The sequence below is a fragment of the Astyanax mexicanus genome, chromosome 25 (assembly GCF_023375975.1).
Source record: "Astyanax mexicanus isolate ESR-SI-001 chromosome 25, AstMex3_surface, whole genome shotgun sequence".
NCBI classification, from domain to species: Eukaryota; Metazoa; Chordata; class Actinopteri; order Characiformes; family Acestrorhamphidae; genus Astyanax; species Astyanax mexicanus.
The window spans coordinates 2,051,949-2,299,905 of record NC_064432.1 but is presented as its reverse complement, the minus strand read 5'-3'; the positions used below and the strand labels follow the sequence as shown (position 1 = coordinate 2,299,905).

Below are 247,957 nucleotides of genomic sequence, written 5' to 3'. Positions count from 1 at the left end.
GCTATCTTTAATAAACTCCTGAAGACAGAGCTCTTCAAAGTGCACTTACTCTCCTAACACCTCTAACTAACTACCTTCTACTACCAGATCAGGAGAATCTCTCACTATCTTTAATAATAAACTCCTGAAGACAGAGCTCTTCAAAGAGCACTTACTCTCCTAACACCTCTAACTAACTACCTTCTACTACCAGATCAGGAGAATCTCTCACTATCTTTAATAAACTCCTGAAGACAGAGCTCTTCAAAGAGCACTTACTCTCCTAACACCTCTGACTAACTACCTTCTACTACCAGATCAGGAGAATCTCTCACTATCTTTAATAAACTCCTGAAGACAGAGCTCTTCAAAGAGCACTTACTCTCCTAACACCTCTAACACACTAACTACTTCTAACCTCATTTCCTTCTTCCCCTCCTTCACTCCTCTATCCTATTATTCCCCTTGACCTCCTTTTATCCCTATCCAAAGTTGTTTTTACCTTTAAACTTATTTTACATTGTACTTGACTATTGTAAGTCGCTTTGGACAAAAGCGTCTGCCAAATGTAATGTAATGTAATGTAATGATATAATCTATTCCATATTCTTTTGATCTATAGTAATTCAAAAGAAAGTGGTCTAAAGTTTCCACTTGGGTACAGTTTGATATACAACATATCGGACTGTGTATTTTATAACATTTTTATATTGTTTCTTACTGGAAGTCTTTAGTTTGTGATTAACCATATTACATCATTGGATGCTGGTGATCTTTGGGCTCTTAGGCAGCATTGCATTAAAATAAGACACGAGTCTGTACTAAAAACCAATGCATGGTCAAAAGAACACTTTCAGAGAGTTTTAAAGTCATGTTTGGATCATGTTGACAGTACCTGCAGAATCACTGCAAGTGTAAAAATCACAATCAGAATATCTGTATTGTATAAGAACAGGTATTAAAACCAGCTGTGCAGGAAGTGATGCTGCTATAACACGTTTCCCATACTGTTCAGATTAGTGTAACACACACCTGCTGGATATGCGGGCAGGAAATGGCAATGATATGATAATCCTTTGTCGTCAGAGCATTTGGCAATTCTCAATGAGTGTGTGTGTGTGTGTGTGTGCGTGTGTTAATGATTGACACATAGGGGTTGGTGTGAATAAAGTGGCAAAGTGTAAGAGGTCACTAACGCAGTAATAAAACTGAAAGATATGATCAGGGCATTGATTAGTTTGAAGCTAAATAATGTGATATAATATAATAATGTAAATTATAGTGTAGTGTATTAGCGTAAGAGAGCACTTCAGTTACTAAATAAATTGCTCTGATTTTGCTATTTATAGGTTTATGTTTGAGTAAAATGAACATTGTTGTTTTATTCTATAAACTACAGACAACATTTCTCCCAAATTCCAAATAAAAATATTCTCATTTAGAGCATTTATTTGCAGAAAATTAGAAATGGCTGAAATGACAAAAAAGACGCAGAGCTTTCAGACCTCAAATAATACAAAATTGGCATCATGTTCTCCTCCTCCTCCAGTCTTACACACTGCTTTTGGAGAACTTTATGCTGCTTTACTCCTGGTGCAAAAATTCAAGCAGTTCAGCTTGAATAGATTTTGCCCAGAAAGCAACATCTACAAGACATCTTGTAGATCATTGGGGGGTTATGTTAGGGCCGAATGTGATCCGAAAATTAATAAGCCTGGGAATAAGGAGGCTGGCTCTGAGCCAGGTGTGTCTGTTCATGTCTCTGTGTGTGTGTGTGTGTGTGTGCGTGTGTGTGTGTGTGTGTGATTAAACCTTTATCATCATAGTTATCATCGTCTGTCAACAATCTGTCACTGATTGTTGACAGACGATGATGATAATGATTATACACACACACACACACACACACACACACCAACACACATACACACTGTCAAATCAAACTGATCTACACTGAGCCATCCCGTTACTCAGACCCAGAATTAAAATCAGAATCAGAATCTAAAATAAATTAAATAAAAAAGAAAATAGAATTAGGATCAGAATTAGAACCAGAATTAGAATCTGAATTAGAATCAGAGTCAGAATAGGTATCACTAGAGAAAGAGAATCTGTTGCAGAATAGGAATCAGAATCAGTATAAGCATAAGAATCTAAATCAGTATTCGTCTAGAAATCAGATTCAAAATATGTATCCATATTCATTCCACAATGTAGGAATCAAAATCTGTTTCACAATAGATTCAGTATAGATAGATTCAAATCAGTATCGGAATTAGTATAAGAATTAGACTCAGCACAAGTATAGCCATTAGAATCAGAATATGTAATATGTAGCGTCTGCAGGACTATCGCTTTAATGAGGTCGGCTGAATGTCAGCTGGAAGTCATGAGCAGGAATCAGGAAAAAGTGATTTCTCTTAAAGACTGGGAATTACCCTCAGGCCCATGAGGTGACACGTGCATATCACTGATATCACTTCCTGTTATTCATTTTTAGTGGCGTTAAGATATTAGGTGTGTGTGTGTGTGTGTGTGTGTGTGTGCATGCACACGCATGAGACTGTCACACACTAATGGCTGCTGGTGTGTTTAAGGAAGTATTACCTTTTTACATTACATTACATTACATTACATTTCATTTGGCAGACGCTTTTGTCCAAAGCGACTTACAATAATGAAGTACAAAAGTAATAGGAATTTAGATAACCCATTTTTAGATAGGGCTTAAAGGAGGTCGAAGGGAAATAAAGGGATAGAGAAGTGAAGGAGGGGAAGAAGGAAATGGGGTTAGAAGTAGTTAGTGTGTTAGAGGTGTTAGGAGAGTAAGTGCACTTTGAAGAGCTCTGTCTTCAGGAGTTTATTATTAAAGATAGTGAGAGATTCTCCTGATCTGGTAGTAGAAGGTAGTTAGTTAGAGGTGTTAGGAGAGTAAGTGCTCTTTGAAGAGCTCTGTCTTCAGGAGTCTCTTAAAGATAGTGAGAGATTCTCCTGATCTGGTAGTAGAAGGTAGTTAGTTAGAGGTGTTAGGAGAGTAAGTGCTCTTTGAAGAGCTCTGTCTTCAGGAGTCTCTTAAAGATAGTGAGAGATTCTCCTGATCTGGTAGTGGAAGGTAGTTTGTTCCACCATTGGGGAACTCTGTATGAGAACAGTCTGGATTGCTTTGTGTGAGTGTTTGGCAAAGCGAGGCGACGTTCATTGGAGGAGCGCAGCGGCCGGGAGGTAGCGTAAGCCTTCAGGAGTGAGTGCAGGTAGGAAGGAGCTGTTCTGTATCACCTTGTAGGCGATTGTAAGAGTTTTGAATTTGATGCGAGCATCAACTGGTAGCCAGTGGAGCTCAATGAGCAGCGGGGTGACATGTGCCCGTTTTGGCTGGTTGAAGACCAGACGTGCTGCTGCGTTCTGGATCATTTGGAGTGGTTTTACTACGCAGGCCGGGAGGCCAGTTAGCAGGGCATTGCAGTAGTCGAGGCATGAGATGACGACTGCTTGTACCAGGAGTTGGGTGGCCTGTTGCGTCAGAAACTGTCGAATTTTCCTGATGTTATAAAGCGCGAAGCGGCAGACTTCAAACCTCAAACTCAAACAAAAACCCGCTATTGCAACACACTACACACACACTCTCTCACACTTCAACCTCTCACACACTCACTCTCACACACATCCGTCAGTAACCTGACTGTCTAATGCAGAATGGTGTTGAACACACACACCAGCACACACACACACATATAAATTTAAGGCCTTAAAGGTGCACAGACACACATATATTTCCAGCTAACTATGTTATGTTAATACCTTTTTTACTCAAGTAACAGTGTAAAAGTACTGCTTTCAAAAATACTACAAGTATAAAGGTAAAAGTAAAAGTAATGTTAGAGGGAAAAAATGGCATGAAGAATTAAAAACATAGGCCGTGCCACACTGGACTATAGTGCACTATCAAATGGCCCAGCAGGGGATCAGGAGATTTCGAATCCTGTTTATGTAGCTTGCAGTCGGCTGCCGGAGCCCTGAGAGGGGTGATGTCGCTGAGCACGAGGCATCTGTGAGCTGATGTATCAGAACCGAGTCGCTGCGCTTTCCTCCGAACGTTAGCGCTGTGATGCTACTCAGCAATGCTGAGTGGGTTGGGGAGGAAATTGGAGGAAAAAAAAGCCATAATGAATAAATTGTAATAAGATTGGGGATGCACTAGACTGCTCCCTGTCTTAGCTGCATATATTCCCATTGAAAATGAATGTATTTTAGTAGAATGTAAATATATTAAAAGAAGCTTAGTTGGACTGGAGTTTGTCTCTGGGGGCGGGATGTGTGCAGGTGTGATGGATCACAGTATAAACCAATAGCGTGTCAGAATGCTATATGTTTAGACGTCTCTACGTCCAATCACAATCAGATTCACTCTATCTGGATGGAGAGATTTATCTGGATAGGGGTTTTATTGAACGATAAGAAGCCGGAATGAAAACCAGCTGAAATTAAATAGGAGTAATGAGATTTTTAAAATGTAAGGCGTAGGAATTTTAGATAATTGTGTGAAAATGTAAGAAGTAGAAGTAAAAAGGCGAGTGAAAAATAATTCCTGGAAGGAATGTTGCTAAACTTTCTTATAATACTTTCTGTTAGCTGGGTTTACACCCACACACACACACACACAGTAAAGAGGAAGTAAACTGAAGAGGTTAAATTTAAGAAAGTAAATCTTGTGTAAACTGAGTCGAACACCTTTTATCTGGGAATGCTGCAGGGAAATTCCCAGCATTCTCAGGCTGCACATGTGGATTATGCACGTGCTGGAATCCAGATGGGGCGCGGTTTGACATGTTTTATTGCCCTCTTGCAAAAACATTTTTGGGAAGGGGAGAAATTTGTGACTCACATCAACCTGACCTGATCCTGCTTTGGTCACATGGTTCAACAGCCCTGAAGGACCAATCAGATTCAGATCAAAGTTATGTCACAGCAACCCATCTGGCATTTCAACATCTATTCATGGTTGAAATCAGAGATAAATCAACATGGAGTTATGTTTCGATTTTGAAAGATGAATCAGTGTTGATGTTGTCACATTAAGATTACCTTTCTCTTTCATTTTACATGCTTAGGGTCATTATAATCAATAGGACATTAGATTATAAGGTTTTTATTAAGCTTTATTTTTATTTTTTTACACTCTACTACATACAAAAGTATTCACTCAACCATCCAACGTATTGATTTCTAGTGTCCCAATCACTTCCATGGCCACAGGTATATACAACAAAGCAGCTAGGCATGCAACGTTTGGTGGAGGGGGGATTATGGTGTGGTGTTGCTCCAGTATACCAAACATACCAAGAGATTTTGGACAATTTGGACAGCAATATTATACTAAGATTAATCACACTTGTTCTTCTTAAGACACAAGTTTTTTAGTGGGAAAAAAATGTCCTGCATCCTGACTCAGTGCTTCTTTACACAGTATTACTGCTTTTTAGTGCCTTTGTGTCATTTAAGGATACTCAACTATTTATATAGGTCATACAAGTGCATCTCAAAAAAATAGAATATCATTGAAAGTCACAGATCACAGAGTGATCTATTTTAAGTGTTTATTTCTTTTATTGTTGATGATTATGGCTTACAGCCAATGAAAACCCAAAACTCAGTGTCTCAGAAAATTAAGATATTATATTATAATAATATTATAAGGATCGATTGGTACTTTTGGCAGTGTGGGCAGTGTGCAAAGTCCTGCTGGAAAATGAAATCCGTAAAAGTTGTCAGTAGAGGGAAAACAAAACTGCACTGACTTTAGACTTTGTCAATGCAGTCTGTGTCACATCAAGTCCAAAGTCAGTCGGACGCTTTCAGACTTGGACATTTCCCATTAGAAAGTCCTTCAAAAGTGTCTGTTAACTTTTGGACACTTTAGAGGGGAAGAGGCAACAGATAACACTTTAACAAACACTTGGTAAACGCAATCGAATAAGCACCCACTTAGCAACGACCTGGGATTCCATAGCAACCATGTATCCAAACGTTTTTGGTCTTTAGTGTTTAAGCAAAAGTTTTTGGTCAAGTTTGGTCAAAGTCTTAGAAATCTTGATTTCTAAAATAATTTTAATTACCCTTATAATATTTGAACAGGACAGAGTGGACTGCTTAAGCTTTACCTTTTTAAGCTAAATATAGAGACAAAATGAGAAATATTAAGTAAAAATAATATATATATATATATATATATATATATATATATATATATATATATATATATATATATATTTTTTTTTTTTTTAAGATTGAAACTACAACAGAAACTATAATTTTTTTCAGTTGTGGGTTTATCATGTGCCAGCTGAAAACAATCTCACTTCTGTTCTGAAAATTAAATACTTTTACTTTTATTTCATTAAATTAACAGGGAAATCAAAGTAATACATTAGTTTTAGTAATTCATGAAGCAAATGTAATTTACTGGAAACTCTGCTGCCGTTATCACCGTCCTTTCCCCCCTTTTACCAAGCAATTCCGTAAGCTACTTTCAAAATAAAAGTCTGGTTTTCACAAACAACATAACATCCCTTTAGGTTATTAAAATACTAATACAAAATGGGTAATAAATAAAATAAATGTCCTCAGTATACATTTGGGTTTATTTTCAAAAAGTAAAAGCAGATTGGCCAAAAACAAATTTCCTTAAATATACTGTGGTCACTTATTGTAGTGGAGCTAGTTTTCCTATTTTTCCTAGTTGATACAAAACTCAGATTTATTTTAAGGAACACAATTTGAGATAGGTGCTGCAGGTGGATGTGGTGGTGCAGGTGCTCTAGATGATGCTGATGGAGTTTAGATTAGGGTTATCTATGTTGAGGTAATCAAAATAAAATAAAAAACTCTCCTACTGATCCAATCTGTTTTGAATGTGGAAGGAAAACGAGAAACAGCATCACCTGCTGTTTATTTTAAACAATTTAAAGTAACTTTACTGACCGATCAAAAAGCAATAGAACAATAGAACAGTGTAATACAATTCAGTCTTGGACTGAACCATGACAATGTGACATCTTTTATTTTATGTTTCCTTTTGGATAATAAAATTGACACCTTGGATGATTTGATTTAGATGTATTAAAATGTCTTGTAGATTTTTTTTTGTTGATTGCAAATAAGCTGAGTAATCAGTTGAAGCTGATTATTATCAAACAAGGCTTGATTTTGATATTTATGGATATATGTTTGAGTAAAATTACAATTTTTGCTTTATTCTGTAAACATTTCTCCCAAATTTAAAAAAAAAAAAAAAAGTAGAGCCTTTAATGAAAAATGGCTGAAATAACAAAAAAAGATGCAGAGCTTTCAGACCTTAAATGATGCAAAAAAAAAAAAAAACAATTTCACATTATGAAGTTTTAAGAGTTTAGAAACCAATATTTGGTGGAATAACCTTGGCTTTAATTACAGTTATATTTTTCACGCATCTTAGCATCATGTTCTCCTCCACCAGTCTTACACACTGCTTTTGGATAACTTTATGCCTGCACTCCTGGTGCAAAAATTCAAGCATTGGTTTGATGGCTTGTGATCATCCATCTTCTTTTTGGTTATATTCCAGAGGTTTTCATAATTTTTAAGTGGTCTCTTATTTTTTTTCCAGAGCTGTATACGATTACCTCATTCTTACTCTGATGACGAAAGCAGGTCAGGCGGCGCGCTAAGCGCACGGAGGGCGGGGCCCAGCGAGGCTCGCCGTGTGGGAGGGGGCGGGGCTCGGAGGTGTCAGTGAAGCGGCAGCGCGAGCGAGGCTGTTTGTACTGAGCAGCAGCATCAGCATCGCGCGATGATGGCACGGTGATCGCGCGCGCACGGACGGACGGGCTGCACGTGAGCGCGCTCTCCTCCTCGCGGGTCCTTTGCGAACGCACGCGTACGCACGCACACATACATACGCACTAGCGCGCGTACATACACACCTGAGCGGAGCTACCGGAGACAGAACCGCAGCGCGCGCCCTCCTCTCTCTCTCCCTCTCTCTCTCGCGCTCTGCACTGCTCGTGCACGCGGCCCTGCGCAATGGCGCTCACCATCTGCACGAGATTCACGGATGAGTACCAGCTGTTCGAGGAGCTCGGCAAGTGAGTGCTTCATCACCATCATCATCACCACCATCATCATCACTGTCTGTGGTGTGGTTTAGGCGCGCGGCTGCAGTGTGTGTGTGTGAGCGCGCGGGGGGTTGGGCTGCGGAATTGGGGTTTTCAGGCCGCGCACACTGCAGCAGAGGAGCGCGAGACACTGCCGAAGTGTGTGTGTGTGTGTGTTGGGGGTGTAAGGGATGTAGGGGGGTGTAGTCATTTTGCACGCACTGCACAGACTGAAATATGCAGGGGGGCCTTTGTGTGTGTGTGTGTGTGTGTAAGGGGGGCAGAAGCAATGCGACAGTATCCCCGTCACTGTGAAAGCTTGGGGATTCCTCCTTTCAGCTGCTGGATGCTCTCTGCTTTTGCGTTTCTGCTCTGGACCTACATAGTGAAGCGGTAGTGACCTCACCAGCCTCCAGCTGACCAACACTCTCATTAACCTTTCACACTATACTCTGATGTCATACTCTGACTCTATACTCGTACATTATACTCTGATGCTATACTCGTACATTATACTCTGATGCTATACTTGTACATTAAACTCTAAAACTATAGTCTCACACTATACTCGTACTTTATACTCTGATGCTATACTCTCACATTATACTCTGACACTATACTCTGACACCGTGCTCTTACGTTATGCTCTGACACTGTACTCTCACATTATACTCCTATTCTCTGACACTAAACTCTTACATTGTACTCTAGCACTATACCCTTACATTATACTCTGCCGCTATACTCCCATTATAATCTGACACTAAACTCTTACATTATACTCTAGTGCTATACTCTTACATCAAACTCTGACTTTGTACTCACATTATACTCTTACGCTTTACTTTTACATTGTACTCTGACACTGCACTCTCACATTATACTCTGACACTAAACTCAATATGCTTGACGCTATACTCACATTATACTCTGATGCTGTACTCACATTATACTCTGATGCTATACTCTGATGCTATACTCTTACAATATACTCTGCCGCTTTATTCTCACATTATACTCTGATGCTGAACTCTTACATTATACTCTGGCACTATACTCTCACATTATACTTTGGCACTATACTCTTATATTATACTCTGCCGCTCTGACCTCTTACATTATATTATACTCTCACATTATACTCTGGCCTTGTACTCTCACATTGTATGTGATATACTCTGGAACTATAATCTTACATTATGTTCCCATTATACTCTCAAACTATTCACTCACTTTATACTCATAATACACTGACACTACTCTTGCGTTATACTCTAATTACACTGTGCTTTTTTGTCCTTGCTCTATACTCTCGCATATTGTCACACTGCTCTTTTGTTGCACTCGCAAGTATTCTCAAACTATACTCGGCCATAATACTCTTAACACTATCATATTGACATTGCACTCTGACCTGGTACTCTCACATTATACTCTGGCAATATACTCTCACATTGTTCACTCACACTATATATATATAATTGATGTTGCTCCTTTTACGATTTGAGAGATTTGCATACATCTGTGGTCCCTCATATAGGGATTATACGAATGCTGAAGAGATGTACTTGTTCTGCAAGACCTCCGTTAGTTGTACCAGCATCCTCCCACAAGTTTTCAGTAAGATTTTTACAGCAACTGGTGCCAGGGGGCACGTGCCAAAAATGACGTTGCCCCAGTTTGCACGTGGTCATGCACTTCTGAATTTCTGATCTGTCAGCAATCTCCTGCTGTAACGTTCCAGTATCCAAGAAGCCAAGCATGGACAGCAATTTTACAGGTACAGGAACAGCGTGGGATTTGGTGGACTTCATTGTCAAAGCTGGATTTAAAATGATGCGCAGAGCTCTGTCTTCTATATTCAGTAGCAGCACAAGATCAGCAGTTTCTGACTATTACACAGCCTGGGCTCTTTCATAATAAAATAATACACTTAAACAAACTGTCAGTATTTGTGCCAGTATACTCTCACATTAAACTCCTACACTGCAGTCCAACATTATACTATGTCGCTATACTCACATTATATCCTGACATTGTTTGCTCACAATACATTTTCACACAATACGCTCACATTCAGAACACACACACATTCAGTGTAGTCTTTGGCAATGATCCCATGGTGTTAAGGGTAGTCGTTTCAATGGTCTTTCAGCCGTCTGCCAATAGTGCTGGCACTAACAGGTTGACTCGTGGAGGGCATCATTGTCCGCAGTGTGGCTGTTGGGTCACTCTGTACAAATCAGACAGTACACTTAATCAGTTCTTCTTTTCTGGGGGTTGTGTAGGTCTCCTATACAGAGGAACCAAGGGGAACTCAGAGGACTCATAAGCGGAACCAATCCTCAGTTTGTCTAAACGTCTTTTTTATAAAAACACTGCAATTTAGGAGTAGATTTAAACTTCAGCATAGTATGCAATGAAGGATAGCAACTAGTCTAAGGCAAGTAGCAGTAGCTGGAAGGAAAGCTGGTCTTTTTTCGGTATAAAAATGCTGAAACATTCATAAATTATCATTTTGCTCAGATGTTCCGTAAGAAGCCATTCATTTTGGACTCACTCAGGAGCGCCCTCTAGTGTCTGACAAACCTGGAAGACCGTCTTAAAGTCTTAAGTGGGTATGGATTCTCCTCCCTAATAGTTCTCTGGACAAACAGCATTTTTAAACATTGGCCAAGAGCAAAGCATGCTGGGAAGGAGGAGCATATCAGGTGGCTGTTAATTAACCCTGTTCTCCTCCAATCAAAACAGGACTTTGAGCACAGATGGAGCTGGTATACACACACACACACACACACACATAGAAACAGTCGGGGTTGTAGTTGTGTATCAGCAGTTTCGTGCCATATGTTCCACCATCATCATCATCCCTGTGTTCTCTCACTCTACTTCCATCACACTCATTTATTCCCCCTCTCTTTCTCTCTCTCTCTCCCCAGGGGGGCATTTTCAGTGGTCCGACGGTGTGTGAAGATTTCCTCTGGTCAGGAGTATGCTGCCAAAATCATCAACACCAAGAAACTCTCAGCCAGAGGTAGGATGAGTGTGTGTGTGTGTGTGTGTGTGTGTGTGTGTATATGTGTGTGTGTGACCCAGTTATTTTATATCTGTCAGTGTAAGTGTGTTGCCGGTGGCCTGTTTGCCTGCAGCTCTGCAACAGCCAATCAGCTTCCTCCTCTGCTCAAAGCAACCAGTCAGTTTCATCCTCTCTCTAAAGCAACCAGTCAGCTTCCTCCTCTCCCCACATCAACCAATCAGCTTCCTCTAACCGCACATCCACATCCATCAGCTTCCTTCTCACAGCAACCAGTCAGCTTCCTCCTCTCCCCATATTGACCAATCAGCTTCCTCTTCTCCTTAAATCAACCAGTCAGCTTCCTCCTCTCCTCACATCAACCAATCAGCTTCCCCTTCTCTTCACAGTAACCAATCAGCTTCCTTATGTCTTCACAGCAACCAGTCAGCTTTATTATCTTCCCACATCAACCAATCAGCTTCGTCCTATCCTCACATCAACACATTAGCTTCCTTCTTTCCTCATAGGAACCAATCAGCTTCCTTCTGCCTTCACAGCAATCAGTCAGCTTTATTCTCTACCCACAGCAACCAATCAGATTTCTCCTCTCCTTACAGCAACCAATCAGATTCCTCCTCTCCTCACAGCAACCAATCAACTTCCTTATGTCTTCACAGCAACCAGTCAGATTTATTATCTTCCCACATCAACCAATCAGCTTCGTCCTCTCCTCACATCAACCCATCAGCTTCCTTCTTTCCTCATAGGAACCAATCAGCTTCCGTCTTCATGCCTCCGTGCACCAGCGTTTTATTTTTTACTCAGTAAGGGGGAAGTAAATTACTTGTGTCAAAATGTACTTGAGTAAAAATTAAATTACCTATTTTAAAAACTACTTTAAAAATGACAAATTACTCAAAATAACTACTCAATTACAGTAATGTGAGTAAATGTTATTAATTACTTTCCACCTCTGCCTGTAACATATTCCTTGCTGTTACATTACTGATCCATAGTGCATTTCACAAAGGTACACCAATGACTCAAACCACACATACGTACTGGTGCTGTGATGGTTTGGCAGTGCTGTAATTGCAGTGGTGCTACAAAATACTGTCTAAACTCAACTGAACTCAACTGAACTGAGTGAGACAGAGAGAGTTATCACGTAACAGACCAGAGCGCTAAAAATAAATGCAGCAGACACACACACACACACACATTCTTGGACTGACTCTAAATGTTTTTTCTGTGTGTGTGTGTGTGTGTGTGTCTCGCCCAGGAGACTGAAGCGCTCACTTTAACTAACTGGGCCATGAGCGAGTCAGGTCATTTACATTTATTCTCTCTCACTGTCTCCATCTGTCCATTCCTCCATCTGTAGATCCACCCCTTCCTTCATTCACTTCTACTTTAAAACCTACATCCACCCATCCCTACATCAGTACATCTATCTATCCCTCTATCCACGTATCCACCCATCCCTACATGCATCAATTGCCCGCTGTAATCTACTGTATTTCTACCCCACCTATCCCCTGATCCTTCATCCACCAATCCCATGATCCTACAACCTTTCATGTATACCCTAACTCTTCATCCACTAATCCCCTGACCCTACATCCACCTATACCATGACTCTTTATTCTCCTATCCCCTGACCCTACATCCACTAATCCCCTGACTTTTCATCTACCAATCCCTGACCCTACATCTGCCTGCCCCCTGACCCTAAATCCACCAATCCCCTGACTCTTCATCTACCTCTCCCATGACCCTACATTGGCCTATGCCATTATGCTACATCCACAAATCCCCTGACTCTACATCCACCAATCCTCTGACCCTACATCCACCAATCCCTTGGCTCTTCATCCACCAATCCCCTGACTCTTCATCCACCAATCTCCTGGACCCTACAACCTCCTATGCTTGTCCCTAAATTCATGAATACCCTGACTCTTCATCCACCAATCCCCTGACTCTTCATCCACCAATCCCATGACCCTACATCGGCCTATGCCATTATGCTACATCCACCAATCCCCTGATCCTACATCTGCCTGTCCCCTGACTCTACATCCATTTATAACATGACTCTATATTCACCTATCCCCTGACTCTACATGCTCCATTTTCTGACTGTACGTTAACTTATCCGCTGCCTCAACATCCACGTTAATTGATTGTTCATTTGTAGGATCAGCTTTGTGTAATAATTGTAGCAGTGATGAAAAGCATTGATGGTTTCACCCATTTATTTAGTATAAAAGAGAACAAAAGTGGGCAAAGGACCAATCCCTGGAGAACCTCAGTAGTGAAGCCGTGTGAGGAAGAGAGAGGAACATTCCAGGAAACCTGATTCATTCGATCTATCCTGAAAATAGGATCTAAACCAGCTGTTAATTTCCTTCGGGTATTGTTGCTTGTACTCAGACTGGTTAATAATGGAAGACATAAACCGAGCAAAGGAAAGTGGAGGTCTTGTTTGGAGAGTCCCATGGGAAGCCTGTGGGACAATTAGGGGTAACAAGATCCATCACTTTATTCTCAGTAATCAATTTGAAGGTCAATAGAGCCTGGCTTGAGCTTTGCATGCTTTTCTCTAGATTTCTCTACTTCTTAAATCTTCTTGAGTGTGTGAGAGAGTGAATGAGGTAGTGGTCCCTTTGAAGATAACATTGATTTATATTATAGCATTGTAAGTATGGTGCAATCTGAGTAAAGTAGGTCATGGTCATATGACTTAAGATTGTGGCTGTCTGTGGTCAAAAGACTCAGAAGTTCAGATAATTATTTTAGCAACATATTTTAAAAAATCGAACACAGTTTTAGTTTGTAGTGTTTGGCTACATAATGCACAAAAAATGTCATTTATTGGCTTTGTATGGCAGCTGCACCTGCGCAGATCTCCTTATCGAGAGGAGCTTTCCCCACTAGCACATTAATAGTATCTTTGACCTAAATCAAGTCAAAGAATCGAGTAGAATGGGGAATAATTTGGGACACTCTTGATTTATGTCTGGATCTGATTCTCTGTATATTTTGCCAGTTATGTGAGAAGGTAAATATCACAATATGTAAGATCATTTTCACAATACACAATATCTATCTCAATACAAATAATCACAGTCAATATATATCAATAGCAACAGTTCCATAAAAAACACTGTTTAACACTTTCCCTCACTTGGTACAGTGATTTCTATTAGAAATACTCCATGTTTTTTCCTATAAAACCAGACTTGTTATGCTAGCTGTAATGAAATGTACTGTTGGATCAGTCTTCTTTAAGCTCATATCTTTTTATTCTAATATATATATATATATATATATATATATATAAATATATATATATATATATATATATATACAGAGTTATAGGTTATTATATAGGTTTATGCCTCTGGACTGTGGTCTGGAGGAGACTAGGGAGCATCTCAGACGTTCAGCTGCAGGAAACAGAACTAGTTTGTGTTTGTGATCAATGTTTACTGAGTACAAGAACCAAAAGGCTCATTCAGATTTACTGACCATTTCAAATCTCCCATTAATCTCCTGCTAAAGCAGCACAGCACGAAGAAACACACACACACACACACACACAGCTCTGCTGCAATGCAGAAGATAGCGAATGAGAAGGAGGGATTTACTCTGTCAGATCACACAAATCTCTTGCACACACACATTCCACCATCAGCACTATCATCTTGGCTGCATCCTTCTGTACACGGACTAGGTTTTCATAGTAGTGTTTTTCAGTGGTGTTTGCGAGATAGTGTTTATACACTGGTGTTTATGAGGTAGTGTTTGCACATAGGTGTTTAGGGGTTGGTGTTTGTGAGGTAGTGTTTATGCACTAGTGTTTGAGGTGATGTATATGCATTGGTGTTTATGAGGTAATGTTTATGCACTGGTGTTCAAATGGTAGTGTTTATGCACTAGTGTTTATGAGGTAGTGTTTACACATTGGTGTTTACGTAGCAGTGTTTATGCACTGGTGTCTACAAGGTTGTGTTTATGAGGAAGTGTTTATGCACTAGTGTTTTAGGTGAAGTTTACACATTGGTGTTTAGGGGTTGGTGTTTGTGAGGAAGTGTTTATGCACTAGTGTTTGAGGTAGTGTTTATGCACTGGTGTTTACATAGTAGTGTTTATGCACCGGTGTTTACAAGTTTGTGTTGATGAGGAAGTGTTTATGCATTAGTGTTTATGGGGTGGTGTTTATGCACAGTGTTTATGAGGTAGTGTTTATGCCTAGCCTGTGAAAATAAAACTTCCCCGGCTTGCACTTGCAGTAAAACACTTTGTCAACAGAAAAGGCTCTTTCTAACACCAAATACAACTATTAATCTCACTTGCAGTCTCTGAAGAGTGTGTGACAGCGGGCAACTGTTAAAATCTATGTAGTTAAAAACTAATTTTATTTATAAAACAATACACTTTTGAAATGTAACAATTATTACAGCATCAGATTAGCATGGACCACATTGTAGAAGAGATTGCAGATCAGATTAGACTGTAGATCAAACTGTGCATTTGACACTGGATCAGACTGGATCAGACTGTGAATAAACCTGGGAAAGGGGATTTTTGCGGCGCTGGTTTAAATTTGAGTTTAGAGTACAGACTTATATTTGCATGCAGCACCGGTTCCACTGCAGACAGGAGAGCAATCTGATTGGTGGAGGAGTTGCTAGACAACAGATGTCTGACCGGTTGATAGGTGGAATACCTGTGGAGATAGAGAGAGGGGAAAAGAGAGAGAGAGAGAGATAGTTTCTTATCTTTGATTAGATGAAGAAAAGTAAGGATTCTGTAAACCACCATTAAACATCTCCTCGTATACTCTGCAGCACATGAGAGTGATACGGGAGGAAAGAGGAGGAGTTTGAGTGTGTACAGGGAGTGATGCAGAGTGTAATAGAGTGGTATACCTTACAGTGGTCAGTGTTTAAACAGTGTTTCTGTGTGGGGAGGGGTGCAATAATTTAGAAGCTCTGATTTAATACTAGGATATGAACTGAATCGAAATAAGGCTTGTGCTTCAGTCAGAAACCTGTTAAGACATCTTTTATGTGACAGTGATTGTTTTATTTCCGCAGTATACCACATGTTTTGTGTGAAACTAAATAATGAACAATCATGAAATCATTACGGACACACCCATCACATCAGAAACCTGTTGTCTTCATCAGAGTGTAAATGCTGTGTGTTATTGTCAAATGTCAAAAAAACATCTGGCCATTTTTTCCATAAGTTTGACCTCCCATTACTACAAAATTCTACACTAATAACACTAGACACATATGTTTATTAATGGTGTAGAAAGGCTTCTTCAAGAATGTAATGGTGTCATTTGATAGCAATTTTATTTGCTGGTTTTATAGGACCCCACATTTTAAGAGGTTTATGCAAAAACCAATAGACATTTTTCCTAGGCTCGACTTCCCATTACTCTACTGCTACAGACTGCTACAGTAATATCACTGTATGATAAAAACATGGATGATGAAAATACAGAAAAATAAATGCATATTACACAGTTATCACTGTCTCTCCCAAAATTCAGGGAAGTCCCAGCATTAGCATTAATCTCACAATCATAATTATAATTATAATAATTATTTGCTATTATTGTGTTTTAAAAATAGTAATGTTTTTTGCAAACATGGATTATTTTATTTGCATTTCAAAGGCCCTAAAGGATTATATATTCTGTAATAACTCATCATGCCATGCATCAAGGAAACACCCTGAGTTTTAGCAATGCCAGCTGGTGTCAGCAGAGCTTCAGCCAGTATTTTATTACTTGAACTGTGCGGTACGGCACGTAATCTTCGTGGAGTTTAGCTTCAGAATCTGTTCACTGAAATTCCCCAAGTCCCATTTCCATACATAGGGTTTCCAGGTGTAGACAACATCGCACAAATAGTGTGCTGCCGCCATTAAAAAAACGGGTGAGTGTAACGCCACAGACGGGAGTCAGGCGCTCGCGGTAAAAACAAAACGAGGCTTTATTATAAAGCACGTAAGCTGATAGCGTAGTCAGATAACAGGCGTGGGTCAAAGCCAGAAAAACAACCAACCACAACATCAGAGCCGAATCACAAACCGAAAACGAAACCATTAACCAGAAGCAGAGTCCAATAAACCAGAAAATCTCAATACAAACAGAACAAAAGGATAAGGCAAAAAAACGTAGTCGAAAAGAACAAACAAGGGTCATACACGGGTAATACAGACAGGAAAATAACGCTCAGTATATCGCTGGTGAAACAGGGAAAATACCTCGCGAAAAACGAGACAAACAGACAGGTATTTATATCTGAAGTAAATTACCAACACCTGAACACAATCTAGAATTCCGGTGACGTAGACCGCACGAATGAGCCGCGATTGGCTGAGTCCGAACACGTGGTGTTGTCAGGTGCATGCTGGGAGGTGTAGTTCCGGACCGGGGATTGTCCATAGACGGGAACGGCAGAGTCAGAGAAAGGAACTACAGAGTCTGTGGTAGGCGTCACAGTGAGCTGGCTACTGTGTGTTTATCTGTCAAACCACATGAGCCACAGGAGCAGGAGATGCAGAAAACTCTATTCAGTGTTTGGAAATTGGACTCCTGTTGGCATTTCAGACACTCACTCGCATTTATTACTGATCGTTCCAGTCAATATCCATAATAAAATCTTAAGTTAAATTTTTAATTAATCAGATTATATATATATATATTTAAATCGATTACCACCACTGTAATGAATGCCAAAGAAACATTAATTTCTAGCGCATATTCAGTAGCTGTAAATGGTGCTGTTTGTTACTATTTTAGAAAATCTATGAGTAAAATAAAATATTTTTATTATGTAAGAAGTAAAAAATTGTAATCAAAAATCTCCTATATATTTGAGGAGAAGCATTTTTTTATTTTTTAATTCCCACGTTTGACTGTAGAATATCAGTGTAAATTCACTCTTTCCGTGTTTGATCAAAGATTAGATGAGAGTGAAATAAAGAGAGAGAGAGAGAAAAGAGAGAGGAAAAGGGAAGGAGAGAGACTGAGAGCGAGGGAGGAGGGAGGGGTGGAGTTATTTATAGTTTCAGTAGATCAGCGTGCCAGTTGCCCTGAACACACACACACACACACACACACACACACACAGAGTGGAGCTGTGATGAGTCACTGCTGAGATCTGGAGCGGTTCTTTCTGTACCCGCCTGATGAACCAGATCTGAGAGCAGCTCTACCTGCTGTTAAAGAACATCCTCAGCAAATAGAACCTCTGAATAGAACCACCGCCTTTACTAAAGATCCCTTTGAGAACCCTTCATCACTAAATCAGTGAGCAGGTGGTAATAGATGGTTTATAAAGAGTTAATGGATGGTTATTACAGTGTCTTTACTGTAGTGATGGTATTAATGGTCATATAGATCAGAGGTTGCAGCAGCTGAACTGAACAGATGCGGGGTCAGGGGTCAGTGTGCACTCCGGAGGGGTCTGCACTGTGACGCAGAGTGTGCAGTGTGAGAGGAGTGATTAGAGTGTGTGAGATGCAGTGTGTAGTGCAGGTAGGAGTAAGATGAGTGTGTGATGAACTGTATGATGAAATGGGTAGAGAGTGTGATGGCGTATGTAGTGTTAGGGAGTGAGTAGAGTGTGTGCAGGAGTGAACAGAGTGTGATGGTGAAAAGTGTGAGGCAGTGAGCAGAGTATGTAGGGTGTAAGGGAGTGTGTAGAAAGTGTAATGGTGTAGAGTGAGTAGTGTGTGATGGTGTAGAGCGAGAAGAGAGTGTGAGGGAGGGAGCATAGTGTGTGAGGGAGTGAGTCGTAAGTGTGATGGTGTAGAGTGAGTCGTAAGTATGATTGTATAGAGTGAGTAGAGTGTGAGGGAGTGAGTCGTAAGTATGATTGTATAGAGTGAGTTGTAAGTGTGATTGTGTAGAGTGAATAGAGAGTGTGAGGGAGTGAGTCGTAAGTGTGATTGTGTAGAGTGAATCAAAAGTGGGATTGTGTACAGTGAGTAGAGAGTGAGTTGTAAGTGTGATTGTGTAGAGTGAATAGAGAGTGTGGGGGAGTGAGTCGTAAGTGTGATTGTGTAAAGTGAGTAGAGAGTGTGAGGGAGGGAGCAAAATGTGTGAGGGAATGAGTCGTAAGTGTGACTGTGTAGAGTGAGTCGTAAGTGTGATTGTCTAGAGTGAATCAAAAGTGGGATTGTGTACAGTGAGTAGAGAGTGAGTCGTAAGTGTGATTGTGTAGAGTGAATAGAGAGTGTGGGGGAGTGAGTCGTAAGTGTGATTGTCTAGAGTGAATAGAGAGTGTGAGGGAGTGAGTCGTAAGTGTGATTGTGTAGAGTGAATCAAAAGTGGGATTGTGTACAGTGAGTAGAGAGTGAGTCGTAAGTGTGACTGTGTAGAGTGAATAGAGTGAGTCGTAAGTATGATTGTATAGAGTGAGTCGTAAGTGTGATTGTGTAGAGTGAATAGAGAGTGTGGGGGAGGGAGCAAAATGTGTGAGGGAATGAGTCGTAAGTGAGATGGTGTAAAATGAAAAGAGTGTGTAAGGGAGTGAAAGAGTATGATGGTGTAGAGAGTGTGTAATGGCATATATAGTGTCTAAGGCAGGGAGTAGAGTGTGTGAGGGAGTAAAAAGAGTGTGATGGGAGTGTGTGTGTGTGTGTGTGTGTGTGTGAAGAAGTGAAGTCAGAGTCAGTGGAGTTTCTTTTTTTTGTTTACAGATCACCAGAAACTGGAGAGAGAAGCCCGGATCTGCCGGCTCCTCAAACACCCCAACATCGGTATGAATTTTCACTAAAATCACCCCAAAATATCAGTATGAATTATCACTCCTGAACAAACCTTATTGTCTGTGTGGATTCCTTCAGCACTTGGATGAATTATCTCCTGTCATATGTGTTGTGTTTCTCTGCAGTTCGCCTGCATGACAGCATTTCTGAGGAGGGCTTCCATTACCTGGTGTTTGATCTGTGAGTGTTTGGTTTGTGTTTCATTGAGTGATTGGCCTGTGATGCTTTGGTCTGTGTTTGATATGCGAGTGTTCTGTGTGTTTGTGATCTGCATGTGTTTGATATGTGTGTATTCTCTAAGTGTTAGATCAGACAGTGTTTGATCTGGCAGCTTTTGGTCTTTGTTTGATTGATCCTTCATGTGTTTGATCTGTGAGTGTTTTATTGTAAGTTATCTGTCGGTCTTTTAATCTGACAGTGTTTGATCTGTGGGTGTTTGATCTGTGAGTGTTCTATGAGTGATTGTAAGTGGTCTGTGAGTGTTTAAGTGGTTTGTGGGTGTTTGATCTGATGGTGTTTGACCTAAGAGTGTTCTATGAGTGTTTGATTGTAAGTGATCTGTGGCTGTTTGATCTGACAGTGTTTGACTGTAAGTGTTTGTAAATGGTTTGTGGTTGTTTGATCTGACAGTGTTTTATCTAAGAGTGTTCTATGAGTGTTTGATTGTAAGTGATCTAACAGTGTTTGATGTGAGTGTTTAATTTGTGAGTGTAAATGGTTTGTGGGTGTTTGATCTGACGGTGTTTGATCTAAGAGTGTTCTATGAGTGTTTGATTGTAAGTGATCTGACAGTGTTTGATGTGACAGTGTTTAATTTGTGAGTGCAAATGGTTTGTGGGTGTTTGATCTGACAGTGTTGGATATGTGAGTGTTCTATGAGTGATTGGTGGTCTGTGGGTGTTTGATCTGACAGTGTTTGATCTGTCAGTGTTTGATTGTAGGTGTTTTGTGTGTGTTTGATCTGTCAGTGTTTGATTGTAAGTGATATGTGGGTGTTTGATCTGATAGTGTTTGATCTGTGTCTGATACTTTTAAAACTTTTAACTCCAGGGTCACTGGAGGAGAGCTGTTTGAAGATATTGTAGCAAGAGAGTACTACAGTGAAGCTGATGCCAGGTAACACACACACAAACACACACACACACAATGGGTACTAAATAAAACTATTCAATACACCTAAAATGCATAAATTTCTCATCTTGTGATGCTATGTGTACAGCAGTGCTGCTGGAGTTTTTAAATACTGTGTTCACTCACTGTACACTCTACCCTCATTAGACATTCCTGGTCATCCTCTAGTTCTTCACAGTAGGGGTGGGCGATATGGCTCTAAAATAATATCACTAAATTTCAGGGTATTTTTGCGATAACGATATATACTTGGCGATATAGGAAAATATAGTATAATAGTATAACAGCATAATCATAATGTGGCAAAATAAACAATATAGCATAAAATAATATAATGCAGCAAAAATATTGCAGAATATTTAATGCATGCATATCGTCGCTGTCCGATGAAAAACACTGATCTCCAAAACAGAAAAAAACTTGTAAACTTTCAGTGGAAGTCAATATAAAAAGAGTTTATTTCAGGTCATTTTGAAGTTTCTTGAGTTTCTATTGGTCTATGCATTAAGAAATTTTGGCACAGTGTAAGGGACAGTTTGTCTGTTCAAATTACGTAGTAAATTAAAAATGAACAAAAATGGAGATAAGTGTTTTTCATAGGAAAGCGACGATATAAACTGCTAACTAAAACACAAATTATACAATAAATACACTTAAAACTTCACAGTAAATAATAGTCTACTTTTAAGACAGAACATCCCTATTATCACAATATGGATTTTTAATATCATGATATTTCTGTGTCACAATATATTGTATACGATATAATATTGCCCAGCCCTACTTCACAGAAACAGATACAGACTACACAGACTACAGTCTGTAATTATAAAAGTGCAGAGTGCTTCTGAATGCTAAAAATAATAGATAATGAGTGTAGAAACAAGGAGGCAGTTATATTATGGTATGCATGAGTGGTGTATATGGTTTTATGATCACTAACTGAGCTTTATATTGTAATTACAATTCATTTACTCCCCTCTTTCTCTCTCTCTCTCTCTCTCTCTTTCAGTCACTGTATTCAGCAGATTCTGGAGAGTGTTCATCACTGCCATGTTAACGGGATCGTCCACAGAGATCTGAAGGTCAGGAGACACACACACACACATACATACACACACACTCTCGCCATCTCTCTCTCTTTCTCAGACCCAGACAGTGCCAGATTTAGCCCATAGTGACGCAGTGAGGTCTGATGAGTGTGTGGCTCTCTGCTGCTTCTTCTCTCAAGCTTCTCCTTTTCAAGCAAATGTTCAGAGAAAATGCCCAACATTTAGCTACTCAGCACCTAATGGAAGATATGTATTAAGCAATGAGGCTATGGCGCTATTTATATTGTTAGCATATAACTATATATACAGCTCTGGAAAAAATGAAGAGAGCATTTTAGTTTCTGAATCAGTTTCTCTGATTTTGCTATTTATAGGTTTGTGTTTGAGTAAAATGAACATTGTTGTTTTATTCTATAAACTACAGACAGCATTTCTCCCAAATTCCAAATAAAAATATTCTCATTTAGAGCATTTATTTACAGAAAATGAGAAATGGCTGAAATAACAAAAAAGTTCAGAAATAATCAATATTTAGTGGTTTTTAATCACAGTTTTTTTTCATGCATCTTGGCATCATGTTCTCCTCCACCAGTCTTACACACTGCTTTTGGATAACTTTATGCTGCTTTACTCCTGGTGCAAAAATTTAAGCAGTTCAGTTTGGTGGTTTAATGGTTTGTGATCATCCATCTTCCTCTTGATTATATAAAAGAGCTTTTCAATTTGGTAAAATCAAAGAAACTCATCGTTTTAAGTGGTCTTTTAGTTTTTTCCAGAGCTGTGTATAGTTAGCACTGGTGCTATGTGTCTAATTTTGAGTTATGCTGCCTTACATTTCCCTCGGATGTCGAAGCTGGAAATTAAGTCACACTCGAGTTCTCCATGTTCCAGTTAAGCAGCCATCATTATTAGCATTGACCCAGGTTTGCCTAGCTTGTGATATTACGATAATATATGTGACGCAGAATTTTGTGCGTAACACACCTCTAAACAACAAGATAAATGTATTTTATTGAGATTTTAAGTGATCGACCAACACAACGCATCACATAATTGTGAAGCAGAGTGAAACAAAAAAAGTGGAGAAGATAAAAGCAGGGTTAGGTTATAAAAAAACATATCCCAAGCATTAAGCATCCCAAAGAGCACTTTTCAATCCATCATGCAAAAAAAGAAAAAGTATTTTACACCTGAAAACCTATCAAGACAAGGCCATGGTCCATCCAGAATCAGCCAAGAGGTCCATGGTCACTCTGGAGGAGCTGCAGAAATCCAGCTCAGGTGGAGGACTATTTATTAGTCGTGAACTTCAGGTAAAAGACACAGTGAACATGTGGAAGAAGGTGCTGTGGTCAGATGAGATCACAGTTGAACTTTGTAGCCTAAACACAAAGCACTATGTGCGGCGGGAAAGTTACACTGAAGACACCATCCCCACTGTGAAACATGGTGGCGGCAGCATCATGCCACAGGGAAATAATTACTTTTAAAAAAAGCCACTGTACATAGTCAGTGCTAGAGCTACTAGGCTAATGTATATAGAGGTGATTGTGAGGGTGTAGTTCAATATTAAATGTCAGTAAATGATTTATTCATCTGCGACTTTGTGGGAATTATTTAGAGTGGTCCGGTTGCCGGGGGAGACCAGTGACCTTTCTGGTAATGGTTGTCTCTCCGTGTGTGTGTGTGTGTGTGTTGTAGCCTGAGAATCTGCTGTTGGCGAGTAAGCTGAAGGGGGCAGCGGTGAAGCTTGCTGATTTTGGTTTGGCTATCGAAGTGCAGGGGGAGCAGCAGGCATGGTTTGGTAAGTCTCTTTCTCTCTCTCTTTCTCTCTCTCTCTTTCTTTCACTCTTTCATTATCTCTTTTTATGATAAATAGTTCAGCTAAAGACAGCAGTCCTCTTGTTCTGTGTAAATTTTATGTGTGTTCCTGCGTTCAGGTTTTGCTGGAACTCCAGGATATTTGTCTCCGGAGGTTCTGAGGAAAGATCCTTATGGAAAACCAGTGGATATGTGGGCCTGTGGTGAGTATAAAACACTTATTTTACACACATACTGTAAAATACACTGTAGTTCTGTACCTGTTTCTCTGCATACTTTCTTTATATGATATTGCAGCTATAATTTGGGTGGTGGGTCATTTTCAGCACTGCAGTGACACTGCTAGTGTGCTAGTGTGTGTGTGTTTTGCTGGTACGAGGGAGTGGATCAGACGCAGCAGTGCTGCTGGGGTTCTTAAACACCTCAGTGTCACTGCGGTGCTGACAATTTGACCCACCACCCAAATAACAGAGCTTAAAAATGAATAAGGGGTGTAGAAACGTTGGCAAACATAAATAACGTTGACCTGTGTTTGTGTGTGTTGTAGGTGTAATCCTGTATATCCTGCTAGTGGGGTATCCTCCATTCTGGGATGAGGATCAGCATCGTCTCTATCAGCAGATCAAGGCTGGAGCGTATGACGTGTGTACACACACACACACACACACACTCACTTCAGATCAGGACATGTTATTGAAGTGTTTTATCTATAAAAGGACGTTTAGAAGAGACCAGAAGGAACCGTGTTAATATGTTGTTAGTCACATTATTCATAATGTGATTGTCTAAACTGTATGCAGATCAGATAGATTGTGGCATTGATTCTGAGGCCAATTTAATAATGTAATTGATTGTGGGATTGATTATGAGTTAATTATGGGGTTGATTTAGACCTTGATCATTGGTATGTTTGTGAGGTTTAGTGCAAAATTGATTTTGTAATTGATCATGAGGTTAACTGTGAAATTAATTGTGATTTTTGAGGTTGATTTTGAATATTGCGAGGATGATTGTGAGGTTGATTGGGGAATTGATTGTAAGCTGTGAAAAATTGTGAGGATTGGAATTAATAGTGAGGAATTTGAGTGATTTTGGAATTTATTTATTTGGATTTATTGTGAGGATGATTGCTGAATTGATTGTAAAATTGTGAGGTCAATTGTGGTATTGAGTATTGTGGGATTAATTGAGTATTGTGGGAATAATTGAGTATTGTGGGATTAATTGAGTATTGTGGGATTAATTGAGTATTGTGGGATTAATTGAGTATTGTGGGAATAATTGAGTATTGTGGGATTAATTGAGTATTGTGGGATTGAGTGAGTATTGTGGGATTAATTGAGTATTGTGGGAGAAATTGAGTATTGTGGGAGAAATTGAGTATTGTGGGATTAATTGAGTATTGTGGGATTAATTGAGTATTGTGGGAGAAATTGAGTATTGTGGGATTAATTGAGTATTGTGGGATTAATTGAGTGTTGTGGGATTAATTGAGTATTGTGGGAGAAATTGAGTATTGTGGGATTAATTGAGTATTGTGGGATTGAGTAATGTGGGATTAATTGAGTATTGTGGGAATAATTGAGTAATGTGGGATTAATTGAGTATTGTGGGAATAATTGAGTATTGTGGGATTAATTGAGTATTGTGGGATTAATTGAGTATTGTGGGATTCATTGAGTATTGTGGGGATAATTGAGTATTGTGGGAATAATTGAGTATTGTGGGATTAATTGAGTATTGTGGGATTAATTGAGTATTGTGGGAATAATTGAGTATTGTGGGATTGAGTGAGTATTGTGGGATTAATTGAGTATTGTGGGATTGAGTGAGTATTGTGGGATTAATTGAGTATTGTGGGAGAAATTGAGTATTGTGGGATTCATTGAGTATTGTGGGGATAATTGAGTATTGTGGGAATAATTGAGTATTGTGGGATTAATTGAGTATTGTGGGATTAATTGAGTATTGTGGGATTGAGTGAGTATTGTGGGATTAATTGAGTATTGTGGGAGAAATTGAGTATTGTGGGATTAATTGAGTATTGTGGGAGAAATTGAGTATTTTGGGATTAATTGAGTATTGTGGGATTGAGAGAGTATTGTGGTATTAATTGAGTATTGTGGGAGAAATTGAGTATTGTGGGATTAATTGAGTATTGTGGCATTAATTGAGTATTTTGGGGATTAATTGTTGAGGTTGATTGTAAGATTGATTGTAGAACAGATTGTGGAATTGATTGAGGTATTGGTTATGCGATTGATTGTGATCTATTATTATTGATCTATTACAGTTCCCATCTCCGGAGTGGGACACCGTGACTCCTGAAGCCAAAGATCTGATTAATAAAATGCTGACCATCAACCCATCCAAACGTATCACTGCCTCTGAAGCTCTTAAACACCCCTGGATCTGCGTATGTATCACTGAGCACACACAAACAAACAAATTACATACCAAAATTACATAAACAATTAAATACATATTGTAATTTCATTCCCAGTAACACGCTCTCTCTCTCTCTCTCTCTCTTTACAGCAACGCTCCACTGTGGCCTCGATGATGCACAGGCAGGAAACTGTGGAGTGCCTGAAAAAGTTTAATGCTAGGAGGAAGCTGAAGGTAACTGTCTCTCTGCGTATCTTCCTTTTCATTGTCCAACTCTGCTTTTTTTCTTCTTTCTCTTTCTCTATACTGTTTCCTCCTTTCCTGTAAGGTCTTGTATATTTAACATTTGACTCAGTCTACAGAATCACTCACATAATGATTCACCAGTCAGTCTCACCCCACTTTAGGCAGGGTAAGTCTGGTACCAGTCTAAGTAGAGTCAGTTCTTCACCTGTCTAGAGATGGTTCCTAACCAGTCAAGGAAGAGTCAGTCCCACCCCAGTCCAGGTAGAGATGGTCCCTAACCAGTCCAGGAAGAGTCAGTCCCACCCCAGTCCAGGTAAAGATGGTTCCTAACCAGTCAAGGAAGAGTCAGTCCCACCCCAGTCCAGGTAGAGATGGTCCCTAACCAGTCCAGGAAGAGTCAGTCCCACCCCAGTCCAGGTAAAGATGGTCCCTAACCAGTCAAGGAAGAGTCAGTCCCACCCCAGTCCAGGTAGAGATGGTCCCTAACCAGTCCAGGAAGAGTCAGTCCCACCCCAGTCCAGGTAGAGATGGTCCCAAACCAGTCAAGTAAGAGTCAGTCCCACACCAGTCCAGGTAGTGATGGTCCCTAACCAGTCGAGTAAGAGTCAGTCCCACACCAGTCCAGGTAGTGATGGTCCCAAACCAGTCAAGGAAGAGTCAGTCCCCCCCCAGTCCAGGTAGAGATGGTCCCTAACCAGCCGAGGAAGAGTCAGTCACACACCAGTCCAGATAGAGATGGTCCCAAACCAGTCGAGTAAGAGTCAGTCCCACCCCAGTCCAGGTAGAGATGGTCCCAAACCAGTCAAGGAAGAGTCAGTCCCACCCCAGTCCAGGTAGAGATGGTCCCTAACCAGTCAAGGAAGAGTCAGTCCCACCCCAGTCCAGGTAGAGATGGTCCCAAACCAGTCAAGGAAGAGTCAGTCCCACCCCAGTCCAGGTAGAGATGGTCCCAAACCAGTCGAGTAAGAGTCAGTCCCACACCAGTCCAGGTAGTGATGGTCCCTAACCAGCCAAAGAAGAGTCAGTCCCACCCCAGTCCAGGTAGTGATGGTCCCTAACCAGCCAAAGAAGAGTCAGTCCCACACCAGTCCAGGTAGTGATGGTCCCTAACCAGCCAAAGAAGAGTCAGTCCCACCCCAGTCCAGGTAGTGATGGTCCCTAACCAGTCAAGGAAGAATCAGTTACACCCCAGTCCAGGTAGAGATGGTCCCTAACCAGCCAAAGAATAGTCAATCCCGCCCCAGTCCAGGTAGTGATGGTCCCAAACCAGTCAAGGAAGAGTCAGTCCCCCCCCAGTCCAGGTAGAGATGGTCCCTAACCAGCCGAGGAAGAGTCAGTCACACACCAGTCCAAGTAGAGACGGTCCCTAACCAGTCAAGGAGGAGTCAGTCACACACCAGTCTAGATAGGATCAGTTCCACCCCAGTTTAGACAGTTTAGATAGAGTCACGATAAAAACATTTTGCGAACGATATTCTGTCCCAGAAATTATTGCAATAAATGATATTGTTGGCATTTTTAGACCACTAATTTGGCACTAATAAAATAAAATTGTAACAAATGAATGAACCTTTTTAAAGACAATAAGCTTTCCATTCCTGTTTAGGCACCTAAGTTTAAAACCTGAATATATATATATATATATATATATATATATATATATATATATATATATATATATATATATATATATATATATGCACACATTGTAAAGTGTGGAGGCAGGGGAACCGTGTCTGCCTCACACCATGATGTGCAGCCCCAGTCTGTCCCAGCTGGCACGCGTTGAACCGGCATAAAGACCCCGCCTCAGCCTTCACTTGAAAGATACACTCATGTTGAATGAAAGACAACATGACAAAGTCAACATGAACCTAAGAGACACTAAAATTAAGCAACTAGAGCCGCACTGGGCCGTCACAACGCCCACAGTCACAATATATGTAGGTGCATTTTGTAAGTGCAAACACAAAAGACGATATCACGATTATTTAAATGAGTGAGGTCATGTTCATTTATTGAACGGTAAGTCGATAATGTAGTTATTGTGGCAGGCCTAGTCAGTTTGATTAGGTTCACTTCTACACCAGTGGGAGTAGAATAGGGTTAGTCCAGATCTTTTTTCATCATCAGTTTCATCAGTAGAACTGATAGTAGTGGTTTCCTCTTTAAATTGTTTCTGTTTCTTTTCTTCCTTGCCTCTGAATCCCCTGCTGTCAGGGTGCCATTCTGACCACCTTGCTAGTCACAAGAAACTTCTCGGGTAAGTGCTTTCCACTCTGTGTGTGTTTCTCTGTGTCTGATCCAGATCATGGATAATAATAGGTGTAGAAAGAAGGGGGTGGTCATAATGTTATGCTTGATCAGTGTATATTATGCCCTTCCTGTAACTTTAGACATCTTCAGTTTAACTCACATGTTGGATTAAAGTCTTGGACAAACTACACAACACAACTTCAGAGTTCTAACAGATGATGAACAGACTGAGTGTCTCGCACCGTCTCAGTGACTCCGCAGTGATTGGGCGGAGCAGAAGAGTGTAGCCGACTTTTCTCATTCTCTAATGGTCCTCTCTGCATTTACACACTGCTTTGCACACTCAGTTGTGATCTGATGTTGGTGGAATATGTGCAGACTGAGTCTCTGACCTGTTAACATAAGTAGATGACATCAGAGTCTGTCTTGTACACTTAAATCTGATCTAAATTGGGATTTAGAGGATCGAAAGATCCTTTACTTATGTCTTACAGCTTTAACAGAAGGCCAATACTGATTAAGGGTGGGGCTAGATGCCATATTATCCCTTCCAGGCAAACTTGGTAATACAATGTTGAGCAGGGCTCCTGGAATATGTCATTCTCTGTCTCTCAGTTCGTAAATTTACCTCATTTAAAACTGATAATCAAGCTGAGCGCCTTTTAAGAGATTTTATCAATTCCTATCCTGTCCTATAAGATTACACAACTGCTCTGTGGAGCTCAGAGTGGAAACACAACCGAAAAGGGCGTCACATCCAGTGATAACTCTATTATTTAGTCTGCTGCTGCTGTACTTTTGTTCCTGGTTAAATGTGGTCTGCCGCATTTGCTGCTGTGTGTGGTTAGTCATTACTCACTGTATGGGCTGAAAGATACTCATTAACTCAACCTCATTTTGCTTTGACTTAGTTACGTTGTGAATACATAACATTTTATGTTAACATTTTTAGTCTATGATTATTTAACTGCCAATACTGCCAGTATACATTGGAGCAGTATAAGAGTAAATTCCATAAAAAGTGAACTCTGTAGCTCCAAGCCAACATACTGTGATTGATCACCAGGAACACAGAATAAAGGTAACTTGCTCTTACAGCCTACAACACTGAGACTCAACTCATCAACTCATATATTATATTACTGCACGCCCAGGATAAGGTAGCTTTGGGCAACTGACAACACAAAGATTGTAAGTAAGGTAGAGGCCACACCCAATATGCAAATATATGGTGCCAGGAGCCTTATGGGAAAGCTGTATGAACCAGCATTTGCTGTAGAAAGAGCATTGCTACAAGTAATATACTAAAAGTTGGTTCAAATCACATTTTTTTCATTGGCTATTAAGTTTTGTTGGCCAGTAAGTACACTCAACTTAATAATATTAGATCTCCTGACTATGGAGAGGGGTATCCAGTTAGTAGTGTTAAAATCTTTATTCTTTTTCATCCACACAATACAAATGCCAGACTGACAGAACCGAACAAGGAACACTGCCAATTGTTATTTCCATCTCAACTCAACTTACAGCTCCACACTCACAACCACAACACACACATTGTGCTCAGTGTAACGGTGGTGTAAGAGCAGGAAGATGGTTTATCTTTTCCTCCTGTTCATCATTTCTTTCTCTTCTTTTTTGGGCGATTTGGTCTCCTGAGGTAAGATCCTGATTGGATGCAAGATAGGTCGATGATGCTGTCTGACCAATCAGACCCACTTGCCTGTTTGTCTGAGCCGTTGAGCAGCCTCATGTGCATGATGGAAGGATTCCATTCATTAAGTGTTTTACACACAAAGTAATACCAATCAATAACAACCCTTAGTCTCTGACATGTGATGCTTTCTGAAAGTAATCCTTCCAATAATTACTGATGTTTACAGACCCTTTGTTTGTCTGTTTGTCCCCTAAATGTTTATTCTTTTGTAATAGTGGTAATATGAAGCTCTGGAAAGTTCTATAATGATCTGGATTATTGCGAAGTCTAAATGTGGAGTAAACCAGAACCATGTCCTGCTTGTATGAACAGTTTGGTGTTCAGTTAACTGAACCACCCTGTAGGGTCGGTTGTAGTAGAGTTGTAGCTTAAGAAAAGCCTGAAGAGGAACAGAAATACAAACTGAAATCTTATCACCTATTAACACTGAACAAGTACTGACAGGTTTTGTCATAAATAAATATTACCATCATTTTCTATTCCATAACATTCGCAAACAGTTTTAAGCACTAAAACGGTTGTTATTAGAATATCCATTGGGTGAAAACATAGCTACTAAATCATATTGTTATTATTGTGAAAAGAAAATCATGATAAACACATCAAAAAAGCTGCAATAGCATTGTGAAAAACAGCAAAAGCAAGCTGCTGCTGAGGCAGAGCGAGGTAGACTAATGTAGAATGAGGTACAGAAAAGATGAGTAATGCAGATTGGGGTAAATGAGAGTGAGGTAGAGTGATGCAGAATGAGGTAGGCTGATGTAGAGTGTAGGTACGGCAAAGTAGAGTAATGCAGAGTGAGGCCAAGTGAGGTAGATTAATGCAGAGCGAGGTAGAGCAAGACTGAGGTAGAGTCAAGTAGAGTAAAGTAGAGTAATGCAGAGTGAGGTAGACTCATGCAAAGTAAAGTAGAGTAATGCAGAGTGAGGTAAAGCGAGGTAGAGTGAGGCAAACTAATGCAGAGTGAGGTGAATGGAGGTAGAGCAAGATTGAGTTAGAGTCATGTAGAGTAAAGTGGAGTAATGCAGAGTGAGGTAGACTCATGCAAAGTAAAGTAGAGTAATGCAGAGTGGGGTAAAGCGAGGTAGAGTGAGGCAAACTAAGGCAGAGTGAGGTGAATTGAGGTAGAGCAAGACTGAGGTAGACTCATGTAGAGTGAGGAAGAAGGTACACCAAAGAAACGTGAAGTAGAGTGGAATAGAGTCATGTAAAGTGAGGTAGAGTGAGGCAGTGAGTTGTTGAGTTCGAGAGAGTAAAGGACCGCGAGGTTGACTGAAGGTGGATTGAGGTAAAGAGAGGTAGAGTGAAGTAGAGCCTAGTAGCGGAAGGCTGCACCGACCTGCACTCTGTCGCCCCCTGGAGAAGGGAGGGGTGGTAATTGCTGTAGTGATGTTACACAGTAAGACTGGGGGGGTGTTTGTGCTGCATGGGGTGTGTTTTAGGCTCTTTATCTGCAAACGACTGCATTATTTCTGCATTAAGTGTGTGTTCATGTCTGGATGTGTCTCTACTGCTAGAGCTGCTCCTTTAGGTATAACCTTCCTACTCCAACCAACCTGCCTGCAGCATGCAGAACAGCTCATGAGTTACTGACGAGTGTGAAGATATTTACTTGTTTTTGCTTGTTGTTTGTTTGTTTGTTTGTTTGTTTGTTGGGCACAACAGCAGCCAAGAGTTTGCTGAACAAGAAGACGGATGGAGTGAAGGTGTGTAAAATCCACTAAACAACGTTCTTCTCTCTTCACCCGCTGCTGTTACTGTAACACACCTGACATCATTAACCAATCAGGGTACAGTCATGAACACGCACCTGCTTACATCATCAAGCACCATCACAATTCCATCAAACACTATATCAATATAAAATCGTATTGCAATTTGTTTGGCAGTATTGTATTTTTTTTTTATTATAAGTTTAGATGTAAAGTCAGACAGTGGTGCATTTAACATTGGGTTTGAACCCCGCCCACTAGAAGGCTCCACCCATTCAGCCTACAGCAGTTTAGCTCCACCCTTTCAACCTACACCAGTTTAGTTCCACTTATTTATTCAGCCAACAACAATTTAGCTCCGCCCCTTACATTTCCAGCAGTTTCTCTCCATCCATTTAGCTTAAGGCAGTTTTGCTCCACTATTTTTTTTAGTCTACAGCTGTTTAGCTCCAACCTTTCAGCCTACAGCAGTTTAGCCCCACTTATCTATTCAGTCTACAGCAGTTTAGCTCCACCCTTTTGGTCTACAGCTGTTTAGCTCCAACCTTTCAGCCTACAGCTGTTTAGCCCCACCCTTTCAGTCTACAGCAGTTAAGCCTCACTTATCTATTCAGTCTACAGCAGTTTAGCTCCACCCTTTCATGCTAAAGTGATTCAACCAGACTGCTTTTTGAATGAGGCTTAATACAAGACAGCCAATCAGATAAGAGCTTATTTACATATGCCTTCCTTCTACAGATCTTTCATCCTTCAGGTTTGACAGGTCCACACACCTAAATCTAACAAACACACTTCATTAAGCTAATTATTAATTCAGCTGTCAATAACTGTTGAGCAGATTTATTGGACATAATGTTTTGGCTCATTGATGAGTCGGTGTTAATTACTTCTTTTTACTGTAAAGCTAAGTTATGGTCAACCTTCTGGAGGCTCAGGTCCTGCAGGGGTTATCTCAGTTCTAATTGGATGTGACCGCTGGAGCTCGGAGAGGAGTCTGAGAAGCTGCTTTTACTCCACAGAGAGTCGCTTTATAACCTCACTATCTCACATCCTCCATCTGTTCCCTTCAGACACCACTGATTACAGCGCTAATGAACTACAGGTGTGCAGGAGCTGCACGGTGGAGCTAAACTGAGACAATCAGGAGCTGTTTTATATTTCACATCCATTCTGTGGTATAAAGATTCCCACACGCCTCAGTCATCTGAATAAAGTTGGCATTATGCTAAAATGTTCTGTTCCACCTTAAACAATGTTGCAGCTACACTCTGGTTTATTGGGTCAACCTATAAGATGGGAGAAGATGAGCTGAATGAGATGCAGCTTCAAGCTTCAGACTGTGTCACGGCAGAGTGTTACAGCAAGCTCTATTTGCAGTGTTACGTTTTTGCAGAGTGTTACAACAGAGTGTTACGGCATGTTCTATTTGCACAGAGTTACGGCAGAGTGTTTCGGCAGAACGTTATGGCAGAGTGTAATGGCAAAGTGTTACGGCAGAATGTTACGTCAGAACGGTACGGCAGAAAGTTATGGCAGAGCGTAACGGCAGAGCATTACGGCAGAACGTTACGGCAGAGCGTTACGGCAGAACGTTACGGCAGAGCGTTACGGCAGAACGTTACGGCAGAACGTTACGGCAGAACGTTATGGCACATGTTACGGCAGAGCAAAGCGGCAGAACGTTACGGCAGAGTGTTACGGCAGAGCATTACTGCAGAGCGTTACGGCAGAGCGTTACGGCAGAGTGTTAAGGCAGAGTGTTACGGCAGAGTGTTGCGACAGAGCGTTACGGCAGAGCGTTACGGCAGAGCGTTACGGCAGAACGTTACGGCAGAGTGTTACGGCAGAGTGTTGCGACAGAGTGTTACGGCAGAGCATTACTGCAGAGCGTTACGGCAGAGCGTTACGGCAGAGCGTTACGGCAGAGTGTTAAGGCAGAGTGTTACGGCAGAGCATTACATTAGAGTGTAACGGCAGAGCATTACTGCAGAGCGTTACGGCAGAGTGTAACGGCAGAGTGTAACGGCATGTTCTATTTGCACAGCGTTACAGCAGAGCGTTACTGCAGACTGTGCAGTAATAACGCCTTACACTGCTTTTACACTATGCAGATACACTGTTAAACTCTTCATAGTGTTGCAGTTCCCAATTGCATCAATCTGAAAAGATTAAGTGCAGAGTGTAATGCGAGGGTGTAACTGCATGTTCTATTTGTGGTGTTACTGCAGCAAGTAACAGCAATGATACAGCGTAATGTAACATCAGTTCTATGTGCAGTGTGTTACTGCAGAGTGCATCTGCTGCAGCGTTTAAGGTGGAAAGCAGACAATTCCAACATGAAGCCGACTTCACTCTCCTCTTTTATCTGTTTCTTTGTGGAGGTGTTGAAGTGCTGAGTGTTCCTGCAGTGTTCCTGCAGTCTCCAGGGTTCTGTGTTTTCAGTAATCTGAGTGTCACTCTGTTTGTGTTCACTTTCCTCTCTGTCTGTCTGTCTGTCTGTCTGTCTTTCTGTCCGTCTGTGGCTCCGTTCCTCCTGCAGTGTGTTTTTGGTAATGTCTGATCTCCTCCTCACGCCCCCTACAGGTCAACAACAAAACCAACATAGCCAGCAGCCCCAAAGACACAGGCCCCGCCCCAGCACTGGTATCCACAGCAACAAGCTCCTCGACCCCACCCCCTGCATGGCACTTCTTACCAACACCATGAGTGGTGACTTTTCTGAGGGACATTAAAATCAGTGATTTATTGCTTTATTTTCTCAGTGTTAAAAGGTACACTAACTCCATATCAGTGGATTCCATATTAACCACTAAGCAACACCAGAGCAACCACCTTGCAACTATTTAGAAACACCAGAGCAACCATATAGCAGTACCATAGCATCTACATAGCAATTACTTAGATACTCCAGAGCAACCACATAATAATTCCAGAGCATCCACCTAGCAGTTCTTTAGAAACACCAGAAAAACACATAGCAGTACCATAGCATCCACCTAGCAACTATTTAGAAACACCAGAGCAACCATATAGCAGTACCATAGCATCCACATAGCAATTACTTAGATACTCCAGAGCAACCACATAATAATATCAGAGCATCCACCTAGCAGTTCTTTAGAAACACCAGAAAAACACATAGCTGTACCATAGCATCCACCTAGCAACTATTTAGAAACACCAGAGCAACCATATAGCAGTACCATAGCATCCACCAAGCAACCACATAGCAATACTATAGCATCCACCTCGCAATTACTTAGAAACACCAGAAAAAAACACAGCAATACTATGGCACCCTCTAGCAACTACTTAGAAACACCAGAGCAACCACATATCAATACCATATGCATCCACTTAAAAAGTTTTAGTATACCTTTTAAAACTTAGATCTGCAGTAAATGCTTCCCCACCACTCAATCCCTGCCTGCCCCTCCCCTCTGCATGTGTGTGTGTGTGTGTGTGTGTGTGTGTGTGTGTGTGTGTGTGTGTGTGTGTGTGTGTGTGAGTGTGTGTGAGAGAGAGAGATACACTGTGATTTGTTGCTGCTTGATCACCACTATAAAGCATGTTCTGCATGTTTCTCTATATATCCTGACCAATCACAGCTCCACAGTGAGCTGACACACACAGTGGAGTGCTGTTACATTCTCCACCTGCATGATTACACTGCAGTGTGTGTGTGTGTGTGTGTGTGTGATTGTACAGATGTAGTTGTAGATTTTGGTGTAGGTGGTTTAAAATATTGATGCGAATGTTAAAGTAGATGTTATTGGAAATGTTGGGGCAGATGTTAGTCTGAATGTGGCCATTGTTGTGATGGTGCACATGGAGTATGGAAATGTTGGTGTAGATGTTGATGTATATAGTGTAGATGTTGGTGTAGATGTTGGCATATATATATATATATATATATATATATATATATATATATATATATATATATAGTGTAGCTGTTAATGTATATAGTGTAGATGTTGGTGTAGATGTTGATGTATAGAGTGTAGAGGTTGGTCTAGATGTTGGTGTATATATAGTGTAGCTGTTAATGTCTATAGTGTAGATGTTGGTGTAGATGTTGGCATATATATAGTGTAGCTGTTATTGTATATATTGTAGATGTTAGCATATATATATAGTGTAGATATTGGTGTATATATAGTGTATCTGTTAAAGTATATAGTGTAGATGTTGGTGTAGATGTTGGCATATATATAGTGTAGATGTTGGTGTATATAGTGTAGATGTTGGCGTATATATAGTGTAGATGTTGGCATACATATAGTGTAGCTGTTAATGTATATATTGTAGATGTTAGCTTATATATAGTGTAGATGTTGGTGTAGATGTTGATGTATAGAGTGTTAATTTTGGTGTAGATGTTGAGGTATATAGTGTAGATGTTGGTGTAGATGATGTATATAGTGTTGATGTAGATTAACAGCAGGTGTAAATGTGATGGTGTAGATATTGGTGTAAATAGTGAACATGGTGCTATAGATAAGTATGGGCGATAGTGTAGATGTTTAGATGTTGATGAAGATATCAAGCGTAGATGTGATGTAGGTCATTTTGAATATATATATATATATATATATATATATATATATATATATATATATATATTGTTAGAGATGGTAGATGTATATGTTGTATATATTGGTGTATATATTTGTGTAGCTCCTGCTGTATTTCTCTCAGTAACTTTGTGTATTTCAGGAGCCTCAGACTACAGTGATCCATAACCCTGTGGAGCGGAACAAGGTGAGACTTCTTTTTGATGTCAGGGTGGACCGTCTGGGTAGGGGCACCACTACAGTCATCACACCAGAAACACACTTTAGTTTGGAGTTTTCCGGCGGCCGGCAAGCTGTTACTCCATTTCACTTCCCGCTGGTTTGTTTGTAACATACTGTAAGACTCCTACTCGCCGAGTCCTGCTGACCAGAGAAACCCAACAGATTCTCCCTGACGACCAGAACTTCAGCTGTGAACCGGCCGACCCAGTCACAAACAGTCCTCACTACTGAGAGCAGTCTGCTGACTTACATTTCTGACCAAATCCAGAACCCGTTTCACAGAACCTGAAATATCGTCACTCCACCTTTTAACAGAACGTCCCTTCTGTTCTTCTCAGGAGTCAACAGAGAGTGCCAACACCACAATAGAGGAGGAGGACATGAAAGGTAGGAGTCACTGTTTCTGTCTGTTCACCTCTCTGTCTGTCTGTCTACATGTCTATTTATTCATTTACTCATCCATCTGTCTGTATATCTTTATGAATGATTTATCACTTTTTTTGATCATTTTACTAATGTCAAACTGTCTGTAATGCCCCTCAGTTCTCCTTTATTGTCCTCAAACTGACTGTAATGCCCCTTAATGCCCTTCAGATGCCCCTTAATGCCCTTCAGACGCCCTTTAATGTCCTTAAACGGTCTGTAATACCCCTTAAGGCCCTTCAGATTCCTCTAAATTCCCCTCAGTTGTCCTTAAATGTCCTTAAACAGTCTGTAATGCCCCTGAATGCCCTTCAGAAGTTCTTTAATGTCCTCAAACTGACTGTAATGCCCCTTAATGCCCTTCAGATGCCCTTTAATGTCCTCAAACTGACTGTAATGCCCCTTAATGCCCTTCAGATGCCCCTTAATGTCCTTCAGAAGCCATTTAATGTCCTTAAATGGTCTGTAATACCCCTTAATGCCCTTCAGATTCCCCTAAATTCCCCTCAGTTGTCCTTAAATGTCCTTAAACAGTCTGTAATGCCCCTGAATGCCCTTCAGATGCCCTTTAATGTCCTCAAACTGACTGTAATGCCCCTAATGCCCTTCAGATGTCCTTTAATGTCCTCAAACTGTCTGTAATGCCCCTCAGATGTCCTTTAATGTCCTCAAACTAACTGTAATGCCCCTTAATGCCCTTCAGAAGTCCTTTAATGTCCTCAAATGGTCTGTTATGCCCTTCAAATATCTAAATGCCACTACCCTGTTGTTTAATGCACTCACAACTGTCCTTATGCTCATTCACATGTCCTAAACGCCCCGCCCGTGTCCCTTAATGTATTCCAACGGTCCTTAATTTCCCTCAGATATCGTATGTTGTCCTTGAACTGTCCTATTTCACATGTTCTGCCCTTTTATTGTCAATAATGCCTCTCCAATGTCCCATATTTCCCCATACTGCTCTTAATGCCACCTGCTTACCCATGAATGCTCTTCAAATGTCATTAATACCACTCCAATGTCCCCAACTATCTTTAATGCCCCTCTAAATGTTAACACAGCATGTCCTGTTTAATAGGATGCAAATCCTATACAATCCCTACCTCTTTTTTTTTATTTAAAATCTTTGTGAATGAGTGTCTGTTTTTTTTTTTTTTTTATTTCATCGAATTTCATCTGTTTCTCTGGTAGATTCTAGTTGTTGTTGCTGTTTTTCATTTTAAATGTGACCTTTTGACCAATGATAAGCGTCTCTCTGCTGTCCCTCAGCCTGCCACGTTATGAGTAAAGGTAAATGAGCCTTTTCCTCTTTTGGATGAAAGTGTTTCCTGCAATTTCGCCTCTAAACGTTGGTCAATCTTAAAATCGGACAGTGAGGAATTCTGGGAAACACTTTTGCTTTAGGTGTCCATTTATAGCCATTAGCAGGGAGTGTGTTGGTGTGTTAAATAAAACGTACTTCTTTAAGCTTTAAACTTTATAAATGATAGAAAACAGCTGCTTATAGATGGACCCTAAACCCAGAGCTCGGTTCTGATGAGAAATGATGAGTCACGGTTTAGTGCCGAGAGAAGTGCTGAGTCATATTTTGTGTGTGTTTTGCAGCACGAAAGCAGGAGATCATCAAAGTTACTGAGCAGCTCATCGAGTCTATCAACAATGGGGACTTTGAAGCTTATTCGTGAGTACACACAAACACATTGATCTGATTGGTCGTTTTTGATTAGCCTCATTTGATTAGCTATAGCAAGCTAGGTGTAAACTATAAAGTCAGTTAATACTATTTATGCTAGCCCCAGTAAACAACCTAAGGACAGCTGACGGATCTATGTAGCTAACTGAGCTTACCGAGAACATGCTAAAATTAACATTAAGATAATGTAGCTGCAAGTGTTTAGGGCATATTACGCTGAATGTAGAGCTTCCATTTCTTCTTTGATTTCGTCTTCGATTTTTTTTTTCCCATCCGATTTTCGATTTAAATCAATTTTTTCCCCTACTAAAATCTCCTAAAAGTTGCTAGAAGTTGCTAAATAACGTTATCGCCTAACTTGCATAATACATGTTTTTTAAGCTGTAAAGAATTTACATTGTGAGAGAGGGGGGCAGGGCTGCGTGCGGGAGAGAGGGGCGGGGCTAAGCTCAGGGGCGTGTCGGTGGTGAAAATTAAAACTCAGAGAAAAACGATTTTCATAGAAACACATCGTCCTTAACTGTAAATCGATTAATTGCCCAGCTCTAGCTGAATGGACGCCATTTCTCTCCCCATGAAAAAATTACATGTATAAATGTGCACACAAAATAACTTTAAAATATATATTATTATTATTAAGCAAAGTGTTTTGTACATTGACCTAATTGTAAAAGAAGGATATGTAATTAAAACATTAATAAAGAACTACTAAATACACTAAATAAATAGCGTTTGTTACCCATTCTCCCCACTACTCTCTACCTATACACTTTACCATGAAATATAATTATTAAAATCCTTCAGAGATGTGTTTTTTTTTTCATTGTTGTGTGACTTCAAATCCCATCTATGTTTTAAAAATATTTTTTTCATTATTTTTCCATAATATGTTGGTTAAAATACACATTTTAGTATTTAGTCCCTGGGATTCGCTCATACGTGTTACTGTAACACATTACCGTATTACCCTGGAAATCACATCTACAACAAGAAGTGACATCAGCTAGTTCTTCTGAAAAGAGAGTAAAATCTGTGTGTCTCTCTCTAACAGTAAAATCTGTGACCCCGGTCTGACGTCCTTCGAGCCTGAAGCCCTTGGGAACCTGGTGGAAGGTCATGATTTCCACCGGTTCTACTTTGAAAACGGTACCCAATACATAACATCATACATGCTCATGTTCTACTAATAATAATATTTTTTCTCCTGATTGGTGTTTAGTGGTGCTGTATCCCCTGTCCCTCACATCCTCTGACCGTATTCCCACTGCTGTGTTTGTGTTGCATCAGGTCTGTCTAAAGGGAATAAGCCGGTCCACACAATCCTGCTGAACCCCCACGTGCACCTGATCGGAGAGGACGCCGCCTGCATCGCCTACATCCGCCTGACGCAGTACATGGACGGCAGCGGCCGGCCTCGCACCATGCAGTCGGAGGAGACGCGCGTCTGGCACCGCCGTGAGGGGAAGTGGCAGAACATCCACTTCCACCGCTCCGGCTCTCCCAGCGTACCCCTCAAGTAAGATCGCCTACCCCTGTTCATATCAGTAACTCCACAGGTCAAGATCCATGAAAACTTTAAACTGCTGTAGAGTGTAGAGTAAAGGGGAGGGGCTAAACTGCTGTAGAGTGTAGAGAAAAGGGGAGGGGCTAAACTACTGTAGAGTAAAGGGGAGGGTCTTAACTGTTAAACTGCTGTAGAGTGTAGAGTGAAGGGGAGGGGCTAAACTGTTAAACTGCTGTAGAGTGTAGAGTAAGGGGGAGGGGCTTAACTGTTCAACTGCTGTAGAGTGTAGAGTAAAGGGGAGGGGCTAAACTGCTGTAGAGTGTAGAGAAAAGGGGAGGGGCTAAACTACTGTAGAGTAAAGGGGAGGGTCTTAACTGTTAAACTGCTGTAGAGTGTAGAGTGAAGGGGAGGGACTAAACTGTTAAACTGCTGTAGAATGTAGAGTGAAGGGGAGGGGCTTAACTGTTCAACTGCTGTAGAGTGTAGAGTGAAGGGGAGGGGCTGAACTGTTAAACTGCTGTAGAATGTAGAGTGAAGGGGAGGGGCTAAACTGTTAAACTGCTGTAGAGTGTAGAGTAAAGGGGAGGGGCTAAACTGCTGTAGAGTGTAGAGAAAAGGGGAGGGGCTAAACTGTTAAACTGCTGTAGAGTGAAGGGGAGGGGCTAAAATCTCTTCTCCAGTTGTGATACAGTATTGCTGATGCTGTTTGTGTGTGTGTGTACTGTGTGTGTGTGTTGTAGTTAATGGAATCCGTCACAGCTGAAGATGAACCAGTGGATTAAAGCTGGACCTTTGACCCCGGACCATCCCGCCCAAGCCCCGCCTCCTTTACCCTGTACTGCTGATGACGTTTTAAGACACACCCCAGTGGGCGGGTCATACACAGGTGTACGGACATTATCAGAGGGAGTGTATTTTTAACGTTTTATTTAGTGTTTTGTTTTTTTTTGTTTTTCGGAAGCTGTTTTGCATTTTAAATGTATAGAGATGTAAAGATAACTTTGCCCACTCTTCTGCTCCGCCCCTGTCTGAACCGTATTTTTATGTGTATTTACGTGTGTGCGATAAATATATATATATATATAAACACAAATATATACATTTGAGAGATAAGAATGTTAATATTCAGCTCGCTCGTGTTCTGGTGATGTACAGATGTTGTGGTTGTTAAGATAAAAGATAAAAAAAAAATAAAAAAAAATCCAAATTTTGATTTTTAGCGATCAGCTGACCTGCAATCTCCGTTTAACAGCGATGTTTCCTCCTCAGAACTTCACGTCACTATGAATATTAATATAAAATATCAGAATGTAGCATATCGATCATATCGAGCTGCGAGTCTGGGACGACTGTTTTTTGCGAAAGATCCATTTTTTTTCTCGTTCTGTAACATAATTCATGGCCTAACGGCGTTTCTGTCAATCATAGACATTAACATTAATCAACAAGGAGAGCGTTATTGGTCATATCCAGCTGTTTAACCCTTTAATGTTCACATCTGTTCTCGAAAAAACTCCATTTATCCTTTATTTCTTTACATTTATCAGATTTAATTCAGTGCTGTTGTCCTCGCCTGTATTGCATTGCAACACTTTACGATAACAGACATAACTTGTGTTGAGTTGTGTTGATAATTCTACTATGACATCATACTACTAACTAAAATTATGTTTATATTAATAATTATATTAACCTGTTGTTGTTATTATTAGCAGTTCACTCGGTGACATATGAGCAATAACTATTTTGGATTATAGAAACCGATAACATGATAATGATGATAATGATGAGCACGGTCAACTTCGGTCACGCTCTCTGTCTCTTTCTCTAGTTCTCTCGGACTCCGGCTGCTGATGCCAAGCAGCTTGTTGATAAATAAGCTTTCATTTAATATTAATTAGTTTCTGTTGTTTAAAATATTGTCTGTATGTCACTATGAGCAGTGGTTAAATAATAATACTTAAAGTCAATGATTGCGTTGACGTTTTCATTCACAGCGATTATTACATCATACTGTGAACCATTCACAGTAACTAATAGACTGGTAATAATGAGGATGATTAATAAGCCGTGTATTAGGCCCTGTTGTACCTGTTGACCAATCAGAACCAGAATAAGCTCCATGGCATCTTTCCTCACATCACACCAAATGTATCGGGACATTTGGGGACGGGTTAAGGTGGTTCATGCAGTTAGTTAAGGTTCCAGCAGCTTCAGCGTCTGTCTTCACTCTTCTGTTTGAGTTACTCAGACTGTAAGCACACTGCCCCCGCTGGCCAACGCTGGTCTTCCTAAGAGGAACTGCTGAACCTCGTTGCTACGAGACCACGCCACAAGCGGTCCATCCTGTCTGTCTGTCTGTCTGTTTGTTTGTTTGTCTGTGTGTTTATTCTTGTTGTTTCTTTTATTATTATTAATATTACTGTTATTACTAATGTTATTATTTCGGGGTTCTTCTCAGCAGAACCTCCAGAATCGATATGGGGATAACGTGTCTTGCCGTGGCGGCGCTAGCAATTCAACATGTTTAAAGAGAACTACAATAAAGGTGTGATCTGTAGTGCATCTCGCTGTGTTCGCCTTTTTCACGTTCAAGGAAAAAAAAAGAATAAGTGTTGGTACAAAACTCATCCAATTAATCCAATTCTTTTTTTTTTTCCGTTTCAATGCTAAATGTAGAAGGAATGGGTGCTAATCTGTTACCTGATTAGTTTATAAGCTACGCAAAAAAAAAAAAAACACATCTTCAGCCTGACTGGGATAGCGTCACGAGGAGCTTCAGCTTCACCCTAAAATTAAAAACACATTTCCACCAGAGAAGAGGAACACTTATACACTTTATTGTCTATCAGCCGTACACACACACACACACACTGCAGCCATTGTATAGTGTTTAAATGTCTTTTTGTATAAGTTATATATTAAACTAATACATGCTGTTGTAGATATACTGTATATCATTATTAATATCATTAGATCTGCAGACAGGATGTGGATTTCTTAACAAACAAAAAGTGAAGCATCACAGTGAAAAGCAGCAGCAGCAGCTGTGAACCAACATTTCACACTTTCACCCACACTGACCCATGTGCACTCACCCACTCACACACACACACACACACTCACTCATTCATTCATATACACTCATTCATTTACATTCACTCACCGACATGCCCCACTTTTTTAATCGCACATCCTCTCTGATCCTCCTTCTGAAAACATAAATAAATCAATTAATAAATATATAGACATTTCCAAGATTTAAAAGAACACAAATAAATAAATTAATAAATAAATATTGATTGATTGTAACTGAGGAAATCCACAGGTACTCTCACAGGTAACGTATAATATATTACAGTACAGTATCCGAAAAGAAACGCAGGTTACTGGTTGGTCAGAGGATCAGAGAACCAACCAATCATCATCATCATCTCTCTCAGATCCTTCTGATCTTCTGCTACATTCTCCAGAAAAGATCAAACAGAACGATCCACACCCGTAATGAAATAAATGGAGAAATCCTTCGCTTATGAGATGCAGGTGACGACACTAAGACTACGACTCACACGGGAAAAGAGAGAGAAAGACATACAGACAGACAGACAGACAGTGAGATATGAGTGAAACACGGTAAGTCTGGAACGTAGTTAGTACGTGTCTGACGCTAGCTGAAGCATGCCTCGCTAATATCCGTTAGGCGTGGTTAATGTGAGCTAGGCTAACGATCAGAATGCTCTTTATTTACAGATCAGCCAAACGGCCGTCGCTGTTAAATTGTTAAATTAAACACAGACGGAAAGTTTGTTTTAGTTTCGTAAAAGAGTGTCACGTTTACGGCGATATAAACGTCGCGTTTACGATATTTTTTTACGATATGAAGTGCAGTAAAGGTAAAGTAAATTTTACGTTTCTTAATGTCCGATTTAAGTGATTTAAGCGATTTTCTGCTTTTCTTCTGAATCAGACTGTTTTTTATTCATCACGGAACACAAAAAAAAAAAATGGGAATTCGGCGAAAAATAAAAAATAAAAAAAATCGGGCGAAACTCTCTTTGGTCACAAAAAATGATTCAAACGAACCTCCACGAAGGAAAAGGAGGATGAAGAGAATGGGGGTGAAAAAAAAAAGAAAAAAAAAAACAAAGGCGAGAACCGCCCACAGCTCAACAGGCAGGAAGACTGGGCGTGGCAGGAGTGAGGTGCATTGTGGGATTGCTGGAGCGCGATGCATAGGGTAATCAGGGGGCGGGGCCAGAGGAGGAACAACGCGCAGAGGAAGAAGACTGTGGCCCTTCACTCCTTGCTTTTTCACTCCTCTTCCTCTTCCTCTTCCTCCTCCGCCCGGCCGCAGTAGTGCTGTACGAAGCGGTGGACGTGGTGTTGAAGGTCGACGTGGCGACGGTTGCTAGGGTGTTCGACAAACAACCGCCTCTTCCCTTGAACGTCCGTCACCGCCGTCTTCCTCAGACACGTCCTACTCTTCATCCTCGCCCTGAAAAGAGAGAGAGAGAGAGAGAGAGAAACAGAAGGGAGCGAATAATGAGTGTGGTCAGATGAATGGTCAGAAGTCTGTAATGTACGAGATGCAACTATCCCGCTGACCACGCCCACATGATATAAGGACTGTTCAGCTGACCACGCCCACATCAATTACAGACACACATTTGCTTTTAACACACAGACAATATGAAAGAACAGTGGAAGAAAGTCGCAAATATTGTTAGTGTCTTTGGTGAGTTAGTCAATATGTAGCTTTGCTAGTTTAGCCAGCGTGCTAAATGGCCACACTGATACATTGTAAATAGAGGATAAGAGCATGCAGAAACAGAGCTGTTACACTTTCAGTCAAAAAAAGGGGTTAAAACTCTTGAGGAATGTTATGTTAGTCAGAGAGAGCTGCTGCAAGACCACGTACAACACTTATAACAGGTTATAACAGCTAGAGGTATACTTGCTATTTGGCCATGTGCTCGCTTAAATGACCGGCTGCATTGTGAATACATGTGTACATGCGTTACTGGAGTGGTCCTAATGCCCCTAGTGTACAATCAACCCTCTAAACAGATGCAGCATAGCCACCATGTTTACAGCAAGTATATCCCTACCCTTAAATCTATCTGGCCCAAGAATTTTGTTCTGATTTCCAGGATGGCTCTGCTGCTGCAGAACTGCAACAACAATAAAAAACCCTGGGGTAGATGATTTTTATCTTCCGAATCTAAGTTTGTCAGCATTGTTAGCACACACACGCAACACACACACCCACACACAGGCCATGGTCGTACGCAGACCTCCTGATCACGGATCCATCAGGCTGTTTCACCTCCTTCTCAAACACTCGAGGGGTTCGCACCTTCTCAAGCCCCCCTAAATACTGCAGAGCCTGGAGACAAAAACAACTACATTACCCATCAGTCCTTAAAATCAGGGCGCAATCGTTCAGCCTGAAGGTGAGGGTGAATATAGAGCGAATGGGTTAAACCAGGGGTATCCAAACTGCGGCCCGTTTCCTTTTTTGGAGCGGCCCGCGAGGTATTTTAGAAATAGAATGAAAGTTGGCCCGCTGTTAAGCAGGTTTTTATAATGTGAGATTCAAAGTTTGAACGCTAGGTGTCAGAAACGGGCCAAAGAGTCTACAAACGGAGAGAGTGCGCAGTTCTAGCGCAGAAAAATGGGCCAAAGAGTATAAAAGCGGAGAGAGTGCTCAGTTGTAGCGCAGAAAAACGGGCCAAAGAGTCTAAAAGCGGAGAGAGTGCGCATTTCTAGCGCAGAAAAACGGGCCAAAGAGTCTAAAAGCGGAGAGAGTGCGCATTTCTAGCACAGAAAAACGGACAAAGAGTCTAAAAGCGGAGAGAGTGCGCATTTCTAGCACAGAAAAACGGACAAAGAGTCTAAAAGCGGAGAGAGTGCGCATTTCTAGCGCAGAAAACGGGCCAAAGAGTCTAAAAGCGGAGAGGGTGCGCATTTCTAGCGCAGAAAAATGGGCCAAAGAGTCTAAAAGCGGAGAGGGTGCGCATTTCTAGCGCAGAAAAATGGGCCAAAGAGTCTAAAAGCGGAGAGAGTGCTCAGTTGTAGCACAGAAAAACGGGCCAAAGAGTCTAAAAGCGGAGAGAGTGCGCATTTCTAGCGCAGAAAAACGGGCCAAAGAGTCTAAAAGCGGAGAGAGTGCGCATTTCTAGTGCAAAAAAAACGGGCCAAAGAGTCTAAAAGCAGAGAGGGTGCGCGTTTCTAGCGCAAAAAAACGGGCCAAAGAGTCTAAGAGGGGCGAGAGTGTTCAGTTGTTCCGCAGAAAATGGCAAATGAGTCTAAAATTGCCATAATTAAGGAGTTTAATATTAAGAGACATCATGAAATTAAACATTAATTTGAAAAATCTTAGTTTACACAACACTGTCAAAGATAGATAAAGATAAAGAAGTCAAGTAAAATGGTGTGTAAATGAAAGTAATCAGGAAAATGTATTATTTAAAATGGTATATTTCATTATTTGTTTTATTCAAATATATTTCTCCTTCTGGCCCCCAACAAAAAAAGTTTGGACACCCCTGGGTTAAATGTGTAAAAAAAATTAATAAAAAAAAGGCTAATGGTATGTGACCGTGCCTTGACCAATCACCAGCTTACACCCGTCTTTAAAAGACCTCCAATCACCTCTGACCTGTCCTCCTGCTTTTGGAAGTGGCTCTCCAGAGTGCAGTTCAAACTATAGTAGACAAACCCAAAACAAAACACTGCTTCCATTTCTGATGACCACCAGATCTGCAGGTCTGCTGTGAGGGACTGACCTGTGTGAAGTCGTCCTGGGCAGTAGGCAGCTCAGTGGCCAGGTGAGGGTCTCCCAGATGTTTCTCCATTCTCTCACCCTGCACCACCATCGTCTGGACCCTCTGAGTGACCTCTCGACCTCCGCCGTTTTCCTCAGTCTTCAGATTTCGCTCACAGAATGTTACCTGCAAAGAAGCAACAATGTTGAGCACACCTGAGCAACCACCTGAGACGCCCCGGTAGCAACTACCTAGGATACTGCAGCAACTGCCCACCAACCATCTAGATACACACAAGTTTAAAACACATGTCTTTGTATTACTTGATTAAACGTGTAAAAGACTACAGCAGCAGTAAAACACCTGAAACACCTGGTTTTAGAGCACAGTAATTGATTGTGGTGACGGACAGTTCTGGTGGAAACAGGAGAGTTGAGGTGCACATTGAATTCTGCGTGATTTGATCAGCCGTGGTTTTATGTTTTTTGGATACAATCCGGGTTAGCACCCGAACATCCCTTTCAGACAGCTTCCTCTTACAGCGTCCACAGTTAATCCTGTTGGATGTGGTTGGTGCTTCTTGGTGGTATGCTGACATTACCCTGGATAACATGGCACTTAATGCATCACAAAGACTTGCTGTCTTGGTCACAGATGCTCCAGCAAGACGTGCACCAACAATTTGTCCTCTTTTGAACTCTGGTATGTCACCCATAATGTTGTGTGCATTGCAATATTTAGAGCAGAACTGTGCTCTTACCCTGCTAACTGAACCTTCACACTCTGCTCTTACTGGTGCAATGTGCTGGGATGTTAAATGTTGGGTTTTGGGTTAAAATTATCATTTAGATGCATCACTAGGGATTCAGTCAGACACACCTCTGTCTGATCTCCTTCGCTCTTCACCACCGTCCTCTTCACCACTTTGGAGCAGGAGTCTGTCGGGCCCACCTTGACAGCTCCAGCAGGTTGTCCCTCCACCCTGACCTCCTCTCTTTCCACCCCATCCGCAGAGACACAGCGGTGGATCACCCTCCGGCTCACCTGCACAGGTGACACACAGCCAATGAGGGCAGGTACTGTATATCTTACACACCTCATACAGAATATTGACAAAAGTATTGGGATCAGACTCAGATACTGTACTCAGAGCCTGTACTTAGGTACTGTATATACATACTAGTGCATCTCAATTATTTCTCGATTATTTCTTTTATTGTTGATGAATATGAAGCTTACAGCCAATGAAAACCCAAAAATCAGTGTCTTAGAAAATTAGAGCATTAAATAAGATCAATCGGTACTTTTAGTATGCAGTGTGGGCAGTGTGCCAAGTCCTGTTGGAAAATGAAATCCACATCTCCACAAAAGTTGTCAGGACATAAAACAATGCACTGCAGATGTGTAAACTTCACACTAGAGCTCAAGCAGTTTGGACTGTGTGTCTCTCCACTCTTCCTCCAGACTCTGCTCCCTTGATTTACAAATGAAATGTGAAATGTACTGATGATCAGTGATGGTTTAATGGAGAGTCATGTCTGTCATCTGCTGGTGTTGATCCACTGTGTTTTATTATCAAGTCTAAAGTCAGTGCAGTTTTGTTTCCCACAAAATCGGGACTTGCAGCACTTCATGCTTCCCTCTGCTACTGACAACTTTTATGGAGATGATGGATTTTATTTTCCAGCAGGACTTGGCACACTGCCCACACAGCCAAAAGTATCAACTGATCTTATATAATATTCATATCTTCTGAGACACTGATTTTTGAGTTTTCATTGGCTGTAAGCTTCACAATCATCAACTATAGAAGAGATATATATGTAGAAATATACTGTACACAAACGTTACTCTGATACTGTACTGCACCCCAACTTTTGTTACTGAATTTTGATATTGTACTCAAACTTCACTTGCATACTGTACTTAAATACTGGACTCAAATATAGAAAATGAATAATATATTGATCAAAAGTGGTCGAAATATTTATTCAAATAAAAAAACAGTTTATTACTGATTATCAAACTCAACACACTGCCTCATTCATAATAACAGGCTCTCCTTGCTAAGTAAACTTATCAAGGTTGTTTCTGTTAATTGTACGATAGAGGATAAAGGATCATGTTATTATTGTTACAGGTCTAGACTGAGGATTTACCTTCTTAATCACCAGGTTTCCCTGTTCATCAGTGTACTGCTCCTCAGTCACGGGCTGTAGAGAAATCTCCGGCACCTCATCCGCCTGTTTCCAAAAGCAGAAATCAGCAATTAATGCAGAGAACCTGCTGTGCTGCAGATGTTCCTCAGGAGAGCAGTCCTGTTATGGTTGCAGGACAGGGAGAGGCTAAAGATAAGATTAAGGATAAACTAAGCTGCTGTTGTTTAATATAATAATCTGAATTCATCCTTTAATACCTTTAATGCTGCGTTCAGTGTAACTCGGATGTCGGACGACACACAGATATTAGCTGTTGTTAGCTGTTGTTAGCATTGTTGATAATTAAATGAATGAGACACAAATAAGACAGTGTTAAGTGCTACAGTTTTAAACTGTATAATACTACTCTTTTACTAATTTTACCTCCTAGTTAGGAGGGTGAAGACTAGCACATGCCTCCTCCGATACATGTGAAGTCAGACTTCGCCTCTTTTTGAGTAGCATCACAGCGCTAACACTCGGAGGAAAGCAGTGCAGCGACTTGGTTCTGATACATCAGCTCACAGACGCAGCCTTGAGCTGAGAGACATCACCCTTTGGAGTGATGTGGGGAAGGATAGAGCGCGTCTACTGTACCCACCCAGAGAGAGAGCAAGGCCAATTGTGCTCTCTCAGGGCTCCAGCAGCTGATGATGGCAAGCTGCATGACCGGGATTCAAACCAGCGAAATCCCTATAATAGCAGAAGGGCTTTTTTTTTTGTTTACTACGGTTGACGTGCAGTGTAGCCATCTTGGATTCTAAAACTGGGGTTGGTGAAAATTTCCCGGCTTTCCCAGTAGGAAATTCTACCAGTAGGAGCGTTCCACTTAAAATTCCCTAAATTCCGACATCCAAGATCAAATGAAATCAGCAAAAACATGAACCTCAACCAGCAAGCAAGGAACAACCGAGGTTAAGCTTTGGTTCAGAACACAAATATTAGAAACAACAAAATCAAATTCTGCAGAAAGCAAGTAATTACCCAGCTAACAAATTCTGAAATAAATGTTACAATTAAAATTCCTAGACTGTCCAATTTAAATGAGTCAATGTTTAATTTTTTAGATTTTCATAATGTTAGCATTTAGCATCTAGCTGGAAACACTGTGAGAAACGTTCTATTAACGTTGTGTTTCAGAGCATTATTTCAATTATGCTACATGCTAACCTTCCTGGAACTTTTTCTAAACTTAGCTAAACATTCTTAGAACATTCTCTGTTAGCTGGGTAACCAAAAAGAAAGTGGGAAGAACGTCACCATCAAACCCACAAGAACGAAGAATAAATATTTTAGTCAGATTTCAAAATTCCCAAATCTCCACGCAAAGGTTAGACCGTTAGACACCTCAAACCACAAGGGGTTATTCTGGAACTCTACAAATGTACCTGAATGATCACTCTCCTTCGGACCACCCTGGTGCTCAGCACATCTTCATCAGAGCTTTCAGATAACGCTCCAAGCTCCTCCTCTACATCCTGACCACCACGTTCATAAACAATCAGCGTCAACACAATGATACGTTAAACTGTCGCCAAAAAAACATGTTTAAATACTGTTCTCAGAAAGTGTAATCAGATCCTGTACTTAGATTCTACATTTACTCACACTGTACTCAAATACTGAACTCAGAGAAAGTACTCAGACACTGTACTAAAATACTATATATGCAAGTTGTAATCAGATACTTTAATTCTATTCTAATACACAAAAGCTAGACATTACTAAGATACTGTTCTTGTATACAGTATTAAGAATCAGATACTGTACTCAGAAGTATTACTTAGATTCTATACTCACATGCTGGACTCAGAAAATACTCAAACTCTGTACTCAAATACTGTATTTAGAAACTGTACTCAAATATGTTGCTCTGAACCAATACACAGGTACTGTACTCACATTACATACTGTACTCAAATACTGTATTTAAAACCTGTACTCAATTATGTTACTCAGAACAAACACACAAGTACTGTACTCAAATCAGAAACTGTACTCACATTCTGTACTCAAATACTGTACTCAGGAAATACTCAGACTCTGTACTAAAATACTGTATTTAGAAACTGTACTCAATTATGTTACTCAGAACAAACACACAAGTACTGTACTAAAATCACAAACTGTACTCAGACTCTGTACTCAAATACTGTATTTAGAAACTGTACTCAATTACGTTACTCAGAACAAACACACAGGTACTGTACTCACATCACAAACTGCACTACGATTCTGTACTCAAATGATCTACACAAAAATACTCACTCTGTACTAAAATACTGTATTTAGAAACTACTCAAATATGTTACTGAGATCCAATATACAGGTACTGTACTCAAATCACAAACTGTACTCAAATCCTGTACTCAGATTCTGCACTCTGATACAGCAAGGAGGTGTGTTATCCACTGCACCACACCAAACACCTAAAATTTTATACTCAGATATTGTACTCTAAACTGTGGAAACTACATAGTCACTATACTCTAATAGTAAACTCATAAACTTTACTCAAACTGGACTCATATACTGTAATTTGAGACTGATTAAAATTAGACTTGGTCATTCAGAGAGGAAAAAATAAAATAAGTGTAAAATTTATTCAAGAGTGAATTTTAAAAACCTTTATAACATTGAAACCAAAAAAAAAGACCTGCATTAAATCAGATAAACACAGTTTGAAGAACAGCGTCGGACCTGAACATGACTGAAGGAAAATGTAAGGATGAATATGAATATGATAACATGCAGATAGAATATCGGTGCTGTTGGAACAAAACCTGGTATCTCCAAAACAGAAACTTGTTTCATTTCTATTGGTCTATTGGTGAAGGTCAGAATTGGTTTTTATCCCCACAGCAATGATATGCAGGGCACTCATGCAATGATACAATAATATTCAATTAACAGAAAAAAAATCAATGCAAGAAAATCAATAAATGGGATTTTTTTTTTGTTTCTCACATTAATTTTTTTCTTTAATTGGATTATTATTATTCTGTACTATTTTATATAGAAATGAACATAACTCTAGTCAGTAGGTAGGTATGCACTGATATTAACATATTAACATATTTGGACAAAACTGAAACCAAACAAATTGTTAATTTTGGTCTCAATCCAAATATTAAACATGTTTTTTCTGTAGGCTTTTTAAAATTAATTTTACCAATATGCCAAATAAATTATAGAAAGTAGCCTAAATGCATCATGAATTTACTTCAGCAGAGCTGTTCGCTGTTCTAATCACACAAATAGCTATTTTATTCATAAGTTTAGCCTAATTGTGCTATTTTAAACATAAATGCACTTAATGAGCTCACATTTCGTTACAAATGTATCTCAGGAGTGCCATTCTAATCACACATTTTCCTCAGCAGTGCTACTAAAGTGAAGGAATTTTACACATTTAAATGAAAAGCTGCAAAGGGTAAATTGGCTATCTGAGCTAACAGTACTATTTTATGCTAAATCCATGATTTTATTAGTTTGTGCGAGTAATGCATAACACTGAAATTAAACCTGAAATTTATTTTTTAGGTTTTAGGTATATATTGCTAAGTCAATGCATCCCTACCACTCAAGAGTTGGCAAATCCAGGATTTCCCCAGATTTGCAGCCAATGATTCAGATAAACATGCAGCAACACAATGTCATCAAAGTAAGACATTAAACCAGTGGTTATGAATGAGAAACGTTGATTATGAAATGGTTTAGTGACTGGTTTAGTAATTTTTTACTTTTCTAACTGTTGTTTTTTAACAACTCCTTATTAATTGAGTTAATTTAGGTTTTTAGTTAATTCTACTTACTCTAATTCAGCTTCTGACCTAAAATAACTCCACTGTGGTTTAATTGAATCAGCATCATTCTGCAGTTGGGGTTAATTAAGCAGATTGGGTTGAAAAGGAGCGAAGGGTCATGCTCTTAACTCTTACCCTCCACACATCATCACCATCATCATCATCTTCGTCATCATCCATTGCTCCTCCTTGAGGGTCAAGCTCTTGGGGAGTTCGTATGAAAGGTCTGGACTGCTTCTTACCAGAGTGTTCCCAATGTTCCTCATCTTCCTCAGATTTTTCTGAGGGCTCCTGGATGATGGGAGCATCCTCGTAATCCTCGCTTTCTGAAGACTGAATGGAACCACGGTACACTTTTTTAAAGGGGCTAGCTGCATTCTCACCACTGGTCAGTTCTGGTTCTGACTGATCTGAGATGACCTGCTTGCACTCAAAGAAGGTCTCTGAGTCAGAGTCTTCAGGCCTCTGTAGGAGAGTCTGGAGAACGTGAGGCTTTCCATTTGAGGAGACATATACTTCAGAGTGATCAGGTGCAGCAATGATTTCAGAATCAATTTTAGAATTGACTGATTTAAAAGCTCCAAAACTTGACGACTCAAGATAAACTGGTCTTTTTGGCATACCAGTTAAGATAGTTTCACTGGGATCAAGTTTTTTAAGTAGTGCCAGATCCTGTCTAATCAGGCTGGGTATTGCCATGTGATCAGACTCTGAGAAACTACGAGCAAAAGAGGATTTCTCAGAATCCTTTGATAATGGCTCAATGGATACAAACGACTGAGACAGTGCTCGTTTAGCATCTCTGGACTTCACAGCTTTAGTATCTTTTGGAAAATTCTTCAAAGCATTATCTTCAGTTACAATCACTGCAATCACAGGATCTTTGGTAAAAACTGACTTCTGAATTGACTCACTGGATTTCCCAGTGCTGACTACTTCAGGTTCTGAAAGTACCTCCTCAAACTCAAAGTGCTGAGTGGATCTGACCGTTTCTGGTGTTTGTGGAGAAACATCAGACACAGAAAAGGGACCACTCTCATGAGAGGTCTCTTCCAGAACCCAAGAGTCTGGCATAGTTTCAGTATTAAATTTAGCTTCAGACTGGAGGTCATTATCATTGGTGTGTTTGCTGGAAGTGCCATGGACTTGAGTTGGATCTTGCATTTGAAGAACGCCTTGATCATCTGCGGGGAAAACCTTGCGAACCTTAGACTCTTGATCATTGCATGTTTGTTCGAGAGAAAATGCTTTGTCCTGCATTTGCTGGAAATCTGACTGACTTTGGATGATCTGTGCCTTTTGTGGAAGATCAAGTTCCTTCTCTGTTTTAGAAGCTTCATTCAACAGTTCTTGCATTTCCAATGGATCTTCATCTTCAGGCATGGACTGACAAGATGACAACATCGTCGATGTAGGCTCTATAGTAACTGAGGAGTCAATACCATGCCAATAACTTGGAGCTACAGGATCCAAAGTCAGTGGATCTGCTGGTACCTGATCTGGGTCAACAAGGACATAATCTGATTCTATTGAGGTCTCGATGATATCCTGACCATGCTGAGACAGTCTCTGGTCTTCTGGGGAATCTTTCTGCAACGTTTGAACTGGAAATGTGGTATCACAACTCAAAGCTTGGTCACTCTCAGAGAGCTGTACACCAGAGGATTTCTCTTCTTCTCTGATGGAGGACGACTGCAAGACGTCTGAAGCTTCAACAGGCTCAGACGTTGGGGACTGTATTAATTCTGATACTGACTTTTCATTTCCTTCTATGTCACTTTTTTCACATACAGGAGACAGACTATCCTGTGGAGAATCCTCCACATTCTCTGGTCTGCGGTCTTCAGTTGCAGTTGCAGGATCTGGCGCGACACGCACTCCTTCATTTGCAGGTTCTTCTGCGGAAAGTTCATTTGAAAATTGATCAATGGATGATTGACTGAAACTGAAGAAGTACTTTTTACGTTTGTAAGTTGGCGGCGGCCGAGGATCTGAACCTTTGTTTGAGGGTGTTGGCGACGGAGAGAGGCAAGGGTCCACATAGTCTAATGGATCGCACTGAGCTTGGTCTAATTCTTGGGGCGTTGATGTCAGCTGGGTGGTGGACGATGAGAGGAAAGAAATGGAGGAAAAAGACAGTGAAAAAAGAGAACAACATAAAATGAGATGATCGAAGGAGATGGAGAAAAGAAAATGCAGAAAGGAGGGAACCAATTTAAAGAGCTGACAACATAGATTAGATTTTTTTTTAAGAATCTATTTTAGGAAACCTGTTCTGGCCAGAGACGGCGCCTGCATCTGCTGGAGGAATCGCCCCAGAGAACATTACTGTCTGCACAGCAGGTGAAACATCTGAGACGCTGGTCTCAGTAGTGCAGATTTTCCGGCACCAAATGAACCAATTACCTGTTCATTTCGTTCAGCTCTATCTGCAGATTCAATCCGGACCTCTTGAACCGCCCATGGATTCGTGAAACTGTCCCTGTAAAACAGATATGGCCAGTGTGTTATTATCAATCACAGTCACTTAGATACCTACCAACCTACCTGTCTGTCTGTCTGTCTGTCTGTCTGAGAGTTTGGTACAGTCAGTTTTTACAAGTGTGAAAACTTTTTTTGGAGCACGGATTGGTTGGTTAGTTGGGGTTTTATTGCCACTTTAGCTGTTCAGTTGTTCAAAGTTTATAGCATGATAAGGGAAATGTATTTTGCTACATATGTATTAAATTAAGTGTTTGAGATTAAGATGCATTAAGAACTTTAAGATCTTCTCTGGTGTTTTTTTTTTTTTTTAAATGTCTCATGTTTTTTTTCTTGGCAGTAAGATTGTCTTATATAGTTATAAGGTGGACAGTCGATAAGGATGCATTTCATCATTAGCGGGATGTTGCATGGTTGCATTCATTCCACCACAGAGAAGAGTCGAGATGTTTGTGTTCTGTGGGACTTTATGGATTGTTGAAAAGTGACCCAAGAAACTGTGCAATCGATCCACGGTTTGGATGTTTGGAGTACATGCACAGCAAAAACAGGAGAGTTGAAATTTCAGAGTTAAACAGCTGAGCATACTTTCCAACTTCACAGAGATTTAATTAAACTCCGCCCAGTTAAACACGTTATCTGCATAATGGGTGTGTCCCCGAGATCCTATTTTACCATCAGTGTGAAATCTTGCCCACCAGGGCTACCTTCCATTGGGTATTGTGTTATATTTTGTTAATGGTTGTTTGTCTAGCCAATATATTGTAGGCTATAAGAGCAAGTTACCATCGTTTGTACAGTAAATTGTGATAAAGTGTTAAGGGTAATGCATTAAGAAATACAATGGAGAATTACACACTAACCTGTCCTGAATAATAATTAAATAATAAAAAGTCATATCAATTAACTAATCTTTTGATTTATATGTATTAACAATTTAGGAAGTTAAAGAAATAGGATTCCTTTATGGTTGTGTAGACGGTTCCACTCACTGTGTGATTTCCAGTTCCTCCAGCATGTCTCCGTGGATACTCTCTGAATGGGTGTGTCCAACCGTCTCTGCCCAGGATGGGATGTCCAGTAGTGAGGCTACAGACAGGTCCTCCTCTGAGACGGCAGGGGGGTGTCTCTGAGAGGAGACGTCCACTCTCCTGACCAGTCGAGGACTGTCCACATCCTCCTGCACTGACGACAGCGCTACACACACACACACACACACACACACACACACTTCTGTTATTAGAATTTTATTCTGGACATTATGATAAACGTGTATGAACCGTGTTTACCTTCACTGTGGTCCAGAGTTCTCTCGATTTCAGCATATGTCCTGGACGTCTGCTCCTGGACCGATTTATTCATCTGCGTCTCTATGAGGTGGACGATGTCCATGCGGTTTATTTTAGTCAGTCTCTTTATAAGACTGTCCTCTGCAAATGAACAAAATAGATATTAAAGTCACAAATAAACTTATCTAAGTTTATCTCCAGTAATTTTTTGGGAATAACTGTTATTATATAAATATAGCTCAGGGAGAACAGGACTGACCGTTTGCATGTTTTCCCTCTCGCTCGACCCAGCGCTGCAGGAGGGCGTTGCTTTGCTCTTGTAGAGAGTTAGGGTTTTCTGAACGAACCTGCTGAACTTCATCTTCACTAAACTCCAGCTCCTTCGCCAACTCTGTGAACAAAACCACACAGTACAACTCATAATGTGGTAAAATCACAGTGTAAACATTTTTGACTCCTTGAGACTGCTAGAATTTGCTAAAAATCCCAGAATGCTGATGTAATTTAGGTAAAAATAAAGTTATTTTGAGACGTGACTATTTAAAAAGCAACAGAAGTTGTTCATTTGATGGAGTTCATTTGTATCATTTCTAACATATTTAGGGTGATTTTTACTCACTTTTTTCTCTCTCACAATGTTAATCCTTTACAGCTTCAAAAACATGTATTATGCAAATTAGGCGATGACGTCATTTAGCGACTTTTAGGAGATTTTAGTTGGGGGAAAAAATTGATTTTAATCGAAAATCTGTTTTTTGTTTTTTTTTAAATCGAAGATTTTTTTTTGGGCCATATCGCCCAGCTCTAGTCCGAGGGTGGATAAGTGTCTCCACCAGAGAGCTTATTTTAAAGACAATTTATGAGTGACCCATTGCATAGCCAATTGCACTCTTTAGGACTAAAAAGTTCAGATTTAGAGAGCTGTAATTCTGTTCTACATAGGTCGGTTCTGTCAAAATGAACTAAGGTTCTGCAGTAGAAATGTTCTAGCCTTGTTGATTTTTAAACAAAATAAAGTCCAGAAATTACAACCCTCCAATTTACTCACTTATTAGGGTTAAATCAAGTTCTAACATTTAATGCTACATCAAACTTACCTGTCCTAAACACTCACCTGTCCAGCTAAAACCTAGAAGGTCAGCAATAATGGCCAGAGTCTCTTCTTTCCGATCAGCATCATCATGCCAGTCCACTGTGAACATTCATTTTGTAAATACAAATCATATATGACACACATATACCACACAACACACGCAACAACAATCTGCCTAAATGACTGCAACTTTAGTGTTAGTGTTAATGTTATTAATCGTACAAAATTAGCAACATAAAGTTAGCTATAGCTTTAAAAAAAAAAGGAGATTAATTTAAACTCAATTAGAAATCTGAGTCAATCAATCAGTCCATGCTGAGGTCATGAAATGTTTTGATGCTAAAAATCATGAGTAAATAAAACATTAGTATATGTTCTCTAAGTGCTCTTGTTAGACAGAGTAACAAAACAGCCAGTCAATCTTGAGATTTCAACAAATGTATGAATTATGTGCATGGAAAATTAAAAAAAAAAGTTAACACTTAACTTTTAAGACAATGCAAACACTGACATACAGCACACCAGTGACACGAAATGAAAAAGAAAAAATAAAGAAACACCAGATGATAACAGATAACACAACTACAAAGGACAATACACACAATGTCACAAAACAGGACAAGACATGACAAGACAAGACAAGACAAGACTGGACAGAAAAAGACAAGACAAGACGGGACGGGACAAGACAAGGTGTTCATAAACTAAAAGCAACGTCTCAGGCTTTGCATGGAACTAAGGAGTCTACAAGGGTTGGGGACAAAGGGCCACAAGTCATGTAGAGTCATATACCTTTACTCTGATCTGGACTACTGCTGCCTGAGATTCGCTCCATCTGGGTCTCCACACAATCCTCCCAGTTGGGTCTGGTCTCAAACACATCCTCACCCACAGAGGACGGTCTAACTGCTGCCAAAGCCCTGTTGTCTCCTTCTACGTCAAAGGAGGAGCCCTGGGCAGGTTCCTTGTTTGAAGACTCTTGTTTTCCTGTATTTTCAGATTGCGGTGGGTACACAGCAGGGATCTGAGAGAGGACACTTGTCTGAGGCGGGGTGGACAGTGTTTGTTCAACAGGCACAGGAAGCCTAGAGGCTGGAGACTTGGATTTAGCCGAGGAATGATCTATATCAGCTGTAATCCACTCTGACAGGCCCATATCAGCTTCAGATTTGGGTCTGCGGCTGTGCTCGGTTGAGTCACCTTTTCCTAAAGTTTGGTCAAAGCTGGCAGCTTTCACTGGTATCTTTGATTTGGGTTTCTTGCCCTCAGGTTCTGCAGCAGAGTCTCTGGTTGACACTGAAGACAGAAATGAAGACTGTAGTTCGTCTTCACCGGCGTGGAGCTCTGAGGAGACACCAGGGAGCATGGGGGTGTCTTGAGTAGGTGTAGGAATTTCAATAACGGAGTGTTGTTCCTCCTCTGTAGACGAGTCGGAAGACTCCAAGTCCTGTTCGGAGTAAACTGATCGGGTAACTGTGGAGGTGGCGGTATCAATATTTGCGATGGATGAATCTGCAGAGTCTAGATCCCTCTCTTTACCACTATCAAAGTCAGTGGGCTGATAAACATCTTCTACAGTGGGTTTTTCATTCTGTGAAACCTCTGTGGATGAATCGAACTGGGAAACAAGTGAGGAGTCACAGGCACTAGACCTTGTTCCATGTTCCTCTAGACCTTCTTCAAATGGAGCCTCCTCAGCAGAGTCTTCTCTTAAAGGGAAAAAGGCAAACGCCTCTTGCTCTTCTTCTAAGCTCCTCCTGCTCATGTCAATTGCGCCTCCTCTGGTCATTTCAAAAAGCTTTCCTTCCTGGAACAGGAAAGGGTTTGGCGTTCGTTCTTCTGTGGGGGTCCGACCAGGAGTCGTTTCTGGTGTTGTCCCATGAGACTCACTGTCTTCAACTAAGGCAAAGACTTTCCTCTCTTCAGCTTCAATCCGCGAGTCAAAGCTTTCATCGTCTTCCAGTTTGGCGCTCCAAGGCACGAGATCTCCTTGAAGAGGCGCTTGTGAAATTCCTTCTTCTTCTTCTTCCTCTTGATTAATACTTTGGTTTGGCGTTTGCTCTTCCTGAGGTTCTTCTACATCAGTTTTGGCATGCACGGGTAGAGACGGTGGGTTGTCTAAAGAATGTTCTTCATCTGATTCACTTGTGGCTTTCTCATCAGTGACAAGACACTTTGGATCAGCATCACTACCAATGTCCACACTGTAGTCTGATGCTGATGTTGCTGATGTTGCAGGTATCGTCTCACTCATGGGATCTGTAGTCATAGCCTCACCTACTGATGTGAAAAGGCACTTGTCAATGTGAATTTGCATAGGCGGAACCTCTACCTGTGACTCATCCTCATCTAAAGCACTGTCCTCCATATACCCCGAGGTTTCATCATCATGTATGGCTTGTCCATCAACCTCTTGAGGTAGTTTAGTTATGGCTGAGTCCTCACACTGCTCTGATTCCAGAGGTGAAGACACCTGACTATACTCAAGTGACTGTTCCTCTTGTGTGTCTTTGGCTGCTTTTGTTTCATAGTCCGGAGAATATTCGTACCGCAGCTCGTCGCTTCTATCCTGTGAAGAAGACGTGAAGTCAAATCGCACTTTTCTCATTTTAGATTCCTTTTCAATTTCATCAAACACTCTGATTTTCGCAGCCATTTTGAACATCTCTTCTTCAGGTGTAAACTGTTTTTTGATGGTGCTGGAAAAGTCTTTATCCTCTGCAGACTCACTGGAGGATGCACTAGCTTCCACTGGCATGCTCACTCTAGAGTCCTCTACCCTACTTTCTGCAAGAACAAGGGAATCCATTTTCTCGTAATCTTCTTCCATGTCATCAAAACTGCTCCTTTTTGCGGCCATTTTGAACATCTCTTCATCTGAACTAAACTGTTCTTGCATCACACTGCTCTCACCCAGAGCTTCCTCTCGATCCTTTGCATGGATTGGACCTGAAAATGTCTCAATTTGACTTGAAAGGCACTGTCTAGAGTCTAAAGACCTAGTGTGGTCAGGTACTTCCGTCTCCCTTTGAGAAAGGTCAGCACTTTTTTCATCATCAATGCATTTCTCAAGCTCAGAAATCTGTAAAGTGCTGTGATACAGTTCTGCAGGACTTGAAAACCCTGGTCTCTGATCTGTGGGACTGTTTTCCAACGAGTCCTGAGTTTCTGAGAGGTCCTTGGATGGGCTGGGATCAATTGAGTCAGGAGATTTGTGAGAAGAGTGTCCATCTCTAACAGGAGTTGTTTCCAGTGAGTCACTCTGATAGGCACTTGTAGGATCACTCATCATTACAGGTTTGATAGTGTCTAAATGATCAGGTCTAGTTGGTGTTATTTCGCGATGATAAGGCTCTTGCTGCCTTTCTGGAAATTCTTTACATTCATCAGTTTCCTTGCTGACTATAAAAGTCTCATCTGTTCCTGTGTTCTTTACTATAGATGACAACACTTCGGTTGTACCACCATGCCCATACTGGTCATCTTCATCTTTCTCTCTCTCCTCAGGTTCCAGGATTTCTTTAGTTGACAATTCTTCTGTGGTTCCACTGAGGCTATGCTGGTAACCTTCCTCTGTTTCTTGTAAATATGTTCTTTTTATTTCTCCCTGAATTTCTGTTGATAACTCCTCCATTATTCCACCATGCCCAAAAATATCTTTCTCTTGTAAATATGTTCCCTCAGGTTCTGATTGGGGTTGTTTTGGGGTTTCTGTAGAAGACAACTCCATCGATGTACCAGTATATCCATGCTGCTCAGGTTCCTCCTTTTGTAAATATGTTTCCTTACATTCTGTTTGGGAATGTTCTTGGATTTCTTTCGTTGACCATTCTTCAGTTGCTCTGCCATGTTTATGCTGGTCATCTTCCACTGTCTCTTGTGAATATGCTTCTTGAAGTTCTCTTTGGATTTCTGTTGACAACTCCTCCACTGTACCACTATATCCATACTGATAATCAACTCCTTCCTTCCCTTCAGAATACGTTCTCTCTGATTCTGACTGGGGTTGTTCTTGGATTTCTGTAGCTGACAGCTTCTTCATCATACCCTCATACCCATCATGATCTTCTTCTGTCTCTTGTAAATAAGTTCTATGCACTGTCTGGATTAAACTTTTGGTGTCCATGGGTAAATCTTCTGGAATTGTCTCTTTATCCTCATGCTGATTTTCTTGTAAATATGTTTCCTCTGGTTTTAATTCGGGTTGTTTTGGGGTTTCTGTAGATGACAACTGCCCCATTGTACTGCTCAACCCATACTGCTCATCTTCATCTTTCTTCTGTAAATATGTTTGTGACTGTTCTTGGATTTCTTTCGTTGACCATTCTTCAGTTGTTTTACCATGTGTATGCTGGTCATCTTCCACTGGCTTTTGTAAATATGGTTCTTTAATTTCTCTTTGGATATTTGTTGACAACTCCTCCAATGTACCACTATATCCATACTGGTAATCAACTCCTTTCTTCCCTTCGGAATATGTTCTCTCTGATTCTGACTGGGGTTGTTCTTTGATTTCTGTAGCGGACAGCTTCTTCATCATACCCTCATACCCATCATGATCTTCTTCTGGCTCTTGTGAATATCTTCTCTGAACTGTTGGGATTGAACTTTCTGTTTCCATGGGTAAATCACCTGGAATTATCTCTTTATCCTCATGCTGATTTTCTTGTAAATATGTTTCCTCTGGTTTTAATTTGGGTTGTTTTGAGGTTTCTGTAGATGACAACTTCTCCACTGTACCACTATATCCATACTGGTAATCAACTCCTTCCTTCCCTTCAGAATATGTTCTCTTTGATTCTGACTGGGGTTGTTCTTGGATTTCTGTAGCTGACAGCTTCTTCATCATACCCTCATACCCATCAAGATCTTCTCCTGTCTCTTGTGAATAAGTTATCTGCACTGTCTGGATTGAACTTTTGGTTTCCATGGGTAAAACTCTGGGCGTTGTCTCTTCATCCTCATGCTGATCTTGTTTTACCTTTTCCTTTGGGCTCAAAAAGGGATCCTCAGGACTTGCCTGTGGGGTTTCCATTAGTTCCTCATATGTTTCACTCTCTCCTAAGCTTGTATGTGGTGTTCGGCTCCCAAAACTGGTTCCAGGTGAATCTCTAACTTGTTCTTCGTCGTCCCTCTCTGGACTTTCTACCATTTCCCTAAAGTCATCGCAGACTGAAGTTGCAACGGACGGCTCACTGTGCACCATTACAGTGGCAAATCTGACCACAGGATTTGGTTTATTTGAACGGTACTCCGAAGCGTTATGTTGCTGTCCATCTTGTAGAATCCTAGTTTCTCTGAAGAAGGTGTATCCAAGTTGTGCTGAGGTTGGGGTTGGTTTAAAACGCTGATACTCTGGATGGTTCTCCAGTTCCTCCTTGATGACAGCACTGAAGTCTTCAGAGGGTCTCCGGTCTGGACTAATCTGTGGTTCTTCAGATGTTCTCCGTTCATGGCTAATGTTCTGATTTTCGGAGGGTAATCTGTCAGAGCTACGCCTGTTCCTCTCATACTGCCAACTTTTCAAAGTTATTGTTGATTCTTCAACTTGACCATCTTCTTTCTGGACTTTGTCAGTGTTAAACAGAGCATCTTTATTGTTCTCTCTCTCATGAGAGATTGATATTTCTGAAGCTTCTTTTTGTTCATCTGTTGCTTCAGATGAGTTTCCATGTTGAATGACCACATTTACCTCAGTTTGCAGTCTCTGTTCTCTCGAGTAGTCTGTGTCTCTGGCGGAAATATCTGAAAGTCCTATCTCTACACTTGTTTGGACTTTTTGACTGGCAGTAGGATCATTAGAGGTAATCACAGACGGATCAGTCTTTTCTACCGAGTGGGTTTTTTGTGGATCGTAGTTTTGATTAAGCGGAATGTCCTGAGTTGTCCTAGTTATTTCAGAAGTCACTGCTCCTCCAGTAAGAGCTTTATGTTCAAAAAGCCCGGACTTGCTCTTTGATGGGTCTCGGCCTGTTTGGAATGCTTTCATCAGCTCCCTCACCGACATGGTCTCTTCTATCCTTTCTGTCTGGGATCGTGGGGATTTTGGCGACTTTGGTGACTTAGGAGGTGCCATATACTGTTCTTCCATTTCACTCTTGGTTGAATAAGACTTGCTTTGGACGGTAGTCACCTGTTGGGTTTCCTGTCTAACTTGTCTCTTAAAACCCTCCCCTTTTTCCTCCTCTTCCACTTTCTTTTGAAGAGCTTTTACTCTATCTTTGATGGAACCTATGGGAGTCTCCACAACTTTAGGTGACACAGGTGCTGGTGGAGGCACTTCCTCAGGCTCTCCAAGAACTGCGTCTCCATCCAGCGATTCCTCAGAACTCATTCTTTCAAGTTCATCTTCTGAGCTTCCACTTGCAAATTCCCTGTCTTTAAGCTTCCTTCTGGCTGGCTTCTTGATTCTAGGGGGGTTACGCCTCCGTTCCCGTTGTAGCACGACCTCTGTAAACATCTCTTCAACAATGTTCTCTGTTTGAACAAGATGAGCACCCACTGGGATCTCCTGGAGATAGTTGGCTAAGTCGGTGGTAAGATGAGAGACCATTGCAGATGCATCTTTCCTGGGTGGGGAACTAGAGTCAGTGGGTCTTGTGATTCTGACCTCCTTGAGTACAGGCTCGTGTACATGGACGATCTCCTTAGGTTTGGTATCCACCACATTTTTGTCACTAGAGTGTATGGAGTCATGTTGTCCAGATTTAGATTCTCCTACGGTTTGGTTATTTTGTGTTTCATTTAATGTTCCAACACGCAGAATCTCGTCTACCCTCTCCAGATCCCCTCTAACTCTACCCACTATCTCAAAAGGTTCCTCAACCTCCTCCTGCCCAATGATGCGCAAGTTAATTTCTTCATCTCCTTCTCCAGCCAGTGACTGGTCAGCGGTCAGAAGTTCAGACATTTTGATGAGGTCCTGCTTCAAATCAGATATGTCTGAAAGGAGGTCTGGACTTGCGAGTGTGGCTGGATCGTGAACGATTTTTGCGTTTACGATGGAAAGTTCTGTCGATTCGGTTTCGTCCTCATCTTCCATTTCGAGAGCAAAGCAGATTTAAAGAACAAAAGGGAAATGAAGAGGACAGAAGACATGGGAAAACTGGTCAGGGCAGGAGAAATACAACAAGCTTCAGCTGAGAGGACTGACAGAACTGGGGAGGGGGATTTGATAGATTTGAAAATCACTAGATTTGACTGATGGATCCAGGAAGTTTGAGCTGGCATGGGAGCAGCTAAAGCAAAGCGAAGGAGGGCTTAATTAAGAGGGCTGGGCAGGAAATAACTCGCTTAAACATGTTATATTAGAGAACTCATTCATTCACATGAAAGAAGAAGGAAGAAGAAGAAGAAGAAGAAAGAGCTGAAATAGACCAACACAGTAAGCTGAATACGAAGAAAACAAATGAACAAAACAGCTTGAAACGGAGCGAAACACAGCCAGAGAGTGGCATCTCAAGATTGTTCTCGACATGAAGAATTCATGTCAACAGAAACAAACACAAAATAACCAATAATACCATAATTTTATCGTATCATCCCCTAAAATACCGACACTGAGGCATTTAGCTGCTTAACACAAGCTGTGCTTCAAACCCTCAGACGCTATGGCATCTTCACTTTAACCAGTTTAGTGAAACCAGCTCATCAAACTAAATCAAATGATGTGATTGGTCCAGTGAAAGCACTGTTGTGATACTGATGGGTGAAAGAACCCAAACAGAACCAAGACTTTGCAAAAAGAAAAACAACAGAACAACAAAAAATAAATAAAATCAGTGACTCAAAAAGAGGTAAAGTAGTAGGAAAAAAAAGACACACACACAGGCCTAACAAGCACACATATAACATGTGTAAGTCAAGTTATTTCCATGCAAAGCAAGACAGCCGTGGCCATGCAGTTAGTTTTTTTTATTTATGTCTAAAACAACAATGATTTCCGATAAACAAATGAAACCAGTGATTTCATTTTAGATCTTTAAATGTTAAGTGTTGGTCATGCAGAGATGGACATCCACCTTCAACTTCAAATCTTACACACTTTTTATACACAGTCCAGTCCAGAATATTATGACCACCTCCTTGTTTCTATACTCACTGTCCATGCATATTTAATTATCCTACTTTCACCCTGTTCTTCGACAACCAGGACCCCACAGGACCCCACAGGACCACAAATATAGAACAGCTCTATTATTTGGGTGGTGTTGGTTTGTTAGAAGTGTGTGTTATGCTGTACGAGTGAGCAGTTCAGACACAGCAGTGCTGCTGGCATTTTTAAACACCTCAGTAGTGCTGGGTTGTATGAATCAGTATGCATTTTTCACATACCGCCATACCACTAGAGGCGCTGCGGAGCGCTGTGTAGCAGTATAGAGCGCCGCCGAAGAAGAACGTCAGCTTAACTCGTGCTGTTCTGTCTGTAAAAACATGAGAACAGGACTCCTGCAGCTTCTGCTGCTCCTTGCTATATAAGTAATTATAGCCCTTTTAAATATATGAATACTGAAGCTTGAAGGATAATATTAATGCACAGTGAACTAAATGTATTAGTTAACTGGAGAACCAAGGGTACTGTGATAAACTGATAAACAGCTGCTTAAATACTTTAATGCCTATAATTGCTTCAATAATAACAATTATATAATAAAATTGATTTATAATAGAGCTTTTAAGGAGTAAACACGAGGTAACCACATGGTCTCCATCCACATGGTTGGGCACGTGCTTGTAAACGTGAGCACGTGTTGAAAGCTGTGCACCACCTCAGTCCAGCACAGTTTTGCAGTGCAGATATTTCCAGTTACAGCTGAATTCATGCTTTTAATCCCAGAAAAACAGAAAACACTCTTATTTTAAATAAATAAAAAGCTGTTTAAATGCTTGATTAAAGGGTCGATTACTGCTGTTGAAACAAGAAGATGGTCATAATATTCTTTTATATTCATAATATGCTGTGGTGTTTAATTACGATGAAGGCGGGATCAATCAAACTGCAGTGAAATTGTCTCCAGTATCACCTTTGACACAATGTCTGAATTTAGCATTTTAAGCAGTAATAGACTTTTATCTGCCAAAGGCTGATACTGATATATGACTGATCTGCTCTTGGGGGGCAGGATGGGGGATGGGCAGAGCAGAATACAACACAAAAGATGGAGTAAGTGCTCATCAGCCATAGCATCATAGCAACCATAGCCATCTAGGATCCGTTTAAACCAGTTCAGATAAACAAAGCTAAATAAAGATATGGTAGTATTGTATATATATTTTCATTATATTTTAATAATGACAAAAAACAAAAGTCCACTTGCTTACATTTCTCATGAGTCTTGTCGCTCTGGAAAAGAGAGAAAGAGAGAAAGAAGTTAAGAAAAAGAAAAGATTTCAAACAGAACATTATTCTGTGTTAATAATTTATAATAACTATAACAGAGTAACAGAGAAATGTATTAATGACCCAAAAAAAATTGTGAAAAAAATTTACCTCTTCATCAGGGTCTTGGTCTGAATCAGATTCCTTAAAAAAATTAAGAAATACATATTTATCACTTATGTAATTAACTATACATTACATTACGCACAACTATTACTATAATTATCAATAATGCAAAACCGCCAAATATTATTTTAAGATGTATATTAAAATATATGTTTACCTATTTCAGATTAATCAAAAAGTAATTAAAAATAAAATAAACTAAATACAATTTTAAAAAATGCCTTTAACCCAAAAGACCCTTTAAATAAATCTGTGTTAAGTTTCCTAAAAAGGACTCAGTCCTCCACTTGCTAACTCATGAAGCCTTTAAATAACATACTAGAGCATCTCAAATATTTTAAATATAATTGAAAATTCACTTTATTTCAGTAATATAAGTATGTAATGATCCATTTTAAGCTTTTTTTATTTTATTGTTGATAATTTTGGCTTACAACCAATGAAAACACAAACGTCTGTATCTTACAAAATTAGAATATTATATTATAAGACCAATTGGTACTTTTGGCAGTGTGGGCAGTGTGCCAAGTCCTGCTGGAAAATGAAATCAGCATCTCCATAAAAGATGGCTTTGGACTGGATAGAACACAGTGGATCAACACCAGCAGATATCAAACATGTCTCTCCAAACCATCACTGATTGGTGGAAACTTCACACTAGAACTCGAGCAGTTTGGACTGTGTGTCTCTCCACTCTTCCTCCAGACTCTGGTCACTTAATTTCCTTTAAATGAAATGTAAATTTACTGATGATCAGTGATGGTTTGGAGAGACATGTCTGTCATCTGCTGGTGTTGATCCACTGTGGGTGGGATACTGTGGTGTATCCTCTGTCGGAAGCCTCTTCGAGGAGGATTTTTTTAAGTGGCATCTTTTGCTTCCTCCAATATTCGGACAGGTGGTAAAAGAATAAAAAATAAAAAATTTGTTTGGAGTCTTGGAGGAGGGGAGGAGGATTGATGGATGAAGCCTCTGTCTGTCTGAGCTTTTAAATAATATGCTTGATCAGCTTTGCCCTCTGGTGGAAGCAGGCAGAACTTACACATCTGTGTCGTTTATATTAGATCAGGATTTTAACTGTAATTTAAAATCATTGAATTTATCTGATTCAACCTTGAGTTTGGTATAAATTTGTGCAAATGTAAATTTGTGTAAATTTAAAAGCTGCCATACCTTGGAATAAACAGGAAGTGTTATGTTGAGGTTACAGATGGCACTGAGGGTAAGGCTCCGGTAAGTCCTCGGCTCCTTGGTAAAAGATAAGCGCCCACAGGGCTCCTGCGCGGTGTCACGAATCTGTGTTCACAAAAACATCAGTTATTAGCTAGATCACTTTATCATTAAAAAAATAGATCAATCAGATCAACTAATCCAATCTAGATATTTATAGACTGAGCTAAAGTCAGACAGAGGAAAAGAAAACTGTAAAATAAATGGTAAAATGGATGAAATTCAGTTTATATTCAGTTTATATTCAGTTTGTCAAAAAGAAATCATACTTCAATGAAAAATCATACTTTAATGAAAAGGGCAAGCCGGTTCTCCTTAAAGGCGTAGAAACTAAAAACATGGTGTTGGCCACTTTTGGTCATGGGCACCAGGTTTCCAAAGCAGTCTGCGAAAATGGGCTTTCCTTCTAGAACCTGTAAGAAAAACATTTTGTAAAGATATTTGTAAGATATATAGTATACCAAATATATTATTAGTAATATATATAAAAATATTTTAATTTATGAGTCATAATTAGACAATAACGCAACTTTCTTTCATGCTAACACCACCACAACACCAAAACGACTAGATACCAAATACACTCATCATCCACTTAGAATGCTTTTTGCTTTTTGGACGGAAAATAAAGATTTAAAATTTGACTGATATGGGCAAAACTTGGTCATATACACTGATCTATACATACAAAAGTAGTGTGTAATATACAGCTCTGGAAAAAAATTAACTACAGACAACATTTCTCACAAATTCCAAATAAAAATATTATCATTTACAGCATTTATTTGCCGAAAAAAGATAGAAATGGCTGAAAAAAAAAGATGTAGAGCTTTCAGACCTCAAATAATGCAAAGAAAACAACAAGTTCATATTCATACAGTTTTAAGAGTTCAGAAATAATCAATATTTGGTGGAATAACCCTGGTTGGTTTTTAATTACAGTTTTTTTCATGCATCTTGGCATCATGTTCTCCTCCACCAGTCTTACACACTGCTTTTGGATAACTTTATGCCTGCACTCCGGGTGAAAAAATTCAAGCAGTTCAGTTTGGTGGTTTGATGGCTTGTGATCATCCATTATCCTTTTGATTATATTCCAGAGGTTTTCTGGTCTCTTATTTTTTACAATGATGTTTTACAATGCAGGACATTGTAGAGGTTCCTAATGGCATCCAGCTACAGTGCAGTTCCTACAGATTTTGAGGTAGGGATGGAGTGTTGATAGCATGTCCAAACATCAAGTTTCAGTCCTGTTGGTTGATTCCTTTTGGATCAAGCTACTCTTTTAACTGTTTATATACTGTGTATATAACTAACTTACCTCTCCAGTGATGATTATTATAGTGCTCTATAATACAGTAAATTAAAGTAAACTAAAGTGAAGTGAAGCCCCTTATATCTCTGCATCTTCATACCTCAACATCTCGACTGCGCGCCACCTCGGTGAAGTTCTCCTGCTGTTCCAGGGTTTTATCCATCTTATCGTCCGTCATGCAGAAGCAGCGCAGACGTGCCTCGATGGGATCCAGAGTTTTGGCAAAAATGACAAACTTGGCCATGTAGGGAACGCAAATGATCTCACGATAAACCTGCGTGGAGAAATTCACCGACTCCTGAGTCTGGCGACAGTCTATGAGCCAGAACCTGAAATACAGCAAAAAATATAATCAGCATAAAAAGAAAAAAATAACATGTCATTGTGAAATGACCCCAAAAGAAACACTGACCTGGCCGATACATTTGTGGTAAAGGAGACACACTGGTTGATAAAGGTTAGAGGAGTAGATCCTGTTATGTCCTCCCACTGTGCAGGAGTGGTGCCTCCTGGAATCACAATTTATAACAGTGATCATTATATTACAATAATACGAGGGGTGTCACGATTTCGATATTTTATCGAAATCGATCAAAATTATGTCATGGTCTCGAGCATTGTCTCAAAATTGTCTAGCCTCAAATATGTTAATAGTTTTGGTACCTTAAGGAGCATCTTTCTCTCAGATAAAGTTAATAATATATCTTTATTAAAGAAAAAAACTTCTCATTCTCAGGGACCGAAAAAGTCTTAAAGTCTTATATTTCATGTTTATCTGTTATAGTAGGATAGAGTTCAGTTTGTTAAGGCTCTAATTGTTCTATTATTTTGTACATGACTGTTCCTGTATTTTTTTATTATTTATTTTGTTATGTTGCACATTGCTGTTTTAAAAGCGCACACTGCTGCTTACATACGTATATATCTTAATTAAATTATTTAAATTTGACCATTAGTGCCTAATGTGATGTATTACAGACCACTTGTATCACTTTGCATCACTTATATCAAGCCCACCTTTTGAAATAAGATATTGTAAATTTGATGAATCAAACCAATGACTGACCATAGACTAATCTAAAACTGGCATAGGCCTCTCTGCTGTAAAAAAAAAAAATCGAGAATCTAATCGAATCATGAGCCTAAAATCGGACATAAAATCAAATCGAGGATTTAGAAAATCGTGACACCCCTAAATAATACACTAAACAAAAAGGACTGAGGAGTAAAAAGGGCAAACAGTTGAGTGCAACATGGCTTAGGATTAGAAACCCACAACAGAGCAATTTAGATAACAATCAGGTTGCTTTGCAATAATAATAGTAAAAAAAAAAAAAAAAAACTCACATTATTAACTGTAATGACATTAAATGTGCATCTCACACTCACACACACACACTTTAAGTATTTAACTATAATGCACCTGTGATGCTGCAGAGTAAGCGCAGTGTGGGCGTGTCTCCACCAAACATGCTGCTTGTTCCATCATTGGTGGAACTTTTGGGGATGGGGATGGTCATAGTGATCGGTTTGTGGAATTTACGCCTCCGAGGCTCCAGAGTAACGATGGGACTGAACGTGGCTTTATTTCCCAAAATCTTCCTCACCACGGTCTCCCCAATTGGCTGGGCCTAAAACACCACCAAAAATAACCAAAAATAGAACAAATCCGCACATTATTCCACCATGATGGTAGGTATGGTATGGTATAAAAGGTACCATCATAAATCAACAGACAGATAACATTAGCGCTTTTCCAAGTACCGTAGAACACAAGACAAATGTGTATTAAGCACCTGCAGACCCACGCGGATCCTCTTGGTCAGCGCTCCCTCTGGAAACACAGCCTGCACCTGTGGAACCAGAGTACTGCTCAAGACTCCGCCTTCCGGACCAATCAGATGACTGTCCTGCTTTATCCGAGACACCACCGCAAAGTACTGCGGGAAATCACGAGTGATGATGCGGCAGATTCGCTTCTTCTCCAACTCCTCAGGTGAATCCAACTCTGAACCAAACACAAGAGAATCAGATCAGAACCGAATCTCAACACACCCAACCATTATCTTAACAGGGTCTGGTTCAGGGAGTTAGATGATCCAACAGGTTTAAGAAACAGTGGTTCTTATTAACCATTTAATTAAGGAAACCATTGCTCAGTGTTTTTTTAGGACCCTAAGTCTTGCGACTTTGTCTGTATTGACTTTGGACATCCCTTTTATGATTGAGACCTTCCTTTCTTAAAAGCAGATCTCCCTGTCTTAAATTTCCAATTGCCTGTATTGATTTCCTTTTTATTGTCCCTTTCTTTACCATTGAGTCTTGATCTGCAATCGGTCCTTTCTGACTTGTGACTTGACTTAAAGCTGATGTCTGTAAATTTTGGGATTTTGGGGAATGTAGGGCCCTCTATTGTGAGAGTGGGTAACTGCACCAAGCATGAGGAAGAATCATTTTAAACTGGGTGGGTGTGATGCAGTCTCCTTTCAGAGCGGATGAATCCAATTCCAGGTTTTGTTTAGTCAGAGAAAGAGAGTGAGAGCGCTCTCTCAGTCAAAAACTTCTCAGAACACCTTCGTTTCTTTGGTTTTAATGGAATGAGTGAATGCGCAACTGAGCTCTGAGTTTCCTCTTCTGAAGTCTCCATTGCTCCACCAGCCGCTCGCGTTCAGTAAAACTGAGCCGGATCCGCTTTTAGAAGCTGTACGTGTGACGTAGTTACGTAAAGACGGCTTTAAACACTATATTTTATCCTTTCTCCACTGCTTTTAGTTTAGAAACAAAATAATACAGACTGACCCTTTAATATTTGTCTGGCTTGACTTGGTACCTCCCTTTTCTTAAATATGGACCTCCTTGTCTTGACTTGGGTGCTGTTTTTCCAGACCTGCAACTTGTCTGTACTGACTCAGGACCTCCCTTTCTTGATTTGGGACTTGCCTGTGTTGAAGTGCCACTTGCGGGACTTTCCTGAGGACCTTCCTTTTCTGACTTGGAACTTACCGGTCTTGACTACAGTCTACAGTTTAATGGTTTGGGGCAAGGGTTAGGGTTTGACCTGTCACTGATTATTTGTAACTTTTCAGCCTCACGGCTCCTTTGTAGGTATAAAATGTAGAGTTTATTTGTTTTATCTTCGTTTAAACCAGCAAGGATGCAGTTAAATGCATAGCCAGGATTCTGGGTTTAGCATTTAGGGTTTAAGTTTAGGGGTTTACCCTCATCCATGCCGTTGAGTATCTGGTTGAGTTCCTCTTCAGTGTGTTCACAGTGATGTTCCCTCCAGCTCTCGCCCGTCTCACTGCGCAGAATCACCAGCTCACGCTCAGAACCACGCAGAGCAGCAAAGTGAGGGATTTCAACAATCACCGGCCTAACACACACACACACACGCGCACACACAAACAAGAATTATAGTAAAGATTTGTTTAAAATTAACAGTCAAAATGTGAAGGTATGAGAACATAATTTGGTGGGAGGAAAGGAGGAAAAACAAAAACAGGGTGAAACAGATGAAGAAACCATGCAAGATATTTCCTGGAACAACGCTACGACAAAAGACCCTTTAAAATAAAAATATATACATATTAAAACACCACAGAAGAGACTGCATTTACGAACAGATTATGAAGAGTGAAAATAAAACAGCACTTCTGACATCAAACACTGCCTGGGGGGGGGGGGGGGGTGATAGAGGATTGGGCCATACACCAGAAGATCTACTCTGCATATATGGGGAGGGGTACTGCAGAGGATCCGTGTGCATGCTACAGGATACGTCTGGGAATGTCCTACCCGAGGAATTTAGTTCCGGGTGGGCCGAGCTGCAGGATCCTGCTCACCAAACTCTCACCCTCATTCAGAGGGGGCGGAGCTGTGGGCAGGTGCAGCTTTCTGCTCCAAACGCAGCATTAAAACAGTTAACATGAGAAAATGTAACACACACATACTGTCTGGGAAGACAAACACATTCACAATGACTTTTGCTCCAAAATACTCAAAATGCATTGAAACAAACAAAGCAATAATTTACATGATCATATCAGTGGTGTCTGTATATTTCTTAAACAATTTTAAGGCCAATTTATACTTCTGCGTAGTTACAAAAAGCTTTAATTAGCTTTAAGCAACAAATACTTTTTTCCCTTTTGGACCGTTATTACTTTGGTAATCTAGGTGGTGCTGTTGTTCTACCTTCTGACTTGGAACTTGCTTTGGGTCTCTTGACTTATGACTGACCTGCATTGACTAGTGGACTTGACTGTATAATTTGAGACTTAATAATGACCTCTCTAGTCTCTAGTTGGTGGCAATTGGGCACTCGCTTGACTTGATATAAGGCTTACTGTCTTAACTTGGGACCAGCCTTTCCTGATAATGGACTTGACTTTCTTGACTCTCTTAAATATGGACCTGCCTGTCTTGATAGGTCTTACCCAAGGAATCCTACCGCAGAATTCAGCTTGCAACACCCTATTCCTGGGGTGATTTTCTCTTTATGGGGGTTTCTGTGATTTTATTTCTTTCAGAAACGACCATGTATGTGTTTTTCTCTGAGAAAACTACAGGCTGAATTAGCTACTGTTTTTTCGCTGAACTCCATGGTCCTCAGGTAATTTTACTCCTGTCAGGATGCACATCTCTGAGGTTTGTCTTCTCGTGTTTGATAAAATAGCTATTTGTCCACTGCTACACACTGTAATTACACTGTGGGCATGCATTTCCATGGGGATCCATGTAAATACAACAGTGGAAATGGAGGAGCTACTGAACGCGATGTGACATGGTCCTGCTGCTTTTTTGTTTTTTTTCAATAGCAGTCCGAATAGAAAGTGTTTTATCAATGAGTAGAATGTCGCAAATTAATCTTTACAGACGTCCCCCTCAGAAACTAACCCTGTCCAGATAGGGCTTAAGACTATATTGACATTATTTCACCAAAACTTACTCTTCCGTGACACCTGCCTGTTTTGATATGGGACATTCACATTGACTTGACTTAGGGCTTTATTTGTCTTGACTTTACACATACTGTCTTTAAACTTGTCTGTATTGTATTGGCCCATCCCTATCTTGATTTAGGACCTTATTCTTTTGACTTGAACTTTCCTTTCTTTACATGGGAGCTCCCCACTTCTTCAAACTTGATTTGAATTTGTGCACTCAGTTTTCATCAAGAAATAGCAGGATAGTAGGAAGTCTAAAGTTCTGATAACCAAATCTCTGAGCTAAGATTTGCATGCTCTCCGTCCATCTTACCCAAGGAATTGTGCCCCAGTGGGTCCAACCTCTATGATCCTGCCTGCAATTCCTTCTCCCTCCACCAGAGGAGGCATAGTAGCCAGCCTGTGTCTTTTCACCAGCCTGCAGGTCACCCGAGTGGGCGCTGAACACTTCCTGGGTGGCACAATGATGCGCAGACCATTGTGGCGACACCCACGCATGGCACCACCCCGGGCATCTACCATAAAACTCACCAGGAAGCTGATAGGATTAGAAAAACAAACAGCAACAACACACAGATTGCAGTTAAAAAAAATAGTTTGATAATAATTTAAAAAATCCAATTTGCAGAGCTTAGCTATCCATGCTAACCCATTTTTTTGAGGTTATGGCTGCAGGGTTGGGCAGGCTTTAAGGAATCAGCCTAATGAGAAACTGAATTAATAGAATGTATTATGGCCTAAATACAAATAGCATTGTTTATTGTCTGAGTTCTACACTGTACCTACACTGTCACCGAATATAATTTCCTTTAGTTTAGGTTTATGCTATAATATAGATTGTATGTGTGTATTTCTACCTTTAAATGAGTTTGAACTGTATAAACAAGCATGCATACTAAGATTGTAACATACATGATTGTTTATACAGTTTCCCATTAGGCTGAATAGGATTTTTTTGGGGCATGGAGAGGACAGATTTTCCATTAGCCCAAACGTTTGCTTCTTTAGTTTATCACTGGAGTTAAGAGGCTAATAAAAACAATACATGCTGGACATTTATACTCCACCAAATATCACTGTAAAAATACAGAGAACCCCATCTCAGTAAATCTACTACAGATTAAAGAACATCCATAAAAGTAAGCACTGTATGACATACTTAAAATCCTTTCATTTTCCCAGTATTTTCAACAGTATGAATTTCACCGTTCAGGTTGTAAAGAGCAGCACTAAAGCGACTCTACAAAGCTAAAGTACAACGTTTCGAAGGAGTTTTAGTGAAGTTTCTCCAGCACCAAGACTGGAGCAGTATTAGCATTAGCCGCTAACCACAGCGCTAGCTCTTTCGCTGTTAACAGTGTTTAAAACAAGCTACGTTGGACAGACCGCTAGCTAACAGCATCCTGGGTTACTGGAACACTCAGGGTTCCTCAGTGTAGCTCTGTAGGGCGGCATCTACTAGCGCTAAGCACTGCTAACTTTTCTGTTTAAAATATTGGAAAAATAAGCTCACTGTAAATAAATGGAAGAGCTTTACTCACCCAAATAATCCGGTGTGACTTATGTATGAAAATGCACAATTATAATATGATGCACCTTAAAATATGTTTCCCATTATTTGTTAGCTACTTACTCAATGCTTTAAGCTTTCATTGCTAGTTAGTAACATTAGCATCAAAGCTACAGTGCTATTCGGCGTGGCACACATTTCCATTACTTGTTAAGGCTAAATTAGCCTAGTACCTCAATTGTTATTTGGTATGGTATAAGGTTCGATTACATGTTAGCCACATTAGCCCTTATAGTTACAGTGCTATTTGGTGGAGTACATATTTTCATTACTTGTTAGCTACTGTACTGTACTGTAGTCTAGCAACTCCAGCGCTAACTGGTTGGGTTTAAGCTTCCATTGCTTGTTAGCTACATTAGCCTCGTAGCTCCAGCATAAAGAAGCAAACTAGTCTTGGCTGATTAAGCACATTTTGGGTTCAGGGGTGTGGGATTAAGAGCTTTTCTTCAGAACAGTTCCTTTAGAAACCTAATGAAGAGTAGAAAGCACTAGAGGAACATGCAGGAACATCTGCCTGCAGGAACAGTTTGTGCAGCTGTGTGCAGGAATGTCTTGTGGACATGGTACAGTTCTTCTCTGGGCTGAAGGTGCAGAACAACGGATGGATGTCGGTTGTATCTGAAGCCTGTTAGTAACCGGGCTCTTATCAAAGCTTGGTGGAAAGCAGTGTGAGGAGTGTGCTGGAGGACACAAGACAGGCGTGAAGCATTTATACACACTCCCGTGTCCACACTTACACACCACAGTAATGATACAAGAACGTGAAACTCATATATTATATAGATATATTACACAAAGAGTGATCTATTTTAAGCCTTTATTTCTTTTATTGTTGACTATTGACTATGGCTCACAGCCAATAAAAACCCCAAATCATTGTTTCAGAAAGTTAGAATATTATATTATAAGACCAATTGGTACTTTTGGCAGTGTGGGCAATGTGCCAATCCTGCTGGAAAATGAAATCCGCATCTCTATAAAAGTTGTTATCAGCAGAGGGAAGCTGTAAGATATGAAGTGCTGAAAGATTTTGTGGGAAAACAAAACTGCACTGACTTTAGACTTGATAATAAAACACAGTGGATCAACACCAGCAGATGACAGACATGACTCTCCAAACCATCACTGATCATCAGTTAATTTTTACATTTATTTAAAGGAAATCAATGGATCAGAGTCTGGAGGAAGAGTGGAGAGACACACAGTCCAAACTGCTCGAGGTCTAGTGTGAAGTTTCCACCAATCAGTGATGGTTTAGAGAGACATTTTTTACTAAAGGTTCTTGTATCATTACAGTTCCACACGCTCATTACTATGGACAGCCAACACCATCTGCATAGAAACCATCACAAAGCAAGATTGGTTACAAACTGGCCAGGCCTGTCACGATAATCAAATTATCGATTAATTGTACAACATATGGACTTTTCTATAAGCCAGTTCTATAATTACAGACTGTAGTCCTAAATCTGTTTCTCTGCATATTACTTCTTATTATTATCCTATAATCAAGACCCCACAGAGCAGGAATTATTTTGGTGGTGGGTCAATCTCAGCGCTGCTGGTACAGGTGGATTAGACACAGCAGTGCTGCTGGAGTTTTTTGAACACTTCAGTGCCACTGATGGACTGAGAATAGTGTTCAACAGTGTCTTGTTGAACACTGCCTCTGACTTTACATCTACAGTACAAGGTGGAGCATCTAAGAGACAGGAGACTGAGCCGACACAGTGTTTAAAAAATCCAGCAGCACTGCTGCGCTGAGAATGAACCACCACCTAAATCAGAGCTGCTCTGTGGTGGTCTTCTCGATTATTCTTGACCAATGGAGAATAAAAATTGTTGATGGAAATTCATTTCAGGGACAATACATCCTCCTAAACTAAAACAGTAATTGTGACAGGCCTAACACTCGCACACATCTGCAGCAAACACATGCAGAAAGAAACAGGTGGGGAGGAGAAAAAGAGAGAGAGAGAGAGATAAAGAGAAAAAGAGAGAGAGAGAGAGATAAAGAGAAAAAGAGAGAGAGAGAGAGATAAAGAGAGAAAGAGAGAGAGATAGATACATGGATGCGAATGTGGAAGGAAGTAACTGAAAAACATAAGAAAAATGAGAGAAAGAGCAGTGTAACAAATGGAGTGAGAGAGAGAAGAGGTGAATATGGGAACAAACGAAAGAAAAGAATGAAAAGAAAGAAAGAAAAGAATGAAAAGAGAAAAAAGAAACGTGTGTGTGCGTGTGGGGGGGGGGATCACCTGCTGTTGTCATGGTCAAGGCACGGAGTAGACTGGCTATAAGCAGAACACAATACACACAATCACACAGAGCAGAGAGAGAGAGAGAGAGAGAGAGAGAGAGAGAGAGAGACGGGATGACACCACAAGAGAGGAAGAGAGGAAACAGCAGCTTTGATTGAACGTCTGCTCCAGCTGAGTGTAACGTAATGGTAGCTGATGCTAATGCTAACATTAGCGGTGGGTCTTCCTGCACCGAACGTATACTGCGCTCCATTAACCTCGGATGTCAGAGATGGGACCTGTGTTGACTGTGTTTAACATTTAGATAAACATTCAGATATTAGCTAATCATGTTTAGCATTGCTGATACCAGTTTATAGCAACACTTTTTTTTTTGGAGGATCTAAATAGCATGGAGATACGTCCACAGAAGTTTGACAGGGAAGCCATGTTGGATTCTGAACTCAGGGTTGGTGGGTTCTAGTTAAAACTGAGACTAAGGTAGTCTTAATCATCCGAGCTTAAATGGCACACATTGTGGTGTTCCCTAACCTTTAATAATAACTACAAATCAAACCAGTAATAAGAACCAGTGAACTGCCCAGTAGGCAGGGGTTTACTGACCCAGAGTGCAGCAGAGTGCTTGTCAGCACCACGTTATCCAGGTGCTCCGCTCCCCAACTCAGCCGGAAAGAATCCTTATCATGCTCTCTAGAGAGAGCAGACACCTGCCAGAAGAACATACACACCATCAGAACCAAGTCTGACTCAACACTCCGACACAAATCCCTACAAATACGGTATTTTTCGTACTATAAAGGCACACTTTAAAATCGTCAGTGAGCATTATAATAAATTCTACTAGTCAGGTATTAAGGAGCAGTAGAAGTTTGCTGAATAGCAGCGTTATATGGGTGTTTTAGTGAAGTTTCTCCAGCACTAAGGCTGGAGCAGTATTAGCGTTAGCCGCTAACAGCAGCGCTAGCTCTTTTGCCGCTCAGAGGCAAGTACATATAGGACTGTAGTCTGCATGTTTACCGTGTTAAAAAAAGCTACAAATCTTAATCATGCTCTCTGAAGAGAGCTGACACCTGCCAGAAAAACACCAACACCATCAGAACCAAGTCTAAGTTACCATATAATAAAGCCCTTACACACTAACCCCTACACAGATACTAACCACTACAGTAACTAAACTCTGGAGAGTGTAAAACCTCACAAATACTAAACCCATAAAAACAACCCCCTACAGATACTAACCACCAAATATATTTAACACTACACATTCGAGACCCTACATACCATGGTAAAAATACTAAACCCCAGCCAAGGCAAAACATATTCTCATCATGCTCTCTGGAGCATCATCACCATCAGCACCAAGTCTAAAAATTACAGACACTAAGTCCTACACTACAGATACTAAGCCCAATTCTATGCCACACATATAATAAACCCCCCCCCCCCCAAAACATAAACCACTAGACATACTAAACCCCATAGATATTAATCTCTACAGATACTAGACCAAGTAGATAATAACCAAACCCTTACATATACTAACCAGCGCAGATACTAAATCATCAGATGCCCCACACAGACACTAATCCCCACACATACTACACCTTATACTAATCCCCACAGATACTAAATCCCTCAAACTCTTTACTTTTACGTTAACCCACACATATACCAAACCCTGTTTATACTAATCCCCAGGCACTAATCCCCTCAGACACCAAACCCTAGATACAACATTTCCACAGATACTAAAACCATCATCAGTTACTCAGCCCTGCAGATTATAAACCCTGCAAACAATACACTGTAGAGATAATAAAGACCTCAAATATTTTACCCCCAAGAGATACTAAACCACATAGATATTTACCTTTCCAGATACTAACCCCACAGATACTAAACCAAGTAGATAATATTTATCCCCATAATATATAACCCTTACGTATACTAATCCCCACAGATACTAAATCCCTCAAACTCTACACCCTACAAAACCTAAACCCCACAAATGTTAACCTACACATATACTTAACCCCATAATAACCCCAGAAATACTTACCCCCTCTGACACCAAACACTTTAGATACCACATTTCCACAGATAATAAAACCATCAGTTACCATCATAAACCCTGCAAACAATAAACTGTACAGATACTGAACCCTACAGATACTAAAGTTTGCAGACATTAAACCCCATGGTTATAATCCCCACAGGCATTAAACCGGTTTACCTGGTGGCTGGCTATCATGTCCTCGATCAGCACCCCGTCTCTTGGGTAACCCAGATGTGGAGTCTGATGCACTCTAGAGGATGAGAAAGTAGTGTGTATGTGTATTGGTAAGTATTAAAGCTGAAATGATGAAAGCTGATTGGCTGTGAATAAATCATTGGTTTGTGTATATGTAGGGGTGTGTACCTGTCCAGGTTGTGGCTGAGGTAGCTCATGCCGTCCAGGTACTGTCCAGGTAGAGAGTCGTCTCCCAGTTCCCTCAGATCCTCTGCTCTCAGATACTCACCCCCGTCACCGGTCATAGTGTCCTCACCTAAACACACACACGTACACACACTGATATTGGTTGTTGCTACACATCTCTTTAAAAAGACTCTGGACTCTTTTCAGGATCAGAGATATGGTGATTAAGAGAATCTGGTTAAATTAGAACTCTAACTACTCTAAAATTAAAGTTAAATTTGTTGTACTGGACTGGTTGCAGGACCATCAAAGGTGCAAATCGACTAGCTCCTCAACTAAGACTAATCCCCCACTAGTTATCATGACCAGAAGAAAAAAAATTAAAAAGTATATTATACAAGAAATTAGTAAACAAGATGCGAGTCTGTAGAGAGACCTTAGGCAGGACTAACTGACTCGTTCCTAATGATCAACACTTACCATATTTTTTGCACTATAAGGCACACTTAAAACACTTTAAATTCCCAAAAATCGTCAGTGCACCTTAAAATCCGGCGCACCTTATGTATGAATTTTACCATACAGGTTGTAAGGAGAAGTAAAGCCACTTTATACTTTATAATGCTTTATACAGCATTATACAGGAGTTTTAGTTTAATTCTCCATCAGTATAAGGGCTGCAACGATTAGTCAATATAATAGACAATGTTGATTATTTAAATTTGGGGACAGAGGAAACTTGGTCTGTGTCTCCAAAAGTGCCCAAACACAACAGATTATATATTTATTCACTGAATATCAGTACCCGCCATGTTTAAACAACATGTGGACATTTAAATGCCTTTTAATCTCATGTTTAGCTGTTTTTCTGTTGTTTTTAAAGATGGAGGACATGGCAGAAATAATCGTTGACTAATCGACTAATCGAAAAAATGTTTAGCAGAATATTCGACTAACAAAATAATCGTAAGTTCCAGCCCTAATCAGTATTAGCATTACCCGCTAAGTGCAAGCAATCAGGCCGTTCAGAGGTAAGAATTATTGGCCTGTATTCTGCTGCTAACCCCAGCTAGCACTGCTGGAGCAGTATTAGCATTTCCTGCTAAGCAGTAGCCATTTGGTCGTTCAAAAGGGAGTATTATTGGACCGTAGCCTGTGTGTTTACCATGTTAAAACAAGCTACGTGGGATAAACCGCTAGCTAATATCACCCTGGTTTACCGGAACACTCAGTGTTCCTCAGTGTAGCACTGTCGGGTGGCAGTTAGGTGGTACTCTCAGTTAGCCGCTAATGCTAATGCTAATGCTCCAGCCTTAGTGGAAATCTAGATATCTAAGCTTACTGTAGATAAACAAAAGCGCTTTACTTACCCAAATAAACTGTTTTCAGGAAAATAATCTGTGTAGATTAACATCCAGCACTAGATTGACTTCTTGACTTTTTAGAATGCGCTGCAGCATATCAGATAAATATGCTGGTCTTAATCCACTGAGATGCTTATAGATCAATAATAGTACGTACTTATTACTATTCTGTAACAGACTGGTATCTGGTGTAGAGATTTAAGAATGGGTGCAGTGTGTGCCTCCTGGTGAAAAACTTGGATGCTACATTCTGGATCTGGTGAAGCTTTTTGATAAGGCGCATTATGCGACACTAGTAAGGAACAGTGGTGTCACCATGTTTAATACAGCAGGTTTCGCCGCTGTAAATCTAAGACGAGTTAAGTAAACAAAACTGTAATTCTTAAAAAAAAAAAATGTATAAAAAAAATTAAGTCACACAGACGATATTTAGAAAAAAAATAGAGCGCCTTATAGGTTAAAAAATACGATACATGCTTGGAAAGATGTTAGCGACTTAGCAAATGTTGGTGGGGAAAAAAAGCTTTGCATGTATTTTAGTGACGTTCAGTGCACAACAATCACACATTAGTACTTCAGACAGTTTCAACACACCTCAGACGGATGTTTATCAGCTGCACTGAACAACACTTTGTTATATATATATATATGTATATATATATATATTTCTCCATGCAGTTAAACACACTTCACTCTACACTCCAAACTGTTAGAGCTTCAGCAGCTTCGAGTGCTGCTATCTGTTCTCTCTCTCTCTCTCTTTACCCAGAATTCCACTGATCTCCATACAGACTTCATCTATAGGCTCCGCCTCCTGCTGTAGGGCTGCACAGCAACAAATCAACTACATCTCAAAGACTCAGTACACTTCATTTAACACACAACAGCTACAGAACTACATTTCCCTTAACTCTCTTTACAGAAAGACACAGAACCTACATGGGGTTGATGTTTCTTATTGGCTTGTGCTTGTAGTTTATCGGTTTCTCACCTTCCTCGTCGGAAACATCGAGAACTTCCGTCATCGTCTCCGGCACGTTCAGTTTGTGCTTCTCCGTCACTGTCTGTAGAACATCAGGAAGAACATTGAGAAGAACATTGGACACAGTTGATACTAGGGGTGGCACAAGATCTCGAGAGATTGAACGTGACGATATTTCTTGTCAAGCTTAAACCTGTCTCGCGGGGAAAAAAACAGTAGGTGAGCTCCGCGGTACAGTTAAAAAGCTCCTCGCGACAGTGCTCTTACTGTCCCAAAGATTCACAGCTCTAGTAAATACTGTAAGTAAATCCTACACGTGACTGTTTCATAGGCAGGTGTACTAATCCCTTAGCTCTGTACTGTATTTAAAATCATGTTCTGTCTCTGTTTCACTTCAAGCACAGTCTTAATATGACTGGTTAAGGTTATTCATAGATAAATTACAAGAGATTTAGGAGTAAAAACACAAACCATATTCTTAATATGACTGGTTGTGGTTTGCACTTATTGTTTGCACTATATAAGACCAGAAAAGTTTTATTTTTATTTTTTATTCTTATTCTTATTTCTATTTCTTATAGAATCAATGTGTGAGAGAAACCAGTCTGTTAAGTTTGCGTTATATGATTTTGTCAAATAAAAATCTAGTTTTTGACATTTTCTTTAAATTTTATTTTTAAATCTCGTCTCGTCTCGCTCTCGTGAACCCAGTATTGTGTCTCGTCTCGTTTTGTGATATTAGTGTCTCGTCATACCCCTAGTTGATACCATTGCTTGGGTCGACAAGCTGATGCTTCATCAACTGTTCTACTTTTTTTGACCTTTCAAGAGCGCCCCATAGTGTCTAAACCTACTGATTCTGGCCTCTTTCTCTCAGGAGCGCCCCCTTGTGTTAGACCTGAGTAGTCCACATAGAGACTTAGTGTAAGAATCTCACCGTGGTGGTAGTAGTGATCTCCTCCGTGACCACCTTCAGTGTGTCCACCACCGAGATGTATCCAAGACGTTTCGCAATGGACAGAGCAGTGTTTCCATTCTAACACACACAGACACACACACACACACACACACACACACACACATACAAACATCAGCACATGTAGATATTTTAGCATATGTTCCTCTCGGGTTTTTGAGTGTGTGTGTGTGTGTGTGTCTCACCATAGTAACAGCATTAGGCTTAGCACCATGCTGGAGCAGAACATTGATGATGTGTGTGTTTCCTTGCTGAGCTGCTTGGTGGAGAGGTGTGTAGCCGTTCTGCAGCAAACAAAAAAAAAACATACATACAGATACACATGATCAGACACACGCACACCTTTTAATATCCACACCATTTACAAACAATCCAGACAATGTGGATGATGTGGATCCTCACTTTGGTCTTGGCGTTGACGCTGGCACCGTGCTGCAGGAGGAAGTTCACCATCTTCACATTTCCATAGTGACACGCTACGATGAGAGGGGTGTAACCCAGCTGGAGAGAGAGAGAGAGAGAGAGACGAAGGTAAATATACAGCTCTGAAAAAAATTAAGAGATAAGATAAGAGAGATAAGAGATTTGGCTGAAATAACAAAAAAAAAAAGATGCAGAGCTTTCAGATCTCAAATAATGCAAAGAAAAAACAAGTTCATATTCATAAAGTTTTAAGAGTTCAGAAATAATCAATATTTGGTGGAATAACTCTGGTTAATCACAGTTTTTTTTCATGCATCTTGGCATTATGTTCTCCTCCTCCACCAGTCTTACACACTGCTTTTGAATAACTTTATGCTGCTTTACTCCTGGTGTAAAAATTCAAGTTCAAGTTCATGCTCACAATAGTGAGGGGATGAGCATTTTTATGGCCAGGGGGAAATATGTAACGGCGAGTATTCAGTAATATGTGCACTCTGCCTGTAAAGACCCTTACGAAAAGTGTGCGGGCACATGTTGGGCGTAACGTAACATGCAGGCCACTGGACAGAGCTCCTTTCTTTTATTTATTTTATTTCTGTAATTAACGGCATGAATGGGTTTTGATGCTGCAATAGTTAATGTATGAAATCATAAATAAGCAAGTGGAATACCACCAGAGCAAGTTCAAGTATCCTATCTGCTCCATGTGCTTAGTGTTTCACCTGCCCCAAAGCTCTCTATCTGGATCTGATCATTACTGCTTTCAGAATCTCTTAAATCTCTTAAATAGTTTTTAAAATCGATTACTGATAGTCTGAAGTGGTTGAAGTTACTGACATGTTGTGATAACCACATAGGATTCATTTTTAGATATATGAATGCCACTACAGTATATATGCGAGGGTGCACATGCGTGTCCTGACCTTGGTCTGGTGGTCTAAGTTAGCACCGTGTTTAACCAGAACCTCGGCCGCGTTCACTCTGTCCTCCTGGGCAGCGAGGTGAAGAGGGGTCAGTCCGCTCTGAAAGAGAGAAAGAGAGTATTTGTTAAATAAAGTATTAATCAGAATACTGTGCCTTTTTATTCTTGAAACTCATGTTATTATGGGTGGCACGAGATCTCGCAAAATTAAAACGTGACGATATTTCTCGTCAACCTTGAACTCCCAGAAAAAAAAAAGTATGTGAGCTCCGTGCGACAGTAGGTGAGCTCCTCTGTACAGTTAAAAAGCTCCGCGCGACAGTAGGTGAGCTCCTCTGTACAGTTAAAAAGCTCCGCGCGACAGTGCTCTTACTATCTCAAAGATTCACAGCTCTAGTAAATACCCTAGTTTCATAGGCAGCTGTACTAATCCCTTAGCTCTGTACTGTATTTAAAAACATGTTCTGTCTCTGTTTGCACTTAAAGCATAGTCTTAATATGACTGGTTATGGTTCTGCTTAGTTAAATTACAAGAGATTTAGGAGAAAAAAACACAAACCATAGTCTTAATATGACTGGTTGTGGTTTGCACTTATTGTTTGCACTATATAAGACCTAGAAAAGTTTTATTTTTATTTTTTATTCTTATTCTTATTTCTATTTCTAATAAAATCAATATTTGAGAGAAACCAGTCTGTTAAGTTTGCGTTATATGATTTTGTCAAATAAAACTCTAGTTTTCAAGCCATTATTCATTTTTGACGTTTTCTTTAAAATTTTATTTTTAAATCTCGTCTCGTCTCGTTCTCGTGAACCCAGTATCGTGTCTCGTCTCGTCTCGTGATATTAGTGCCTCGTCACACCCCTACATGTTATGTTATGGCATGTTATACTGATACTGATTCATTATTTTACTGTAAATAAACATGTCTGCGTAGCCCCGCCCCTTTACTCCTACTGTATCTGTTTATTACATTGTGTGTGCATGAGTGTATGTACCTTAGTGGTAGCATTAGCATTAGCACCCTGCTCCAGCAGTAGTGTGGTCATGTGCGCGTGACCCTCCTGAGCTGCCAGGTGCAACGGGGTCACGCCCTGCAGGGTCACTGAGCCAGGCTCCGCCCCCTTCTGCAGAAGAGCCATTACCGTCTGGAGCTGATTCTTCCTCACAGCGATATGCAGGGGGGTGTAACCGTTCTACAGTGAAAAAAAGAACACACACACACACACACACACACATTAGTTATCAGCAGTGTTCTCAAGTCTCACGCTTTAAGCGTGTGACACACGCACCTCACATGGTATTTCTCACGCTTGCCAATCCATCGGCTGCATACTATTATGTACTCTCGTTGAGCCAATCAGAATATAGATTGCTCTGTTGTTAGGCAGACCTAGTAAGAGTCTGTGGGGTTCAGAATGTGATGTAAGCAGACTCCTCACCTTGGCTGTGGTGTGAGGGGAGGCACCTTTCTCCAGAAGCAGCAACGCCACCTGCTGGTTATCATAGTGAGCAGCAACATGTAGGGGAGTAAGACCATTCTGAAACAGAGAGAGAAAATTTAAGAAATTTAAGTCCACTCCCAGAGACAGACAGACAGACAGACAGACAGACATGCAGGTTGCTGTTAGTTGTTAGTAGTTGGTACCTTTCCAGCCTCGTCAGGAAGAGCTCGACGTTGCAGAAGAAGTTTGGCCACTTCCAGGCTTCCGTACTTAGCAGCAACATGGAGAGGAGTGAAGCCTTTCTGTATTTGACGCAAAAACAAACAACCCACAACACAGCTTAACACACAACTCATACTTACATTAGGGCTGCAACTAATGACCCTTTTTAGAAGTCGACTAATCTGCCGATTATATGTTTGATTAGTCGATTAGTCGCGATTATTGTTTTGTCATTGTTTTGCCCTCCATTTGTATTTCTTACTGGTAGGGACAGTTTTGCAGTACATTTTGTTTGTTTCACATACCTGTATTAAACAAAAAAAAAATACAAGGTATTATTATAGTTATTTTCAGGAGATTCTAGGATACTTGACCTTTTTTTCTTACTTTTTTCGAAGGATATACCTTACTAAAATGATCGTTTGTCTGGAAAAATAAAGTTTTTTTTAACTAAAAGTCTCTAGTTACGATAACACATACACAATTTTAATTGAATAGACAGAGTACAGTATGTTTCTAACACTTATCCAGCTAACGTTAAGGCGCACTTAAACTCAAACTTAAACTTCAATTTTCCCAAAAATCCTCAGTGCTCCTTATAATCCGGTGCGTCTTATGTATGAATTTTAATTTAAATTTTTAGTTGTAAGAAGCAGTAAAGCCACTCCATTGAAGTGCAGCGTTATAAAGGAGTTTCAGTTTAGTTCTCCAGCACAGAGGCTGGAGTAGCATTAGCATTAGCCGCTAACCGTGCTGAGCGCTAGCTCTTTTGCCATTTAGAGGTATTCAGAGTATTATCGGCCTGTAGCCTGCTCCTAACCCTGGCTAACACTGCTGGAGCAGCATTAGCATTACCCGATAAATGCTAACCACTATTTCCCCAGTTAGAGGGGAGTATTATCTGCCTGTAGCCTGCTCCTAACCCCAGCTAGCACTGCTGGAGCAGCATTAGCATTACCCGATAAACGCTAACCACTATTTTCCCAGTTAGAGGGGAGTATTATCGACCTGTAGCCTGCTGCTAACCCCGACTAGCACTGCTGGAGCAGCATTAGCATTACCTGCCCATCACTAGCTTTTTGTCCATTAAAAGGTGAGAATTATTGATCTGTAGCCTGCTCCTAACCCCGGCTAGCACTGCTGGAGCGGTTAGTCACTAATGCTAGTGCTCCAGCCTTAGTGCTGAAGAAATTTGGGAATCTAAGCTTACTGTAAATAAGCGGAAGTGTTTTAATCACCCAGCGCCGAGACCTGCTGAATTAGAAGTTCCTTATAGTGTCTCTTAAAATGTGGTGCACCATAAAACCCAGAATTCTGCAGAACTGCTGCTGCTTTGTGTGTGTGTGTGTGTGTGTGGACTGTACCTTGGTGGTGAGGGAGTGTGAGGCTCCGGCCTCCAGCAGCACGGCGGTGGTGTGTATCTGACCCTCTCGGGCAGCGATGTGTAGGGGGGTGTATCCGTTGGTGGTGGAGGCATCAGGATCAGCCATGTGCTGCAGCAGCAGCTGAACTATCTCACTCTGACCCAGCCTGGAGGCAATGTGGAGCGGGGTCTGATCCTCCTGAACACAGAGAGAGAGAGAGAGAGAGAGAGAGAGAGAGAGAGAGGATGTAGTGTCTAGAACTGGGGTTCCCAGTCTCACCTACAGTATGCTAGTATTGCTGAAGAACCAGTACAACCAGGTTTTATTAAGCATGTTCTGAATTGCAACCTGCACCCACCAAACTGTTTTTTGTTCTGAGGACATAGAGTATACATTAGGGGCGTCACGATTCTCTAAATCCTCAATTCGATTTTATGTCCGATTTTAGGGTCACGATTCGATTCAATTCTCGATTTTCTTTTCTTTTTTTTACAGCAGAGTGGCCTATGCCAGTTTTAGATTAGTCTATGGTCAGTCATTGGTTTGATTCATCAAATTTACAATATCTTATTTCAAAAGGTGGGCTTGATTTAAGTGATGCAAAGTGATACAAGTGATCTGTAATACACCACATTAGGCACTAATGGTGAAATTTAAATAATTTAATTAAGATATATATGTAATGCCATCTAGTGGCATTGATCGTCGATCATCTTTTTGACTTCGATGCTCGAGACCATGACATAATTTCGATCGATTTCGATAAAATATCGAAATCGTGACACCCCTATTATATATAAGAGTGCACCTCACCCTGGCTGTGGCGTCCACTCGAGCACCATTCCTCAGCAGACAGCGAACCACCTCCATCTGCCCCGCCCTCGCAGACATGTGCAGGGCTGTCTCACCTCGCTAAACACACACACACACACACACACACACACACACAAATAAATTAATAACACAAGCAGTGTTTGTTATCTGAATGCAATCCAAGACTACCAACAAAGTGATGAGGTTCTGATGAGTGCTGGTGTGGTGCTAATAAGGTACTGTGAGATAATGTGGAACTCATAATGCACAGAAAAGATATCGTATTTATCGAACCTTATCTTAACCCAGCTAGCAGTGCTGGAGCAGTATTAGCATTACCCGCTAAGCGCTAGCTGTTTTGCTTTTCAGAGGCAAGTATATATATATCGGACTGTAGCCTGTGCGTTTACTATGGTAAAACAAGCTACGTGGGACGAACCGCTAACTAATATCAACCTGGTTTACCAAAACACTCGAGGTTCCTCAGTGTAGCACTGTGAGATGGCATTAATGCTCATACTATAGCTTACAGTAAATAAACGGAAGCGCTTTACTCACCCAAATAAACAGTTTTCAGGTGATAAATCTGTGTAGATTAGCATCCAGTGCTCTTTAAAACTTTAAAAGAAAGTCTTTTTTAATACAGTTTTTTTTACTAAGCTTAGCTTAGCTTTGCTGGCGAGATCTGCTGAATTTGAAGTGTCCTATAGTGCCTCTTAAATGCTCCTTATAATATGCATGAAAATAGACCAGAAAATAGACATTTAGTGCCTTATAATCTTGTAGTGCTAAAAATAAGGTACTTATAAGATACTTATGATCTATTCCAACAGCGATGTGGTAATGAGGTGTTGATTAAAATGAAGTGCAGATGAAGTAATGAGGTAGTGATGAGGTACTGATAATATACTGATGAGATTATGAGTGATAATGATGTAATAATATACTGATGATGCAATAAGGTAGTGAAGAGGTAATGATTCACTGAAAAAAGGTAATAATGAGGTACTTATTAAATGGTACAGTTCTAATAAAGTTCTAATACAGTAGAAATGAGAAAGAACTGTCATGTTTAGCACTCACAATGTTGCAGACGTCAGGTGAAGCTCCGTTCTGCAACAGCAGCAGAACTATGTTGAGGTGACCCATAAACGCAGCCACATGTATTGGAGTCAGACCAGACTGAGAGAGAGAGAGAGAGAGAGAGAGAGAGAGAGAGTAAATGAGACACAATTTAAAGTATGTTAATCAGTGAGGGGTCAGGGGGATAAATGTGAGGGGTCGTTACCTCAGTAACAGCCTGGATGGAAGCTCCATATTTGACCAGCAGCTCCATCACCTTCACCCTGTTCTTCTTACAGGCGATGTGCAGTGGAGTGAAGCCATTCTGAAACACAGCAACGCCCAGGTAAGTGCAGGACTGCAATAGGCTGCAGGACTATTTTTAATAATCTGACGATTTTTTTTTTATTATTATTCGAATAATCATGATTATTTTGTCATGCCCTCTATTTGCACTTCCTACTGGTGAGGCTCCCGATCTAATGCATGTTTTATTGCACATTGACTATTAAATGTTTATGGCCTTAGACCAATTTTGCAGTACTTTTTTTTTTAAAATAATTTTATTTCTAATTTTTTCACACGGCCAATTACCCAACCCACACATTAGGACTCCCCCTATCACTAGTGATGCCCCAACATCCTGTTCCTCCGATACATGTGAAGTCAGCCACCGCTTCTTTTCGAGCTGCTGCTGATGCTGTAGCATTGTCGAGCAGCATCACAGCGCTATCACTCGGAGAAAAAGCGCAGCAGCGACTAGGTTCTGATACATCAGCTCACAGACGCCCTGTGCTGCAGACATCACCCTAGGAGTAATGTGGGGAGAGAGCGCCATCTACTGTACCCACCCGGAGGGAGCAGGACCAATTGTGCTCCCTCTGAGCGCCAGCAGCTTGATGGTAAAGCTGCATGAGCGGGGGTTCGAACCTGTGACCTCCCACTCATAGTGGCAGCGCTTTAGACCACTGGGCACTGAGTTGTAGGTGCTGCACCTCCTGATTTCTGCCCAAAAAAAGTTCCATTATCTTGTCTGGCGGCCACGTCTGCAACCCCAAATTCTGACCTCAACATCACAGTAACAAAAATCACAGTTTGATTTGTTACATTAAAAACCTTGCTCTACCTTACAGACCATTGTCTTGAGCCTGGGAAAAGGGGAGGGAAATCAATTAATCGATTTTTCTCCAGCGCTGTAAGTCCCACCCTAATTGAAACCTCACTGGTCAACTAAGCATGAGGAGAGGCCAATCAGGATGCCCCTTTTTTTCTCTCGCATGCATACTCTCTCTCTTTCGCGGCCACTTATATATTAACGACACGTCGGCAATTAAATTTATGTATGCAGACGTTGTTAATTGCGTCGACTAATCGGACTAATCGTTCTAATCGTTCCCGCGCCTATATATGAGTGTATGAGGTCGTATCGTGTTACCAGTGCTCGAGCGTTGGGATTGGCTCTCTTGTCCAGCAGCAGTTTGGTGACTCGGTAATGGCCACAGTGGGCGGCGACGTGCAGGGCGGTCAGGTAATCCAGAGTGACATCGTCAACCGGAGCTTTGTGCTGCAGCAGGTGCTTCACACACTCCACATGGTCACCCTGAGCGGACATGTGCAGCGGGGACAGTCCGTTCTGTGTGTGTGTGTGTGTGTGTGTGCGCATGCAAAGAGAAAGAGAAGACCACAGTAAAAATGTGTGTTAACAATCAATGTGGAAGTACATGACGTGTTTATGAGTTGTGATTGGCTCAGGGTGTGAGAAAGTAGAATGTGATTGGCTGAAGGAATAAATGTTAAGAGTGTGTACCTTGGTTCTTGCGAGTATAGGAGCTCCTTTCTCTAAGAGAATCTCCACTGCTGCATCATGACCACTACGAGCAGCACAGTGGAGCGGGGTCAGTCCATCCTACACACACACACACACACACACACACACAAACAAATTACCAGGTGCTAATTGTGGCTCAGATCTGATTTTTTCATGGCTATGTGAACGTGCCAAATCTGACCTGAAAAAAATCATTTTCACATGTGTTCCTAAATCGGATACGTATGCAATCCATGGACATGCAGCATTAAAATAAACGGTCAAATCGGGATTATTTAAAATCTATCTTTTTGCTCTTATGCATTAGCATTAGCGCTACATGCTTCTCTTCTCTCGTACCCACACTATATCTCTTGGTGCGGCTGTGCAGCTATAGCTGCAAAAAACAGCAAAAGCAAGCCAAAGCATGAACTTCAGAGCAGCTGTTTACTGTTTCTCCACTCCAGCAAAAGATGCTCCACATACGAGCTGCTAACTCATCCATCTATAACCCTTTATAAAGCTACGAGTCTCTCGTCTCTCTAATATTACTTTTTTTATGTTGTTGGTGAAGAAGGAGACGTTTATACAGGTAACAATGTGCAGCATGTGAACCGTCAAGATAGCCAAATCTGACCTGAGCAAAAAAAAAAAAAAAAAAAAAAAAAAACAGATTTGAGCCATGTGACTTGTAATGTGAACATAGCCCAAATTCTGTGACTGACTGAGGGATTCAGATTCTGGTCTGTGAAAGAGTAGAGAGTTTAGCTTTGTGATTAGCTGAAGCCGTAATATTCAGGTCTTCTGGTCTCTAATTGGCTGAAAGTGTCAGATTCTGTTTTCTAATTGACGGAGGGTGCAAGAATCTGACCTTTTGAAGTATAGGACTCTGCTCTGTGATTGGCTGAAGGTGTAAGCTGCTGTAGTGCTGAGGTACTTACTCTAGTTTTAGCATCAATCTGTGCTTCCCTTTCCAGCAGGAGCTCCACCATATTGGTATTGCCCCTTTTAGAGGCCACATGGAGAGGGGTTATACCATTCTGTGAAGAAGAGGGGGAAACATTACATGTCTAATACAATATTAATACACTGAAATATTTGAAGTTTTAAGACTGGGATGTGATCTGTAATTGACTAAGGGTACAAGAAAGTGGGCTGTGATTGGTTGAGGGCTTTGGTCAGTGATTTGCTAAGAATGTAAAACTCTGTTCTGCGATTGGCTAAGGGTAAAGACACTAGTCTCTGGTCTATTATTGGCTCAGGTCTTTTAGGACATCCAATCCTAATATTGCTGTGAATGGCTGACTAATTGTGTTTAAGATTCTAGGCTGTTATTGGTAAATGTTATAAGACCCTATTTGGTCATTGTTTGACAGTTAAGACTAGTCAGTGATTGGCTGAGAGTGTAAAACTCTGATCTGTGATTGGCTGAAGAGGTTACCCGGGCAGTAAAGTCCACGGCAGCGCCACGGTTCAGCAGCAGTGTGGAAACGTTGACGTTCCCGTAGTGAGCAGCAATGTGAAGAGGAGTAAAGCCACTCTGATAGAGGAAAACAAAGGAAAGAAAGGGGAAAAAAAAGAAGGGACAGTGAAGAAGAAAAGAAAGAGAGATTTAGTTCCTGCGTATAGTCGGCAGGGGAAGCCATGCAGCATGCTAGTGAAGCATCGCAGCTGAGAAGAAATTAAATAATTAAATGAAAAAGAGAGAGAGAGAGAGAGAGAGAGAGAGAGAGAGAGAACTGACCCAATACAAACTGTTAAAATTAGTGAAGCATGCAAAGACATGCTAATACTGATAAATAAACTCTTTTTCCATTATATGAGCTCAGATCACACACACACACACTCATATCAGCAAAACCACGGAAAAAGGTAAAGAAATAGAGAAAAAGCACTAAAGAACGAAACAACATTAGAAAAAAAAAAACAGAACATGAAGATAAAGCAACTAATTAGTGCATCTAATAGCTAATCGCTAATCAGAGATGAGTGTTAATGTGGATGTAGTGTGTGTGTGTATGTGTGTGTGTGTGTGTGTGTGTGAGAAATGGGGCCGTGCCTTACCTTCCCGCTCTGACAGACATGGTGCAATTCGAGAGACAAAATTAACAAAAGGGTGCAGCGGAAAAACTTAACTCAAAACTTCTACAAACACCGACCAATCAGAGAGCAGCGAGCAGACGGCATGCTATATCCACACACTCACTGACTTGTAACACAGATATACACACATTCATCAAGTATATAACACCAGTCTATAGCCATAGTATATAAATCCTGCACATATCCAAGAATAGAACCCCAGAACATAATTCTAGTATATAACCATAGTTTATAATCTCAGTATATAAACCTAATACATTTACAGCTTTGAAAAAAATTGAGAGCGCACTTGAGTTTCTTTATAGTCATAAAGAGTTCAGAAATCAATATTTGGTGGAATAACCCTGATGGTTTTTAATCAGAGTTTTTTTCATGCATCTTGGCATCATGTTCTCCTCCACCAGTCTTACACACTGCTTTTGGATAACTTTATGCTGCTTTACTCCTGGTGCAAAAATTCAAGCAGTTCAGTTTGGTGGTTTGATGGTTTGTGATCATCCATCTTCCTCTTGATTATATTCCAGCGTTTTTTAGTTTGGTAAAATCAAAGAAACTCATCATTTTTAAGTGCTCTCTTATTTTTTCCCCAAAGCTGTATATTTACACATAAAACATAAAATCTCGGTATATAAACCAAGTATAATTAAACTCAATATATAACACCAGCTTATAGCCCAGCACATAAATCCCATACATGACCCAAGTATAGAACCCCAATACATATACCTAGTACATAACCGTTGTTTATAATCTTAGTATATAACCACAGTATACTGCATAACTATGCTATATAATCCCAGTGTATAAACCCATCATATAATACCATAACATAAATCCAGTGTATACCCTAATATATACATATTCACACTTAACATAAAATATAAGCCCAGTATATAAACCCATTATATAAACCCAGTACATAAACCTAGTACATAGCCATTGTTTATAATCTTAGTATATAACCACAGTATACTGTATAACTATGCTATATAATCCCAGTATATAAACCCATCATATAATCCCATAACATAAATCTAGTGTATACCCTAATATATACATATATTCACACATAACATAAAATATAAGCCTAGTATATAAACCCAGTATTTAAATCCAGTATAATGTCCAGTTTAAAAAATAAAAACACCAGAATTTAACTTCAGTATATGACCCCATTATATAACATCAGTGTATAAGCCCAGTATATAATCATACCATCCCATTAAATAAACCCAGCATAGAACACATGGAATATAACTCCACTATATAACCCAACTATATAAACCTCATGATAAATACCCAGTACATAACCCCAGTGTATAATCCCGGTGTATGACCCAGGTATATAAACCCAGCATAAAACCTCAGTCTAGAGCCTCAGAATATAAACACAGCATATATAAATTCACTGTATAAATCCTGTATATAACACTGGTATATAACCCCACTTTACAATCCCAATATTTACTGTATACTGTATAGAGTCATTAACAAACAAAGCTGTATCTAAAGTCTATCAAATGAAAAAACAATATTATCAGTAATAAAAACCATAACCCAGACAAAACCAGAAGTTTTACCATTTTTAGTGGCATGCAAGAGACTAATACATGCAGTGTTTGCTCTGTGTGTGTGTGTGTGTTTGCTGTGTGTGTGTGTGTGTGTGTGTGTGTTGTAGAGAAGACAGACAGAAGCATAAAGAAGACTGGCGGTCAGCTGAGAGAGTTTCAGTACCTCAGTGGTTCTGTTCACCATCATCTGCACCGTCCGCACCAGAGATAAGAACACACACACACACACACACACACACACACACACACACACACACACACACACACACACACACACTCCTGCTATTAAACAAGGTTCTCAACTTCAGCTTAACCACCACATATTAGCACGGCCAGCAAAGAGACTAAGTGATTCATTCATTTTCAATCCAGCTGAGCGGGTGAGTCCAGCGACAAAATCATTTTGAGCCCCGTTACATTCTTTATAGGCAAGTTTGAACTCTGTTTAAACAGGAAAAAAACACTGAAAATACTCTAAAACACTTCAAAATACCATTTGAACACCATATTCGATCCGATAAAATCCTCGTAAACAATTTGTAGCATTTGGCTCAATGCTACAACATGATTTTTAGCTTGTTCTGACTGCTGCGCTTGCGCAGGTCTCCACACAGAAGAGAGGTTCACAGCTAGCACACCAACCCTCCTTTACTTTACGTTTACGTTATGAGAACTCCCAGTCATTTTTTACTCAGTGGCCGGTCTTCTCGTTAACGACGTCTTTGGCTCTGCTTAACTTTAAGCAAATGAACCATGACGTGCAGCGTTTCCATTTTATTTATTTATTTATTTATTTTTATAGCTTCACTCCCATGTTAAAGTGCACTTGATTGTAAGGCACTTTAATGCAACATTAGTAAGGAACAGGGGTGTCGCCATGTTTTCCTTCTAATTCAGCAGGTCTCGCCTCTGGGTGGCTAATTCCGGTAAAACAGGGCTAAATTAGGTTTGTTGTTGTGGCTATGACAGAGGTGCTGCTGGAGGAGAAGAAATAAACCTGCAGCTTCAAAAAAAAAAAAAAAAAAGAAAAAAAAAAAAAAAGAAGAAGAAATAAATACAATATATATATATATATATATATAAAAGAGTGTCTCTGCTCTAACCTTCGACTGGACGTCGGCGTTGTGGTCGTTCTGCAGTAAGAGGGCAGCAGATTTGGTGTCGTCCTTGCGGGCGGCGATGTGGAGTGCAGGGAGCCGGACTTTACCCTTAGTGTCGTGCTCCAGCAGCAGAGACACCACCTGATTATGACCCTGCTGAAGGGCGATCGCCAGAGGAGTAAAACCATCCTAGAGAAACCCGAAAGAGAGACACACTTTAAACCATAGACTGTGTCTCTCAAAAGTGAAACCACCACAGGTCGGGCGCCCCCTGCTGTTCGGTTGCAGAAAGCTGTGTAACCCCACCCATTACCATAGGTTTCAAAACAGGTAAAACAGAACAACTTTCAATCACGTTTTTTTCTAATATACTGTAATTCTACCTCCATTATTTAAATGCAGCAGCTTTAGTGTTACCTCTGCTTATATTGTTAAATTTTTATATCCCCACAGAATTCGTTTTTTTAAACGTTATTCAGCTCTATTCAAAAAGGTGTGGTTATTGTAAAAGGGCTGGTTATGGGCGGGACCAATAACAGACCACCAGCTCTGCCCCGCTCTGCAGCCTGTGACCTCGAGGCAGCTCTCAGGGGCGGGGTTATTTAAATGAGTAGGTGGTCTCTCCACAGTCTTTCTCCCTCCTCTGGTCTCTACTGCGCTTTACAGACTCGGGTTTCAGGATCGCCAACATGGCGGAAGATTTTGGCTTCATTTTCACTGAATGAATAGAAACGGAGACACGTCGTCCATCTTTTTTTACAGTCTCTGCTTTTAACACTGACTCAAATATATATCATTCCTCAAGCATGTTTCCAGCATGTCTCAAACGTGTTTCAAACAGGTCCCCCACGAGTCTCAAACTGAGATCCATATGCATCTCAGACGTCTCAAACATGTCTCAAAATGGTTAAACTCCTTAAAATGTGTCTCAAACAGTGCTTCATATTTCTTAAACGTGTCTCATGTATCGCAAATGTCTCACATGTCTAAAATAGACTCATGTCAAACTTCCTCAAATAGGTTTCCAACATATTTGTCTCAAACACGTCTCAAACTGTGTCTCAAACATGCTAATCATGCTAACAAAGAAAGATCTGATTTACTCAAATGGCATAATGCTAACTGATGATTACTACAACTTATTAGCAACATTAGCATGTGCTATTGAATCACTTGTGTGTCAGTGGAGTCTCTCTCTTTCTCTCACCTCGGTGGCGGTGCTCTGGTTGCCACCATTTTCCAGCAGGTAGCGAACCACTTCCAGATGGTTCTCCTGAGCAGCCATGTAGAGTGGAGTGAAGCCATTCTGTAGCAACACACACACACACACACCCTTAATTTTAATTCAATGCTACATATAATTAAACACTTCAGTAAACACTTTTATTTAGTTTTTTCCTACAGTTTATAATCTCTTTATATATCTCTAGTATGTTACTTCGGAACATGAACCCAGTAATACACACTCAGTACAGGCCCTGTTATATAAACCCAGTACATAACTCTATTGTACAAACCCATTATATAAAATTAGAACTGAACCTCAGTATACAAATCCAGTACATAATTTCAGACTGGAATTATATACATAACACCAGTATTTTGAATTTCACACACAAACCCCAATACTTAAGTAAATTAAGTATGGTATTTTCCGCACTATAAGGTGCACCAGATTGTAAGGTGCTTTATGCAACATTACTAAGGAACAGGGGTGTCGCCATGTTTTCCTTCTAATTCAGCAGGTCCCGCCTCTGGGTGGCTAATTCCGGTAAAACAGGGCTATATCAGCTAGCGGTTCGTCTCATGTACCGGTAGCTTGTTTTAACATGGTAAACACACAGACTACAATCCAATATACTCACCTCTGAACAGTAAAAAAGCTAGCACTGAGCGTGGTTGGAGGCTAATGCTAATGCTAATGGCGCTCAGCAGTGCTAGCCGAGGTTATATTAGCAGCAGGTTACAAGCCGATAATACTCACCTCTGTACAGCGTAAGAGCTAGCACTTAGCACTTAACGGTTAGCAGCTAATGCTAATAATACACTGCTGGAAAACTAAACTGAATCTCCTGTATAATGCTGTACTCCTGTATAATGCTGTACTCCTGTATAATGCTGTACTCCTGTATAATGAGTGGCTTTACTGCTCCTTACAACCTGACTGGTAAAATTCATAGGCCTACAATTATGAGGCGCACTGACAATTTTTGGGAAAATGCAAAAAAAAAAAAAAAAAAAAAAAAAAAAAAAAAATGTAAGTGCACCTTATAGTGCAAAAAATATGGTAAACATTTATTTACTTACTTACGTCATACTGGTTAAAAAAATGTCAGGTTCTTACCTGTGATTGGGAGTTAACATCTGCTCCTCTTTTCACCAAAAGTCTAGCCACTTCCTTCTGACCAGCCAATGAGGCGATGTGGAGGGCGGTGTTACCTTTCTGCACAACCAATCAGAGAGCAGGACAGGTAATCAACTCAATGTAAAATTAGATTAAAGCCAAATGAAACTGTTCAATACAGTACCTTAGTAGAGGAGTCCACTGCTGCTCCTCTCTCTAGCAGCTCCTCCACCAGTCCTACATGACCCTCTTTAGCAGCCAGGTGAAGAGCATTTAGCCCGTTCTACACACACACACACACACACACATTTATAGAATCAATGTTAAAAAAGAACGTCAGACATTTCTGGTTAGCCTAGCTAATGTAGCTTAGCTCATATCTGCCCATATATCTCAAATAATTCTATGCCAGTTTTAGATTAGTCTATGGTCAGTTATTGGTTTGATTCATCAAATTTACAATATCTTATTTCAAAAGGTGGGCTTGATATAAGTGATGCAAAGTGATACAAGTGATATGTAATACACCACATTAGGCACTAATTAAAAAATAAATAAATAATTTAATTAAGATATATATGTAATGCCATCTAGTGGCTTTTTTGGTAGCAGCAGTGTGCACTATTAAAACAGCAATGTGCAACATAACAAAATAAATAATAAAAAATACAGGAACAGTCATGTACAAAATAATAGAACAATTAGAGCCTTAACAAACTGAACTCTATCCTACTATAACAGTTAAACATGAAAACTAAGACTCGGTCCCTGAGAATGAGAAGTTTTTTTCTTTAATGAAGATATATTATTAACTTTATCTGAGAGAAAGATGCTCCTTAAGGTACCAAAACTATTAACATATTTGAGGCTAGACAAAACAACTGTTATTTTTATATTTTCTATAAGTTTTCCTTTAAGAAGATGAGAATGTCCACATTCTCTGGAGAAAGAGCTGCTCTTTGAGCTACAGTGTGCTGCACCATTTGCGTAGTTTAGAGGGAGGGATCGTCGATCCTCTTTTTGACTTCGATGCTCGAGACCATGACATAATTTCGACCGATTTCGATAAAATATCGAAATCGTGACTCCCCTACTCAGTATCATTGTGACATTCAAGTATAGGATCACCACAACGCCTTGTTAGACTGTTTCATATGTGTGACAAACAAATAATTGAGAATGATACTTCATAGGACAGTCTTACCAACGACCCCCAAACCCACCCCCCCTCTACCAAGACTGCAGCCTACACTTTGGAACACAGCCATAGTAGCAGTGAGAATGTGGGTGTTTGTGGCATGAGCTGCAGAACCCGATGGCTCCTCAGTTCCTGTGAACATTACATAAACGCCACGCTCATTAAATCACTGTGTTTCATCAGCTGATGGAGAGAAAGAGTGGCCAGGCTTAATCTCCACCCGTCCAAACTGTAAGAGAGCAAAACTCATCTGCCCTCATCTGCTAATGCCCACCGCTATTGTGTAACAGTACAGTGAGCACAGCTAACGACCACCGGGGGGAGACAGTGTGAATACAACCAGATTTACAGCCAGTTAAAGGATTACGAAGAGAGAGAGAGAGAGAGAGAGAGAGAGAGAGAGAGAGAGAGAGAGAGAGAGAGAGAGAGAGTGAGATACAGTTTGGGCGGGATGCTGAGTAATATTAAACTCTGTATATATATATATATATAATCTATAAACATACAGCTCTGAAAAAAAGAAACCATTTAAAAATTATGAGTTTCTTTGATTTTGCCAAATGTAAAACCTCTGGAATATAATCAAGAGGAAGATGAATGATCACAAGCTGATCATCAAACCAAACTGAACTGAACAGCTTGAATTTTTTGCACCAGGAGTAAAGCAGCATAAAGTTATCCAAAAGCAGTGTGTAAGACTGGTGGAGGAAAAGAACATGATGCCAAGATGCATGATTAAAAACTGTGATTAAAAACCACCAGGGTCATTCCACCAAATATTGATTATTTCTGAACTCTTAAAACTTTATGAATATGAACTTGTTTTTTTCTTTGCATTATTTGAGATCTGAAAGCTCTGCATTTTTTTTCTGCAAATAAATGCTCTAAATGAGAATATTTTTATTTGGAATTTGGGAGAAATGTTGTCTGTAGTTTATAGAATAAAACAACAATGTTAATTTTGCTCAAACATAAACCTATAAATAGCAAAATCAGAGAAACCGATTCAGAAACTGAAGTGCTCTAATTTTTTTCCAGAGCTGTACATTCCCAGGATTCTACATAGGGTTCAGTAGATTCAGGGGACCTGTGAATAAAGAATAAAGAACCCTGAGCGTACACAACACTGGGAATATAGGATCCTTGGATACATAGGGCCCTAGTTACATAGGACCCGGACCCTGGGTGTGTCTCATTTTATATGTACAGGAGGCATAATGTGTTTTAGCAGCTCCAGCAGTCCTTCTGGTAGCCGGGCTGGGCAGAGGCAAGGTCAGTCACGCTGAATCACCAAACTGAACGACCTTCAGCTGAAACACACATCAGGTTTTACACATTTGTGTGTGTGTGTGTGTTTGTGTGTGTGTGTGCATGCGTGCTGGTTGCGTGTGCTCAGGGTGCATGTGTACGGAGGCTCTGTGGGGGCAGGAAGTGAACAGCTGTTTGAGTGGAACAGCTGAGCTGCCTACAGAGCGCGCACACACACACACACACACACACACACACACACACACACACACACACACACACACACACACACAAAAAAAAAACACAGAACACACAGAGAGCTGCAGGTTGTGTGTGCTGCTATAGGGATTTCAGAGAACGTCCAATCTGTAACATTTCGACCAGGAGAACAGAAGGCAAGAGGACATCAGGCAGAATTACACAGAAATCCTGCAGCTCTGTTGCATCCAGACCTTCAATACAGTCAGAAACCACAGCTCAAAGCTTTTAACATCATTTCCTATAGCTAAAGTGGAATGAGTGATGAAATAGAACAAAAAAAGATGAGTGCACATCAGTAACGCTCTGCACTAGAGCTCATAAAATACATTTTAGAGAGAGTTAGGAAACAGAAACTCTATGGCTTGGGCATATGTGGAAATGAATAGGAGTGAATAGGAGGACTGAGAGATAAAAAACAATAAAAAGACAAATGGGGGTCAGTTTGACTGTGGATTACAGCTTGGGGGCCTACCCTGAAGGAGTACATGCAGTTTGGTGGCTGTTGGGTGTCGAGAAGAATGGGATTTGACAGAGGTGAAAATGAATAGGATTGAATGGAGAAACAAGGGGTTAAAATAAAACAACAAATAAAGAAGTGAGGGTTAAAACTAGATTAAAATAGAAGTCTGGATTTTGCAATCAAAGATTACTTAGGTGGAGGGGTGAAGTTATCCCAAGATCTTGAACTCATTTATTTTTTTGAAAAAAGCTAAATGAATATGTGAAATTATGAATTTTAAAATGTTACAGTAAGCATTCTTAGAAAAGTTTTCTGGATATTCTTAATGTTTTTAAATGTGTGTTTTAATTTTAAAGTTTTTAAAGTTTTGTGAATGTTAGAAATTAAACTTAAAGTAAATAAGTATGTGACTTAGTATTACCTGGTTACAGGTAGAGATGTCCTGTCCACACTTCAGAAGCTCCAGAACTTTCTCCACGTTCCCGGATCTCGCCGCCCTCAGGAAACTAGTGTTACTGTCCGACTGCAAACAAAACCAGACAAAAAACACAAAATTACAGTTAAATCTAAACTGTGCCTGAGAATACAAATCTAAACAAGTCAACAGCATATTGTAATAATATAGATTATTACCCAATACTACCCCAAGTTCATCCCAATGCATTTAAAATTCACAACACTGCCACAGTCCATCCCAATCCACCCAACACCAAAATATCCAACACCACCCCAAGTCCATCCCAAAACATTCAAAATTCCCAACACTGCCACAGTCCATTCCTATAAACCCAACACTACACCCCAATCCTTTCCAATCCACCCAACACTACCCCAGTCCATCCCCATAAACCCATCACTACACCAGTCTATCCCCATAAACCCAACACTACACCAGTCTATCCCCATAAACCCAACAATACACCAGTCTATTCCCATAAACCCAACACTACACCAGTCCATCCCCATAAACCCAACACTACACCACAGTCCATCCCAATCCACCCACCACCAAAATATCCAACACTACCCCAGTTCATCCCCATAAACCCAACACTACCCCAGGTTATCCCCATAAACCCAACACTTCACCAGTCCATCCCTATAAACCCAAGACTACCCCAGTTCCTACCAATTCACCCAAACTACCCAACACTACCCAGTCCATCCCAATTCAACCAAACTACCCCAGTCCTTCCCTATCTACCCAAACTCCCCAACACTACCCCAGTTCATCCAAATCCACCCAAACTACCCAACAGAAACCAGTCCATCCCAATCCACCCAACATTACCCCAGTTCATCTCAACGTATCCAAAATTCCCAACACTGCCACAGTACATCCCAATCCACCAGTTCAGACCACCTTAATCCACACTAAACTATCCAAAAAAATCCATCCACACAAGCATACCAATCCATCCAAACTATCCAACACCCCTGTCCAACCCAATGCACCTAATCTACTCAACCCCTGTTCAGTCCAATCCAATCCACAGAAACTACCCAACATTACCCCAGTCCATCCCAATCCAAACAAAACATCTCAGAGCAGCCAAAACCAAGAAAAGCTAAAACATCACCCCAGTGTCTTGCACTCAGTCAGAGTCTTCGACCTGGAAAAATTAGTTTAATGCACTGTGCAACAGCACTAGAAATCTATATGGACTGAGTTCAGAGCCAGCATTATTGTCAGGTCCTGTTACTCATGCATAGGGAACACTTGCGATCGATTGGTGAAGTTATTCTGAGGGTAACAACAAACATTACCATACTTCAGAACACCCGAAACATCCCATCTGGGTCTTACCACTTTCCACACAGCATCCGGTCCAGAGTCCCAATAACAGTCCAGATACAGATCACTCCCAACAGCTTGAGGGCCTTTATCTGAACCACACACTTTACACACTGCTGCATTGCCCATGGTGACGGGAATAACAAATCAAATTTAGCAGGCACGTTTATTGAAGGATCTCCAGTTAAGTAAGAAACCAATCCTCCTCATCATCTCCTTAGTCGGACCAGTGCTGGAGCAAGAACCTTCCCTCTGATACCTCCTAGACCTGCCTGTTGGTCTGTGAATATGTCTTGTTGTCTTCCCTGAAGAAGTTTTCCCCCGAAGAAGAGGGTTTCTCACTTCTCTGTGGCTTGCTGAGTTTGGAGTGGCCACTGTGGTGTCTCTCAGAGATGAAACAAACTGTCCCATCCACTTGGGGTTATTTTTAACCTCGCCATGCCAAGAGCAGCCTGGTGCTGCTGTTCTTGGGCACAATGGGGCACCTGCCCTGCGCCTCTTGGCCGGAATGCGCCTCCACAGGGGAATCTGCAGATAACTGCAAAACAGCAGGTTCTTGAAGTTATTTACAACCTTCACCGGTGAGGCTGTGACCTCTGACCTCGGAAATGTCCCTCTCGCCTTAGATGCCAAATGTCCTGTTGGCAAAAGTGGAAACCAGCGTCTTCTTCTACTGTAAATGCAACATCTCCACTAGGCCGTGGTTACCGTGGACTGTGGTCACACCTGGCCAAAGCCAGGCCATGGTCTTGCCCGGTCGTGGCGACGCCAAGCTCTGATGGCGGGGCCGGCTGTGTCTGTTTTCAGTAAAGGCAGAAAGTAAACAGTCTTGCTCTTCTGAACCGTGCTGTCCCAAAGTGCTCCAGTCCATTAATGCTCTCTGTGATTTACCAGGTCAGAGCCACAGTAATGGAGGGTGTGGGTCAGAGACTGGCCTGGGGCTGCCCGGAGGATCGACCGGACAAAAAGAACCCAGCGCTCGTCTCTGATTGGCTCTTGTAGAATGGGCCTGGAAATTGTGAATGAACACACATGCATAGCAGACTGGGCTGAAATGTCTCCCACCATTTAGTACTCAATCAGTCAAATAGAAATGTGTGTTCTTTTCACATACTGTATGAATTCATTTTTTTTGCTCAATCTGATCCCTAGCCACCAACATGCCCACTACCCAGCCCACTTAGTAACGCGTTACTCTAATCTGACCCTTTTTTTCAGTAACGAGTAATCTAACGCGTTACTATTTCCAATCCAGTAATCAGATTAAAGTTACTTATTTAAGTCACTGTGTGTTACTCTCTCTCTCTCTCCACCTCATCTCTTCCACACACACACACACACCGCTCCCTTAACCATTCCCCCTCCGCTCTTCCCCAATCACACGCGTCTCGCTTTCTCCCCTGTCTCTCTCTCTCGCGCTCGGCGTGTCTTTAGTTTCCGCCCGTTTTCGTTTTTCGCCTGTTCTCGGGCTCCCTATCTCTTTATAAAGGCGTTTTTTTTGTGGCCGCGTCCCAATTCACTAGCCAGGGCAGCGGTCTGCCACAAATTTGATTGGCAGAGGAGAGCATTTAAAGATTTTACGCCACACGTGATTGGAAGTTCACTGTGGCGCAGAGCGCACATACCGTAAAGACAAGAAAAGTTCCGGTGCTTTAAATGAACACTGTCAGAATTAAATCCTTCTCAGTAGTTGGGTCCGGTATGGGTCCGTATTGGACAACGTCTGGGTCCGGACCCGGACCGCAGTCTGCAAATATGTGATCCCTGGTCTAGACCATATACACGGTTCTGTTTTATAAAACCACTCCCTGCTGCCCTGCAGAGAACAACAAGTTCAATGTTCAGTTTTACAGTGTTAAATATGTCAGGTCAAAAAAGACTTTCTTTATTTTATATATTTTTTATAAAAACAAGTATTTATGTTTAGTAAAATCAAGAAAGACCATATTTTATTTTTTATAAAAAAATATATTTATGTTAAGTTAATTTTTTTATCATTATAAAAAAAAAAATATTTTTAGGAAATTGTTGCTGTTAAAAATGCATTTTCCAATAAAGGGAGTATTGGCAAAACTGGTTATAATGTTAATGTTAAGGCAGCGGGAGGTGGTGTCTGCAGCTGCTGAAAGTAACTAATAAAGTAACTTGTAAAGTAACTTAGTTACTTTTAAAATCAAGTAATCCATAAAGTAACTAAGTTACTTTTTAAAGGAGTAATCAGTAATCAGTAATCGAATTACTTTTTCAAAGTAACTATACCATCACTGTACCCAGCACACCCACAGATCCACATGTCCAACGGCAAACCTACAAATTTGCCCACATGCACACCAACTTGTCAACAGCCACGCCCAAAAACACGCCCACAAAACATGATTTCCAAGATGGCCAGAAAAATCCCCAAAAAACAAACCACAACCACTAACTATGGGTTGTAACCAACCCATTAACCTTTTAGGGCTGCAATGCTTAGTCAATATAATCGACAATATTGATTATTTAAAAATTGTCATGGGTAAAATGCCTTAAAATGCCTTTTAAATTGCATGTTCAGCTGTTCCCATCATATTTAAAGATAGAGAACTTGTCAAAAATAACAGTTGACTAATTGACTAATCAAAAAATAACGATCAGATTAGTCGACTTCCAAAATAATCATAAATTGCAGTCCTACAACCCACCCCATTATCATGGAATTTTAACACAGTATAGTATAAAGAATAACTGCTAGATTCATACAATTGACAAAAGCAAAAAAAGGTAATATGCAGGTTTTTTATTATTATTACTTTGGAGCTGATCTGCAGAAAGAGACACAGACCTGCTGTCCCATAATCCCCTCAGAGCTCCACAGCCACATGCTCAGAGTTACAGCTACTACAACAGTGATTATGATTATGAACACTGCAATACAGCATACAATCACTTACACACACACACACACACCCACAGAGTTTACAGCAGCCCTGAGAGTCCTGCCTCAGCCTGCACATAAAGGTGTCCTGTACCTGCACCCAGCTGTCCCGGTGTGTTTATGCAGTAGAGTGTGTGCGTTGGTCTGTGTGTGTGTGTGTGTGTGTGTGTGTTACCTGCCGCCTGCGCTCAGCCCTCTCGCGGTGCCGCTGGCGTTTCTCTCGTGCTTTGGCGAGCGCTCGCAGTTCAGAAATCTGCTCTAGCTCTCGCGCCTTCTTCAGGTGAGCTGCCGCATGAGCCATGACATCACACACACAAACACACACACACACACACACACACAGCCGCAGCACCTCTCACGACAGCGAGAGAGTGGACAGGTGGCAGTGAACACTGCTCAGAGACTGCAGCGGTACACACTGACACACACACACACAGTCCAATCTGATGGTCTGAAGGGTTAGACTGAAACCTCCCTCACCTGCCCTGAATGTGTGTGTGTGTGTGTGTGTGTGTGTGTGTGTGTGTGTGTGAGAGAGAGAAAGAGATGAGAGAGAGAGAGAGAGAGAGAGAGAGAGAGAGAGAGAGGGGATGGCAAGGCAGTTCCAGATGTGGACACATGCTGGGATGTGCTATTCAAAGCTTAGCAATGCTGTGTGTGTGTGTGTATGTGTGTGTGTGTGTTTGTGTGTGTGTGTGTGTGTGTGTGTGTGTGTGTGTGTGTGAGAGATTTAGCCAAAAGTGGTAAAGTGCTGGTTTACAGCATTAGACAGATGTCCTGTTAAACAAAAAGGATAGTGGTTGGGGGAATTGAACCAACCCCAGTCTGCAATGGTTACAGTCATTTACATGATTCTAACTGTGGTCTGATTAGACACTGGCTCTTGCCACAAGAGGGCGTGAAAATGCTTTCCAGGCTCTCAGAGGCCACGTTTGAATAGTGTAACGCCTGGTGAGAGAACGTTGACAGCTAGATATGCCACTTCATTGCACTTTAACTCATTTTGCCTAGTTGACAGACTTTAAGTGGGGGTGCATCATTGGACCAGTCGACAAACGGCCCACCATCTAGGCTGATTGCAGCCAGCCACGAACACCTCTGTGGATCACCAGGACTGCTATGGACTGTATCCTGGTTCTGTTTAGGATTCGACAGCAGGCAGTTTTGAGTATGGATGCCTTGCCTTTTTGTTTAAAGCAACACACTGCCTAAACTGCTGGTGTAATGATCTGGGGAGCCACTGCGTACAACAGCTAAGCAAAGGCTTCTGAAAGTCATTTTTAACAGGACAATGCTCGCCAACACAGAGCAAGGCTTACAAAGAATGTCTCTGTAAGGTAGCAACACTACCTTGGCCTTTACAATACTGACTTAGAAGGGAAAGAGAGAAAGAGAAAGAGAGAGAGAGTGAGGTCAACTAGCAACCACTGCCTCTCAGTCTCTTTCAAAGGTCTTTACACTACTTGGACATTTGAACAACACCTGCCGTTTGATCACTGGTTGCCTGAAGCCCACCAACACAAACAACCTGCACGTCCTTTCTGGCACTGCACCTGCTGATGTGAGACAGGAAATCTCCAGTCAAGTAGAGATGACCAAGGCCACCAATGATGAACGCCACCCCCCTCATGGATGTATACCCCTGGACCAATGGATAAAGTCCAGGAGAAGCTTTCTCGGCCATGTGCAGCCCCTATTAGCATCAAGAGAAGAAACCAGACTCCAACTAAGGACAAAAAATCATGAGGATGAAGCACCCACCCACCCCTCCCCCCCCTCTCACATTTACATGGGTATCCCACCATCTGAAGCCCTCCCTTCTGTCTCAGAAGCACCATGGGTGCAAATGTTTCATTAGAACTAAAGGTCGGAAAGCAGGTCGCAGTTCTCGCGAGCGTTGGTCGCGGCCGCCTCGGAAAACTTACAGAGTCTGTTTTGAGCTCAGAGGAGCTCCGGCACAGACACGAGAGCACCGCTATTCCTCCTATTACACCTCAATGCAGCGCTGCAGTGAGTTTCAAGCTGTAATTTTACTTCTTTAAAAAGATCAAAAATCAAGGAAATCATACATACTGCTGCTTTAACTTTAGTAAAAGCTACTCCTCTGAGAAGATTTTACACTAGATGTTAGTACAATGAACAATGCAGTGAGAAGGATTTAATTTTATATTCTATTTTGCTCATCACTGAGATAAGACACTGATTTTGGGTGATAATATAATAAATCATACCAAACGTATTGGGTGAAACTGCAACACAGTTTAACACTTCTCCAGAGCTCAATGATGGGGAGAGCTTTACACCCAGCCCACAACTTAGTCAGACATTTAAATAAAATTAAATAACACGGCAGAAGGGTGTCCAGATACTTTGGGTGCAATCTGTAATGTAGTTCTCTCCACTGCAGATGCACTAAGATACTAAGTGCTATGCTGCCCCCTGCTGACCGCCCTAAGTGCTTTGCTTTACTGTGAGTGTGTGTGTGTGTGTGTGTGTGTGTTAGTGGAACAGAAAGTCAATGCACTGATGAACTACAGCATCTGTCAGACACACTGACGCCAGATATCAGATAAACATAAACACATACAGACTCCCTCCCCTCAGGACTACATCTCATCATAAGCTCTACATTTGCAATATATTACCCAGAATGCTCAGGTTTTAAACGACTGAATACAACGGGCAAACATTACATACTGGAACAATCACCACACAGTTGACGTACATACAATGATCAGCCATAACATTAAGCCCACCTATCACATAACATAACTTCTGACCCATCAGGGGATGGACTCCACAAGACCTGTGATGATGTCCTGTGGTTTGGGTAACCAGGCCTAATCACACATTAAGAACTTGTACACCCTGGATAAATACATACTGCATAAATACAGACCGGATCAAGAGTATATGTTAAAAACATTCTACTGATAAACATCAGGCACTTGTATAATATAAACAGGATAAATATCCACTGGGGGAAAAACTACACACTGGATAAATACACACTGGTTAATAACACATAGGATACATATCCACTAAATATATACACAAAGGATAAATATACATTGGATAAATACACACTGGGTTAATGACACATTGGATAAATATCCACTGATAAAAACTACACACTGGATAAATACACACTGGTTAATGACACATATGATACATATCTACTTATAAAAACTACACACTGGATAAATACACACTGGTTAATGACACTTTGGATAAATATTTACTGATAAAAACTACACACTGGATACATACACACTGGTTAATGACACATAGGATAAATATCCATTAAACCACACTGTAACCCCCTAGCATCATCTATAACTATAACAACCAGTTATCTAGTTATATTGTGAAAACAACTAAATACAAGAAAAACACAAGACAAAACACCTAGTCAAACAATACATAACTGACATATAGTCTAAACACTAGAGAAGGGCTGGACCTGCTGTTATCTGTTAATTATTTAATACAGGAAGCTGTGAGGACTTTTATTCTGTAAATACTTCTAATAGAAATCCAACACAGCAGCTTGCTCTGACACTCTCTCATCCTGTGTGTGTGTGTGTGTGTGTGTGTTAATGAGTGTGTTAATATCCGCAGAGCTGACTCTGTGCTTCTGCTCTTCCTGAAATACTAATGTTCAGAAACCACACACACACACACACACTGCAGCTCTCAGTGAGTCATTACTGCAACACATTCATCTTTCATAAGAGCACACACACACATATACACTAATGCACTAAGCTCTCAGAGAGCACTGTGAACTGCTGCGAGTGTGTGTGAGTGTTTGAGTGTGTGTCACCACTAGAGGGAGACACACACACCACACTACACACAGCCGAGACCACACCCAGAGAGAGAAAGAGAGAGACCCCAATCATGCACCATCCTCCCACCCAGAAGAAAGCTGGTCAGACTGGGCGGGACTATACTACACTAAAATGCAGAATGGGGGTGCTACACACCCCTCCCACACTGAGCATCGATACACACTTGGGCTGGCTGACCTGGCAGCTGACGGTGAGAATAAAGTCATAATATTACGAGAATAAAGTCGTAATAGTTTGAGGAAAATGTATTTCTAACTGTTTGGGCTGCAGTTTAAGAAGCTCTGAGGAAGAAGCACTTTTTCACTAATGATCTGTTACAGGGCTGCTGTGATTACCATCAGTTAGCTACATTTCAAACCTGCTGCTTAGTGATGCTCTATTGGTACAGTTAGCTAATCCAGTGCCCAGACTTTGCTGGGCTATACCGCGCTGCCTTTAATTCAGTTATTGCGACCAAAAAAATCATAAATTCAGTCAATTGCAGTCATGTATACAGTAAAACCTTTTACTGATCCTTTAAATTAAGCGACAACCTCAGTTTCTGAATCAGTTTCTCTGATTTTGCTATTTATAGGTTTATGTTTGAGTAAAATGAACATTGTTGTTTTATTCTATAAACTACAGACAACATTTCTCCCAAATTCCACATAAAAATATTGTAATTTAGAGCATTTATTTACAGAAAGTGAGAAATGGCTGAAAAAACAAAAAAGATGCAGAGCTTTCAGACCTCAAATAACGCAAAGAAAACAAGTTCATATTCATAAAGTTTTAAGAGTTCAGAAATCAATATTTGGTGGAATAACCGTTTTTTAATTACAGTTTTCATGCATCTTTGCATCATCTTCTCCTCCACCAGTCTTACACACTGCTTTTGGCTATCTATTCTGGCAAAGATGAAACTGAAACTTTACATGAAACATCACTAAATTGCTGCACATGTACAAAACAGCAGTGTGAAATTGAATAATGTGAAGGGCCTAAAACAAACACTGGACATGGTGATAAAATCTAATCTGCTTTGATGGGTGTATGATAAGTCTGTCACAATGCCATTTTATATTGGACGATATTTAAATGTGCAAATAAAAGTATTTTTATAATTTGAGGACCATTTTTTTTTTGAGGACCACACTTCTACCAGTTCCAACTGTCCTGATGCATCAATCTGACAATTGATAGCAAAAATCACTGCCTACAGCCCCTACTGGACACAGAATGAACTGTAGTTTACATCATACCAGTACAAACCAGCTCATTTACACTTACATTTACATTCCTTTGAAGTGCAGATCACAGAATCTGCTCTCTCTGTCTTTCTCTCACACACAAACATCAGGTTTCTTCCCTCAGCCAATCAGCACAGAGCTCATTTACACACACAGAATATGCATATATATCCTTAAAGAGCAAATGATTTGTGGACGTTTCAGGTGCTTCGGCCTATTGGGCTGTAAACAAGAAGGCCTCACACTCGTTAATAATAGATTACATCACATGACCTGAAATCTCACACACAGACACAGTAGTGTTTAACAGGGGGGAGCTGTCAGAGTGTAAAACTGCTGTAACTGTAATCATCACTGTGTGCGAAAACAAACGGGGGGTGGAAAGATAACAGAGGATGCGTGGGAGGAGAGCAACTGCCTGAGAGAAAGTGAAAGAGAGAGAGAGAGGAAGAAAGATAAAAAAAAGACTGAAAGAGAGAAAGAGAGAGATACAGAAATCTGATGCAGCTTTGCTATCAGCTGCCGGCACCCAGAGGGAGCACAATTGGCATTTTTGCCTCCGGATGGGTAGATGGCGCTATCTCCCTATCACAATTGAAGGTGGCACAGGGCAACACGAGGGATCTGTGAGCTGATGTATCGGAACCTAGCCACTGTGCTTTCCTCTGAGCGCGCTAGCTTCATCAGCAGCAGCTCGAAAAAGGGGTGACTGACTTCACATGTATCAGAGGAGGCATGTGCTGGTGGGGGGGCGCACAAAGGGGTGGGACAAATGGAATTTGAATATTACGCACGTCATTACCAGCTGTTGTTTTCCTTGGTCTATCTGGTCAACATCTATTCACTTAGTACACCAGTGATGACTTTCTTCTTTAGAACATTTGTGCAATAGCTCTAATTGATTTTTCGATTTTCTTTTAGCTTTACAATAGCTTTTTACCCTTTCTCACGTGTTTTCATGTTAGTTACTCCTCTACTAAGTATAAATACACAGACAAAACCCTATTTATTGTTTGAATAAACAATGTAACAGTACACACCTGGGCAACAAAACACAAATTAAGGGATTTACCTCCCTGTTCCAATCTTTTTGAAGGGCAGTGTAGTAGCTACACTATAAAAGTTGGTAGTAGCTTCTTTGTGCTAAGTGGTTGCCATGCTATTTAAGCTTGTTGTTATGGTACAGTAAGTGGTTGCTAACAGGGCTGCAACGATTAGTCAATATAATTGACAATGTTAATTATTTAAATTTGTCGACTACAAATTTCATTGTAGTACACAACAGATTACATATTTACTCACTAAATATCAGTAATTTCTATGCTTAAACAACATATAGACATTTAAATGCCTTTTAAACCACATGTTCAGCTGTTTCTATCATTTTTAGAGATTTAGAACATGGCAGAAATAATCGTTGACTAATCGACTAATCGAAAATAATAATAAAAAATAATCAGATTAGTCGACTACCCAAATATTTATTAGTTGCAGCCCTAGTTGCTAGGATGCTGCAAATGGTTGTGAGGAGGAGTAGCTACGCTATATAAGATGATGCTTTGTTGTGCTAAGTGGTTGCCAAACTATTTAAGGTGGTTGTTATGGTAAAGCAGGTGGTTGCTAGGATGGATGTTGAATATAGGAGAGCGCAAACTACCGTACAAAGATGTCAGACACTCGTTCCTACAAAGTAACAAAAACGATGCTGTTCCACAACTGACGGACACACACACACACACACACAGTTACTAACACACATATTCTATTAGCCTACTCTCTGTGAAGGGCAGTGTGTGTGTGTGTGTGTGTGTGTGTGTGTGTGTGTGTGTGTGTGTGTTTGTGTAGGCTAACAATGTGATTGCTGTCCTGTCTGGATCCTGCATACTTTTATTGATCTGTGTATGTCTCTCTCTCTCTCTCTTTCTCTCTCTCAGAACAATGATACCTCTTAAATGGTCAAGCTAGCATCACACTAAACTCTCTCTCTCTCTCTCTCTCTCTCTCTCTCCCAGTCAGGAACACCTGCACACATAGTTTGGGTAAACTGGTTCCAGTCCAACTGTACTACTCAGCTCTTCCTGATAGGCCTCAGACAGTTATTGATTAGTCCCTCCCCCATTCGTCTTACGGGAAACCCTGATTGGAGGTTGATGAATTATTAAGCATAAGAGATGCGCTCTCCAGCTGCTTTGGTCGGCCAATCAGAACCGGTCAGAGTGGAGGTCTGAGTGCTGCTGTCCTCTGAGACTTCTTTATTTACACACTACATAACACACACACACACACACACACACACACACAAAAAACAGCCTGGCACAACTGATAAACTAGTAAAATTTCAGAACTCCACCCCCCCCCCCCCCCCCAAGTCTGACTCCACCCCTTAAGGCAGGGCTGAATGAATTGCGTTAAGCTACATGTCAAATATAGTCAGACATCACCCAGTTTTCAACCCATCACCACCCAGAGCTTACCCTTGCCACTGGGTGGGGCCTACTCCTGCTACAAGTGGGCGTGGCTACTCCTGTCTAATGGGTCAATCTGAGTGTGAACGCTAATGGGGCCAGCCACAGGAAAACAAACTAAACAAGATCAGAAACCAGTTTCAAAAACCATTGGAGTCCACGTATACCAGTATAAACCAGTATTCACTGGGGTATTACTGGTCAACAAGCAAAATAGCACCACTAGACCAGTATAATCCTGTATATGTTGTGATCCAAACACTGGTAAACTGGTCAACCAGCACAACACTAGCACTAGAATAATACATCCTAAAATAAACCAATATGTATTGTTGGAATTATTGGAATTCTGATATACTGGTCAACTGGTACTAGACCAGTACATTTTAAATACCAGTATATCAACACACTCAGCTTCTACCCCCACAAACTATGGGAGACAGAATCTATGAAGCTGTTTGAACTATAATCACCTGTATTTCCTCCATCCATCTGTCTGTCTGTCCATCCATCTCTTTTCCACACCAAGAAACACCAGCAGAGATTTTGAGCCCTTAACAATCTGAACACACCGGGTTGATTAGCTACCAGGCTAATGTAGTTAACAGGCAATAAAAGCTTTTAGCAACCAATTAGCACTCTGTCTTTCTATCCTTCTGTCTTCCACATACTCCTGTCTGTCTGTCTTCCACACCCAGAAACCCAACCGAAGCTCAGAAACATCCAATATGGCGAACATGTAATACAATTTATAGCCACCAGTTAGCACACACTTTCATTTTTTCCACTCTCTCTCTCTCTCTATCTATACATCAAATCCCTCTCTATTCCACGTCAAGAAACACCAGCAGTCTTTGAGTTTTTGCGCGCATAACAAACCGAACACACCCACCTGATTAACTACTAGGCTAATGTGGTTATCAGGCAGTAAAAGCTTACAGCCACTAATTAGCACTCTCTCTCTCTCTCTTTCTCTGTCTCTCTTTCTATCCTTCTGTCTTCCTCATCCAGAAACACCAGAAGAGTTTTTGAGCCCTTAACAATCCAAACACACCCACATAATGTGTTTAGCAGGCCGTAAAACTTATTGCCACCATTTAGCTTTGTCTTTCTGTCTGTCTCTGTCTGTACTAGCAGTTCTCAACCACAGAAACATCGGATTAGTTACAACCTGATAGCCATCATGCTAATATCGGAGTTGGTAAGCTCCCTTAACTTTCCCGGTTGAAAATCTGACCGGAGCATTCCAGTTAAAGTTGCGTGATAAAGTGGGCGATTATGGCCTAAAAAAAAAAAATACACAGCCACGGAGTCACTTACACACTGATGGACACTGGATTATACTTCAGAATGCAGGTTTGTGACTGACAATTGAGAGAAAATGCACTTAACGAGTCACAGAAGAAACTTTAAAGAAGAGATTATTATTGTTTTCCACAATTAATCGCAGATCGTCACCGGCGAGCGATAATGTTTCAGTTTTAAGAAGCGGTATGCTTTATCCCAGTTTTTTCGGTATAAGCTCAGTCCTCAGCGGAATGTTTAGAAAATATGCGCAGGTTAGTCTGTGGGAGGCGCCGGTAAGCAAGGTAAGATGGATAAACACTTCAGAAATGAGTAGCGTTTACGGTTATTTTAGATTAAAAAGATAAAATGTCTGTATGTAAAACTGTGATTACTCAATTTTGAAAATCGCAATAAAACTCTGCTCAAAAATCTGTTTTGGTTATAAGTTGGTTAGTTAAAGATGGATCGAGCTCCACATTTTCACAATAACACAGAGAGAGAGAGAGAGAATGTAGAGCAGGACGACACAGCATACATTTTACATTATACACACTGACTCATACTAGCATCCACTCACACACACACACACACACACACACACTACATCCCTCTCTCTCACTCACAAACACACAAACACACTCCTACGCACTACACTAAAGACCAGCTCTGTTTTAATAAAGAGCCCAAATCCTATATTTTCCTACTATGCACCTCCTGACCCAGTGCTGTAGGTGGGCTCCAGGTGTACATGGGCTCTGAGTGGGTTTGTACTGTAATGTGTTGGGCTTTCCAAATGGGCCCAATCATTACTGCCCACCATAATCTCACACTGGCCCCATCTTGGCCCCATGTGCAGTGTACCACCCAGATAACCCCACCTGGTCCTATCACAGACACTGATGAGACCAATGAATGGCACACATGAAAGTATATGGGGAGAACATGGTACCATGGACAAAAAAAATAAAAAAGTCCTGCCTGGGCATGTTATGTAGGATTTTAGAGTTAAAGGTATTTTAATCTTAATTTTTATTTATAGTAGAGGTGGGCGATATGGCTTTAAAATAATATCATGATATTTCAGGGTATTTTTGCGATTTTAATGATATACTTGGCGATATAGGAAAACTAAAATAATTCATTCATTTCAGGAATATAGTATAATAGTATAACAGTATAATCATAATGTGGCAAAATAAATAATATAGCATAAAATAATATAATGCAGCAAAAAATATTGCAGAATATTTAGTGCATGCATATAAACTGCAAACTAAAACAATTATACAATAAATACACCTAAAGCTTCACAGTAAATAATAGACTACTTTTAAGACAGAACAGCCCTATTATCACGATATGGATTTTTAATATCATGATATTTCTGTGTCACGATATACTGTATACGATATAATACTGCCCACACCTAATTTATAGTGTTTAAGAATTTATTCTTATAAAAAGAAGGTTGGTGTTGTAGGTTGAATGGGAGGGGCTCAGATGCTGTAGATTGAATAATAGAGGGGGTAAACTGCTGTAGGCTAAATAGATAAGGTAAACTGATTGAATGTGTGGGACTAAACTAGTATAGTACACTAATACACTAATGGGAGGGGCTAACAGATATAAGGTAAATAGGTAAATAGGTGGGGCTGCTGAACTGCTGGCTGCTGGGAGGGTCAGTATTTCCATTATAGAGCAGAGATTATAATCAGCAAATGTAATCATATTTTAGGGTTTGGATACTTGACAGTACTCTCGTGGACAGGAAGATGGTGTGTGTGTGTGTGTGTGTGTGTATCATTGAAGCTGCAGCACTCTGTCCATTATTGGAATCTGATTACAGACGGCTCATCTTCCTCATAACTCTCCACCGGGAACATGCATTAGTGTCTTTCTCTGTGTGTGTGTGTGTGTGTGTGTGTGTGTGTGTGTATATAACAGAGAGAGAGTTTGGGTGTGGTTTTTGCAAGACACTGTGCACACTGCTTACTGAAGTATGACATCACCACAAAGGGTAATATGTTAAACATAGTTATCAATAAGCAAGCCATTGTAAAACAACTGTCTTTGTAGACTTTAAATCCTTTAAAACCCTGTTTTTGGACATTTTCACACCAGAAAGACCAAGTTTAATGGGCTCAAACTGAAAAGTGAGAAGATCTGGACTAAACAAGGTAGGTCTGAAAGCTCCATAAGACCCCAAATCTCATCGGAACTCTAGTAGAACAGTGTCTGAACAAACAGATCCTGAATTGCTAATTATTTGGTTTAGTAACTTTCTGTGAAAAACCTTTTAGGAGTTTCAGACGTCATAGTCCATTAAACAGCACTGTAAAGAATGCCGACTTAGCACTGGAGCTATGAAACTGTTAAATGTTAGCTATGAGACACACAGGCCTGCAGACCATCACAGCAACACAAAGCCAGAATAAAGTAGGAGGTGGAAATGAAAGTCTTTCACTCTCCTCTGATTCAGATGACGCCGGCTTCCTGTGCAGTTCCACAGACACCACAACCTCCCTGTTGTGACATTTACAGCTCCTAATGGCCGAGCACTGGTACATCTTCTGATCTGCTGAAGCGTTACAGCCCATCCAGGCCACACAGCTCAGTGCAGACAGCCCTCCTGCTATCACCCAGCATCACTCAGACTTCTGGAGCAGCCAGTTAACCACAGTGATAGATGTTAGTAGGAAAAGATAGTGGACACTAAAACTAAAACAAATACTACAGACATTTAGAAGAAAACACTCGTGGACACAAACATTATAGTAATTTCTGAGAAAACACTAGTGGACCCAATACTGCAGTAATTTAGAAGATAACACTAGTGGACACAAACTATAGAAGCTTGGAGGCAACACTCGTGGACATGAACATTGCAGTAATTTCTGAGAAAACACTAGTGGACACAAATACTGCAGTAATTTAGGAGGTAACGCTAGTGGACACTCAAACGAGAAGCTTGGAATTAACACTAATGGACACGAAAACTATACTAATTTTGAGGTAACACTACTGGACACAAACCATAGAAGCTTGACTGTAACACTAGTGGACACTCATTTTACAGTTTTTGTAATGCTAGAGGAGACTAATATTACAGTTATTTAGGAGGCAACACTTATGCACACTAATACTACAATAATTTAGGAGGTAACACTAGTGGACACTACAACTAAAGTAATTTATTAGGTAACACTAGTGAACAAAAAACTAAAAAAGCTCGAATGTAACACTAGCGGACACTAATTTTACAGTTTTTGTAATGCTAGTGGAGACTATTATTACAGTTATTTGGGAGACAACACTAATGCACACTAATACTACAATAATTTAGGAGGTAACACTAGTGGACACTAAAACTATAGAAGCTTGGAGGGAACACTAGTGGACACTAATACTAAAGTAATTTATGAGGTAACACTAGCGGACACAAATACTACAGTAATTTAGGAGGTAACACTAGTGGACACTAAACTATTGAAGCTTGAAGGTAACACTAGTGGACACTAAACTATAGAAGCTTGGAGGGAACACTAGCGAATACGAATACTACAGTAATTTAGGAGGTAACTCTAATACTACACTGAACACTAATACTACAGTAATTTAGGAGATAACACTAGTGGACTCTAATACTGCAGTAATGTAGGTTAAAATCCCTAGTGGACACTAATTCTACACTAATTTAGGAGGTATTGCTAGTTGCACAAACTATTGAAGCTTGAAGGTAACACTCGTGGACACTAATTCTACAGTTTTTAATAAATAATGCTAGTGGAGACTAATACTATAGTTATGTAGGAGGCAACACTAACGCACACCAACAATACAGTAGTTCAGGATGTTACACTAGAGGACACTAGTATTACAGCAGTTTAAAGGTGACATTAGTGGACACTAATGCTACAGCGGTTTAAGAGGGGACACTAGTGGACACTAATACTACAGCGGTTTAAGAGGTGACACTAGTGGACACTAATACTACAGCGGTTTAAGAGGGGACACTAGTGGACACTAATACTACAGCGGTTTAAGAGGTGACACTAGTGGACACTAGTATAATAATACAGGAGTTTAGGAAATAAAACTAGGGGACACTAATACAACAGTGGTTTACAGTGTAAGACTAGTAAACACTAATTTAACAGTAGTTTAGGATATAACAGTAGTGTACACTAATATGACAGTAGAGGACACTAGTACTTCAGTAGTTTGGGATGCAACATTAATCAACACTAATGCTGTAGTTGTTAAGGAGGTAACAATAGTGCACCCTAATGATACAGTAGTTTATGAGCCTTTCGAAAGAAACACCAATGGACACTAATACTACAGTATTTACAATGTAACATTAGTGGACACTAATATGACAGTAGATTATGAGGTGACACTAGTGGACTGTAACACTACAGTAGTTCAGGATGTTACACTAGAGGACACAAGTACCAAAATTATTGAGTAGGTAACACTAGTGGACATTAATAGCTGTTATTTAGGATGTTACACTAGTGAAGACTAATTCTGCCAAGTTTAGTAGGTAACACTAGAGGACACTTACACTACAATAGTAATAATAATATGATGTAACATAAGCGGATACTTAATCTACAGTATTAAGTATTAAGATTAACACTAGAGGACAATAATACCAGACTGGTTTGGGAGGCAAGACCACTGGACAGCAGCACACAGACAGGCCTGGTGAAACAGTGCTGCAGAGTGGCAGCAGAACCAGAAATTGGTTACACACGCACACACACACACACACACACACACACACACACACACACACACACACCATGAAGCACCACTAACACCATCAATATACACACAGTCTATACTACATCCAAATACAAGATTCTATCACACTCACTCACAGCCCAAAGACCACCACTAACACACACACACACACCATAAAACATCACACAGCAGCATCCAGCCCAAAGACCACCACACACACACACACACACACACAGTCTACAGTACATCCCTGCAAACAGACCCTACATACGTCATACAGCCCCCCACACCCCACACAATAACACTCCCCCCACACCCCGGACCCTCCCCTCAGGCTGCTCCCCTTCAGGACCCCCTCTCTACCCACCCAACTACCCCATCCACATCTCTCTAATTACCCTCCCTGCATTAACCTGCCCCGCTCACCTGTCTCACGCGCCCCGGGACAGGTGACCCCCCCTCTGTGGGGGAGCGCGCGGGATCCTCCATCCTCACAGCAGCAGCAGCAGCTCAGACCGCCGCACCTCCGCCGCAGCGCGAGACTCCTGCACCCACCAGCGCGCGTGCGCAGACAGATGCAGAGAGAGAGAGAGAGAAAAAGAGAGAGAGAAAAAGAGAGAGAGAAAAAGAGAGAGAGAGAGAGCTCTGCTCTCGTGCTGCTGCTGAAGAAACACTGGCGCGCGCCCCTCAGAGCAGAGGACATCCACTCATCCACTCACACGGATGACGAAGCAGATCCCCGCGCGCGCTCCTGCTCCACCACTGTAGCGCGCGCGCGCTCGCTCACACACACACACACAGAAATCAATAAGCAGGGGGAGGGTATTCGAGGGGGAGGTGATGGCGTCACTGCAAGAGAAACGCCATGATTCCAGACTGGGCGGTAACGAGAGAGAGAGAGAGAGAGATGGATAGAATATGTGCGAGAGAGCATGAGAATGTGTGTGTGTGTGTGTGTGTGTGTGTGAGAGAAAAAGATGGACAGTGGGTGTGTCTGCGAGAGAGACATGAGTGAATGTGTGTGTGCAACATAGAGTAAGAGACATGAAGACAGTAAAGAGTAAAAGTCGAGAAAATGTATGAGAATGTGTGAGAGACAGAGATTGATAGAGTATATATAATTAAAATTGATTATAGTAGGTCTCCAATTAATTAGATCACAAATGTTGACACACAATCTTTAACAATAAAATGTGTCAAATTCTGAGAGCTCTATTGTGTAGGGCTAAATTACTGTATTAACTCTAAGCTGATGTATTTGTTAGCTCACAATAGATTTTCTCCATCGATAAACTGAAACACTAGGATTTGTAGACCAAATTTACATGACTTTTCCAAAACTTTCAGGGTATTTTTATTTTTCCAAAACTTATCCAGGCCTGGAAATGGCTATTTTTTATCAAATTCCATGACTTTTCCAGGATTTTCATGATTGTATGAACCCTGAAATGTGTGTTTGAGAGTGTAAGACAATGAGAGAGGAGGGATAGAGTATGTGTGAGTGTACAAGAGAAAGTTTGAGAATGTGTGCAAGATAGAGACTGTCAGAGGGAGAGAGAGATGGGTAGAGTGTAAGAATGAATGTGTATGTGTGTAAGAGAAAGCGTAAGAGCCATTTAGAGAGGGTGAGAAAGTGTGTGAGAGCATATAGGAGAATAAATATGTGTTAAAGACAGTGTAAGAGACGTGAGAGAGGGTGAGAACATGTGTAAGAGACTAAGTGTGTGTGTGTAAGAGTGAGGAAGTGTGAGAGAAAGAAAAATAGAGAGAAAAAGCGAGAGAGAGAGAGAGAGAGAGAGAGAGGGATTAAGCTAGTCCAGGGCTAGACTTAATCCCTCTCTGTATTTTAAAGAAATAAGACCAAAAGTCAAATAAAAATATACACTTTATTAATTCTCTACTTCTGAACAACCTTATGAACACGTACCACAGAGTCGATAACGTAACAGAACCACCTGAAACCATTAAGTCCAGTTCTCCATGAACAAAAACATCCTTGGTGGAGGAGGACTGAACTGGTCCAGAGTTTAGAACCGATCTACAGCAGCACACAGAGCTTCAGACGGAAGGAGACAGACCCAAATGAGGTTCTAGATCAAGCTGATGAATACGGGTCCAGATAACCGCAGCTTTGCACCATAGTATAAATCAGGATTAGAATAGAATTAGATGAGCAGGCATCAAATCTAGAAGAGTACCTGGATGGAGTGTGGACTGGAATTACTATTCTGATCTAGTTAAACAGGTTTGAGAAAAACAGTCTGGATTTGGATTCATACCATATACCAGAACTAAATAAATAAATAAACACAGAGACAAAATCTGGATTAATATTTGAAGTGTCAAATCAGGATTAATATGTCCAATTATTTACTTGGATTATGTCCAAATATCACTCTCTTTTTCTGATCTGGATCACGTTAAGAAGCCAACACGTCCAGTCTGCTGTGAGCTCTGCGGAACTCTAAAGACCATTATGGTTCTAGACTCTGCTGAGTCAGCACGAGGAGGTTCTTTGGCTGCTTTGGTGTGTGTGTGTGTGTGTGTGTCTGTGTGTGTGTATACTCTGCATGCGCGTGAGTGTTTGTCGGTATCCACAGTAATGTCCATTAAAGCCCCTCTGTTCTGCATTAGCTTCTTCGACTGTAATCTGAGCTCAGCACACACTTCCCCCGGCAACGTCCATCACATGAAGCTCCGCCCACGACCAGGAAGTCGCCGTGAGGCACAGCCTCTTAGGCGCCGGTCAGCTGATCCAGGTTGCCATGGGAACGGTTGGCGAGGTGAGCTTTAATTATTTCTCCGAACACACTCCGCTTTAGCAGGTCGTAGGCCATCGGCAGCAACTGACCAATGATCTTATGGAAGTACTGAAGAAGAGAAAAAAAAACAAAAAAACAAACACAAACATAAATCTCTTAAATAAACTTGAACACCTGAAGCGTGAATCTGGATTAATACCTAAATTATAGACTCGTAAAAAAAATCTGTAAATTCATATTTGGAGCCAAGCCTGATTCTGTGAACATTATACTTTCTGGTGTTTTAGATCCAAAATATCCAAGGTGGTGAGTATAAGTATTCCTGATCTAGAGTCTGAACCTTGATTAATACCTGGAGTTTAGGTCAATTCTGAATGTGTTAATACCTGGAATCTAGACCAGGATAAATATCTACAGTCTGAATGTAGATTTATACTTGGAGTCTAGACTAATACAAATATCTACAATCTGAACATGGATTTATTCTCAGAGTCTAGAGCAATACAAATATCTATAGTCTCAATTTGGGTTTATTTCTAGAGTCTAGACCAATACAAATATCTATAGTCTCAATTTGGGTTTATACCTGGAGTCTAGACCAATACAAATATCTATAGTCTCAATTTGGGTTTATTTCTAGAGTCTAGACCAATACAAATATCTATAGTCTCAATTTGGGTTTATACCTGGAGTCTAGACCAATACAAATATCTATAGTCTCAATTTGGGTTTATACCTGGAGTCTAGACCAATACAAATATCTATAGTCTCAATTTGGGTTTATTTCTAGAGTCTAGACCAATACAAATATCTACAGTCTCAATTTGGGTTTATACCTGGAGTCTAAACTAATACAAATATCTATAGTCTCAATTTGGGTTTATACCTGGAGTCTAAACTAATACAAATATCTATAGTCTCAATTTGGGTTTATACCTGGAGTCTAGACCAATACAAATATCTATAGTCTCAATTTGGGTTTATTTCTAGAGTCTAGACTAATACAAATATCTATAGTCTCAATGTGGGTTTATTTCTAGAGTCTAGACCAATACAAATATCTATAGTCTCAATTTGGGTTTATTTCTAGAGTCTAGACCAATACAAATATCTACAGTCTCAATTTGGGTTTATACCTGGAGTCTAAACTAATACAAATATCTATAGTCTCAATGTGGGTTTATACCTGGAGTCTAGACCAATACAAATATCTATAGTCTCAATTTGGGTTTATTTCTAGAGTCTAGACCAATACAAATATCTACAGTCTCAATTTGGGTTTATACCTGGAGTCTAAACTAATACAAATATCTATAGTCTCAATTTGGGTTTATTCCTGGAGTCTAGACCAATACAAATATCTATAGTCTCAATGTGGGTTTATACCTGGAGTCTAGACCAATACAAATATCTATAGTCTCAATTTGGGTTTATTTCTAGAGTCTAGACCAATACAAATATCTATAGTCTCAATTTGGGTTTATACCTGGAGTCTAGACCAATACAAATATCTATAGTCTCAATGTGGGTTTATACCTGGAGTCTGGACAGGATAAATATCTAGAGGCTGAATCAGGATTTGTACCTGGTGTCTAGAAGAGGATAAATATCTATATGTTGGATGTAAATTAATATCTGGAATCAAAACCAAGTCTTAAAAACCTTAAATATTTCAATTCTGAATCTGGATAATCTATATTCGGAACAATGATAAATATCTACAGCCTGAATGTGGATAACAATGACTTGCCTTGCCATTACTGACTCCACTGTCCTGACTGGATTGTGTGTTTTTTATGTATAGTACAAGTACAATATATCGCCTTGCTTACAGCACTGAAATATATGGTGATATGCACACTCTTTTTCAGTATGTGTCTTACATGTGATCCGAAGCAGAAGAGGTCGATGCCGGCTTCGTAGCCCATTCCGTAATCGCACTCATCGTTAGCGAACTGCACAAACGTCATCATCTCCTGAATAGGAGCAAAGGCCGTCATCCTGGCTTTATCATCCACAGCTTCTGCGATATCCCTGCAGATCTTCTTCAGATCAGCTACAAACACACAGACACACACTTCTTTAGAAACATAGGAAACAAGAAGTTAAAGCAGAGATTCAAGTTGTCCACCAGAATGTAACCTCTTTTTCTGTTTAAAAAAAAAAAAAAACACTTATATAAATATATAATATATATTATATATAAATAATTCAACAAAGAATTAAAAATAACTTATGTAAGAACAAAAAATTACCCATATATTTAAAAAACTAAATATCCTATTGTTTCCGTCTGCGATACATTAGATATGTGGCAACGAATACATATGTTTTATTGAAACTGATATTGTGGTTATCGGAGTATATTCAACTTAAACCAGTTGGTATTAATATTTAATACACAACTGGGATGCACCCAGAGTTTGTGTGTTTGTGATAACTTAGGCATGCTATTAGCACCATGCTAATGGGTAGGGGTGGGCAATATTATATCGTATACAATATATCGTGACACAGAAATATTATGATTTTAAAAATCCATATTGTGATAATAGGGCTGTTCTGTCTTAAAAGTAGTCTATAATTTACTGTGAAGCTTTAAGTGTATTTATTGTATAATTGTTTTAGTTTGCAGTTTATATGCATGCACTAAATATTCTGCAATATTTTTTTGCTGCATTATATTATTTTATGCTATATTATTTATTTTGCCACATTATGATTATACTGTTATACTATTATACTATAATCCTGAAATGAATTTATTATTTTAGTTTTACTATATCGCCAAGTATATCGTTATCACAAAAATACCCTGAAATATCGTGATATTATTTTAGAGCCATATCGCCCACCCCTACTAATGGGAGGAGGAGCCAACTGACAGTAGTGCAGCTGAAGTATCGCTTTAATAAAACCAGCAGGTGGTACCATCACTATGGGGCAGTTCTCGGTATCCCACGTCATTTTTGTCTACCGGTACCACGATCCCCGCTCCGTGGAAGGTTTTAGTGACGACCTGAGGAGAAACAGCAAGAACATCAAATTTTAATAGGAAATTAAAAATACCTCCATATTTACAGATGATATATAACTTAACGTTCCTAAGCAGTGATGAAAAACAGTTGAAAGGTGGTTGCTTAGCAAAGCAGTTGACATGGTAATACAGGTGGTTACCATGGTGTTGCTAGGCAGTTGTGTACCTTCCTGTCTCTTGCTTTCATGGCTTTGGTTTTTTGCTCCAGCGGCAGCCCCAGACGCTCCGCTTCCTTCTTGAGTTTCACCTCCAATTGCTCCAGAGCTGCTTCGTCCTTCCACACTCCACGCTCTCGCTTCTTACGGGCCAGAAACAAACTGAAAGAACAAGAAAAGAAAGCTGAAAGAGTGTAATACTCGACAGGAAGTTTAGGGGATGCTTATCGATGGTCTATAACGTTTATATGACCCACACTTTCATTATCACATAATGAAACACACTACAAGAAGCATAGGGGCGCTCTATAACACACATACGATTCACACACTCATTCTGACAAATTGTAATAGACTACTGAAGGCACAGGGGGCACTCTATAATATATTATTCATATTATTTACATAAAACACCGATTGTGAAAGGACTTTACACTTCCTCTTATATAGGGCTGTACTACATAGTGACTTTTTAAAGACATAAAACATCTTACAGCACAGCGGAGAAGAGATTGTCCCCCAGCTGGGTGATTTTGCAGCCCTTCTTCCCTTCATTCTCTCCGACAAACACTGGCACAGCATCAGGGCAGTCTCTACACACACACACAAAGACACACACACACACACACAGACAGTGATCAATAATCATCACATTAAAAGGCGAACTTTGTGATAATGGACTACTGTTAACTCTCAGCGTGTACTTTACTGTGGATTAACTGCCATTAGCGTTGTTGCTAGCATCAGCACACTACTTCAGTTTACCTTAACACTTAAACAAGAAGCACTCTGACTGAAACAGTACACGCCCCTGCATCCTACACCTGCCATCAACACAATATTCTTAGAGATATGATAAAACATTGAATTATGGGCTAAGCGTTGCCACTATGATCGGGAGATCGCTGGTTTGAATCCAGGTTATGCAGCTTGCCTGAGAGAGCACAACTGGCATTGATCTCTCTCTCTGGGTGGGTAGATGCACCCTCACCCCATATCACTCCAAAGGGTAATGTTGGTCAGTGCTAATCTTCATCCTCATAGTGTTAGGGAATTACTAGTGATTAGGAGGAGCCCTAATGAGTAGGTTTGGTAATTGGCCTTGTAAATTAGGGAGAAAATAGATCCAGCAGGAACCAACATGTCATGATACTAATAACGCACTTAATATATCCAGGACTGAAATGAAATAATAATACTGAACAGACATAATCTGTGTCTAGTCGATTTAATGGGAGTGTGAACTTTCATTTTGCTACGCACAGTAAAGAAATTGTACCTAAAACTAATATCCTGATATTGCAGGGCATTTTTGTGATAATATTCAAACATTTTGGTGATATTATTGAATACAATGCGATATGGCACATCTTTTAATGAACAACACAGCAAACACAGTTCCGGACACAAGTCTAGGTGGACACTGGTACCTGTAGTAGCCCATGTGGTGCTGAGTTTCAGCATCTCCCCGCAGGACTGTCTGAAGCTCCGGGGGGTCGTAGAAGAATCGCCAGTGCAGGTGGAAGTTGGGCTGGGCCGAGCCACAGTGCCGGTGCTTCTCAGCCAGGATATCAAACGGACCCACCAATCGCAGACCTAGAGCTTCCTGCAGAGCATCTATACACACAGACAGACAGAATTGCTTACAGTGGAAGTGAATGAACCAAGACATGTGATCCTCTAAAAGCAAAATCACATAAACTAACTACACCAAATCATTATGAATACACTACCTGAAAAGTCTACAAGGTGTTTTTTTTTTTTTTTTTTTTTTAAATCACATGACCAGGAACCAGCCCATCAAAAACAGTCTAGGTCAGTTTACTCAGATGACCTAAACACAGTGTCCAAGCAGGAAGACTGCAGAAGGAATATCATGTTGGAAAAATACAGAATACATACTTTATTAAACTATGGAAAGATCATAATGGGATCTGTCCTACACATCTCCCTATACTAAATATTGACCTTCCTTCTAATAACTGAGCTATTAAAACGCATCATTAATATACAAGATCATCTTTTTTGACTGTGTAGAGAGTATCTACTGAAAATATCTATAAAAAAAAAAAATATCTAATAACTCTCTGGCGACCCCCTCTGCTAAAAAATGAGAACTGCTGCACTTATTCTGTGCATGCATCATGTGGTTTTGAATTAAAATAGAATAGAAATATACGCAACCACCAATTATAGGGGTCAATCTGATATTATATTTAAAACTGGGCTTAATTAGTGTAGTGAACATGTAAAAAGAAAATAACTAATTTAATGTATTTAACGTATGCATGTTAGCATATGTGTAATACATACATTTACTGCTCTCATCAAGGTTAAAAATTAGACTGCAAATAAGACCATCTGTTTACTTATTTATGGCTTACAGTAAATTATCATGAAGCTAAATCATTAATTGGAATTTAATTACAAAACAATATGTTTAAGTTATATAAAAATTAGTCGGTTAGTCATGATTATTTTTGTCATGACCTCCATTTGTGATTCCTATTGTTCACTGCTTCTTGACAGCTAAACTTTTAGGGCTCTAGACCGATTTTGCAGGACATTGATTATAAATTATACTATAGGAGACATTCACACATGCCGCATTTGATTATTTTCAGGAAATTCTACTTAAATGTCTCAGATATTAACAGACAATATTCCTTTAAATTTGACAATTTGTTGCTGGACCTGGCAACCCTGGCTGTAGCTTGTGATGACTCGCTGTTATCTATCTTTCTATCATTCCAAAGACAACAGAAGGCACTAAATGTGGAATCAAAACATATGTTTAAATATACAATGAGCTAATTCACAGTAAGTGTGTTGTCAATTTTAATTACATAATATTTACAAAAATAAACAAACTTTTTATCTACTTTTGGATTATTAATTTTCAATTTAACATAGAACATTACTGCCGACAGGTGAACATAACAGGAGGGTTAAGACAGTGAAGGAAAGTATATTAATGTCAGTTAAAATGATGTAGTGGACTTTACCTGCTGGATCGTCAGGGCTGATCTGTTTGCAGAAATTCCAGAACTGGTAGAAATCCTCTGGCATACGGAGTTTATACAGCCTCTCCACCTCCTCCCTCACCTGCAGCGGAACACCCGACCCTGTCTCCGCCCCCGACTCCACCTCCTCACCTCGCTTTCGCTTCACCTGCCCATTCACCTGCCCCACCTGTCCAACATAAATATACCAATTAAACACCTGTGCAGTCTGCTTTACTGGGTGTCTTTTAATAAAGTGGCCAGTCAGTGAGTGGAGCATTGGGTAGTATTGGGTGTTTCTAATAAAGTGGCCAGTCAGTGAGTGGAGCACTGGGTAGTATTGGGTGTTTCTAATAAAGTGGCCAGTCAGTGAGTGGAGCATTGGGTGTTTCTAATAAAGTGGCCAGTCAGTGAGTGGAGCATTGGGTGTTTCTAATAAAGTGGCCAGTCAGTGAGTGGAGCACTTGGTCGTGTTAATAGTAGTAGTGGGTGTTTCTAATAAAGTGGCCAGCCAGTGAGTGGAGCACTGGTTACTGTTAGTGTTAGTAGTAGTAGGTGTTTCTAATAAAGTGGCCAGTCAGTGAGTGGAGCACTTGGTAGTATTAGGTGTTTCTAATAAAGTGGCCAGTCAGTGAGTGGAGCAATTGGTAGTATTAGGTGTTTCTAATAAAGTGGCCAGTTAGTGAGTGAAGCACTGGGAAGTGTTAGCAGTAGTAGGTGTTTCTAATAAAGTGGCCAGTCAGTGAGTGGAGCAATTGGTAGTATTAGGTGTTTCTAATAAAGTGGCCAGTCAGTGAGTGGAGCAATTGGTAGTATTAGGTGTTTCTAATAAAGTGGCCAGTTAGTGAGTGAAGCACTGGGAAGTGTTAGCAGTAGTAGGTGTTTCTAATAAAGTGGCCAGTCAGTGAGTGGAGTGTTTATAGATGTTGTTTCCGTTATTCTGTCCTCCTCTCGTGTATAAGAGCTCGTGCAGCAGTAAGAATCTAAACTCCAGAGCTGAGTTAGTGCTGAAAAAGCTCTGAGGACTTTAGTGAAGGTTCAGGACTAGAGTTCGGGTTAATTTAGTCTCAAAGCTGTGTTTAGTTCAGAGTTCCGCATCTAAACTGAGGCTGAGGTTCCCCTAAAACTAACGTTAACCGCTTTCTAAACACTGTCCCGCAGCGCGGCGCCGCGCTCCAGCGCGTGTTTTAAAACAGCGCGTGTATATCAGTATATCAGTGTATGAGTGTGTGTGTGTATCTGTGTGTGTTTGAGTGTACCTGTGGGGTAGTTTTGGCTTTCCTTTTCCCGCGTCCCGCCATTTTCTCCTTCTTCAGCACACGCAGCACGTCACTACGTAACCGCGCGTAACCTTTACGTCATCACGTCCATCTCCTCCCTTTAACATGCGCCGTAAAAAAAATCACGACAAGAATAAATAAAATAAAGAATAAAGGAATAACTTTTATAAGTTTTACCATTTTTTTAAAAATAATTTAACAATTTCAGCAACAAAAACTACAAAAAATACTTACATTCTTAATTTTACCTAATAAAATGATAAAAGTGCGAATTAAAAACCTGAATATATTTATCCCACATAAATATATTATTATATTATATAATATTTTAATATTATTAAATATTAATATTAAAAACTAAACAAAAAACGCAAAACAAAAAAAAGGGAAAAAGAGAAAGAAAGAAAGAATAAGGAAAGATGAAGGGAAGGGGAGGAAAGAGGGGAAGTTAGGAGAAGAAAGGAAGAAAAATGGGGAAACACTAAATTCTGTGTTGAGTCTTTTTATTTAGTTTTGTACGTTTATTTTTTCCGTCTATTATTAAGTTATGCTCTCATACTGGACATTGTTTAAGCCCTTTCTCTAATTGAATGTGTCCTGTTTCTCTACCTTCCTGATTTATTATATATATTTTTATTTATTAACTTTATGATTTTATATGTATGGTTTGTATTAAACTTTACCTACATCTCATAGTTTGTGCTGTGTTCCTGCAGTGTATTTTTGCAATATTGTGTGTATCTGCAACTGTTGGTCACATTTACTGAGCTACACATACAGAAGTGGTGTGTAACACGTGTAATGCAACATGCCAATATATTCACTTAAATATAATAAAATATATTGAATTGAATATCAAATGAACGAATGATACACGGATAAAAAAAAATCTGTGTATCATTCGTTCATTTGATATTCAATTGAGAATCAAAAACAGAAAATAATAATAATTAAAAAATATATTATTTTATATTTATTTTTTGAATATTAAACCAAAAAACGAAAAAACGGCTTGTATGTTCTGTTTTTCATTTGATGATCCAAACAAAAATGAGAAAATTAAAAAAAGGAATCCGGAGCCGAACTTAATTTAGATTTTTAAGGGGGATACGTTTTAAATTAATCAGTAGGGAGGGGGGCATGCGGAGCCCACAGTGGGCGTGGCTAAAGGGCGAAGCATGTGTCAATCATTTTCGACTTGTAGTATCTGATTGACTGCAGTCGAAAATGATTGACACATGCTCCGCCCTTTAGCCACGCCCACTGGGGCTCCGGTCTGCAGCATTACCCTTCTCGTGCTGGGGGGTGGTAGTCCTGTCATTACTGATTGGCTGTTTCTCCTGAGAGAAATTTTGATTGTCATCAAATCAGACCATGAAATCCTTGAAAAAGACATTCCATACTATTAATGTCATGCATATCAAGTGATATTACTATATCATTTTGGAGTAATTGGATACCAAACTTAGAAAAAGTCATTGAAGTGCACATTCCACACTATCAATCTCATGCGTATAAAATTATATTACTGTATCATTTTGGAGTTATGGGATAAAAAAAAACATATTTGGAGTCCTATAAAACCTGCATATCAAATAGTTATCAAATCACACAATGACATTCTTGAAGAGCATTACAATTATTAATATAAGTATTAAGTCATATAGGAACGTACTGCTGTACAGTGTGTACAGTGCATTCACTCAACATATTTCCTTAATATCTGATGATAAATCCTGATTATTTTATCATTTACTACAAAAAAAATGTTACATATTGGTCGTTTAATAAGTATTTAATTGTACATGGAACACAATGACTATAGCTCTCTATTGTTTCGACCTTTTTCTTTGAGGTGGTAAATCTGCTGCTACTGTTGTTTTCTTCTCAACTCTAGTTTTCTTTTTTCTCTTTCCTTCCTCCGCCACCTCCTGTCTTCTTTCTATCTGGCAGTGTTGCGTAGTCTTACCTCTTCTCATAACTGCTCCCACCTTAGATGCACGTGCTATAGCCCGCTCATTATCTTGTCTTGATCTGGATTCAATTTTTCATTTTTTTTTTGTTCCACGTGGATCACTTAAACGCACGTAAGTATGGAATCTACTCTATTCTTTACATTTAAAAAGAAAAAACACTGCGATTTTTTTAGGTCAATTAAATTTCAAGATTTTTGATAGTTTGAAACACCATTGGCACATTATAGTTGGGTGCATTAAGTCTTGTTATAACGCCTATTTATAAGACTAGCATTAAGTTAGTGATTTTTGCACTTTTTCCCACTAATATACATGCTTTATGCTCGTTTTTGCTAACCGTATCCCAGCACTGAAATGTTTTCCACTTTCTTGTCTGTGTTTACTTCAAAAATGCTTCAAAATTATTAAAAACATTTTGTTTCTGTATTTTAAACTTCAGAAAAATAGATCAGTTTGACCCAATCCATGACCAAAGGGTTAAATACATTTAAAGGTGGATTCAAAACACTGGGGAATCAGCATTGGCACATTAACTGGTTGCATTATGTCTTGTTATGTACCCTATTCATAAAACTAAGTATCGATTTATTATCAGTGCTGTGATTTCTTAGATTATTACACCTCATTTTCACCTATTTAACATGGTGCATTATATTCCACCATTTGTATGTTGTCAAATCGTTTTATTCATGTTTACCAAATGCTAGCAAATTATCTTGTGGGCCAAATCTTTTGAATTTCCAATTGTATTTGAGTTTATATGCATTGATATATGGCACACAACTATGCAATCTTTCAACGTTATGTCCAATGTCTTATTAAGCATACGCTTGATTTTAGATCCAGCTGAATTTGAGTTTATATGGATGGATATGTGGTACATTTCTCTGTTGTCCAGTATTTTTATTTATTTTTTTGCAAATTGTTCACCCATTTCCACTCTTTCTGCTTATTTTTGTGCACCATATCTGGTCATTTCTTTCATGTATGTTGTCAGGCCTTTTTATTAATGTTTGCCAAATGCTAGCAAGCTTTTTTGATCATCCACTTGCTTACTAGACAAAGGATGTGCATGATTTTTAATCAGGATCTAGTTACATCTAAAGTTTATAGGATTAATATATGATATATAATATATAAGCGCCGCTTTTATTTCTGTTTTCTAGTACATGTTGCTCAAGTATTACTAGGTTATATTATGTTTTTGGATTTTTTAATCTTTTGACATTTTTTTGCACTTATTTCTGTAGCCCAGTCTAACGCCAATGTGTTAGCTTATGAATCAACCTTTTTTTCCATGCTAGCATTTGTTTTGAATGTCCAGTAGCTTACTAGCCAAGGTTACATACATTTCATTCAATATCCAGTTTACATATGTGCTACTGTGCCATCTTCCAGCATTTCTGCGTTGTTCAGTCTTTCTTTTGCATGTTTGTCAATTTCTATTTTAAATTATCTTGCGTTGTCTTATGTACATCTACGTTGTACAGTCTTTTTTTTTCTCCATGTTAGCGAAATGCTAATGTGTTGTTATGTACTGAGCCTTTTTTCGAATGAACAATAGCTCACTAGACCAAGAAGAATCAATGCAACATTAAAATACAGTCAAAAATGTACTGAACTTAAAATTTACTTTAAATGATGAGTAATAATTTGACTACGAAGGCACCATAAATTAGCATTAGCATAAATTAGCAAGTGTGGTCATGGAAAGTCAGCAAAATAAATACAATAAAAAGACAGCCTTTCTGTTGCCTGTGTTAAGTAAACACTGTTTAATACTGATAAGAGCGATAAGATCATGTTTGCATGTATTTTTAGCATAATCTGACATGTTAACAGTGCTGTGGTAAGGTCAGCTAAGAACAGTAACGCTTTGCAACAGCTACAGACGGAATATTTCTTTGGCTTCTCTTTGCATTTTGTGGTCTGCACTGGTAGATTTGCGCGCCAAAAGTGGGGGCTGCTCTCTGCAGGGCAGTCTGCAAACTCTGCACACAGGGTGGCCAAACGCAAGGTTCCTGCCATAAGGTTTCCTTGCAGAGGGCTGCCACATACTGCATTTGTACACTAGTGAATATAACTGAGTAGAAAAGCAGTACAGCTAGTCTGGATAGACACAAATAAAAGATTTATTATTAATTCATTACTGATATAAATACTCAATATTTATAATGTGATGAATGGGAAATGTGGCGAACTGCAGGGGTGTGCTCTAGGCCCTGACCTGTTTTTCTGCATATTGAAAAGCAGTTGCTGCAAAGAAGGTGGTTTCCTGTTGCTGCTGCTGCCAACACAAAAGGATCAAAGAGATGCAACACCTTCTTTGGCTTTACGTCTCTGTTGGTCGCAGCATGTACAAACTTTTGATTTAAAAGCTGCATGCGCCCCTTTGTTGCTTTTCACACATTTTGTGCTTGTGCTGTATCTTTTACATTCTAGCCAACAACCCTTTCTGCATTTTAATGGACTACAACCCCAAATATATAAGTGTTGGAGTAGTATGGAGAATGTTTTATATATTTATATTGACTTTTACTTGATTGCAGACAGTATGAACACTAGATACTAGATATGTCATGTAATATCTGGTCGACTTCACTTGATTTCAGGTGTGCAAAACATTTAAAAAAAGTTGGGACAGGGTTATTTTATGGTGTGATGTCAACGGGAGATAATCACAATTTGGTTCTAATGCAGTATATCAACGAAAGAGTGTTTGAGGAGATAATACAATCACCAGTTTGCAACAAAAGTGCCAGAAAATGATTGAAATGTTTTAAAACAATGTTCCTCAAAGAAAGAAAGGAAAGAAAGTAAGGCACTCACATTTCTTCCTTCACAAATACCACTTATGTTATGGCATCAAATTCTCTCTGGGCTCAGAAGCAGCTGAGATTAACCATCACACAGTGGAGAAACAGTGTATTGGGGTTAAACAAATCAGCAGTGAATGAATGAAAAGGCATAGGGAATGGGTGTAGAATTTTGAAAAGGAAATTTGCAGCCTGGTACTATTACACAACTAGGTTGACAATGATTTTTTTTTTTACCTACGCCTCCTGAAATGCAGGAATGGATGTATATAAGCTTAAAAACTTAAGATCTTGGGTTTATACTATCCGAGATCAATTGAAGAAACTATGCATTAAAACATTAAAAAGGCTAATAACATCATAATAAATGAGCTAATCTCTTGGGGCCTCCTTTCTTCCCTTCTCAGGCATTATGAGACCTCTGCTGCCCCTGTTTGTGAGCACCATAGGCTTGATCCTTTCCATTGCTGCTGTTCCTGGGACTTGCCAAAACACAACAAATGCAACTAGAAGTACACCCTTTATGATGTCCACCATTCCTGCTCGAATCAGCCAAAACACAAGTGAAGAGGCACCTAAAACCACCTTCTCTGAAACTGTACACATAGCGACGAAAGACACAAAAACGTCAGCGAGTGCTCAAACTCAAGCTACCAAGACAACTAAAACCTTCACGACCACAAACCGGCGTCAGACCAAATCACAAAACTTAAAACCGTCAGGCTCCTCAGGCTCAGTGGTGGCAGTGTTGTTCTTCATCCTGCTGCTCCTCATCCTCTTGGTCATCTTGTACAGATGGTACAAGAATAATCCCGAGCGTCGCTCCTGCCGTGGGCTGCGGGACAGCGTAGTGGAGACGGCGCAGTGCGCTTGGGCCGCAGCGATGGCATGTCTTCAGCATCCTCAGAAACAACCTGGGCAAGCAGAGGACGAAGACGAAGAGGAAGACGAAGAGGACAACGAGGAGGCGGTGGTGGTGGAGATGGAGATACAGGAGAGTGATGGAGGGCAGAAGACGGAAAGAAATGGCAAAGAAGAAGAAGACGGGGCGAGAAAAAACGAGGACGATGCAAGTTCTGATTCGGAAACCTCCTCCGAAGACTACTCGTTCGTAGAGGGTGGCAACGTGGCAGATGACGAGAATCAAAATGATGAAGATGAGGCGTCCGGGAGGAGCAACAAGGAGGAGACAGAGGAAATGACGTCGGTCAAGTTAGACGACGAGGAGGAAGCGGAGAAAGCAGAGCCGGAGGAATCGGATGATCTTACGCCACTGTAAAATGTGCTGAAGATAGGTGATGGAAGTGGATGAATATAAGGGATGCTATCCAATGAAAAACATGTATATTTATTTGATCTTTTGTCCGTTATTTGGGTTTACCATCGTTTTAACATCGTAGCTGCTCTGTTTACTGTGCAAAGAATTGTGGATGAATACAATAAAAGACCAAAAAAATACTCTTTGGGGGTTTTCACCAATAGTTCACTTCTATAATCCTAATTAGTCAACAGGTTTGTTACCTTGAATTGTTTCTTAGGTTAAACTACACCTGTATAGTCTTTTGGCTCAAACATGAGGAGTATATATATGATCGTTGGTGTGGTTGGATGGTGACTAAAACAAGGCACATAAAAATAAAAATACAAACAAACCAAAGTCAAGTTTTAACCGGACCAAATAGTGCTTTTTTTTTGGAGATACATGTTTTTCATTGGACAGCAACAATATAAATGGGTTGGATGACGAATTAAATATTTTAGGATTTAGGATTTTAGTTTTTGTATGATAGACCAACATGCACTCTAATGTCTAATGTGCTAGCAAAAAAAAAAACTGTTTTAAAAAAACGTGTTTACATTAAAAAAAAAACGTGTAAAAAAAAAAAAAAAAAAAAAAGATTTTGATAACATTTTGCAAAATTCACTGTATTTTTGTATGTTTGTGAGTGAAAGATTTTAAAACATTAAAAATAAAAATCTATGTTTTTCTCAATAAAAACACGGTGAGTTTGAAAATTGGGTACAATAGCATATAAATATATATATATATATATATATATATATATATATATATGTGTGTGTGTCTAAACATGTGTGAACACCCCTTTTAATGACTACTTTATTCAGCTACCTCAAGTTGCACCCATTGTAATTATACACATTTTTGTGTAGTCCCTGTAGAGAAAGAGCAGTATGAGACTTTTTTCAAATTGCCAATAGAATAGGACTCTCTGGAATAGATAAACATGAATCTATTGGCATCATTACTAATGCCAGGTATTTCATTAGTATAGCATACTCCATCTTGCTCCAACTCCCATAATTCAAACTGCCTTGCTATGAGCATGTTGGCCCATGTTGAACCTCGCTTTGATATACTGCTACGCATGATTTACCTTACATGAAGACACATGATGGGTCTATTTCCTCAATACGATTAAGCCTAGCTGTAGACCATGTTCTCCTTCCAATGGAAAACATCCATTTACAATGCTGTGTAGACCTAATCACTGCCTGGGAAATACACCTGTAAAAAAGGGAGTTTCTTGATTTTTTCTTTCACTGAATATATTTATTTTCCCCATGAGCAACTCTAATATAACTCAAATTAAATAGATACAATAATCAAAGTAAATAAATCTCTTAAAGTAATACAACACACATTATTAACAGACAGTCGCGGTTAATACATTAGAATTTGATTTTAGTAGTAATATAGAAGTCTCTTATGTTTATAGACAAAATAGCTAGGGGTCTTCAGTTTTACACAAGATGAAAAATAGCTGAAATGTTTCCGGATAGAAACGCGAGATCAGATGAGTCTGAGAACACTGGAGCTGAGAGGTATGACGTTTCCATGAGTAAAAATACGGTGATCTGTTAGGAATTGTCCATTTTTACCTCATAATGAAGAGAACAGTAGAAAACGCAATAAGATCAGATCAGATCAGATCAGATCAGATCAGATCAGAGAGAAATGAACTGCAGTCAGTTTACAGCACAATACAACAGCATTCAACCAACCATCATCACATTCAGTGCGGTTACTTTTTCCATTAGCATGTCGTGCTAGCATGTGATGCTTTGGTTTTGGCGGCAGCAATGGTTCTTTGACGTGAGATTGAAAGAGAGAGAGAGAAAGAGAGGGAGGAAGAGAGAGAGAGAGAGAGAGATAAAGAGACACTAAGTGGCAATGCATGTACACAATTTTCCCTTTTGATTATCACCGGTCACAGAAAATGACTGATTTCATGGTTTCATTTGCCGCGATGGCCTTTTTGTTTCTTGTTCCGTCCCGGCGTTCTGATTGGCTGTGTGGCACAGTTCTCAATAGGACGGGGCGGGGTCTGAACAGGCGGCTTCTCCTCTTTGTCAATACTGCTCTTGAAAGGCTCAACCAGAGAAAACTTCAGAGGGCTGAAAAGAGAGAAATATGTTTAGTTAATATTTTTTTATGTTGCTGCTAATTATTCAATAACTTTGAAAATAATTGGTTCAGTGATCAGTAAAAAAAATAAGTGTACAGTACTACGAATTTCAGGTACAATTCAGTAATTACTATGAATTGAATATAACTACTAAGTAACTACTAATTCTTAAGTAATTTGTATAAATTATTCTGTAACTACTATAGATTTCAGAGTATGTAGTGCCTACTAATTATTAAGTAACTGCTATAAACCATTTAGTAGCTACTAATTGTTCAGTACATACTGTACAGTAACTACTACAGTACTACAGTAACTACTAGTTATTCTATATAGTAGACATTATTTAGTAATTGAAGCTGAATTTTCCATTAACTACTCATTATTCAGTACCAACTTTAATTTAGTAAATACTATACATTATTTAGTAACTTTACTGAAATATTCAGCAACTACAATATATTTAGTAATTATTATAATTTACTAACTACCAACTAGTAACTACTATGTAAGAATCAGTGCACAATCATTGGTCATTTGTTCAGGTACACCTACTGTACATGTGTATTTCATAGGTTTACATTAACTGACTGTAGTAAATCTACTGCTGCACAACTAAAAGTAAAAATGGACCACCACAGAACCAGTAACGACCCAAAAGGAGTGCTGGTAGTGTGAATGGTGCAGGTGTAAACGGATTAGTCACAACAGCACTGCAAGTTTTCCCGCCAACTTTCCAACCAAGAGTAGCTCTGTGAGCGGAAGCGGGTGGGTGAGATGACTCACAAATAGTGGGTACAAAAAACACAAATAGCACCATTTTAGGCAGCAATGTGGTCCAGAGCCCAAATGCCATGAGATAAATATAGGTCAGTTTGACCTGCCATTATCATAACCCAACTTGGCTTTAATTATTTTATTATGATTTAAATGTAATGAGCAATTACTGAAATGCAATGACGATATATGCAAGGGATTGCAATATAAGGATAATTGTGAAAGGATAATTTTATGCAGAAACTGTACAATTAAAGGGCACCTCTAGTCTGGATACACGAAGAGATATGGTTAGGCATGGAACTATACAGGTTCCATGGTTTTCAACCTTATGGCCGACCTGTTGACAACTTGAAAAAGCGTCAAAGCCCCCCTAACAATAATAATAACAATAATAATAATAATAATATCTAAAAAAAAAGAATATAATAAACTCTTGCTACCATAACTTTACCCTAAACTGGGATTTAGGCTTTCCAAATATAGTACATGAACGTCTTACAGGAAACATGCTCTAATATTGTTCTTCCTTTGTATTTTTACCTTTAAATATACACATAAGAGTAGCACGGTTAGACAGGTTGGCACAACTCGACAGAACACCTGATGACATGGCTCGCTGTGTGTGGGCATATCCGTGATGTTTTTTTTTTTTTTTATTCAAATGAAGCAACAGGTGTAGTCAATCGTAAGTTTAAGTTTTTTTTAATCAACCTCACTGTGATGTATAGTTCTATCAATCCGTTTTCAGCTTCTTCTCCGTGGTGGAAAGGCAGCTGTTCTGTGTGTAAGAGGCTCGTATGTGCCTCTTTCATACACAGCTGAACTTTTTGCCGGAGGACGGGGCTGCGCTCATGCAGCGGCTCTCTCTATTTAAATGAATAGGATACGCTGTGTTGGTGGACGGGGAGAGGATGCGTCTTTCTCGCGGGCCGCACTCACACTAAAATTTAATTTCAAGAGATTGAGACCCCTGATTTAAAGTGCTCACTACAGACTACTGTCTTCCTCTGAGGATGACCACCCTGGTGGTCTGTATAGCATCCTGCAGCACATATCCTTTATATCCATAAACCTGCTGCTCTGTTCTGTAAATCATGTTGATTGGTTTAAAGGCTGTGTATCAAACCTGATTGGTGTGCGTGGGCTGCTGTTGAGTCTGCGGACAGGACGTGGGCGTGGCTCAACCGAGAATCCCTCTTTCAGACTCTCCAGCACTGAGGGAGCCACATAAGTGAAGCCCTAAACACACACACACTCACACAATTTAGCACAACGAACATTTTATATATATATATATATATATATATATATATATATATATATATATATATATATATATATATATATATATTTATATACATAAATACATATATATACATGCTTCTTTTCCATTGGCTTCTGTCACAATCTATTTGCATACTGGGCGTGTCCAACAGTTTCTGACAGACTAACACTCACCATCAGTGTGTAGTGATTCCCCCCCGGGGCTACCTTAGGTAAACTTGTAGATCACATATTATGATTAAATGCTTGTTCTCTGTGTTGTAGGCTGTAAGAACAAGCATCATTTACTGAGCTGCAGTAACTCTGTGTTCTCTCTGTGCTCTCAGTACTTTTAATTCTTTACTGTTTTCTTTCATCTACTTTTCTATGAGTATTTAAAAAAATTGTTGAATGAAACCAGAAAGAAGACTAAATACAAGTTCAGGAAAATATTAATTAATTTTAAATATGTACGTATATGTATTTGTTAAGTTCACTGTACGTAAAAATTATATTACATGAACTTAAAATTGATTAGGTAATCGGTATCAATAATCTATCTCAGTATGTGTATGCGGTGGTGTGTGTGTGTGTGTTTTTCTCACAGCGAAAGCATGGTCAGCACTGCCGCTCAGGGTGGTATCGTCAGGACTGTCCACTGGAGTCTGTCTGGTGAAACGACTGTCGAACTGACTGACGTCCTCATCTGACTGCTGCAATTGTATGAGTAAAAGATAGACAGCATATTCAGTTATGTTGCTAAGATTAAAAGACATAGCAAAACAAGAAAGGAAATAGGCTGAAGCTATGAAGGGATAGCAGTACCAGCGAAGGCCTGTATGGCGGCTCCACTCGCTTATGCAGCAGGTCATCCCAGTTGATGTGCCGGAAAAAGGGATGCTTCTGCAAAATTGATGGAAAAAACACATGCTTTCTTTTACTGACTTTATATATACACATATATAGTACTGTAGACGCTATACACAAATATGTAGAGCAAATATACATCATCCAGTTAACCCTTTCAGATCTAAATTAAGATCCAGTGATGGAAATATATATAAGATTGCTATTTTCTGTCTGTGATGAAGTTCATGTAAAGATATTTATTGTTATTTAATATCCATTGCATTGGAGGCCTGTGTAACATTTCTATTTGTATATAAAATGTTCAAAATCACATAAAATGTGTGAAAATTAGCTCTTACTTTGCTTTACGGGCATTTTGTTAAGGGAGTTAACATATTTTAACTACCTCATTGTTTCACAAAGCAGCTATTATTTGGGCTGTATGCCATTTGCAGCACTACAGCAGTGCTGCTGGAGTTTTTAAACACTGTGTTTAATCACTCACTGTCCTCCACTCTATTACACACTCCTACCTACAGCTGCTCCACCTGGTAGATGTGGTCAGAGAGACAGATTAATAAAGCCTGTCGAGAAACAAATACAAAACTACAAGTCTGTAATTATAGAACTACAAAGTTCTCATATATGATCAGTGAGCTGAAAAGATGGACAATGTGTTTAGAAACAAGTAGGGAGGTCATAATATCATTAGTTATCTTTGACCACACATATTACAAGCTGCCGGCGCTCAGAGGGAGCAAAATTGGCCCTGCTCCCTCCGGGTGGGTACAGTAGATGGCGCTCTCTCCCCACATAACTCCTAGGGTGATGTCCGCAGCACAGGGCGTCTGTGAGCTGATGTATCAGAACCGAGTCGCTGCGCTTTCCTCCAAACTAACTTTTAACACATATTATTTTAGTTTTTTTTGCATGCATGGGTAATGTACCTGTATATCTGCACAGTCACCTTTACCAGAGCCCAGTCTTTGGGATGGGTTCTTCTTTAAAAGCTGTGGAAAGGAAACTGATAATAAGTAACTATGCATTGATGAGAGAAAGATGCAAAAGACTACGTACAGTTAAATCAAGAGCGAAAACTAGTCACCTGGCAGTCTTACCTTTTTGATTAAGTCCCTAGCATCAGGTGTGAGGTACGGGGGAAGGCAGATTTTACACTTAAGGATTTTATCGATGGTCTTTTTTCTGTTTTCTCCTGTAAATGGAGGCTAAATTAAAAAAAAAAGAAACAAGGTGAGTGTTTTCCTTCCAAAGGTAATTCATTTATAGTTAACTGAATTTACCGTTTGTGTGTATATATATATATATATACACACAATATATAATAATAATACATAGGCCTGTCATGATAATTAATTTTGTACCAGAAATAACTGCAAGAAATGATATTATTGCCACCTTTAAAGCATTTTATGATATAAGGATAAAAAAACACCATAAATAAAGCAACCACAGCTTTTTACAAAGGCAATTCATATATAATCAATACATAAAACTTATATAACAAATATTTTTAAACCGTTGATTTGCCAGCTAATGCACATTACTTGCCTCTCCTTTGCTAAATATGTACAATTATTGCACAAGGCCTAATAGTAAAAATAGACACCCAGACAGTGAATGAATCATAGCCTAGATTTGGCCCATGTCCTTTTAACGTACTTTCAACCCAGCTGACCACATTTCAACCAGTTCTGACGTACAGTGGAAGGGCTGGTGGTAAGGCATGTGGTCTAAGTGTGGTTTTCCAGAGAAAATACTTTACAACATAAAAAAAACAGTAAATTGGGGCAGCAAAACAGTACAGTCCATATATATATATATACATATATGTATATATACATACATACACACACATTTGTTTCAAACTACTTGTTGTATTAATTCATTTTAATGTACAATAATAATTAGTACAGTGAAGATCGATTATAGAGCTAAAAACTATATCCTATAATATACACACATATATATTCATGCTTATTTATGGCAAAGCCAAATGAATTATGGGAGTTTGGAGCGAGGCCTGATAGTGTGTAACAGATGGACTAGAACTGTCCATGTGAACATGCACAAGCTAACATGCAAAAGGACCAGGCAATTTTACAATGGATTTATTTTTTCTTCCCTGATGGCACGGGCATATTCCAAAATCACAATACCAGGATTAATGGGGCTGGAATTGTGAAAGAGTTCAGGGTTCAGGGAGCATGAGATCATCATTTTCACACATGGATTGAGAGAGTTCACCACAGTGCCACAGTCTAGACCTTAACCTTGTGAAAATGATGCCACAGCGAAAATGTGCCTCAATCAAAACTACACTGCAAAAAACTAAATCTTAGCAAGTTAAATTTTCTAAATTAAAGGCAATAAATCTTATTTTCTTCTCTGATAACTGACTTTTTGTCTTAGTAAGCATTGTGTAAGTGTTAGATTATTTTGCATATTTTAGGGATTAAAATGATAATTATCTTAATCATCCTTACTTAGAATTTGTACCTTATTTTAAGTCATTTTAACTCAAAATAAGATTCTTGTGTCCAAAAACTGTGATTTTTTTGCTTGATTTAGGTGTAACTTCACTCATTTTGAGACTTTGCCATTGCTTTTTGTAATAAATCTTACTAAGAAAATTTTGCTTACCCCATTGGCAGATTTTTTTGCTTAATATACATATATTTGTCTTAATTTGCATATATTTTTGTCCAGTTTTTGCCAATGGATTTTTTGCAGTGTAAAGGTGGACCAAATATTGGTGTGTGTCATTTTAAAAAAAAAATTAAAAATTTCAGCAAAATGTGTCAGTTTCTTACCGAGCCGGTCATCATGTCAAACATCAGAGCTCCCAGACTCCACCAGTCCACTGCTCTGTTGTGTCCTGAACGGTTCAGAATCTCTGGAGCCCTGTGACACAAGAGGGCAAAAACACAATCAGTCATCACTTACTAACTTACAGCTATCTTACAATTACAGTCACATCACCTTTTAATAACTTACGGCAACAAATATCCCTCAAAATGAGAATTTATATATATATTAGTGGTGTCACGATTTCGATATTGCATCGAAATCGATTGAAATTATGTCATGGTCTCGAGCATTGAAGTCAAAAAGAGGATCGACGCGCACTGTAGCCCACTGTAGCCGCATTGTGATTGCTCAACGAGCAGCCCTTTCTCCAGAGAATGTGGACATTCTCATCTTTCTCTGAGATAAAGTTAATAATATATCTTTGATAAGAAAAAAACTTGTAATTCTCAAGTCTTCTTTTTCATGTTTAACTGTTATAGTAGGATAGAGTTCAGTTTGTTAAGGCTCTAATTGTTCTATTATTTTGTACATGACTGTTCCTGTATTTTTTTATTATTTATTTTGTTATGTTGCACATTGCTGTTTTAATAGTGCACACTGCTGCTACCAAAAAAAGCCACTAGATGGCATTACATATATATCTTAATTAAATTATTTAAATTTGACCATTAGTGCCTAATGTGGTGTATTACAGATCACTTGTATCACTTTGCATCACTTATGTCAAGCTCACCTTTTGAAATAAGATATTGTAAATTCGATGATATTTCGGCATAGGCCTCTCTGCTGTAAAAAAAAAAAAAGAAAATCGAATCGAACCGTAACCCTAAAATCGGAAATAAAATCGAATCAAGGATTTAGAGAATCGTGACACCCCTAATATATATATATATATATATATATATATATATATATATATATACTTTCATTTCAATACCCATTACCATATTAGATCTATTTACTGAACAGTTCATGGTAGTTCCTGAATAATGTCAAGTTGTAAAGTAAACACATCTTAATATCAATAAATAAAAAATAGGCTTGCAGATTAAGGATTAATCTAAACATTTGACCTGTAAATCTGTTAATCCTAGCTGTATTTATATTGTTTATGCATAGATAAAAAGGATTTGACACAGGTAGTAAAATGCATTAATTTATGACATCTAGTGTTAGAACTCTACAACTGCAGCCTTTGGCAGTATGATGGATTTTCTGAACTGTACAGTTATTTTACAACAGCTTATCTGCACATCATACAAAAAATAGATATTATTGATCAGTTAAATAGCTGAATTACAAATAATTAACAAATATCTTTCTAAAAATACTCTTTAATCTGTTTGTGAGAAAAGTTTTAAATATTAGTCTGATAGACTAACTGTGTTCACAACTGTGTTCAATACTCTAAACAATACTCTTAAAATGATGGCTGCCATTATCCTTACAAACTGAACAAATCACAAATAATCAGAATCTTTATAAAAGTGTTTTAGATTTTTTATTTTATTTTAGAAACTGGTTAGGGCCAATTGAAGCCTATTCTTAATGATGTTTTACTGTTTATCTAAAGATGCTTTAGATTTGTTTCTGAAATAAACCTAATTCTATTTCTGGTTTTACTTAATAGGTTGTTTATAACTGGAACATCTGTTGAAAAAACAACTTTGGGACCATTCAAATAAAGTGTAACCCACTGTTCTCTCTTATATATTAAAATGAAATTAGGGCAGTCGATTAAATAAATTATAATAATAATAAAACTTAACTCAAAAATAGCTGTAAAATATGGTTATGCAGTAATGCATTTTTTTAAAGAACTAACAACTAAACATACTAACATTTAAAACATACTAACTAAAAACATAAAACTAACATTTTATTCTTCATTTTCAAGATTATGTTCCTATGTTTATATATTATTATGTTTTTTTTTTTCTGAAACAGGCTTCTCATTACTGCTTGATTCTGTAACAGGATCCTCTAACAGTTACTCACATGTACTCGATGGTGCCGCAGAACGTGTGTGTGACGGTGCCGTCGTGGATGGATTCTTTGCACAGGCCGAAGTCTGTGAGCTTAATGTGGCCTTAAGGAAGGGGAGATAAGGTGTCATCTTTTAATAGAGCATTGTGTATAACATGCATGTTTATTAATATCAATGGAGTTACAGTACTGACTGTATAAGCCAAAATGCAGAACTGGATTTTCAGCATTGAGCTAATCCTCAGTAGTAATGGATGTGACTGTGACGCCAGGTAGAGAGGAGTGACGCGAGCCGAGTTAAAAGTACAAACAGGTTTATTAGCAGGCAAGCTAACAGATACTGCTAACAGAAAAGCCAGGCAAACAGCGGTCTCACCGATACCAGAAGACGTAGTCAAAAATACAGTCCGAGTTCGAAACCAAGAAACAGTCCAACCGTACAACAATCCAATAAGGGCAAAAACAAAAGACATAAACCGATAATCCGAAAACAGGGTCGTAACAAGAAAGCAAAAACAGAACATAGGAAAACGCTTAGTACGCAACATGAGTCGACAATACCTCGCGGTGTTTGTTTACAAACGGATGCCTTAAATACAGGAGCTAGACAAGAATGAACCGGAAGTAATTCAGAACACTGGTGAATCAGAGCGTCGGAGCGTAACGCGATTGGGTGAAGGTGAAAGGTTATTATTGATGTCATAACCAGCGGAATTCTGAGAAATGGAGTCCGGTAGTGTGGAAGGAGAACAAGGCTGCGTGACAGTGACTAGTGTAATATACAGATTTTACTTTTTGGATTAATACATCTATTAAAAAGCCTGAACGCATGCTTTTGATTATGTGAGATTAATGAATGATACAGGAAGTGGATTGCCTACCAACATCCACAAGAGGGAGTTCTTGCTAGTTGAGAAAAAACATTACGCTTCAGTTATATATATATATATACATTTTTTTAACAATATTTTTTATTTTAACCTTTCATCATCAAATTATACATCACTTATCTCGTTTTTTTTTTTTTTAACTATATACATAGCCAGGGACTGCCAGGGAAAGCACAAATAAAAACTAATAGGTTATACATCAGTACATATTTGTATATAGATATAAATTACGCTGAACATGCACATGTGTGTATATATGTATAACCTACTAAAAACCTATGTAAATCCTACACGTGACTGTTTCATAGACAGCTGTACTAATCCCTTATCTCTGTACTGTATTTAAAAACATGTTCTGTCTCTGTTTTACTTCAAGCATAGTCTTAATATGACTGGTTATGGTTCTGCTTAGTTAAATTACAAGAGATTTAGGAGAAATATACACAAACCATAGTCTTAATATGCCTGGTTGTGGTTTGCACTTATTGTTTGCCCTATATATATATTATTTTTATTTCTATTTCTTATAAAATCAACGTGTGAGAGAAACCAGTCTGTTAAGTTTGCGTTATATGATTTTGTCAAATAAAACTATATTTTAAGGCAAAAAAAAAAAAGGCTATATTTTACATATGTGTGCAGCACAAGTATGGTGTATCCGACCACTACTGACACTGAGCTTTAAATCTGCACACTTGTCCCTAGTTTTTAAGTGTCCTCTGATGGCTGTTCAGCGCTGTTTGCTCTTTGTGGTGTTAGTAGGGTTTGACAGAATCACACCCTCAGACAATAGAACACCTGATGACTGTACAGATCACTAATAATCCAGATCTGTTGTTGTTGAGATGTTATGTGGACACTTAACTGGTTTGAAAGATCTATTTATATTGGCAAGAATAACCTCTGGTCAAAGAACCTTTGCATGTAACAAGATGTTCCAAACTGCTTGTGTTGGTTAAAGAAAAAAACACTGGAGAATGCAAATAGCCTTATTTATATGCAAATAATTTCAGTCTCATTGACTCAGGGAGCAGCCGAACAGGTTTGAATACAGGTTTTCTTTTCACAATCGCAGACACAAACACACCTTCATGATTGAGCATGATGTTCTCTGGCTTCAGGTCTCTGTAGATGATCCCATTGGAGTGGAGGTGTCCCAGTGCTAACGTTATCTCAGCCAGATAAAAACTGCAACGAGACACACAAACACAGAAACACAAAGTCCAGTAACTGCAGCAGAGGCCTTTAGTGACAATGCATTGTATGAACTCCTGAAATATACTACTGTGGCTTAATTCAATGGACAGGAATTAGTATGGTGTCTAACATTTGTGTCTGTTAATATGGGCAATTGTAGATTATAGCCGTTCATGATCATTACCAGCCACTGCACTGTCCACTGTGAGTGGTAATAATTTGTGAGCCTTCTATGATGTATTCCCAATACATGAAGGTGACACTGTGAATTTACAGAGAATTGACACATTCACACAGTAATCGAAGGCAGATGCTTTTAAAACGGCTTTAGAACAAATATATTCTTCTGGCTCAAGTTTCGTCAAGTACTGTTTGGACCTAAATATGTACGTACGAAAAATGCAAATATGAAAATTATGATGAATACTTCTAATAAAAAAAAGCATAATTCGCCCTAAATGTTTATTTTCTGAAAGGAAATACAGCTAAATATGCTAGATAACTGATTTTTTTTAAATATCTGATACTTTAAGCTTTAAATTGGCATATATGGTGTCTATATTGAACCTATAATTATTCATAAACACAGCCAAATATGAATTATGATATTTTTCTAGAGGTTAAGACTGTTACTCAGGCAAGTATTGATTACTCATTGCTACATAGCGTTAGCTTTCGGCTCGATTAGCAGGTTAGTCAGGTTTGGTTGTAGAGTTCGCTATGCTGCTCCGTTTTGTCTGTATGTTTTACCCGCACTGTTTACCCTGCTATTTTTACTCCCGCAAATGGTATCGGCCAATACCCACTACATTTACTACATACTGCTGTTTCATGACTATGTAGTTTTAGGTGTTATTTTTCTTACCAGGCCGTGTCTTCCATGAAGATTCCCTCCTTTTCCAGTTGCATAAACAGCTCGCCACCTGTTTATTTGATGGAAAGGGGTATCGAAAAACACTCACAACATCTGAGAAACAGGGTAAAGACAAGGAGAACCGCATAATATACCGCCACTAACACCGTATCACGACACCAAAGCTTCAACACTATATGTCCAAAAATTTGTGGACACCCCCTTAAATTAACTGCTGTTGGAACAGATACGCAAATTAACTTTTTAACTTTTTTTGCACCAGTTCAACTGAACCATCAATCATGAACATAAGCCAGGCCACCATTGGACTTTTTACACTGAATGCAATCATATCCTAAGAGCAATGATGCAAACAAAACATGCTGAACAGCTGAGACAGTTATGCCAACTAAATCTTTTTCATGCAGTTTAATTTGGGGGAACTGAATGAGCAGATGTCCCAATATTTGTGTCCATATAGTGCATCTTTACCTACTACAGTCCGTACAACATATATATATTTTTTAAAGGAACAAATATTTCAGTAGGCCTCATTTAGCCACAAATAACAACACATTTATATATATTTATTTATATATATATATTCAATTAATCTGCTATATAATTAGATTAAATACAGAAAAACATATTTTTGGGGGTTACTCCTTTCAGTCTCCTCTTCTGACTAAGCCAAAACCAAAAACCTTCTATTCTTGTTCTTCTATTCACCTGATGAACTCATTTGTAGTTTTGGCAGTATGTTTTGGGTCATTATCTTGCTGCATGATGAAGGATCACCCAATACGTTTGGTTGCATCTTTGTTTTAATCAGTATATAAAAATTTTATAGCACTTTACTGCATCATGTTTTCTGTATTCCAACACACCATATATAAATATATACCATACTAAACTGAATGGCTAGAAGGCATTTACATGTGCACTGTTGTTCACTATACCAAACCCATTAACTCACTCACCACACCCAGAGCTAAACACTTACCACTCAGACACTCCAGAATGAGGTAGAGTTTGCCACCTGTCTGGAAGGCATACCACAAGTCCACGATGAAGGGATGACGAACGGTTTCCAAAATCTCTCGCTCCGCCCGAGTGTGCGCCGTGTCTTTAGCATTACGCACTATTTTTGCCTAAAAAACAAAGCATTATAAAATAAATAAGTTTGGGAGAAGGACTCTCTCTTTGGCCGTTTTTTTTTGCGATAAAAATGCACACCCTCTCCACTTTTAGACTCTTTGGCCGTTTTTTTGTGCTAGAAATGCCAACCCTCTCCGCTTTCAGACTCTTTGGCCCGTTTTCTGTGCTAGAAATGCACACTCTCTCCACTTTTAGACTCTTTGGCCTGTTTTTCTGCGCTAGAAATGCGCACTCTCTCCACTTTTAGACTCTTTGGCCTGTTTTTCTGCGCTAGAAACGCGTACTCTCTCCGCTTTTAGACTCTTTGGCCCGTTTCTGACACCTAGCGTTCAAACTTTAAAAGGAAACGGGCCGCAAATGGCCCGCGGGCCGTAGTTTGGACACCCCTGCTTTAGTGCATATGAACATGTGGGCATTCTGACAGACTGCAGTATTTAACATGAAGTGCAGGGGGAGGCATTGTTCAATTTATTTAATTTATGCTACACCAAATACAAGAAACTGTTTGTCGTTTGCATGGTTTAATTAGTCAAAGCAACTAAAAACATAATACAGTATCGAATACATTAACCAAAACATGAAAATAACAGTATAAATTTTGTATAAATAATATCCATCAATGGTAAAACTTACCTTTCTCAGAACTTTCATGGCAAATATTTTACCCATCTGACTTCCTTGCACTTTTCGAACCTGAAAGACCTGAAAATCAAGCAGTAATGTATTTAATACGTGTTTGAAAGGTGACAATACACACTCCCCTCCAAGAATATTGTATGAATAATAGACAAAAGACCCACATTTCAGATTTTACTTGCAGGTATTTACATCTGGATCTGATACACAGTTCAGAAGATTCAGCACCTTTAGTCTGAACCCTCCCATTTTACTTCTGTGCAAAAGTATTGGAACATGAATTTCAGGTGTGTTTTGTTGCCCAGGTGTATCCTGTTACACAGATTATTCAAACAACCAATAGTGTATAGTGTATACTAGGGGTGGGCGATATGGCTCTAAAATAATATCACGATATTTCAGGGTATTTTTGCGATAACGATATACTTGGCGATATAGGAAAACTAAAATAATTAATTCATTTCAGGAATATAGTATAATAGTATAACAGAATAATCATAATGTGGCAAAATAAATAATACAGCATAAAATAATATAATGCAGCAAAAAATATTGCAGAATATTTAGTGCATGCATATAAACTGCAAACTAAAACAATAATACATTAAATACACCTAAAGCTTCACAGTAAATAATAGACCACTTTTAAGACAGAACAGCCCTATTATCACAATATGGATTTTTAATATCATGATATTTCTGTGTCACGATATATTGTATACGATATAATATTGCCCACCCCTAGTGTATATCAAAACTGCAAGACTGGTACTTATTATTAAGATATTTATTAAGACATTAGAAATTCTGATTGAAGCTGAAAGAGGCTATTTATATTAAAATGGCTGTAATTATTAGTAAAAATGGGCCACTAAACATAATACCGGTCAAAATGATCATGGATCAAAATTTAAATGACAATTAATGCATATTTGCTACAAAAAACAGTCCTTACTATGTCAAAACTTTTTAAGTTTAATCACACTCCAACACTAACACACACACACACACACACACACACACGTGCACGAGTGCTGGTTTTGCTATTCTTGTGAGGACTGTCCAACAAAATCTAACCTTAACCTCAGTAAACAAAATTTAGATTTTCTAATTAAAGTACCAATATTTCTAAAAAAAAAAAAAAAAAAAAAAAAAGCCAAAAAAAAAAAATAAAATAAATAAATGTTCTCACAAACCAACAAATTATGATAGACCACAATGCTTGTGAGGAAACACACACACACACACACACACACACACACCTTGCCATAGCCTCCTTTCCCCAACACTGTGAGTAACTCAAAGCAGTCTGGTCCCACTCTCTCGCTGTCTCGGTTCACGACCTCACTGGTTAGCTCCACCTCCTCAGTCTCTAAACTGGAAAAGAGACATTTCAGTATAAGTCAAATTAATATTTCTATACATTTACATATTAACAGTTATTAATTAATAGGTTTTCATTGTTAGAAATAGAAAGAAGAAGGAGAATGTTTGGATTTTTTTTTGCAGATTTAAAAAAATATAAAAATATAATAATAAGTAATATACTCTACATACTTTTATACTTATATTTGTATGGACACAGATATTGATTACTTGCTGTATTTACCTTAGTGGGGAGTTAAAAAAAACAAAAACATTAAATGTGATGTGTATATAGGTAGTCATATATAAAATATGTTTATTTTTTTCCCTACCAAACAATTCCCATTGTAAATTCAGCAAAATAAGCAATTATGCTCTAATTACTTAATGCTCTTTTACTTAAATGTGTCCAAACATTTACATTTGACTGTACACAAAGACTGAAAAAAAAAGAATATATTTAAATACATACGGCTCCGATTCTGCCACTGTAAAGTTATAAACTTCATCCTATGAACAAATAAAAACCGTCAGAAAATAGTGTATAAAAATATACATTTTAGAGAAATAATTTTGTAGCTTGCAGTTTGTTGAGTGGAAATGATTAACAAATTGTGCAGTATGCTTATCTCAGGGTTGGTGATTCTGTAGACTGGACAGGATTTATCAATATCAACAAAAACAGTATTAAATTAAAGAGTAAAATGGTATGATCCCTGGATTAGGGTTTATAGAATGAGCAGGATTATAGAGTGCAGCAGGGTAGGAAACCTGATTGAGATTAACAGGTTTTTTCTTTACAAATGAGGCCATTATGTTCACTATATTGAATTGTATATATATACAAGGAGTTTTTCATTTAATTCCAAGCAACAGCACATTTCTAATGAAATCACTGAATATATTTTTATTACAGTGATAAAAGCATAGAAACGGGTGAGTGAATACTGTTAAATTATTTGGATAAATATCACATCTTCTTCTTATCCACACTCCTCTCTCTTTCTCTTTCTCACCTCTGGATCGCTTACGTCCTCCGACTCCAGGTCAATGTCGAACACCCCCGCCATCCTACAGAAAAAGACAGATGTTAATAAAAAATACATTTAGCTGCAGAAACCTGTTTCCTTCAACCCACAAACAAGATCTCTGAAATGTAGATATATTCAGTGACCACAGAGAATGTTATCATGCTTTAAACTCAGAACTTGCTGTAGTTGCTGGGAAACATTGGCTCTTTTGTAAATTATATAGAGGTATAAACTTGAAATAATACGGTATGGCTTTAAACAGCATAAAGATTGTGGTTTTAGAATTATCTGAAGGTAATCTGAAGCTCAAGATCTTAATGCTAGTCTTTTGTTAAAGTTTGAAACTCACTGCAGCGCTGCATTGAGGTGTAATAGGAGGAATAGCGGTGCTCTCGTGTCTGTGCCGGAGCTCCTCTGAGCTCAAACCAGGCGACCGAGGCGACCAACGCTCACGAGAACTGCGACCTGCTTTCCGACCTTTAGTTCTAACAGTTCTACAAGGACTACTGGTTCATTCTTTACAAACTAACATACAGACACTCTGGCAGAAGCTGGAAAGAGACCGAATATGTCTGTGAAAGCCAGAAAACGAGAAAGAGAAACTAATCCGCCTGAAACCTGAAATTTATTACACTCTACAACTGTAGGGGGAGCCCACGAGCACAAAATCCCAATCTACCTAGTGGAGCTTTAATATACTGTAACTTAATTGGTCAGGTGTCCAGATCTCCAGTACTTTTTAAACTAAATCTACAGGGGAGCAATTACAATATTCACATTTTCAGGACCTATAAATGCGTGACATACTATAAAATTACTCTCTCATATTTAGTACAGTGATTTCATTGAAAATGTGCAGAACTACATCTACAGGTAAAGAGGACTTATTGCACTATATGTAATTAATGTGTAGACACAGTAATTTCATAAGTAATTAATAAGCTCTGATGATTTCTACAGTATACTCAGAAAAGTAAATTGTGTACCACATTCTAACAATGCATCACACTATTATTTGTCATTTTGCCTGACTATACAGATTTCTGCCTATTTTCAGCTTTTCTGTACAAATTGTCTGGAACCTCTAAGCTTTTGGTGTTTTTAACATTGTGTTTTTACATTGAAATTTTGTGATGAATAGACTAATAGAAATTCTATAAAAAAAAACTGATTTCCACTAAAAGCTTAGAACACTTTTTCCAATTACTGTAATGTTTTTTTTGTGTGGTAGTAATGATACATAACAATATATAAAGTGATTCTGAATGAGTCTCCAGCCAGTTTTACACCCTAACTAATGTGCTGATTTTATGTTTGCACTATAAACAAGCTCACCCAGTTGCACTATCTGGGGACATGACCTTAACCAAAGTGACCGGGCCAATCAGACAGTCAAGACAAAATCCAAAAAAGTTGCGAAAAAGTTTATATTATTACACAACCCCACCTAATCTCCCCCTTACTCCAAATCTAACCAACCTAGACATGATGACTGGTATCTGATATTGACCTGCGAAGCTGATCTACAAGTAGGACAACAAGTCTAATTGAGATAAGTTACAGACATGCAGTTCACATGATGCTAACTGATTAAACTGATAAAACCAAGATGAAAAAAGGTCTTCTCATTTGATCAGTTCATTTCATTACACCCAAATAATGGATTAGCTTTGCAAATTAGGAATAAAACACCTAGTGGAGGTGTAAAGTGTTTAGCTGAAACTTATTGATGATAAAGTAGAAGTGAAAATTATAAAAAAAAAAAAAACTCTATATTAGGGCTGGGCCATGTTGTAAAATAAAAAAGTAATCTTAATACTCTTCAAATATAAGTATTAGCTCACCCATCCAAACCACAGAACTGAGATTTCAATCAATTACACCAAGCCAAAGCCAAGCACCAAGACCAGGGGTGTCCAAACTTTTTTTGTTGGGGGCCAGAAGGAGAAATATATTTGAAGTCACGGGCCACAGACTCTGTAATAAAACAAATAATGAAATATACCACTTTAAATAATACATTTTCCTGATTACTTTCATTTACACACCATTTTACTTGACTTACTATCTTTATCTGTCTTTGACAGTGTTGTGTAAACTAAGATTTTTCAAATTTTCATTTCATGATGTCTCTTAATATTAAACTCCTTAATTTTAGACTCTTTGGCCCGTTTTTCTGCGCTAAAACTGCGCACTCTCTCCACTTTTAGACTCTTTGGCCCATTTTTCTGCGCTAAAACTGCGCACTCTCTCCACTTTTAGACTCTTTGGCCCGTTTTTCTGCGCTAGAAATGCGCACTCTCTCCACTTTTAGACTCTTTTAGCCTGATTTTCTGCGCTAAAACTGCACACTCTCTCCACTTTTAGACTCTTTGGCCTGTTTTTCTGCGCTAGAACTGCGCACTCTCTCTCCGCTTTTAGACTCTTTGGCCTGTTTTTCTGCGCTAGAAATGCGCATCCTCTCTGCTTTTAGACTCTTTGGCCCGTTTCTGACACCTAGCGTTCAAACTTTGAATCTCACATTATAAAAACCTGCTTAACAGCGGGCCAACTTTCATTCTATTTCTAAAATACCTCGCGGTCCGCTCCAAAAAAGGAAACGGCCGCAAATGGCCCGCAGGCCGTAGTTTGGACACCCCTGACCTAGACATACTGCAGACTAGGGGTGTGCCATATCGTATCATACGTGATAATATCGGCAAAAAAAATGTAATATCGTGAACGCTATTATACCCTAAAATATCGTGCCTTATTACCCACCCCTAATTCCCTAATCTAGCAAAAGAAAAATTCCCACTGTTCTAATTACCCAATATATATCTACTAGAGACAGATTATATCTGTCCAGTATCATTTATTTTACTTTAATCCTGGATATATGGAGATATTTGGAGTGCATTATTTATTAGTATAATGACATTCTGGATCATTGACTTCTGTTACAAATCTGATTTTTTTTTTTAAATATCTCAGTTAGCCATATCATATTGCATGCAATAATAAAATTCTAAATAATTTAAGTAATGATTGTCATATCGCCAAAAGTATCGTTATCGTGAAAATACCATGAAATATCGTGATATTATTTTAGAGCCATATCGCCCACCCCTACTGCAGACTGCTTCTACAAACAATAGTGAAATAATGGGTCTCTCTCAGGAGCTCAGTGAACTCCATCACTGTGGTACTGTGTGATAGGATGCAGCACCTGTGCAGCAACAAGTCCAGTCACTACAGACTTTCAAACTTCATAGATCGGCTCAATAACATCACTCAAAATTCAACTTATCCAGGCTTACACTGTTCTTGTCCAAAGACTTTTGCCGCTAGGGTTCTGGTTCACGGAAAGACCTGCAGTGAAATAATGCTGTGCCACCATAGTGAGGCTTTTCCAGGAGAAACACTGAGTCATATGTTTAGAGTACAATATACTGTGTTCATGACAAAGAACACTGATCAGGGCATTGTCAGGAACACCACCACCACCATACGTTCTGTGCTAAAGCAAAGGGTCAAACCATTCACCATTCACCAATCACAAGAGAACATCAGGCCTCTGTGCAGCTTCACTAACTAGTTCAAGACCTGATTTAAAGCCAAAATGAAGGAGCTAATTCATCCAAATACAATAAGCAGAATACACTGAGGCTCTGTTACGCTACTGACTCATTGTGTAATATATGAACATGACTTCAATTATGTTTTTCTTAGAATAGAGACCTCATGAAGATGAAACACAGACTGATATATTTAAAAAAATCTACAAATCTTTTGCTTTCACAATAACTGTTTTTTTTTTATGGACGATATATTGTCCCATGGATTACTGCAATAAATGATTTTATCGTAATTTTATATATTTAATGCCACTAATATATAAGATAAGATATAGAGAGCCCAGTCACCTGTTGCGCTGATAGTCCTTTGTGCTGAAGTGATGGACAAGGGGATGAGTTTGACTCACCATGAGGCTCATTCACACGTCCAACAGGAGCTCTGGTTCAGTTTGAGTCAGATGGGGTAAAAAGCTGACGGACTCAAAGCATTTTCAATAGGAACGCACTGCAAAATCCACACACGGCATGCCTTAAAGTTCAAAACTGCAAAAACAGTTTTTTACTTGCGATGAAACAGAAGTTACTAACTAACCACAAGAAGAATAAATGTCTTATGTCTTAAGACATATTATTATAAATAATAAATTATTATAAATAATTTAGACACACATGATATGTTCTACTAAAATAATCAGCATGATATGTTTTGGAGTTACAAGCAAACACTGCACAATTTAACCATATAAGTTAGCAGTTTTTAATTATAGCTTGAACATATATATATATATTGTTTTTTTATCATATCACCCAGCCCTATGTACACTCCTAAAGCAGGGTGTTCCATTAATGGGGTCTTAAGTACAGATTTGGCTCCATAAACATAAATGACAACTCATGTTGTGGTAGTGCTGAACCATATGGCCAAAATTTATATCACGAAAAATTTCTTTATTTTGCTCGTTTTGATAAACAAATTCCTATATCGATTTAAACAGTACATCCACCGCTCTTTTTCAGTACAAGTTTCAGTAATTATCGTGTTTTGACACGCAGACAACAAAATGCATATTCAAATACTCGTTCAGGGTAATACAGTGATTTCAATCTACTTCTGCACATCATCCAATTTAACAGGATTTTCTACACTCTGTCTAATACAATGTAGAGTAAGGGCAGTGTCCTTAAAGCACTGATGATATTCTCACCTGAACTGCTGCTGCCTTACTGCTGTTAACTACCCTAACTAACTCATTAACCAACTGCGGGCTTTAACTCTTTAATTATTGGATATTTTTGACAGTTTTTGGTGTCTAACAGGTTTATATTGCTTATTAGTTACTGAGGAGTAAATAATATCAGTGTGTTACTTTATTTCCTCTGTAAACATATAAATGAGTTGTTAATTTGTAGGATTTCTCAGTTGTGTTAAACCTGTCAACACTAAACCAAACATGCTGCTGACCAGGATATGCTCCTTACAATAACTTTACAGTAAATAAAGTGTAAAATAGTAGCTAGTATTAATAATAGTAATAGTAATGTTACCCAACCTGTATATATATATACATAGTGATGTCAAAATCAGTGTATTTACAATACAAACACGTAAAACCAACAGCAACTTTTTCAGTAGAAGAACAACCTGAAAAGTTTATGTTAAGAAATGATTGTTAATCATGTAATAGTGACACCATAACTTTTAATCACCATTCCAGTCAGCTCAAATGGTGTGACATCAATTTGCCATCAATGGTCTGAGCCTCAAAATCATTTGCATTCATTTGGTCTCAGTGTTCGTGATTTTAAAAGTAGAACAGCTTGTGCTTCTGTTAAAAAACACCCACGAGAAACAACACAACTCCAAAATTACACCTCCTCAGCCCTCTTACTCAATAATAACTCCAACATACATCCATACTCCACTGGACATGAGATCTATTTAGTTTTAGGAGTTAAAGTAATCATTACTGATATTATGACATATCTGCGTCATACTAAATGACCATTCAGGGTGGAAATGGAAGGACTGATGACTAGAGGTTAAGAGTTCGTCTTATCTTTCAGTATAATACTTCAATAACGAGTGCTTGTGTTGCACTGTAACACGAACTTGACACGTAGGTGAAGCACACATGCTGTACATACTGTACTCATGACTGTACTTCTAATAATGTTTCTATTTTTACAAGGCACTGTAGTTTTAATGCATTGTTCTGGTCAGATTAGTGTGCATACTGAAACATCTTAAAAGGAGTGCTAGATAATAGGGGTGTCACGATTTCGATATTTTATCATAATCGATTGAAATTATGTCATGGTCTCGAGCATCGAAGTCAAAAAGAGGATCGACGATCCCTCCCTCTAAGCTACGCAAATGCTGCAGCACACTGTAGCTCAAAGAGCAGCTCTTTCTCCAGAGAATGTGGACATTCTCATCTTCTTTAAAGAAAAACTTGAAAATAACAGTTGTTTTGTCTAGCCTCAAATATGTTAATAGTTTTGGTACCTTAAGCAGCATCTTTCTCTCAGATAAAGTTAATAATATATCTTTGTTAAAGAAAAAAACTTCTCATTCTCAGGGGCTGTCACTGCAAATTATTTGTAGTGGAAACACTGGGTTGTAATCGCGCTGGTTTGGTGCCCTCATTCATGTTTGGAGTTTGCCTTAAAAAAAAAAATATATTTTTAATCCATTTTCTTCTTATTTTCTATTTTTAACATCGCACATACAACTCAGAAGTCCAGAACTCTAATTCAGCCACATGAATGAGATAAACACTTCCCTACATCTCTGCCCATCCCATATGTGTGTCATTATCTAGCCAGTGCATGAAGAGAGATAAAAACCAGATGAACCTGAAGAACGCTGAGCTTCAGGCAAAATACAAAACAGTATAAGCCCTGTTTCTGAGATTATTATCCTAAATACAGATATAATAATACACATACAGAATATGGATTTCTCATCTAAGCTTGTGTTTTAGTGTTTTAGGCTTGAAGAAAGTAACATAAAGCTTTGTAGTAAAGTGAAAAAAGGCTTCTTAAGGGCTTCTTAAAATGTTGTTAAACTGTCATAGCTAATATATAATGTTTACAGCATCTGAAGATCTAGATTCCACTGGCTGTTGTTTTTTTTTTTACGTGGACCTTCGTGGAAACACCCAAGTTACGGTGTGCGGCAGTGGACAAATAGCTATTTTATTAAACGAAAGGAGACGAAACTCAGAGATGTGAGTCCGGATGGGACTAAAATGTTTGGAGGACCATAGAGTTCAGAGAAAAACAGTAGATAATTCATGCTGTAATTTTCTCAGAGGAGAAAAACGTCTAAGAAAACATGTATGGTCGTTCTGGACGGGAATAAAATCACAGAGGATAAAAACTCCCATAAAAAAGGAAATGATTCCAGGACCCCCTGAGAAATTAATCCTGTATGGATAAGGCTTATGACTGTTTAGTTTGAGTTTAGTTTGAGGGAGGTACAACAGCTAGTTAAATAGCTAACTTCCGAAAACAAACCCAGCTTAGTCCAGAAGTCTAAAGTCAGCGAGTTCAGCTGTTAGCGTTAGCTAACCTGACTTAGCCAAGTTATTAAGTAATAACAGCAGTCATAAACAGTATCAGTGATATAAAGCTAGTTAATAAAGCTGTTACAGACTGGTCCAGACTCCTTTAGACAGCAGTAAAAGTCTCTTCCTCCCTCCTGCTGCAGCAGTTTATTTATTTATATGAATGTATTTATCTATTTAACTTACCTGCTGGGACCTTCATCCGCGTCACAGACCCGCTGCTGACTCAATACACTCAGTATAACCGCTCCACTTGGTAAACTGGGATGTGGCTGTATTAAAGGTGTATTAACGCTGTATTAAGGGTATATTAAAGGTGTATTAATCCCGTATTTAATGCGGCTGTCGGTGTTAAAGTGAAGGATCCTGATCAGCCCGCTCTGCCGCCCCAAACAAGAAGGGTAATGCTGCAGGCCGGAGCACCAGTGGGCGTGGCTAAAGGGCGGAGCATGTGTCAATCATTTTCGACTGCAGCCAATCAGATACTACACTTTCGTTGTCAATCACTTTTTATTAAGCCAATCCTCAGACAGACCAAGCTGTCCATCATTTTTTACTGCAGCCAATCACCTTAAGAGATCTGATAAAAGAAGGCGGAAACTGCGGTGCTACCGGTTAAACGTAGCGCGATTTAAACTTCTGAACAGCGGTGAAGCTGAATGTGTATAAGTATTTTACACAATACTACATTAACAGTTTAAACACATTTATGTGCTACTGTAGTTAGACCTGCCTATATGCCGCTCTTAAACAGAAGTAACTGAATGAAAACGTTAGAAAAGCCCTGACTTTTTAAAGATTAAAATACTTGTTTTTCTGGAATGGCACTTTCGTGATTTTTTTTCCTTTATTGCAGTAATTGCATTAAATCGTGTATACGTATGTGTGTGTGTGTGTGTGTTTGTGTGTGTGTATATATATATATATATATATATATATATATATATATATATATATATTTACACATACGTATACATGATTTAATGCAAGACATACAGACAGACACTTTATTGATCCTCGAGGAGAAATTTTGGAATTACTGCAATAAAGGAAAAAAATCACGAAAGTGCCATTCCAGAAAAACGAGTATTTTAATCTTTGATTTAAAAATATCTAAAGTCAGGGCTTTTCTAACGTTTTCATTCAGTTACTTCTGTTTAAGAGCGGCATATAGGCAGGACTAACTACAGTAGCACATAAATGTGTTTAAACTGTTAATATAGTATTTTGTAAAACACATTCAGCTTCACCGCTGTTCAGAAGTTTAAATCGCGCTACGTTTAACCGGTAGCACCGCAGTTTCCGCCTTCTTTTAACAGATCTGTTAAGGTGATTGGCTGCAGTAAAAAATGATGGACAGCTTGGTCTGTCTGAGGATTGGCTTAATAAAAAGTGATTGACAACAAAAGTGTAGTATCTGATTGGCTGCAGTCGACAATGATTGACACATGCTCCGCCCTTTAGCCACCGAGAAAAAAAAACAAATAAATAAAAATAATAATATTTTTTTGTCCTATTTAATACGGTTTAAAATTTGATGTGTTATATATTAACAATGCAACAACTAACTGCTTTTAGGTAAGATAATAAAATGAATAAAATAAAATAAATGTCTAAAAATAAATAAGTAAATGAATTAAATAAATACATTGAGGAAAAAATATATATAAATGTATGAAATAAAAAAAATATCTAAAAATAAATGAACTAAAATAAATGTCACAAAATATAAATATCTAAAAAATAAAAAGCAATACAAAATACATATATTTATAAAATAAATAAAAAAGTTAAAAAAAATAAATAAACATAAAACAAAATGAAAAATCATAATAAAATAAATATCTATAAAATAAATCACACACAAGGCTTCCTCTTGTCCTGTATATCTGTTTGGCAAATATTTCGTTGGGTTATAAACTATTCTAATTACTTAATTAATTTGATGAATTGCGTTGATTGTGTTATTTGAAGCGCAATAAATCATAACATTTTCATGAGTATATAACATATATGATTAAGAAAATAAAATACGATTGACAATAACTGTGTGGCAAATATTAATAATAACCTAATTTCACTTTTTAGACTGGTGGTAATTTAAAAAAAAAGAAAAAAAGAAAAACACTGAATAAAACTTTTCCCATGCGTACCTGCATTGTGTGTGTTTTGTCTTTTGAATCCATATATTGCCATTTATTAGATTCATGATTCACTTTAAACAAACCAAATTTCACTATAATCCTAAAACACATTGTTATTCAGCTAATAGAGATCATTTAATTACTGTAGGATTATTTAAAAATAAACTATGTGAATCGTGAATCTCACAAAAGTCTCACAAACAAATCCCTGCAGTTCCCGTATGCAATAACGTCTAGCTCTGTTTTTAAAGGGAAATGTTTTTTCACCAAGCGCTTTCCCTAAAAGAACTACAAAGTCTGTCGCGCTGATTACGTCACATCAACACATTCAAACGAATCGGTGCCCTCATGGTTTTATGGGGTTTGTAGTTCATCTATATATATTTTTAAATCGCCAGACTTTTTTGGCTTAGCAAAATGGTCTTGTGTTATATTTTAGATGTCCCTGTAGTGATTATATTATCGCAGATTTTGTGATACACGAAAATGTGGGCGCATGAAAAAAATATGATCAAATTCGTTATCAAACAGATAATAATGCAATTATATTTTGAACGGAACCAGCAGGTGGTGTAGTTTGGAAGTATCAGCGGAAAAAGGGGAAAAAACCTTAATATGTTATTATATATTTTTTTTATTTAGGCAAATCCTGTGTAACACTATAACTAATTTTAAATTTCACTTAAATTAAAAGAATGAAATATTTCAAGTATTTGAGAAAGCTGTCATATCCAGGCTTAGATACTTAGTACTCAGGCAAATGCAGGTATGTTTCATACTTTTAAGATTTTTATTTAATTACATTTACGTTCCACTTCACAATTATGTGTTGGATTATCACTTAAAATCTCACTAAAATACATAAAATACAAAGTTCATGGTTGCAAGCCTTGCAATTAATGCAAGGTGACAAAATGGAACAAAGAGGTGTAAATACTGTAGATTGTGGGTATTATAAGTATTTACATTTACAATTTACAATTTTGTACTAATTTACTAACTAGTTTTTGAGTATCAATCTCAAACTTCAAGCTGGTTAAGCTGATTGACCAGTATGGGATATGTGGTTTCTCCTACATGCTCAGTGATTCTATTTTCACTTCTTTATTTATTTCACCAATGTGAGAAAAAAATAACCCTGACCTCGTCATATTATTAAAGACATTTACAAAAAATCAGAAGTCATGGTTATTGCGTATCATAACGGAATAGAACAGGAAAAAACAGGGTTTTTACTTTTACCGGTTCTTATCCCCGAAAAAAAAAACCCTGTTGCTTTTCTGATGGAAACACTATCCGCATTTATTCTATGAATGTTCTGTTTACCGAAATTGTCATTCTGTTTTTCTGTAATTTGCAACTGTGATAAGACATTTCTCTGAAGACGTTTCTAGAAAAACCCATAGGAGGTTTCCATGTTGTGTGTAGAGATGATGCGAGATTTCCGCTGCTTCCTTTTTTAGTGGTTTCAGTAGTTCACACACATGTTAGCAATTAGAGCTGCAAATGTAATAGATTATAGTAGATGAATAGAATATTAAAGTGTATTTTTATACGCACGTTTATTAAACACATACAGAATGACCTGGCTTTTCCTTTGGACCCTGGATGGGACCAGTCAATCTGGTAATTAAGTGACGTAAGATAGGTGGAAGGCCTACTGGTGTAAGATTAGTACCACTAACTACAGTGTTAAAATAACTTTACCAGAAAAGTTTAAATGTTAGAGTTCATCACTGTATGGGGTCACATATTAACTCAATAACTCAACAGAACATTCACCTGACTCTTAAAAGTGTTAATTAAATTTTATTTCTGCAACTCTAGAGAATGTTAATTTAACTTTACTTCAAACTGTGGAAAAATGTGGAAAAAACATTTTTTTTTTAGTGGTTTTCTTATAAAACAGGATCCAACTGGTAGAGACCCTTATCCTCCCTCCAACCCAACACCAAGAGGATGAATAACCACCAGTAGAACTGGCACAACTAAACCCCATTTATCTACGAAAAACAAGTATAGCAAATGCACACACTCACAAGGTGGTTTTGAATCGAATCGATTTGAATTAATGAATCCAAATGCGTTACTCGAAATTGTTTTTTTTTATATCAAATTTTACCATCTTACAAGTTCAAGTTTTATTTTGTTTATTTATTTAGTGTATTTTGGATCACGTTTCCAACGTTTTATTATTTTATCGCACTAAATTTACACATTTTGGCAAGACTATATAAAACAACATAAATGAATAAGAATTTTAGATTAAATATTTTTTAAACCTTTTATTTTCCAAATACATGTTGAAATGTAATATAATTTAATAATAAATAACAAATATTGTATGATGATTATATTTTGAATGAATAACCTAAAAAGTATTTTTTAGCCCAAGCCCCAGACTACAAAAAGTCTTGGGCTTGAATCAAACTCATTTACTAAAAGTCTTGGTCTTGACCTGTACTTAATTAGTAAAAGTCTTGGTCCTGACTCAGACTAGACTAATAATTGTCTTGGTCTTGATTTGGACAAGACTATTGAAAGGCTTGGTCTTGACTCGAACTAGACTACAAAAAAAATTGGGTTTGAATTGAACTAAACTAATGAATGTTTGGTCTTGCCCTGTACTACTACTAAAAGTCTTGACCTGTACTTAATTACTAAAAGTCTTGGTCTTGACCTGTACTCATTTACTAAAAGTCTTGGTCTTGACCTGTACTCATTTACTAAAAGTCTTGGTCTTGACCTGTACTTAATTACTAAAAGTCTTGGTCTTGACCTGTACTCATTTACTAAAAATCAGACTAGATTAATAATTGTCTTGGTCTTGATTTGGACAAGACTATTGAAAGTCTTGATCTTGACTCGAACTCGACTACAAAAAGTCTTGGGCTTGAAGTGAACTAAACTAATGAAAGTCTTGGTCTTGACTAATAAAATTATTACTAGATGTCCTGGGCTTGACATACATCGCATGTGTCCTGGTCTTGGTTTTGTCCCTAACTCGGTTCCTATGCATCTCACACTGTGGACATCTTTTGCTCCTTTAGTCAAGATAATATCTCTAATATTTCAGGGAAATCTGTTCAGAAAGATTGTGACATTTCTTGGCAATCGCTGACTCTGCAGAACTGTTTACCTTTTAACAAAAGGGGATTTTCCAAATGTGGTTGAAACCCTTGTTTTCATGCATCATGTGGCTTTCTTTTTTTAAATCATGGGTGTAAAAATGTTCTTATCCACAGCTATACAGTCCCACACTCACCTGTTGGTCATTTCTTAATCTCTCATTCCTCTCAACCACACCTATTTATTTTCCTCCATGGTCAAGGCGTAGAGTTTCATTCGCCCAACGGCCAAAAACAAGTGATGCTGGTAATCGTCCAACATCCTAAACTTACAAACGCTGCTTTTGCAAGTCACTGAATGCAATCAAATCATCACAGACGCTCTCTAATAGAATCTAGAAGAAAGCCTGTCCTGGACAGTGGATACAGTTACTTCAACAAAAGCCCCTTGTTTTTTAGCACAAACATTAAGTGTCCCAAATCTTTTGTCCAAATAAGTGTGTGAGTGGTTTTGGCCGAAAGCAGGTCATGTGGTTTCACTTCAGAAAAAAAACTTTTTGCAGAAGTTAAACCGTCACACCTTTTGCTGAGCAGAACACAAATACTTTTTTTTATTTTTCTATTATCTTCACATTTTCTTCCAGGCAAGTCTTGAAGGTTATTTCCAAGTTTGTTTTCTTTGTATTTTCACAATCCAGAGGTTTTGCTACTGAAGTCATACACATACACATGGAGGATGTAAGGCTGTGGTTTTCCTTCCGTCAAGCATAAAAGTACTTCTGTCACAGTGAACACCTGCTGAAGTCATTACATGAGAAAACAATGAAGTGCTCCCTATTGTTTGCCTGTTTTGGTGAGTTTTATTCTGTCATTTAATTTATTTTTAATAATTATATTTAAATAATAATTAAATACTATTTTAAAAATAACATAGAAGCCTAATAATAATAATAATAATAATACAGCAATACAATTGATGAAATAATATAATCAAAATATTAAACTTGTACACACAAGATTGTAGTGAGTGGTCTAAATTCATAAACATGCTTTAAAAACCGGATGTTCCTGATTGATTATTTGGTCGTATGCTAAAATAAACAGTGATTTCGAGGCATGTTTGGTTCTCTTTGGCTCTCTCTCTAGAAAGTTTAAGAATTGTCACTTAACTTAATGATACCAATATTTAAGATATATGAGATGCTTGTTCAGAAATGACTTTAAGAACAGCTTAACAATGAAATGTTCTATTTAATGAAAACGAAAAGTTTTAGAACTGTTTAATCTGTGATACTGGAGATTGACATTCTTCTCACCCACACATCATGTTTTAACCGTGGTCCTCTGGACAATCGAGCTTAAAAAGAGAGCATTAAGAATTGTTACTATATTAAAGTAATACAATAATATAATAATACAAATTTATGGGCTCTTTCTAATGTTATTTAGAAGTTCTATAGACTTAAAAAAAGGTTTTACAAATATTATTTTTTTAATGGTTCTCTGAAGAACCCAGCCATTAAAACACACACACACACACACACACACATATATATATATATATATATATATATATATATATATATATATATATATATATATATATATATATATATATATATATATATATATATATATATATAGAACCCATTCACTGAAAGAGTTTTATTATTATTATATATTTGTTATGTAACTCAACACTGGTTCTGTCTGAAGAGAGTCAGTAAGTGTAATTATTATACTAGTATATGTTATATGTTTATGTTATTTGGACGTTTTTTAGACCTCTAAAATGTTGTTACAAATTTCTGTTTTAAAAAAGGTTGTGGTGTATAGCTTCATTTTCTTCCAGTGGAATGAAAACCACTTTTTCTGCTTCCGCCATCATGTCTCCCACATGCTTCTGTTCATAGTGCTCAGACACTAGCAATGTCACATGTGGCACACTCTGTTGGACAGCAAATTCCTTGAGTAGATAATCATTGTCATCTATCTTCATGGCTGCTCCTTGAGGTCCCAAGATTATACAGCTTGAACTGAGTTGTACTTGTTTTGGCTGGTGACTTAGCCACTCTTCTGCATTTGCTTGCATTGCATCTTTGAAGTACTTTATTGTACAGTGCAGTGGATACTCTGGAGGTTTCGCATTGGGCAGGTTAGCCACAATGAACTTTTCCCACAGAAGACACCACAAGGTTCTCTGAAGAATCCCTTTAAAGTTTAAACAAAGAACAAAGACTACCTTTATAAAGGGTTTATAAACGGTTTACAATTAGTTTATTAATGGTTACTAATTAGGTTGTAAATGCTTTAAAAATCATTAATAATCAGTTATAACACATACGTAGAAAGGGCAACAATGACCTGTTGTTTGTCAAATAGTGAACCCACAGCCCTCTATTGTTAAACTTTAGAGCTTGTCAGATACTCAACTTACTATGTTTTCTCCATCTAACTCAACTTGCTTCTCCATTTCCATATTCTCCGTCAGTCAACATCAGTTTAACCATTTAACTCGCAAGTTTAATCAAGTTTTAGTCATTTATAAACAACAGGTCATTGTTGCCCTTTCTACATATGTGTTATAACTGATTATTAATTAGTAACCATTAATAAACTAATTGTAAACCAGCAGATTAAAACCCTATTTGGATTGGATTAGTTTAACCCTGGGAGGTGGGGAAGTAAATGTACTAAATGCAGCTAAATATGGTCCCTTTTAGGGCCTGAGATGAATATTTCTAAATATTTCTGAAAGAAAAGCCTGGATTACTTTTAATTATAGATTCAAATAAAGCTGCTGACCTTTGTCAGTGATGTGACGCAATGTGTGAAGCATGATGAAATAACTAAATGAGCCAGTGGTCTGTGGTTAGACTGTACTTATATAATTATTACCTGCATGTACATCATCTTTTTTTTCTCCTCAGCAGTGATCCTTGTTTTGTCGCTGAAGCCATCCAATGCCTTAAAGAAGATGGAGGTTAATCTCGGACAATCGCAGATGTTGAAGTGTGACATGTCGTACCATCATGAAATCAACTGGATAAGGATGGATGACCAAGCCAAGCCAAAAACGCTGATGGTGATGGGGCTGAAAAACGATGGCGCTATGTCTGTAGCTTGGAATTTCAACGATTCCCATTTTGAAGGTTGTGTTGTCGACCGCTTTATCGGACTGAGAATTTACCAAGTGTCCGAGAGTGATCTGGCCACGTACTTTTGTGCAGCTTCACATAACAAGCGGATGGAGTTTGGAGAGGGGATTCGTCTGCAAAGTAAGAAAGAAGCTATTTTCAATACAAACCAATGGTTTCCAACCTGTAATCAAGTCAAGTAGTTTTATTGTCAATACTGCACACACATAGAATTGACTCTGGAGAATTACGTTACTCTGGATGAAGAGTAATGAAGATGAAGGATGAAGAGTGAGTGTGTGTTGGGGGCAGGATTGGGATGGGGGATAGAGCAGGAAGAGAGTTCAGCATCCTCACAGCCTGATGGAAGGGGCTGTCTCACAGTCTGCTGGTCCTTGTACCGAGACTACGCAGTCCGCAGAAGAAGCTGTGTAGTGGGTGGCTGTAGATAGGGACATTTTTATAATTTATTGTTCCTGTATCTTCCTTCCAATAGAATTGTCAGAACCTGACACTTTCTTTTGGGTGCAGCAATTTATTACACAATCAGTAAATTTAGGTTGAGCTTGTTTTATAGGTTTACAGATATGATGTCAATGCTAATCACATTTTGTTTCATTTTTCAGCTCCAGAGAAACTGACACAACATGGACAAGGTAACGTATATAACACTGTCATGTTACTCATTAGTACCACAATTATTTATTGGTTTATCTAGCACAAATTACATTACATTACAATACATTACATTACATCACATTACATTTGGCAGACTCTTTTGTCCAAAGCGACTTACAATAATGAAGTACAAAAGTAATAGAAAGTAAGGTAAAAACATCTTTGGACAGGGCCTAAAGGAGGTCAAAGGGAAATAATGGGATAGAGGAGTGAAGGAGGGGAAGAAGGAAATGAGGATAGAAGTAGTTAGTGTGTTAGAGGTGTTAGGAGAGTAAGTGCTCTTTGAAGAGCTCTGTCTTCAGGAGTTTATTAAAGATAGTGAGAGATTCTCCTGATCTGGTAGTAGAAGGTAGTTAGTTAGAGGTGTTAGGAGAGTAAGTGCTCTTTGAAGAGCTCTGTCTTCAGGAGTTAATTATTAAAGATAGTGAGAGATTCTCCTGATCTGGTAGTAGAAGGTAGTTAGTTAGAGGTGTTAGGAGAGTAAGTGCTCTTTGAAGAGCTCTGTCTTCAGGAGTTTATTAAAGATAGTGAGAGATTCTCCTGATCTGGTAGTAGAAGGTAGTTAGATCTGTATCATGAGTGACTCACCCCTGGTGATGGAGGCATATGGCCACTGTTACCTAGTAGAGAGGGTAGGGTAGGATTATTGGGAGCAAGAAAGTGGAGGATTTAAACTTTTTAAAAGATGTTGAATTAAAAAAGTCTACACAACCCTGAAAAAAAAAAAGCAAAAAATCAGATTTGAGTCACTATAGCATGTAGACAGTCAGCTGTAGCTTATATCTTGGGGAGATTAAGATACTTTAAGCTATAGTACAGTGGTCCAAGTTGGTTAAATATCAAATATTCAAAAGTTCTATCTGCTGTGTTCTCAGAACTGTGGAAAAATAACGCTGAATGATTTTTTCTGCCTCTGCCGGAAGTCCCCACATAAGACTGACTAGGCATGTGTGATTTTTGCACTTTGCTGCTGGTTGAGCTGCTTTGATCGCCCCACACATCCTCTCCTGTGAGAGATGACTGACTGAGCTTGTTTTGTTAAGTCTAAAAGCTGCATTAACTTCTCTTTTTTTTCTCCACCAGATGAAGGACTATTCAGCAGCTCTGGGGAAAAGTTTCACAGCCATGTGATCATCGCTGTAGCGCTGAGCTGCGGCATGCTGCTGATGGTGGTCACCCTCATTGGCGTGCATATAAAGACCCAAAAGAGACAGATTTAAAGAAGAAGAAGAGAAGTGACTGTATATACTGTATATATATATACATGGAAGAAACTGTAGCTTTTAAGGATTTCTGTTATTTTTTTATGTAGCACAGCTGCAGCCTGGAAGTCTTCATATACGAATTAGGGTTGGCTGATATTCACTTTGTCAAATTACTGAAACTCCTCCTATAAACTAAACTAACTATAGACTAAAACTAAACTTGTGTCTGAGAGAGTGAAGTCCTAGTTATTTGATAACGTTAGCGAACAACTTACACCACAGCACAGAGTGTGTTTCATTTAAATGAGGCTAAGATCACACACTTCCCAAACGGAAGGCTTCAAACCTGAGCACACAGTAGGGCAAACAATCTTAAAAGTGTTTTGAACAGTGCCGGTTTCTTCATTAGGGAGACTGGACAATGCCCCGCCACAGGGCGAGAAGGAGGAAAAAAGTTTTCAGCACATTTAATTAGTGTTAACCTAGCTGTGACATTTTTTAGTCAGCCAGTCCTGCCTCTGAGTATCATAGACCAATCAGCATCGAGCTGCGTTCCCCATAGTACTGCCTCTTTTGGGGCGATTTGCGGCAGTCTGCCTTACGGTGAATTTACACTGCTCCGTCGCGACAACGCACATGGTCGCACTACCCCCCTCCAACCGGTCGCATGTGGGCGTGACAAAGGCGTTCCCTGCGTCGTCCAATTAAATCGTTTTAATAAATGGGAAATGCTTTTATATAAGCTTTTATTATTTCCAATAATTAATAAATATAAATGTGTCTTTATAGATCTAAATGTTTGATTGAGCTTCATTACACTGTCTAGTGAACAGTATATAAGCTGACAAAAGCAAACTTTTCCAATTAAATTACATATTAATATTTTAAAAACCCACCAGAGACCCCAACAATCACAGCAGCCTTTCTCCTCGCTGACAGAGTCCCTGTGAATCAGCAGGGATTTAACGAAGAACTGGGAAGCCTGAAACTTCTCTTCCAGGCTTCTCTGGACGCTTGAAAGCAGAACTAAAATATTTTCATGCGCTGCGCTGAGGACTGCGCTGTTGGCGTTACAGGCCAACACCTGCTCTCTGATTGGATAGACGCATCGCGTTGGACGGATTCATTTGCATAAAGTTGAGCCGAGCTCAACTTTTCATCGCATCGCATCCCCCGCTCGCGACGCATCGGACCCATGATGCACCGCGCGACTGCGTCTGACGGAGGCGGCGCTTCCCATTGAACATGAATGGGATCCGTCGCTGTGCGTTGTCGCGTCGGAGCAGTGTAAATTCACCGTTAGCGTGCTTGCATCGCACGCAACCTGTGCCTTGTAGGTTTTCCACAGACTGTATTAAAAAGTTTGGTTGCCATGGTTACCCGCTTTCTCCTTTAAACCAGGACCTGAAAGTGTCTTGTAATAACTATGAGACAGATGCTGCTGTTAGAAGTGTCTGATCTTGCAGTTCTGCCCTGATTTCACAGTTAGGCCTTAGGCATTAACTTACTGTCTGACCCCTGTCATAAACTCGCTGTCTATCAGCTATTGAAGGACCTGGCCCACGACTGAATGCCCTGGCTATGCTTTACATGGAGAGGGATCTGGTCAGAGGGGATTACATACTTTACTGCATTAAAAAAAAAAAAAAAACAGATCAGCCATATTTTAATACAAGTGAGTGTGATTGTATCTCCCCAACTGTTTAATTGTATTTGATCTATTGTCAATCTTTATTCTGTATGTGCTGCGCCTAAAATAAAATATTGTTTAATAAAGACTGAAATTAATTTTATGATTAATGGTAAAGTTATTAAATTCTATTCATGTTCAGAGTTATTTGTCAGGGTAAACTGAGAGAAGATATTTTTTTTTGATGACTACAGACAATTATTCAGACTTTGTAGAAGCAAAAAATCATTTTATTCAAGAAGGAATTTAAAATCAGTCCAAAATTACTTTACAGTATGTAGATTATAGATAAATATATAATATTGTTGTATAATGATTACAAACATCTTAAAAGTAATTGCAATTTGACTATTGTCTAGTTAATATATAGCTGTTAATATTAAACAAGTCACTATAAAATCATATCATCAGAAAACTTGCCCCCCTGAGAGTTTGTCAGGAGCTGCCACTCCCCCAAAATGAATAAATATACTCACTTTTATACTTATTTATTTATTTATATGTGTGTTTTTGGTGTGCTTTTATATGTCTTGGCTGAATTCTCTGAATAGTGTTGTATTCACTGTGTGTTGTGCCATTTTCTTTGTATACAGAATATATACAGCTGTGGAAAAAAATAGAAAACACTTAAAAATTAAGAGTTTCTTTTATGTTACCAAATTTAAAAAAACCTCTGGAATATAATCAAGAGGAAGATGGATGATCACAAACCATCAAACCACCAAACTGAACTGCTTGAATTTTTGCACCAGGAGTGAAGCAGCATAAAGTTATCCAAAAGCAGTGTGTAAGACTGGTGGAGGAGAACATGATGCCAAGATGCATGAAAAAAACTGTGATTAAAAAACACCAGGGTTATTCCACCAAATATTGATTTCTGAACTTATTTTTTTTTTTTTCATTATTCAGCTTCAGAGTGTATTAATCACTACACACCTCCAAACTTCATGTAGCTTCAAATAAGATCATCACTACACACCTCCAAACTACATGTAGCTTCAGATTAGATCATCACTACACACCTCCAAACTACATGTAGCTTCCTTTCACTGGAAAAAGGAATAGATACGTAAATGAATTTTCACTTATTATAACTCAAATGTCTTTGTTTTTGCTCACAGCTCATCAGTTTGACCATCATGAAAAGGAAGGTGACTCTGTCTTGCTGAATCTGGTCATGCAGCCACCGGTGATGGTGCATTTCACCAGTGCGAGTAAGGACACTACAGAGGTTTGGATTTGCACCATCACGAAAAAAGGAGTTCACTGCAAGAGCGGCTACGATCACCGAGCCTCCATCGTGAATGCGTCTCTGATGCTGAGTCAGCTGACAGTGGCAGACAGAGGAACGTACACCATCGTAGACATCAATACATCGGAAGTCTTTGCTTTTCACCAGCTAGAGGTTATTGGTAAGATTTTTTTTTTCTATCTTTAAGAGATTTCGTGAGATGGGAGGGGACGAAATATTGTAATGAAGTCTAATATAGTGTCTAATATATTCATTCTACCAACAGAGTGATTTTTTTTGTTTGTTTGGATGCAATTGCTTATTATATAGTATAAATGAACAAACATAGAATTTCATACAGCAAATTTACATTTACATTAACTCTTTCAGACCTGTATAATGTTCCAATAAGGGGAAATTTAAGAATGCTGTTTTCTGTCTGCAATGCATAAAAAAGGAGACTTTTATGCATTGCAGACATATGTGTAGCAGATAGCCTGATGGCTCATTGTGAAATCACACTCTTAGATCCACTTAAGAAATTCCACTGGAGAGCAGAGGGTGATTCCCCCCAACCTTGAATGATAACACTTTAACGACTTTTACGACCATTTGCTGAAAACATCTGTCTCGCTAAAAGCATCTGAACAAAGACCCATAAACTTTGGGGATTAACATGTCACCTGCTGATCCGCTATCTTCGGAGCACACCTCTTAAACAGTCACATCTAATTTACACACTCACGCACACAGCATGACCCTTTTTACTGGCCCAGGACCCGTGGACCATTTAACAAGACAATACTGCCACCCGCAGGAGAAGAAAGGAACTTTTCTTGGAGCACGAGGCTATGATCGAAAAATTACATATGTATATGTTTTTACAATAACTTAAATAACTGTTGGTTAATTCTAATATTGTGAGAAGCAGGGTATCAAGCAATGTGATGAAACACTTTCTAATCAAGAGAACAATTTTGAGGTTTACCTTCATTTTCTTCTACAGGTTCCAGGCTGAAGAATTATGTCTTGTTTGTCATTGGTTGAACTATTGCAACTAGTCAGCGTAATTTTAACCTTTGCTTTGGTTATATAGATACATTTTCCTGTTTAGTAAAGAACAAAGTATGAAAGTATAAAGGTATAGTGAATTTCTGATTTAAAGAGGTCTGAAATTATGTTAACCAGAGCAATGAGACCCGCATTCCTTAGTGGGGGAGAGGTGTGAATTACGACGGCCAGAGTTCTTATCTCTTCAAATACACAAGAGAGTCTGCCTTTTCAAAAAGGAAATTTAAGGCTGAAAAATGTTAAAACATTAAAAAAACAAAATGTGTTCTTAAGACGTGAATGAACATTAACTACAAAAAGAATACGGATGGCAACAAACTAGCAGTCTGGTTAAAATAATTACTTAAAAGCTATCAGGGCATGTTTCCACAATACTTTAATCAGGTTAATAACCAAATCTTGAATTAATAAGTTTAAAGTTCATAACGAGTTTCTTTCTTTCCTTTCTAAGAGTCCGATGCGTGGAAGTTAGTGTATTCCCTGGTCATGTGTTATATTTCTTTCCATTCTTACACCTCAAAATCAACTATGATTATCTAATTGTCTGGTTAGGATTTCAGTTCTGAGATGTTTATTCATATCACTAAAATGCTATGCAACAGTGGGTGAATGTGGGGAAATTGTGGGTTTTCTATGTCAAAGTATATTTTAAATAAGCAATTGTTTAATCTGATCATTTAAGAATGTTAAGGTTTAAGTTAATAAAAGAAAAAAAAGGGGGAGTCGTCCAGGCAAGACTCCACCTACCTGGAGCTGATTGGGTTTTTAGAGATTATACTTGCAGTTAGGAAACCTATCACAAGTTAGGGCCAATACGTCACGAAGGGAACGTGTTTTCCAATAAAGGGGGATGTTAGTTCATTCAGTTCGTAGTTCGTAGTTCGTGGTTCGCCGTTCGGAGTTCGTGCGCTTTTTTAGGTTTAGTTAAGTTCAATTTTGTTCTTAGAAGTAATTTTAACTTAGAGTTTTAGTTAGAATTTTGTACTCTCTCTTTTGTTTTACTTTCTCTTAGATTCAGCTTAGTGATTCTTAAGTTTTTGAGTCATAGATCTAGCTTGAGCTGCGCTTGCAGCGCATCCGCGCTGACCAACACAAGTCCAGCGATTATCAACAGAATTAGAGAATTAGGTGCTTCCAGCTATTGAAACCACCTTAGCGCTACGGAGCTGCCTATAGTTCACCGCTCATCTTTAGCGTTATACATCGCTCGCCGTACCAGACCCAGACGCGAAGAGAATCCTGAATCAATCAGCTGTCCGGAGCGATCGCTCCCGCTTGCCGTTGGAACCGAAGCCCTGCTTGCACCGTGAAGTCCACCTGAAGAACCCGCTTCGGCCACTTGGATCGAGCTACCCTTCCTGGCGGTCGACACCAACGGTTCCCTTCGCGGCAGAGACGACACCGGTTGCCCGAGGCCGGTCAACGCAAAGTGAGGCGCTGGTTAAATCTCTAATTCTCTGGTGGCGTTCTGTTGGTCTGGTTAGGTTGAGTCTTGCTAAGTTTTCAGTTATAGTTATTCCCGGTTGAGAGATGGTGGGATCTCTGTCAGCTCCATAGTTCTAATGTAATCTAGTTTAACTCAATTAGCTTGGATTTAGAGCGTTTTGCTTCTTTAGTAGTTAGTTCGTTTATAGCAGTATATAATCACTTATAATCTTGTTTAATCTCCTAATATTCTTATAGTGGGTTTAGTTATTCATATTTAGGTTTATCTCCTAGTGGGTTATCATAATTACTTCCCCTTTGGTATATTAAACGGGGTATTGATTTGTTTATTTTTATCTACTTATACATTTCTGTTGTTTGGGTCTAAAGTGTTTTGAGTTATTCATATATGCGATGAGAAGGTTTGGTTGTAAGACTGTTATCATCAGCGTGCTTGAATTTCACTCTCAAATTGTTGTTTGAATTATGCCCATTATCTAATTCTGCATATATCCATGTATTACTTTTATTCTAAATAAACATTACTGATTTAGCCAATTCTTGACTTAAGTGTGTTCCTCCCGTGGTTCAAAGACTTTCTGAAACCGACAAGAACTCACCCTGAGGTTAAATATAAATTTTGTAGCTAGCCGCTACTGGCGCCCTATTAACCTTTAATATTAATATTAAAATTAATATTGATATCAGGTAAATAGTTCGGTATCCCTTGTAACCACTACATATTTGGCGCGGCCGACGCGGGGCCAACGTCACATCTCTGATCTACGGGAGAAAGCACGGAGTTAAGAAACGTATTGGTGTGTTGTGTTTATTAAATATCTACCTTACGCTCCGCGTTAGTAAAACGCCAGCGGGCTGGCGAAAGCTAACCGGGTCACTCCTCTGTCTGTGTGCGCGCACATCTATATACATCTATATATATATCCAACTCCTTTGTGTGTATGTGTTTTAAAGAGCATTGGTAATCACTTGTGAAACGCCTCATATTACTCGCCAAAGAGCTGATCAGTGTGAGCGCGTGTGTGTATTGTAGACGCCGCTGTGCGTCTGCTTTCATTATCACTGTTATTGGTGCTTTACATTTACCCGGGGTATCTAAACAGGCTCAGCCGACAACTATTATCACGTGAATTATATCAGCGCTATTTGTAAAGGCCTCAGCGAGGTTGCTGTAGCTGCGGATTTCCAGTGCAGTAAACCCGCTTCCCAGTTTAAACGGCCCGTGTGCGCGGATTTCCGCACCCCGGTCGTACTGGGACCCTCTCGTGTGCCCCGCGGCTTTGCAAACCGCGGCGTAACGCTATCCTTTTAGGTGGTAGAGAGGTTTACAGTCGCGAAAACGCGACGGGCGAGGATCACGCCCTCAGCGGAAGCCCCGCTTGACTCAGACTGTGTGAAGTAAATTCCTGCGTGCTGTGCTCCTCTCTGTGTCTCTGTGTTAAGGTCAGCAAGACCGTTGTGTTCCCCACAAAGCTTGAAAGCAACTGAGCTCTCAGGAGCTGAGGTTTGTCCTCCCACTCAAGGGGGCGGGACTCAGTTGTGTCACCGGTAGGCGGAGCCTTCCCCACCAGTGGCCTCTAGTCGCCATCTCGTGGTCAACTGTATCAGCTACATCTTGCCTCAAGGCTGTCTTACCTTTTCGTGCCTCTAGGGGTAAAGCTATATCTACACTGCCCTCTTCTGGTCGTTTGGGTGAATACTCAGGTTAAAGGGGGTTGCAGTTCATTTATACGCTATTTTGGGAAATTCTTGTAGTAAACTGTGTTTACGTGTGGTTGGTGTTGGCTTCATATGAGTTTTGGCATACCTTAATCGAGATACCCTCTTCCCCTGCTTTCTTTGCTTGGTTACTGTTATATTTTAAATGTTGTATCGTCCTAGTTATTATTAATACTAGTAAGTGCCATTTCCATTCTTAATTACTAGTAAGTATATATTCAAAATAGAATTCACTTCAAATAGATACATTTAGATAACTCAATTGTAATAATTCAATATTTTGTTCTATGTAGCCACCCTACTTCAAACATAGTGTCAACCCTCAAAACTAACTTGCTTGTCAGCTGTTCTACTCACATTGCTTACATTAAATATAATCATTTGAGATAACCATAATATCCAGTATTTTAAACATTCAGGTTATAATCATTTGTTGCTATAAATACCTGTTACTTAGGTAATCCATAGTAGCCATTCATTATTTTGTTTTGTCAAGCATTTTATCCACTTCTTCTTGTTATTCTAAATACAGGCATATAATCCTTATCCTATTTGGCCATAAAAAAATAAATAAATAAATAAATAAATAAATAAATTAATTAATTAATTAAAAAAAAAATAAAAAAATAAAAAAAATCTGCTCGCTAATACTGAAGGTAGCTTAGACTCTGTCTGAGTCACTTTGTTGAATCTAAATAAATCAAAGCCTTATAGACATACATACATCCGCTCTATGCTGGTTTTTGACAGGATTTGACTGTGGTGTTTGGTGACAGCAGTGCTATCTTTAATTCATCCACAGTCATTCAAACCTTGTCAGTTACCACCTAGTTAATAAATTAATTAATTACTAATAGGTATTTGACAATTTTATGCAAAACTATTAAAACTTATACCTATCCAAGGTCACCCAAATAAAATTAAAATAATAATTATCCATTGAAAAAAAAAAAAAACAAACTACACTTTTGGCTTATTAGATTCACTAGGGACTACGCATCAAAAGTTTGTTACCTTAGCATCAATCCCTCCAATCTCAGCAGCAGTGCTAAGTCACCCATCCGGGACTGGCTTCCAATACAGCTCGCATCGCTTGACCCTCGTCAAGTCAAAATGAGTTCTCCAAGAGAGGCAGGGTCCCCGCTCCTCAGCGAGGCTGAGTCGGTGGACCAAGTAGAAGCCACTCTTCTTGATTTAGTAAGCTGCCGCATTCCAGACTATGCTGAAGGCGTGCAACAGGCAGATGATGCCCACCTTCAGAGTTTGATGACTAGCTGTGTGGACGACCACCTAACTAAATCCCTTAAAATAAAAGAACAAATAGACACCGTATACAAAATGTCCCTCATACTCTGGAGACAACTCCAACTCTCACAAGAGAGAGAGCAACATGCTACTAACCACTGTACAGCTCTCCAGCAAACTAACCAAAAACTCAGGGACGAATTGGCGCAATGGCATAATACTGGTTCAGAGATACAATCCCAACAAGAAGCCCTTGAACATAAAGTAAAGTCACTGCAGGAAGAGGCCGCAACAGCCACAAAGCTTGCCATCCAGTCACGAGGTAAGCTGGAGGAAGCCCAGGAGCAGCAGACCGAACTCGAGGCTGAACTAACACAGGCTATGAGTGCTTTAAGATTAGCTCGTATAGAAAAAAGGGATGCAGAAACGCAGTTGGCAGAGTTCAAATTAGAACGGGATGAGACATATTCCCGGGGGCCAAAGGTAAGCCCAACAAAGGGTAGACCAGCGACCCCACATCTCTTTAAGACGGAGGTACATACTCCTACGCCCGTAACTTCCATGGGTTACCAGGGAGGAGCTGAAGCTCCTCGATCACCCATCAGAGTCAAACCGGAACCGGCTGGCCCCAAAAAGGTGAACCGGACCCTGTTTGGCTGGGACGAATCTGAACACACCCGACGACCCCAAACAAATGCAGATATGGCCAGGCCCATAACACCCTCAGATAGAGATTTGGATAAAGTTGCCCGCAATATCAGCCGGTTTGAACCTAAGCCTGGCTGCCCTAATGATATCCACCTTTATCTAAATGACATTGATTACTATCTACGGCGCTTCCCTCTGGCCACCATAGACGACAGAATCTATCTCATTAAAATAACATCCAGCCGCGACGTTAGCAGTTTCATTGAACGCCAACCACCACACGTAAGGGGGAACTATAGGGCTCTCTGCCAAGCATTGGAGGCAGAATTCTCTAGCTTCTCAACCCAGTTAGGCCTCTCCGCTGCATTCACGGTGAGGCAGAACAGGCAGGAGGGTCCCGAACAGTACTACTATCGCCTCAGGCGCGCTTACTTTGGCTTCAAGAATGAACCAGAGATGGAGGAGGACGAAAATTTCAAGGTCCTGTTTGTCCAGAACCTCCATCCTTCAACCAGCCACCATTTAGGTGTCTCGGCTTGTCCCCGCACCCTGACTAGTCGGCAGCTAAGAGATCTAGCTCTTAGAGGCTTTGCAAAAGTTCAGCAAAGTTTGGGAAAAAAACCCGACTCCGAGGTCCTTGCAGTAGCCAGTAACCCTTGTATGGAACTAGAGGGGAAGCACAGCTTCCAGGGAACAGATAAGACTCACGGGTCCAGACCCTATAGACAAGAACCAGCCCAAAGTCAGCAGGTCGATCCACAGCGACGCCGCTCACCTACTTATAAGGTGAATCGCGGCCAGGGCAGACCCCATCGAGGTCGAGCCTCCCACCATCAACGTGGTGGCAGGCCACACCATCATGGGAATAACAGGCACTCTGGACCAAACCAGACTGCAAAAAGCCCTAAATCATCACTTGACAAAACCCTTAACGGCCTGGAGGCAGGGGATCTTGAGTTAATCCTGCAATGGGTTAACCAAATGCGCAAGGAGAAAAGGGGTAACCTCAACCAAGGGCGCAACATCCAGGAGCAGTCGAGCACTGCTCCCCATGAAAAAGACCCCAAACGAGCTACTTGGGAGCATGCCCAAGACACTGCACCTAGTGCAGTCCTAGTTGTGGAACTAGACACTGACCACTCTCTCAAGGAAGAAGACCCATTTCTAATTCGGGGGGAGCTTCCTTTCCGACAGTTCTTGGGCCATCTGAGCGAAAGGGGGGTGGCCAGAAAATTCTATCTTGCTACTACTTTGGAGGATGAATTTGTGCAAGATGCTCTTCTTGACACGGCATCAGACATCACACTGATGTCCATGTCCCTTTTTAACCGAGTGCGGGCATCCGCTCGGCGACGGAATAGGGAGATACAGCTGAGTAACTGTTCTCTCAATATCCAGCCCTACTCACACACGGGCATCACCATACATTCGATGGCCCTAATTCAACTTACGATTGGGCCCGTGACTGTTGTTCATCCAATTCATGTGTCTCCTTTGGAGTCCATCCCATTCCTCGCAGGAAAAGATCTTCTTAATCGGTTCGAGCCCCTTATCGACTTTCAAGGTCTTAAGATCTGGGCGCAGGTTCGGCAACCCCTTCCTGTTCTTCCCTCTCGTGAGGAGGAGATCCAGTGCTACCGTCTTTGTGGACATTTCCAACCATGCAAGGAACTGATCGACCCCGTGGTTCCTATGGAGATTGAGGAAGGGCCTACAGCCGCCGTTTCACAGTGTACAAATCCTTCTTGGCCTCCAAGCTCAGTCTTGGAACAACGTGACACCTTTTTGTGTACCATGGTCCCATCTGAAAATCTTGGGGAATATTGTCCCAGAGTGGAGAAGGGGGTCACATTGGACGACTTCCAGGTGGATGACGTGGTCATCGCCCTGTGGTCGGACAAATCCGCAGTCAGCCAAGACTTAGTAAACTCATTATCGGCAACCCATGCTAGCTTTCATTTCATTCAATCCCAGGGAGCTTTTCCGCTTGGGCCCGTTCCTCAACCCACCTTGCCGGCAGTCGGCACTTGTTCTTTGACCGTCCGTTGGAACAAGAAAGAGTTCACCCAGCTTTTTCTTGTGGTCCCAGACTTACCTCATTCCATCTATGTGGGCGGTGACGTGTTGGTCAGGTTGGATGTTCAGGTAGACACCATCAATAACATCCTTTGGTCCCTCACAAACACTCAGGCAGATGGCTCTTGCCCTGAACCAGAGTATCTGCACTCGGGTCAGACCATACCTGAAGTTTGTCAGGTGGCAAACAACCAAGCCATCACCCTACCGGCAAATACCAAAAATATCGGCCTCTACCTGACCATCCTACCTGGACAACAACTATGTCACCCCCATGCGCTGTTCCAACCCTCACATCGATTCTTTGATCTTGGTCTGACCGTGGAAGCCACACCTCTTGTGGAGTTACGTGCTAGGTCAGTGTACTTGTTCGTTCAAAATTGTACAACTCAGGACATAGTGATTCCCCAACTCACAGAACTGGGTTGGCTGGTTAGCACCAAATTTCATGACTTTGAACTGCGGCTTCCAGTCATCGGTCCGATTCCTCAGCAGTTGCTCCCAAAGCAAGAGTCCAAGACATTATACACCCGACCGTCTGGGGCAATTGCTATTTTTCCTGTCTTGGAGACCAATGAAGATGCGTTGTACCGCATTGATCTGACCCACAGGGACCAAATGGTCTTGGATACAGTCACTGTCCTTAGTCTCGATTCTGTCCCATCACCTGGCACTAACACAGTCCTGGTGAAGCAGAAGGAGGAGGCCGACAGTTTTCCTTCAACCCAAACAGAGTTTGAGAAGCAACTACAGCAAATGCTGTTAGATGCGGATGCATTGCAATCAGACGAAGAGCGTGTAAAGCTCAGAACAGTGCTGACTAAGTATCGCGCGTCTTTCTCTCAAGATTCTATGGATTGTGGATTGACCCACATCCATATGATTCGTATTCCGACGCATCCCGACGCTGCTCCTGCTTACGTTCGCCAATACAAGATTCCACTTGCATCATACGGGCCGGTGCAAGAGATCATAGATGATCTCTTAGACAAAGGAATAATCCGACCATGCAACAGCACCTACTCTGCGCCACTTTGGCCGGTGTTGAAGCCAATGGCAAATGGCGTCTGACTATTGACTATCGCCGCCTAAATGACCAGGTCCCTCTTTCTAGATGGCCCATGACCCAATTGGAGCAAGAACTCCCTAGGGTCAGAGATGCCAAATATTTTTCAACCTTAGATGTGGCATCGGGGTTCTGGACCATTCCGGTCCATGTGGAAGACCAACACAAACTGGCATTCACATTCGCCGGCCGTCAATTTACATTCACCCGCTGCCCATTCGGATATTCCAATTCACCAGCTGAATTCAACATCTTTCTCAACAAAGCTTGTCCTGATGCAAGAGAACGAGGAACCTTGATTTATGTTGACGATGTTCTTATCCGGAACAATTCTCTCGATGCTCACTTGGAAGAGATTGATCATGTGCTAGATCAGCTCACAAAAGCAGGTGCGAAAATATCCCTAGCCAAATGTCAGTGGTGCAAAACTAAGGTCAACTATGTGGGCCTTTTGGTTGGTCCAGATGGTGTTCTCCCGCAACCATGTCGTGCCCAAGGCATCGTGGATATCGCGGAACCAAAAACCATCCACGCCCTTCGCAGCTTCTTGGGGGTATGCAACTACTCCCGCCAGTTCATTGAAAACTTTGCGGAACTGGCCAAGCCACTGTACCAGCTGTTAAAGCAGGATGTACCTTTCATTTGGGGTGAGGCCCAGGCACAAGCCATGCAAACCCTCAAAGACAAACTGGCATCGGCACCCTGTTTAACCTATCCGGACCACAGCAAAGAATTCTACCTTCAAGTTGGGTTTTCCGAACACTGTGTGAGTGCTGGTCTATACCAGGTACACGATCGAGACAAGAGAGTGGTGGCTTATGCAAGCAAAGCTTTGATGGCTCCGGAACTCAAATACTCTGACTGTGAGAAAGCACTTCTGGCCACGGTCTGGGCAGTGAAACACTTCTCCAACTACCTTGGGGGACAAAAGATCATTGTAGAAACGAACCACCAGCCAGTGGTCTTTCTCAACAGCCAGCGCATTCGAGAAGGTGTGGTCACCAACGCACGAGTCGCCTCCTGGCTAATGGCACTACAAAGTTTTGAGGTTGAGGTGCGCTATGCGCAAAACTCGAGATTACCTCTAGGCACTGATCTGGCGGCATGTCAGCGATGTGAAACTGACATACCGGCCACATCAACGCCCATTCCCAATCTCGCCTCCCAAAAACCCACAAACCATCGTTACTTTGACCCCAAGGAGTGTGAAAACATTCCCACGGTCTACGTAGATGGATGCTCTTTCCGACATGACCAAGAAGGCCTCAAAGCCGGTGCAGGAATCGTCTGGCTTGATGACAACCCTTGCGAACCACAACAGTTCAAACTAGGATCACAAACTTCTCAGTATGCCGAAATCGCTGCCATACTCATCACAATTCAACTTGCTATCGACCAGGGGGTAAAAACCCTGTTAATCTGTACAGATTCCAACTACGCACGTCTAAGTTTCACATGTCACTTGCCAATCTGGAAAACCAAAGGTTTTCTCACATCTGGCAGGAAAGCAGTCAAACACACAGAGCTGTTCACAGCCGCGGACTACCTGGTAGTTCGACACGACATGCTTGTCTACTGGAAAAAGGTGAGGGGACACTCACGTGTCCCAGGAACAGACAAGACATACAATGACCAAGCTGATTCACTGGCCAAAAGAGGTGCCTTGGAAGGAGTTTCATGGGTCTTTGACCCGTTGAAATACCCAACCCAACCCAACCCCACTGTTTTAGCCGTGACTAGAGCACAAGCTAAACAAACCTCAACAACAGAAATCCCACCCTGCGCTGCGGTCTCCATTGATCCAGAAATCACAGATGCTGATTTGATCACGCTACAAGACGCAGACCCCGACATCAAATCTATTAAGGCTTTCTTGCTCGATCCCACCAACAATCCCATAACCAGCCAAATGCTGGAGGCATCAATTCCGCTTAAACAACTCTTGGACAACCGTGCATTCTTGAAGGTGGTCAAGGGCTTGCTTGTTCATGTCACTGAGACCCACACTTCTCCTGCGTTCGTGGTGCCTCCGTGCCACAGGGGGGTAATGTTGGGGCACGCCCATGACTCTCCATCAGCAGGTCACAAAGGGATCAAGGAAACCTATAGGACACTCAAACAGGTGGCCTTTTGGCCACGAATGCGGGAGCATGTAGCTAGTTACATTAAAGGATGCTTGGTGTGCTGCCAGTTCCAGCCGGCGAATCCTCTGCACAGGGCTCCCTTACAGAGAAAGGGGTTAACCTTCCCGTGGTCGGATCTGCAAATGGATTGGGTGGGCCCGCTCACAAAGTCTGCTCGAGGGAACAAATATTTCCTCACAGTCACATGTGCATTCACCAAGTGGGTGGAGTGTCTTCCAGCCGCCAATGACACCGCTATAACCACAGCGTGTCTCCTGGTTAATCATATCTTCACCCGGTTTGGTCTTCCTTGTAGGGTTGACTCAGATCGAGGTACTCATTTCACGGCAGAAGTCATGCAACAAATGTGGCACGTCCTCGGTGTAAAAGCCAAGTTGCACGTGAGCTACCACCCCCAGTCCTCTGGTCAGGTCGAACGGGCTAACCGCACAGTGGTCAGCATCCTCAAGAAATTTGTGGCCACGCATCACCGCGACTGGGATGTGAAATTGCCGTTGGTACTCATGGCCATTAGGGCAACTCCTCACGATTCCACCGGCGTCTCTCCATTCGAGGTGATGACAGGCAGACAGATGACACTTCCGCTACATCTGTTATATCAGCCAGGTGGAACAGATACCTCAGTTGCCTACACAACACAGCAGTACATAGACGATTTGCAGAAACACCTAAAATCCACTTTTGCTTTTGCCCAACAGCACATGGCACGAAGTGCCCAGGGTCGGAAGGCCTACTATGATCAGAAGGCGTCCTATGACGAGCTTCAGGTGGGAGATAAGGTGTGGTACTACATTTTCGCTCAACCTGTCGAGAAACCCCAATCGAATACGGGTAGGCTGGCTCGCAAACTCATGCCTCGCTGGACTGGACCCCACACAATCACGGACAAATTGTCCCCGGTGGTGTACCAGATCCAGATCAGCCAAGGTTCTAAGGAGCCAACCCGCAAGTGGGTACACCGCAACCAAATTAAGCCACACCAAAGCCCTATGGGACAAGTCGGGGCCGCCAATGCCTTGATTAGAGTCTAATCAGGTGGACAAAACCCCTGCTAGACCCCTAGGTGTTTAGCAACTCCTAGCTGTACAACTGGCAACTAAACTAATAACTTCATTTTTAAAATTTAGGAATACATTGATCTTTGATCCATATACAGTAGTCTGTTGTTTGCAATTTCAATCCAAGTACCATTACACATCTGCCGATCGAGCCAGCCAACAGAACCATCATTTTGTGCCTGGGAATAGGATATCACTGATTGTTAGCCACTTATCTGTTAGATTCTACTTCATTGGTGGTTCACACTAGTACACCCAGGTTAATCATGTATATTTGTCTCGTTAGGAAGATGAGGACTCTCCTGCTCCTGACGCTCGTGCTGGGGACGATCGTCGCGGCCCCTGATGTGATCTCCCCCGGACCTACCTCAGGAGTAGTTCTTAGGGATAATTCGGGACTACTAATCACAAACTGCCGGTTACATACCCAAAGGGTGTTTGTACGACTGAACCCGGAGGAAGTATGTAAAAAGAACTTCCCTGATTGGTCCCGCCAAGTGGGGTGGGCTGGGCATTGGTGGGTACGAGAGGCAGTAAGCCATGCCGAACGAGACACCACCCACATGCTACAACAGCTGCAAAAATTTGCGGTCACACAGTCTGAACTGAATGGGGCTCAAAAGAGATCCAAACGGTTTCTTGCAGGTTTATTAACTGCTGCCGCCGCTGTAGGCTCACTCCTTGGCGTCGGCACATCCGCTGTTAATGCCGTGGGCCTAGCCACGGTCCGCCGTAATGTAGGGGAACTACAGGCAGAACTACCACACATCAAGGACCAAATAGACACCCAACAGAGACAGCTACAAGCAATTGGACAAACTTTACAGGGTACCATTGTGGTCCTCAATACCCACACGGTAGCTTTAAACAAAACTCTGCAAACGATCACCTCCCTGACCCGGGCAATCCAGACAGATATGGCTCACATCCAAGTGATTAACATGCTTTTGAATGACATGCTACAGGAAGTGGGATCCTCAGTAGACAGTCTAGCTATGGGCAAGATACCAGCTTATCTGGTGCCTTTAACCCTGGTACAGGAAATCCTCAGTCGGGCTACCCGAGAGGAAGTTACTGATCTCCAAGCACATTTAGCCTATACACTCGGAAGTGCAGTACCTCTTTATGTCAATCCAGAAAATAGAGAAGTAGCTTTTCTGGTCAACTTACCTATAATAGCTGCGGAAAACATTTATCGCTTAAAAGAAGTGGTAAATGTTGGGTTTTGGCAAAAAGAAGCACACATCAAAATTCAGACTCCGACCTTGGTAGCTTACCAAGACATCAATCCTGGACTTTATCTGGCCCCAAATTTGCGCATGTGTACCCGGTCCAAGGATATACACTATCTCTGTCCCAGTAAACCGTTCACTCGAGAGGGTGCCGGCAATCTTTGTGGCCTTAAGCCCATGCTCACTAAGGACCAGTGTCCTGCCACTGTCACTCATAGGTACCAACAGGTCGAGACTCAGGTTGAAATCGTAGGGAGCCGGTGGTTGGTAAATACTGCGGCACGGGAAGCGGTGTTGTCCTATGACCAGCATGATATCGATGAACGTATTCCCCTTCCGGAACAAACATTTTGGGTAGACGTACCACCTGGGGCTACTCTGCATGTTGGGGAATGGTCCCTGTACCACTTAGTACCTGATCAATATGAGAGTGAAATTGAGGTGTCTGATTTCTTTACTACCCACTCCTTAGAACTCAGCCCTGACACCCTTGGTCGGATACAGTATGAGGGTCCCCAGTCTATCGATTTGACCCCCATCAATAATGTCTTAAAAGAGATCGAGGCACGTCCCACATGGACAGTCCAACCTGTAAGATACTCCTGGTCATTGCCCGATACCTTGTTAGCTGTGCTGGTATGTCTGGGGTATGTAGCAACCTTTGGTATAACGTGTTTTTATCGTAGGAAGACCGTGAAGCTACAGAGACAAATGGATTCATGGTCGGGTAAGGTGGTTAGATTTGTGAGACGTAGAAGGGGGGGTCAAGAAGTGTCAGTGGAAACTCAGGAGGACGCAACTGATGAACCTATGCAGGTAGCTGCAGTAAGGGAAGTGGTTTAGCTCTGGTTTGGATAACGCTAATGCAGCCTGTTGTGTACTGACCAGCAAATGCCACCAGTAAGAGTTGAGATACCCAGTAACCTTTTTGTCCACAGCTATCTACGTCATCTCATCGACTGATAACCTGGATCTCTGCTGATTATCACCCGATGGGGGGGATATGTAGCAGATAGCCTGATGGCTCATTGTGAAATCACACTCTTAGATCCACTTAAGAAATTCCACTGGAGAGCAGAGGGTGATTCCCCCCAACCTTGAATGATAACACTTTAACGACTTTTACGACCATTTGCTGAAAACATCTGTCTCGCTAAAAGCATCTGAACAAAGACCCATAAACTTTGGGGATTAACATGTCACCTGCTGATCCGCTATCTTCGGAGCACACCTCTTAAACAGTCACATCTAATTTACACACTCACGCACACAGCATGACCCTTTTTACTGGCCCAGGACCCGTGGACCATTTAACAAGACAATACTGCCACCCGCAGGAGAAGAAAGGAACTTTTCTTGGAGCACGAGGCTATGATCGAAAAATTACATATGTATATGTTTTTACAATAACTTAAATAACTGTTGGTTAATTCTAATATTGTGAGAAGCAGGGTATCAAGCAATGTGATGAAACACTTTCTAATCAAGAGAACAATTTTGAGGTTTACCTTCATTTTCTTCTACAGGTTCCAGGCTGAAGAATTATGTCTTGTTTGTCATTGGTTGAACTATTGCAACTAGTCAGCGTAATTTTAACCTTTGCTTTGGTTATATAGATACATTTTCCTGTTTAGTAAAGAACAAAGTATGAAAGTATAAAGGTATAGTGAATTTCTGATTTAAAGAGGTCTGAAATTATGTTAACCAGAGCAATGAGACCCGCATTCCTTAGTGGGGGAGAGGTGTGAATTACGACGGCCAGAGTTCTTATCTCTTCAAATACACAAGAGAGTCTGCCTTTTCAAAAAGGAAATTTAAGGCTGAAAAATGTTAAAACATTAAAAAAACAAAATGTGTTCTTAAGACGTGAATGAACATTAACTACAAAAAGAATACGGATGGCAACAAACTAGCAGTCTGGTTAAAATAATTACTTAAAAGCTATCAGGGCATGTTTCCACAATACTTTAATCAGGTTAATAACCAAATCTTGAATTAATAAGTTTAAAGTTCATAACGAGTTTCTTTCTTTCCTTTCTAAGAGTCCGATGCGTGGAAGTTAGTGTATTCCCTGGTCATGTGTTATATTTCTTTCCATTCTTACACCTCAAAATCAACTATGATTATCTAATTGTCTGGTTAGGATTTCAGTTCTGAGATGTTTATTCATATCACTAAAATGCTATGCAACAGTGGGTGAATGTGGGGAAATTGTGGGTTTTCTATGTCAAAGTATATTTTAAATAAGCAATTGTTTAATCTGATCATTTAAGAATGTTAAGGTTTAAGTTAATAAAAGAAAAAAAAGGGGGAGTCGTCCAGGCAAGACTCCACCTACCTGGAGCTGATTGGGTTTTTAGAGATTATACTTGCAGTTAGGAAACCTATCACAAGTTAGGGCCAATACGTCACGAAGGGAACGTGTTTTCCAATAAAGGGGGATGTTAGTTCATTCAGTTCGTAGTTCGTAGTTCGTGGTTCGCCGTTCGGAGTTCGTGCGCTTTTTTAGGTTTAGTTAAGTTCAATTTTGTTCTTAGAAGTAATTTTAACTTAGAGTTTTAGTTAGAATTTTGTACTCTCTCTTTTGTTTTACTTTCTCTTAGATTCAGCTTAGTGATTCTTAAGTTTTTGAGTCATAGATCTAGCTTGAGCTGCGCTTGCAGCGCATCCGCGCTGACCAACACAAGTCCAGCGATTATCAACAGAATTAGAGAATTAGGTGCTTCCAGCTATTGAAACCACCTTAGCGCTACGGAGCTGCCTATAGTTCACCGCTCATCTTTAGCGTTATACATCGCTCGCCGTACCAGACCCAGACGCGAAGAGAATCCTGAATCAATCAGCTGTCCGGAGCGATCGCTCCCGCTTGCCGTTGGAACCGAAGCCCTGCTTGCACCGTGAAGTCCACCTGAAGAACCCGCTTCGGCCACTTGGATCGAGCTACCCTTCCTGGCGGTCGACACCAACGGTTCCCTTCGCGGCAGAGACGACACCGGTTGCCCGAGGCCGGTCAACGCAAAGTGAGGCGCTGGTTAAATCTCTAATTCTCTGGTGGCGTTCTGTTGGTCTGGTTAGGTTGAGTCTTGCTAAGTTTTCAGTTATAGTTATTCCCGGTTGAGAGATGGTGGGATCTCTGTCAGCTCCATAGTTCTAATGTAATCTAGTTTAACTCAATTAGCTTGGATTTAGAGCGTTTTGCTTCTTTAGTAGTTAGTTCGTTTATAGCAGTATATAATCACTTATAATCTTGTTTAATCTCCTAATATTCTTATAGTGGGTTTAGTTATTCATATTTAGGTTTATCTCCTAGTGGGTTATCATAATTACTTCCCCTTTGGTATATTAAACGGGGTATTGATTTGTTTATTTTTATCTACTTATACATTTCTGTTGTTTGGGTCTAAAGTGTTTTGAGTTATTCATATATGCGATGAGAAGGTTTGGTTGTAAGACTGTTATCATCAGCGTGCTTGAATTTCACTCTCAAATTGTTGTTTGAATTATGCCCATTATCTAATTCTGCATATATCCATGTATTACTTTTATTCTAAATAAACATTACTGATTTAGCCAATTCTTGACTTAAGTGTGTTCCTCCCGTGGTTCAAAGACTTTCTGAAACCGACAAGAACTCACCCTGAGGTTAAATATAAATTTTGTAGCTAGCCGCTACTGGCGCCCTATTAACCTTTAATATTAATATTAAAATTAATATTGATATCAGGTAAATAGTTCGGTATCCCTTGTAACCACTACATATGCATTGCTAAGGGAGATAAATAAAAAATAATCCCAATAAATTCAAATGTCTAGTTGCTTTGTTAATGTCCATTGCATAGGAAGTCTGTGTTTAACATTTTTGTTTTATGTTCAATACTGATCTTTATACTGTATTTCTCAAGCCATCCCTAAACAGTAAATTAAAAATAATAAATAATAGTAATAAATAATTGAATTAATAAAAATTAGCCCCAATGCCTATGTATGTTGCTGTTCTTTTCCTGTGCAGTGGGCGGGGCTAAGCTACTGTTTATTGGCTTGGAAGCCCTTTCATTGGCTGGTTCATTGGTCCATTCTATTGCACGACGCGTTTCAATTAGTGTTATGTGCAACAAAACCGTAAAAGAAGCAAATAGTCTGAGTCTGAAAGCGTTAACCTGCGTTTTCACCAGAGAGGTGTCCAAATCTACAAATACATAATAAATACACACTTATACCTAAACACTGTTGCTTTAAAAAGACCTATGTATCAAAAATATATGACTGCCATATAAATGACTGTATTGGCAAACCCTTAGAAACACATACTTTTTTTGACTATTTTTAATTAGCAATTATACTGTTTTAATTTTATTTCAGTGTACATTTTTTTAAACCCATGCATCTTTTAATCAGCTCACGTGTACATTTCTTTCTGTTACTCAGATATGCCCTCTGCCAAGTTTCCAGTTGTTGCTTTAGTATCATGCGGGCTTCTTGTGGCAGTTGTCTGTGCATTTGCTCTGGGGGCCTGCTGTCGAAAGCGAAAGCAACAGCAGCAAAGGCAGCCCAGGCACGAGATGAGAGGCTCTGACGATGAGACGGTCCAGCTCTCAGTTCAGCAAAGTGAAAGCAGTTACAGACCACCAATTCCATGGATTGAGAAGAAACAAAACAACCAACCAATCTTAGAAGATCCAGAAGAGGAAGGCTCCTGTTCCACCCAGGCTACTGCTGATCAAGAGATACAAAATGAACAAAGCTAAAGCAGCAGCTTGGCTAATTGTTGTGCGAGTTTTTGTCTAACTTTTTTTTTGTGTAACGTGTTTTTTGTGTGTTAAGTTTTAACTTAAGAGAGTGCGCATTTCTAGCGCAGAAAAACAGGCCAAAGAGTCTAAAAGTGGAGAGAGTGCGCATTTCTAGCGCAGAAAAACGGGCCAAAGAGTCTAAAAGCGGAGAGAGTGCGTATTTCTAGAGCAGAAAAAACGGGCCAAAGAGTCTAAAAGCGGAGAGAGTGCGCATTTCTAGCGCAGAAAAAACTGGCCAAAGAGTCTAAAAGCGGAGAGAGTGCACATTTCTAGCGCAGAAAAACAGGCCAAAGAGTCTAAAAGCGGAGAGAGTGCGCATTTCTAGCGCAGAAAAACAGGCCAAAGAGTCTAAAAGCGGAGAGAGTGCGCATTTCTAGCGCAGAAAAAACGGGCCAAAGAGTCTAAAAGCGGAGAGAGTGCGCATTTCTAGCGCAGAAAAAACGGGCCAAAGAGTCTAAAAGCGGAGAGAGTGCACATTTCTAGCGCAGAAAAAACGGGCCAAAGAGTCTAAAAGTTATTAAGGAGTTTTATATTAAGAGACATCATGAAATTAAACATCAATTTGAAAAATCTTAGTTTACACAACACTGTCAAAGATAAAGATAGTAAGTCAAGTAAAATGGTGTGTAAATGAAATAATCAGGAAAATGTATTATTTAAAGTGGTATATTTCATTATTTGTTTTATTACAGAGTCTGTGGCCCGGGACTTCAAATATATTTCTCCTTCTGGTCCCCAACAAAAAAAGTTTGGACACCCCTGAACTAAACTATCTATATAAAACAAAACCATGCTAATTCAGAGCTAAACTCATCAACCAGCTTAACCAACTTCAGCAGGAATAATACCCACTCAATGATGATTCAATTCTGTTAATTGCCTGGAAAATTGCACAGTATTTAAAACATAACTTATATGTAAGTGTTAATGCTAATTTACTCCAGTCCAAAGTGTTAAGCTAACTAAAAGAATGACATAAAATCACTTAAGGTTGAAGGTTGAATTTAGACAGACCAAAGGTGCCATAAAACCTTACTCAGTATGAATGGGGATTTGTTTCTTGTTTCATCAAGTTAATATATATATATATATATATATATATATATATATATATATATATATATATATATATATATATATTTATTTATGTATATATTTATATATATATATTATATTTATGTATTATATTTATTTATATATATATTTATATACTATTTATGTTTTATTATTGTTTATTTAACTTTAGAATACCCATTAATAGTATTTGAATATTGATAGAATTCAATAAAACATTACATATATATATATATATATTTCCTTTTTTATTGTTGTTCATTTCTTTATTTTTTGAATGTTTCAATGCCAAGAATGTAAAGATTGTTTTGAATGTACTGATAAAGCCTGTCACAATAACACATTTTATTGATTATTAAATCTTCCCAGAAATAACTGCAAATGAAAATACTGTTATTTTTATTATAATAATATAGTAGCATAACAATGCAGTCACGCAGTATAGCAGTATAGCACATTGCCAGCATGGAGTTAGCAGCTCAGAATATGATAACTTGCTCTTACAGCCTACAACATAGATGCCATCATAATATATGATCTATACGTTTACCTAGGGGGTTGCTTGGAGGAAATCACTACACACTGATGGTTAGTGTCAGAATCTGGGGCACACACTCAGTATACAAATAGATTATGCCCAAATCTGATAAAAAAAGTGAAAAAAAAAAACAATGAAGACAGCAGACTTAATGCAAGTATAATATATAATATTAATAATTAATAATAATATGAATTAATAAACTAATAATACAATTTTAATAATTATTACAGGATGATTTAACGAAAAGATCTTTGTTTTTAAATATATATATGTGACCACAAATGCTCACCTGACACAAAGTAAAGTGTTTCATAAAACAGATTCGACTCGATTATTTGAGTTCAAATGAATTGTGAGGTTACAGTGTAATTATTACAAGACACTAGTTAAGATTTTGTTAATCATTACAAATGATTTAACTCTTATTAATATCTCCGCTTATTATATGCATGATTCTTAAGCATAGAAAATGTACTAATATTAATTAATGTCTTAACTAGTGTCAATTAATAATTAATTGAGACTTTACTTAACAATGTAGCAATGTTTATTACTGTCATAGTCTCATACCAATTGTTTATTTCACCAGATAAATATCACACGGTGCACAGTTGAAATTTAAAATATAATACACTACTAACATAAGGCCTCTCATAAACACCAATTTTTCTGCACGACCACATATCGTCTGGACACTTCTTATTCACGATACCTTCATATTCTCCCACATAAACCTCATGGATACGTCTAATCCTGTAAGTCGTTGTTTGTGACCGAGCCGATGACAGCACCTACGATGACCTCATGACTTCAGGTGGCTTTAAATCCCTGTTAAAAAGGAGCATAAACCTCAGTGTTTAGGACTAATATGAGTCGGGTTTAGGGTTTTACTCATCCGCTATTCCTGGGGAAAGGGATTCTGCACAGGAAAAAACAACAGTCCGGCAGACAAGGGTCCATTCATCCAGGCCACAACATTAATCAGACACAAACAAAGCGTGAACTAATACACCTGGATTAGCATGCACAAGTCATTAGCATGAGATAGCTCTGCAGGCCCAATAAAAGACCGCTGGAGAACCCAGACCAGTACAGAAGATCTGAAACCTCCTGAGGATTCACACACTGAGAGGTGAGCACTGATGCTACTTCGCTAAGTCATTAAGCTAAGTGTAATTTAGCATTTTCTAACACCTTCTGTTGCTATCTTAGCTTGTTTTGTAGTTTAGCATCAGTTAGCCTTAGTTAGCATTGCTAGCGTCTCTGTAATTAGTACACAAAAAGAGGTAGAAATGACTGTCTAGCAGTGTTATTGTTATTAACAAGTTTCAACAAGTCCAGGAAGTAGCCTAGAAGTACACAAGCTGTTTTATTAGCTGTTTTATCTGCATAAACCTATAAAAACATATACACAAGGAGCTAGCACAAATCAGCTGATCTGAGCCTTTTACGAGCCTCAGAAAGGTAACTGGACGACACTGCACCTGTTGAAGCCCAAAAAAGAGTAGATTTCTCTCACTAAACTAGAAAAAAGTATTGAAAAACAGTAAATAAAGTAATTATACTACAAACTAAATAGTCATATACATTGTATACAGAGGTGGAATGTAACTAATTACATTTACTCACATTACTGTAACTGAGTAGATTTTATGAGTAATTTGTAATTTTTAAATTAGTTTTCAAAATAGGTAATTTTACTTTTACTCGAGTTCATTTTGACACAAGTAATTTACTTCACTACATTGAAAAACTCCTCGTTACTGAGTAAATAATGAAATGCTGAAAAAAAAGAGTTTTGTTCTCCATGGCAGCGCAGCTGAACTTCTCCATACAGTGTTTATTACAGTTAGCAGAACAGAAAATCTGACTAAAACATCCCTCTTTTTTATGTTGCTGGTTATTATTGCTATCATTTTAATGATAACCAGGGTTATTATTATTATTATTAGCCTTGTCCCAGGTTAGCATTGTTAGTGATACCAGTGAAATCATACAGTATTTTCTGGATTTAAACACTATAGTAAGGCAGTAATAATATGTGTACAGCTGATTTAATGAGGCAGGAAGTGATAATGATCTGGCATTATCTGTCCTATTGCTTTTACTACCGTTGATGTGAAAAGCAGCCATCTTGAAACTTACTCCATAATATATATATATATCATATTTACTGTGGATTTGTTTGTATTGTAACCTTCTTTAATTGCTGTTTAGACTACAACAAAATGAAGTGCATTGTTTTCATCGCCTTCCTGGCTTCAGCAGCCTATGTAAGTAGTTTCACTTGTTTTCCTTCTACCTTTCTTAATATTTCAGACTTCTTTTATATTGAAGTATTTTTGGTGATAAAGCACTTCCCATGACATGTTTTCCTTTTTTTTTATATATATATAGATGACCTCAGCAAAGGTAGGAAATCTATGTGTCTAACTGTGTATAAATTACTAAATAACTAATGTATTTTATGTAACAATTCAATGTACAAATTGTATGTAAGAAAATCGTTACAAATAAATGGTTAATGACTGATTATTCAGTACTGGTATTAATCTATAAGATGACATAAATCCCCACTTAAATATGTGTTCTTTATATAAATGTATTTTTAAGCATATAATTCCACAACCAATTTAAACCCTTAAATTAACGGTGTTTTCAGAAACTGCTGGTGGTCGGCGGTTTGAACGGTGCTGGTCTGGTGACTGGTCTTAATGGTGGCTTGGTCACTGGTCTTAATGGTGGCTTGGTCACTGGTCTTAATGGTGGCTTGGTCACTGGCCTTAATCCTGGCTTGCTGGGCCAGGGGCTGGTGGTTGGAGGGCTGAACCCAGCGCTGATCCCTGCTGGTGGCGCTGTAATCGGACAGACCCCATTCGCTCAGGTAAGAAGACTTTTGCACTGGAGATAAGAGTATTAGGTAATTAACAAGTATCTAATGAGTAATTGTTGGAGTTTAATGATAATAACAGGAGCTTTACCTGGTTTGTAGATGCTGCCTGGTATGTCTCCATTCATGATCCAGAATCCAATGGCTGCTCCATTTGGGGCACCCAACCCTCAGGTGCCAATGCCTCCACAGCCTGCAATGGGCTTCCCACCCATGGTAAATAACCTGCATGCAATGAGAATACACTTATGGGTCGTTGCATATTTTTATTTTTGTTGGTTTGGGCATTCTTTACACATGATGAGATCACAGCAACCACTGAGCAGCATCATGGCAACTGGCTGAAGTACCATGAAGTACCATGGAGTATCATGGAAGGCACTTGCCAAACTGTAGAGCCCATTTAGCACACTTAACAACACCACAGATATAATCTTACATACCATAGCAACCACCTAGTACCCACTTATTAATACATACCAACCAGAGACTGTAAAAAAGATGGACGTCGTGTCGCCGTTCCAATTCATTTAATGAAAATGAAGCCAAAATCTTCCGCCATGTTGGCGATCCTGAAACCCGAGTCTGTAGAGCGCAGTAGAGACCAGAGGAGGGAGAAAGACTGTGGAGAGACAGCCTACTCATTTAAATAACCCCGCCCCTGAGGGCTGCCTCGAGGTCACAGGCTGCACAGTCCACACCTTTTTTGAATAGAGCTGAATAACGGTTTAAAAACGAGTTCTGTGGGGATATAAAAAATTAACAATATAAGCAGAGGTTATACTAGCTGTTACATTTAAATAATGGAGGTAGAATTACAGTATATTGGGGAAAAAAACGTGATTGAAAGTTGTTCTGTTTTGCCGGTTTTGAAACTTATGGGGATGGGTGGGGTTACACAGCTTTCTGCAACCGAACAGCAGGGGGCGCCCGACCTGTGGTGGCTTCACTTTTTTTTGAGATACGATGCTCTGTCCAGCTATACACAGTCTATGATACCAACCGTCTAATAATACCATAGTAACCACTTAGTAACACCATATATAGATAGATACCATAGCAACCACCTGGGCTACTAGAGTGACCACCATCACTCTGAGAATCACAATTCAAACAACCTGTTTTGCCCATTACAATTACAATTACAATCGGAAATGCAGATTACTTAAACTAATAATGTAAATAATAACTGTCGTTATAAATAAAACATCATGAATCACATTTTTGTGATTATTATTTTCTCATTTTAACAGGGACTGCCATACCTTGCGCCCCAAAACCCTGCCCTGCGCCAGATGCTGCCTCCTCAGCAGCAAGCAGCGGTACAGTCCACTCCCTACTTCCTCCCTCTCTCTCTCTCTTTCTCTCTCTCTCAGTTCCTGTGAAAAGTACAGATCAGTATGTAATGAAAGTCTACGAGCTGTTTAGACTTGTAGGTTTTCTCTTGGGGAACCGCTGTTGACTCATGTTGTGCTTTTCGTCTCGTCAGGGCGGGATGAACCCAATGGGAAACGGACAGCAGCCACAGGGAGACATGCCTGCTGGCCCAGTGCCACGATTCAGGGTAATTTCCTTCAACATATACACTGTATAATTAGGCACTGTATAAGTGGTGTGGGTTTGATGTAGTTAGACGTAGTTTTTGGTGACATATGGTACGTACACTGCTTACTCTAATGTACTTGATTCAAAGGGATAGATAATTTCTATGTGTATAAATTAGGGGTGTCACGATTCTTTAAATCCTTGATTCGATTTTCTTTCCATGATTCGAGGCCTATGCCAGTTTTAGATTAGTCTATGGTCAGTCATTGGTTTGATTCATCAAATTTACAATATCTTATTTCAAAAGGTGGGCTTGATATAAGTGATGCAAAGTGATACAAGTGATCTGTAATACACCACATTAAGCACTAATGATCAAATTTAAATAATTTAATTAAGATATATATGTAATGCCATCTAGTGGCTTTTTTTGGTAGCAGCAGTGTGCACTATTAAAACAGCAATGTGCAACATAACAAAATAAATAATAAAAAATACAGGAACAGTCATGTACAAAATAATAGAACAATTAGAGCCTTAACAAACTGAACTCTATCCTACTATAACAGTTAAACATGAAAAATAAGACTTTAAGACTTTTTCTTTAATAAAGATATATTATTAACTTTATCTGAGAGAAAGATGCTCCTTAAGGTATCAAAACTATTAACATATTTGAGGCTAGACAAAACAACTGTTATTTTTATATTTTCTATAAGTTTTTCTTTAAGAAGATGAGAACGTCCACATTCTCTGGAGAAAGAGCTGCTCTTTGAGCAGTCACAATGTCGAAATATCGAAATCGTGACACCCCTAGTATAAATACATATATAATACCCAACACCCCTTTGATTAATGCTGTATTCAGCTACAATAAATAGCATCCACTGCTGGCTCAGAGGTGCAAATGCACAAACACACACACACACACACACACACACACACACACACACACACACACACACACACACAGCTTGTGTAGTCCCTGTGGTAGTAGAAGTAATGCCAGTAGAATAGGAGCAAATATACAATAAAAATCAAAAGCCTAGTAAATGCTTTCTTCTCTGGACAGTAGAGACAAATGACGCAATGACACCCATTTATTAAAGAAATTAAAGAAATATCCTTGATTTTGGAGAAATAAACAGTGAAAGAGCAGGTGTCCTGATACTTTTGTCCACATAGTATTTTGTCCACACTGTATTCATACTTCATATTGAATATACTTCATAATACCCTGTTCAGTAACATCAAAATCATATATAATCTTCTATTAAAGCCAACGAAAACATTTCTCAGCTTAATATATACAGCAGTTGCCATTATCCTGTGTTATTATTATGTGTCTGTAGATTTTATTTTTTTTTAACATGGCATTTATTTTCTACTTTTTTCATTTAGCGAACACTGCTCAGGAGAATGCAGGCCAAATCAACTAACACCAACCCTGAGGTAATTAATTCAATTATTAATTCAGTTATTAAATATCTAAATTTTTATCAAGATCTTAGTAGATATATCATTCATCATTAAACAATCTGAATCTTTTTTTTTCAGGTCACACCAACCCCAACTGTATCGAGCACCCTGATGAACTGATGAGGTGTGGGTACAGTTTGTTTCAACCATAGTTAACAAAGCTATATTTTACTATTTGCATATTTTTTTTTACAGATTTTTAGGATAATAGGTAATCGATCATTTTTCAGTCCAATTTTCAACCTCTTATATTCTATTGTACTGTTAGTTTAGAGAGAGATAAGAAATAAGAAGAGAAAAATAAGAAGTACAGCATTTGATTAACTACATTATGAATATGTAAACTGTTATTTTTATTATTTTGTATTGACGTTATTATTTTGTTTCTTCCTTTTCTTTGTTTACAGCTTTTTTTCCAGAGAAGCTGGAGGTGTTTCAGGAAATTCACACTGTTCTCATTTTCATCAATGTGAAATCATGAAAATCAGGGAAGAAAATAATGTGACAAACACTGTGTTCCTTTTCTTGACTAGTTAGAAAAATCGTTATTGTACTTTAATGATTAGACTTTCAAATAAATCTTTGTGCATCAAAAAAATTGTCATGTTTCTGTTCATTTTCAGTTATTGATCAGTATGGAAGTATTAATAGATTTTATATACAGTACATTTCATCAAACCTTTTAGTTTATCTGGAAACGTTTCACTGATTTGCACTGCCATCTTATGGTTGCCTTGAGAAATAACAGTGTAGAACTTTCAGATTCTACCAGGTTTACACTAAAATATAAAACACAGAAATCCTTAGTTTTACTCTAATTTTCACAGTATATATTTATTTATTTTCATAATATTAAAAACATACACTTACACCTACAATAGAAGTTTAAAGGACTCTGCGCAGGGGAAGCTAAACCAAACCAACTGGTTCCCAAGTAATTCAGAACAGGTTCTGCATTTGCAATAGCAGAATTATTAACCTAGGGCTCATATATATGATGTGTGATAACCATATTTATAGTACTGTCTATAAGTGTAATACACAGATAAATAATGATTTGTAGGTGCTGCACTTTGATCATAAGAGGTCCATTGTCTTAACACTTTGAGAACCTCTGCTCTACACTGTATTTAAAGTGACAAATTGCTGATTTTAGACAAAAGCAAATAGATTTAACTATATAGAAATAACGGGCATTGTAATAATTGTTTTCTGCAAAATAAAAGATTATTCATATAATAAATAATCTTACATTGCTCGATAGCAGTGCTGCATAATTAATAGCTGTGTATCCGTAATTAGAACAAAATGTACAATAATGGCAGATAAAATCTGTCTTTATAGGAAATATCATGGACAACGTACGAGATACAAAAAATTATATATTTTTAACATATATATCTATATATTTTTTTTCTGTATAAGCTACAAAATACTGTACCATAATATAACCATTGTGCATGTGCACATTGAGAATCCATACATAAACAATTAACAATACCCACACTGTATCATGTGACATCCCCGGGCTTAAATAACAATCGGCACAAAGTCCCAGACATAGCATTCCTTTCCATTCCATTAGTTCTACTCTTGTCCTGCAGCCAGACAAGGTAGCAATTGCTAAAAGTTCAGACAGCTCCTTCAGTCTGGGTTTACCAGAGCTGAGCTAATGAAAGCTCTGCTGAAACTCTGTAGTCTAAGCGTTCATTAGTCTACAGCCAGGCTCAGCCGGGATTTAGCCCGGCCTTAAAGTCGACCACTGAGTCTGAGTGTTAAATACTAAACTCCGCAAATAACTCAACACTGTTAAAACTAGCTCATGATGCTATCATCAGTGCAGGTGTGTGATGTCACGAGATACAAAAACTAGACGCTTCTAGACAGAAAGTGAGTCATTAAAAGGGAATGTGAGTAAGTGTGAGTGAATAATGGCACCGTTTTACACCTCTAACTAACTACCTTCTACTACCAGATCAGGAGAATCTCTCACTATCTTTAATAATAAACTCATGAAGACAGAGCTCTTCAAAGAGCACTTACTCTCCTAACACCTCTAACTAACTACCTTCTACTACCAGATCAGGAGAATCTCTCACTATCTTTAATAAACTCCTGAAGACAGAGCTCTTCAAAGAGCACTTACTCCCCTAACACCTCTAACTAACTACCTTCTACTACCAGATCAGGAGAATCTCTCACTATCTTTAATAATAAACTCCTGAAGACAGAGCTCTTCAAAGAGCACTTACTCCCCTAACACCTCTAACTAACTACCTTCTACTACCAGATCAGGAGAATCTCTCACTATCTTTAATAAACTCCTGAGGACAGAGCTCTTCAAAGAGCACTTACTCTCCTAACACCTCTAACTAACTACCTTCTACTACCAGATCAGGAGAATCTCTCACTATCTTTAATAATAAACTCCTGAAGACAGAGCTCTTCAAAGAGCACTTACTCTCCTAACACCTCTAACTAACTACCTTCTACTACCAGATCAGGAGAATCTCTCACTATCTTTAATAATAAACTCCTGAAGACAGAGCTCTTCAAAGAGCACTTACTCTCCTAACACCTCTAACTAACTACCTTCTACTACCAGATCAGGAGAATCTCTCACTATCTTTAATAATAAACTCCTGAAGACAGAGCTCTTCAAAGAGCACTTACTCTCCTAACACCTCTAACTAACTACCTTCTACTACCAGATCAGGAGAATCTCTCACTATCTTTAATAATCTCCTGAAGACAGAGCTCTTCAAAGAGCACTTACTCTCCTAACACCTCTAACACACTAACTACTTCTAACCTCATTTCCTTCTTCCCCTCCTTCACTCCTCTATCCTATTATTTCCCTTTGACCTCCTTTAGGCCCTGTCTAAAGATGTTTTTATCTTTAACTTCTATTACTTTTGTACTTCACTATTGTAAGTCACTTCGGACAGATAAAAGGAACTGGTAGACAGAGTGTTGCATGTTCAGGCACACAGTATTTAAAGCCTAAAATGACCATGATGCCTGTGGAGATGATGTCAATGTCTTTGGTCAGCTGAGGTCACCTGCAGCTCTATTACATCGTAACCACACCGTGTCTCAGGTGGCGAGGATGAGGAGCACAGAGACAGCTTAAAAAGAGCAGGCTGAGAGACTTTCACAGCTCAGAGCTTCATTCAGCAGTGAAGGTATCTGTAGAGTACAGCAGAATTACGAAATTGAGAAAATTTGGAGGAAAAATTAGCAATTTTTTATTATATTATATATTATTATATAATAATATTATATATATATATTTTTTTGTTTTTTGTTTTTTTTGGACCCTAGATCTCTGGACTATTCTCTATTGGACCAGATTCCACAGTGGGAGAAGATGAAGCTCCAGGTCATCGTTTTATTGGTGGTTCTTCTCAGCTTGTGTTCTGCAGCTCCTGTAAGTGTCTGTATCCCTTATAAACTCATATATGTAAAGTATAAAGATTATAAATGTAACAATTAATTATCTTTTTTTTTATTTAGATCCTTCAGCCACGAATAGGAATAATTGCAAGTAACAGCAATGAGGTATTTACCCCTTTATCTGTACCTCTGTATCTCTCTAAAGCCGGGTTTTTTTACACTACAGTCTGATGTAGCTGTTGTAGGTGTTAAAGATAGCATACTTTTGGTATCAAGTCAGACTTTTCAGGATAAATTGACAGAAGGAAATGCTTCAAAATGACTTATTTCTCCTGTAAATGTGCCACTCTCTAGATATAAAGTTTTTTGTTCCATAAAAGTAATGATATACATAGATTATTTAGTTGTAAATATTGTGTATATTATATTACAAGAACTATCCAAAAATAGAGAAAGAAATATCTAAAAATGCAATAGACCTTATTTGTATCTGTGTTAAATGTGTACTGGGTGTGTTCACACTTTAATTTGAATGTGGATCGGCTTTATCCAATCCAGTCCTAAAAATAACCAAAAACCAAAAACCTGACCATTACATATAGGCAGAATCTGAATTGTATCCTGAATAAGGATTTAGATTTTAACCATATGGATTTCAGAGGTGGAAAGTAATGAATTACATTTACTCAAGTTACTGTAATTGAGTAGATTTTATGATTCATTTGTAATTTTTTAAAGTAGTTTTTAAAATAGGTAATTTTACTTTTACTCAAGTTCCTTTTTGTCACAAGTAATTTACTTTGCTACATTGGACAACTCCCAATTACTGAGTAAAAAAAAAAAATCTTGGGGGAAAAACACACAATTGTCTGAATAAAAAAAAAAATAAAAACTGAGCATGGAATAACAAGGCAATAACGTCCTCATGCAATACAAAATGTGTCCCGCCGGACAGAGCTGTCAGCTTTCATCATTATACATACTTTTATCATTATACAATCTGCTTAAATGTTAAAAGAAACATGTAAATAGCAGTTAAAGCACAGCAATGGCAAGTTAAAAAATAATAATGATCTGTAAAACTATAAAAATTCACTTTATAGTCACCTATATGACCATAAATGTTTAACAGCAAAGAAAAAAAATGGATCACTTGTTCTTGAAAGTGTTTTATGGGGGGGTCTGAACAAATACTGCCTGAAAGATCCAAATTATTATTTGGAATAATAGTTCATTAAAAAGATTTAATTTATGATTTGTTTTTACTTTTTACATCAAATAATTAAAAGTAATTATGTAACTTTTACTCAAAGTACATTTTAAATTGAGTACTTTTTTACTTTTACTCGAGTAGATTTTTAGATGGGTACTTTTACTTTTACTTGAGTAGAATTTTAGCAAAGTAAAAGTACTTTTACTTAATTATAATTTTTCAGTACTTTTTCCCCCTCTGATGGATTTGCGCTTAATAGTCAAATGTGTCTCTTTTTATGTAGACTGAATAAAAGGTTGCTATATGGGACAGAATATATGGATATGCAACAATAATTACTGATGTTTCTGTTTTTCTATTGTAGAGAGATTGGATCAGATTTGTGTCTGTTTAAAACTTATTTTAAGTGAGTTTACATTAGCATTTTAATCTGGTTCGGTCTAATTCAGATTGTACAATCCTGATACTGTATAATCCTGATACTTAAGATGCACATTAAGTGATCAAGTATAAACTGTGTAAAATTTTTAACAAAAAAACTTTAACAAATCCACTCACCATTATATTCTCCTTTTTTTTTTTCTTAGATCTTACGTCTCAATGGAATCACCCTGGCTGGTATGGGCATGGGCATGGGCATGGGAGTGGGCCAAGCACAGGTACTGTATTACAACAGCAATATAATTCTAGTATAGATTTAGTGCATTGTGTTGATTATCTGGCATAAATAAAGTGGAATTAATAGTTATATTTTATATATATTTTACTGTAAGAGGTTTATTAATACTATTGGCTATAAAAGTGTTTTTTTTTCTTCTTTTTCTCTACAGGGAACACCGTTATTTTCCCCTTTCCTGATACAACCACAAGCAGACGTCCTTCTGTCTCCACAGATATTGAACTTTGGTGCCCAGTTGCCCTTTTTACCACCCCAACAGAATCAACTGCCACAAGTACTGATACCCCCCAATCCACAGGAGCAGCCCACCGCCCTGAACCCCAACAACCCTCAACTCAACCAGAACCCTGGCCAGGTATTGTACAATCTATAACATGCCAAAAATCACCATTCACCAATCATACCATTTAGCTCACACACATTTAGAAACCAACGTCAGGCCTCGCTCCAAACTCCCGTAATTGCGTAAGCTTGCCATGAGCATGCTGGCCAGTGTCCAATAAATCTCACTCACAAGATAGTACCTCACAACCAGTTATGTCAGTAATGCGTTACTTACTTTAAATGTCTAGAGATACATTGTTGCTGTTAAAAATGCATTTTCCAATAAAGGGAGTATTGGCAAAACTGGTTATAATGTTTATGTTAAGGCGGCGGGAGGTGGTGTCTGCAGCTGCTGAAAGTAACTAATAAAGTAACTTGTAAAGTAACTTAGTTACTTTTAAAATCAAGTAATTCATAAAGTAACTAAGTTACTTTTTAAAGAAGTAATCAGTAATCAGATTACTTTTTCAAAGTATCTATACCATCACTGCTCACAACTTATACAGGGATAGCTATTTCTAACTGTCTTTTGTGCTGACACTTTATGATCGTTTTTTACTCTATTTCTCATATAATAAAGCCGGTTTCGTTAAGCATATAAGAAGTTTCATGATTGAGAAAGTGCTCTATTGTTTGTTTGCTAAAAAATTAATGTTTGTCTTTATAAAGATGGTTCCTCAGTTCTTCCCCTTCCCTCAAGGAACAGGAGGACAGGTATTTTGTGCATCACTTTGTATATTTACTTTCATTTTCAGAATAGTTTCTGATGTATAAAATATACTACAATTATTCTTTTTTTTTTTGGTTTTACTGCAGCAGGGATTCCCGTATTACCTGACTTATGGCTTCAATGGAGGGAACCCGCAGTTGGGATTTCCACCCAACCAGAAACTGGCCCCACAAATCCCAGTAAGGCCAACTCTGGCCCCCCGGCCACCTGTTCGGGTAGGCAATTTGTAGTGGTATTTTTTCATGATTATTAGTTACAGTATATCAGGAGTGTCCAAACTTTTTTTGTTGGGGGCAGAAGGAGAAATATATTTGAAGTCACGGGCCACAGACTCTGTAATATCGTTAAAATCGTTACACACCATTTTACTTGACTTACTATCTTTATCTATCTTTGACAGTGTTGTGTAAACTAAGATTTTTCAAATTGATGTTTCATTTCATGATGTCTCTTAATATTAAACTCCTTAATTACGGCAACTTTTAGACTCTTTGGCCCGTTTTTCTGCGCTAGAAATGCGCACTCTCTCCGCTTTTAGACTCATTGTCCCGTTTTTCTGCGCTAGAACTGTGCTTTCTCTCTGCTTGTAGACTCTTTGGCCCGTTTTCCTGAGCTACAACTGAGCACTCTCTCCACTTTTAGACTCTTTGGCCCGTTTTTCTGCGCTACAACTGAGCACTCTCTCCACTTTTAGACTCTTTGGCCCGTTTTTCTGTGCTACAACTGAACACTCTCTCCGCTTTTAGACTCTTTGGCCTGTTTTTTGAGCTACAACTGCGCACTCTCTCCGCTTTTAGACTCTTTGGCCTGGTTTTCTGAGCTACAACTGAACACTCTCTCCGCTTTTAGACTCTTTGGCCCGTTTTTCTGCGCTACAACTGAACACCCTCTCCGCTTTTAGACTCTTTGGCTCGTTTTCTGCGCTAGAAATGCGCACCCTCTCCGCTTTTAGACTCTTTGGCCCGTTTCTGACACCTAGCGTTCAAACTTTGAATCTCACATTATAAAAACCTGCTTAACAGCGGGCCAACTTTCATTCTATTTCTAAAATACCTTGCGGGCTGCTCCAAAAAAGGAAACGGGCCATAAATGGATATTTTTAAGATCCCATAGAATGCATTTATTGAGCATTTAACACTGTTGTTTAATGTATTAATAGTAAGTATGTAACTTTGTTTGTGGTCCTTTTATGTTTTCTCATACAATAAAACAGAACAATGGAAACATTCTGGAACCATGGCGTTTGACTCCACCCCCTGATAACCGTGGGGACCGCCCTGGCGTTGATGGGGTAATAATAATAATATAATACTGTACTGTGCTTTCTATGAAATGTAAGCATTGATAATAAATACATTATTAATTCTTGTATGAATGTGACTAAAACCCAACCTGTTAATCTAATTGACAGGATCCTGCATTGTCCTTTTTTAAGCCATAGACATTAATAGTAAAAAGGTAAGTTGGGTTTGAGTTATTCATTGGATTTCTATTGATTATAGACACTGATCAGCCATAACATTATGACTGCTGGAATCTTCTTCTGCACAGTTTACAGTGTTGGTCATCCTCTAGTCTAATCCTTCATCAGTGCCCACATGATTTTGTTGGTGGTCTATGGTCAGTGCAGCAGTGACCCTGAGGCGTTTAAAAACTCCAGCAGCACTGCTGTATCTGATCCACTCACTGTACCACCAGCTCAACACTCACCAACACCTTATACACCACCACCATGCTAATCACTGCTAATCACTGCTGTATCTGATCCACTCACTGTACCACCAGCTCAACACTCACTAACACCTCATACACCACCACCATGCTAATCACTGCTGTATCTGATCCACTCACTGTACCAGCTTAACACTCACTAACACCTCATACACCACCACCATGCTAATCACTGCTAATCACTGCTGTATCTGATCCACTCACTGTACCACCAGCTTAACACTCACTAACACCTCATACACCACCACCATGCTAATCACTGCTAATCACTGCTGTATCTGATCCACTCACTGTACCACCAGCTTAACACTCACCAACACCTTATACACCACCGCCATGCTAATCACTGCTAATCACTGCTGTATCTGATCCACTCACTGTACCAGCTCAACACTCACTAACACCTCATACACCACCACCATGCTAATCACTGCTGTATCTGATCCACTCACTGTACCACCAGCTTAACACTCACTAACACCTCATACACCACCACCATGCTAATCACTGCTAATCACTGCTGTATCTGATCCACTCACTGTACCACCAGCTCAACACTCACCAACACCTCATACACCACCACCATGCTAATCACTGCTAATCACTGCTGTATCTGATCCACTCACTGTACCAGCTCAACACTCACTAACACCTCATACACCACCATGCTAATCACTGCTACTCACTGCTGTATCTGATCCACTCACTGTACTACCAGCTCAACCACACTAACACCTCATACACCACCACCATGCTAATCACTGCTAATAACTGCAGTGCTAAGAATGGTGAGAGCCCCTACACAAACAATAATAGGTGTTCTGTAGTGATCCTGTGTGATCATATTGTTATGGCTGATAGGTGTATTGTGTTTATAACCTTGTAGACATTAAATACGTATTTTTGAGGTATTTATTTCTCTTCTCTCTCTCTCTCTCTCTCTCTCTCTCTCTCTCTCTCTCTCTCTCTCTCTCTCTCTCTCTCTCTGTAGGCAGCCTGCTCTCAAGAAAAAGCACTAAGAACTAAGAACTTACAAATAGCACAACTATTGAATTTTGAAAAGAATATTTTCCTGTAACCCATCAATACAACAAATATCTTATTAATTCAAATGCAATAATTAATTAGCATTGTCATGTTTGTATACCAGCGGATAATAAATGCTTTTGTGTTGAGAACATTGTGGTGCATAATTTAGCATTGATTTCTCATAATTTTACAGTTTTATCTTTATGTCAGTAAATGAAATTCTAGTCTTTTTGACTTTTTGAGGGCAGTGGTGTTAACCACTACACCACCACTACACAAACCTTGTTAATTGTTAAAGTACAACACACAAAGATTACAGGACAAGATGTATAGATGCTGATTTAAATTTTTATTGAATGAATGATAGGTATTTCATATCCAGAATAAATTTGTAATTTAAAAAGTTACCCTCCACCTTACCATCCCTTAGAGATTAAAACAAGAACACAGATAAATATAATCCATCCTAATGTTTTAAAAACATCATGGTCATTATTTGAAAGGTGCATCTCAGTTTTTAAGGACATTGCATGCATTTAAACGGTTTAGAATAAGTAAAGTATAGTACACAATTCTAAATTATGCTCAAGGTGTTAAATTCTCATAATGGTCCACGACCTTCAGACGTTTATTGACCTGTAAAAATATAAGAGACAAAAGGAGATGTGTGTTTAAAACTCCTAAAACTCAATCTTCAGGATATATATATAATAAATATATTAATTTATTAATTTGTACCTGTGTTATTGTAGACAGATAATCTCTTAAGGCTTAATGCGGACGATACTCATCGCTCTCTGAGCCAAACTGAAATAATAGAAATAGAAATAAATCACATTAGTATTTTAGATCATTTAAACTGTTAAACTGTTGGTGAACAACATTGATAAAGGAATTAATTTTAAAATAATGTAATTGTCTGGCAGCGGGGTGTGCCAGAATATATCTGTAAAAATACATATATTTTTTCTCACTCCAGCTGCCAGAAAATTATTAATTCAATTATTAAATCAATTATTAAAAAATGTTTTTATTTATTTCCCTATGCAACAGTATTAACAGTGTATTCTCATCATATTAATATGATTTAAAATTTAATTTAAATAGCAAACTATTCAATAATTTTCCCAAAACTGAAACACATTTTATTACTGAATAAAGTAAAAAATTAAAATATATATATATTAAATAATATAATAGAAATGACCAAAAAACACAAAAACTAAATTAATTGCCATTTAATTGTCCAAGCAAATACTCAAATACGCAAATCTAGTGTTTATAAATAATAAGTAGTAATTAGAAATAATAAGAGATCTAGAATTCTGAAGATACTTACTACCGAAAGAGGGGGAACCTGTTCATTGAATCAGAAAGAAAAAGTAAAAGATTTAAGCAATGTTACATAGAATAGATTTATTAATTATATTATATTATATTATATTAAAATACTTACAAACTGTGCCGTCCCAAATTCAAATGCAATATTCTGTGAAAAGAAAATAAAAAAAATAAAATAAAACAGTGAAAATTTTATTTTAAACAATGCACAAAAATGTAAAATGATCATATAAAATTTGATATAAAAAATGCAAGTTATAAGAGCTTTAATTACAGTGGAATTCTGGTTGTAGATGATCTTGAAGTAGGGCTGAGGAAGTAATATAGAGGAAAATAAACTGATTAGGAAGCTTAAAAGCACATTTTAATATTTTATTATAGCAAAACTTAAAAAATTAAAAATTAAAATAGAGGTTTCTGTTATTTTGCCAGTTTACCTGAGGGCCAGCTACAGGGGGTCGACGCTGATATAGAGAAAAAAATAAAATCCGAACTTTAATCATTGCAGTCACTTTTTAAGTGAATTAATTATCATATCTGAAGGTATTGTGTGTGTGTGTGTGTGTGTGTGTGTGTGTGTGTGTGTGTTTGTGAGTGCGCCAACCTGAGGTGGTCCGTTTGAACCCTGTAAAAATAGAGTATCATTTTAGTATCATTACTGACACTGGCGCCACAATATAATAATATAATAAATAAATAACAATATAAAACCTACAAAACACGTAAAATAAAATATATGATGTTCACTGTATTTGTATATGACTAATACAGCTGTGGTAAAATAGTAATATGCAATAATAATAATAATAAAGTAATATACAGTAATATACAGTACAGTAAAACCTGCAGGCTGAATAAACTTACAGCTGGCAGGATGAAAACATTCTCTCCCTGTTGGAAAATAAAAATATAATATAACAAATAAATATAACAATTGAGGCTGAATAGAAATTTGTAATATTTTAATATACATTATTTACAACATACATCATTATTCACAACATCATTATTTGTAGTATAATGTTTATTAGGTAATTATCTGCATAAGGACTGTGATATTTTGCCATTTGTAATCAAAGATAATAGATTTTGTGGTTAGTTTCAGCTAAAATTAACATATTAAACTTGATTTTTTTTGTAAAATCAGAGAACAAATGTCAGCAAACAGTCTATTCAGGGAAAAGAACTGTACAATTTAGCAATATTGTACAGCCTTATTATTGTTTTTGTGTAAGGACCATTTAGAATAAATTGATTTTAAGATTTAATTAAAAAATATATATTTTTATACCTGTTTCAGGGGCACACTGGCACTGATGTTCTGTAAAAAAAAATAGTTTAAGTTATAAAAAGGTATATAAAACCTGTTTTAGCTGAATTTAACACAATCTATATTAGTAATTATTTAAACAACAATTATACAATATATTGATCATAATTACCTGAGCTGTCACATTGTCAATCTGTGTGTGTGAATTCATGTAAGAAATGTAAAAAAAAAAAAACATAAATAAATAAATTATGGTCAATGTACATACTGCTGTCCCATGACTTTTGGCATATCAGTGTATTAAAAAAAAAAAGTCATAAAAGAGTCATGAAGTCGTGAAGATCTTACCCGGAACAGAGGGGTGAACTGCAATATAATGGACATAAATGACATTTCATTACTTTATTAGACACACAATGATACTACTGATCTTGTTTTATATTAATACAGTTTTAAACAGAGCTAATATATATATAATATATAATATACATATATCATTATTCTGAAGAAAACTCACTGTGATGTTGGGCTGGACTGGTCTTCCTCCATCAGGACGGAAGGGAGGGCGAAATGGCCCGCCAGGCTTAAATATTTAATAATAATAATAATAATAAAATGTATTAGCTTCATGTTTAATAGATTAAAGTATATTTATCATACAGACATTTTCCTTTAGCATTTATATTCTGCATTATTGAGGCATTAACTTACTCTTCCACCCCCATGTGGACCTCTGTGACCTCCTTGTGGACCTCCTCGGAATTCAGAAGGTCCAAAACCCTGAATTAATTATATTTGTGTTATATTATTTATATTAAATTATACATTGTGAGAAGGACGTTAAATTGTTTACTTATATAAGTATAAGAGATGTAGGAGATTATAAAGCAAAGATAAGAGGCAACATATATTTTTTTAAGTTTAAAAGTTAAGATTATGACCCCAATTTGGCATAAAATGTAATGAAAGGGAATTTTCTCACATTTGGACCCTGTTCTTCTGAATCATCCTGACCATACCAAGAGTTCAGCTGAGAAGGCTGTATAAAAGGGAAAAAATCAGGCAGGAACAATTAGATTTGAGTGATGAAGCAGACTGAGAAAAAAAAAAAAAAAAAAAAAAAAAAATATATATATATATATATATATATATATATATATATATATATATATATATATATATATATATATATGTTGAAACAATGGATGGAAGTATTTTTTAAATGGTTTGGCCCAAAACATGGCCTGAATAGAAAATAGAATTTTATTTAGGTCTATCTGGAAGTTTATATGCATATATATATATATATATATATATATATTCAGTTCCTCCACAATCAAACTTTTGAAATTCCATAGCCTTTTTTCCCACTTTTTAAAAAAACTTTTACTTTAGTTAATGCTATGGTTATTCTTTGTGAGAAACCCACCGCTGGTCCAGAGGGAAAGTTTCCACCACCATTGGGTCCAAAGGGGAAATTTCCTCCTCCATTAGGTCCAAAGGGGAAATTTCCTCCACCGTTAGGTGCAAAGGGGAAATTTCCTCCTCCATTAGGTGCAAAGGGGAAATTTCCTCCTCCATTAGGTGCAAAGGGGAAATTTCCTCCTCCATTAGGAAACCTTCCTCCTCCGTTTGGCCCAAAGTTTCCCCCTCCATTTGGAGGACCGTTGGGCTGGAAATAAAAGAAAAGATTCAAAATTTGAGAATCTTAATATTAATTTCTTTACACTCATTAATATTTAAAGCAGCACTAGGTAGGATTTCCTTGATTTTTGATCTTTTTAAAGAAGTAAAATTACAGCTTGAAACTCACTGCAGCGCTGCATTGAGGTGTAATAGGAGGAGTAGCGGTGCTCTCGTGTCTGTGCCGGAGCTCCTCTGAGCTCAAACCAGACTCTGTAAGTTTTCTGAGGCGGCCGCGACCAACGCTCGCGAGAACTGCGACCTGCTTTCCGACCTTTAGTTCTAACAGTTCTACAAGGACTACTGGTTCATTCTTTACAAACTAACATATAGACGCTCTGACAGAAGCTGGAAAGAGACCGAATATGTCTGTGAAAGCCAGAAAACGAGAAAGAGAAACTAAAATCTGCCTGAAACATTTATTACACTCTACAACTGTAGGGGGAGCTCACGAGCACAAAATCTCAATCCTGCCTAGTGGAGCTTTAAGTAAGTAAAATTCACACAAACCTCAGAACCACTAGATGACCTAGACTTTGGTCCAATCGAGCTCACAGTATATAGAGATGTAAACCCTCTATAGAGGGTCTAATAACCATCTTAAAGCTAAACTCGTCCCTTAAGAACCCCATCCTTTAAACATATAGATATAAACCAAAAATGGGGACTTTTTAAGGGGCCCAAGCACTGGTCTGAAAACTACTGTTTTAAATCACCTAAATCATTAACCAATGATTAACCAGTGTGGTCTAACTTATTGGCTCTGCTGATGCTGGTTGGAATAGCATTAAGTCAACATAAAACGTAAAACATAAGCTAAGCACGTGTTAAGTGCTAAGAAAGTCAGCAAGCTTACTAAATATTACTTGGATATACCTTATATAACATTAAGAATAGATGTAGTAATGTCTAAATAGCTCTCAACACAAGTGAGTACACCTCACAGTCAACCAAACTCCAAATGTCCAAATATCCCTCCCTGATAATTAACATGGCACCTCTTGGCAAAGAACTCTGAGGATGTGAGAAAGTTAAGATTGTTTTTTCATGTTTTTTTTTCGTGATAATAGTGCCTTAAGTTGCCTAAACTTATGTTTTACCAAAGTACAAGCAAACTGCATGCATTATACAACATTGAGAAAAAAAAAGTAATTGTTACTCACACGGGCAATCGCTCCAACAAACAGCAACACTGCAACAAACAGGACCTCCATTGCTGCAGAAATGTTAATGGAAATATTCATTTTAGGAATAAAATAATGTATAGAAATTAATCAGAGACTGCTGTATACTTTTAAAACAAAATTCTAACGACACAATATAAACTTAAAACATAAAAAATACTGTCTATTTGTTAAATCCTTAGCTCTGTTTCTCTACACTACAGGAAGAGAATTTGGTTGATGCTTACCTGCTCTTAGCATCTGCTCAGTGTCGTTCTGCAGCTCCTGCCTCTGTATTTATAATGAACCTGCGTGATGGTTGAGTAACCGCTGCATTGCTCAAACCGGATTCTTATGGCCCAACCTGTGTTAATTATGAAAAGGATGTTTGAATTGACCTTAACCTGGTCTTGCATCACGTTGCATAAGCTGGTTAATGTTAATTAGCTAGGCCATGATGACTTTGGGAAAAATAAAATTGTAGAACATTCATTTCTTTAATAGCTGTAGAGGGTGCATAAATGTGCATTATGTGCATAAATGTGCAAATGCTGTTCAGTCATAATATAATATAATGTATTATAATTGAAATAAAAACTGATTTTATGGGTAGTGAGAATGTATTTGATAACCTTTTAAAAAATGCCATTTTTATTCAGTTAAGAGTTATAATGCTAAACTTTTTAAAAATGTATTACTGTGTGTTAGTGATACATCAAACTTTTTTCTTTACTTTTTGAATAGAAGTTTCTTGTTTTAAATCGCTCTCGTTTCAGATTTAAATGGAAAAATTAAGCTGTACAAAAGTATTAGTATTTTTTTTTTTTAGAAAATGTGTATATTTTAATGAGTACAAATATCATGAGTAGTTTTCATGAATGTAACATATTTTTAATGTTTTGTCTGCTCAAATTCATTTCATTTTTTATATATATACATATACATTCCTGAAAAAAATACATATATATTTGCTTCATACTCTCTGCAATCATTTAAAAAAGTCAAAGTGAATGTAAGAATATTTGTTTTACACTATTCTATATACTGTATTTATTTTTTAACCCTGGCTTGGAGTTGTACGCGCAGTCTTTGCTGTATCTGAGGGTGATGACAGAGTGTAGATTTGGGCGTTAATTTTCATGCCTCAGAGAACATAATCTCTTATGGACGGTGAGTAAAGTGAGCGTAGGCTGACTTAATATCTCTCTTAATATCATAATTAGGTATATTTAGACTTAAATATACAGGTGGATCAGTTCTTCATAATCCTTCAGGATTTTACTGAATCCGTTTTAGAAACAGTTGCATTTAGAGCCACCCTGTTGATCACTGGAGTTAATATATATATATATATATTTTAGAAATCTGCATATGTGGAAATGTACTGTAGTAATATAGCAGTTACAGCCCCCGCATGACATTGGTGTCATCCTCCCTCCAGGCCCTATTTAATAAATCCTCTTAATGCAGGACTTCAGAGGCGCAGTGAAGTCGACCAGAACGGTAATGGGTTTTAATTTACACAGAGATTATTACAATATACACTCAATCATCACTTATCATTGCATTGCAATATACAAACATTCATTTTGGACTCATGCTTTATTTCTTTTAAGAATCGCGTCAGCAGTTCCACAAATATGAAGACAATAGTGAGCTTCATTTGCCTTCTTGGCTTTACTTTGACTTTGGTCGTCCAAGTAAGTCCTTTAAATGAACACAAGCTAAATATATACTGTGCATATATACTGTATATTATATCCAATCATGTATTGTTTACTTGCTGTTTTTTTTCAGGCCCAAATCGGGGACACGTCCTCCGTTTCTGAGTCTGATGAGGTCAGCAAACTTTACATGAATTAAAAAATTCAGTTTTAATATTATCAATATTACAACTCACTCAAGATTAACCCTTGTGTGGTGTTCGGGTCTGTGGGACCCGTTTTCATTTTTCATCAAATGATACTAAAAAAATATTTTTTCTAACTCAAACTCATTGGCATTGGCTCATTTTTTGTGAAAAACATATATCAAAACAAATTTTCAATAAACACACACTGTACAACCCCCCCCCCCCCCCCCCCCACACACACACATTTATATTACATACAGTCTGTTTGGCCAAAAGGGCTAATAAACATTGCTTCATTTGTAAATTTGAAACTAAACAAATTTTCTACTCATATCTTGAGTTTAATTCATTTTCTTTTACATTTTATTAAAAAAACTAATAAAAAAAGAGTAGCACTTTTTGAAAGAAATGTAACATAAGAAAGGTAAAGGGCAAATATTAACCATGTAAGCTGTTTATATTGCTTGCAATTTAGGTGAAGCGAGCATGTGTAAAGCATTTTAATGTAAAATTGCTTAATTTTGCTGAATTAAATACAAGTAACAAAGTAAACGAGTAACAAAAATATGAACACCACACAAGGGTTAATACACCTCAGAAAATAACATTTTAAAACAGTGCAATATAATAATTTTGAATAACTTCCTTATAGAAAAGCTCACACTTTGTTGGTTGTGAGATCACCTGGATGCCCTGTGCTCACTATTAGATGTCTAACAGAGTTAATAAATTAATAAATTAAATAATTCCAAATACACGTACTAATTTCCAGAAAATTGTTTAGGAAAAGTGGTAACACTTTAAAATAAGACTACCTTTATAAAGGGTTTATAAATGGTTTACAATTAGTTTATTAATGGTTACTAATTAGGTTGTAAATGCCTTAAAAATCATTAATAATCAGTTATAACACATACGTAGAAAGAGCAACAGTATAGACGGCTGTGTAATATAGTTCACTATTTGGTAAACAACAGGTCATTGTTGCCCTTTCTACGTGTATGTGTGTTATAACTGATTGTTAATGATTTTTAAGGCATTTACAACCTAATTAGTAACCATTAATAAACTAATTGTAAACCATTTATAAACCCTTTATTAAGGTAGTCTTATTTTAAAGTGGTACCGGAAAGGTTTTGAGAAGGGTTTGGCTTCTAATGTGATACAGTTCCTGATTAAACACGTTAAAATGTTCCCACAGAAAATGAGCGTTGTCAGGTTTACTGCTATTTTGTCATCATAATTGTATATAATCACAGTTCCATTTTATCATCTGAAAGATCATATTCAAATGAACAAGAATTATTCTTAAAATGTGTCATTTGAAATTCTGTATGAATGGGAACATTCATCTGTTTTTAAACAGATACTTGTATTTCAACAAGAATCTATAAAACTAAAAGTATTTCATAAAAAAAAGTAGCAAGATTTTTTTAGTTATATCACTGTAAAATTTTTAAATATAGACCCATTCATTAAAAAAATATTAAACCCCAAATGATTTCTTGATGACTCAACACTTATTGTTAGGGTTCTTTTTGTCATAAATAATAATACAAAATTAAATTATCACTGTTCGACAAAACCCTTGCTTTTCAGTTTCTTTTCAGTGAGTTCTTTATGTATCGGAAACAGTTGTTTTTTTTTACATTGTATCAGTATCTCATGATAAATGGACCAATACAAAAGTTATAAAATAGGAATAAAGTAAAAATAAAATGTGTGAAGTTGTAAATAAAAGTTTTTACTGTCCATTAACAAGAATATAAAAACATGATTATCTCTAGTAAAACATTACAAATAGATAATCTGTGTCTGTGTTATCTCTGTGAACGGACAGATGTGGTCTCCTCCTCCGTTCCTGAGGCAGATGAGTCCGGACGAGCTCCGCCAGCTCCTGCTGACTCTTCTCTCCGCCATTAATCCCAGTCCAGCTCCATCTACATCTACAGCTTCAGCACCCAGCACAACCCCTGCTCCTTCACCTCCTGGACGATAAACCACATAAACCCCCACCTCCGATTTATGCTGGAATGCTGGGATATTAAAATCATAATTAAATGAATTAAAACAACCATTTTTAAACAAATCACTCATGATGACTAAATGATGAACTAAATATCTACCCAAGATGTAAACTGAGTAATGTTTCAATAAAATGAATGTGTAAAATGAGTCTTATTTGATTTATGATTCTGTTTATTATTATTATTATTATTATTATTACTACGGCCCGCGGGTCGTTTGCGCCCCGTTTCCTTTTTTGGAGCGGCCCGTGAGGTATTTTAGAAATAGAATGAAAGTTGTCCCGCTGTTAAGCAGGTTTTTATAATGTGAGATTCAAAGTTTGAATGCTAGGTGTCAGAAACGAGCCAAAGAGTCTAAAAGCGGAGAGAGGGCGCATTTCTAGCGCAGAAAAACGGGCCAAAGAGTCTAAAAGCGGAGAGAGTGTGCATTTCTAGCACAGAAAAACAGTCCAAAGAGACTAAAAGCGGAGAGAGTGTGCATTTCTAGCACAGACAAATGGGACAAAGAGTCTAAAAGCGGAGAGAGTGCACAGTTGTAGCGCAGACAAATGGGACAAAGAGTCTAAAAGCGGAGAGGGTGAAGTTGTAGCTCAGAAAAACGGCTAAAGAATCTAAAAGTTATCTAAAAGTAATCAAGGAGTTTAATATTAATATTAAGAGACATTTTATACATTGTAAATTACGGAATTAATGGTCTTAAACAACACACAAAAAAGTGTTAAACATGCTAGATATGTTTTACTGCGTCAGTGGTGTAGTGATCTATAGACCTATTAAATCATTGCTGTCACGCAAACACCCTGTAGCTCTGTTCTAACAAGTTTTTCTTTTAAAATCTCTTTTAAAATATTTCTTTTTTGCTTTATTTTTGAGATATTTTCTTTTATTCTGTTCTTCCTTTTCACAGCATAACTTTCCAGCCAACCCTCTACATTGGTGTGAAAGGGTGTGCTGCATGCACATGGCCTTATATACATGTGCCAACAGGTGTGCCTAGTTTGCACTAATCACCTCTTGGAATTCTGGGACTTGAAGTTCCTTTGGGTGATCATGATTTTGTGTGTTCGCCCTCTGCTGGCAGCTGGCAGCATAATCAGACCCCATAAAATACACTGTTTTTTTGTGGTCGTTGGTTAGATAAACGTCTTAAGAAATTAATAACTGAGACTAGTTTAGACCTTATTAAACACTGAATTTGAATGTTCTAAAATGTGGTCAATAATGACTATTTGAGATTTTTAAAGGTTTAACTAAAGTTCTCCACGCTGTTGTGTAGTTTGCCATAAAAGGTGGATGCGTGCAATACAGGATGTAAAAATATTTCCAATACTCCACAGAGGAGACTGTAGAATGGGTGAGTAAAACACATTAGAAGAAAAAAGGTAGGAAATAGTGTAGAAAAAAAGAAAATAGGAAATAGAACAAAGGAAATGCCACTCTTGGCATGTACAAAAAACAAAAGACAGATTTCAGCTAAAAAAAACCAAACTTAAAACACAATACATCTCAAAATCTCCAAACGTCTAGTTTTGATGTTAAAATAAAGAATTAAGGTATAATAACTGCTTTCTTTTCTTAAAAGTATACTATTAGGACACTATTAGGACTATGATGATGCCAAATTCGGTGTGTGTAGCTTAAAAAATGTGACCTGTAGAAACGTTTTGGTTTATTTTTGGTAAAAGTTTAAGGAAATATTTTAATGCATTCCTATGAAAGTATATTAAAATCACATAATACTAGTTTATTTGGGTCATAGTGTCAGGGTTGACCCAGGCAGAGAGACGAGGAGGCGGATGTAAACACAGGTAGGGTGAGAATTTATTAAACAAAGAGACAAGTAAACACGTAACAACAAAATAACTAAACAAACGAGGGAGGCTAGAGAACATAAAACTAAACAAACGCTGGAAAATAAACTAGGAATAAACAAGAGAGAGAGACTAATGATAAATAAACAAATAAACAAGTAAACAAGAAACAAAGAAAAACAAGAAACAGAGGCGAGCTTAAAACTAACAAACAAACAAGAGATACTAAAGATAAACAAACGGGGAGACTATAAAACTAGGCAGGATAAACTAAAACAGGGCAAGGGAATAAACTAGGGAAAACACAGGGAACTAGAAAATAACAGAATAAACAGGAAGATAAATATAAACTACAAACAAATAGGGAGGTTGACAAAAGCAAACGAGGAACTGAATAAATACAAAACTAAACAAGGCAGAGCTGTATAAATTTAGGGAATAAACTACTAAAAGACTAAACACTAGGTGACTAGGGAACACAGAAGTAAACTAATAACTAAAGCTAGACAAACAAAACAGAACTGAACAAAACAAGAATTACACAAGAAGATAAACAAAGAACAAGGGACTCGGGCTAAGGCTATGAAACACAGAGAGAGACAGAGAAACGCAGAGAGACAGACAACGGGGGACAGTGCAAAGACCGACAGAGGACAAGTAACAGAGGAAGTCTTTTTAACATAACAGGAAACACACTGGGAGTGGAAACACCTGGGGAAGGGGTGGAGCTACAAATGAGACATGAGGTAATGGAAAATCACAGGCAGAACACAGGGGCACGGGTCACGTGGGACAACACAGGCACGAGGACAGACAGGAAACAGGGCCAGGCGTGACAGAAACCTCCCCCTAAACGCGCAGCTCCCGAGGCGCGTAAAAACAAACCCCGGGGGCTGGCGGCAGGGAGAGGCCGGGGAAAACAGGAGACCGAACGGGAGACTGGACAGGGAACTGGACAGGTGACTGAGACTGGACGGGGAACTGGACAGGTGACTGAGACAGGACGGGGAACCGGACAGGAGACTGAGACTGGACGGGGAACTGGACAGGTGACTGAGACTGGACGGGGAACTGGACAGGTGACTGAGACTGGACGGGGAACTGGACAGGTGACTGAGACTGGACGGGACCGGACATGGGAACAGGGACGAGAACATTGACGGGGACGGACACAAACACGGTGACTGGGACAGGAACAGTAAAACCACAGGGGACAGGAACAGGCACGAACACAGATACAGGGACCAGGACAGGGAGAGACAGGGGAACCAAAAACACAGGTGGGCGCCCAGGACCGGCAAAAGTCCGTGGGGACAGCCTGGGCACACAACCGGGGGCAAAGTCAGGAGGCCCAGGAGCAGGCCTGGAAACACGGGGCCTGGGCCCAAACATAGCTCTGGGAGCTGCTGGTGCCGGAGCTGGAGCAGCTGGGACCGCCGGTGCCGGAGCTGGAGCAGCCGGGACCGCTGGCGCCGGAGCTGGAGCAGCTGGGACCGCCGGGGCCGGAGCCGGAGCAGCTGGGACCGCTGGGGCCGGAGCCGGAGCAGCTGGGACTGCTGGGGCCGGAGCTGGAGCAGCTGGGACTGCTGGGGCCGGAGCTGGAGCAGCTGGGACTGCTGGTGCCTGAGCTGGAGCAGCTGGGACTGCTGGTGCCGGAGCTGGAGCAGCTGGGACTGCTGGTGCTTGAGTTGGAGCAGCTGGGACTGCTGGTGCTTGAGTTGGAGCAGCTGGGACTGCTGGTGCTTGAGAGAGCGGCGTGGCCGCCGCAGAAATCTCGGAGAGCGGCGCCGCCGCCGCTGCAGTCTGTGAGCGCGGCGCGGCCGCCGCTGAAATCTCGGAGAGCGGCGCGGCCGCCGCTGAAGTCCCGGAGAGCGGCGCGGCCGCCGCTAAAGTCTCGAAGAGCGGCGCGGCCGCCGCTGAAATCTCGGAGAGCGGCGTGGCCGCCGCTAAAGTCTCGAAGAGCGGCGCAGCCGCCGCTGAAATCTCGGAGAGCGGCGCGGCCGCCGCTGAAATCTCGGAGGGCGGCGCTGCCGCCGCTGCAGTCTGGGAGAGCGGCGTGGCCGCCGCTAAAGTCTCGAAGAGCGGCGCGGCCGCCGCTGAAATCTCGGAGAGCGGCGTGGCCGCCGCTAAAGTCTCGAAGAGCGGCGCGGCCGCCGCTGAAATCTCGGAGAGCGGCGTGGCCGCCGCTAAAGTCTCGAAGAGCGGCGCGGCCGCCGCTGAAATCTCGGAGAGCGGCGCGGCCGCCGCTCGTATCATGGGGTGCAGCGCCTCAGACGCGTGCTTCACGGGGCGTGGCATGAAGAGATCCGCTGCAGCACTGGAGCCCGAAGCTGCGGGTGAAGTAAAAACCCGGACTGGATTCCTACTCTTTCGTGCAGAGTCCGGCGTGAGGAGCGCGGGGAAAGTCATTGACCGCGGCTGGCTCGCCGCGCAGGGGGTCTCGAAGCGCGGTTCCACTGCCACCGTGGAAGGAAGTAGCGGCAGGAGGGCTGGTGCTGGAGGATAGTCCTCTTCCTCCTCGCTGGACGCAGGTGTGAGGAGATCGGAGTAGTCCCAGAGAAAGGACTCCTCACAGCCTGCATCCGAGTCACCCCCTTCCTCCTCGGGGCGAGGACCGAGGCTGACAGCACACACCCCCAGCGCCCCCCCAAAATTTTCCCCGCTCCGGAGGGAGTCCTCCCGCGCCTTGCGGGCTTTTCGGGCCTGTTTCCTCCGAGACTTTTTTTTCTTATGAGTCTCGGTGGGCACCGCTGAAGCTGGGCTGACGGGCTCCAACCCGCGGAAAGGCGCTGGGAGCGGGTCATCTCCCCGGATTTGCTCGGCCAGGAGACGGAGAAACTCCAGGTCCGCCTTCCTTGCAGCGTGCCAGTCTGCTACATCCATTGCGGTCGGTCTTTTTGTCAGGGTTGACCCAGGCAGAGAGACGAGGAGGCGGATGTAAACACAGGTAGGGTGAGAATTTATTAAACAAAGAGACAAGTAAACACGTAACAACAAAATAACTAAACAAACGAGGGAGGCTAGAGAACATAAAACTAAACAAACGCTGGAAAATAAACTAGGAATAAACAAGAGAGAGAGACTAATGATAAATAAACAAATAAACAAGTAAACAAGAAACAAAGAAAAACAAGAAACAGAGGCGAGCTTAAAACTAACAAACAAACAAGAGATACTAAAGATAAACAAACGGGGAGACTATAAAACTAGGCAGGATAAACTAAAACAGGGCAAGGGAATAAACTAGGGAAAACACAGGGAACTAGAAAATAACAGAATAAACAGGAAGATAAATATAAACTACAAACAAATAGGGAGGTTGACAAAAGCAAACGAGGAACTGAATAAATACAAAACTAAACAAGGCAGAGCTGTATAAATTTAGGGAATAAACTACTAAAAGACTAAACACTAGGTGACTAGGGAACACAGAAGTAAACTAATAACTAAAGCTAGACAAACAAAACAGAACTGAACAAAACAAGAATTACACAAGAAGATAAACAAAGAACAAGGGACTCGGGCTAAGGCTATGAAACACAGAGAGAGACAGAGAAACGCAGAGAGACAGACAACGGGGGACAGTGCAAAGACCGACAGAGGACAAGTAACAGAGGAAGTCTTTTTAACATAACAGGAAACACACTGGGAGTGGAAACACCTGGGGAAGGGGTGGAGCTACAAATGAGACATGAGGTAATGGAAAATCACAGGCAGAACACAGGGGCACGGGTCACGTGGGACAACACAGGCACGAGGACAGACAGGAAACAGGGCCAGGCGTGACACATAGGTCATTCTCAGCACTACACTGACACCGACATGGTAATGGTTAGTGTGTTAGTGTTTGTTATCTGGAGTTTTTAAACACGAGGGCACTATTTTACAACCTGCAGAAGGCAAGTTGGGATGCTCATTGCTATATTACACCCTGCCAACAGTCTGTTTTCACGCCTTGCACCTGTATCATTTAGAAAGGAACAGAACTTACAAATATATCTATGTTGATGAGTGTGGTGGAAAGGAGGTGTGTTCAGGTAAGCTTCTGGTGTATTGTTATCTTGGCCATGGGAAACACAGGTGCACCACTAACTCAATACAACCTAGACAGAAGTCAACTGTGAGTTGTTCATTACTATCTTGGCAATGCAGGCACCCCGATTCGTTACATCATACTGTACACACAAGGACATGCAGCAGAGCACAAACCCAAATTATATATCAAGAATAAAATAAAAATACAAAATAAAATGAAAAATGGCGGGAAAGGCAAACAAAGGACATGCACATGGCATGGCTCAAACAAAAGAACAAAGGAAAACCAAACTAATTTTAAAAAGACTTTCTGTAGTCTTTTTTTAGACCTTTTTTTTTAGATCTTTTAAGATTTCTTTTCTCTCTCTTTTCTCTTATTTTTTCTTTCTTTTTTTAGATTCTTTCTTGTTTTTCTTTTTCATCTTTTCTTTTTCTATTTTCTTTTCTTTGTTACCCACTGTTTCCAGTTGCCCCTCTACAAAGGTGTAATAGAGAATTGAGGTTTGTCTGGGGTTTTTTTTAATGCTGTGTTTCAAAGCTGAACAGGGTCTGCACATATTGCTGCTGGGGATTCTGGGAATTGGAGTTTTTTTTTGGATTCTGGCACTTAGAGTGTTTTTTCTTAGTCCAGCAGTTACTGAGATATTTAAAAACTTGCAGCACTGCTGTATCTGATCCAAAAATAAAAATAGCTGCTCTGTGGTGAAAATAGCTATCCTGTGGGGTCCTGAGCACTAAAGAACAGGGTTAAAAGAGTATGCAATAAGTATAAATTATGAAGAGAAATTATACAAGTACAAAGTACTACATGACCAAAATGCGGAAAAACTGACAATAGGAATATACATTAAACATAAAGGCGGCCATAATGTTATTCTTTATAACTGGAGAAGTAAATATATTTCTCAATGACTTGTTGAGTCCAGTTTTGCCACAGAATTCAGAGCTTAGCTCTCCTGCAATCCAGATGAGTTGCAGCAAATCTGAGAGACTGAACACGCCTCGTTTCCTAACTGTAGGGACGAAAGCATCTTGCCAAATAGACAAATGCACACAAACACACTGCAATGGTTGCATTGCGTGGTTTACTACACCTATTAGTACACAACTAAAGTTTAATATCCAGCCAGTCTCAGGTCTCTGATTGGACGGTTGTGGCCTGAAAGGGTCTTTAAAAGCATCCTCCAGACATCACTGATGTACCTAAAGCTTGTGAAGAATCCTCCGTCTGACTCTATCTGACTCTACAGGTAAGAGATCCTACAGATCTGTGGGTTGTAGTTGGAATTTTGTGGGGTTTTGTGAAAGAAATAGAAATGAACGCTTAAAAATTATGATTAATATGATGATATTTTGCTTTTTTCCATTAATCTTAATTAGAGTTTACAAGAAAACATGAAGGTGGCTATCATTGCACTGTGTCTCATTGGACTGTGCTGTGCTCTTCCAGTAAGTAATGAAGTAATTAATTTTTTTTTGTATTTTTATAGTAGGATTTAATCGGAAATAATCTCAAGAACATTTGAAAAAAAAAAAAATTACATTACAAAATTTTACAATGAAGAGAATAATTTAAATGCTTGTTTTTTGGTTCATCTCTTAACATGACCTTGCATTAGGGCTCTATCTTAGGGCCAATAAAATTGATAATGTTAATTATGAGTGTAAAGCAGTTTTAAAGACTTAATAAGGTACATTATTTAAGGCTTTATAGTTTAAACAGATTTATTTTTCACTAATATCCGTTTGTCACTGCACTAAAATTATATTATTTTTTTTACAGGTTGATGATGAGCATGAACGAGACAAGCGATCATCGAGCGGAGAGGTCAGCAGCACCCCAACCCAAAACTTTATCAAAAGCTTATCTCTTTTTTTTTATGATCAATAAATTGATCACGCAAAATTATCAAATGAAACTAATTCAAGAGCAAAGAACAAAGCGACGAATATGAACAAATTGTGATTTATTTGCTGAATCACAAATAAAAGTTTAAACATATCTACTGGAGTCCCCCAGGGCTCTATTTTAGGGCCTATGAAATTGATGTTATTATGACAGTAATGTTATTTATATACTTATGTGTAAAGTGTTTCTTCTATGGTATCACCCTGATTTTTTAGAGTGTAAGCTATTATTAAAGGTTCTTAACTTTTTCAAACCTTTTATTAATCCTAATGTCGGAACTACTACCATAAATGGTTTGGCAACACATAGGTCACAGCATGTGTTTAATGGCAATTTTAAGGTTAAACATTCTAACTGTGAGTATCTATATTTTCCAGCGCTACCGAGGAGGATCGTATTATCCTATGTACTACCCCAACAACGGTTTCAACAACGACAACAACAACCTTCTGAACCTGCTGCTGCCCCTGCTACTGGCTCAACTCCCCGCTGCTGCTGCCCCGGCTCCGGCTCCGGCCCCGGCTGGAAAATAATTCACTCAGTGCAATACAATCACATTAAAACAGAGCATGCATGCAACTCATTTGTTTTAAGCTATTTCTATTTCTGTGCATTCTTTAAATAAACCTATGGATCTGAAAAAAAAGTTTTTCTTCTTAATTTGTTCCTTGTTTTGTTGTTTGGTGAAACACAACTAGTTCTAGTCTAGTTCTAGTGAAACTAATGCAGGTTTAATGAGGAATAAATAAAGAGTATTAAGAGTAGGCTTATATTCAGCATTTATTAAGTTCATATACAATAAGCTAAATGCTCAAGCCAAAAACACACTAAATTAAAAACTGTGCATTGTAAAAATATTCATTTTTTAAAAAAAAGATACCACTACCAAAACCAATGCATCCATATAAATATTTATCCATCATAAAAATCACCATAGAAATCCTACTAGACTGAAAACTCATATGTAAATTAACAGACACGAATAATTCAGAAATTAATACGTTACTTTCTATAAAACCAACCAATACTAAAACTAAACTGTAAATATAAATAACAGGATCACTCTATTGTCATAATACTTTGAAATGATGGAATATAACAGTATTTCTCTGGTTTTTGACAGATAAAACATGTCAAATGTTCACAATTTATTTTTTTTCCAAAAAAAAAACCCCAAATATTTCACAGTTAGTTAGACAGTCTTAAAGACTAAAAACAGGTACATCACGTATTTAACTGATGTTTTTAGCAAAGCCATATTAAATACATGACATATTAAATACAAAATGTCTATATTTTTGTTGTTTTCTACTGGAAAAATCCTGTAAACTTCACTGTGTTTGTGTGTATTCACTCAGCTACACTATACTATGTACAAATAATATACTATAATATACACTTTGGTAGGTGTTGGAAATCTCTATTTGTGAATAGACTTATATTACTATATATTACTACCTTAAAATTCTCGTTTAAAAGAATAAAAGTGAGGCTTGGGGTGGATTTAATGGTGGATATTCAATATGACAGATTTTACAGGATCTAAAGCTGTGTGTTCAGTTGTTTATGTTAAAACTAGGTGGACAAATAGACCACATTCCCTTTAAACCTTATTACACAAACTCATAAAAAACAATATAGTGAGCAGGAATGATAGAACCATACATATACTTAAACACTACTGTGAAAAAATATTGACTCCCTTATTCATTTCTATTGTCTGGTTTGGAGATAATTTTTTATTTTTTCTGAAATTAACATTTGTATGATAATCTGATAAATGTAAGTTTGACAATAAAGCAGAAAGAAGAAAACAACATTTTCAATATATAGGTGCAGTTTTATGCCTAGTGATCTCAAAAACAATATAAAAAATATAATAAAGCACCCTGTAACAACCCAAAATAATCTTGCACAATAAAACTCCCTTTTAAAAAAAGCTATGACACTGTATGTACATTTTTTAGATGTGTTGCTGCCCTCATATTCTTGATCCACACATGATCCAAGTTTACAGTGCCTGGTGACACAGGGTGAGTTTCTTTGATTTTACCAAATTAAAAACCTCTGGAATATAAACAAGAGGAAGATGGATGATCACAAACCATCAAACCACCAAACTGAACTGCTTGAATTTTTGCACCAGGAGTAAAGCAGCATAAAATTATCCAAAAGCAGTGTGTAAGACTGGTGGAGGAGAACATGATGCCAAGATGCATGAAAAAAAACTGTGATTAAAAACCACCAGGGTTATTCCACTAAATATTGATTTCTGAACTCTTAAAATCTCTTTTTTTATGAATATGAACTTGTTCTCTTTGCATTATTTGAGGTCTGTAAACAAATGCTCTAAATGACATAATTATAATTTTATTTGACAGCATTGGGGAGAAATGTTGTCTGTAGTTTATAGAATAAAACAACAATGTTCATTTTACTCAAACATAAACCTATAAATAGCAAAATCAGAGAAACTGATTCAGACACTGAAGCATTTAATTTTTTTAATTAAATTTTAATTATGATTAATCACTGAATAATGTTGTAATTAATGAAATTACATTTAACTACACAGAATGTTGTGATTAATCCAATTGATTGTTTTTTTTCTATCAATTGGCACTTCTAGAATTATCTTGGGTTTAAAATGTCTGAATTAAATAAAAGTAAAAAATATATAAAAACACAACTGCTGTGGTCATCAGCATGTTGCTTATTACAGAGGCTCATATCACACTTACAACGATTTCACAATGACTTGATGAGGTGTTGCCAGGTGTAAGGCAAAAAAAAAACCCTCACTTTAGCTTAAAGTTAATATTAGAAAAACTAGTACCACTTTAAAATAAGACTACCTTTATAAAGGGTTTATAAATGGTTTACAATTAGTTTATTAATGGTTAATAACTAGGTTATAAATGCCTTAAAATCATTAATAATCAGTTATAACACATACATAGAAAGAGCAACAATATAGATAGCTGTGTAATATAGTTCACTATTTCGTAAACAACAGGTCATTGTTGCCCTTTCTACGTACAGTATGTGTTATAACTGATTATTAATGATTTTTAAGGCATTTACAACCTAATTAGTAACAATTAATAAACTAATTGTAAACCATTTATAAACACTTTATAAAGGTAGTCTTATTTTAAAGTGAAACCGAAAAACCTATTGTTTTGTATTACACTTAGAATTGCTGAACTACTCTTTATTCCGTTCTCTATCTGTTTTAGTTCACTCTGTAATACACACATTACAGCATGAATGGTGGGAAAGAGACGGGAATCATCATATTTTGAAAACACTGTATCATAAAGCTCTCAGAAAACCTCATTTAAGTTGATCCATGAATCAGAGTTCAGTTAATTCATCCAGCTTAGTTTCAAAAACACAGGCGGCAACGCCACTGATTACAAAAGACGTTGCGCATGCTAACTGACCAAAAACATGCAGCCGAGAGAGAGAAATGCATGTATACACATCTAAATAGTTTTAGATTAGTCGAATATTTTATATAAGTTGTCTATATAAGTTTTCTAGATGTTCTTTTAAATGTTCTGTTAACATCACTGTATCATCACTCTGAATAACTATGAATATTTTAATTTTTTATTTTTAAAATGTTACTTTTACCTTTTTGATAACACTTTATAATAACTTTCATTAATATACCATTTTTTGTACTTTTTTGTAAATTTTTTTTTACATTTTAAGAAACTAAAAAGTTGCTGTCACATTTGTAAATACTAACCCAACATGAAATGCAATTGATAAACATTTGCCCGCTTTAAAATTCGTATTTACTAGCGATTTATTAATGATAAAAGTCTGATGAGCTAATGAATGATTTGCTAACATTTTAATATGAATATCCATGCTGATAAATGCTGATAAGTGTCATGTGTGAGCATTGGTTTTGTTAATATTCAAATTCTGATGATCTAATGCTAAATAAAATTAAATTAAATTAAAAACATCCATAATATAATCAAGATGAAGATGGATGATCACAAACCATCAAACCAGAACCAAAGCTGAACTGCTTGAATTTTTTGCACCAGGAGTAAAGCAGCATACAGTTATCCAAAAGCAGTGTGTAAGACTGGTGGAGGAGAACATATTTTTGGAATAGTTTAGAATATAGAATAAAACAAAATAATAATAAATCAACAATGATTCAGTTTGTACTGTCAGTACAAGTAAACGCAAGATGCACTGAAATAAGGTTTATGTTAATGTAAAAACAAGCCCTACGCCACAATGCAACTGTAGTCACGCCATGTTGCTTAATGCACAGGCTCATATCACACTTCCATGATCTTTCACAATGCCTTGTTTAGTCCAGGTGAGGCAGAAAACTCTGCTTATCTGCTACAGTTGCAGCACAGCAGACTCCTAAACACTCCCTGTTTCCTAACCCTGATCCTAAACCCACTGCAATATTGCAGTAAGCTGTCCATAACCTGCATAACCCCAAAACGGTCCATCATACTGACTGTGTCACTGTCACACTTCCTGCTGACTGGCTGAATATGGGCCGAAAATTTGCTTTAAAAGCCGAGCTGTTCGGCACTACAGCACTCCAGCCTGAGAACCCTGTGAACCCTCAGCCTCTTCTACCTGCGTCTGAAGGTAATGCATGAGAGAATTCATTATTACATTACATTACATTACATTACATTTGGCAGACGCTTTTGTCCAAAGCGACTTACAATAGTGAAGTACAAAAGTAATAGAAAGTAAGGTAAAAACATCTTTGGACAGGGCCTAAAGGAGGTCAAAGGGAAATAATGGGATAGAGGAGTGAAGGAGGGGAAGAAGGAAATGAGGTTAGAAGTAGTTAGTGTGTTAGAGGTGTTAGGAGAGTAAGAGCTCTTTGAAGAGCTCTGTCTTCAGGAGTTTATTAAAGATAGTGAGAGATTCTCCTGATCTGGTAGTAGAAGGTAGTTAGTTAGAGGTGTTAGGAGAGTAAGTGCTCTTTGAAGAGCTCTGTCTTCAGGAGTTTATTAAAGATAGTGAGAGATTCTCCTGATCTGGTAGTAGAAGGTAGTTAGTTAGAGGTGTTAGGAGAGTAAGTGCTCTTTGAAGAGCTCTGTCTTCAGGAGTTTATTATTAAAGATAGTGAGAGATTCTCCTGATCTGGTAGTAGAAGGTAGTTAGTTAGAGGTGTTAGGAGAGTAAGTGCTCTTTGAAGAGCTCTGTCTTCAGGAGTTTATTAAAGATAGTGAGAGATTCTCCTGATCTGGTAGTAGAAGGTAGTTTGTTCCACCATTGGGGAACTCTGTATGAGAACAGTCTAGATTGCTGGATTGAATTCATATAAATATTAATGATGATGGTTGTTTTTATGTTTTATTTCTATTCTTTTTACAGACCGAATTACCAAAACAGCCATGAAGCCTGTGCTGATCGTTGCATTGTGCCTTATTGCACTGTGCTGTGCACTTCCGGTGAGTACTGGAACCTAATACTGTACTATATAAGCAGACCTGTGGTCCTCAGCGATCTCTAAAACTGGAAAATCCATCACAGCTGTTTTATAGGCGCTAAGAATAGCCATTTTGCCAATATTCATGGGATAGCAGTGTGTACAGTAGGTTGAACACCGCACCGGCCTACATGCTCATGGCAAGGTTATAATTGTGACCGGCAGTGCCTGGCTAGAATTGTCTATTTAAACAGACAAGCAACTCTTTCAGAATTAAAATATAATGTAATACAACATAAACGTACCACAGTTCAGGGCAGGAGTCTTTAGTTCTGTGGGACACGATGGGCAAAGTCATGGGACAGGAAACTACTGTGTAGTACTGTGTCCCATGACTTTTGGCATATCAGAGTAATTAATCTACAATAGAAAAGTTCTTCTTAACCAGACATTTAAATGTTCTATACATTGATTTATCGATGAAATAACTCATTTTAAGGGTGTATTAAAAAAATGAAAAATGCTTATATATAGGAAAGGGAATTATATTCAGTAATATATTAAAAGATCTCATTAATTACAACAAAATCTTGCCATTTTTCCTGATTCCTGAAGTGAAAAAATGCTAGTATTCCTTGTATTTCTATGAGACAAATAACTATGCAGTGTTGTATGCAAAACTAGCAAACTAGCTAGAGGAAACCATTTTTATCTCATTACTTCAGTGTATTTTCAGGGACACAATAGCTTTAAAGAAGGAAATGAACACTACTGCAGCACAGTTTGCACTAGAAAAGAGATTGTTGCCCTTTCTATGTATGGTATGTGTAATAACTGATTATTAATTATTTTAAAGCATTTACAACCTAATTAATAACCATTAATAAACTAATTGTAAGCCATTTATAAACCCTTTATAAACCCTATATATATATTTATTTATTTTTTATGTGTAGAATTCCACTTTTACACATTTACAGTACTTTATTCCTTACTACACTATGCATGCATCTCCTCTCCCTGTCCTGATTTTAGTAAGAAGAAATATATTGTTTAAGCCAAAACACAAAACATTATCTCCTTAATATCTAAATATTAAAATATGCAAAACCTTTCTTTCCCATGAGGAAATTTAAATTCTAAAACTGTCTATTCCATTTACTATTACTGTAAAATGCTTTGAGCCTCATTTTTTGGTAAAATTCTACATTGGTTGGTCTAAAAACCCTTTTTTTCAATCTTTACCTTTAATGCTGGCATATTAATCTAAAATCTGCTTTCCTGTCTCTGTAGGTTGATGAGGAGCATGAGCGAGAGAAGCGCTCATCGAGTGGCGAGGTCAGTTTTTTTTTTTTTTTCCAAAGTAGCATTTCTTAACTTATAAAAAAGCTAATAGAAATTGGCCCATAGGCTAACTTATCCCTATATACATTTTATCTGCATCATCAACATAAGTGTGATTTAAATCCTGTATGATATCAAATTGAATGCAGTTTGAGGACTCTGATCATAAAATCGCTATGCTAACCTGACTTTCCAACAGTATATTCACCCTTACATAGAGCCAGAGGTGGAAAAAGTACTGAAAAATTGTAATTAAGTAAAAGTACCTTTACTTTGCTAAAATTCTACTCGAGTAAAAGTAAAAAAGTACTCAATTTAAAATGTACTTTGAGTAAAAGTTACATAGTTACTTTTATTTATTTGATGTAAAAAAGTACAAATCATAAATTAAATAATTAATACATTAAATAACTTGGATCTTTCAGGCAGTATTTGTTTAGACTACCACAAAAAACATTTTCAAGAACAAGTGGTATAGGTTTCTATGATCCATTTTTTTCTTTACTGTTAAAAAGTTAAAAAGTTTTGGTCATATAGGTGACTATAAACCGTGTTTTCATAGTTTTACAGTTCATTATTATTTTTTAACTTGCCATTGCTATGCTTTAACTGATATTTACATGTTTTTTTAACATTCAAGCAGATGTTCCTAATACAAACTTCACACAGCGTCTCTCCCGCTAAGTGTAATAATAAACACTGCTGGGAAAAGTTCAGCTGCGTAGCCATGGAGAACAAAACTCTTTTTTTTTCAGACAATTTGTTTTTTTTCCCCAGCATTTAATTTTTTACTCAGTAACGGGGAGTTTTCCAATGTAGTGAAGTAAATTACTTGTGTCAAAATGTACTTGAGCAAAAGTACAATTACCTATTTTAAAAATTACTTTAAAACATTACAAATTACTCATAAAATCTACTCAATTACAGTAATGTGAGTAAATGTAATTAGTATTACTTTCCACCTCTGCATAGAGTAAATTTAGACCATAGCTAATTTAGCAATTTGTTGAGGAGAAACTCTATAATGAATGTTAGTATAGTAAATAAGCTGGACATAAAAATGACTAAACAAAAATATCTGCAATTAAATTGCCTTTAAATTAAATATAGAACAGAATAAAACTCTTTAACAGTAGTGTAAATCTGACTATACTCATTATACTCATTATACTATGTATATATTTCCAGCGAGGATATGGAATGCCTTCCTACTACCCCTACTACGTCAACAACGGCAACAACAACAACCTCCTGAACTACCTGCTTCCCTTCCTCTTAGCCCGGCTGCTCCCGGCTGCTGCTGCCCCCGCCCCCGCCCCCGCCCCAGCCGGAAAATAAACCCTCCAGACCAGCAGCTCCAACACGGAACTCCTGATTTATCTGACATGCTCAACTCTTTATTTGTGATGTCTTGAAATAAAGATATGATAAACAATATTTATATTTATTATGTGTCTTATTATTATTATTATTATTATTATTATTATTATTATTATTATTATTATTATTATTATTATTATTATTATTATTATTATTATTATTATTATTATTATTATTATTATGTTATACAGCACTATTAAAACAGCAGGGGATGGCTTGGGAATGACCACACCTGTATAAGTTGTATAAGTTATGAGGTGTTATCTTGTGAGTGAGGCTGGTTGAACACTGGCCAACATGCTCATGGCAAGACAAGAATCATGAACCATGTCAGCAGGCATGCCACTCTGGCATAAATCATGTCCATATTTATATTTAATGCAGGATGTCAAACATATACCACAGGTCTGTGCACATAGAAAAAGTCACAAAATATAGCAAAAGTCATGGAACTTGACACTTGATGTGTCCCATGACTTTTGGCATTTTTCTGTATCTAATGGTAAATCTAAAAACACATTTTAAAGAGTTCAAGAATGCATTTGTTGCTGAATGCAAACAAATCCTCACAGCAATGGACTAAAATGTGGCAGAAAAACAATTAGACAATAACTCTAATACAAGCAGAACAAACTCTTAAATATCCTTGATTTCGTTTTTTATATATATTTATATATTTTATGTATATATATATATATATATATATATATATATATATATATATATATATATATATATGTATATATATAATAAATATATATATTTTTTAAGTAGAGACAGTTGAGGGTTCAGGGTTGGGGGAGTGAGATATGCAGAAGGGGGTACAAAGGGAGAGCAAAAAAAAAAAGCAAAGAAACAAAGAGAAATATTTTTTTTTTAAATATTAGGAAAGAAATAGACATATATACACACACACATATATACACATATATACCAAATTATAGCTACACAGAAAACAGAATCATATCATATCTTTGGTTAGGCAGGTGTCCCAGTACTTTTGTGTACCTTACATTAACTGCTAAATGCTGAGACCGCAGTATGTCTGCAATAGAGTCGTTTAATTTGATTATAAATTTAGTTTATATTTTATTAGGCCTAAATTGGTCTCCTGTCTGGTGAGACATATTTATCTGAGATATTTTCTTGCATTCTTTCTTCAGCACTGGTCTTTCAAAAGTGTACCACCAGCATTTCAGCGGTTCAGGCATTAGAAGACCATTAATACAATACTTTTTAATTTTAAAAAATTACAAATTTATTATATTTATGTGCAATACAGAATGGGGCGGAAATAGTGCAGAGAAAGTACAAAAAATAAACCAAAGGGTGAATTTATATTTAAAACAACAAGGAAATAAAATGAAAAAAAAAAAAATAATAATAATAATAATAATAAATAAATCAATTAATTAATTAGTTAGTTAGTAAGAATTAGATTGGCAGTGAGGATCTAGACGACATAAGTAAAATTACCATCACACTGGTTAAAATGCATCTAAACTGGTGTTTGGTTTCAGGTGTTAGGAGGACATCTGGTGTTTTTATAAAGTTATAGCAGCTGTAAAAGTGGAGATGTGGAAAGAATGGGAATCCACTTGATTTATTTTAGAGTTTTAATCAGATAAGTGCCCTAAAAGTATGTATGAATTAAATTCTGATCACATTAAGAATATGTTTAACTTATTAGTGCTATAAAATACTGTGAATATATTGATATTAACCAATATTCTGTATTTATTTCATGGGTCTGAACTTTAATAAATTAGTCAAATGTGTAAAAACTATGTGATCGATGCTGTTACTCTAAGTTCAAGGATCTATCCTGTTTTTTAGTAACAGCAGTTGCAGAATAAGGATAAATGGGACACTTTCTAAATCTAGAGTATTAAAGAAGAATCCATCCTGCTTTTGTTGGAGGAAATTGCTGTGAGGATTTGATTGCATTTAGCATTCAGATTGCATTCATATAGTCCAGCCTACATCTGGCATTAGACATGGTGCTGACAGAATAGATTCATGTTTATCTGCTCCAAAAAAAGGGGTGTTCACAAATATTTGGACATATACAGCGCTGAAAAAAACAAAAAAAAAAACAAAACAAAATAAGCAACCACTTAAAAATGCTGAGTTTCTTTGATTTTAGCAAATTGAAAACCTCTGGAATATAATCAAGAGGAAGATGGATGACCACAAACCATCAAACCACCAAACTGAACTGCTTGAATTTTTGCACCAGGAGTAAAGCAGCATAAAGTTATCCAAAAGCAGTGTGTAAGACTGGTGGAGGAGGAGAACATGATGCCAAGATGCATGATTAAAAACTGTGATTAAAAACCACCAGGGTCATTTTATGAATATGAACTTGTTTTCTTTCTTTTTTTGTTTTTTTTGTTATTTTAGCCATTTCTCATTTTCTGCAAATAAATGCTCTAAATTACAATATTTTTATTTGGAATTTGGGAGAAATGTTGTCTGTAGTTTATAGAATAAAACAACAATGTTCATTTTACTCAAACATAAACCTATAAATATATGTACTGGCAATACATCGTAGGATGCATTACCTTCTTATTAGAACAATTTTATAACAAGTTTTTTTTCCAAATATGTTTTAGTCCAAGTTGTGTGTGTCTCTCAGTGAACTCAACCCTGTTACTCATATTGTAAGACTAATAATGAGTAGAGTCATAATTTACTTTATATACTTATATAACCATGTTTGTCCTTGATCTTGTATACATAGCTAAATTTTACAGTTAGCATCTGTTCCTGGGGTAAACCACAACTTAGCCTAGATTTGCAACCCTGTTACTCGCAACCCTGTTACTGTAAGTTACCAAATATATTGCATAATCTAATTTAAAAAACTGCTTTGATACCTGAGCTTGACGAATCAAACTTTTTGATAGTCTATTACCTGTATTTATATATAAATATATGACTAAAAATGATCATATTGTCCTATACACTCAGTAGAGCTGAAGAACTGGATACCGGGTGTAGAAAGCAGGATGTTTGTTGGTGATTGGTGTGTATCCAGTGTCTTTAGTTGTGAGGTGGGGTGAGAATTGCAGCAGCGACAACTAATCCCCTCACATCTAATCCCTCTCCAGCTCCAGCTCAGCTTGTGAAATGACCATTAATGACAAAAACACATTAAGCAATTCCCTCAAGGCTCATTAAGATTCGAGCTAAACCCACTGTTATTACCCTTATTACTCAGAATAATGCAATATCCTGCGGGTGAAGCCTTGTGAGGGTGGTGCACATGCAAAACAGAGAGGAAAGAAATGTATTTTCATTTCATTCTCCTACAGAGATACAGAGCTTCTCTTACAACAGCTGAACAGGAGGTTCACGTAAGTCTGGAGACTCAATTATATTCAATTATCTCTACTTTAGGCTTTGATATTGCGAATATATCAGGTTAGATCAGGTCGTGTTTTCTTATCTAGCAAAGAATTCGTATTTTTATTGTAGAAATTTACATTTATATTGTTTCCAGCCTGTATTATTCTTATATTTAGCATTTAGCCTTTGCCATTGCCCACTGCTGACACTGTGTGGCTACATGTGGTACCTGCATATATAGAGCTGATCATTTTTTGTGATTCACGCTTCATGTGTACAGTACTGTTTTGATTTGTGTCCTGAATACTGACTGTACAAAAATATTATAGGAAAATATACTGCATATATTTTTATGAATTTATGATTAAGCATTGAGCGTTCTTTCTTTCTTAAGCATCAACATTAAGTAATGTTAAAAATGACATTACTTAACCCTTTAACTTTATTAGTTAGTTTATTACTGTTGTAAGTACTGTTTTTGTGACCTATATTGCATGTAAGTGTACAATATATATATATAACAATACACTTGCAATTCTATATCTAAAATTGTTCAATCTAATTAAGGGTGGTAAATATGGATGAATTGGAATTAAAATAGCTCATATAACTCATTATAAATGATGATGTGTTTTATCATCTTCCTGCTGTGATTTTATATATTTATATATTTATATATGTCTCTTAACTGTTTTATGTATTTTACTATGCAGAAAATGAATTAAATAAAGAAAAAAAACAAAAAAAACATTGCATTAGATCGTGTGTCGAAACGTTCAGTTTGAAATACATAATACGGTGCAAATCTGCATATTGCATATATTTCAAGACATTTTAGAAATGATCAGCTATATTATATAATATATTTATTTATTTTAATGTATTTACTACTGCTTTTAAAACATCAAACATTCATAAATATGATTATATTATATTATATCCAAATTCTTTATGTTTATTCATTTTAATAAATCAAATTTTCACACAAATTATATATTGAAATACATTAATTCAAAACAGTTTGGAGCATTCTGACATTCATCACAGTCATCACAGCAGGGAGGAATCAAAATACTCTATAATAATATTATATTAAGATATTTTCTATTTATATTCCGTTAGATAGAGCATCACTGCAGCAGTTACCAACCTAATTTACAGACCTTCTTACAATAAATTACTGAAATATATATATGTATTTATATAGAATTTATTTATGTACTACTCATTTAGGAGAGAAATGCATTATCCCAGAATGGCCAGTTCATTACTGCTGTCTGTCCTGTGTCTGACACTGCCTGCCACTGTGAGTACAACACATGTGTAACATATATAACAATATATATATATATATATATATATATATATATATATATATATATATATATATATATATATATATATATATATATATATATATATATGTACATGTATTAAATAAGCCTGTTAGATTGTATTAAGAGTCTTTATATGTTAACACAGGTTTCTCCTCATCATGGATATAAATTCTCTGCAAGTGACGAGGTAAACCTGATCATAATCACTGTTAAATAAGTGCTGTGTGAAACTTTATTTACTGTAATAAAACCAATGCTTTCATTGTTTTTCCTTTTAGAGGTTCTACTGGCCTCCGTATCCTGGGTTCCATCATTATCCAAGTGTCCCACCATCTTGGATTCCTTGGTTTACTGTGCTTTTTCCTTTTAATCCTGCCCCCGCCCCGGCTCCTGCCCCGGCTCCTGCCCCGGCTCCTGCCACCACACCTGGTCCAGTGGTCACTCGTGGAGACGGCTAGAAGATACCATACAGTAGATCTGGATTTCACTTATAAAAACAATTAATTTAATAGTTTTTACAGAAAAAGGAACAGAAGTAATGGGATAGGATGATTTCTAATTATGAAAATCATGCTGTTTTGAAGCATCATGATTATCAGTATTGTAAAATTACATACACTAATGGTCAGATGTTTTACAACGCCCCAGACTACCAGTGCTTTAATATATATATAGTGCCCTGTATAGGCATGTCTAACAGTCAACCATCTCTCACTAAGAGGTACACTACCCAAAAAAGTCCTCTCTTAATCCAGACATTAGACACCATGAAGTTTATGCTCTTTTTGTTTTACAATACCAAAATATTTTTCTAATTTTATTCCAAATCATGTTAACATAGTGTTACACAAATATGCAGTATATATAAGCACCAAAATTAACATTTTGGCCCAAATACAGAACCTATCTATCTATCTATCTATCTATCTATCTATCTATCTATCTATCTATCTATCTATCTATCTATCTATCTATCTATCTATCTATCTATCTATCTATCTATCTATCTATCTATCTATCTATCCATCCATCCATCCATCCATCCATCCATCCATCCATCCATCCGTTTTTAGGAAGCAAGTCATTTGTTAACAACTTACAGCTGGTCAAACAGAGCTCTGGAAATGGATTTTTTTAAATGAAAATGAATATATATATATATATATATATATTTTTTTTTTTATATATATTTACAAATCATCCCATCCTGTTACGCAGTTACACACTTTTTATTTTTGTATTTAAATGCCCCTGAACTGCACTAAATGTATATTTTGATGAACACTATTACACAATTACAATTAGTAATAATAAAATAAAATATTTTTTAAACACACACTTACACTCAAGTCACTGTAAAATGACAATACTGTATGGTGGTACGTGCCAAAACAAATAAACTTTATTTTATAAGCAATGAATACATCTGCACATTTCATTATTGCTATACTTCTATGCTTTATTCTACATTTTGCTAGCATACACCGTTTTTCTTGTTTTTTTTTTTTTTTTTTACTAAGGAGCATTAAATGCATGCTAGTGTTCTGCACGTTCCATGCTTTAAAGCTGTGTGTCTATGGAGAGTGTGGAGTGCTATTTAGCTCTGTGTAGTTTGAGTGTGTGTGTGTGTGTGTGTGCAGTTGCAGGGTGTGTGTATGTAATTTAGAGATTTCGAGACAGTTCTGGGTGGGACAGACGCTCATGACTCATCTGCGGTGGTTAAATTCATCCGTGACTAGGCTGAGATGTAGTCTGGGCTCGGTGTAATGTTGCTGAAGGATAAGCTATAGGCTGTCTGCAGGCTCGTTAATAACACTGGGTTTATACTAGAAACTCATACAACAACTTATAATGTATATTAATTCTGAAATAAGCTTTACAGCAAATAAGTTAGCAGTAATACATTTATATATAAACTTGCATGATAATTTTGCTTTTTCTCTGTAGTAAATATAGTATAGTAAATAAGTGTAACATGTTATTTATTTCATTCATGTTATTGCACATTACCAAACACTTATTTAACAGACGATATATTATTTAAAATCCTGGAATGTCCCAAATATCACATACTGCTGCTTTAAACTAGACTGATTCTTCCATTTCTCCCGCAAATCATCTCTGCAGTTGGTCTATTTCCCCGTGTTCGGAGCACAGGACAGGAATGCTAGAGTAAGGGCTTTTTTTCTTCCAGTTCTTCAAAGACTCTCTAAGCTATAGTCTGCATGTGTGGTCTTGATTGTGTACAGTATGGCCTTCATTGATAAGAGATGACAGACTTGTTGCAGATGAATCTTCCTTCTAGCTATGAATTAATGAACTCAAACTCTGTAACCCTTCAGCAGTCATACTTTGGGAGCTTTGGGAGACATTTCTCTTAGAAGTGTCTTTAAGTGTCTTAAATCGCTTTAAAATCTTTCAACTCGTCGCAGGAATGTGATTTTTGTGGGGGGCTACGGCAGCTCTAATTACGCTGATGGAAAAAGATATGCATTAGCACGCACTCTCATACAGTTTATACAGAGGTTATTGGGTTTAACACAAACTCTGTCAACTTTATCATCTCCACCGTTAGCTCGCCTATGCAATGCCAGCATTGTATCCCACCACCTCAGCCCACTCCCCGGCTAATTCTGGACCGAGCAGGCCCGGTGTGCCGAGAAGACCAGCGCCAAAAGTCCAAACCCAGCCACCAACACTCAGTGAGCACGGACAAGGCCCTCGACCGCAGTTACAGCATCCATACCAGCAACAGGTAACAGTTTAGCTTTAGCTAGCTTTTTGCTAGGTAGGATTGTTGCAAAGCTAACAGTATGGTAGAAATGCTAACAGTGAGGTATCGATGCTAACACTGTAGTAATCAGAGGTGGAAAGTAATGAATTACATTTACTCAAATGACTGTAATTGAGTAGATTATATGAGTAATTTGTATTTTTTTAAGTAGTTTTTAAAATAGTAACATGTAATTTTACTGTCTTTACTTTTACTCAAGTACATTTTGACACAAGTAATTTACTTTGCTACATTGGTTCCTGAGTAAATAATTAAATGCTGGGGGAAAAAAAAAACTAATTGTCTGAATAAAAAAAAAAAAAGAATTTTGTTCTCCATGGCAGCGCAGCTGAACTTTTCCCAGCAGTGTTTATTATTACGGTTAGCGGGAGAGACGCTGTGTAAATCAGCTGTGCTCAGGGGAACCGGTGTTCTGCCAAGTTACGCTACCCATCGATATGTGCTTCTTTACGGCACTGCACATGATCCGTAAAGTTTGTTTCATGTTTTATTGGAAACATTAAACAATCTGCTTAAATAAAAAAAAAAAAACATGTAAATATCAGTTAAAGCATAGCAATGGCAAGTTAAAAAATAATAATACAATACATAATAATAACTGTAAAACTATAAAAATACGGTTTATAGTCACCTATATGACCATAACCTTTTAACAGTAAAGAAAAAAAAATGGTCTGAACAAATACTGCCTGAAAGATCCTGAAAGAATTATTATGTGGAATAATAGTTCATTTAAAAAAAATTATTTATGATTTGTACTTTTTTTACATCAAACAATTAAAAGCAACTATGTAACTTGTTCTCAAAGTAAATTTTCAATTGAGTACTTTTTTACCTTTACTTGAGTAGATTTTTAGATGGGTACTTTTACTTTTACTTAAGTAGAATTTTAGCAAAGTAAAGGTACTTTTACTTAATTACAATTTTTCAGTACTTTTTCCACCTCTGGGAGTAATTATTAGGTCAATAGGTCTACTTAACAGTTTAGCAGTAACCAATGCCAGCATATAGTTAGCATTTGCTAAGAGTTATATTTCAATATTTTAAAGCATCAGTGCCTCAAATATGTTATTTTAAACTGAAAGCAGTAGCTAAGCTAAGAAAGAAATACATTATCTAATTAATGGTCTCAGTGTCTTTGTACGTCTCATATATTAATTCTAAAAATTCATTGTGGTCTGGAAGGTTTGTGTGTTTGGATGTAATTGCTCTCTACATTTAAAAGTATTTAATAATTGAACAAAATAAAAACAACAATCTTCTTAAAAACACCATAAACTTGGATTAAAAGTACTCTTCCATATGCTCTGTGCAATGACACACTCTCTCCAGAGAGGTCTCCAAATCTCCAAGTCCAAAAAACTTATGTGGACTGTCACTTTAAAACACTAATTCTAATTGTATCTATTGTTTTATTGTTTTTTTTTTTTTCATAGACTCCACAGATTGTTTACGTGGTCCAGCAGCCAATGGTAAGTGGATTTAGCATAAAGCTAATAATTCAAACATAAGTTTTCTTAATAAAACTAATAGAACGATTTTTCACAAGTCTTACTAATTCACAATAACATATATTGGCCATACTATATATACTATATCAGATATCAGATATGGTCTTAACCATGCCAGTTCTATCTAGATGTTTTATTATTAATGGATCCCCGTCTACTTTTTGCAGTTATTTATTTTATAAATTACATGGGTTAAATGATGTAAATATGCAAGTAAAATATGGTACACCAATAAGGGTTCTTGCCTTGAGAAAGAATATTAACTATTGCTATTATATGTGTATAGCATGGTTATGTCAATATTTTTGTATCAGGGCTCAAGTAAAGTGTTCGCCAAGAAAATATTCACCTTTTACAGTAATAGTAACCGTAATAGTATGTTTTTTTATTGTAATTGTAAGTATGTAATTGTAGGTAAATGAAATTTAAGTATGTTCTAATTTGTGACTGATACAAAACTGTGTTTCAAATATGTTTCCGTTATCAATAGCAATTTGCAACACATAGTGTTTTCTTTTGACTGGCCATAAATGAACACTTAGGAAAGTACAATACTTTTGACAGTATTGTATCTTATTATTTATTTAACATTATATATGTTTTTTTTTTATTTCAGAGCCAGCCATTAGGTGGAATTAGCTCTGAGGAGATTCAGGTAGAGTACATTGCATCAGTAAAACACAGTATGACAACACTATATGGACAAAGGTATTGGGACACATTCATCGTTTCAGTCAGAATCACTGGTATTAAAAAGTTTAGCCTGATTTTGTTGGAGTAACTGACTCTACTGTTCAGAAAAACATTTCTACATTGATAAAATGTCATCATTTCTAAATCTCCAACTTATCTTTCTCATTGCAAAAGTATTGGATGGTGCTTTATCATCACTCCAGAGAAAACTACCCCACAGCTCAATATTTCAGCCATATATTTCAGTATTTCCACTCTGGTGTAAAATGGACTTTTTTTGTAGTAAAACATGATAAAAAGTTCTTATCTTTGATGAATAGCACACCTCCGCTCTCCCACAGTGTTCAGAGATCCAGAAATTTTAAATTTTCTGAGTTTTTCCAACGTTATCCAGCTCTAAGTAGCTCCACACCTCCTTAAAAAGTGCAGAAGAAGCTTATTAAAAACCACTGTTCACATCCTAAATTGCGAACTTCAGCTCTGAGCGCCACCATTACTCTTGGTGCCTGCGGAGTCTGTATTATAGCTAGCATTATAAGATGCAAACAGTGGTTTTAATAAGCTTTTTCTGCACCTTTTAAGTTATTAATGCCTCGTTTTAAATGTCAGGGCTCTCCTCTTGGATTCTAGCAAGAAGGTGTGGAGCTACTTTGAGCTGTATTATGGTGTAAAAAGTGATTTATCTGTTGGAGAAATTTCTGGATCTCTGAACGCTGTGGGAGAACGGAGGTGTGCTATTCATCAAAGATAAGAACTTTTTATTATGTTTTACTACAACAAAAGTCCATTTTACACCAGAGTTCTTCTTTAAAGAGTGAAATAATGAACAACGGTAACTATTCATGATTTTTCACTCCTCTCTCTTTCAGGCACAGAGCCGATTGGGTCGTCTAGGTCATTTAGGTCGTCTGGGAAGGCCCCAATTGGTGCCTCAGTTGGTGCCTCAGCTGGGCACCAGCCTTCCTCCAGGCAGTGCCGGGCCATTTGTCCCACTCAGACAGCCACCCATCCAGCCCCTCAACCCAGCGTTCCCTGCCATTTCCTCAGTCTCTAACCCAGTGCTCTTCCCAAGCATTCCCAAAGCCATTCCCAACACACCCAGCATCCAGCTGCCCAAACCTGCAGCGCCAGCAGAGGAAACCCTGTCCTCGTTCGGAGCTTCACCAGATGTTCCTGAGGACGCTATATCAGCAGAACGGATGCGTCCATCTACTTCTTCACCGAGCCACAGCCCTACAGATCCCAACACCGTGGAGCCGACTTTGATGACAGACCCGGCTCTAGAACCCACAGCTAGCATTACTGACGTCTACTCATGAGAAGATACGCCAACTTCTGGATGCTCTTGTGCAACAGTGATAATCAAAAACATGTTTTTGATTATTACATTGTCATTTAATTGTTTTTCTTGTTATTATTGTACACATATGTGACTATTTAGTGTTTTATTTACTTACTAAAACAGTGTTTTAGGGCAACATTATACAGTAGACCAAGACAATCATGCTGAAAGAGCGGTTGTTAATTTCTTTTATTCACAACCAAGCTCAAAAAGTCTAAATCTAGGCTAAATCTCTCTCTCTCTCTCTCTCTCTCTCTCTCTCTCTCTATATATATACATATATATATATATATATATATATATATATATATATATATATATATATATGTTTTTTATCAACAAATATAAAAATATAAAAATGACATAGAGGTTTAGTTTAATTGCAGACAGTATGAAACCCAAATAAGGCTTGTGTTGTGTGGAGTAATCTGTATTAGTGAATATCGTAACTCTGTATTGTAGAGCTCTTGTTCATGGTTTTATGATATTATGGGCTGTAGAAAGAGAAGTAGACAATCATTCTTTGAGGAAAATAGTTTTTAAACATTTAAATTATTTTCTCATGCATTTCTTGACAATCTAAAGTCCTTTTGCCACTCTTTGCTTTGGATTTTTATCCTTATACCATTTTTATACCATTTTGGGGGGGTTTAGAATGCATTATATGCCTAAAATGCTGTTCAACAGACAAAAAAAGCAATATCTTTGGTCCATACTGTCTGAAATCAAATAAAAGCCAAAGTAAATGTAAGGAAGACTGTTGTAGATGTAATTTTAGGTGATTTAAACTGCTGGGAAGTGTTTTATGCATTAAGACATCTTTGGCGCTAGTTGTTGTGTATCATTGTGCTTCATAGTCTTGTTCAGCTTTTACAGAGGATAAAGGTATTCTGAGTCATTCAGATCTTCTGTTTTGGACTATTATCTCCATTCCCACACTTATGCACCTCCACTTCCTGTCTCTGCCGGTGAGCTACGCCTGTGTTTTCTAGCTTTCACAGAGATCAACAAGCCAGGCCTAATTATAGTTGGCGATCCTCACAGCAGGAAACACCTCCCACAAGTGTCTGGTGCAGCATCATTTATAATCATAATTATAATAAAGACGCTTGACCACAAGAAACCATATGTTTTCTATGAAGCCGCTCGAGATGTAAATTAGCATGCTATGGATTTTAAAAAGGTTTCTATTTTGAACTCTGTGGAAATGGGAGAAGTGGTTTAGAGATGTTTTTTTTCTGCTCACGTTCGCAGTGTTTTTATTGAATAAAGAAAACTATATAAGAATCCACTTTAATTGGGTTCTGATTATTTTCACTATTTTTCTCTTTCTGTTGTTAAAATTCTTTCATAAAACCTGCATCATTTTCCACAACCTTAAAATGTGAACAAATATAAAGTTTCATATTTCATATTTTTTGCAATTGAATACTTTCTAATGGGTATTTCTTCTACTTTTGCCCTTTTAGTTTGGATGT

General features: G+C 38.8%; 9 protein-coding genes and 2 long non-coding RNA genes across 33 annotated transcripts; 7 read left to right on the top strand and 4 right to left on the bottom strand.

Annotated features, from left to right (window-relative positions):
- The first annotated feature begins 7,743 nt into the window (after window positions 1-7,743).
- camk2d2 (calcium/calmodulin-dependent protein kinase (CaM kinase) II delta 2) lies at window positions 7,744-43,233 on the top strand. Of its 9 annotated transcripts, none has more exons than XM_022681613.2 (21): window positions 7,745-8,099; window positions 11,048-11,142; window positions 19,858-19,917; window positions 20,052-20,106; window positions 20,977-21,042; window positions 22,070-22,142; window positions 23,811-23,913; window positions 24,050-24,133; window positions 24,478-24,572; window positions 26,224-26,346; window positions 26,469-26,552; window positions 28,785-28,827; window positions 32,206-32,243; window positions 34,833-34,892; window positions 36,969-37,013; window positions 37,387-37,435; window positions 38,741-38,761; window positions 39,077-39,152; window positions 40,216-40,310; window positions 40,452-40,680; window positions 41,409-43,233. In XM_022681613.2, the coding sequence occupies exons 1-21, from the start codon at window positions 8,038-8,040 to the stop codon at window positions 41,410-41,412; spliced, it is 1,560 nt and encodes a 519-aa protein (XP_022537334.1). In that variant the 5' UTR covers window positions 7,745-8,037; the 3' UTR covers window positions 41,413-43,233. The 9 variants fall into 9 exon arrangements, with proteins under 9 accessions (XP_049328067.1, XP_049328066.1, XP_022537333.1 ...); XM_022681611.2 differs by having other exon boundaries at window positions 32,203-32,243; XM_049472110.1 differs by lacking the exon at window positions 34,833-34,892 and having other exon boundaries at window positions 7,744-8,099.
- A 252-nt stretch (window positions 43,234-43,485) lies between these two features.
- On the bottom strand, window positions 43,486-122,269 carry ank2a (ankyrin 2a, neuronal). Of its 12 annotated transcripts, XM_049472102.1 has the most exons (52): window positions 108,096-108,366; window positions 103,633-103,734; window positions 100,229-100,327; window positions 100,045-100,143; window positions 98,908-99,006; window positions 97,704-97,889; window positions 96,764-96,787; window positions 94,368-94,466; window positions 93,868-93,966; window positions 92,927-93,025; window positions 92,555-92,752; window positions 91,346-91,444; window positions 91,141-91,239; window positions 90,058-90,156; window positions 89,245-89,442; window positions 87,862-87,960; window positions 87,656-87,754; window positions 87,212-87,409; window positions 86,214-86,312; window positions 85,270-85,368; window positions 85,053-85,151; window positions 84,829-84,927; window positions 83,901-83,973; window positions 81,549-81,675; window positions 81,363-81,435; window positions 79,733-79,836; window positions 79,127-79,162; window positions 75,612-75,836; window positions 74,148-74,246; window positions 73,571-73,725; window positions 72,149-72,360; window positions 71,776-71,983; window positions 70,765-70,861; window positions 70,453-70,681; window positions 69,325-69,450; window positions 68,981-69,103; window positions 67,793-67,825; window positions 67,624-67,645; window positions 59,095-65,337; window positions 58,324-58,401; window positions 57,469-57,600; window positions 57,210-57,350; window positions 56,913-57,117; window positions 55,846-55,921; window positions 55,437-55,533; window positions 53,575-55,337; window positions 51,022-51,111; window positions 49,595-49,678; window positions 48,315-48,479; window positions 47,457-47,621; window positions 45,963-46,054; window positions 43,486-45,163 (listed from the first exon to the last, which is right to left on the bottom strand). In XM_049472102.1, exons 1-52 carry the CDS (start codon window positions 108,219-108,221, stop codon window positions 44,980-44,982), a joined length of 13,974 nt encoding a protein of 4,657 aa, XP_049328059.1. In that variant the 5' UTR covers window positions 108,222-108,366; the 3' UTR covers window positions 43,486-44,979. The 12 variants fall into 12 exon arrangements, with proteins under 12 accessions (XP_049328059.1, XP_049328057.1, XP_049328055.1 ...); XM_049472100.1 differs by lacking the exon at window positions 108,096-108,366 and adding an exon at window positions 121,931-122,269 and having other exon boundaries at window positions 53,575-55,533; XM_049472098.1 differs by having other exon boundaries at window positions 53,575-55,533.
- Window positions 122,270-123,371: 1,102 nt separating this feature from the next.
- LOC103027497 (histone PARylation factor 1) lies at window positions 123,372-131,824 on the bottom strand. 2 transcript variants are annotated; one of them, XM_007229285.4, is made up of 8 exons: window positions 131,720-131,824; window positions 130,464-130,650; window positions 128,889-129,075; window positions 127,953-128,051; window positions 127,470-127,620; window positions 127,198-127,285; window positions 126,150-126,322; window positions 123,372-124,374 (listed from the first exon to the last, which is right to left on the bottom strand). In XM_007229285.4, the coding sequence occupies exons 1-8, from the start codon at window positions 131,759-131,761 to the stop codon at window positions 124,240-124,242; spliced, it is 1,062 nt and encodes a 353-aa protein (XP_007229347.3). In that variant the 5' UTR covers window positions 131,762-131,824; the 3' UTR covers window positions 123,372-124,239. The 2 variants fall into 2 exon arrangements, with proteins under 2 accessions (XP_007229347.3, XP_022537337.2); XM_022681616.2 differs by having other exon boundaries at window positions 130,464-130,641; window positions 131,720-131,805.
- A 1,913-nt stretch (window positions 131,825-133,737) lies between these two features.
- On the top strand, window positions 133,738-138,173 carry LOC103027206 (uncharacterized). The gene is made up of 2 exons (XM_007229284.3): window positions 133,738-133,827; window positions 136,940-138,173. The coding sequence occupies exon 2, from the start codon at window positions 136,945-136,947 to the stop codon at window positions 137,809-137,811; it is 867 nt and encodes a 288-aa protein (XP_007229346.3). The 5' UTR covers window positions 133,738-133,827; window positions 136,940-136,944; the 3' UTR covers window positions 137,812-138,173.
- Window positions 138,174-139,219: 1,046 nt separating this feature from the next.
- On the bottom strand, window positions 139,220-162,470 carry LOC103031203 (ribosomal protein S6 kinase beta-2). 2 transcript variants are annotated; one of them, XM_022681618.2, is made up of 17 exons: window positions 162,110-162,470; window positions 156,642-156,774; window positions 154,783-154,837; window positions 154,239-154,276; window positions 153,664-153,778; window positions 152,399-152,467; window positions 151,611-151,758; window positions 150,620-150,677; window positions 149,645-149,745; window positions 147,680-147,770; window positions 145,684-145,774; window positions 143,971-144,078; window positions 143,800-143,862; window positions 142,829-142,906; window positions 142,609-142,716; window positions 141,867-141,979; window positions 139,220-139,949 (listed from the first exon to the last, which is right to left on the bottom strand). In XM_022681618.2, exons 3-17 carry the CDS (start codon window positions 154,834-154,836, stop codon window positions 139,790-139,792), a joined length of 1,395 nt encoding a protein of 464 aa, XP_022537339.1. In that variant the 5' UTR covers window position 154,837; window positions 156,642-156,774; window positions 162,110-162,470; the 3' UTR covers window positions 139,220-139,789. The 2 variants fall into 2 exon arrangements, with proteins under 2 accessions (XP_022537339.1, XP_022537338.1); XM_022681617.2 differs by lacking the exon at window positions 156,642-156,774.
- Window positions 162,471-176,600: 14,130 nt separating this feature from the next.
- LOC125787771 (uncharacterized) lies at window positions 176,601-189,989 on the top strand. The gene is made up of 2 exons (XM_049472461.1): window positions 176,601-177,576; window positions 187,836-189,989. Exon 2 carries the CDS (start codon window positions 187,840-187,842, stop codon window positions 189,622-189,624), a length of 1,785 nt encoding a protein of 594 aa, XP_049328418.1. The 5' UTR covers window positions 176,601-177,576; window positions 187,836-187,839; the 3' UTR covers window positions 189,625-189,989.
- Window positions 189,990-195,868: 5,879 nt separating this feature from the next.
- LOC125787769 (uncharacterized) lies at window positions 195,869-197,595 on the top strand. Its single transcript, XR_007429536.1, has 3 exons — window positions 195,869-196,315; window positions 197,401-197,456; window positions 197,581-197,595. It is a non-coding gene; the product is annotated as an uncharacterized LOC125787769 (long non-coding RNA).
- Window positions 197,596-197,825: 230 nt separating this feature from the next.
- Window positions 197,826-201,695, top strand: scpp9 (secretory calcium-binding phosphoprotein 9). Its single transcript, XM_022681620.2, has 7 exons — window positions 197,826-198,067; window positions 198,176-198,289; window positions 199,327-199,395; window positions 199,563-199,637; window positions 201,020-201,070; window positions 201,176-201,221; window positions 201,505-201,695. The coding sequence occupies exons 2-6, from the start codon at window positions 198,176-198,178 to the stop codon at window positions 201,215-201,217; spliced, it is 351 nt and encodes a 116-aa protein (XP_022537341.2). The 5' UTR covers window positions 197,826-198,067; the 3' UTR covers window positions 201,218-201,221; window positions 201,505-201,695.
- Window positions 201,696-204,194: 2,499 nt separating this feature from the next.
- Window positions 204,195-210,348, top strand: odam (odontogenic, ameloblast associated). Of its 2 annotated transcripts, XM_049472460.1 has the most exons (10): window positions 204,195-204,282; window positions 204,422-204,527; window positions 204,614-204,658; window positions 206,294-206,365; window positions 206,537-206,740; window positions 207,379-207,423; window positions 207,526-207,654; window positions 208,653-208,730; window positions 208,851-208,897; window positions 210,162-210,348. In XM_049472460.1, the coding sequence occupies exons 2-9, from the start codon at window positions 204,468-204,470 to the stop codon at window positions 208,878-208,880; spliced, it is 663 nt and encodes a 220-aa protein (XP_049328417.1). In that variant the 5' UTR covers window positions 204,195-204,282; window positions 204,422-204,467; the 3' UTR covers window positions 208,881-208,897; window positions 210,162-210,348. The 2 variants fall into 2 exon arrangements, with proteins under 2 accessions (XP_049328417.1, XP_049328416.1); XM_049472459.1 differs by lacking the exon at window positions 204,195-204,282 and having other exon boundaries at window positions 204,290-204,527.
- Window positions 210,349-210,529: 181 nt separating this feature from the next.
- Window positions 210,530-215,932, bottom strand: LOC111195168 (translation initiation factor IF-2). Its single transcript, XM_022681621.2, has 17 exons — window positions 215,905-215,932; window positions 215,657-215,709; window positions 214,240-214,482; window positions 213,793-213,849; window positions 213,522-213,590; window positions 213,328-213,393; window positions 213,159-213,176; window positions 212,983-213,003; window positions 212,832-212,861; window positions 212,405-212,431; window positions 212,145-212,165; window positions 211,978-212,004; window positions 211,815-211,850; window positions 211,656-211,688; window positions 211,539-211,556; window positions 210,938-211,006; window positions 210,530-210,835 (listed from the first exon to the last, which is right to left on the bottom strand). The coding sequence occupies exons 1-16, from the start codon at window positions 215,915-215,917 to the stop codon at window positions 210,971-210,973; spliced, it is 768 nt and encodes a 255-aa protein (XP_022537342.2). The 5' UTR covers window positions 215,918-215,932; the 3' UTR covers window positions 210,530-210,835; window positions 210,938-210,970.
- Window positions 215,933-238,497: 22,565 nt separating this feature from the next.
- Window positions 238,498-240,984, top strand: LOC111195149 (uncharacterized). Its single transcript, XR_007429538.1, has 4 exons — window positions 238,498-238,810; window positions 240,036-240,108; window positions 240,285-240,326; window positions 240,418-240,984. It is a non-coding gene; the product is annotated as an uncharacterized LOC111195149 (long non-coding RNA).
- Window positions 240,985-247,957: the final 6,973 nt, after the last annotated feature.

Coding starts and splice junctions, on each gene's coding strand:
- LOC103027206 (XM_007229284.3), top strand. CDS start 136,945: ATGAGACCTCTGCTGCCCCTGTTTGTGAGCACCATAGGCTTGATCCTT.
- odam (XM_049472460.1), top strand. CDS start 204,468: ATGAAGCTCCAGGTCATCGTTTTATTGGTGGTTCTTCTCAGCTTGTGT. Junction 204,659..206,293: donor TTGCAAGTAACAGCAATGAG/GTATTTACCCCT, acceptor TTTTTTTCTTAG/ATCTTACGTCTCAATGGAAT. Junction 207,655..208,652: donor CCCCCCGGCCACCTGTTCGG/GTAGGCAATTTG, acceptor ACAATAAAACAG/AACAATGGAAACATTCTGGA.
- LOC125787771 (XM_049472461.1), top strand. CDS start 187,840: ATGAGGACTCTCCTGCTCCTGACGCTCGTGCTGGGGACGATCGTCGCG.
- LOC111195168 (XM_022681621.2), bottom strand. Junction 212,862..212,982: donor TTGACAATGTGACAGCTCAG/GTAATTATGATC, acceptor TTTTTTTTACAG/AACATCAGTGCCAGTGTGCC. Junction 212,005..212,144: donor GTTCAAACGGACCACCTCAG/GTTGGCGCACTC, acceptor TCTCTATATCAG/CGTCGACCCCCTGTAGCTGG.
- camk2d2 (XM_022681611.2), top strand. CDS start 8,038: ATGGCGCTCACCATCTGCACGAGATTCACGGATGAGTACCAGCTGTTC. Junction 11,143..19,857: donor CAAGAAACTCTCAGCCAGAG/GTAGGATGAGTG, acceptor TTTTGTTTACAG/ATCACCAGAAACTGGAGAGA. Junction 26,347..26,468: donor TTAAACACCCCTGGATCTGC/GTATGTATCACT, acceptor CTCTCTTTACAG/CAACGCTCCACTGTGGCCTC.
- LOC103031203 (XM_022681618.2), bottom strand. CDS start 154,836: ATGGCGGGGGTGTTCGACATTGACCTGGAGTCGGAGGACGTAAGCGAT. Junction 145,775..147,679: donor TGCGGCACCATCGAGTACAT/GTGAGTAACTGT, acceptor CTTGTGTCACAG/GGCTCCAGAGATTCTGAACC. Junction 142,907..143,799: donor GTGACTGTGCAGATATACAG/GTACATTACCCA, acceptor TCAATTTTGCAG/AAGCATCCCTTTTTCCGGCA.
- LOC103027497 (XM_007229285.4), bottom strand. CDS start 131,761: ATGGCGGGACGCGGGAAAAGGAAAGCCAAAACTACCCCACAG. Junction 129,076..130,463: donor CAGCCCTGACGATCCAGCAG/GTAAAGTCCACT, acceptor CTGTGTGTATAG/ATGCTCTGCAGGAAGCTCTA. Junction 127,286..127,469: donor TGAAAGCAAGAGACAGGAAG/GTACACAACTGC, acceptor GTTTCTCCTCAG/GTCGTCACTAAAACCTTCCA.
- scpp9 (XM_022681620.2), top strand. CDS start 198,176: ATGCTGCCTGGTATGTCTCCATTCATGATCCAGAATCCAATGGCTGCT. Junction 198,290..199,326: donor CAATGGGCTTCCCACCCATG/GTAAATAACCTG, acceptor TCATTTTAACAG/GGACTGCCATACCTTGCGCC. Junction 199,638..201,019: donor GCCCAGTGCCACGATTCAGG/GTAATTTCCTTC, acceptor TTTTTCATTTAG/CGAACACTGCTCAGGAGAAT.
- ank2a (XM_049472098.1), bottom strand. CDS start 108,221: ATGGCTCATGCGGCAGCTCACCTGAAGAAGGCGCGAGAGCTAGAGCAG. Junction 93,026..93,867: donor AGATTGATGCTAAAACTAGA/GTAAGTACCTCA, acceptor GTGTGTGTGTAG/GATGGACTGACCCCGCTCCA. Junction 46,055..47,456: donor CCCAGGACGACTTCACACAG/GTCAGTCCCTCA, acceptor TTTTGTCTCCAG/GCTCTGCAGTATTTAGGGGG.